The following is a 288,358-nucleotide window of genomic DNA, read 5'->3' on the forward strand; positions in this document are numbered from 1 at the left end:
TAGCTATATATCCAAAATGTATAATATAAAGTCACTGAGACTGCACATATGTATATGATCTAGGTTTCAAATTGGTACGTATGAATCTATTCGCATGTAAATATCTGCTCGTTGGTCGGATGGTTATCTCTTTGACATACTAGTCTTCTCCATTTTCATTCCAATGTTATTTTATTGAATCAAAAGCTGAATCATGATGGCAAACAGTTTTCGAAACAACCTAGATTCAGCCGTGGAGAAACTCTTCAATAATTGTTTGAATTCTAGGGTTTTCAAAGATTTTATTTATTTCCGTAAACCTACAATCCCCAGGTTTGTTTTAATGAGACAAATAAAATGTTGATACACACTAAGGAAAAATAATCCATAGATAGTATAGAAAAAATGGGTAATTCCAAGGCCATATCGGAGCAATCGACATTGTTCAATCACAGAATTTTAAGTATTAGTTGCTCTGACTGTTCTTTATTATTTCGTCTATTTGCTTTTAGCCATTGTGTTTTTTTTTCTTTGGAAAATATTTGTTGTTAATAACAATTTCTCCCCTCTACATTCTGATTTATAATTAACTAAAAAGTAATGCAATCTAGTCCGTTGTTTTTATAGCTATATATCCAAAATGTAGGTTGTTCTTTAAAATACAAGTAAGCTATCTAGAGTCCAAATAAAGTGGATGTTAGCAACTGCAGCTTCTTGTAAGGGCTTCAACACTGAGTAAAACCATTAAACCACATAGTCAGCTACAAATGTTCGATATGACAAAATGTGTTACAAACAGTTTAAAAAAATAACGGCCAGATTAATGACAAAACAATAAACAAAAATATACAAATAATAAAAAATATAACGAACAGTAAACAACAACAACAAATGAATTGATATTTTCTGACTTTAAAAGGCACATAAATAATGTGGCGGTGTTAAAGATGTGTTAATGGATGCTCAGGACTCCCTTAACCTTGACACTCCCTTGACAGTGTTGTAACAGCACGACATGAAAATACACTAAAATTGAGTTAGAAATTACTTATTAAATCAACAGATTTGCACTAAGCAATTTCGAAGTGTCACCTTTTTCTCCTTTGGTGAGCAAGCTGGTACAGGTTACGGTTATGTTCATTATTACTCCCAATCATTGGCGTCAGCAGTAATAAAAGAAATTACAAATGTGTAGAGGATCACATGGCAATAAGATGGCAATCTTAAAACACATTGAAAAATTCTTTAAAAGCGACAATATTTCAAAATACAATCTGATACAATAAGAAAGTAATTTATCCATGTGTGAATCACCAAGTATAAACAGCTTATGTATAATATAAAGTCACTGAGACTGTCGATATCTACCATGAACACTTAATTCCTGGAATGAAATAAGAATCTTGTGCGTCCAAATGATTTCGGGACTTTAGTTACCTACACCAGGAATATTTTTGCGTTGTACATTATAACACGCAACGATTTTCTCTTCTAAAAAGTGACCAAATTCATTAAAGCACTTTAAAAACCTTGAATTTTCTATACATCAAAACTAATTAATTATTTTGGACATCTTTTTGAAGTTTTGCAATATAAGAAGTCTGAAAAATGAAAATGCTCTCAAAATGACTGCTTCATTTTATAACTAATGCACTGAGCTGAATATGGAACCTTCCAATGTAAATTTCGATAACGAAATTTGTTTCTATGATTTTTATCTGCACTGACGAAGTGAGACCTTCATTGAGAGAGAGAGATATTTGCAAGTGAACTTTTGTCATATTCCAGGTTGTCAATGTTTTGTCACTGTCAGATTTCTTTAAACGGTCGCTTTTACTAATATAAGCGAAGAACTATCTACAGAACCTTTGAGAAAGGTAACACCTTACCGCTTCTGTTTTTGTTCTTTATAACGCTGGTTGGTTCTGTAAATATATTTTCATTGTAAGTTCATTTCAAGTTTTTAATTACAATAAGCAGTTTTTGAATTTGGGTGTACATGAGAGCGTTCATTAAGCCTCGGTCACACCTTACCGGATAGCTCGAACGGACGCCTAACGGATAAAAAAAAAGTTATCCGTTTTGAGTCCGTTGGTGTACTAACGGACATGTAACAAATGCCTAACGGACACACAACGGACATTGAACGTACGTGAAACGGATACGTACCGGACAGAACGGACGTCAAACGTACATCCAACGGACGAGTACCGGATAAAACGGACACCTAACGGAAGCGTAACAGATAAAACGGATGAACATAATAATCTGAAAATTAAAGGCAATAAACCATCTAAAAATTAAAAGCAATAAACCATCTGAAAATTAAAGGCGCGTCAGATGGATATGGTATCTATGTTATAATTTTTGCTTCTGGGAAAGTGTGGTCAGTAGGACATGTATCAAGGTCACACGTACCAAAAAAATTAAACAATTTATCCGATTTTTTTTACAATTTTACACAAGAGGGTCACGTTAGTTACATGGTTTAGTTGATTTTATTTTTCATAAATTCGGTCATGAGTTGGTCATATAGACCAAAACTGCGTCGTCTTTCAGGACTAAGCCATGGTCGTGTCCACCATCTCCTTTGTCTTCTCCTTCTTCTCCTCTCGACAGCTATAAGGTTTATATTAGGTACATTTAAGTTGAGTCTGGACTGAATAAGAGCTGCTTGGTAGCGAAGACGTGCTCTTACTCCAAGATTCATCACGAATGATAAATATTCATGACACTCAAGAAAATCTGACATACCAATTATTGACATTTCTGTCGCGAAATTTCAATTGACATTTGTGCGTTTTACATCTGGTAGGCATCCGTTTTATCCTTTTTTTCCGTTAATATCCGTTTCACATCCGTTTTATCCGTTAGGCTTCCGTTAGACGTCCGTTAGGCGTCCGGTAGACGTCCGTTGGTGAATTGGTCTCCAGGATCTCCAACGGATGCATAACGTACACGTAACGGATACAAAACGGACGAGTACCGTACAAAACGGACGCCTAACGGACGTCTAACGGACGTTCAACGGACATTTTATCCGTTTGACGTCCGTTCAAAGTTTTGAACATGCTCAAAATTTTCCACCGGACAGAACGGACGTCAACGAATAAAACGGACGCTTAACGGACATGCAACGGATATGGACGGACGCCTAACGGATAAGAACGGACGTCTAAAATTGAAAAAAGTTATCCGTTAGGCGTCCGTTCGAGCTATCCGGTAAGGTGTGACCGAGGCTTTAAGAAGTTAACAAGACGTTACAACATTAAATATTTTAGCTCGGACAAATTTTCACAAGATTCTCATCATCTACTAGAATTCGTCTTTATTATATAAAAACGTTTATCGAAAAAATCTTGCAATCCTTCATAAGACAGTTCATCAAAGTTGGATATAATAATAATGATCGTTATTATAAAACTTATTCAAAGTCAAGTTTGCCCAAGATTCTGAACATAGAAAGTTGCTTGTTCATTGAATAGAATGATTTAAATGGAATGAATGCTAAGGTTTTAAACGGACATTTTTTTAAAAAGGAAAACAATTTCAAATTCGGCTTCTGAATCAAATTGAATGTTTAACTTTTACCTTAGCTGAGAACCGGATATCTACATTGTGTACCTATGTGTTTGGATGGTTCTTTTTGCTCAATCTTATGTGACGTACATGTATGTAGTGAAATGAGACTACGGTCTGTCTGTCTGTCTGTTTGTCGCTTTTCTTTTTTATTAGATATAGGAAGATGTGGTGTGAGTGCCAATGAGACAACTCTCCATCAAAATAACCATTTAAAAAAAAAGTAAACCATTATAGGTCAATATACGGCCTTCAACTCGGAATCTTGACTCACACCGAACAACAAGCTATAAAGGGCCCCAAAATTACTAGTGTAAAACCATTCAAACGGGTAAACCAACGGTCTAATCTATATAAAAAAAAAAGACGAGAAACACGTATAAATTACATAAACAAACGACAACTACTGTACATCAGATTCCCGACTTAGGACAGGTGCAAACATATGCAGTTGTATGATTTCTTCGGCTCTTTTCGACTTATGAGTTTTGATTTTCGGTTTTGCGCTCTTCAGTCTCTTCTTTTAGATTTTCTACTGTAACAAATAATTGTATAATAACCGTGCATCAGATGAAAATTTAATAATAAATTGGTTTCCAAGCAAGTTATTTAACACTTTTCGTGCTCAATGGATTTCGTTGAATATTTAATAATGATTATTCAATTACCATATGAACTCAGATTGAACATGGAATAAATATTATTCAATAGCAAATTGTATATAACAACAAAAGTTTCAGATGTCAAATAGATAATTGTATTTATGTATTTAGTGTCAATTATTTCCCTGTGGAATATCTAATTCTCCTTTCTACATCCATAATGTACATAAAAAATCAATGCTAAATACCAAATTGCAAAATTTGAAGCACCAATATAACTGAATTTTCTCCATTGAAAAGATCTTTCTGATCGATATGATTTTTCAATTTAAGATTAGGGCAAAATATCCAGAGATCAATAATTGCTCTGATTTTCTTCTTTCATATACATATTTACATAACAAGAATTTCCATTAGAATATACATCAACTTCGCATCTACAGCTCGCAATGTCATCCTAATAATTGATAATGATGTATCATCAAAGGAGAATTCCGAACGCACCCGTTAACGTTTTTTACGTATCACTAAACGTGTTCACTTGTTAAAAACAAGTCGTTATTTTCATGTGTTGCATGTGTGTATTTCAACAAATCCATCTGTTTAGCAACGATAGGTCTTACAGTTCATAGAAATAGCTAGGTTGTATGTCTAATCACTTCCCGTAAGAAAAATCTATAACCATCGCATCATTCCTTTAACATAGAAAAAGCTTTTTGGGATTTAACATGACCGGAGGGAACGTAAGACAGTTATGGTTTTGTGTTCTTGAATGTGAGCTCGATTTATAGATTTTATGTTAAATCATATATCTAACTTAAAACGGAAATTTGAGGCCGTGTATCTGTTTTCCGGATTTGTAATCAGTTCATTTAGATTCCGTAGGTTGATTTTGAATAACTAACTGCAGCAGGCGGAACGGTGCTCTAGAACAGTACAAACAAATAAATCAGGATTTTCAATCGTGGCAAATCAGATTTACATGGAAGCTCTATTTTAATCAGCTTTTCTTCCTTATTTTTATGTTGTATGGACTATCAAGGGAACTAATTAAAATGAGTTAATTGTAAAAGATCAGTAAGATGTACTCGACATGTTTAGAGAAATAATCCTCGCTGAATAGCAACAACTATGGGAGCAGTATACGACAAAGTTTTAGATTCAGGTAAGACAAATCATTTTGCTTACATTTTATGTGATAAGAATAATGATAGAAACTTAACATTTTGATGTGTATGCAGATAATTGTTAAAACAAATTAAACTATCTTACATCTTTCAACAGCAAGGCTTGCATGCGTGGTATACTAATTTAGTTTAAAGATTTGAAAATACTGATTCGTAATAAATTATACGAGAAGTCTTTATGAAATCTACACTGGTGCAAATTGTTGCTGTTTATTTAGTTTTTTGGTGTTGCCTTCTTGAGTGGCTGTATATTAACCCTACAATGGTGGCTATTTAAAGAAGCACATTTTCATTCTGATTTCCATTTTTACAAAGTGCATTTGTTTCATCATGGGTTATACTTTATATGTGACGGAGTATTGTTCGTAGTTGGTAGGGTCAGTTTTGTAAATTTTTGGAGCTGTATACTTTTTTGAGTCAACAACTCATTGCTCCAATAATGATTTGCGCCAATCTTTTTTTCTTGAAGAATAAAGGTATAAAGCGCACCAACAATTAATCAAATCGTGTTCACCAATATTCCAGTATGACTTGTCTGAAAGTCAGGCTTGTGTGTATTGCAAATTAAAGTATATTTGAATCATAAAAGTTAGTATACCACCCTTCTACCAAATGGAAAACGGTAAAAACTATCACATAAATAAAATCTACACGAAGACTGATGAACATACATTCTGTCATCTGTTTGTTTACTATCATCATTTACACGTACATGAATTGTAACATGGCTAACAAACTCAGTCTGATTAACATGATAAAAGTATCTTCCTTTGTATGATTTCTGTGATCGTTTATGTAATTTTGTAAAGTTTTTTGTTTTTTTAACATTAAAACGTATTGTAATGGATCTACTAAATCATTCATCTAGGAAACACAAGAACCTTATTCAAGTTTAGTGGTTTCTAATTAATTTTAATATTCATTTTAATATACATTGTTACACGTTACGCTACATTTGTAATGAAATAAACGGTGTAGATGCAGTAACCCATTACCTCAAATCATCCCTGTAAACCACTTACAAATATAACACATTGTATTTTTCATCAAGACTTTTTGTTTATTACATGTTTATTATCTTAATGTTGTATTTTGTTAATTATCCAAATAACTGTGTATTATTTCCATAGACAAATAGCTGATTGAGTAACTTCTTCGTCACAAACACATACTATGCTTACTATGAGAATGTTATCGTTTAAGAGATCAAAGAAATCTAACAAAATAACATTTTACAAGTATCATTTACACGCATTACATTTGGCTAAGAAATTGAAACATTCTGTTTTGTTAATCATTACAAAAAATATTGTTGTTATTATTAATAATAATACTAGATTAAAAGTAAGTTTGGGATCTGAGAAACAACTCTTTTTTTTTAGACATTGAGCGACAAAATTCTGACCATGATTTTCTGCTTAAGAAAATATGAGTTTTCTACAAAATTCTTTCGTCACCATCCCAAGTTAATAAATAAGCTAGAGTACTCCTTTAAAACGTTAGTAACGGTAAGGACGGTTGACTCTGGAATAATAACTAGATTAATTTGATTGTATATGTGAACTTTTTATATATATTTTTTCTTTTGTATTTTTATTGTCACACCATTATTATTTGAAGTTTATACATTATAAACTTATGCATTTGAAGCTTTATATATCTGATGTGAATAAAGCTTTTGAGGATAAGAAAGGCCATCCTATTTAACGCAAATCGTTCATCGTCAAAGAACAAGCAGCAGCACCAAAAAAAAAAAAAAAAAAAGAAGAAAAAAAAACCGAACTAAAAAAAACAACCCATACAAAATCGGAAATATTTAAGCAAAATCAAACAGAATGAAAATTTAAATGATCTCGAAAGCACTATCAAGAGAGAAAGAATCACTACGCTATTTATTGGTGCAGCACTATCAATAGCGTAGGAATCACTGCGCTATTTTTTGGTTCAGTACTATCAATAGAGTAGGAATCACTGCACTATTTATTGGCGCAGCAATATGATTGTAGAGAAAGAATCACTGCGCTATTTATTGGTGCAGCACTATCAATAGAGTAGGAATCACTGCGCTATTTATTGGTGCAGCACTATCAATAGAGTAGGAATCACTGCGCTATTTATTGGTGCAGCACTATCAATAGAGTAGGAATCACTGTGCTATTTATTGGTGCAGCACTATCAATAGAGTAGGAATCACTGCGCTATTTATTGGCGCAGCAATATGATTGTAGAGTAAGAATCACTGCGCTATTTATTGGTGCAACACTATCAATAGAGTAGGAATCACTGCGCTAATTATTGGCGTAGCAATATGATTGAAGAGTAAGAATCACTGCGCTACTTATTGGTGCAGCACTATCAATAGAGTAGGAATCACTGCGCTATTTATTGGTGCAGCACTATCAATAGAGTAGGAATCACTGCGCTATTTATTGGTGCAGCACTATCAATAGAGTAGGAATCACTGCGCTATTTATTGGTTCAGCACTATCAATAGAGTAGGAATCATTGCGCTATTTATTGGTGCAGCACTATCAATAGAGTAGGAATCACTGCGCTATTTATTGGTGCAGCACTATCAATAGAGTAAGAATCACTGCGCTATTTATTGATGCAGTACTATCAATAGAGTAAGAATCACTGCGCTATTTATTGGTGCAGCAATACGATTGTAAAGAAGAGGAAGATACATTTGTACCACGATCTATCGTACGGTACATTAGACCGTCGAAATAAACTTAGACTTAAACACGGTTTTATACAATAACAATGATAACTTTCTCTCAGAACTCGACGGAGTACAACATAACAGCTACATCAGAGGGATTCTTCAGTTTTCACACAGATTATGATGGATGCCAAAAGACTAAAGAACGAATGAATAAATTCGATACTTTTGGAGCTGATGTTCAAAACGTTAAAAAAAATCTGTTTATACAGTGTAACCTATGTTATCAGACACCCTGGGGGACCACAAAAAATGTCAGATGAAGCAGGGTGTTGGCATACGCAGTTGTTTTCTGCAAGGGTAGCCATATTTTGGGACCATTAAAATGTGTCGGTTGAAGCAGGATGTTGGAATACTTAGGTGTCTGATAAGGCAGGTTACACAAGAATTGAAAGCAGTGTTATATAGTACGAAATGATAGCAAGTGATCAACAAAATTTAGCAAGAATCGCCTCATCTTGATGATGTGTTTATCAAGTCAGTAAGCTGACTATTTTATTTGAGGAAAGAGGCCGTTGAACATTCTTGACTGTCCTCAAACGAACGACAAAAATGACTATCCGAAATACTTATATAGCTTTTATTTATAGATGATGTTCAAGCAATGGTCATTTTTGAATCCCAGACTACAGTCTCTGATTACTGAATGGAAAAACTGATAGCTGCTCTATATCCCCTCAGCTAATTCTTCTGTTCAAGCTGATTATGCCCTGACAACATGATAATATATAATTCAATTTATACAGGATGTATAGAGTAAGATCGTCTGTCAAAGATTCACTATAAAATCAGGTCTGCATTCTATATTTTTATTTGCCATTTCTTATTGATGGGGGATTTTAAATCATAGAAAATCGATAACCTGGGCTTTGTTAAAAAAATAATGTTATTATCCCAATTTATACATCTTATTTATAATGCTTTCCCTCCAATTATACCTTGCAGCCAATTTTCTTCTTAAACAGAATATATTAGAACAATAATAGTGTTATTTATGGCAGCAGTAGTTTCGCTAACGACTTCAAAGAAAGGAAGCATGGAAAGCAGTATAAAAGAGCGGAATATCAGTTTTCCACTGAAAGTAAAGAAAAAAAATTAGTATTGTCACGTGTATTGTAGGAAGCAACAATAATATTGTCCTAGACCCGGATATAAAAACTAAGGTAACTTTGGTTGACGGTGGAAAGGAGAATATATAATTCTGGCAAACTATCATCTAAAATGATGGTACAATTTAAATGTAAAAAAAAATCCATTCTAACCGCGCGATTTTTTTAATGTGGCTATCCGAAGTCATGAGCATATAATTTAGTGGTTGTAGTTGGTTGCTGATTGTCATATTTCTTTTCGTTGATTTTATTTGTTCTGTCATAAATCAGGCTTTCTCGTTTAAACTGTTTCACATTTTGTAGTATAGGTGCCTTTTATAACAGACTTTATTATTTTTGTTTTGCTATCTGTTAAAGGTCATACTCGGACCTGCAATAGATAGATCTACGTGATTCGGACTCTTGCAAATATTTGTCTCATTTGCGATCATGGCACATCTGTTTTTGTAAATGTTTTCCCCAGTCCGTGTATCTTTTTCATCCGATTAGGAAGCACAATATTACAAAGAAATGCTATTGAGTTTGTTGTTTTGTTTCTGATATGTCTAGAAATATTATTTATGCAAGATTCTGATTTTAATAAGGAAGTTTGCTGATTAACGATTGTCGTATATGTAAAACAATATGTCATTGTGGTATAATTGCAAATGACACAACTCTTCACAAAAGACCAAAAGCAGAAAAAAAAACTGTAGGTCACTGTAAGGCCTTCAACAATGAACAAAGTCCATACTATATAGTCAGCTATAAAAGGCCTCGAAACGTCAAAATAAATGTAAAACAAGTCAAATGTCGTTAACCGCATAGTATTACACATAATTTGCTTCCAGTGAACAGGAGATCATACATATGTCTTATAAAAAAAACAATGGAACGTTTTCCCGATTGAATAATAAACATATAAATGTTAGGATTTAGGAGATTATAGCAAATAGAACAATATAGTCTTATAAAAATATGTACAAGAGTTTCTTAAGACTAGATTATTATGAAATTGCTTTGACAGTTGAATCTTTTTTCCAATAGACATAAATGTTGTTAATATCGAAAACTCAATACAACTGACACGAATGACCATGGTACTTATATTTCTCAAAGACATAATAAAATAAATTGCGGTGATGCACTTTGCTACAGTTATCATGCTATATTACAATCTAATATAACCAATATTTCCTATTAAAAAATCATATGTCAAAATCATAATGCTGAATTAATTTGAATGGAACAGCCAAGGATTGTAATAGACAAAATATAATATAGAGTGATATTTTCTATATCAATAGTACGTTTTGTGATTAATTATAACTCCATACAGGGCAAATAACAATATGTTATTTTTCTCTGACAATTTTTGTTTCCAATTATGATGGTGTCATTGATTGAAGCCTTTGGTGTTTTTATTCAGAGGCTTATTACTGTAATAATTCAATAATTGTATTAGGTTTTTCTCTTACATACTAGTTTGTGATACACATCTGTTGAACGTTTTAACTGATATAATTTCGTCATATTGATCAATTATGAGACATGAAATAGATTGTTAGCCGATGACATATCGATTTCACAATAAACAATTTGGAAATAACTTTTTTAGTATAGCCAATTTATATTGTTTTTTTTTCTCCATCGATTGAAGCTAACTTGTCCTGTTACTAGTTATAGCAAGTGTGCTTATTCTATTACGACGTTTGGTTTTGCGAGTTAAAATAAAATTAAGAAATGTTTGGAACTCTCAACCCTTAATACAAACGAGATTAGTAAGGCAAATTTTCTTAAAATTATGATTTAGTCACGGCGTCATCAATCATCCGATCTTTGAAGAATTTTGTGATAAATCAATACTGCAAATACTAGATAATCTTGTTTAAAAAAACCACTATACAACATATTTTGCCACACATATTTTAAACAATTAGTTTGTGACAAGTACAAAATAAATAAACAATGTAACCGAAATTCACACACACAAGTATACACAATCATGTAACAACAGTATAAAGTCCAGTCTTCCCTGTCCTCAGATCTGATGACTTTTTGATGTTGGACCCCAAGATATATATAAATACGTACCACTGTAGTATACACCACAATAACATCATCATTCGTTTAATCATTGGTGCCCCCAACCCACCCTGATGCTCCAATTGAAACCGCATTGGTCTTTTATTTACAGTGTCATGAATTTATTTTGTTATTATTTCCAGACGATTACTTGTACCTACAATAGATTGTTACAAAAACTCATTGATATCGTCATTGTTTTTATTTATATTGTACAAGACGTGAACATTTTTATTGATAATTATAGTGTAATATAAATTTTGTGTACAAAGTATAATTCTTCTTTATTTTTTTTATTTATACAACTTGTCATTATTTCGACAAAAACCTTCTTTTAGGTGAAACATCATTATCTTCAATAAGTGCCAAGCTTGCTGCCTTACTCACAAATCTAAATACTTCATCCTAACTGAAGACACTTTCCTCATTGAACTAAAGCTGTAAAGGATAGAAAATCATTCGTTTTGATTTGATTTATAGTTTTGTGCTGATACATGTGAAATGTCGCCAAAATATCTGATGTTATGAAGTTACCGAATACTACAGTTTGAGCCATTCTCTTTCGGCTTTTATAATTATTGGTCGGTGTGAGCCAAGGGAGAGTTCTGAAAGCCTTCCTATAACGTTTTACTTTTACTAATTGTGACTTTGATGGAGAGTTGTCTCATTGGCACTCATATCACATCTTCTAAAATCTAAATACGACACAGGCAAGGTAATTTAAGAATAGTTCGCTGAGCTAAGTGAGTTTTGATAGATCGGAATTTTAATCAGATTGCGACACAATCAAATAACCTAATCTAAAAAGGCGAATTAGATTTTGTGATTTAGACCTGCATAACACCTGAACATTTAAAATTCTCTTTTAGGTGGTGATGACAACGAATTCGAGGTTCAGATTGTTAGATACAAGCCAGAGGCTATCGATTCATTGTGTGAGAAGTCAAAGTTTTCCCGTAAAGAACTCCAGATAATGTACAGAGGCTTTAAACAGGTAACGCACATATGTTATACAGTGCTTGTTTGAATTGTCTACGTCAAACTATCCACAATATAAACTTCTTTTAATTATATGGTTTATTTGAATGAGGGATGATGTTTGATGTTCTTGGCTTTCTTGGTTCTAAAAGCATAAGAACGCCGTCAACTTTTTTTAAAAGATGGCGTGATAATTGATAGTGATTACAATGTTACATCTGTAATCATTGTAAATGAATTTCTAGTCTGAAACAGGCATTTCAATCTTTTTATCATATTAAATAACTAAATATTGAAATGTACAGTATTTTTAAGTAGTCCAGTAATTATTCAGAATGTGTTTGGAAATTGAATCCAATACTTTTGAGAAAATATTCTTTTGTACAGGCGGTCAGTGAGATAATCTGTTTTGCATCTCCAAATTTGTTTAAAAAAATTTCATTTTTTGTTTCCATCAAATAAAGGGATCACCAATGACGATTAATTCTGTTTAATAGATATACTTAAATCCACGTCATGTTGTTTCTATTACATGGTTGTCTAATTTGCCATCATAGGGAAAACTTATCAAAGATAACCGGCATTTAATTTTGCACGCCAGAAGAACATATTAAACGGTTCCATAAAATCCCATTTTAAATTCTTTCTTGATTTCATTTAGGGATCAAGCGCATGCAAATCATAAAACGAAAAAGGACATTTGCGCTTTTGCAATTTTTGGTTTTAATGACTAAAATACTCTTTTATCTTTTTGACCAGGTAGAGTTACATACATATATCTCTTTATGGTTAAAAGTTTAAAAAATCATTGCATTGCACATTGATATATTTTAATAGTTTATACACAGATAAAAGTAAATATTATAAAGGTATAAATAATAGAGAATTATGAAAAAATCAATGAGCAACCAATTGCTGTCAAAACCAAAAGTTAAATAAGACACTGATGCTTATCTGTAATACAAAAGAATGGTGACACATCTGTTTTCAAACAATGAACTTTTTTCGTTACTACCGATAAAAAAGACATACAACTGAAAACAAAAATCGGGAGTATTATGATAAGAACTAATTCCAAATGGATAAATGATACATGTTCTTAATTTTCCTGAAGATTTAGTTTAGGAACCAAATTCTGACATCAACCAAACGAGCTTTCATAATTAAAATTAAAAAACAATGACAAGTTTTAATCACACTATTTTTCAAAAAATTACGTAAACGACATAATCTGTCCCAATGCCTTCACAGATGACAACTTACATTGCTAAAATAGAAATTTTACAAAAAGAAATACAAAAAAAACAACCAAGAACCAGTTGCAACAATTTTTATGTTCAATGACACATTTTTGGTTTTCCCATTGGATACTAATATTGACAAGGCATGATGAGTTCAAGAAGTCTTAATAATCTATTCTCCTTCGAAAATGAATTCTGCTGATACTTAAAAGAGAAACCTTGTGAGAAAGTATTAAAAGTAAATCTGAAATATTGTGTGACGTAAGTAGTAACACAACGCTTGTCGTTTGTTAATGAAACACATTTATGGTCCTTAGACAATTGTATGCGGCTGATAAACAGCCTCGAACTCCCACAACGAAAACTTAATCTTGATTTTTTCTAATTTTGAAATGCTAACAATGGCCATTAATCCAGATAAGCGATAAAGGTTTTATGAGGACATGTAGTCTAGAAGTTCCTTATTCTGAATGCCATTCCACGCCTACCTACCACATTTTTCGTGCCAAATCATTTTATTATCACATTGCATATTAACAAAAAAAGAACATAGTCTTTGTGAAGAAGCTTCATATGGATGACATTTAGTTTTGGAAATAAAAATTATCTTTTTTGATAAAGTGTGCAAAATCAATGCATTATTACGGCATTATAATGTCAAAATTACTAACTATACGAACTTTTTTTTTGAAAAGCATTGTGCGTTACAATGGATGAAAACGAACAAATGTTTTTGAAGCTTTTTTTATAACAAGACAAAGAAAAGTAGAAAATTTGATAGCTAGTATTTTTTTTATTTTGATATAGACTACAGATAAGTGGCATGCTTGGTACTCAAAGTGTTAGGTAATTGCTTAACACTTGACATTGAACAAATCTACGATACACGGTTTTGTTAGATGCCTACAACTGTTAAAACATTTTCTTATTACTCTTTCTCTCGTCTGTGAGGAGGAGAATGAAGATAGCAAATATCTGAAGATGAAAGCTCGGGTTTCAGGTTTGATTTAACGGCTTGTTTTTGAAAATTTATTCAAATATTTAAATGAAACGTTCCTATTTTTTGAAAACAAATAATTATATTTTTGTCAAGACAAACACGAATTACTAAGTAATCGATTTCTTGAATGTTGTTAACTGCTAATATTTCATGTGGAGGTATGTTTGAAAGGTAGTTTAACAAGAATGGTGGTCGGGAATATGGAGTGGTTACGAAAGAGCAGGCTTTGTTGTGTATTAATTGAGAAATGTTGACTTCAATAAAGGCAACAGTAGTATACCGCTGTTTGAAATTCATAAATCGATAGAGAAAAACAAATCCGGGTTACAAACTAAAACTGAGGGAAACGCATCAAATATAAGAGAACCACGACACAACAGAAACACAACAGCAAAATGTAACAGACCCTTCGGAGAGTTGTTGCAAACATAGATAACTTGGATGTTACAAAAACGTAATTTACTTTAAATCTTGCTTATTCTATTGTATTCTATGACATATACAAAAAGTCAGACGTATGGTGTTTTCTCTATACGAAGAAGACATTAAAACAACATTTAAAAAAAAAAGTATAAATGAAAAGTGAAAAGTCATTCAAGTATAATTCAATGATTCAGATTACTTGGAATGACGAATTCTCCAACCATAAGTTAGATGTCATGGTCATATACAATGTTATCTAAACTGTCTTTGATCAAAGTTAAAATCAGTCAATTATTGGAGAAAAAACCTGAACACATCGCAGGCGTGAAATATGCTTTGTAGGCGCACATACCAAGACATTGATTTTCACTCTTGTATTACAAGAACAATCTTTACATTTATCTGATATGTGTTCTAGTATTAAACTATACATGAATTCATTGTTTTCAAATGGTAATTTTAAACTGACCCCGAATCAGCGCTGCTTATATTAGACAATCTTCTTGTGAATAATAAAACCCTAGGAAATCAGATGTTCATTTCAGGTTATTAAACCTGTTAGCTTAATCCAGCTTAATCCAGCTTAAATTTTCTATTTTGCCCTAATCCACTGGTTGAAAATAATAAAATTTAATGTGTTGTTTTTCTCACTGAATTTGATTTTCAACTAATTTTCATTAGAAGCAAGATAATCAGTTATATTCACATCTATGCATAAACTATTTCGCTCTCTAGAAAACACAATCTATAACCACAGTTGTTCTAGCCTTGAAAATTTAACTCATTATAGCTTCGTTAGATCACTCATTTGAATTGAAGGTATTAATGTATTAAACATACATGACGGTGATGTATTGTCATTATACGTTCTCATTTCCTTCGATGGCTTTTGCTTGTAATTTAATTCTCACAATACTCATTAATCTATTCAGGCCCATTACTCATTATGTGCTTTATTCGGGTCGCACACTCTTATAAACCAACAATCTATTCATGGACGAATAACTTTTATTATATTTCAACAATTTAGCTCAACTACTCTAAATAAAGCTAAATGACACTCGATCTGTACATTGTGCATTTTGATAAAAAAAACTGCATTTGTTATATGTTGATAAGATATAAAACACCTATTGTTCGTATCAGCTGAATGCCTTCCTTTAGGACATATAACCATTTAACTAATTGCATTTACGTGTAAATATACAGTTTTAGTAGTATACAAACAAACTGTTTCCTACTATTCACTGTGTTGCTTATAAAAATCAGCTTATATAGATATACGAAGATGTGGCATGAGTGCCAATAAGCAGCTTTCCATCCAAGTAACGATTTATAAAATTAAACCATTATAGGTCAAAGTACGACCTTCAAGACGGAGTCTTGTCTAACACAGAAGATCAAAGCTATAAAGTGCCCCAAAAATTACTTGTGGAAAACCATTAAAACTGGAAAGACCAAAGGTCTTATCTTTATAAAATGTGCCTGTCAATTATTACATAACATAATTTTTAATACATCTAATAACATAGTAAGCTCTAGTTTTCAATTTGCTAAACAAACTCATCATATATACCAGGCTAAATAATAAGGAGCTATTGTTTGAATTAATGGTTTTACACTTGAAATTTTGACGCCCTTAAGCTTGCTGTTCGGTGTGATCCAAAGCTCCGTGTTGAAAGCTGTACTTTGACCTATAATGGTTAACTATTACAAATTGGTACTTGGATGAACAGTTGTCTCATTGGCACTCCTACCACACCTTAATATATCTACATACACGTATTTATGGTACAGCAATACTAAATAAGGTGACGCAGTATGACTGCATATTTGTCAACAATCCGTAATCTTTACCACCAACTACAAACTTAACTTTCATGGTAGTACAAATCTGAATTAGACCATCACTTTCACTTGCATAATAGTTTCAATCTTAAACAACTGATTACCATCTTAATCTGATACTCATGACGCTTTTATTTATGTCAAGTTAAAAAAACAATGTCCAAAACATAAAGACAAAAAGACAAGCTCGTCTTGAGGTTTCTTGTTATACCTTATCAAACTGGCATAGATGTTAATTCAGTAGCATACAACCTTTTCACATGCAGTGAATGAAGGTCATATTTTTGCGCAGTCTTTTCTTATCCTTTTTGTTCCTAAATTGTTGACACAGAGATATAACCCCCTTGTATGTAATTTCATGACTGATGTACCCATATTTTGACTATTTTATTGTTTATTAAACGCATCAATGTATATATAACGGAAATTAATAAGACTATCATTAAAGTGAGAGAGTTAGCGCTATAGAACCAGGTTCAGTCCACCATTTTCTACATTTGAAAAAGCATGTACCAAGTCAGATATATGACAGTTCTTGTCCATTCGTTTTTGATGCGTTTTGTTATTTGATTTTGCCATGTGATTATGGACTTTCCGAATTGATTTTCCTCTAAGTTCAGTATTTTTGTGATTTTACTTTTTTCGTTAGTCAAATGCAAAGTGAAAATGTATTCAAAGTTTATTGACCATGAATAAGGGGGCGTGGCAATATTTTCTCTATTGAAATGAGGTGTACCAGGGCTAGTGTAACGAAATACCAAATATCATTGCAGTTTTTTTACATCAAATTTTAACAAGCTGACTCAAATAAAAACGCTTGGTTTAGTCTTGTTTAGAAAAAAATGAATAATCAATATGAACATATAATCAATTTAGATGCTGTTCATTTGATTTCCATTAAGATACTTATATATAGTCACATTCTAGATTTTAAAAAGTTAGACAGGGATTAAAAGTGTAAGCTAAGACATCAGTGTAGACATTCATTTAGCAACATCTAGGAAAGGAATCTTGTTTGCATGACGGAATTTCTCCAACTAACTGAAAAATATCGTAGAGCACTCCCATGATTTTTAAGTGTTCGACCGACTTAATGAATTGACGAAGATAAATTACTTCTATACAAACTTTCATTACCGACAGTGGTGTATTAGCTGTGAAGTTTTAATGCCAAAATCAATAACTTTACATAATCTCAGTTCAGAAGACATAAAACCGTTCAGATCTTGAATGGTTTTTATTCTCAACAAATCTTAAAAATTGTTATCAAAGGTACCAGGCTTATAGTTTGATACGTCAGACGTATTTTGTCTACCTAAAACTCATTAGTGACGCTCAGATCAAAATATAGTGCAACCAGTTTTAAAAGACCATGAAGGGAGAGCAAAACAGTGGTCTCTTAAGACAGGTGGTCTTTTAATACAGGTTCAATCTCTATGAAAATCACTACAAAGGGAGCTTAAATTAAGGGTCTTATAACACAGGTCTTTTCTTAATACAGATGGTCTCTTAAACATGTTTAACCCAAGTATAAAGTTGAAGAGCATTGAGGACCCACAATGGCAAACACTTCTTTCAAAAATAATCTATGCCTGGTATTTGGAAACAAAACTGCCTTTGATTTCAGCTTTATTACTTTTATTTTCTTTTTTTCTTCTGTTTATCATTTTTTTTTATTATGCGTAGCCATTGTTTCTTTTGCAGCACATTATTGATCTGTATTTACAGTTTATAATTGAATATTGATTTTTCATATTTATGTATTATCAGATATCCGGACTTATTGGAAATGACTGCTCTTTTAATTACCGTTCAAACTTTTGACCCAAACCACACAGGAATATAGACGTTTACATGGAAAACTCCATAAACCACAAAGCTTATGTAACAAAAAAAATTAAATGGAGGCAAAGATTTTGATCCAGCCATTATACCTCATTTTATAGTATTGTGTCGACTATTTTATGACGATTTCTATGAAAAAAAAATGCATGCAGTATTTACTGATATATTTTTTGTGATTATCTAATTCCTCAGTAAATACACATAACAAGTATAGCATTTCCGATGGGTTAGAAATGTTTCTTTTGAAACGGGGATCCAATAATGTTCCCCGTTACTTTAGTGCAATTTTTAACTGGATTAAAGGCAGAATCTTATTCCCTATATTTTAAGTTCGGTAAGGGCCATATTTGGCCCGATTATAAAACTGGATGGTACAAGATAAAATATGTTTTAAGTTGTCTTTCAGACAAGTGAGAAAGTAAAATATAACTACTTGTGTCAAAGTTGTATTCTAAAGAGTTGATGTATACATCCAAAATAGTTCAAAATAAAAGATTTGATGAAGTCGACAAAATTGGCCTAATATCAACTACATTTAGGACCAGGAAACATAGATCGCAGTCGTCGACAAACTAAATATTGAAGTTAATCTTGTAAAATGTCATTATGTTTTCTGTCCAATAATCAATGCAAAATTTACCAATTTTCATTGAATTTTCGTGTGAAATGAAAATGAGTACGGTTAGTGACGTCATTTGTAAAACGCAGAAACGTAAGTTTTCAACAATAAGTATTTATTCCTATCTAGTCAATGTATGAGGTAGGATTCATTGTGATATTGGTCATTAAATCCTAATATGAAATTTAAGGTATAAAAAGAGGTCAATTTTAGGGCCTTATCGAACCTACTCCTTTCAATTACATTCAGATACTTGTCTTTGTTTTGATGCTAATTCTTTAAGGTTCATGACCGGTATATAAAATCTTAAATTAAATGAAATTTGGACCATTCACTCAAACAATTATTAACACCATATATCGCAAAATTGTCTAAACTTCATAAAAATGCAAAGTTTACTGAATAAACTTTGCACACGAATCTATTAATCGTACCACCTTTACATAATTGTAATTTCTCATTAATATCCCATTAAAAAGATTGTAGGTGTATGTATAAAGAAACTTTTTCAATGGGATTCTATTTCATCTTGGCCGATATTGTACCCTCAAAAATGAAGTTACATGTCGAAATTTAAAGACAACAAATCTGAAAGTTCCTGTCACCTTTGAAAATTTGATGAAACACGAAATCGACGGATTTTTTTTATTATTATAAACTGAGTAAATAATGTTCTTTATGATAAGCATCATAATAGTACTGGGAAATTGTTTTAACTGGATGATTTTTGAAGATTCGCATACTTAACATTAAAATCAAAATTAAGGCCAAAAAAATTATGTCCTTTACCAAGTGAGGAAAATGGCCATGGTTATATAAAAGTTTGTTTCTGAGTTTTTTACATTTTAATGTTGTGTTTATGTTGTGTCGTTGTTCTTCTCCTATATTTGATGCGTGACCTTCAGTTTTAGTCTGTAACCCCGTAACCCGGATTTGTTTTTTTCTCAATCGATTCATAAGTTTCGATCAACGGTATACTAGTGTTGCCTTTATTTAGTCCTACAAAATAGGCCAGCAGATTTTTTGAAGCTTAAAATCTCAACGTCTTTACACCATAAACGGTAAAATATAATGAATAAGTATTGTATATTACTTAACAGAAATTGAGACAAGTTAGACCGGTTATTTGTGCAAATATAAAATACCCTTTCCCAATATGCAATTTTAGGTAATTGTTATTATGTTACTTCTTCTTTAAATGCAAATTTCTTGATATTATTCCTAAACTTTGTTCGTGAATTCATAGATGTACGGAATTTGACATATACCAAATTATTCTGTTCTTTGCTAAGAACCGTCTTAAACATGGAGTTATGTGACAGTTTTATGGCCCTGTTGAAAGTTTGGCGTTCATGTATTGATTCTGTGGAATACATTGATACATTTATTATCTATCTTTTCCATTTGAAGAGTTTTTCCGTTTTAAATGGGGATTAACCTTAGATTTACACCAAATATTAATATGTCATAAAGATTGAAACCATTTTATGAATTCCCACATGGATTTACGTGATGAAAATCAGGTGACTGATGTGCTAAATAGGTCAAGGCAGCATGAATATACATAAAAATGACAACTATGAACATTAGAAAAGAAGCCGCTATAGAGGGGTCATGATTAATGGAGTAATATAAAGTACTAAAATAGATGCCTTTTTTCCAATTAGTTAACACCAAACATTATCATCAATACAATATGATTGATATAGTACTGGTCTCTTTACGTCGTGCAATAGTTAGAACAAGAGTAATGCCAGATATGTATGAAATGCATTATATATGTCACAACTAAGTCGTTATACTGTTACGAGATAATACACTATAGCAAGAATAAAACATTTACAAGCACGTTAACTATGGAAGATTGTTTACCTGCTGGGCATGATTATTGTTGTATAAAAATTCCAATAATAAACAAACGAGTGTGAAAGCTGAATGTTTATTTCAATTTGTAAAGATTGAATTTAATTGTGATTTTGTGTTTTTCAGGAATGTCCCACTGGTATTGTTGATGAAGATACATTCAAAGAGATATATTCCCGTTTTTTTCCACAGGGTGGTGAGCTGATTGATTAAGTCATTAATAGTAGCAACTCTGACAAAGGAAATTAGGGACGATCTAAAAATATAAATGTTTTTCTGAATATTTTCGGGATTCTGTTTTATATCAATTAATCTCTCCCGAAATAGATGGATGAACCCAAATAGTGGGTAACATGCAGTATTTGAGTTCATTCTAAAATATTTTATTATATATCATATCTCTGACGATTCTTATATATTCGAGAAGCACGTCTGATGTCCTAATTTTTTCTCCTGGTTTTATGTTATACGTTTTTACTTATAACAGTAAAATTTATTAATACAAATATCAATTTTTCGTGTAGTAAAGAAGTTTTACTACTGAACTGATAATCATACCGGAGACACATACAACCTTTGAGTATATTTAGCAGTCAAAAACTACTTTTTTAAAATAATGCTTTAACATTATAAGTATTAAAACTTTTGCCAAAACATGTGAAGGAAGTTTTCAATTGTTTTATATATATAATATGTTACTAGTACTTGAGAATAAGATTGAAAACGTGATGGATTTGTCGATACGATATGTGATTTCATTTTATAAAGAGTAACAGACTGGAATAATGTCTTCTATATTTCTATTTTGATGCAAATTACCATCAAATAAGACTTGAATTTTTTATAAATATAACCAACCTAACAATAAATAGAATTTAATTAATTAATTATCAATTTGCCTTAAGTTGATATGAGTTAAAATTAATGTCTTTCAAGTACAATGCACTAGTTAAAGATAACGTTATAAATTCAATATCGAATATAAGAAATTTTGAAAGAACTATTTCTTTTTACGTCTCATCAAAAGGTTATGCATATATTATTGACGACAGTTTGAAATTTATTTTGTTTGATATGTTTGTGCGTTATGTTTATTACAAACGTTAACAGTCACAATGTCTTACTACTGATTAAACATAGATTTGTGAGATGTATGTTTTATCGGCCATTATTTATGAAAATAATACATTCGTGCTTTGGTGGATTTGTAATTGTTTTTTAGGGGCCAGCTGAAGGACACAACTGGGTGCTGGAATTCTCGCTATATTGAAGACCCATTGGTGGCCTTCGGCTGTTGTCTGCTCTATGGTCGGGTTGTTGTCGCTTTGACACATTCACCATTTTCTTTCTGAATTGTATTGTCTCTCCGAGGACACTGATTTTGCTCCTGTTTTTGGCGAAGTTCTTTGTTGCTCAGTCTCTGATTTATTGTTTAGATCGGTAATTGTTTTTCTTTTTTTGTCAAGGTTTTGCTTCATTATTTCTGCTTCCCTCATATCGTCTTTTTTGGGAAATAAATTCGAACGATAAATCGGACACCACATACAAAAATCGTTAAATTATACGCGTGTGCATTTAGTATATTAACCATTAACCATATTCTTAAAATATCAGTCCAATATAGCAATATAGCTACTTTCTCTGTTGTATGCTGCTGCATGCCAACTGAGCCATAGACTTTTTTTGTCAAAAAGATTCAATAGCCCTTTCACCTGTTTTTAGAAATCAAAAGGACAAGGTTCAGTTTTTGGCACGATATAAAGCTTTGTGAAAACCTCAGTCGCAAACTACATTCCGAAATATTATGTAACCAAAATGTGCCAAGGTTTAGATTGTATACCTAGACACAGAATGTTTTAGAATCAGATAGGACGCGAAGAGTAAATTTTTATGCTGTTCTACAAAGTTATAGAAAAATGATTAAACTGACTTTACAACATTAATAATGCACAATTAGGGGTCCATATTATAGTAATTGTTTATGTAAGGTACCAAAAAAAAGTAGTTTTGTAATAATTTTAAGATCATAACTATTTCAATAAAGTTATGGTTTTAATTCTCCACGACAAAGTTAACACTAGAATGATTTGGCTATCAATTGAGTTTTTTCTTTAGTCATGTAGGTTGTCAATTGTTTCAGTTCTTATCCAAACTTAGCATTAAGAATTCCGGATGAATGTACTTCAAACGCATGCCAACTACAGAGATTTGTCTATAATATTTTGTGTAGTATTTTGGATTGATAAAACCCACACGTTTTAAAGTATTAGGGCAAATTCTAGTCTTTTTAAATATTCTCCTTCTATCAAGTTTACAAATAAAAAAGATATGAAAAGACCCAAAGGGACTTTCAATCTCCTAAGCTGAACAAAAAAAAGCAACCGCATGGCTAAAAAAGAAAAAGACAAACAAGACAAACAGGTATCTATTTTATATAAAAACACAACATATAAAAGTAAGACTTAACATTACTAATCCAACAAAAACGGGAAAGACGGAAGGCTTGGGGTTGATCTCATGTGCTTCGGAAAGGTAAGCAGATCCTGGTTCACTTGTCGCAAGGTCGTGTTGCTCATGTCATTACACTACCGGTAATACGTCTAATTTGGATATTGTTTTATATCATTTGGAATCATTATAATTTTTCTGCTGTTGCAAGGATTAATTGAAAATGATTTCAAATGTAAAAAATAAATCAGTTACATTCATATATTGGCTTGTTTTATCATTTTGTATTACATCATTCCTGTCTTTTCAGACTAAAATACTCGGGGGGGCCACTTCCTATGTAATGACTGGTAGGGATGAGCCGCTGGAATAGGTCACTATTTCATGCTCCATGATATATGAATAGGGTGAGAAATTCAGATTAAATATATCATTAGGTCAATATTATCACTTGCTAGATTATATCATAAGTATCTGAAACTAATCGGATGTGAGTATTTATTTTTGTTGCGGTTAAGCTACAGTCGTAAATGCATCAGTTGTTTGTCAAACTAATTAATCTCAATTTATCTTCCAATGTGGTATTTCACTGATGCTAGTTATAGACGAGGTTATAGGTGCTATAAATCCCGAGATAAATCCATTATCATCGGAAGTTGTGAAATTTGCACCTAATTAACATTCAAAGGTTTGTATACATGAAACATAAATTAACAATTATTAAAAGAAATTCCTTAGTGTCAGTGTCCTTTTAAAAAGGGGAAACGGCAATGTAACTTTTATATTTTTTTCTCAGTTTCATAAAACTGAAAGTGTTTTTTCCTGGGGTGTTACTACATGTATATGACAATATTTTATAAGTATTGTTAATAGAAATTAATTTTCATCAAAATGAAAGATATAAAGGGGGTTAATAGAGGAAAGTGTTTAAAATGTGACGAATGTGATGAATTTATTGGGAAAGCAAGGTGTGATTATTGTGACTGTGTTGCTACTAAACATGAACGAAATGATGAGCCAGACCACAACAAAATTCGCCTTACTAATGTACCAGAAGATGAAACCTATTTAGGGGGATCTGACGACGTTATTGCTATTAAGAGCATTACACCAAGTGGTGACACCAGTAGTTTTACATGTCAAGATCAGCCAATGGATGAACCAAATACCAACAGTGATGGTTCTGAGACAGAGATGCCAATTTCTAAGCTTGACGAAAATTCCTTCGCAACTTCATTGAGTTATGAAGATGATCATGGTAATATTTGTATTCATACATATTTTTATTTTATTTCCCCCCTCATTTCCCCCTCATTCAGGTAACATTAACACGTATATATATTTATGGACAAGGTATTTTACATATTTTCTTTTTAATTTCAATCCAAAGATGTTGGGATTTTTTATGTCTAGACACCAATAGTTCGTACTACTAGTATATAATATTTTGTTTTTTGGTTTACTAGTCCATCAATCACCTATACCTTGTCTGAACCAGGTGAAGAGTCTTCGAAGAAAATTTTGTACACTGACTGTTATTTGCAAAATCATGGTTAATATCCTCATCTTAAAGTTCACGCAGGCGTGGACCTCTGAGCCGTGGACCTCTGAGCCGTGGACATCTGAGTGTGATCGGGACAATTATTTCTTTTTTAGATATCCAAAGTTTTTAAATGATATAAGAATTAAGATGTGATGTGATTGTCAATGAGACAAGTCACCACAAGTGAGACCACAAGAGACCAAAATGACACAAAAATTAACAACTATGGGTGAACGTACGGCCTTCAACAATGAACAAAGACCATAACGCAAAGTCAGCTATAAAAGTCCATAAAAAAAATCTTTACAGATATGATTAGGTAGAACTATGGATCTCGGTATGATACGAAATTAATATTTCATTTTTTATCCAAAAAATTTAATACCCTGGTATATATAACATCAATAAGTACGCATCTGAATACATGAACATTTTAAGGCTAAATCCTAGGTAGTATATATCTCAGGTTAATATAGTCTTCAAATTATGACTTGAACTGTTAACATTTGTTAAAAACAAAGTCAATAAAACTTTTTCAGAGATAAAAGTCCTGCAAGAACTAGGTAAAAAACTAGAGGAAGAAGAATTGGAAAAATACGGAACAGAATGTTTATTCCAGATTAGCAGAAATGACGAAAACTTGACATTTTCTTGTTCTGTTTGTGAGAAAGAATTTAAGATTCGAAACTTTCAAAAGAAGGTTCAAAACATAAAATTTCATATTTTGTCCCGAAGTCATATTGGGAGGATCCAAGACAAGGTTGTCAAAAGTGGAGGGAAAGAGGTTTGTGATGCCATGGCTATATTTGAGAAATTTGAAGAGGAATTCGGCAAAGAGGTTTTTATATGTAAAGGGACCTCAGCATATTGTAGATGCTGCAATGTACAAATTAATCTTGTTACCGGCAGGGGAGACCCATTGTACAGGGGAAGATGTCACGTTAACAGTAATGAACACAAAGCAAATCAAGAAAGAAAACAAACAAATAAGATGAAGGACATATCATCATTTTTCACAAGTAAAATAACAACAACAAAAGATCACAGCTGACTACAAAAAGAGGTTTTATGTGAAGGATGGTACAAAGATCAGTATACTTACTTCAAAGACACATCACAACAGTTAACTGTTGACACAAAACTTTTACTTAATGACTTAAAATATGGTGAGGACTTTGGTAATCCTAGCTGGTACCCTCTCCCATTTATAAATGTTAAAATTTTAGAAGAATCAAATACTACAGAGTTTAACGGAACATATAAACATGTAAATTGCAGTGGAAAAGTTTCAATCAGAGAGGGTCATTCATGCTATATGTGCAAAAACATCCCGAATTTGCCGTCCTTTAAAAAGAGAATTCTTTTGAGAGTTCAGAAAACAGATGAAACTGGAAATCGTAATTTGGAAAAAGTAAGATATGAATATCTTACCCAACCTGAACAGCTGGATATTTTACGTGACAAAAATGAAAAACTTGAGAAGGCAAAAGATACTATATTTTTCCTAAAGAGAAGAGAAATCAGGCAAAAGCTGAAACTCCGAAATTACAAAGAAAAGTTAGTCGAGTTTAGCAAGAGGGGAGACATGAAAGCAATAACTCATAATTTTGTAAAGGCTCAGGAAAAGGGACTATTCAAAGATAAGAAGGTTTTGTTCGACACATTAGAAAGTGTTGCTAGAAATTTTCATGTGGCAGGACCAACCGGGCGAAGATTTAAAACAGCTACCAAGAACTTTTATGAAGCGTTACTAATATTAGGTGGACCACGTATTGCAAATTTTGTTGCTATTAATATGGAAGGACCCAATCTTAACAGTGTATATAAATGGCGAAAATTAAAATCCATAGTTTTGAAACCGGGCATAGAGACTGAAAACTTTATACAATATGCATTGTTAGTCAAGGGAATAATGGAAGTTCATAATATATCTCCCGTTCCAGTACTGACAGCTGAAGATGAGACAGCCATTGTAGGAGTAGTCAATTACCACCAGGATAGGGACGAATTACTCGGATTTTGTGGACCAAAAACTCCAAATCCATCAGACCATAAATGCTTACAGTCTTTTCATATCAGGGTTGGAAATGGACAAGCAGCATATCAAACAATCATAGATGCCTTTGCAGAGAATAAAATTGGAACTCATGCTCGTGTTATCATGATTAACCCGTTACACAGAAAAATACCAAAGTTAATAGGTCTTCTTATGCCAACTTGTAACCGATTTAGTCATCATGATGTTTACCAACAATGGCAGAAAATTCAAAAACTATATAAAGACCACCTCGAATCACTGTTAGGACCCCTAATTGGCCACAGTTCAGATGGAGACAGTAGGAGACGCAAGCTTCATGTTCAACTCATGACTTGCGAAGCAGGATTACGTTACAGACCAATACCTGAAGATCTAGGATTTGTCTTTTCTGCAAGAAAAGAACATGACGATAAACAATTATCGAAATATGTAATTAGGGAAACTGGAGACCAAGATCCTATTCACAATCACAAGAAATTAATCAATCATCTAGATCATTCCAGCAGAATACTTTACATTGGCCCAGAACTGATTGTGCACATGAACCATGTTGAAAAAGTAATTCAGGAATTTTCTCTTTTCCAGCATGGTCTTACACGGGAACATGTAAGACGTAATCGGGACAGACAAAACTGGAAAATTGCACAAGAACTATCATTCAAAAAGGTGCAAGACTGTCTTGATATATTGATTGCAGGAAATGAAAATGTACCACCAGATCCTTCAGTAAGAGGAACAAAGGCGTTTTTGAAAATTGTTTATCACTATGTTGAGATATTTTTTAGTCCATCTGCGTCTCTTAAAATAAGAATAACTTATGCAGGATTTGTGGCACATTTTATGGGCATATGGAGAAATTTTGTACACAAGCACCAGCAACTAACATTGACTAAGAACTTCTTGTCAAGAGAGACTTATACGGATATTTTGATATCTGTGCACTTTGCTGTTATTTTGATATGCTTTAGTCGAGATAATTTCCCACAACAAAAATGTGAATTAAGTATTGTTGGATCAGACTGCTGTGAAGATTTCTTTTCTAAAAACGGACAGTTTGTTGGCAATCATCATGTTTATCCATATGCGCAAATGTTCAGAAATGTAAGTCACATGATCAGACTTAATCAAATTGAAGTTGATGATAATGCACCAGCTTTTGCGAAAGCACATATAAAGCAGGAAAATGTATGGCATAGACAGGCACACGGTGGAATTTTGTGTTCCCTTTTAGATTATCCGGCATTAGGAACTGAAATTTGGGACTGGAAAGAAGGCATCCAAATGGCAAGAATATTAGCACGAAATCTAGGAATGGGACCAGATTTTTATAATGCTAATAATCCTGACGATCCAGATGATCCTGACAACGGCTGGTTTTACCACCCTTTTCAACATGGAGATCACAAGAAGCTCTTTAGAGATTTATCTGGTGGAAGAGACGATCCTCGTGACGATGACAACAACGACGACGACAATGAAGACGATGATCACAACAATGATGATGATGATGACAATGATGATGTAGAAAATGAAAGTCCCATAGGTGAACAACATGCCAATACCAATGATGACAATTACAGTACTTCTGGTAAGTTTGATATTCTTAGAAAAAAATTTGTCGGATCAAAAATTGTTGTAATCTAACTTTTTGTTTTATATAAACAGAATTTCATCAACTATCACTATTATTGTTTAGAAATGAAAAGCAATAATTCTCACACTATAATGTTGAAAGAGTTCATAAACTATTTGTGTTTTTGGTTGATTATTAATATAATCATTATATTTACAAATTAAAAAGTTTTGTAAACTTGTATTTGCAGACTCTCAGTTGGGCTCACATTATTTGTTTGACGTAACACATGAAGAGTCATCAGCCTTGCAAGATAGTCTGGTTTCATTGGTTGACCAATTTGAAAATGAAGACGCACAGGAAACAAACAGGTTGGTTTATAAAAAATATATTTTGGTAGGAGGGGTGTAGAAAAAGGCATAATGCTCAATTAGCCCAATCAAAAGTAGTGAACTAAAGACATATATAAAATTGAATTGTTCCTGGTGTAAACTGAAGTTCAAATATTTCTTTGTTACAATATTTTTTGTTTATAGAAGCTTTACTCTTCTTTGCCTTAAAACGTGAATAAATTTATATGGTAAAACAAGTGTTTGAAATAAAAATAACAAAATTGAATTTACAGATCAACAGTGCGTGCAGATCCAACAGTTATGGTTCCAGGTCATGGTCTGCAATATAAATCTACGATTGTGAAACTGCTGAATGAAGATCCGAATCTTTCAAAAGACAGGTATATATTCATAACTTTTTCAAGTTTTAATACCTGAATATGAATGCCATAATGCCGAACAGTATCTTTTATTTTTTTACCCCTTTTTAATACAATTAGTCTCAACAATTGGCACTTTAACTTTTTTATCAAGGTTTTGCTATATTGAAAAATATTATGATACTATTATACATACATCTGGACACTGCCACAACATGCATGCGTAAAGATTGATTTTTTTCTCACATATACATGTAGGCAAGCTTATTTAATAGTACTGTATTTGATATTTATCATCATAAGCTGAATTGGAAATATGTCTTAAATCATTTATGTACACTTAAGATTTTCAATAATCTATTGTATTGGGCTACGAGTAGTCTGAATCTTATTTGAGACATGTTATATGATAAAGAAACTCGATCTGAGCGTGAGAATAAAATAATGTCTCTGCTTACAGCATCTACATGATCTATATCCTTGTGCGAATTTCCTTTCTATCTTTATTTCATTGTTTGTCTTTTTTATTAGACTGGTCAGAGTTCGACAGATACAGGATCCCTGTAATTCAAACAATCCGACTCCAAGAAATGTGGAAGATGGTCTTTCTTTGTTCGATGACTATGCTTTTTTGGATAAGTTAGAGAAAACATTTAAAGTTGGGAGAATTCAGAGAATGAGGAGAACTATCAATAGAAGGACAATAGAATACAAGGAAACAGTTTCGTTCTCTGAGGATTACCTCAAAGATATATCCATAATATTTGTGCAATATAATGCAAAAGAAACAAATTTCACTTTGGAAAATTACAAAATAGTAACTATCAAAGCAGTAGATGTTATTTGTGCATTAAATTTGAATTACCATCCAGAGGAAAATTCATTTAGCATAGCTGATGAGGAAAGGACAATCATAACGGAATGTATTCGCAAAACCTTTCAGACACCACATCAGAGGAATCTAAACAGAAACATTGTATCATCAGCAGCTTTAGATGATGATTTTGATGGCAGGTTCTGTGAAACTGTTCTTCCAACTGAGACTCAGACAGGACGAAGGACATCTTCAAGAATTAGAAAACAAATACATTTTCTTTCTTAAAATCAGTTTTCAAAATGTTTCTTAATATCAGCTTAATTGTTTTCTTTTTAACTTTGTTTCGATATATTAAAAAGGTATTTCATTTAATTTAAATACATAGTTTTCATAACATGTTCATTATTGCAGTATTATCAAGTATAAAAGATTGACAATTTTGTTAGTTTATTTGTGTAATGAAATATTTTGAAATCTCAGGTTCTTCCAAAATTACTAATACTTGTAAGGTTGCTGACAGAAATGTACTTTTCTACTAAGCGGACGCCTATCCGGTTTCTCAGAGTTATATGTTTCATAGGTATTATAAAATAAAGAAATATATCTATAGGTCTATTTTTTGTGAACTGATATATGAAAGGGTATATATTTTTGATAAACAAAATATATGAAAAGGGTGGGGTACTTAATGTCTCAGCTGCTCACCCCTACCAAAAAAATATTGAAGTGGCCCCCCCGAGCTAAAATAATTATTTTATAAAATTCTTTTGTAGATTCTGATTCGTATGCTCATTATGTGTTTAACACGTTTGACCATGATGGTAACGGGACGTTAAGTTTTGAAGTAAGTATTATGAATAAAGGATAATTAAATGAACTATATCTGAGGATTTGTAAGAAAAACTTACACAAAACGACTTACATAATTGAAATTGATTACATTTTGAATGAGATTAGTATCGCAACAGTTTGTTATATTTGCTGCCCACATGATTGTGTAATTTATCAAGGACTGTGTAAACACGTCTGAAAACTATTCACTTGCTATTTTTTATTTCCTCTGACAACGTCAAACTTCTAGCTGTTTCGTTAAGTGGTTATTATTCCTCAAAATGTTGTATCCGAAGGTTTGAGTATACTTTGGTATTCATAAATACATGTAAGAGATTATATTATATATTAAAACGTGTTTTCGTTTTTTAAAGTATTGATTAGACCTTAAGCAACACGACGGGTGTCACAAGAGGAGCAGGCACTGATGATTGTTACTTAAAACATGTGTTTATTCTGTTTGTTTTGATGCGGTTCGTGTTGATGAGGGTTTAGTTTCTATAGTTTTCCACAGTGTTGTAAATCTTTTCGTCTTTATTTTATATCCATTATTTTATTATCTCTTTTATTTTACTTTTGGTTTTAATTGTCCCCACAGTATTTGTCCTATCAGAAATTTACGACCCAACACGAAATAGAAATCACGACAAAAAGTCAAAGGCATCTTTTACAAACTTTTATAGTGTAACTTGCTAACAAAAATCAAGATTGCCAAGTACTGATGTAGGACAAAGTTATACACTAGCAGGCAACGTGCAATACACAAAAGAAGCTTACATGCTACATAAACCCAATTATAATAAAACATTTTTCACTACGATATTGATACACATCTAGATATTGATATATGACCTCCAAAAAGATGATTTGAACCACAAGTTTGAGAAAATAAAATCATATACGTCCATGATATTTGTGGTGCAAGAAAATTGGTACCGTTAGTTTTATTTATATTGTTACACCTTGTATAAAATATAAGGGAAACATTGTTTGAAAAGCGGAATTGCATTTGTTTTAAGATACAATGCAATACTATATCAACATTGTTTTTAACCAGAAGCTCAAAACCATTGTTTGATATGTTTGATTTAATGTTATAGTTAAGATGCACAAAAACATCTTTTGAAAGAATTACTTGATTAGTCATACAAAAACCTGAAAAATAAGAAACTTCATTTTGCCAAAGTTTCAATTTTGTTTGGTTGATTAAGCAGTTTAATTATCTGTATGATCAAACATGCTTTTTCAATTCTGCTTGCAAGAAGCAATACAAATAAAAAGGTTTTAAAAGTTCAATGATAATTATCACATACTAATACATTTTCCTGATATTAAAAAAAACACTAAATTCAACACGTGCCATATTTTACTGACATATCGTTTGTCTATGATTTTGATTTACAGAGCACCCAAAGCAATCAACAACATTTTTAGAATCAATTTCCACACATTAAGCCATCTAGTAAATATTCACGTGTAACTTATAATTTTTTTAAATACTTTTGTACTTTCAACGCCAGGGGACGTTGAAAATAAAAAAAAATAATTAATTAACCAGTCTTTTTTCAGCGCATATATATGAAAATAATATGGATTTCCTATATTTTAGCCCCTAATCGGGACACATTTTTTTCTGATTACAAATACCAGAGCATTCCATAAAGACAAATGAAATTCGGCAAAGCTTAAAACAAATCAAACCAGGTTCAGCCCACCATGTTTTCTTCACATGTCCTTTACAGTTAGGAATATGACAGTTTTCATCAAATACTCCCTTTCTATTTATGTTGGCGTTCTTTGTTGTTCCGTCGTTTTCCTCTAATGGATGATTTGTTTCCCTTGATTTTAGTTTGTAACACTGATTTGTTTTCTCTTGATCAATTTTCGAATTTTGAACAGCAGTAATCCACTGTTGCCATTATTTACCTAAATGCTCTAAAAAAACCTGCATAAAATTACTATAAGCTTCGATAATAACGAGTGGTAATATCAAAAGCTCGGATGACAATAGAGTGAACTACTAGAGGATCCGATAATAGGGAGACAATTAAAATATGCTCCGGTAATAAAGAAGAGAATTACTACATGTATAATAGAATATTGGAGATAATTGTAAGTGGTCTGTTGAAAATGTGGAGCATTCTTCTGTGAAATTTGACAAATCTTTTATCAAAATGTTGCATGCTTCGATTTTCTTTTTCGTTCTTTCAGAAACATTAATGTGATTAGCTTATCGCTTTTTTATTCTGGATCCACATTGAACAAATATTGAACATAATACATTTAGTATCTTCATAAGAGATAGCTGAGTTTTATAGACGATCAGAAAACGATAAGAAATAAAATAAATGAAACCGGAATTGAATTGGCAATGTCTCTTAAACCTGAATGAGTTATTGATTGATTTAGTGATTTTACCTGTCACGAACTTGCTGCTAAATAAAAAGTAAAACATATTTAGAACAAAGGATGCCACAGTTGTGTTAGACTATGCGTTACCGAATTCCAAAATGAATCAAAAAAAGAAAGCAAATGAATACTGACAAAAGGGAATGTTCATAATAGAGCATCGATTCGTAATTTAGGGTTTATGATCTAAGTGTAAAAGCACACTAAAAATTATATTTCAGAATCCTTTTGAAAAAAGGGTTTTTGATGGTGATATTTGAACTTTAGTCATTCGTATGACCTTAAACATTATTGGTTAAAAATATAAAAAAAGTACCAAAACAGTCATGAATAGTGATGCATAATTTTGATTTTAATGTTTAAATTGATGCCTAACTGTGTGGCATACTTTGTTTGTTTGTATGTATTGTTTAAAGGAATACTAGCTAAGAGATATATAAAAAATATAAAAAATGATTTTTTTTCATAAATGAAAGGAAAATAGTGAAATAAAAAATCGCTCTTAGCAGCTAGTGTATGGTTAATTTTTGTCAAAATAAGCTAAGAAACATTGATGATGTATTATTTACTTGCAAGTGAATAATTCGACCTACGTAAATTGGTATTCATGTTGACTTCAATGTAACCCGTAAAACTAGAGATTGATACCGCATGGTTGCTGAGATCATCCCCAGTTTTTGGTGGGGTTCGTGTTGCTTAGTCTCTAGTTTTCTATGCTGTGTCTTGTGTACTATTATTTGATAAGTTTGACTTCCCTTTGGTATCTATCGCCCCTCATTCACTAAAACGTATATTAAAATAATAATAAATCGGAAATAAACAATTAAAAATCCAAGGACCCGATAATATAAATCATCATTTCGTATGTATTTCATTATATACTTAATCTAATTAACCATCGAGAACGTCTAAAAAGACTGTTGACTGTCACATATCCCGATGAATACAAATAACTAGAGATCACGTGCAATTGTTTTTTTCTCTCTCTGATTGATTTGATGTCGTAGGTTGCATATCGGATATGTTCCTTACGTCGTAACTACAATTGCCGTCCCTTTCATAAATTTGACCTACCGAATTAGACTATTTACCGGATTTGTTATCTCATAAGCAACACGACGGGTGCCACATGTGGAGCAGGATCTGCTTACTCTTCCGTAGCACTTAAGATGGTGGGGTTCGTGTTTTTTATTCTTTAGTTTTCTATGTTGTGTTATGTGTACTATTGTTTATAGATATAGGAAGATTGTCTGTTTGTCCTTTTCATTTTTAGTAATGGCGTTGTCAGTTTATTTTCGAGTTATGAGTTTGACTGTCCCTCTGGTAACTTTCGTCCGTCTTATCTTATTTAAGTTAATCGTCGTGTTTTTCCTCTACCAGAATGATTTTGTTTAAGATAAAATCATATTCAGAACAGTGTGGTCCTGGCTATTGATTGACGACCTAAATTATCCCATTGACTGGGACAGATTAGGTGAACGTTTGTCGGTAAAAATCATTGCTCACTATGTACTTGTTAAAGACACTGAATCTGTGGGGTCACAAAAGGTTTTCAACACATAAACAAAGCAATTCGAAAAACGAATCCGGAATAATACGATGTGTTGATTTATATTAATAATATAAATCAAAACATAAAGGTTATTCCTGAATTAAGAACCTTTTGTGACCCCACAGTTTAAATTCTATAATAAGTATAAGTGAGCAATGGTCGTTACAGACAAACGTTCACCTAATCTGTCCCAGTCAATGGGATAATTTAGGTCGTCAATAAATGGCCAGGACCACACTGTTTTGAATATGATTCTAGAATCATCCAACGAAATTATCAACCTTTCTTTGACCTACATTATTGACATTTATTTCGTTTTAATTGCGTAACACGACTAATGGATTCGTAAGTTTAGTTAATGGGTTGGAATAAAGGGTACACGAATACGGTTCCAATGAGGTCCCTTGCAAGTGTATAATAATTCATCAGCTATGTTTCTTTGCTTATTTATCAAAATTGAACCAAACTCAGAGATAAAGGCGATTTATCATTTCCCTATTACACATTCATAAATGATTGAACAAAAAATAAATCATATATTTTTTTACATCAAATAGCTAATGCCCATTAACACTAAAGTATGATGTTTTTATTCTTAAAGTGGTGTCCAATATAAAACATGAAAGCTTAAAAACCTACGATATATGGAAGTTAAAATCGATTTTTTTATTATGTTATCTGTTATAACGCCTTTTTTTGTGCTGTTAGACAACAATACGCATCTGAAAACACAAGTTGCACAAATTTTTTATTCCGGAATACAGTTACAAAACACCAAATATTTAGTGAATACCGAACAGCAGAGATAATTAATGAAAAAAACAATGTTTTTCCTCTGTATTTCACTCTATAACTGAGTAAAATAACACTGTTACAGATAATTGTCAAATAAGTATTGATTTCGGAGACTATATAACAAACAACCACCGATGAAGTCGGTAAAATCTCTCGAATTACTGTAATGTAGGATAAAGGGAAAAGCATTAATTGAAGAACATGAAAAGCTTTTATCACTTTAGCCTGTAAAGCAACCAAACACAATTTATTCGAGATGACATTTATTTTCCAGTCATGAACTTATTAATGGCTATAGAGTAGCGTAATGGTTCCATAGCTTAGAAACAAATATTGAATTCCAAACTGTGACAAAAGGATATGTTCATTCGGCACGGTATCTTTAGAATGAAAATGATGTAATGATGTAAATGCATGTATTAATTCTATTAATGTGGTTAAGAATGCAAAACAGGATATAAACAGTGCATGCATTTGTTAATGGTATAAACACGAAAATTTAACAGAGGGAAGCTTCTGCGTGTTATATTATATATACATATAGATTGCTGGGCGGAATTTTTTGGTTTTAAATGATTTAGTATAAACTTTTGTATGTAATATGAGCAAACATTTTTGCCATGTTAAAAAAGTAACGAAAATACCTTTTTTTTACAACAAAATACTCTTAGCCGAATTAGTTTTTATAAGCACCAATTACATATGCACACTCATGTTAATATGTTTTTTAAGAGCTGTGTATCAATTAGTTGTTTGCACATTTAGCATATTTTCCTTTACATTTGTACGGGGAAATTTTTGTATAAACTAAGTAGTAATGATGAATGTGTTGATACTCCTGAGTTTTATCGCCGGTTGTTGTGGGGGTTGTGTTGGTCAATTATTCTTTTGAAGAATATTAGGATGTTCATTTGTCTTTGTGTCGTTCTTTGTTTGTTCTTTTTTATAATGTTTTCTTTCGCTTATAAATTGTTCTAATTGTCACTTTGAATCTTGTTTCACTTTATCCCTGCTGCCTTCCTTCACAGAGATAATTATTTCGGCAAAGGCTTCTGTAGTACACCACATCTAATACAACTGAGTTTACTGAAGCTTAGTTTATATGAGTGTTGATATAATCGATAGACCAATTATAATGTGAGAAACATAAAACGACGGTGATCAATACGTAATGACCAAAGGACATTTCCTATAAATAAAAATTTCCAATGTCGAAGAACTTCCATCAACTCCATAATAATCAACTAGTCAATGGTGATCATCAGATCCAATAGTTTATTACTGGGTTTTCTGTGGTATCAAAGACCATGTAAATGGTGTTATTAAGATTCTAGTCAATATTGATGGCCGTATTGAAGCATATGTGATTAAGATTTGATATACAATATTGGTTTTAGTATCTGAAGAACGAATATAAAAGGAAAAGAAGAAAGACATGCAACATCTGGAGGGAGAATGAACAAAAATAGAAAAAATATAATAAAATTTTAACCATCTAATCGAAAATTTGATTGATCGAAACCTTTAAGGTGGAACAATTTATCGTGTAATTTCATTCTGTTGCGAATTGTTAATTACTTTGTTATAGCCTCCCGCAACATTGACGTTAGCTATGATTGTATATTTGCGTGATGAATATATAACTGTAACGATAAAGAACTATGTCTCTTATGTAAAAATATCTGTGCAGGTTTTTTTTTTACATAAGTTATGACCCTGCAAAAAGCAGGTGTATAAAATTCGCATCAGTTTATTAGATTATTTTCTTTTAAGAATTTAGATTCTCATTTCAAATCTATGTAAAGACAGTGATTGATTCAAGATCCAGTTTTATTGTGTAATAAATATTTTGATTAGTCTGGAGTCGTATCTTTTATATAAATGTAATAGGGATTTTGATATTAATACTAGTTTTATTGTGCTTGTATTATATTCCCTTTTTATCATATATTCCTCTGGTTAAGATAGTTTTGAAGGAGTTAAAGGGATAACCATCTCTGGGATAACGTGTCTTCTATACCCAAGCTTATTACTAAATTGGTCAATTTGACACACAAAGACCCATTAGACAATTTGATGGATACTAGTATTCTGGATTATGGTATCATGAAATGTTACACGATTGTCACAGGTAAGGGTGAAGTATGGTACCTTTTACAACGTTTAAATACAATGCATCTGTTTGCACCTGTCCGAATTCAGGAACCTGATGTTCAGTGGTTGTCGTTTGTTGATGTGTTTCTCGTTTCTAATTTTTTATATAGAAAAGACCGTTGGTGTTCCCGTTTGAATGGTTTTAAACTAGTCATTTTTGAGGCCCTATAGAACTTGCTGTTTGGTGTTAGCCAAGGCTATGTTTTGTAAACCTATATTGAACTATAATGGCTAACTTTTACAAGTTGTGACATGAATGGAGGGATAAATCATTGACACCCATATCACATCTTCTTATGTCTATACACAATTCAATACAATCACCCGTAAGATTAAGATTCACTGCATATGATTTTTTTTAATTTGGATATTTACCTGTTATACTATCATTGTATAACTGAATAAAAAAAAAGGATACAAAAAAAGGGCAGAAGAACATTCAAAATCATTAGTCAAAAATAAATCTATAACGCCATGTCTAAAAAAGAACAAAAAGACCAACAGAACAAAAATAGTGAACAAATGAACACGAGTTGTTAGAACTGCATCCAGCTTACCACAATGCGTAAGACATTTTAGGAAAATCCTGCCTGTGTCTTCAATTCTTTCTATGAAAACTGTTATATAGAAAAATATATCCGTTCCATTGGAATTCGTTTAAAGCGCATCTCACTGGAATGGACTTGAATGAAGATACCTCCTTTAAAAATTGTAAATGCCCTGTGTAGGCACATACTGAACTGTAGGGGATATTTGATCTTTGTTAATACCATAAAGTTGTCCAGGACCTGCCGATCTAGACTAAACTAACCTTCTAAGGCATTCGGATTATCGGCCTGGTTTTTTTTTATAGCTTATGCTAGCAGCTAACTTATCTGACTGTTTTGTATATTAAAGCCATATACAAAGCAAACATGAAACAACCATCTAAATTTTCAAATCCTTTTTATGAATTTTCCTTAGGGTTAGGTTATTTTTTTTGTTCTACCTTTAATATTATGAGGAATTTGAATATTTTGAATATGAACATCTATTGGAATGCATTTGTATATCAGGTGTCCTAGCTAGACTGCCATTGAATGTGATTTGTCTGCTTACATTATTTAGTTTGCTACATCGATAGAGCACGTTGCCGACGGTGCATAACGGTTTGTGTGTATGACCATTACATTTTCATCACTTAGATTTAGTATAAATTGTACTGTTAAATGAGACATTTTGTTTAAACTCAGTATAATGAATGTCTTTACATCTATTTTTCAAAACACGTCTTTTTTGTCATTAGATTAAAAAGCTTTCGCCGCGAAATAGCCTATAAGCTTACGCACCTATCAATGAACCAATTTATCTACAGCACAAGCTTTTAACACAAAAATAACGAAGTATTTAGATTTAACATTGTATAACGCAAGTGGACGACCATTTGAGCTAAATTGGAATTAAGAAAATTCAAAGATTAAACGGATGTTGTATGTTGGCTAATGAGACAACTATCTTTCAAAGATCAAACAATGGATGAAAATATAGATAATTTTGTCCTGTACCAAGTTAGGTAAAGGCGATTGTAGTCTTATAGTTCGTTTCTATGTGTGTTGCGATGTAATATTATAATTCGTGTTCTATTAATTAATAAACAAGTTTAACCTTTTGAATATATGAGACGGTTTGATAATGCTACTTCATATGCAATGAACCTTGAATTTAGAAATATAACATTACTTTAGCCAATGGTATAACATCATTCAGATGATTTATATCTTATGATGTACACAGCTACTTTTGCATAGGTACTATTTATGTACTATTTATGTACAACAAATCTGTAGTACTGGAAATCTACTTTTAATATTCAGTACTATTGTGTTACTTACGAATTATTGTAATATTTAAGTACCTGTATTTTACAGTTCTTGTTTTGTACTTGAAACTTAAGTACTAAAAATTTTTGTGTGCACGGTTACATTTTCAGCATTTTGAACGTTTATCTTTTTTAAAGATCATGAAGTTATGATGTTCAAACATGAAATATGTGATCATTGTTGGCGTCATTTTTGTACCAATATTTTGAGTACAAATCAAGTACTAGAAAATACAAGTACCTAAATATAACACTAGTTTTAAAGTAAAGAAATAGTTTTAAATATTACAAGTAAATGTCCCGTACTACATGTTTTAAGTACTGAAATAGGACCTATGCAAAAGTAGATGTTATATATGAAAAGTAGAACCAAGTTCATATCTGGAAAAACACATTGTGCAAAAAGCTTAAGGTGCATTATGGAAAGATGTTTGCTGATTTTGATTGTCGAGAGTGGAGGAATAACTTGTTGCATGAGATTTGAAGATTAAATGTGTACTCTTATAAGTCGATATGTTCGTTTTCTTTCTCAAAAAGGTTTGTTTGTCTAACGTCAACACCAGCTAGGCGTCTTGTCCTTTTCAGGAGTATAAATCAACTAAGAATTAAATAAAAATGTATCACCTAAATAGGCATGGAACAGTTAAACCACAGTTGTATATTAGTCATATTTAATTTTAGATTAGTTCCATTTTTATTTTTTTAATAAACAAATACAGATTGAAAAATGTAATAAAAATCTGTATCATTTTCATTCTTTTAAATATGATTTACTTGTTAAACGGATATTTCAAATTTATATCAAGCATAAATCAAGTCTTTGTATTTGATGTTGTTTTTTTCATCCGTAAAAATTCGGTCTCCACTAGCGAATCGTTTGTAGATTAAACACGCGAATTGCGTACCAAATTATAAGGCTGATATTTTGGATGAATTATTTTAGACTGCCTGTAGAGATAAAGACAAAGGTACATTCTTTTACAACAGTTAATTTAACCGGATGATTTACGATAGCTGCTGTTAATTTTTGCTTTCAGAAAACACAAATACATACTTATTGATATTTACTGTATTCGCAGGAATTCGTGGTTGGACTTTCAGTGCTAGCCAGAGGAACAATGACAGAACGATTAGAATGGGCTTTCAATCTTTATGACATTAACGGGGATGGATTAATTACGAGAGAAGAAATGTTGAACATTATATCTGCTATCTATGAACTAATGGGAAGATTCTGTGAACCTTCTGTTTATGAAAATACAACAAGAGATCATGTTGAAATGGTGTTTAAGGTATGTAGATATTTCTAGACAGAGCAATATGAAATATAACACGATAACACGTTATTATTAATCATTGATTATGGAACATTTTGCTAAAAGGTGAACTGCATCCATAACAAATAACCAACTTCCATCAACTGCAAAGCATCATTATTACATCCTGTGTTTATTCAGACCTCTAAAATGGTTTGGGTAAAATCAATTTACATGGTATTTAAACTACATAATTAACCCGTATTGACTAAAAGAAATCGTTCATTGTTTGTACATAATTTAGGCTGTTAGTTTATTCGTCAGATTGTTTTTTACATTTGTTATTACGGGGCCTCTTATTGCTGACTATGTGGGATGGATTTGATCCTTGTTGAAAGCCGTACGGTGATGTATAATTGTATAATTTATATATCATTTGGTCTCTGGTGGAGAGTTGTATCTTTGGCAATCATACCACAGCGTTGCGTTTTTTCAAGATAAGAAATAGAAGTTTGTTTATAATATCATTTACAAATGGATAAACTATGGTGGCATACTATTTCCTCGATATTTGTCCCTTATGGAATTAACGGTATAGACTGCTAATTCCATCAGGAACATTAATAATAACATTGTTAACGGCAAGTTTCCACAGGAGGAAACATATGCGTTGACATTTACAGAAAACAACTTTCTCCAACAATTCTCCAACAATAAACAAGTGACAAGCTCTCGATCGTTCTATACAAATATATTGAAAGTTTTACGAAACCTCTTTTTGCAAGAACAACCTTCACTGGGTACGTTTTATGTTATAAGTGTAAATAACTTAGATACACTGAACCATAGAAGATCAAGTCTGAACCGTACTCGATCAAGCCGAAATATCCCTTAACCTATTCTTAATATTTCTGTCTCAATCCTTCAATTTATAGTTAACGTGATACAACCTCCATTTTCCTTGGCTTCAACTAGAATGTTTCAGGTTCCAGACTTGGTTGAATACAGTTCTGACGTGGTCGAATGTGAAGCATACCCTCTTTATATGAACTGGTTAAACAAATTCCAGACTATTTAGTATGGTTTAGACTTGAGACTTCCAGTTGAAATTAGTACAGTCTATGTCGTAGTGAATGTTACTATAACGTTTCATTACAAAGGTGTGTGTCACTAGTAGAAGGTCCAATTTGAATTTACAATATTTTTAGTTTTCCTTTAAGAGTTGTTGTTTTCGAATAGTTGTCAATGTTGCAAAATAGAGCACGTCTCATGACATTTGTAGTTGGCTTTATTTGATCTTTATACAAAAATAATAAACACCCTTTTTTGTAAGGATGTAGATTTGGGTGATTAAATTTGTTTATCAAGATTTATAAGTTTACATGTTGTAATGTACTTTGTATTATTTATTTAACTTTTTTATGTGTCGAGTGCACATGCGCTTGTTTCTACTGTATCCATGTCACGTAGTCTTGTCATTGTAGCTGATTTTTTTCATTGACATATAAGTGGAAGGTTTGTCTAGCTATAAAACCGGGTTCAGATATTTTGGTCGACAGTTAAAATGACTGTCCCTCTGGTATCTTTAGTCCCTCTTTGTATTTTGTTTTGATGTTATATTTGTTATTCTCATAGGATTTTGTCTAATACTAAGTCCGTTTCTATGTGTGTTACATTTTGATTTTGTGTCGTTGTTCTCCTCTTATATTTAATGCGTTTCCCTCAGTTTTAGTTTGTTACCCCGATTTTGTTTTTTGTCCAATGATTCATGAGTTTTGAACAGCGGTTAACTACTGTTGCCTTTATTTAAAATATTTTCAAAATTTTAAAGTAAGGGAAACGGACATACCTCAACTATATAGGACATTTGTTTAACATCTATTAAGATAACTTATGTTAAAGATCTTAAACTTCATTTTACCATTGTCATATCAGTTAAGATTGAAGGGAATCAAGCAAAAACCAAACTCAATTAAAGTGGAAGGAGATTGTCTTCAGTATATTAAAATCTAAATCCTTGCATAAACTGTGATAGTATTCCCAGTTCTTATATTCATCAATTTCAATCGCAGCGTAGTGACATAACACAAAAAAATGAAGTAGATATTGGTAATTTTAAATAATCTAAATTGATTTAATCTCCCATGTCTAGTAATAAATCTGGAATGGATTGGCAGTTGGACATTTTTTGAATTCAAAATACTAAAAAAATAAGATGATATGGTATGATTGCTCATTGATTTACTTTCTACCAGAAGCTGAAGGACGATGATGTGATTGTGTATAGGTCACTATAAATAAAACAATGAAGTATAGTAGGATGTAAAAAGACCTATGATGAGACATTTCAAATGAAAACTATTCATCTGATAAATACTTAAACAATTATAAAAACAAATATGGCAGAAAGCACAATATAACTTTGAGTTACAGATCCTAACTTGAGACGGGAAACACGGTGTATGGGATTTGATGTTTGTGAGAGTTAAACCCTATGATATGTTTCAGAGCAAATTTAGAAAAAAAAAAACACTTCTTTCTGCCTCGATTATATGTCAATCATATCCAACAGATTTAATGAAAAACGTTATTTAACACGTTACAAAAGACTGTTTATAATTTGGAGTTTAGTATGACATATATTATCACTGTACTAGTATACATATATTTTAAGGGACAAGCTGAAGGACGCCTATGGGTGCGGGAGTGTCTCGCTACATTAAACCCCCATTGGTGGCCTTCGGCTGTTGTCTGCTCTATGGTCGGGTTGTTGTCGCTTTGACATATTCTCTATTTCCTTTTTCAATTTAATCGACATAGTGCATTTGAAATAAGTATCGATAAGTTATAAGAACAGAGATGTTCATAACAAAACGTAGTTTTGGTTTAATATATTAAAATATATCAATGTAAAATAACATTCCAATATCTTATTACAATGTTGAATTAATAATATTTATGCATAGCTTTATACATAGGATCAAAACATTTGCATTGCGTGAATCAATATCTATGTTTAATTTTTCTTTGTTGAAGAATTTCTTCAGGGGAGAGGATTCAGTATGCTTATCATAGTAGCAGTTAAAGTGGCGAGATAAGTGCTAAAATCATTAAAATTCCAGATCTGTTGCAAGATATATTTATTGTTTTAAATAAACAAAAATGTTTATAGTGACAGAAATAATGTAGGTTTTATTCTTAATTAAAGCAACCTGAATAATCAAAAACTCACATCAGCGTCTGGTAGTTACAACACATTGCTAAATGATTCATTATTTGAAATCGCATATTTATTGGTACTGCAATGCATTTAGTCATTGATTTATATGTCATGTTTTCTTTTCTTGGAACTGGAGCCCAGTTATATTTCCCCCATATATCTCAATGTAGTGTTCTTTGTTTTTCCAATCACGAAGAATTGCAGTTTTTCTATATTTGATTGCAAAGTTACAATTTCTTTTTCAAACTTTTAGTCCCCTTCATATGTTCTGTTAAAGTTCTTGGAGGGTTGTGACCTTTCTGTTTTGACTATCACTAGTGTATCGTTATTCCCTTCTGTAGTTATTTTCAATGATAACATTTGTGTATTTACTCAGATACTTTAAACCATGTTCAATTTAATCAAAACTGAAAAAGTGATAGATCAGGTTTAAAACTGCTACATATTAAAACACTTTGCATAATCTTCCACATTGGCGGGAAATGTGTCCTCAATGTCTCGCTCCTCACTCATGCGATTTCGTCAGATTTTGTTATTTACCTTGATTTATATTCTTAATTGATGTATGTGATTTGAACATTTGTTGATAAACTCACCACTGTTAAGATCCAAGTATTGAAATTTTATATGCCAGACTCGTTTACAAAAGGCTCATCAGTATCGCTCGAATAAAAAAAGTAAAAAAAAACCTAATAAAGTACAAAGTGTAGAGCATTAATGACAAAAAGTGTCTTTAAGTTTTTCCAAATACAGCTAAGGCAATCTATTCCTGGGTAGAAAATCCTTATAATTTTGATCAACAGTTGATTTATGATTATAACCATATCAATGATAATTCATATCAACCATTGTTGCCATAATATGACATTAAAAATGTTTCATTCTGTTTTGGTAAACACTCAATGGTTTTATTTGAATATTTTGGAGTATAATTTATGCTTGATTCTTGTATAGTGCTAATGGTGTTTAATCTTCAGTTTCAATGATTCCCATATTTCGTCGGTATATGTTTGGTTATGGTGTCATATTATATTTTGTATAATTCTCCTTTATCTTTTACATTAAGTACAAACACTATTTTAGTTCATCTGCTTTGTATTTATTCTTGCAGAAAATGGATTTAAATAAAGATGGAGTTATATCGTTGGAAGAATTCATGGATAGCTGTCGAAAAGTAATGTATTCATATTTGCATAAAACAAAAAGATTAAACATAAACAAGAAAACCATTTTTAATATCCATAAACATACACAGACAACCAAAAATCATATTTTTATAACATTTTCAGATATTTTTTTTCGATTAATCTTCTACTGCTGTAGAATTTGTAGTTTGAAATTCTAAACTACCTTGGTGGTTTTGTGAAAGCTTACTTTTTCTACATTTCAGGGACTCGCTCGTTTATATATATATCGATAAATATCCTTGAACTATTTGAGGAACTCTACTTTCAAAAACGTCGTTAACTAATCGCTATTGCGTATGTCGGAAAAGAAAAGAATAGGAATTGCAGCTCGTTTGATTTCGTGCTTCTCTGTGACATATTTGTTTGTTTTTACAGTTATTAAGATTATGACACAATATTTACTGCTGTTCCCCTATTTTGGAAATTGTTTAACCTTTCATGTCTGTTTTTGTTTTGTTCACACATATTTTTATAAATAATGATTTTTGATATGACTGGTAAACAAAGGAGGGACGAAAGATACCAAAGGGACAGTCAAACTCATAAATCTAATATAACTGACAACGCCATTGCTAAAAATGAAAAAGACAAACAGACAAACAATAGTACACATGACACAACATAGAAAACTAAGGAATAAACATCACGAACCCCATCAAAAACTAGGGGTGATATCAGGTGCTTTAGAAGGGTCCTGCTCAACATGTGGCACCCGTCGAGTTGCTTATGTGATAACAAATCCGGTAAATAGTCTAATTCGGTAGGTCACATTTATGAAGCGAAGGAGATTGTAGTTACGACGTAAGGAACATATCCGATATCATTTGTGAAACGATTATTCCATAACGGTAAACCAATTCGTGATGGCGTCCGTAAAATTAACGACGAGACGATTTCAACTTCGGGTGCAATCAACAGTTTTTTTCTATGACGTCACATTTATAGGGACCATGTATAAGTGACCCTTAGTGGTGGACTGATTAATAAAGATACTTGTATAAAACTTGATATCACTGGAATCAGAATGTTCTCTAGTTTATAATGAAATAAAAATAATGTGTACTTTTAATATATTAAAAACATTCCATCCAATGAACATGGGGGAAAAAAGCTCTAATTTTGACAGAAAAAACTTGAAACCAGGTCATGTGCACAGACATGAAGACATGATCCATGCACATTTTTCATAATCAAAACTGTATGAAATTTGTAGGATTTTACCTGGCCTTTCAAAAAAATCTTGTTTCAGGGTACGGTTTCCTGCTCCGAAAAGAGCTACAGTGGCTGCAAATAAGTTTTCAATTTTCACTGCCAAAAAAACAGGATGTTTGCAAAGTTGTCTCCCCTCAAAACATGTAAAGTTAATTTAATTTTTAAAAATATTTCAATCATTCAACCTGTTTTAATTGAAAGCTAATTAACTATTTTTTACAATCAAACACAAAAAACATGATACTTTTGCACCAATTGAGTTAATAAACAGGGGTTTCCCTCCATGGTTATTTTTAGTCAGGGAATAACCCCTAGTTTTTTTTATACGAAACTGTTTATAGCACCCTTAAGGCAAAACTTTATATTCAATATATTAAAATTTCTTAGCTTTTCTGAATCTGTACACTTTACCGATTAAAATGATGTCTTACTTTAAGGATTGTGACCACGAATAGTGATAATACAGCTCTTTTCTCATGTCGCGTAGTACTGACATATTGGCCAGTGGCAAACAGTTAAACCAGCTAATTCCAAACATTTCCTGTATCTCATTTTCATCAGTTTTACAAAGAAAATAATTCATAAAATAGGGTTTCTTTTGAATAAATAGAATAGAAACTATGAAATAAGCATGCCTAAAGTTACTTGAAATATATTTTGTCCCTAGTATTATGTGAACTAAGTTATAGCTGAGTTGAGAAAAATATGGAAAAAGTGTTTTTCTTAGGAATGGCACATGTACCTTAAAGACTATAAAAAGTACCAAATATATAATATAATGAATTAAGATTTATGTCACACTGATCAGTAGTAAAGGTCAAAGTAGAAAATATCTACACTTTAAATGTGCAACCTATGGTTTCAAATATATGAGAGATTAAATAAAATATCATGACGTCGCAAAAAGATGCAAAAAACTTCAATATTCGCGCAGAGTCTGGTTTTCTTATTTCTTGTTGCTATGTACAAATCTGTAATATTTGCATTAAATATACCAAACTGATGCTTTTAAATTAAAGTATACATGCCGTTCAATACTTTTCAGAATTATTTTACTCCATTCGCATGCACTTTTCTATGCTAAAACATCACTATAATATATATTTGTCCCTTTAAGGCAAAACTTTATATTCAATATATTAAAATTTCTTAGCTTTTCTGAATCTGTACACTTTACCGACTAAAATGATGTCTGACTTTAAGGATTGTGACCACGAATAGTAATAATACAGCTCTTTACTCATGTCGCGTAGTACTGACATATTGGCCAGTGGCAAACAGTTAAACCAGCTAATTCCAAACATTTCCTGTATCTCATTTTCATCAGTTTTACAAAGAAAATAATTCATAAAATAGGGTTTCTTTTGAATAAATAGAATAAAAACTATGAAATAAGCATGACTAAAGTTACTTGAAATATATTTTGTCCCTAGTATTATGTGAACTAAGTTATAGCTGAGTTGAGAAAAATATGGAAAAAGTGTTTTTCTTAGGAATGGCACATGTACCTTTAAGACTATAAAAAGTACCAAATATATAATATAATGAATTAAGATTTATGTCACACTGATCAGTAGTAAAGGTCAAAGTAGAAAATATCTACACTTTAAATGTTTAACCTATGGTTTCAAATATATGAGAGATTAAATAAAATATCATGACGTCGCAAAAAGATGCAAAAAACTTCAATATTCGCGCAGAGTCTGGTTTTCTTATTTCTGGTTGCTATGTACAAATCTGTAATATTTGCATTAAATATACCAAACTGATGCTTTTAAATTAAAGTATACATGCCGTACAATATTTTTCAGAATTATTTTACTCCATTCGCATGCACTTTTCTATGCTAAAACATCACTATAATATATATTTGTCCCTTTAAGGGTGCAATCAACAGTTTTTTTCTATGACGTCACATTTATAGGGACCATGTATAAGTGACCCTTAGTGGTGGACTGATTAATAAAGATACTTGTATAAAACTTGATATCACTGGAATCAGAATGTTCTCTAGTTTATAATGAAATAAAAATAATGTGTACTTTTAATATATTAAAAACATTCCATCCAATGAAGATGGGGGAAAAAAGCTCTAATTTTGACAGAAAAAACTTGAAACCAGGTCATGTGCACAGACATGAAGACATGATCCATGCACATTTTTCATAATCAAAACTGTATGAAATTTGTAGGTTTTTACCTGGCCTTTCAAAAAAATCTTGTTTCAGGGTACGGTTTCCTGCTCCGAAAAGAGCTACAGTGGCTGCAAATAAGTTTTCAATTTTCACTGCCAAAAAAACAGGATGTTTGCAAAGTTGTCTCCCCTCAAAACATGTAAAGTTAATTTAATTTTTAAAAATATTTCAATCATTCAACCTGTTTTAATTGAAAGCTAATTAACTATTTTTTACAATCAAACTCAAAAAACATGATACTTTTGCACCAATTGAGTTAATAAACAGGGGTTTCCCTCCATGGTTATTTTTAGTCAGGGAATAACCCCTAGTTTTTTTATACGAAACTGTTTATAGCACCCTTCACCATTTGGAACTCTAGGTTTAGTAGGTTCCTTGTGAGCAGCAACCCTCTATAAAAAAAAATCATGATAGAAAATGCAAGCACGGGAATATCGTACAATTGAGAATTTTAGCCAGCTTTAAAACCAGGCATAATCAACCATTTTTATACAAAAACAAATATGCCTGTACCATGTCAGACATATGACAATTGTTATCCATTTTTTTTAATGTGTTTTAGCTTTTGATTTTGTCATTTGATTAGTGACTTTCCGTTTTACATTTTTGGACTTAAGTATTTTTGTAATTTAACTTTTAAATTGATTAAAACCGGTCTGTTGAACCAACCAAATTGTTGTTTTTTTTTATTGCATACACAATTCTAGTTTACAGTTATAATATAAAACTTAATCTTCGACGTTTACAATAAGTGTCAGTCAAATAATATCCATGACTTTTATTAAGAAAACAAGGTCAATTTGGATAGTTAAAGTCGGTCATACAAAATAGATTGAAGCACTTTATGTATTATCTTTATTCTATAGGGAAATATACAATAGTTCAATGTCTTTTGACATTTAAAAACATGACCACTCAATGCAATTAACTTCAAGCACTTAGTATATGTCATCGAAGCCGTACCGAGGGAATGCTTAAAACAACTTAAACGTAGTTCAGTTTTGACTCCACAAAAATGTTAACCACTTTATCGTGTAAGTAACAAAGGATAGAAACTCAAGCTAAAATATCTGATCAGCAGAAAAATATTGGTTTTTTTTTTGCATTTTTTTTCGTTACGTGTTACATGTAACTTAAGAAAATGATAGAAAACAAATGCATGAAAAAAGACATAAAAACCGAATTCTTGCAACGAGGTGCATCATACAAGTATCCATACAAGTCTGTGAAATTACAATATTTTGATACTCCTAAGTTTATTTTTCACATCAGAAAATCTAAAAATTCGCAGACAAACAACATTAAGAACGTTCGGACTTTTTTATGTTCAGTTAGAGTACAATATTTCAAGATTAGAAACATTACTACATTTAAACGATGTCAAATGATATTTAAGCAAGATTTTATTATTAATTCTGGCTTTTTTCTCTCTTCTTTTTAGGATGAAAATATAACTAAAGGAATGTCGATGTTTGACACTGTTCTGTAACCCAAGAGGAAAAGTGTGTTCATATTATCTTTGGAAGTCACGTGTACAGATTGGAAATATTTTTAATGTAAATGTTAAACTCTTTCAGATTTTAGTACTTTTTATATAAGACAGAAAGTATGGTCAAACGATTTATCCTTATATCAGGATATTGAGCACAGGTTAAAGACAGGATATACCTTCAACGTCGTTATGTATGGATGTAATTGAATGTAATCTCAAAGAAAACAAATCTGCTGGACTTAAAACGTTGTTTGACAAATACACGTGCTATATTCTGCTGAAATGTTGACTATTTAAATTTATTCCAGTATTTTGCCTATAATTGCTGTTATCTGTTTTAACCTTACAACTATGTGTCTTCCTCTAGCCTTGTGTATTGTTGTTAATGATGATTGTTTATTTTGAATACACAGGTTTTCATGTATTGTAACTTTATTGAAGGTTATTTTAAACAATGACTATTTTTTTAACTGAAGTATATTTGTTTTAACTTAAAAACCCTTAAACGTATCAAGTAAAGTTTTCAATGAGTTATTATGCGTCATTTGAAATAATGTTATATCAGTCTGTTATTCCTATTTGTGTATTTTGGTAAGAATGTATGTTCTATGGAATACAGATCTTCATTATTGCAGAGTAATTGTTTGCTCTTTTTTAATGTGTGTCGTGTCAATAATGATTAAACCTAAGATATTCCCAGATATTTTGTTGCAAACCTCCTTAAATCTCTCCAACGGCGTTAGTTGAAAGCAATGTAAATTTTAGGTTTATAAAAGCTAAAACGTTACATATCAATCGTTTATCTCCTACGGCTTGATTTATGTAATCTATCAGAGACCATTTGATGATTTCTGCCCAATCAATATATACTTTAATGTCTTAAAACCTTTTAAAATTCAATAATCAAGTGAAATATTTTGTCGTTCATTAGATTTTTATGACAATAACCCTCAGCAATAACCAGAGGTTGATAAGTTTTGAAATAGGTAATTGTATGGTCTACCACATGAAAACATCACATCATGTTTGTTCAACATCATACGTTTTGTGTTTGGGATTAAAAAAAAATTATAATACAAAGCCATACAAATTCAATGTCTTAGAGACTTTCAATGTTGACAGAGCGTTATACATGTTATATAGAGTATCAATGTCATAATTGTTAATTGTATGCATCGACCAACCTGCTTGGTCTTTCCAATATACTTATAATTGAGAGATAATTTAGAAGAAGACAAAAATAGGAGGTATTCGACTGGATTATGTCGTTCAAGCTAATACTAGCAATTGAAGTATGACTTTACAGAATTTGTGTATGTTGTAAAGTCACATAAGTATATTCGAACTTCTTTTTATGTAATTTTTAAACAGCATAAAATTGGTTAAGAAAAACGAACATTTCTTAATTAAAACCCCAATTAACCAATGATTTGGATATTTTCCAAATATTTGTATATGAAAATATACACTTATGATGTGAATTGTATTAGTATTTATTTTATGCCAGAAATATACCGTCTACCAACTCTGTAAAAGTAAATACGTTTCACTCTTATTAAATAAAATTTAAATTAAAAAAAAAATCAAGATATTTAACATTAAAATGTTATAAATATTCATGTCGAAAGGATTATTATAATATGCACATGTTTAATTATGTGGTTAAATATTAGGAAATGATAGCTAACTAACATATCAATCGACTAGTTAACAACACCTTAAGACTCATAATTGTTGTATCTGGAAATATCTAAATAAGGAAAAGTTTGTTAAGGTAGAAGGTTAACACTATAAGTTAGAAACGCTCGTCTGGGGAATCAGAATAGGAACCTGGTACCTTTAAAAACTAATTACAAACTTTCTATATGATGAACATCATAATGACTCGTAGAGAAAGTAATTTCCTCATACATATACACACCTTTATAAACAAACGATTGCAGCCTTTGCCAACGTCCAAGTTTTAGCAGAAACATATTCTATGCCCACAAAGTATGGTGTTCACATATCTCAATTGACAAGTTTCGCCAGCGCATGTTTACATTTTATGGACTGAATCAACATGGATGTTCCTTTCGAGAAACTGCTACAGTAGGGCCAATAAGAGGAAAGACTGAAATGTACCCTTGTATAAGTTTGAGAGTCACCATCACAACATGGTTGACCGATACAACGTGTCTGGTATCTCATCTTAAAAGGCAACCTGCTTTCGTTATCATAAATGTTTTAGATACAAGAAAAGTCGCATGATCTATACTTTTACTGATTGTGTTTTATTCCCTATTGTGAAACTGTTACTGAGTATGGACTGACATGACGGGTGATGAACACACAGAAAGATACGGTTATATGGCAGGCAAACCCCGCTTACATTCTTTTGTAGTTTATCGAATATTGTAGTTGTCAGTGGGTATTTTTTTGGTCTTGATTTGTTAATTCGTAATGGCTGAGATCTGAACATTGTTTAAATATTATTGCCTTTATGTCATTCTAATTGAGTATGAAACCATTTTTCTACTAAGATAAAAAAAAAAAAAACATCTTTATATCATTCAATATATTGTTCAAAGATTATGGATTAATATGTTCTCTTCAAAGTTCAAATCAGGAACGCAAAGTTGATTAATTAAATTTAAAACATTGCAGGTTTATTGCTAAAAAAAATAATTTCTTATACATATTCAACCGAAGTGAGTTACGATTGAAATTTCAGTCAGAAAAAAAACACCAATATTTTAAACGTCATGTGTTTGTTACGTATCATTTTAAATGAATAAACCAATTCATGTTTTAAATAGTTGCTTGTAAGGTTTCGTACCATTTTTTAACATGTGGCGTTCTTGTATTCATTTTAATACTTCTTCCAACAAAGGACCAGATGTTCATATTGTTGTTTAATTGATATTATATATTTGCAGTCATTTATTAAAGTAACTTTTTATGTGTTTAATTATTTTATTGTTTTTTTTTTGTTTTGATCCCAAGGTAAATATCGTATTATTGTGACTTAAGTTAGCTTGATATGGAAAGAGAGATTACTCTGAGAATAATTCGGATGAATGAAAGTATAGCTTTGATTTCACAGTTACTGATTTCTATATGAATTTGTACAGGGAGGTAAAGGCTATCAGACGAATTTATTTGACAGTGATTTTCTTTTCTTCTGCAAATCCATGTTAGATATATATTATTGCAGCTTTATGTTGGTTGTTCTTCGTCTCATTGACTTATACCCTTACATCTCTATTACAAACCATTTTGTGAAAGGTTATCTTAAAAAATGTACAACTTATTAGAGCAATGATATTCTAGATTGGCATTTTGCTAGATATTCCATAACAGACTAAGCTGTGTAGCGTTCTTAACGTCAAACTTTGATGATGGATAAGCTTTTTTGAACACCTAATGTCTTAGGATTGTGACAGAACTGAATGTGATTTATCAACCAATTTTACTTGCCATTAAAACATGTTGGAACGCACAAGTGTACTAGGAACTGCTTACCCTTCCAAAGCACATAGGTTCACTGCAGGTTTTTTTTGTGGGACCGTATTGTTTAATTTTTTGTTTTCTGTATAGAATCTTGTTGATTTGGCTTGACTTTTCGTTTGTATTCTCTGATGTGTGATAATGTCTGTTATTCTTCTACTCATTGTCCATGATTGAACCTTTGGTGTTTTCTCCTCCCTTTCTCGACATTCGAAAATGATAATAAACTATTCTAGAATTGTTCATTTATAAATTTTACAACAATACAGAAACTAAGGTTTCAACTTCCTCAGGTACGGTGACTATTGCTGAAATTATGTACTTTTTGGTTTTACATCTATTTTTTTTTATCCTTTGATTTAAATTATATATGGAGATGTTTATTCGATGTTTATAATGTGGTCTAGTTTATCATTGTATCATTTACATTTGTTCTAAGATTGGTAGAGGGAACGGGAATGTGTCAAAGAGACAACAACCCGATCAAAGAACAGACAACATCTACATTGGATCTGTCATATAAGAAAGACTTAACGCATTATAATCATATTTTGATAGATATAATTTAGTTTCATCACATATTCTTTCACGCTGTTGTGAAATGAATTTTTAAGTATAAAGGGTATTTGTTAGTAAACTAAATTAGTTGATGGTTAAACGGGTTAGCCTAGGTCAGAATTTCCAAAGTTTTGTAGTTTGAATTAGTAATTGACACTTACACACAAAGCATGACAATGCAATTCACTTTTCCATCCACTTAATCATTATATATATAGATTGGTAATTTAAGTGAATCAAGTGCAAATCTTTCAATTATTTTATCCAGTAAAATCAACACATGTTCATGAGGAAATTGAGAAATAAAAACATAACTTACGCATCCTTTTTATCGTGATGGCAATGCATTATATACAAAATACATTTCGTATATGCCATTCTTGAAACTTAATTTCTAATAAAAAAATATTTCTTATTACAGACCTCTGCAAATGTTTCACATGTCCTAAGTCAGGAATCTGATGTACAGTAGTTGTCGTTTGTTTATGTAATTTATACATACGTGTTTTTCGTTTCTCGTTTTTTTATATAGATAAGACCGTTTGTTTTCCAGTTTGAAAGGTTTTACACTAGTAATTTTGGGGCCCTTTATAGCTTGTTGTTCGATGTGAGTCAAGGCTCAGTGTTGAAGGCCGTACATTAACCTATAATGGTTTACTTTTTTTAAATTGTTATTTGGATGGAGAGTTGTGCAACACGACGGCTGCCAGATGTAGAGCAAGACATGCTAATCCTTCCGGGGCAATTGAGATCACCCCCAGTGTTTGGTGACATTCTAGCTGTTCACTCGTCAGTTTTTCTCTGTTGTGTTTTGCTTTGCATACTGTCTTTTTTTCTTATTTAGCTTTGGCATTCATATTAGACTTTGGTATATTTCGCCTTTTTTTTGTGTGTTTGTTGGTTTGAAATAAAATTGAAAATGAAAATGGGGAATGTGTCAAAGAGACAAAGACCCGACCATAAAAAAAACCAGCAGAAGGTCACAAACAGGTCTTCAATGTAGCGAGAAATTCCAGCACCCGGAGGCGTCCTTCAGCTGGCCCCTAAATTAGTTTTGATCGCAAATCCTTGAAAGTTTTTAATTTAAACCGGAATAACTTAATTATTTACATATTATTAAAATACCTGTTGATATGTTGACCTCTAGATATTTTATTGTTTTTTAACAATACATCCTGATATATGTTTATAAATCAATTAGATATTCGAAAACATTTAAAACAAACATCTAAATTTTAGTAGATTTATTATTAACAAGACAATAATCTTGTAAAATTATACACGCAAAGGTATAAAGTCATATACAATGTGCTTATGGTGTTAACTGATAAATAGAATATCACAATTTAGTAACACAACAAAATCTACTGAAAAACGAACAATTTTCTTTTTAAAAGAAAAAAAGAAATAAAACCTTACACCGAATGTCCAATTATAAAACCAGATAGTAATCATTTCGGGTATAACAAGGTCAATTTATCGACATAAAACTAAGTACGATGCATATCAATTGGGCAAACGTCGGACATACTGCAGATTTTTCGTGTCTTGATGGGATTACATTGTAGTTTGACCGTTCTGTTACATTTAGATTCAAGACCGTGACATTTGAACTATATTGAGAATCCATTGCAGTCACTCAAGTCAAATATTCAGTACACATCCAATACAAAAGAACAGTTTGTGCATGTAAAACTATATATAAGTGTTGAGTAAAGTATAAAAGTTAGACAAAATGATACATCAATAAACTCGTCACTGATCAATTACTTAAAATGGTCGCACGATTAAATTCTAAAAGTACATGCATTTAAAAAAGAGTATTTAGAAACAAAGAAAATTCCTTCAAGAAAAATGGAAAGAAAATATCAGATTTAACTTTTGGTCTTTGGAAAGTGGTTTCTGAACATGGAATTGAAAAACAGCCAGTCATTCTGACCCAAAATCAATTAAAATTGATCTGCTTTCATTGAACTTAATGTGATCATACAATGAGATTTCGGAACACATTTACAAATACACAAAATGTGGCCTTCCGTCCGTATCAATCACATGCTTGACGTTACAATATCTGTGTATTAATGTTTAATACACAATTAAAACAGACAAACTGGAATGTGATAACACGTTTACACCTCACATTGCGGATCACATGAATGAAAGTCTTACTGTGGAATAATCGAATTCTTCAATGTACTACAAAACTGTGTCAAATATAGCCATTCCTTTTATTATATTTTCATCCTACAAGATAGAATACGTCAATTAAAATTTCAATGGAGTTAAGAAAAGCAAAGAAAATAGTCCTGTTTTTAAGACAGTTATGCTGGCAAATGATCTATACAACAATGTATTCACTTTGCATTATTTCCCTTTGGTTTAATTCCAAACAATTGAAATTTGATTTTATAAATTTGATTTTTTGTTTTGTGAATAGCAGTGAAATAATACCAAGCAACTGTAACGACTTATGGTCCTCATACAAATGTATGACTCATGTTTCTGTTATACTAATAAATCACATTTTTCTCATTGTTATTTTATTTCGTGAAATTTAAAGATGGCTTGAAAGTTGGAAACGTATCCCGTCATTAGAAACACGGTTATTTTGTTTATATTGCTGACTAATTTGCACCTTCAAATGCTTTTCATATAAAATAATGATTACATTGTCCTGATACTCAGTACGTTCTCTTTGAATGACTAACAGCTTGTTTAAGAAACTTACACGTCTACAGGTTTCCATGAATTCTTCTAATGATATTACCCCGTCTTTATTTAGATCCATTTTCTAAAGAATATATGTAAAAGTTTTCAAAACTTTCAGAGCATTTTTACAGCATTATGAGAGAAAGTATATGTATTTATTGCACAGAACACAAAATAACATACAAATTAAGATTACATTAAGACTTTGCAGATATAATTAACAGACATCATATTATCTATAATGTTCACTACTTTCGTTTATGTCTTTCCCTCTCGATCTACAATTTGCCTCTCTGACCGGAATATTTTTTTACAGATACTTCATATCTCAAAATTAAAAGCAATAAAGCTTTAAACTTTAAGTAAATAACAATCATGCAACGGGGAACTAAAAATTAACATGCATCTTAATATAAGAATGTGTCTGGTGGAGGAAGGTAAATCACTTATTTTGATTGAGGTTAAACTATTCGATGAAAAGCCAGCAATAGAAATATTCCGAACTCATCATTTGTTAATCAACTAACGAACTTATTGAAAAAACGTTACTTTATCAATTGCCCCAGGTAAACTTTGAGTTCAATAAATAATAATTTGTAAAATCAGCTAGGTACAACTAGTATTTTCTTTTCTAGTTATAACCACAGGAAGAATAATTCAATTTTGAATTGTAAATGTCGCAAATTAATATTCGTGGTACAAGGAGCCTCCGCAGATCTATACGTTTATGTGCAAATAAAATTAGTTGAATGACCTATATATCAATACATATACCCAATGACCACGACAGTTCTTGCCCATTCGTTTTTGATGCGTTTTGTTATTTGATTTTGCCATGCGATTATGGACTTTCCGAATTGATTTTCCTCTAAGTTCAGTATTTTTGTGATTTTGTTTTCTCCTTATATTCACACCTTTTGCACATTGGCTTTTAAATATTCGGCATTAGGCGTTCTTGATGAAGGTAAATCTAGATAAGCATTATAATAATATTTTTTATAATAATAAACTTATTATTTATGTTCAGGGTTTACTGATTATTTGTATTTACCTGAAAGACTTTTTCAACATGATCTTTGGTGGTGTTTTCATCTACAGAGGGTTCAGAAAAACGTCCCATCATATCATAAATAGCAGATACTATATCTAACATTTCTTCTCGTGTAATAAGACCATCCCCATTTATGTCATACAAACCGAAAGCCCATTGTAGCCTTTCTTGCAATGAACCTCGTGATAACACAGACAGACCTATCACGAACTCCTAAAAAAAGGAAGTCAGGTGTTTTAGTAATAAAGACAGTTGAAATTAACAAAATCGATCACGCCTCATTAGTCAATCGATTCAATATCGTTGCGGTAATGAGTGCAGATAGGGTTTCTAAAATTCCAGGATGGATATTGTTTAACGACTTTTCGTATATTTTATACAAAATAATATTATTCAAATATGCATATACATACGTAAATTATTCATAATTGACAGTACTAATTGTTTGTTTGTAAGTTACAATCAATCATGTATAATCGAAAAAATTTCATAAAGCATTTATAATTGTTTAAATGAATAAAGATAATCTGCACCCACAATATTCTCTCCGGTGTTTGTGTTTAGTGTGAAATATTGTTTACTACCGATGACTATCATTCTTTATGCGTCTTGGTTAACTTCAATGTCAAAGTCGACTAACCTGTTGTTCTTTTTTCGTTCTCAAAATACACAAATTATCTTATGATTAAAACAAGGCTCATTGGAAGTTTTTTTTTGTTATTCTTCGTTTATGTTCATAAATCACGAATCTCAAAACAATTATAACATACGAGTTAGGATCATTTGACTGTTCATTTGTTCAACTCTAGGTACTGAAATTTGGTTGTAAAATAATATATATATACATAACTGCTTATTCAGGCAGCACCTACCTCAAAACTAATAGTTCCGCTTCGATCATGATCAAATGTATTGAAAACATAGTGTGCATATGAACTGGAATCTATAAAAGAAATACAAAAATAGTTATCTAGTTATTAAGGAATTTGACATACATATAAAACGAGCATGAAACTAGTTTAAGAATGACATACTTACTTTTTCAAGTGCAAATGCAAGAAACCTATCCAAAAAAGTCTCTTGAAGATTGTTTTAGAAAACTATGAACGCTGTTGTTTTTCTCTATTTCGTTTGTTTTTATTCTTATCTGCGACCTTACTTTTATATTATTTTTAAAGAAAGCTTTGGGAAATTTTGTGTGGTTTGTAGACTTAAAAGAGCATTATGTATAAGGGTATCAAATGGGACAAAATACCATGAACACAATCAAATATCATAAGTATAGGAAATACAGACACCACCATGACTAGAAGATACAAGGAGAAAAGATAAAAATCCGTCAACAAAACACTATTCATAAAAATAGTGAAGTCCAAAGATATCTTCAAATTCATAATCTATAAGATTTGTTAATCCGTTATTTATTTATAGTGGATTGGGAAACAAGTTATTGCAACTTATATTAACTCTCTCCACTTTGCGTGTGCGAGTGCTGCATTGTAGCGGCATTAGCATGGTCTTTTTCGGAATCTACAAGGGTGTCTTTTACGGTCAAGAGACATTACTCTCTCTTTACGCGGGTCAGCCATTTATCGCCCACTTCCGACGGACAACATGGTTTCTCAAGACAATACTCGCAAATAATGGCAAGGAAAGTCGAAAATTCAGTCTTGGAATTGAAGCATTGTTTTAGAAGAGTTACAGTCGCCTCTAGGAATATAGGACTGATATATACCTTTTCAGGTACATTGCATATTGCTACTTATCTTTGAAAAATACCGAATGTAAATTTGTGGAATTATTGTCTAATATTGTAAATGATAATCGTATATATTCGTCACGACAAAACATGGCGTGGTATAAATGAAATCTTTCACTCTGAAAATCATGTTTATCAAAACTGTGGTTTTATACAAGAGGTCTCACATTGTGGATTGATGAACACTACCTCTCTCAAGTTGGAACCTTTGAGTCGTTTTCGACTTATATGTTTGAACATTTCTTAAGGTGGCTCGTGGGTACAAAAATTTTAGCAAAAAATTAAACCTTTATTTTTTCATTACAAATTTTATTTATTACACTATTAGTTGTTACTTTATGATATGGTACAAAAAACAACCCAAAAAAATGATTTGGTTTGGCCCCAGATGACATAAAAAATTGAAAAAGCTCCAAATTATCTCCCTTTGGTGCAAAAATGCCATTTTTTTTGGCCTAAAATTTGAAATATCTTTTTAACTCATCGGTGACCTATATTTTTTATTATTGGTTTCAAATAAGCTGTACATAAACTAAATAATTGTAAAATTTAGGCGATTTCTCATATTAGGTTATTTTTTTAATTCGATATTTCCTCTTTTTCTCCTATCAGTTCAACTGAAAAAAAGGACATTAACAAAAATGTATGTTTCTTCCAGAGGCAGATTTTAGCTTAAATGAACGGTGACCCCATTTTTTTATTTCATTTTTCTTTTAAGTATATGATCAAGTTTATTTATGAAAAAATATAGCGAAATCCTATATTAGAAAAAAAAAATCATTTATACCCAGGAGCCCCCTTAATATATGACATGTCGATCTGACAGCAAACACATGACAATGCAAAAAGAAGAAAAACAATTATTCTAATTTTAAATATAATTGTTAAATAAAACAAGAGTTTATTTATTGAAACCGTTACGTCAAACGAAGATGACAACACCACCACAACACACAAAAAGTCATCACCAACAGTCGTTTTCTAAAACACACGACGAGATGCATGAACTAATTCGAAAAGAGAGACAATTTCGGGACATTATACAAGAGTGTAAGAAAATCTGAAATACAAAACATACCTCCTTGTGGAAAGAACTGAGCATAAATTTCTTTGAACGTTTCTTCGCTTACAATCCCCGTAGGACATTCCTGTAATAAAAATATTTAATTGATTTAAAATATTTTCTAAGGTAAAGCTAAGCTTGTTACCGGTTTTAGACAGAGACATATACACTAGATAACAGTGTGTTTACTGAAACTGTAAATTAAGTCTTTATGATATCAGAATCTTTCAAAAGGAAAAGTTGGTCTTCCTTTTCGTTTTTTTTATAGTTAACACTAAGTTTCGTTAGTTCAGTCATTATTTAAAAAACAAATCACACAAAAAGCCAAAATAAAAGATTTTCTTACATGTCGAATAAAACGAACAGAAGCTTTCAATTTGTACGAAACAAAACAATGTAACCATGTAACAAGGTACTTGAAGGGAACGTAATTTCTTTATAAATATGTTGCTTTATATTCAAATAATTTTTAACTTAAAAATAACTAGAATAATCTGCGAATGACACACAGTGGACAGTACAAATTATATGGTACATACAGGGAGTATCACGAAAATGACGGTTTCGATGAGAATTTTCCAAACGTTTCAAATATGAACACTAGATTTTGGATAAACACGAATAAGACAGCTGTTTAATTTGAATTTTTCGATTCTAACTTGTTTTCTCTAATTGTACTCCTTTTTATACTAATGCAACTGATACTGTCATCGAAAATGAAGGCGATAGTTGTTGATCAATGTTCAAACTATCTTCTTATTCAGTGTCACATGTATTTTGTATGTACTAGCAAATATGATAACGGTTTGTTATTTAAATGTATTATGTTCGGTAAAAGTTGCAGGCAATTAAGTTAAACAGAAAGTGGAGTCTTTTTTGTTATATTTCTTATTTTACATATTCTAAATTTGCTCTTTGAAACTTCTCCTGGAGTACAAAAAGTACATCAACGGAAAATACATCATAGTGTGTTTTGAGGAAACAATCTATCGCCTTATTAAATTGCAACCATGTAAACGATTTAAATTTTAAATACCTTTAACAAGCGACATTTAATGAGCAGTATAAATGAGTAATTATTGTTAGAATTAAATGTCAAGATTTAGAAGGCGTGGTTAAGCAGAGTAAGTAACAGGAGGGAATGAACATCAAAGTAAAGTTTAATTATCCATTTTAGATATCAATCAATCTTTTAGTAAACCGTTTGTTTCCATACTTTATCGATATTGCTGTCTTCTTTTTTTGCTGTTTTTAATTATTTCGGCTTATAAGTTGCTCATTGAAACATCAAATGCTTGACACTTAATTACACGGTCTGATTGATTTTCCCTCCTGCTACGATTGTGTATCATAATAATCTTAATGGTGCAACTTGCAATTTTCGATCGTAAACAGTACGGTAACTATTAATATATAAAAATGGAGCAATGACTATAATAACCGGTTTCTGAGGAATTGTTGAATGGTAAATAATGATAAATTCAATTCAAAAGGGAAATATAAAAAATTAAAACAAATCTTTAAAACACTATAAAAGAGGGGCGCAAAACAACAGAGGGAAAGTCAAATTAAAAGATCGAAAATAAACAGACAAAGTCATGGCTAAAAACGAAAAAGACAAGCAGAAAATAATAGAATACAATACACACTAAAGACTGAGCAACACCCAATTAAAACTGGGGGTGAACTTATGTGCTTCGGAAGGGTAAGCAGATCCTGCTCCACATGTGGCACTCGTCGTGTTGATCGTGTTATAACAGTAGATGCATAATATCCACAGATTTTAAACCTATTAGTAATTTAGTTAATAATATTCGGGTAAAAATCGGTGTCATCTTTTCAAATATTAATTTAAATCCTAATGATGTACTGGTCTCTTGCGTTTGAAATCTGAATTTACAAGATTTGAACGTTGGTAATTACTGTAAACTGATGAATTATAAACGGATACACACATCGATGTGTTTGTCCTTTTTTACTTTCTTTCTTTGTTTTCTCTCTTAAAGTTGAAGTTAATGTTGAATAAATTTTACAAACCAATCATGTTTATAAAGAGAAGCTTACTGAATCAAAAACTGATATTAATAAAGTTTGAGATCCTAAAGTAGTTAGGATAGATTTGCCATATAACAGATTAAATCGGTTACGTGTTAAATTTATTAGAATACTGCAAAAGAGGGATCCCCAAATGTTATTATCCTTTTATTATTAACCTTTAGAGAATATTTTTTTTCAACGTAATAATTTACACACACCCTCGAAGAGTATCATACCCTCTGACCATATGCAAAAGACGGATATCATGTCTAAGCATAATGCTGTCGCTCGTTTGGGAATTCACGAAAATACCTAAGTTTTTGTTTGGAACCATAATTTGTATTTTAACAAACGATTTTGAGGGTTGTTAATTTGTAAACTACTGGCATAATTGTAAGGAGCATTTGCCAATACATTTCACATTATCATTATTGATACTAGTAATACTTACTTGTTTAAAACCTCTATACATTATTTGTAATTCTTTTCTTGAAAACTTCGTATTCCTGCATAGGGTGTCCAGACCTTCTGGTTTATATCTGACGACTTGCAGTTCGAGTTCGTCAAACTCGTTATCTGAAAGAACGTAAAACATCTATAACTGATGACCATTGTTAATATTCGTTAGTACCTAACGAAAATATGCATGACCGTCCTAATTATCTTAACAATACTAATGATATCAACAAAAAAGGTTAAAGGCTGATTAGCGTTTTCAATATTTTGCATACAAATATTATGGGTATCAGTCAAAAAGATTAATAATGATTCCAATAGGCATGACGTCGTTTGATGGATTTTTGTATACCAAAACGTAAAATTGCAATTTGCAAATGATATTTTACAGTATCAATAACAATCAGCACAGATAAAACAGCATAACGTAACGACTTGATACGAATTAAACTGAACTACTTGTTTGTATTGCGTTTATTGCCAAAAAAAGAAGTACATATGTTCTTCACTTAGATTACTTCCAAAAGTTACATCGAATACATTTTTAAATAGTGATTTTCAAATAAAAAAGAAACATTTTTTTTTATATCAATGAAGTTTCCAGAAATAAATAAATCACACATTTCTGTCTTTCTAAGTAAATGATTTTGCGCTGACTTTATTTTGACTTTTCTCTTTATAAAACAATGGCTCATATAATAGTAACGATTCAAGCATATAGACCTAAATGGACATTTCCTGAAAGGTTTGGGAATAATTAGCGATTTATCAAGTATATTTATAATATGTTAAAAGTATATGGGAAAACAAATTAAAAAAATACAAATGACATTAAATCTGAATACTTTCAAATGTAACATTATTTAAAAATATATATTATCAATCAAGAAAAAAACCCATTATTAATCTTAACAAACGACATTGCAATATAACTATTTTTCTACTATATACTATTGACGGTATTCATACAATACGAGCATCATAATAAACAAAATTAAATAATAAGTTTGGTATTGGTTGATAAATTTTTGAAATAGTTCTGGTATGTTTATTATATATTAGAAAGTGAACTTACCTTTGACCAATACCTTATCATAAATTATCCCCATATTTCACATCAAGGTAATACAATTTGGCAAATTAATTGTCATTAGAATTCATTGATTTTCACTTCGGCAGTAGCTTTTAAATGTCAAATTTATAATGAACAACGATGAGGAAGTTTTGTGCCATGTTTAGTGTATCAAATGAAGCCTCCATTGTAATGTTAATGTATGATAATAGTTTTTTTTCAAGAAAACATGAACAATTTATACATAAATAACAGACCAGAAAATGGTTTTATGCTTATAAAATGGCGGGTTTACTCAAAGGAAATAAGATCTACATTAAATTACATATCAGTTATATAGGTTAGTTTATGAAAGTAATTCTTAAACACTTCGATGGCATAGAACTGCATATTCATGACAAGTATTTTTCCAATTCTTTTATTTCACAGTCTTCATTGGACAATACTTCTCAGTTAATCAGTTGCTCTTTGTGTATGTAACTTTTCACATTTCAATAACATGTATTACTTATTCAGGTGTTCGGAAAGAAAACGTTTCAAATCATGACCATACACTTATGGGTTTTTTCTATCGTTGTTGATTCTATAGTTTCAAATCGTCAAAATATATTTTTCTATAATGAATAGAAACGTTTTATTTTGTATGTTTTGTATTTACATGCAGTAGGTTACGAAGAAATGTTCCACACGATGATATAGTCTTCTTCAAACCCACAAACTGTTTTACAGGTTATTGTAAGTAAAGGAACACTTATAACTGTGTTAAAATAATCACAATCTAAAAGCTGACAACATCTATAGTTTTGATTAATATGTGAACTCATTCATTAAATTTTCAGGTAAAGTGTGTTTTATTGTTTCTTTTCCCCATGATAACATTTGGCTAAAACAGAAGTTTGGAGTGGATTAGAATATAAAATTGAGAAAAATGTCTTCAAGATTATTTGCTGCCTCATCATTTCTTACGCCTTACCTTTCGACATGACTTTTCTAATTTAGTAGGAGCTATGTTTCTTTCAATAAAGCCGGCTTCGTTTGTTGCCAGTAAATTTCGTATTTGGTATTACCCGTATAACTAACGAAGTTAAATATTTGAATTTATATTCAATTATGAGAGTCTTAATGACAGGTTATTTAACTTTGAAACAACTTAGAACGACATGCATATACTACATTTGTATTGTGCATACTACTGGTACTATAGTAATCGAAAAACACATAAATTGTGTTCGACATAAAATATGCACATGCTATCAATTTTCGCTCACTGAAAGAAATTAATAGCACAGAAGGCTGCAACATGGAACTTAAGCCTTTCTAGAAAGTATAGAGCTTTATTACAGCAGACTCCTTTGAGACATATGTGGGTACTAACGACTCAACTTAAACATTAAATCCTAATTGAAAATATCAATTTCAGCAGTACTGCATCTTGTTTGGTCTGTGCACAGAAATAGATAATAGTTATTAACGTACAGTTGAGATTAACTATACATGGACTGTCTGAACGACGACAGATATTCCTCAGATGAAAATCTTAGCCTTAAAAACGCCTCATCATTATCTCACAACAGCTTTATGTGCCAATTAACCGATTTAGCTTCTGTGATTGACATTTATTAATGAGTCTAATGAACACCATTATCAACCGTATTTAATAAAAATCAGATCCTGGTTTTCTTTGCTCCCACTACAACCAGAACATGTTTGTTATCTATATTACTATCTGCATCAATGTAATTGAACAATGAATGGTACACTCATATTTTAAATTGAATTTGATACTTATTAATAAAATTGTGATACCTATGCTATGTAGTATCGAATATTTACCATATAGTAATAGATATTTCTTATTATTCTGTTTGTGAGAATTTCATATGCTTTATTTAAAAAAAATGGAAGAACTAGGGTGAAAACAGCGTTTTCCCACAGGAATCAGCACTATTAGAAGATACCGAGGGTGAAAAGTGAGTTCTGACACATCCATAAAACGGTATGAATTGGACGAAATACTATCAATGTTGCAGAAATATACGGTTTTGTGATACAACACCTACATTGCATATATAGTAGAGGTACGAATAGGTGTCCCTTTCTGTCTGGAATATCTTTAATTTATCATGTATGAGTATGGTTACATTAGATAAAAACATGCACATTAATTAAACATAGCTTTCGAATATTTGATACCAATGTTCAAAATTCTTAAGTTTAACAATTTACAATAATTATGAATTTGCACGTTCAGATAAAAATTCCACAAAATTACTCAAACAAAAATAATGAGTGAAATGAAATATATCGATGTAATTACAATATTGGCTTAATATGATATGACCTGATTCGTGGACACGCATGAATGATGTATTTCATTGCAAATGTGTGTTCATGATATGATACATTTTTCATGCTAAACATTTACGATAGCTATTGCAAAATAAAGTCAAAAAAGACAAAGCAAACGAACAAAACAACATTTGAGAGAAACATTTTTTTTTCTTTTTTAAGTCAGCACGTTGATATTACTTTATTCTTTTAAATAATTTCAAATGTGAAATAAATTGAAAGTGTTTCTCCCTTTGTTGCTGTATCCACGTATGGAATGCCTTAAATAAAAATAAAGTGCAGAAAAAGCAGACAAAATATTTATAAAAAACACTGATTCTTACCAACTATCCAAAATGTAAGATAAGATAGAAAGGAAAATGTATAACATTATAATATTTGAAATATTTACGTCAACTATATGTTAATTATATTGTATTCGTTGACCAACTATCTCGATAGTTCTCTCTAAAAAACGTAGAAGCGTACTGTCTATTCGATGGTATGTCGTTTTTAAAACAATCGGTCCAAACTAAGATTTTGGGTGACAAACAACATCATCCAACAAAATGAAAAGATCACACAGGATTAGTATTTAAAGACGATAATTTATTTCATATAGCGATTTTCATACAAGTAAAAGGTCTAGCTACTATTAAACCAGGTTAAATCCACAATTTTCTTCTCAATAAAATGCCTTTACCATGTCAGAAATATGACAGTTGTTGTCCATACGTTTGATGTGTTTGAGTTTTTTATTTTGCCATTTGATTCGGGAATTTTCATTTTGAATTTTCCTTGGGTTTCAGTATTATTGTGATTTTTACTTTTAACATACTACATGATAACTTTTGAAATGAGGAGTTTTGAACTTTACAATATCAAAGTGTCATTATTTGTGCAATAGTGATATTTCTCCGACAATAAACATCATTTAAGAAGTCAAAATACACCAACATATCGGACGGTTAATGACAATGTGAAAGTGATAACTAGTGAATGTCGTCGTGATTTCCCTAACTACTCAAGCTTTAATTCCTTACCTTGCCAAGATTGAACTAAGGAAAATGAAATCGAATTAGAATATTTTCTGTTATAATTTTCGGAACCAATTAAAGGTGAATACTTGTACATGCGATAATGTCTTTTGATAAGACAAAATACACTTTTGAATCCGCTACTATATAAAACTTATCTGAAGTAGCGAACCAAATCTTTCTTTTTAACATCCTTATCCTTTAGTGGATATAAGCGTCCCACATTTGCAATTATATCACGTCTACATATCTGTGTATCAGTTTAAACAACCAATTAAAAGTTTTCGATTCAACTAGCAATATACAACTTCAAATGCAGAAAACATTCACATGTTTTTCTAATGTAAGATCGTGAAAACGTGATTTCATTTTCATTCTTAAACTTACATTCATCATTTAAATATGTATTCATACAAGTCGATATTCTATTTGTATTTATACATCTGCTCAGACTTTAAAAAAGCATTTTGGGATGTAAAACACGTTGTAATCTCTTTGACTCTTATCTATTCTTATTTCAAAATACTGCAATACTAGTTAATTATGTGGGAAAGTAAACAGTTGTTGTATATTCTTTGATATTATAATCGATGGTTCTTCACATGGAATATGTTTTTACTATGTTCAATGTAAAATGAATTACACGAATTTTCTTTGCATTGAACAGATCAAAACAATTTATTTCAATGTGCTGCTTTAATCATACAGTAAAACACAACATTAAATGTTAATGAGGCAATATACTGGAAGATGGCAGGTGACGTAGAATAATAAGAAAGGCATCACCTGTCTACCAAATCATGGCAAAAACCAATTAAAAATTCAGCTAAAGCGTTAATTTACAATTTGTTGTCTTTGTTTCTTATTCTATATAATGAAGCGAAGCTGGTATTTCCATTGCATATCAAAATACCTATATATTTGGCCTATATATTTCGCTTTCTTTCCGATGGTAAATATTTAAAAGTGCTGCGATATTCTTATTACGATACTATTTTACTTCCATCAAGGGTAACATCCCTCCTTATCGCGTAAGATAAGGGAGTAAATTTCCTTTCTGAAAAAAATACTAGACAAAAGTTAAATACCGATGCTCAAACACGTAAATTTTATTTTTTCATATAAAACTAAATCTTAAACATTATCAAGGGAATCGCATGAACTTCAAACAAAGCGAGACAAGGATTTATGAATCAAAACTGAACATCTTCCTAAGAGAGCGTTTCGTTGTAAATATCTAGAGGTATATATTGATTAGATCTGATTGCCACTTTCGATAAGTAAAATACAAAACAACTATTTGGTTTCTTTACTGGTTAAGATTGCTTTAACAATAGTCTCACAAACATGCAACACTTTGATTCTACATAATGTTTTTTTTTTTTATTAAATGTTTTAAATCTGACTCTTTCTTGCAAACACTTGACGTAATGATCATTGGAATGCATTCAGTTTATACGTGAGTTTGTCAATGAGTCGGTTTATGTCAATAAACTTCTTCAAAGTAAACCTTTAAGACAATTTAGTCATGCCACAAAGAGTTTTTGTCTGTGCTGTAGTGATTAGTGAATCTCTGCCAATTAGAAATTTGTGTCTGGCGTACTAAATTATAATTCTGGAACCTTTCATAACTATTTGCATTAAGCAATAACAAGAGGTGTTTCCATTATTATATCTATCATAAAAACCAACTAGGTATGCTTATCAAATAATTAATGTGCGATAAGTTACAATATCATCATCTGTTCAATTGCATCTTGATGGAGATTGATCAACACAACCGTTTGGAATGCAGCAAAGTCAGTATGCTAGAATTTGAATTTGAGATCAATACGAGTAAAGTTTGTATATATTTGAATTATTACATATGTATTCTTATTTGCATGTATATCTATAGTTCACATATATTTTTTTATTTTGAGTCCCTTCAAAATGTTACAAACTATCATTTACAAATGCAATTGTGTCAATCCACAATTATCAATCACGAGGATTTTCTACCCAAGGAATCGATTACCCAAAATGTATTTGATATAAGTTTTCGTTATTTTTTATCCTCAATGCTCTTCAGCATAGAACTTTATTTTGCCATTTAAGATTTTAAAACGTCACTATTGAGTCTTTTGTAGACAAAAAGAATACACAAATATAAGCCTGCTATCTTTGATAAGATTTGTTTTAACATTTTGAAAAGTCAACAGCTTTTAACATGCTTAAAACCCCGAATTAATTGAGAAATTCGACAATGCATGCAAAGTACGCTCAAATTTAACCGAGTTTTCTGTGTTCCCAAAATTCGGATCTTTATAGATTTCTACGAGATATGTTTTTTTATGAGTGTTGAAAGATGTTATGCGATATATAGACTCTAATTTCTACGTCATGTAATGCGTAAAATTGTCTCATTCGTAATCATCCCACATTTGTTTTATTTATAAAATGTTTGTCCTGGATTGTATCCAGTATGTTATCAAAAAATATGTTCTCCCGACTTTTAAGTTTTTAAGTTGATAAATTGGATAAGAAAAAAAATAATGATATCTTCAATAATCTGTATTCAATTTGTGAAGAAACGAAAATAATTTCCATTTTTATCGCAGAAGAAGACCAACTTGTCTTTACTTCTAAGTATACCAAAACTAATCTATCACTTGTTAAAAATGATAATGTGATCAATTCTATAATGTACAAAAGTCTAGGGTTAAAACGTCTCCACAGGAATGTTTTTTACTATTAAGAGACCTTTCGGATATATGTACTCAACATGAAAATTTGCATCGTGGGATTCACACCTTGGATCTTTTGTTTTTCTAAATGAGATAGTCAGTCGAATGTTACGAAAGAATCAAAATGAATGCAATATACTAACGTTCACAAATCGTAATATGCCAAGTTTACTGGTATACATAAAAAGCCAGAAAGTTTAGATATTTCAAAAATACTTCAGATTACCAATGATTGATGTCTACTTAATAGCTCTCTCTCTGAATGTTGGCGTTGATCATTTCCTAGTACCGCATTCTAAAGTTCATGTAGACAACACAAACAACTTCAAGGATTAAGTTCTTAATTTTCAATGAATAATCAACTATCTCATAGAACAAAGGGATAATGCATAGCGTCACACAACCGCTATAATTATTTGTAATGTTTTAAGGATAAATCTAGTGTAAGCTCAATTTCAACCTTGTCTGGAAAAAACTATATCTGGTCATTTCAAAATATTGAAATAGGTTCAGCATTTGATTTGAAATAATTATCAATTTGCATTATCATGGTTAGTTCTTAGTTCATAAGAAAGAACTAGCTAAGGGATGTCACAATGAGACTATATACCAGAAAGCAGTAGATTTGACTATATATTATCGTTTGTTATGAATATAAAACATGTATAAAACAACAAATGTAATGAAAAACAGTATTGTTCAAAACTTTTTTTCCGAATTGTTACGGTTTTTTACCCCAGTAATTGGTAATTTCAAAGTGTAATTGAATATGGCAAAACCTTTTGAAATTTCGGGTCCCAAATACATTTCAACCTCGTATTTTATTTGGTATATTTTAAATCTTTTTATTGTTGCGAGACCTTTCATTTAAAACCTGGTTAATATGATGAGTTTTATTTAACGATTGTTTAATCGCACAAAACAATTAGAAGACAAATCATAGTCACAAACTTTAACTTAGAGAATTGCACGTACTCCAAAAGGTGCAAGACCTTGTCCGTTACATAGATATATTCTCATCCTCCTTTCAAAATCTTTCAAAATAAAATCTGTTCATTTAAGTTGCGTATCAAACACGTAGCTTTATGTTTTACATTGTTATTACTGTTATCAGTCAAACAGATGTGTAGGTGTTATGCGGGATGATAATGATTTTTTAATTCCAATTTTTAATCAAGGCTCCAATAATGATGCCAAACATTATCTTTTTTACGTTTGATTTGCAACTAGAATCATACATTATTGTTTGAAAAAAATAGACTAGCATTTATCACAATTTCATGTTATAAAGAGCGAAGTTGAAAAAAGTTTTGATATGCATATAACATGTATAATATGGTATAATATGGTGAAACAATAATTTAAGTTTGTTGTAACTTTGAAAAGTAACATCAAGAGGAACTATTCAAAATATCTCAGAACTTCCTTTAGTCGTTGGGATTGATTGTCTACAATGTGTATAATAAATTTAGACTTTTCGTATTGACAAAAAAAGTATCAAGAAAATGCTTGAAAATAGCAAAGAAATGCTGATGTTTATAAATTAATCAGAATTGTGCATTGGAGTTTTAAAAATAAAGGTCTTGAACTTTAGCAAGTGGTATTGTTTTAATAGAAAGAACCGAATTTCTTTCATCAACACTAATCTTAAGCTTTTTACAAGACAAATCACTAAAATACAAAAAAACAAAAAAAACCTAATTTTACTGGGGTTGAATGCATTTGGGTAGTTTCTTTTAAATTCATTCACAACTTGTATAGACTTGGGGAGATTTATTCAACTTTATAAATATGGAATAAACACCTGTCTTTTGTTTACATTTGTATATTTCCCCTAATGTAAGGATGTGAATGCGAAATTGATATGAACACTTAAGTAATTCCGCCCCCCCCCCCCAAAAAAAAAAAAGGAAAACAAAAGAAACAAATATAACACATATTCATATATACGGATTTGCTTTGTCCCATTAAATGTGTTTTTCACATTTTCACTATTATAACTATCATTGATAATAAGATTCGAGTACCTTAAAAAGTAAAAGAGTCGATACCAAATGGTTTGAAATATCTATGTAAGGGTAAGTAATAAGCATATACATGAAAATAGAACCCAAGTATCTATTTCGAACTATTTACTCAATTGTTCGTCTTCAAGAAAGTGCAAAAAAAAGATATCAGGAGGGATCAAAATATATACTGCCTTCATATTGTTTTACATAAGGGATCCAAGTATTGCATATTTTCCCCTGTTCAACTATATATTCCGTATAAGCTCCCTCCCATGCTATCCCTGTACACTTCTGTTTTTCTTCAGCCAAACTATCAATTTGCGTTTCAAAACAAATGTAAATGAGCTCGAAAAAATGATAGTATCAAGTTGTAAGATAAATTAAATTATACTTTGAATAAGCGCTTTACATAAACCAGAAACATATTTTTTTTGTATTTCTTATCATCGGAATTGGCTACTTGTGAATTCAGCAGATACCTGATCAAGGAAATATTAAATATTAATGAATCTATATTTGCATGTATAACATCGATTTTGGCAGCTATTGCATATTAAAACAGAATGTATGACTAGACTATTGGCATTTATCGTCATATTTATCCCATTAAACATGGCTGCAACAGCAGTGCCCAAACCAATAATTCATAAAATCCTTATATATGCGCATAAACGATCTTACACTGAAAACAACCACTACTAAAACCAGCTGTCGGAGATGTTACTCAACCCAATCACAATCAGATAATATCTCGATCTTTTCCATGCCCAGTGGTTAATTTTGAAACAGCAAAAAAAAATGTTTCCTGATAATACACGTGCGGGTGTTGCACTTTGTACACAACATGTTATTTATTATAACATACGCAACTGTAGACATGCTTACTCCTTACATTTTGTGCAATCAACTGAGAGTATTATTATATTACAAATAAAGATTATACATTTGTTTGCCTTTACCTTGTGGATTCTTAAAAACTCTAAAGAACTTCTGGATAATTTTAAATCTCGATCTTTTTCTGAAATTTGTTCTATTTAAACTTTTGATTTTTCAACCTTGTATACAACCATTCCCCATGTGAAATTGAAAAACCGTCTAAAAGAAATAATCCACAATGCTTTTCATCATAAAAATGGTAGCATACGCTATAAATTTATCACGTTGGGATACCATAAGGCATATTTTGTTAATAAGGAACAAAAGGGTAAAACATACTACACAGAGAAACAAGTGATCAGTATGCTAGAGTTTCTTATTGACAATATATTTGTTGAATTTGGAGGTAGACTTTTTCAACAAATTGTCGGCATTCCTATGGGAACGAACTGTGCGCCTCTCCTTGCCGACCTCTTCTTATTTTCATATGAATCGGAGTTCCTTCAGACACTTGTTAAAAACAAGAAGATCAAAGAAGCCAGGTTATTTAATTTCACTTTCAGATATATTGATGATGTTCTTTCCACAAACTTTTCTGATTGGGTTCCATTAATATACCCACCAGAACTAGAAATTAAAGAGACCACAGACACGGCTTCCTCCGCCTCAATTTTAGACTTATACCTCGAATTGACATACACAGTTATCTCAGTACCAGAATCTATGACAAACGAGACGACTTTAATTTTGAAATTATCAATTTCCCCCACCTAATAAGTAATATACCAACTTCACCTGCATATGGAATATACATTTCCCAACTTATTAGGTATTCAAGAGCTTGCAGCTCCTATTCAGACTTTGTAAAACGTCACCAGTGTCTGAGCAGAAAGTTGATGAACCAGGGGTATGTCAAAGAACGTCTCGTCCTTTTTCTTAAAAAGTTCATCGGAAGATACCCAGAACTCGTTGATAAATATTCCGTATCAACTTCACAAATAATACAAGATGGTCTTGATGTATAGATTTTGCGTACTGACGTTGGTCATCATCTTAATAACGTGTTATAGCATTATTTTATTAGTCTTTATTAATATTACTTGTACTGTTAAGTCAATTTTTGAGATATTCTTTTGAATTGGCTCTGTGGTTATATAAAAACATCATCCTTTGAACGACAAAATTATTTCATTTACTTAAATTACTCTTACTTATGGATCTTGACATACTATGAATGACAAAATTATTTTATTCAACAATAATACTTTTCCTGTTAAGTCTGTTTTTTTATGTTATACATTTGACGTGATACTGTACGTATGTACCCGTCATACTTTGAACCACACATTATTTATTTATTATTATTACATTTACTGTTGAGTCTGTTTGTTATATCAACTTTACGTGACTATGCATGTATGTATGTCTTCATACTTTGAACGACAAAATTATTTTTATGTCTACCTGTGCGAATTTCAAACGCGCAATTTTACACCAGCAATGAAAACTTTCTATCCTTTACGGGTAGACTTTATATAGATAAATTAAGTGGTATAAGAAAAGCAAAATGAGTATATTAAAACTTATGTATGCCTTTTTGTGCTTCTTCGTTACATTTATTGTTTTTACAGTGATGCAAGTATGTATGCCTTCATACTTTGAACGACAAAATTATTGTTATGTCTACCTGTACGAATTTCAAACACGCATTTTTACACCAGCAATGAAAATCTTCTTTCCTTTACGGGAAGACTTTATATACATAAATTAAGTGGTACAAGAAAAGCAAAATGAGTATGTTAAATTTGATGTATGCCTTTTTGTGATTCTTCGTTACATTTGTTGTTTTTATAGTGATATTAAGATGATAACACAATATTGACTGCTGTACCCCTATTTTTGACATTTTTACTCTTTGAGTATGTTTGTTTTGTTCATACATCGTTGACAATGTAATGGAATTTGATGCGACTGTCATACAAGTGAGAGGTTTAGCTAGCTATAAAACCAGGTTCAATCCACCATTTTCTACATTAGAAAATGCCTGTACCAAGTCAGGAATATGAGAGTTGTTATCCATTCGTTTGATGTGTTTGGACTTTTGATTTTGCCTTTTGATTTTTGATTTTCCTTTTTGAATTTTCCTCGGAGTTCAGTATTTTTGTGTTTTTACTTTTTACAGCTGAAGATAAACAATCTTAGCTGTTTTCATCATATTCCTGAAAATGGTCTTATAGTATTGTTCTATACAAATTAATATCTTTGACTTTCAAACCTTGAATATTGAAGAAATAGACTTATAATGTAAAGTATACACAATGAAAAGGGTAAGACGCATCTGTTGACATGTCATAGAACTAATATAGAATATTTATTTACTTATCTAGAACTTAATAGATATAGGAAGATGTGGTGTGAGTGCCAATGAGACAACTCTCCATACAAATAACAATTTAAAAAGTAAACCATTATAGGTTAAAGTACGGCCTTCAACACGGAGCCTTGGCTCACACCGAACAACAAGCTATAAAGGGCCCCACAATTACTAGTGTAAAACCATTCAAACGGGAAAACCAACGGTCTAATCTATATAAACAAAACGAGAAACGAGAAACACGTATATATTACATAAACAAACGACAACTACTGTACATCAGATTCCTGACTATAATTGACCTCCAAAAAGCCATGCTTACTTTCATGAAACTACATTCTTCCCAATGTTAATATTTACAAAAAGTAAAAATGTCCGAGGTTTTCTATAATTCGTTTACAGTTGGGACAATTTGAAAGATGTATTTTACATTACTATCTGAATAATGAGACATCGATATCTTTACTAGGTGTGGTTTTAAAATAAACTTTAATAATGACAATGTATTTAAACAATAGTTAATAACAAAGAAACGTGAGATATTGCAACTCTATTATTAGAAAATAAATGTAACCCAAGTAGGAAGAATGACATACTCTCAGCATGTTAAAGAATGTTTGTAGTAATTCTTTACTAGGTCATGAGCATTTTGAACACCTATCTGAATTTTTTAGTTGCAGTTTAACTATCCTTATTTGCAGAACCTACCTATTTGTACGATAATCAGAATAATTTTCTGTTTGAGCCTCGTCCAATAACCGCGAAAAGTTTCTAAAGATACCTAAAATGTAGTATTTCTATCTAAAATATGGTAAACTTAGAATACAACACTCTGTTTTTGTAAATAAAGAATAGACGTTTTTACACCTTTATGCACTAGTGTTCCGAATTAGCAATTTATGAGAATCTATATGATTGCATGACATTAACCAATGATTACATTTTTTATTTATTAGTTATAGTAACAACTCTGTTAAGACCCTCATCACAATGCCTATAAATTCAGTTGATGTTATGGTTATCTACAACCCAACAGACAATAAGTCATACATAAATAATTGTTCAATATAATATAGACTGATAATCAAATATTTTGGTTTTGATGTTATATTTGTTATTCTCATAGGATTTTGTCTAATGCTTTGTCCGTTTCTCTGTGTGTCACCTTTTAATATTGTGTCGTTTTTTCTCATTTTATATTCAATGCGTTTCCCTCAGTTTTAGTTTGTTACCCCGATTTTGTTTTTTGTCCATGAATTTATGAGTTTTGAACAGCGCTATACTACTGTTGCCTTTATTAACATTGTTTTTGTTTTCATTTTGATGGGAAACGAGAATGAATTTTGATAAAAAAGTGTTTTTTTTATTGTTTGAAATGAAAAAAAAACCAATTAATATATACGAACGCAAACATCAGGTAAATTTTTACTCTGAATTTTTTAAAATAGTATGTACTGGATACAACCATTTTTTCGGCGCCAAAGTTCAACGTGTTTTCAATTGTCCTTGAAACCATTTAGAAACCTAACTATTGTATCAGACAATTATTGTTTAGTGACTTTCAAACATATACAAAACAAATATCTTTATAAACCATGTCAGAATTCGTAATAAAATATATTGCGTTACTCTATGTACTTTCCGAATTGATCTAGGCAAGTAAAACAAATTCATTATATAGAATTCCTATGCAATATTTAAGTGGTTGGCTATTTATCATAGTTATATAGATTTTGACGTTTCATTCCATTTTATATTGATGAATCATTGCTGATATTGCAGGATGGCTTAACAATAATAAAGTTAACATATCAGTAGGATATTCCATTATTTTGATCTTTTGCAAGATCAGCAAATGTACTAAACAAGCGTTATGATGAATATTATTAGAGCTAAAGTTAACTCATCAAAGATAGGAGGCTTATAATTTTGTAAGCCAGACGCGCGTTTCCTCTAGAAAAGACACATTAAGGATGTTATGTAATATGTCCGTTATGCGCCGATGATCGGCTTCAAAAAATTATGCGTGTTCGTGACACTAGATTTAAAAGCAAAACCTAAAAACTACGAAGCATTGGTGACTCAAAAGTTAAAATGGTGTTTCAAAATAGAACTTAGTAACTAGCACTCTCCACATTAAGGTTTACATTTTGTCGATTATTAGAAGATAAAAATATTCGATAATGACTTGAGATAAAGAAACCTTCATTCTTTTTTGTGTTACTTTCAAATTAAAGGGCCCAAATGGGGATGAGAGTTGATCCTGTATGTCCGTTGGGTCTTAAGGAGGGCTATTGATATCAGGAATTCAAGAAAGAATATTACTTGCTATACTTCTAGTTGCTAGTAGTTCTTCATGAAGATTTATAACAAGAACAAATTTATTACTATAATAGAAAGCTCCACCAAAATGTGTCGAATTAACAACACAGAGAGGAACCTTAGCGTCGTTGTTGTAGCGCTAAGGGACATTGTTCACACCCAGTATTGAAATGAAAAATTTAAAGCTGAAAAAAAGCAAAATGTGTCGACCGGAATAAAATACAAACATCATTGTAATGAGGGTATGAAAAATAATGGAGTTGTTAATTCTTTTGCAATATGCCACCATCGAAAACCTCATTAAGATGTTGCAAGCTTCATTTAGCGCAAAAACAACGAAGCATTCCTTACAGTGGTTTCGTTCTCATTCAGATATGACGATGTTATGTATCACATCCAACACAGTTAAATGAACGTCCTTTATGCAAATTCATGTTTATTTCATTTATGACATTTTATACTTACTCAAATTAAATGCCATTCATAGGCTCTTAAGTTATAATTATATATATTAGGGCTCCTGCACCTTAGAAGATTATAACATACAAAAGGCGTTCGTTGAACTAAATAAATATTTGTATCTTATAGAATATAAAGAATTATTTATGAAGAAAGATTTTTCATTGAAGGCAGTTTTGTATGATAATCAAGTTACTAAAGAAACTGTCGCTTACAGTCCATGATTATGAGTTCATTTCATAAAATACCCTCATGCCATAGTCGTAAGAATGTGGCTGACAGAGTGATTGGCATTTCTTCATTTCAATATCATTTTTTTGCTTAAATCGTGCATATTCCCCCCTACAGGCAATACAAATATACTGTACTAATCAATTTCAGAGATAATTTTTAATCATCGTACGAATATCTTTGACAGCTTTTTTGCTAGCATGTCAAATTCATCAAGCCAATTTTACACTTACGTTTACATTGATAAAACTGCAGATTTATCTAGGAGAAATTCGAAAAAAAGAAAATTGTTCTATCCTTGATATCTCAAGATTACAATAGACAGAAACTATGTCATTTACATAAAACAGCTTCATTCTTATAAATTAAACATGTAAACAATCTATTAATGTCAAAAACATTTGTTGATATATAACTTTAGTAGTAATTATTGACAAAAAAACATATTCCCGTAAAATTTACACGTGGTTTTCTCTGACACGCAGGATATAGCTATATTCATATGTAAATGTTGTTTTTCTTGACTGTTAAACTGAGAGAAAAACACACACGAAGGCATTGAATGTAACAAAAATATGTGTTATTCATAAATATGATTTCTAAGACATATCAATTATTAAAAAAATATATATAACTTGTATCTGTAACTACAGCTTTTTTTTATTCAAGCATCTCTGGTGAGTCTTTTTGTTGCCAAATTGTACGTTTGGTGCATGTACAAAATTTCAATCCTGTTATCTAAGATAAGTTTAATTTACGACAGTATATACATGTATAACTTGAAAACTTTGAACTTTTTGAAAAAACTAAGGATTTTCTTATCCCAGGCATAGATTACCTTACCCGTATTTGGCACAACTTTTTGAAATTTTGAATCCTCAATGCTCTTCAGCTTTGTACTTGTTTGGGTTTATAAATATTTTTGATTTGAGCGTCACTGATGAGTCTTATGTAGACGAAACGCGCGTCTGGCGTAGTAAATTATAATCCTGGTACCTTTGATAACTATAGTATAACAAACTCAACTTCCGTCCCCTATAAAAATCAAACAATAAACCACAAAAACTAAACAAACGGGAAACATCATTTGAATTATACAATTCCGACAACAACAAGAGACAATGTCAAACGTCAAATCATAATGTATGATTCATCGAAACGTCTTGGTCGAAATTTTGTAAGGGTTGAAATATACGTCATTCCAAAAGTGGTACTACTTTTAACACCACTCAATTGACTCGATCAAGTGTACCACCTTCGCAAAACAATATTCTACAATCTTAAACTTTTTACTAAATACCGTAATTTCAGACATTGAAGCTCAAGCCCTCATGCTTGCTATTAATCATTTACAATCTTACTTATCACATTTATAAAAGGCAAACATTAAGTTTTCAAACGAAGTATCATCTTTTCGGTACTATTCAACAATGCAATAATTCAGATCACGTTTACGAAGCCGTCAGACGTGATCCGAAGGGAATACTTTTAATTCAATTTGACTTGATTGAATTGTTGTTTGCATAGCAGAGATTCTGTGGAAATTCGATTACTACCATTGGCATTGACTTAACATTATGTCTAACAAGACGAAATCAATAACCTGTTGAAAATATTTACTGTAGCATTTAATTTGGGATACGAGTGATACACATAACTATCGGTTAGTCGACCAAAACGCCGATGTCTCTGTTGCGAACCGGACACATGTCTTATAACATGCATCTTGTTTATTGATTGATTTTCGGCATTACCCCCATGCAGAACAAAATGCAGTAGCGGTATGAAGATTTCTAAATTGATGATATAAAATGAAAAGGTATTTTGAAGGACATTTAAAAAGGGAAACGAATTGCGAATGCCGTAGAAAATATATAAAAATTTGAAGAAGTGAAGGAAAATTATTCCTCAGCATTTAGCCATAATGAGCGTACTTCTAACTACTAACATTGGTAAGGGTTTTAATGCTAAAAGTATTACTTCTAATATAATGAGGTGTGAATCATTTTATAGCAATTTCTTTAAGAAAACCTTATACCAAAATTCATGACAAACTGTTCATTTTTCGTTCAACCTTTATCAAACGATTCTACTATAAAGAGGCATCGTATGCGTATCTATTAGATTATAAATTCCCGACACAATAAAACGAAAAGACATTAGAAAATTTCAGTGATCTTATTAAATGCAAAATATTATTTAGAAAAGGACATATATATCATGTAAATAAGTCAATTTGTTTTATCATTTATTTTACACGCACACGCAAACGCACATATACACAGACGCTTTTCATAGTAAAACTAATCAAAAAAATATCCTTAATATGTTTCTCATTGTGGACTTGTTAAAAACGACTTTGGATTTATGCTTATATTCTTTCCAGTATGACCATAAAAAAAGATGTGGTATGATTGCCAATGAGACAACTCTCCACCAGGTCATTTAAGGTATTTTCTTATAGTAATATTTAAATTAGGATAATTCTATATAAACATATCGTTTGGTGGTACTATTGCCACCGGTACGTCTATTTATCCACCATAGTTCAATTGACGACAATAATACATGTATAAGCAATTTAACCTATTTGTAAAACAGATGAGTTAAATTCAATGATATGTGAACTATCTGTATCGTTATTTGTGATATTAAAACAAAAATAAAATTGTCGTAAAACATATTACGACTACGTAATACGAAAACCTTATTTAGAAATCTACTTGCATAAAGTGGTTTAGGAATTGCATGATTGATAATGACACAGTCACTAAGGAAAATATGAGCGTAATTTGTGACAACACACCTGAGACATCCAAAACAGCTCTGTTACTAATGTAGCATGATCGTCGTATGTCGTATATGAAGAACGTCATTTAATGTCTGTAACAATCTTCCATATATAATAAATATTTACGTGGTGAGAGAAAAGTAAAACGATACTTAAAAGCTACCGTTCTTTTAAATATGCCCTGTGCAAATATTCAGAACCCCAGCTTTCATAAAAGTAGCTATCAAAATGCTTATCATTTTGAAATATTATTCCACTTTTGTTTCGAGGCTTATGATCAAATGAGGTTTTAAGTAAGTCGCGAAGAATGCAAGAAGGCAATAACAATACTTATTTTTTCAAATGAATTTGAATCTTGAAAATTGAACTTGACATGAATGAAGTATTAAACATTTGAATATATTACACATTATATTTCAAAACTATATGGATGATAACATTCGTGTTGTTCATTTTCGTGATTTCAGTTGTTCACTTCCTTTCAGGGACAGAATTTGTAATTGTAAAGCATGAACAGTGACTGAACACTTACTAAAGAAGGGACGAACGATACCAGAGGGACAGTCAAACTCATAAATCGAGAATACACTGACAACTCCATGGCTAAAATTGAAAAAGACAAACAGAAAAACAATAGTACACATGACACAACATAGAAAACTAAAGAATAAGCAACACGAGGCCCACCAAAAACCAGGGGGGATCTCAGGTGCTCCGGAATGGTAAGCAGATCCTGCGTCTCATGTGGCACCAATCGTGTTCCTCATGTTATAAGAATTCCGGGAAATATTCTAATTCACATTTATGAAAAGGAAGGGGATTGTAGTTGTGAGGTAAGGAACATATCCGATATCATTTGTTAAACGGTTATTCGATAACGGTCAATCAACTCGTGATGGCGTTTGTAAAATTTATGAAAAATGATTTCAACTTCACCATTGGGAACTCGTGATTTAATTGCTTCCTTGTGAGTAGCAAAACTCTATCAAGAAAATCATTATAGTAATGCAATCACGGGAATATCGTATCAATTGGGAGATGTATACCCCGTACGCAGTCCCTGCTGCTGGATTTTTTACTCCTTAGAAATGGAAAGTTCACAATTGGAAAACTGAAATCTTCTCTTTTGTCGTAAAGTTTTGTTTTCAACCGACTAACCGACGAAAAGAGACTTATTTGAAAGTAATAGGAATGTGAATAGTACTTGGGCTCTGTATGATTACTAGACCACTTTCAAATGATGAGGAGAAGGGAATGGTTTAGCGCTGAAAACATGTACCTGTCGAAGTCAGGGACCTGGAAATTATTGGTTGTTTTAGGCTTATAAAGGCAACGGTAGTATAAAGTAAAATCACAAAAATACTAAACTACGAGGAAATTCAAAACGGAAAGACCCTTAACGGTGTTCAAAAGTCATAAATCGATTGAGAAAAAACAAATCCTAGTTTCAAAAGAGAGGCGAAAGATGCCAGAGGGACAAACTCATAGATCAAAAATAAACTGACAACACCATGTCTACAAAAGAAACAGACAAACAGACGAATTAAAGTACACAAAACGCAACATAGAAAAAAAGACTAAGCAACATTTTTCTAATTGGCAATCATACAAGATTTTCGAATAAAACCAACATTGTTAACTTTGATAGCATTATGTATTTTTTTTCTTCTAAAAGATCAAAGTTGAATCTTTCTAATGAAAAGCATGACTCATTTCCAGCAACAGAGGTTATAATTCAGCAAAAAATTTCATTTTAATATATATTCATTAAAATGGTTATTCAAGTGTGCATTACTAGATGAAGATATCTTCAAAGATTTAAAAAATTGAAAAGTCTTTAATGAAATAGGTAATCAATCAAAATAATAGCTTCTAATCTATTTTTTTTTTATATTTATATTAATTATGCAATATTAAGCTATCGAGGCTATTAATACAGCAGATAAACTGACATCAAACAGACTTTGACATTCTACAGAATATAATCCTCTATAACAAATATCATATAAGAATAATGGTAGCGGCAAGTTATAAAGGTCATGGTTTCTGATTCCTAAATTAAACATGAAAAGTACATAAAACATCCCAACATTTGAGGTTTTATTGAAGAAATGTCACTATATTTCATATTCCATGAGAAGGTTTGGTTACTCTTTGTGGAGAATGTTATCCATAAAGAACTCAGGAAACCACTGAAAGCAAGTTTTTTTAAAAGGGTTTTTCAACGGAAATCCCGTTATTGGTTTGGAGTTCTTTAGTGGGTGAGCCGTGGGTCGAATCCCATGGTTTCCATGCAATAACTTGTAAACTGTTCATTCAATAGTCTTTTAATTTAAATGTTGTATTACTGATAAAAAAAAATCGAGGTCTTGTTCAATACTGAAGATGTTTACTTCTGCTGTACATTAGTTGTGTGTTTTTTTTTAATTGTTTGAATATGGCGATATGTTTTGTTTCTGTGCAATTTCTTATGAATCGGTCAAGCTATGCTTTTCAATGTTTTAAATTTGTTACTGTTGAAAAAAGGGGATGTCATTTCAAACTTATCGTCGTCTTGTCAAATTCAACAATGGTCATTTCAACAGTACAGAAAAAAAACCTTGGTTCTTGTCAATTTTCTGCGGTCATTCTTTTAAGGTTGAACACAAGATACAAATGTTCGATCTACATTTGAAAATGCCTGTACCAAGTCAGGAATATGACAGTTCTTGTCCATTCGTTTTTGATGCGTTTTGTTTTTTGATTTTGTCATGTGATTATGGACTTTCCAAATTGATTTTCCTCTGAGTTCAGTATTTTTGTGATTTTACTTTTTACAACTATCACCATATTTAGTAAAAGGTCAAGGATTGAGATCGTTTAGTCTGAGGCAGACTTTTATCTTGCTGATATGTCGTTGTGGAAAACATATGTTTCAAAGTTGTATTTAATATTAAAACGAGAAAATTTACATTTTTCGTCTATCTGCTATGTATAGAAACTTTTGCCCTTTTTTTTTCACAAATCAAACAAAATTATATGAGGTATTCAACACACGACTAGTTCACGATGCCATAATCATTGTTAAAATTTTCAAAAGATTATAATTTAGTAATATTAGAGTAAAATTGGCACACCGAAAAAGCCATTCGACAAAATGCAATAATGTAATACTATATTAAAAGATTGTTTCTAATATGACATCATTATATTCCTTAAATATATTGATTAAACATACAGACATGTAAGCTCTATTTTGATGGGATAAGTGTCTTGTCCTGATACAAAGACAATTATGACAAGAAGTGGAATTTGTTTTATGGTATTTTAAGCTATTATTGAACAGCACGGAAGAAATATCGAACATCATTACGCAATTAATCAAAGTCGTCCATATTAATTCCCAAAAACGCTCAAATGTTAAAAGGTTATTTCTGACTTGAACATGTATTACTGACAGTCACTGAATTTTGATTTAAAAAATATTCTTAATCAAACATGCACACACACACACACACACACACTCACACAAAATTACCACACGAAAAAATAAATAAAACCAAAACGACTCGCATTCTAAAACAACTGACTTTGAAATATTTTCCGTCACTTTCAATTCGCCTCATACGGGAACTTATGCCACACTGGAACAAAATGTGAATTAGATTAATTTCAAAAATATGTTCTTATTACGTGGGTAGTTAGAATGCATTGCATTTTTTGGCATGTAAAAACCAGTTTAGGGCTTGAATTAAAATAGAATACCATTCAATAAATCATCTACAACAATCGAAACATGTCATTATAAATATGATCGTTTGTCAGTTTTATTAATTCCATCTTGTCTTCGAATGGTTTCTTTAGTGTAATATTGGTTCAAATTAGATTGTTTTTTTTCTATAAATATGAGACTGAGGTCATTGTCTTTGTTCCCTTGGCCTATTTTCATCTTATTGAAAATGAGGCTTTCGTACCATTTTTAATGCATCGTTTTAAATGTTTGAGGCATTAACCATCGTTTCAATTATATAATAATGTCTTTACTGTTAAGTGCAAGTATATATACAAAGAAAAACTCCTAATGAATCCCAACCCCATTACACTGTCAGTATGAAAAGGAAAGAAATTCAAAGAATGAAATTCGATATAAAATTTGCTGTGTCTGCGCATACTCAAGATGTAATGCTTTTGTATTTATTGCATATCAAGTTATGTGTTTGTTCAGTGACTGAAATGATATTGTTCACTTAATTCTGTTTTAACTCGTGCATACTTGATTGAAAATATCAATAATTTATGTTTAAGTGCAAATATGGCTCAGCTGTTAGATGCATGGTTTATTTGTATTTTTACAATTTAGATAATTTTACAACCAAGGGCACACAGGTTAGGGTTTGCAATGAAGGTAATACCCACTATGGGTTATAGATCTATGATGTTGCGAAAGTATTCTAACGCAAACAATGTTTTTTTTATAAAATTGAAATAGAAATGGGGAATATTTCAAAGAGACAAGAACCAGATCAAAGAACAGATAAGAGTCGAAGGTCACCAATGAGTTAGTTTAAACATATTTATTTCTAGTGGATCGGGAAACAAGTTTTACAACTTATATAAATCCCTTTCCACTTTGCAGGTGCGAGTGCTACTTTGTAGCGGCTTTAGCCTACTCGTTTTCGAAATCTACAAGGGTGTCTTTAACGTGCAAGAAATATGTCTCTCTCTTAACACGGGTCAGCCATTTATCGTTACCTTCCGACGGACTATCATCGTTTCCTCAAGACAATACTCGCGAATTGTGTCAAGGGAGAGCCGAAAATTAAGTTCCTGAAATTTTCATCCCGAACCGGAATCGAACCAGGAACCTTTGTGTTAGTAGTCCGATGCACTAACCACTACACCACGGCTCACCAATGGGTTATCAATGGAGCGAGAAAATCCTGCACCTGAAGGTGGACCTCACCTTACCCTTAAATAAAAATGTATACTTAATCATACATTTCGCAAAGGTATTTACCTAAATTCTTAGTTCTGAACTTACGGTGAATATCAACCAGCAACATGTAAGTCACAACAAATCATCCCAATTTTCCAGTAAATAAGGTAAATGAAATGGATGAAGGAATAAAAACGCATATCAATATGTATGTCATTGCTAGATATTAGGGTAAACATCACACGATGAATCGATTAAGTTTTGGCAATTGGTCGATGGAACTAACAGACGTTCGCAATCGTTTATCTGATGATATAAAAAACAGTGAACAGAAAATACCAATGGGGAAATTAAACAACTAAAGTCTAAGTAACACGGACCACTCCATATTCAAACTCAAAACATCGAAAAGCTTCACAAAACACAACACAGAAAACTATTATAGAAAACAGATAACAGTCCAGAAATACTCAACAAGAATTCAAATGAGCTCATGTGCTCCAGAAAATGTAGTTGATGTTCCTGGATCACTGCTCAAAGTATTAGACTATGTCAGGATTCAAGGCGACACAATATGTAGATACGAATTTAATATTCGTAAACATTTTTTGTTGTTTTAACGTCATTAAAGAAAAACATTTTCAACTAAAATTTCTTTTAAATTCTGTATACAATTTGTATACAATTATCACAACAATTTCTACGCATTTGAAAACAAGTGGCGGTTTTCAAATTGTTTACCATTCAATGGTGTTCTAATAGAAATAGATTAAGAACGACGTTAATCATTTCGATTTAAGCTAACGATGGAAAATCTGTTACCAGAGACATCACTGTAAAATTTCCATAATTTTTATTTTCATTCTTTTGAAAACAGAACATCACACAGAATCATAATTGGAATTATCAGAATTTTCTGCTTTGTTCCTACTGATCATTGCCTGCTTTGATGTTCAGTATGTTGCAGTATTAATTGGACATTTTTATAACTAGAATATATTAAACCAAATTAATTAATTGCTTCCTATGAAAACATAATAATTCACAACTTAATGGGTTTGAGAAGCTTTTTTTCTCTCTAAAATTTCACTTAACGGCTCATGTATGAACCGATAGACCCCTCCCCCCCCCCCCAAAAAAAAAAGAAAGACCAATTCATTAAAAATAATCAAAGTTATATACATTTTTTAAGGATACATTTTCTTAAAAAAAATATATATATATACTCTTCGTGCTTACCTTTTTCCTTCGTGAACAGACGATGTTTCCTTAAAGGCGGGAAAAGTCTATAAATAATCATCCGAAACATCCGGGTTCCTTTCTCAAGGTTTTTGGCAATTTTTAAGCGCGATATATATTCACACTTTTTAAACCATACACACATAGGTAGTTTTTTAATCAAGGGAAAAGTAATCCGCACACTCTTTTAGCTATGTCCTTGCCAAAATTCATAATCCAATTTTTTGAAATACTGAACAATTATTCGGCTGTCAAATAAAAAAAAAACAGATGTTACTTTGCAAATTACTGGTTTTATGACATCAATAAAAACATTACTGTGTTTAAGTTTACATCCTGATGTAAATATAAGTATAGTATTTCGGTAATCATCAATTCATTTAATGTCTGAATTGAGTGCTTTGAACAGTATTGCCTCGATGTGGAATATACCATTATGTAAATACAGGTGGTTTCATTGATCACTTATCAGTATTGGCAATATTTCATCGGTGAAATAATAGCTTCATGTTTTATTATAAGAGATGAGCAGTTCTAGCACGACCGTAACAATCAACTTCAGTCACTTGAGAGATAGCATTTCTTGAACTGTTAATGAAGTTTGGAACCGTACGATGCATAACCTATTTATTATAAGCTGTTACTATTAATATTTTATGCATGTTATTGATTTCTTGACAAGTGATACAATGGCCTGTCCTAAAACACAGTTAAATGGGAATTTGAAAAATATTTTCATTTCAATTTATCTAGTTGTCTCCACAGAGAGTTCTAACGTTTTAATAATTCAACTTTCATTGACTACAATTAAAACTTGAATATTAAACATTTTGAAACTTAACCAGTCTTGTAGTAATCGATTAGGTCGTACAATATTTAGCTATTTCAGTATTAACCATTAATCAAAATGAAATTTCATTGAAAACTTTGATGGGAAGAATTATGATAATATCATGTTATGATTAATTAATTATAGTTGTAGATCAGTTGGAGCTGATTGTGTATTATATTGGTAATAAGTTTAAGTGAATATTTTCTTCTTTTTTTCAAAAGGAAGACCAATTTTAATCGGAAAATAAAATATAAAATGATTTTCAGCACATTTCTATTATCTAATATGAACGAGTCTAAATATAATCATGCTATATATATAGTATACGAATACATTTATTACAATATTAGAAGTTTAAAAGGGCAATAGCAAGAAACAAAACAGGGATATACAAACTCACAAATTGATGATCAATTGATAAGTCCATGGCAAAACCTCAAAATAACAATCACCAGTATAAAAATATAGCATAGAACACATAATTGAGCAAAATGAAGCCGAACAAAAACTGTGTTTATCATAAGAGCTTCGAAAGGTTAAGCAGATCGTTGATGTTGTGGTTAAACTAACAAAGCAACGATATTGTTACAGTAAAACAGAGTTTCATAGTAAAAAAGTCAGTATGTTTACTAGATATATCGTATATTTTATAAGATATATAAGATGTTAATATTTATATATTCAAAAAAGGAAAGAGATAGCAATTAAAAGTATCTGTAACAAGTTAAGTAATCTTTAGACATCATTCATTTGGCGTTTTGGAAATCAGAACTTAGAACTAGAAAGAATGCTGCTAATTTAGCAACAAGGATTGAATTGGGAGACATCCATGAAATCATTATATAAAACGAACATGCTAAATCATATTTAAAAAGATTTAGCATAAATAATCTCAATCAAAATTTACAAGAAGCTTATTAGATAAGAAGACCAAGGCTCCGTGTTGAAGGCCGTACTTTAACCTATAATGGTTTAATTTTTAAATTGTTATTTGGATGGAGAGTTGTCTCATTGGCACTCACACCACATCTTCCTATATCTAATTAATGTTTAGTAAACCCGTGAACGTCATCTTTGTTCCTTAAGAAAACAAATTTAATTATAACTTTGGACAGGGGATCCTTGATGTATTTACTTATTCTTTTTATTTTATTTTATATTTTACTCAATGCCTTAATGCATTTGTTTTTTAAAACGCACAATTTAATTAAATTAAAGACAACATCAATCTCGAGTGTGGTAACGAATAGTATTTGGAATAATTGTAAATACGGAAAATATGGTGATAACCAAAAGAATTAGGAATAAGGTGGTTAGGTTATTGCAACAGTAGTCTGCAGTCAAAGGAGTATATCTGTAACCATTTGCAAAAATAAAGACCAATATGTAATGCAAGGCAACACTAGTATACCGGTGTTCAAAGGTCATCAATCGATTGAGATAAACGAATCTAGGACACAAACCATAAGCAAGGGAAACAAACCAACTATAAGAGAAAAAAACATTAGAAACAACTGAAACAGGCATTAACATATTTCATCAATAAATTTATATATTGTCAGAATGGGCTACAGCTAATGTGTTAACGGTAACGTAGCATTCACACATTAAGACAGAAAATAATATCTAATCATACACATATTAATATCTGTTTGTGTAAACATAACAGTTATTATCAGAAAATGTACATAGCATAAAACCAGACACTACTGAATCTCATTTATATCGCATACAAAATAGACATTACCGGAGAGCTGTCTGTTATTCACTGCAGTATCATTGTCTGAATGCATATTTGATTTGTACAATAACATCATATTAGATGAATAATGGAAAGATTAGTCTTTTCTAAAAAAAAAAAAAAGAAACTCGAACAATGATTAAACGCACAACATTTATGTTTTGTTTTTGTTTTTGTGGAATATAAAACTCTAAGAATGGTATCTAGCTTTTATTTAATAAGCAGAATATAAAACAAAACAGAATTAATGTGAGACACATAAACCTCGTTAACGATAACAAAATCGAATTGCGATTGAGTTTGAAAACATGTCTCAAATCACACGACAAACTTAATCGTGCGTCTTTCTATAGTTCATATAATGCGATTTAGAGAGGAATTAAATTTCTAATAACGAGATTGTCTTTAAGTCCGTTACAAAATTTGCAGATTCAATTGGTGAAAATGTCAGCAACCAACAGACATCAGGTCAATCAAATGTCAATTTCATTTTAACGGATTACTTTATTGAATCACGCCGAAAGAAATCGACACGGACACAAATCTGTCATTTAACGATAAATCCTTCAGGCCTGTTTGTTACTAACATGTTTCTGCACTTAAGTTTTTATTAACTTTTTGAAGTACACTATCAATTAAAAAATCTTAAACTTCCGACATTTGATCATACCACGTGTAAATAGCCTTGCATTCAACTTCATTTCATTTTAAGCACCCCATATTTCAATGTCTTTCTTCCATGTTTATATGATATTTAAAAGTCATTTTGGATAATGGCTATGTAACCTTAGCGGTGTAATACATCAATCGCTGGGAAAATATGAAAGAATGAGGCATTATCTAAACAAGGATACACATTTATGTTGTCATAGAAATGATGATATAAGATGGCCAGTTAGCATGCACGTTTTTAAAATTGCATTTTGTTACTAGGTTTGGGCGTTGATTAAAGAGAAAAGTAAGATATAGTGGAAACTACAATGACCAGGGGTCAAATTTTATTTTCATGGAAAATATATGTGTATTGCACTTTTGTTTCTTGATAGCGTGCCAACAAATATTTAAAGTAATTTTTTTTGGTTTAAAGAGATGTAAACGAGAGAGATCACGTATATGTATAAACATTAATGAAAAATTAAACATTTAAGAAATGGTGTACAAAAGCATGTTATTTTTTTATTTCAATGTCTGACACGTTTTGATAGCTATTATTTGTGTGTTTCTCCGTCCTGTCCTCCCATTTATTTGTATTTTAGTCCTGTTATGTAATGCTGTCAGTTTAATTTTATATTTAACATTACCATAGAAGCGGGTGGTTTGTCTAGCCACAAAAACTAGGTTCAACCCACCATTTTTCTAAAAATTGATCTGTACCAAGTCAGGAAAATTGCCATTGTCAATGATTGTTATATTATAGTTCGATGCTGTGTAACATTTAAGTTATTTTTTCTGTTGTGTCGTTGTTCTCCTCTTATATTTGATGTGTTTCTCTCAGTTTTAGTTTTTAACCCGGATTTGTTTTTTTCCGAAATCGATTTATGTATTTCAAACAGCGGTACACTACGGTTGCCTTTATAGAGGGGGGCAAGGGGTTTATCTGTTATGCTGTTAAGGGGCACTTTAATTCTTTGTTACTGTGGATTCATTTATTTTCGTGGATACCAATTTTCGTGGATTGCTGAAAACTTGCATATTCGTGGATATTAAATTTCGTGGTTTTATGAATCGCTGTATATAAAGCCTATTCAAAATATGCTATTCGTTGGACATTTGAATTCGTGGTTCACCAGTACCCACGAAATTCACGAAAATTAGTATCCAACGAATATTAATGAATCCACAGTATCTGTTATTCTGAAAATATATTTACTGTGAGCTGTTATTGTCTTATTCTCTGTTAGCTGTTATAGGACTATTTTCTATTTTGTTATCTGTTATTGTGAGATTCTATTTGCTGTTAGTGTGAACTGTTATTGAAAATTTGAATGTTAGCATTTTGACAGCCAATCTTCCGTAGAAATTGAAGATACATAATTGAAAATTGTGATTTGAATGGATAATAGTCTCATTGGAAGGCTTACAACATCTTCTTACAATGTATATCTATTGGGGTCTTTCTACTGGTGATATCGGGTGGCCCTGTATTTGCAGAAGAATTTCAGTAACATACATCACATACACATATAAAATCAATTGGACCCAGGACCAATCCGGTATAAATTATTGTTATCCTTTGTAATAAGTTCCATTTTCTGTGAACATGTAGCATTTTGTACAAATTATAATTCACTTATTACTTGTACAATAACTTATAGTATGGAATTTGATATAAAAAAAGAATTGGTACACCCTATAGATTTTTTTTATTCAATGACCACATACATTAATAATCTTTATTTGTCTATTACACCACTGTCCCTGATTAGGGGAGGATTGGACACCAACTAGCATGCTAATGTTGACGCAGTCACATTCTGTCTGTGCCTATTTCCAAGTCAGGAGCCTGGATTCAGTGGTTGTAGTTTGTTACTGTGTTACTAAGTTTCTCGTTCACTAATTTGTGGATAAATTAGACAGTTATTTTTCTCCTTTGAATTGTTTTACATTACTAAGTGGTGTGGGTTTGAATTATGGCTTTGGGAATTATACAACATCTTCTTCTTTAGCATTTATATTATAAGTGCAACTCCCTCTCTTTTCATTTACATGAAAGAGAACCTTGACCACCATATTTTTAAAAGCTTTTTAACTGATTCACATGGCGAAAATTGAAGCTGAGAAACCATTGATGCAAATACAGATGTGTCTTCAGTTAAATTTTTCGACAAATACCCTTTTTAAAATCCTACAGCTTCTCCAATGCTGTACCCAAATTTTCCATATTCTATAATTGCAAATAAGTTACATAATTGGTGTTTCACTTGGTGTTATCCAAATTTTCACTAGGTCCAATTTCTATTATACTATCAGAATTGTCACTTGAGTCAATTTCTATTATCAGAATAACCATAACTGGCATGCATGTTACAGTTACATGTCCTGTCTCCACTGATCTGGGTATTTTTGTATTTTATAAGTAAGTTTTATTATGAGGTCATTAAATAAAAATAATTATTGTGCATCAATGGTTTGGTTTTTTTTTTATAACTTGTAAAGTATATATATTGCTTTTTAGAAAAAAAATCAAAAAATTAAATTGATAATAAATTGTCATTTGCTGCACTTTTTTTAAAAATTAAATAAAAAAACCTAAATCATTAAAAATTGATCCCTCAAATGCCCTAGATTAAAAGTATCCCTATATCAAAAACAGAAACTAGTTATTGTGTTCAGAAAAATTCAACATGCATACTTTAACTTATTGTTATACAAGTTAAGGAAATAAAATCAACCAAGGCAGAACTGCCTCAATAGCCGAAACATTTTGTTTAAAAAAATTACAATTTTCTAGGTCCATACCACAAGTTTTATACTAAGATCTACAAGTCATCTACTGGATTGGTCCTGGACAGATTTATTTTCAAATTTCATTTACTGTTATCTGTTATTATCCCTTTACAATTCCTTGTTATCTGTTTTTCACAAAATCAATTCACTGTTTTGCTGTTATGGGGACCCCCCTTGCCCCCCTCTTCGTACATGATAGTTTTGATAACCATGGCAATGTATATTGAATGCAAAGGTAAAAAAGATCAGCCTTATATTGAAAACCCTAAAAAAAAATACTTAAAAAACGATCTTTTGCTGAGACCGGGTTGATTTTTTATGACTTGATATATAATAAGTCGTTGTATGTTCTATACATGTTCAACCCCATAATAATTCACAACAAACCTGATAAATATTTCTTGCGCACTATTTAATATGTCATTTGTCATGCGTACTTGCAATACTCATGTTTATTTACTACAGCAGAAAACAAGTTTAAAATGTTTTTCCAACAATGTGTTTTTACTTTGATCATATGCACCAAAAAACAAACACTTAACATGCACACTCACAATAATAATATGCTTATTTACTACAGAGACACAAAATTTGAAAGGTTATTTTGATAAGCTATTTTTTAACTAAACCTTCACGAGGAATTAGCCTCATCCTTTAATCTAAGTATTTCATAGATTGTGCCAAAATTAAACTAGCAAAGTATGTGCGGAATCTGGCCTCATTGTAAACATGAACATTATAGAACACATGCGTAGTAAAGGGTTGTTTCAGATTTATAAATACAGAGCTTTTAAACTTTTATACAGTTTAACAGCTATATTGATGTGAGATGAAGTTTATTTTGTCTTTAATCGTATTGTGCTTCGAATTATCGCTTCTGTCTGGACTCGTGACATTAAATAAGATCAATATACAATATAAATAACATTTCCAACACACATTGATCAATATAATGTAATATAAAGTGCATTTCCTCCAATGAAACAAATTAGGACTCGTTAAGGCATTACTCTATTGTTTTATGTAATCCAGATGTCTGGAACACTAAGGCTGGAATAGTTCTTGCTCTATACTTGAAAATGACCTTTTAAGTATAACTTTTTTTGAAAAAATGGTACAAGGTTTTTAAAAAGTAAATACTTATTTATACATTAAAAAAACACGAACTTGAAATTAACAAAAAATATTGCAATCATACACTACATCATTCACGATAGAGGCAGTTTCAACAAATCTTAAATATATGAAGCAGAATTCGTACGAAACCTCAATGGCAAACAAAAAACATCTTAGCAAGATTTATTCTATTTCACATTTAGACATATAGATGCTGCTGTCATTTAACAATTCACATCTCAGCAAATAATTGCACCTAAATAAACAGGTACTGTAGTATACCGCTATTCATTGAGCAAAATCCGATTAGGCAAACACTCATCCTGGCAACAAACTAACACCGCAAAAACACTTCAATTATAAGAGGGAAACAAAAGACCAACAGAAACACTGAACAACAACCAACAACAAACAAATAACCGCAATCGTACATAGAAACAGATTGCAGATAACAACTTTTATTTCAAATCTCACGCCAATATGACAATGATCAAAACACCGGCAAAATGAGAACTCTAGAAATACAGTACAAACAAATGCAAGGACTATATGTATATATGTAATGTTATTTTCGGCCACATAAGTCAGTAAATCAGCTGTTAGAAAATTTACCACATGGTTTGACATGGAACTGGTATTGCTTAATCTTTTCAAGAGAAAGCTCAGATTTCAAAATCAAAATTAAACACAATAATAAACTAACTTGTAAAAAGTAAACTAAGCATGTTAAATTGATTACCATTAACAAGTTACTAAAACAATATTTGATGAATGAAGAAGTTTTACCTAAACAACAAATACAATCAGTTAATTACGTTAAAGTGTGCATGTTCCAAGTACAAGTAATGTCAGGTTCAATCATTATGCTATCTAGGGAATAATTTTCCACGAACTCTTTAAACTCTTTGCCATAAAATAAAATATTTTATGGTCGACAATGATATAAAAATAAGACAGTAAAAGAACACTTGGCATGGAAAATGTACGAGTAAGAATTGCTTAGTACAGCAGTGTTGCTTCGTACAACTATGACCGGTTATTTGTCCTATTGAATTCACAATACGATATTTTGCCCTATTGAATTCACAATACCAAGACTCAATTGCTTAAATAGTATAACTTAACAGCACTGATTAAAATAGTATAAAATGTTGCATATACATTGTTATATCTTTTTATGCCTGAAATCCCAATTAGCATCTCTACTAATAGTGTCTATTGTCAAATTAAAACAAAATCACTCCTGTTTTTATTTCAAAACTATATATTTGCAGACATAGAAAAATAGGGACTTGACATTTTGCTTTAGGCCATCTCATACAAAAATGGGTATACTATTACGTTAGTATATGGGTCAAATACAGAAGATCCACCCCATAACAAAAATGGAAAAAATAAATAAATATTACACAAACAATAATTGTAATGAAACCCAAAATCATCCCCAAAAATAACATAAAAGGATAAGATTTGTTTTTTAAATTATAATGAAAACAGTACTAGAATCTGAAATTCATATGTTCATCTCTGAGTATAAGTTCCGCGTAAATGCAAAACACTGTTGTTTTCTCCTATATCATGTAGCTTTTGGTAAATATGAACTGTACCATCCTTACCCCTTGAAATATTTGATTTAAATAAGTTTGTGCGCAAGAAATATCAAATAACTTAAAATTTACAATAATGTCTTTTTATCGAAGAACATAAACTGGCAGATGACCAGTACACATCTACTGAAAATTCGGAGATCTAGTGTATCAAGATATTTGAGTTTCCAACTCATTAGAGAAAATTGTCGGTCTGTATTGTTGGAAATGAACAACCATCACAAGACTGAACAACCTTCACCAGACTGAACAACCTTCACCAGACTAAACAAAGCTTGATACTAGACAGACATTTTTGTCCAAACATTAGAACTGTCAATAAACTACCATCTTAATGTCAATCAGTCAGTAAATTTATTTTCATATAATGTTAAAAAAAATAATTGATTATACATCAATGGAATGGCAACTTAACAACTAAAAACACCACAAAAGGCAGAAGAGTGTATACAATAAAATGTGTCTACTAGCTTTAAATTATCCAGAGTCTAGACAGGTTTATAACAATAAATACACAATTCTCAACCATTGTACAATGTTTAATATGATATAAGTCTTAAAGATGTGAATAAAGTATCCACTAACAAGGTTACAAAGTAAGAATAAGAACAATAAAGTGTCAGAATTTACCAAATTAATCTTAATCAGAGGAATATTAAGACACACAGAAGAAGGTATACGAATAACCAGCTCACATATACAAGTGAGAGGTTAGCTACAAAATCAAGCTATTCCACCATTTTCTACAGAAGAAAATGCCTGTACCAAGTCAGGAATATAACAGTTGTTATCTATTCGTTTGATGTGTTTAAGCTTTTGATTTTGCCATTTTATAAGGGACTTTCCGTTTTGAACTTTCCTCGGAGTGCAGTATTTTTGTGATTTAACCTTTCACTCTGTTATATTAGTATTACATTCAATAAAAGTTACAGGTTCTTTATAATACCATTTTAATGAAAAGTTGATACTTAATTCAAACCCAATTTATTTAATTTTTAGATAAGTCATGCTATTAATTATTCTAATCTCAGCCGCTGTATTTCCGATTAATTTTACGCAGCAACTTTGTGATAACAGTTAGTGCAATACCAAAGTTGATTTGTGTACAAAAAGTCAATACAGAAAATAAAATAAAGAAACAATTAAGTACATTTCACCTCAACAAAACTTGGATTATGCTAAATGTATTTATTAAAAATGAAATTAAAAACTAAAATGAAACCATAACCATTATTTGACTTGAAGAGGCAACCGGAATTATATAAAAATTTGAATTACAATCAAATATAGATTAAAATATTATATTTTAATTTTCAAATTTTTATTTTGTTTGCAAAAGTACTTATATTGGCATTCTCTTTGTTCTGTATTTTATTATTTTTTCATTCATTCTGCGCCCACATATTAACAAAAAACGCAATTCTATCGCATAATTTGTAATTGAATAGTCGTCATTTATTTCCAATTTGTTTGTTTAGGTGTTAGAAATTCGATTCAAGCTGCAGTTATAGAATTTTGTCATTTACTCTGTACCCACTTGCAATCAAAAATTAATTATCAAGTGCAATCTGTGATTATTAATTCGATATCAGATTTGAATTGTTTGTCGAAGTATTTATACTTTACAATCTTACTTGTTTGAAAGCATTTCAAATTTGTCCTTTACTGAAAATCAGCAAATCGAATTATGCAGTGTAGTATGTGTTTGTATATTCAGTAATATCTGATATTTGAAGATACTTCATATCCTTTTGAAATTTGATAATGCATATTACAGAATTCAATTAGTTTTGAGATGCTTCAGACGGGGACGCGTGGAGTAAATTGTAAGGATGATATTTACATATACTCAAATGTAAGAGGTAAATATTTGTTTTATAAAAGACAACACAATAGGAATCATGGTACTCTGGTTTCATCAATAAAAAATTCAACAATGTTGACCTAAAAATATTAATGTCATATTGACTTGAATTCTGACAATAAATAGTTTAATAATAAACAGCTGAACATAATTTTCAATATAAGGCATAAATATAAGTTTATTTGTTTAATCATAGAATATATAATGAATTTAGCAGTGTTAGGTTTTGCATAAGATACCATCAGAAAAAAGTGTCAGAAGTCTAACAGGACAAGCATGTGAAGGATACCAGACAAAATCATTGTCAAAAGGAAAGACCAACAACCGCATCTGAAATACCATTGATTAATAATCATTTAAAAAGACTTTAAAATGTAATATTTCTAATATGATTTGCTTAATAGAGATTGCGTTGATATGATTGGTCGAGAGGACTTTCGGTAGTTGATCTCGACGTTGGTTATTTTTCGATAAACGACGTTGACCGAACTTCTTTTCGTAACCAATGTAACCAAGATGGCGGCGATAATAACATTGATGTCAACAAAATTTATTCAAGATGATAATAAGAGTTTTTGCAGTATACTTTTTATCACATTTCATTGAGTACATACTTATGTTTGCGTTAACCGACAAATATATACATGCAACAGGCTTATTCAATGACATGAATATACACTTTGCGTATGATAGAGGTAAGGAGTGTAGAAAAAATATTCCATATCTCCAATTTATGGAATTATAAGGATTTAACGCCTTTAAAAGGAATTTATTGGTGTTTAATTAGTTATCAAAGGTACCAGGACTGTAATTAATCTCTAGTACGCCAGACACGCGTTTCGTCTACATAAGACTCATCAGTGACACCCATATCAAAATATTTATAAAGCCAAACAAGTGCAAAGTTGAAGAGCATTGAGGATCCAAAATTCCCAAAAGTTGTGCAAAATACGGCTAAAGTAAAAGAGGGACGAAAGATGCCAAAGGGACAGTCAAATCATAAATCTAAAACAAACTGACAACGCCATGGCTAAAAATGATAAAGACAAAACGACAAACAATAGTACACATGCCACAACATAGAAAACTAAAGAATAAACAACACGAACCCCACCAAAAACTATGCCTGGGATGAGAAAATTCGTAGTTTTTTCGAAAAAAAATCAAAGTTTTGTAAACGGAAAATGACCACATTATTGATATTTATGTCAACACCGAAGTGTTGAATACTTGGCTGGTGATACCCTCGGGGACGAAACATCCACCAGCAGTGGCATCGACCCAGTGGTGTAAATAGTTATCAAAGGTACCAGGATTATAATTTAGTACGCCAGACGCGCGTCTCGTCTACATAATACTCATCAGTGACGCTCATATAAAAATATTTATAGAGCCAAACAAGTACAAAGTAAAAGAGCATTGAGGATCCAAAATTTCAAAAAGTTGTGCAAAATACGGCTAGTTAATAAATGCCTGGGATAAGAAAATCCTTAGTTTTTCGAAAAAAAATCAAAGTTTTGCAAACGGGAAAATGTCCACCAGCAGTTGAATCGATCCAGTGGTGTAAATAGTTATCAAAGGTACAAGGATTATAATTTAGTACGCCAGACGTGCGTTTCGGTTCGTCTACATAAGACTCATCAGTGACGCTCATATTAATAATTATAAATTAAACGCCTTTTCAAATGATTTTGTTGGTGTATAAACTGGACCAATTCACTCACAAACATATCATAAAAGTCCTTCGGACTTTCATTTGTTTGTCAGAGCAATGGTCGAGTTTATACACCAATAAATTCATTTGAAAAGGCGTTAAATCTATAATAATGCATACACAATACTTAAAATGTGTCGTTGTATAGTTGGTGAAGCTTGCTTTGACAGTAGCCAGATTACAATCAACAGTGCATTGCAGATCTCTCAACAAAACAACTAACGGTTAGGTCTATTAGTTATTCCTACAGCTTATTTTTTTTCTTAAATACGTTGTACAAAGAATGTACAGTTGATAAAATTTAACCATTTCTTTTATTACTCCAAATACCGACTCATTATAACATGGCTGTTACTTTTGAATGTACTAGTCATAGGCAGTCATAGGCAGTTTAAAGGCCTTATTCAATGAAGCGGCTTGCGATATCAGTCCATTACAAAAGTGTCAACTCATGTTATTTTTCATTTCAAAGTGCTCTTTCCTTCGAATTAGAAAGATAAAAACCTGCAGTTGTGCACCATTCGTCCACTAATAAGATTCTTTTTAAATATCTTATTTTAAATGTAAAAATTAACAACTTTAAATATATCCATTAAAAGAAAAAAAGAAATATCTTTAAAAAAAAACACTTATGCGCAGTTATTTAAGAAATTTAGTTTAAAATATAAATTGATGGAATCGCATGTAATCCAAAAGGAGAAAGACTGGTGTAAAGTTTAGCGAGAATAAATCTGTAAATCAGAAATCCCAAAGTGTTCTTACTCGGTATGATGGATGAGATACATTCATAAGATAAATGAAATGAATTACAAATCTGATACTGAAAAATCGAAAATATTCTAAAATGTTAGTAAAATGGCAGGAAATAAATCTCACTGGGGTAGTAGTGTTTATAAGATAATTATAAAATACCAACTGACATTTAACAAGTATGCAAACTACACAATCAATTACTAAATACAACCAGAATTCTGTTTTGTCTATCATCTTTTTAAAATAACATTATATACCCTACTTAATAAATTCTTCTCCTTTAGTTGTTTTTCACTTGTAACTTTTGTTTGATTGAAAGCGTTTAATTTTGTCAGCTATAATGAACTTTCCTTTTTTTTAATCAGCTTTGGACATGTTTGACTTCGGTAATTTGGTCGGTAATTTGGTCATACTTTTTGATTTGGGAATAGTCGATCTTCCAATATATTATTTGAACGATTTGTCTATATTCATACTGCCTATGTTGACCCAAAAAATATCTTTTTCGATAATGGAGGTATAAGCGTAGGACAATGTCCTAACGAACAATGCTCTAATAACACATTTATTGCGGTCACTTCTGTTCGATATTTACTTTTTAAATGAGCAATTTGATACTGACTTATTTCGACTACCATTGAAAATGTGTTCAAATATTTACTTTTTAATTATTCAATAAATATACTAGTATTGAATAATCTAACACAATGCATCTATTTAATTCAGGAAATATCCATCTCTGGAATGGGAAAGTACATTAACCTGGTAACCTCATAAGTGCCAGGATCTATAGTGGCTTTAAAAGGCTGTAATTTGGATAACAATTGAATTGAATAAACGGAACCGAGACAGCCAAGACTGTAATGAGAATGAATCATGACTGGCTATATAAGCTAATTTGACTATTTCTCTGGTTTTGAAAAGAAACAAAACAAAAGCACAAATTATCAAAATTAATATAGTGCAACATACTGATGTAAAACAGATTTTTCACATTTTCACTACATTCAGAAAATTTTAAAAGATCGATTTAAATAATTTGTTGGTTATTATTAAATGAAACGTCTGTCCATCGATCTGTGAAGTTCAAAAGAATAATGCAATCCGAATCCGTCTGCATGTCTGTTCGTCTACTTATAGAATTACATGTACATGAAGATCTTGTTTCCAAAAAATCTCTTTCTTATTTAAGTGTTTTTGTGTTAAACTACTATATGTGCGTTGTTCAAGTTAGGTGTAAAACAACTGTTTTTTCTCAATTGTTTCCATTTTAGAACTGAAACTTTCAATTGTGAAACAATTCTTATCCAGCAAGCACTTTGCTATTTTTTCATCTAATGTTATTCTATGTATGTAAATATACAAATATCTATATTAAATACTGATATAAATAAAAAAAGTTCCGTAATAACATTCAAGAGGTTTTTGAATAAACATTCGCTATAAAAGTGCATGCTATTTACTAAATTTCAAAATGATTGCATAATGTTACGAATATTTGGTGCATAAAAGTGAAAAAGTTAATTAACTTTATATCCATATTAAATTGTTTTCGACACAAAAAGTGATATAAATACAGAAAACAATATAAGAAGTGTTAGGAAGCCAGACAAGAGTAATGGTCTATACTAAATACATTAAATGATTTACTATTTAGATTGGGACTGTATATTTTGTGGCAAGGCTTATGATTCATGATAAAACAATCTATTCCATCTTTACATAATTTCATATTAAAAAATACCAGCAAAAACATGCGTTTCTGTATAATGTTTACTTATACTTGAGTAGAATACTTCGACATGTCTCTCAGTTTTTTTCCCTTCGTCCTTCCTTTACTTTTTTTTTTATTTCATACCAATTTGTTTAAAAAAAGGTCGTCTTATATTGTCCAATAATGAAAATCCCTCGTTTAACCGACGATTATCGATGACTTGCTGTAGTATCTTACCACGTACACTAGAACAAAGGGAGATAAATCAATCAGGTTAATCAACTTTTCAATGATCAATATTTGTAAGCTAATTTGTAAAAGAACATAATTAAAAGAGTGTTAAAATACGCTATAATTCATTCGAACTGCCTTTTGTTCTATCTTTTGAAAAATTATATCAGATCTTCGGAAAAATAAAGTCCCTACTGTTGACAGTGTATAACTTTTTTTCATAAAAACAATCGGTTATTTATTTGGTTAATTGTTATAATTTGATTTTTTTTTACCAGCTTCCATGTGTGGCAACGTTAAAGTCCACAATTCCTCTAAAGTCCACAACACCGCTAAAGTCCACAACAATTTTTTCTGCTAAAGTCCACAACGCCGCTAAAGTCCACAAATTTTCCGCTTAAGTCCACAAAATGACCTCCGCTAAAGTCCACAAGAAAACGCCGTTAAAGTCCACAATAACAAGTTCCGCTAAAGTCCACAAAAAAGCACCGTTAAAGTCCAAACATTTTTTTTTATTATCAAAAGATCAATTCACTGTTTTTTTTACTCCCAATAGAATATATATCTAATAAAAATCATGAACCCTTCTTCTTTCAAAGTATTTCTTACGAAAGCGTATTAGGGACATAGTAAACATAAAATTTGTATTGAAATATTTTTCAAAGTCGAAATTTTGACATTCCAAATCTTAGAATTTTGACTTGATCTCGATGACCTTCTCAAATTTTTGAAATACCACTAAGTTAAAATTCAAAATTTTGATTTTTTTTTCACACGCAAAATTTCGACTTTCCTCAAACTAAAAAATTTCGACTTTACTTCAAACTCAAAAAATGACTTTCTTAAACTCAAAATTTTGACTTTTCTTATGATGCGTTCACACGTAATTCGAATTTGATTCGCATTTATATAACTAATTCGAATTAGTTTTAATTCTCATTCGAAACCTTTTACGTCCAAACGTAAATCCCAATTCAAATTGCCATACGCGTCAAATTCGCTTTACTGTCCGAACGTCGCTGACTTTTAATTCGTATCAATAAAAACGGATTTCTAAGGCGAATTAGGTAATGCAAATTAGACAATTCAAATCAATTCGAATTAAAAAAAGAAGAGTGTGTGAACACGATTAGCGAATTCGATTTGCCTTAGTTCGATTCGAATCAAATGTACGTGCGGACAAGGCATTATTAAACTCGACTTAAAACAAAAATCAAAAAAAATTTAAAACTGAAATTTTTGTCGTGTCCTCACTATTTAAACATAGGATGTTAGTAATTAAACACAGTTATATTTACAATTTTAGGAGGAGAAGACATGGACGCAAATTATTAAAGCAACCGAGGATCCACACATTTTGGCAATTTATTTTCAGAAATTCGTTTGGTTCTGTAAATAAGATAAGGATAATCATTTTATATTGAAGAGTTTCATTCGGAAGAAAATAATGACAGAAATTTTGAGTTTGAATAAATTTCAAGATTTAAGAATGTCAAAGTTTCAAGTAAAAGTCAAAATTTCGAGATTTGAATAGATAAAATTTCGAGTTAAAGTCGAAAGGAGTAGGTTCAGTAAGACCCTTTTTTGCTTTTGCCCCAAAATATAACAGTTTTACAAAATTGTTAAAATGTAAACTTTTAGTTATTTATTGAAAAGTAGAATGCTTCTGCTACATAAATGGGCTGTTTTTTTACAACACGATGCACATATATCGGGTACTAGCATCATTAAGTCGTGCTAAATTACTGAAATCTTTACAATTCTATCATTTTAGTTAAATTTTAGACGGTTTTTGTTTAATACGAAAGTGGCCGCATTCGTGTTCATCCTTAATATTGAAATGTAAGTTATAATCCTGGTACTTTTGATAACTATTAATGATAATAAATAACATATATAAAGGTTTAGGATGAACACGGATGCGGCCACTTTCATTTTTGACACAAACCGTCTGAAAAGTGACACTTTTCGGCATATTTGGTAGATTTTTCATATTTGAGCTTGAATCGGATCGTTTTTAATGACTAAATCAGTTAAAATCTTTGACAAAAACTACTTGATTTAAATAAAATAGACACTTAAGTGTTTAAAAAGTGGTCAAAATCTATCGTCAGATGAACCTGAAATATGAGACCAAAATCAGTCCTTACCGGACCTACTCCTTTATAGATTTGAAATGTCAAAATTTCGACTTTGAAAAAAGAAGTTCACTGCTGATTTAATTTCTACTACATATTAAAAGAAGATGTGGTATTATTGCCAATGTATGTCCCTTATGCGGGGGCCTTAATTCGAATTAGTTATATATATGCGAATCAAATTCGAATAACGTGTTAACGCATCATAAGAAAAGTCAAAAGTTTGAATTTAAGAAAAGTCATTTTTTGAGTTTGAAGTAAAGTCGAAATTTTGAGTTTGAGAAAAGTCGAACTTTTGCGTTTTAGAAAAGTCGAAATTTCGAGTTTTATACAAATATATCATGCTTACAAGTGTATTTGCCAAAAATACCGGTTGAGAGGTACAAATGTCCAGAGCCGTTTGGCGAGGGAAATTTGATAACCTCGAAACCGGTATTTTTGGCAAATACCCCTTGTAAAAATGATGTAAATAGTTATCAAAAGTACCAGGATTATAATTTTATACGCCAGACGCGCGTTTCGTCTACATAAGACTCATCAGTGACGCTCAGATGTGAAATTGTTTAATTCCACCAAATGTTCCACCTCAGGAGGTTTATTATAATCAGGTATCAATTTCGACTTGAATGTATAATTTTTGTATACACTGCAGCTGTGCTATTTGCACAGTCAAATTGCATTGACCGTATAATCATTTCTTATCATTTTTTTTTATGTACGGTCACTGACTGTATAAATATCCCCCTTTATATGATAATAAGCTGATTCTCGGCTGACTGCTACACTTTGTTCATCAGTTTCAGTGAAGTGTAATACAAGTGGATTCCAGTTTTATGTAACTTATCCATTGAGTTTAAATTATGACGTCATTCCCGGAATTTTTACGTCATTCGCTCCAAATTCAATAATGATGCTTTTAAACCTAAATATGTCATCTGGAACCATGTATTTAGAATGACCATGAATTTGTTATATTAGAATAGAAATAATTCATGGAGTTATTTTTAGACATGGTATTCCCCATCTGCCATGGTATTTGCCCCGGCACATGGAATTCCCTGATGGCAAAAACCCCGGCAGAGAAAAGAAAATCTCAATATATAGTAATTGGTGAAAAATACCATGTTTCTCATCCAATCAAAATACAGCATTATTACATAAGGTGGAATTATAAAAAAAAATCAAAATTTTGAATTTTTACTTGGTCGGAATTCAAAAATTTGAGAAGGTCGACATTTCGAGATAAAGTAGATACGCTTTCGTAAGAAATACTTTGAAAGAAGAAGGGTTCATGCTTTTTATTAGATATATATTCTAATGGGAGTAAATAACCAGCGAATTGATCTTTTGATAATAAAAAAAAAAGGTTTGGACTTTAACGGTGCTTTTTTGTGGACTTTAGCGGAACTTGTTATTGTGGACTTTAGCGGAGGTCATTTTGTGGACTTTAGCGGAAAATTTGTGGACTTTAGCGGCGTTTCGGACTTTAGCGGAAAATTGTTGTGGACTTTTGCGGTGTTGTGGACTTTAGAGGAATTGTGGACTTTAACGGTGCCACACATGCAATATTTTGAAAACGCTTTTTAAGTTAATATATGTTATTTCCAGTGATTAAATAAAAATCAAGCACCATTTTTACGTCTTAACCTTTTATTGCTGTTATGAAGTAAGTCTTTTAAAAAGTAACAAAAAGTAACACCATAGATGGTAATACCAAGAGCGTCGTCCATGCTGTTAGCGAAAAGTGATACAAAAGGCGTTGTCCGTGATATTACTTGAAAGCTCTTTGACGAATGATTTCAGGTTTAGATATTCTGTGTCTTGTGACGAATTAAAGATAATTTTCGATATTCTCGATTTACGCTTTAATTGTTGTTGACTTGTAAACTTTTAAGTAGCCAAACGTGATACTTAGATTGATTTTCCAGTCCTTATCCCTACAAAACAATCTTTGATTTTTTTACTTGTTTTGGGGATCAGATTTTCAAATATCATTTGAATGCAGGAACACTCGGTTTACTGTCAATTTTTATTATAAAAGTTCAAAAAATGTCGTACTGAGATCATTAATATTTCAAAATTTATCAAATTCAAAAATGTTTTAATTTTACTGATTCATTTGAAGCATAAAATCAAATGTATCATGGAATTTTTCAGTGCAAGTGACATGAATGGGTTCTGCAAATATGATCAAATATATATAAAGGAATAGCATTACTATTTATAATATACTCAGTACAACATACTTATAACTGATTTCTGAAACAACATTTATGTTAAAATACAACAATGTTATTAATAACATTAGAAAAAAATCATAAACTGACGACATTAACCTAGCACAATTAATAATTTATTCATATTGAAACGACAATTTTTCTTCTAGATGTAATCGACTTAGATACTTATTGAACTAGGAAAATAATTAAATATTGGACAGCTTTCCGAGAGCAATATTTCTAAATAATGGAATGTTGGAACTAATCATACTCAGTGTTTTCTCAGCAATTCTGCATAGTGTTTTATTTTGTTGTATACAACACAAATGCAATATATCAAAATGATTTAGCAATGAATAGGTAATATTAGATATTAGGATCCAAAATGAATCAAGTTTTCTATATATTTATTTGTTAGGTCTTTTCCCGCATTTTCGTACCTAATAGAAGTTTAAGAATGTATCTTTCCGTCTTCATTACGAATCGAAAACACAATTTGTGTAGAGGGGGTTAAATATAAAAATTGAATATGCAAAGTTTCATAATTCCATAACCATTGAATTTGTGTGAGTTATGCTAGAAATTCATATCCCACTGTGGTGACATGTCACAACTACTTTTCATAATCTTAGTTTATCTAGCTTAAACTAAAAGTTACTCATGTTAATATCGGTTTATTTCACTTTCATGCTTTAAACTGTAACAAAGATGATTAACATTATATCTTTCTTTCTTAGAATCTAAGTATCTTTTCAGAAAACAAGCTAAGGTAAAGCATATATAATTACTTATCCTTCTAAGTTACAGCAATTATAGGACAAGAGTAAAAAGAAAACATTATTAATGCACACCACCTACCTTCATTGTGACATATACAAATATGTTGTAATTAAAACAAAAATAAAACTTTCCTACCTGTTTTCATCAAAACACAGCATATGAAATAGAAAAAAAAATATAGAATAAGTACTTTATAATAAGCACATAATAATAATTACAGTACAAAAAAGACACACACATACCTAAAATGGAAATTTGAATTTTAACCAAAAAAACATGCACTTGCCAAAAAAAATCAAGTCCATCTTTTTTGTTTTGTTTTGAAAGTTAATTTCAGAAAGTTGGCAAAACCAAGTGAAATTCAAAATTTTGTTTCTTTAACAGACTTTCGTTCTTCTTGGAATTCCCATATTTTTACTATTTAAATACAAAACATGCACTAAATTTGTCAAAATTAATTAAAACCAAAACTTATGTGTCGTTTACATTGTTAAATCATTTATACAATATCAGAATCTAATAGTACACAAAAGGAGTTTAATACCTGGATGCAAGGACTTTTTGAAACATGTGAAATAAATAAACAGACCAATGTTCCTATTTTATACCTCTTTTTACCTGAAAGGCAATTTGTCATAATGTCTTAAATGGAAATATCCTTAAGATGATTATACATGTATCTTAGTATAAAGTCGACCAGAGACATAGCATTGAATTCATCTGCTTTTTTTAATACTTTTTCCAAAATAAATCTCGTTAAAAACATCATTTTAAGGTTGAAATTATTTCTTTTCGTCTGTTCTATGTGTATAGATAATTTTTTTCCAAATTAAGACCAGGTATATTCAAACTTTCAAGGTATTGACGTTTCTTCGCCTTTTTTTGTTTTTTTAACATACATTTATATTGTACAAATGTTTGTGTTGTGATAGACAGCTACATTTGGAAGATCAACAATCGATAGATCTACGTTACAAATGCAATTAAAACATTTTTTAAGACTCCTTTATGATTCAGAATCTTAATGTCATTGTTGAATCAATACAAGGTCACGCAAGTTTTATATTGTCTTTTATCGCTAAAAATAACTATGCACATAAGAACTTGACCTAATTTTAAAATCACATAACCTATAAAATATGACCGACGATACGATGTTGGCAAACAGGAACCATTTGCTTAAAAGGTTATTGAAGCTCAATTAAACTATGAAATCGATGCATTCTCAATTTCTCTTGGATTTATTTCATGCAAAATATTCATTCGAACAGCTAAGGAGTTTTGAAAATTAGGAGTATGGGGTCCATTCTTTTTGAGTTCGCCAACACTGTAAACACAATCCATGCAATCAAATCGCTTTTCAGCGTTTACCATTACTGCTGCAAACAATTTTGATACATTATATTGCCTTTTTTTTTAATTTTATCTTTATAAATTGAAACATATTGCTATGCTTCCAATTAATTTTTTGTTTTGTTTCGGAAAGTCTTCTATATTTATAGGCTTTATATCTTGTTTATTGTGAGGTTTCATAGTCTGTAAATTTCAACAGCAATAAATATTCCCTTCGTAGCTTCAATCATCCTTATTACAAATTAACAAGATTCGGAAGTTGTTATCGTTTTAACTATCTTGTACAAGAACGATGTCAGATTGGTTTGGTACAGGTATATTCAAAATAAAATGACAACTTTCTAGTTTGCACCGAAAACCTTCAATACCCGACAAAATCCCATATGGAAGAAACAATGTGAACTGTTTACACGAGTATCATTCATAACAACAGTGTTTTTTATAGCACAGCTTTTTGTCTATCGTTCCGCGCTAGCAATTGCAATGCAATTTATTTTACAATCGTGAACTGCAAATTTTTATCTGTGTTACTTATTATATCTGCAGTACCGATAGACGGTAATAGGCTGAGCAATCATATAAGTCGAAAGAATAAAATATATATTAAGAATTCTCAGCACAGCACTGTTTCAACATTTCTCGTTACGGAAAATGGTGGCCAGTGAGATGCCCTAACTACAGGGTGACGCCATTTATAACTGTTCTACAATCCTGACAGCTTTGGTCAGTTCTACGGCTAAACAGTTTTACACAGTTCTGCTGACAAGCCTACGGTAAGAACTGATTTAGTCAGTTCTGCTGAAAATCTTACGACCTGACCTGATTTGGACAGTTCTACTTGAACAGTTTTAGACAGTTCTTCCCTAGAACTGATCATGACAGTTTTAACTAAAACTGATTTGGTCAGTTCTACCTAGAACTGATCATGACAGTTTTAACTAAAACTGATTTGGTCACTTCTACCTAGACCCTTATTCTGACATTTCTTCTCAAAACAATTCTAGGGTACGTAGAAGAGTTCTATGACAGATTATTCGGACAGTTCTAATGAGATGATAGAAGTGGTCTTCACTTTTAATTGTGGATCAGAAATATGGTTTCTTCGTGTTTCTTCCAACCGACAGTAACACTCTTGTCAAAAGTAAAAACGCAAAAATACTGAACTCCGAGGAAAATTCAAAAAGGAAAATCCAAAATCAAAAGGCAAAATCAAAAGTCCAAACACATTAAAAGAATGGATAACAACTGTCATATTCCTGACTTGGTCAAAGAGAGACGTTCGTTTAGCTGTGCGGGATGTTCAAGTACGTAGCCCCCTCCGGTCAGAATGTGGTTGTTGAATCGGATGTCTCATTTGAAGAGTGTTCCAGTACTCTGCACGTTAAGACCCCTTGCAACAACTATATGAGGGGTCTATAGGTAGCCTATTCAAAGGCAATACTTCTATTTCTATTCAATATACCGTCATTTTCTAGTGGAAGTCCAAATTTTTCCGATATGTATCCCGTAAGTATATTGTATTCATTGAAACACGCATGAAACATTTGCCCCTGATCTTTTATCAACCAACAATCTCATTGTTAGATTTACACGCCAGGCCATCAGTTTTTCAAGTGATATTGGCAAGGTCTGTTACGGCCACGAACAATTGGGAGATAGTACATACCATCGATATTGGAATTAAAATCCAAATTAAATTTTCCATTATAATATAGACATTGTTTTATCGAAAACTGCATGTTAATTTTGTTGTATTGTAGGGTTGTTGTCTCATACACCTATACTAAACATTTAATTTCATATGATTTCAAACTTAAAATTGTTTTCCCGCTTGCATGGTTTACACAAGTCATTATTTTAGAGCCCTTTATAGCTTACTGTCGGCATGAGCCAAGGCGCCATGTTGAAGACCATACTTTGACCTCTTTAATGTTTTTTTGTTAACAAATTGTGACTCAGATGGAAGGTTGTCTCATTGACACTTATACCACATCTTCTTGTTTCTAATCTTAAAAGAATTGATATGTGTGCAAATTATGATCGTCTAAAATTTTAACGATGGGTTTAGTAAGTGTTGCGGATACAAACTGGATATCCATACATAGAGAATCTGCAAAGTACACACGGACGCTCTCTAAAAGAATCTGGAAAAGGTTATTATTAATCAGATAGTAAGAAAGTTTCAATGAGGAGTTGATGATTACAAATTGCTACCATCAAATTTAGCAATGCTTTTCTTGGGGAAATAAAAAAAAACAAGTGTATCTGAACGTGACCCTGCGTATTACTTTGAAGAAATAAAAAATTGTCGTCACCCCTTAGGTCGGGTTTTTGTCTCTTTGACACATTCTCCATTTCCATTCTCAACTTTAGAGTCAAATAAGGCGACAAAAGTTACCGTTGAAAAATATTAAAATTTTTAAATTAGATTAGACAGTAAAAAATTTAGATCACCAAAAAAATGGAAGGAATCGCATGAAATCCAAAACGAACGAGACCGGATGCGTCAAAAGGGTAAATGTCTAATTGCATTCATTACTCAAGTTAACATGTGCATTCAATCGAAGTCAAATTGTCATAATCGACAACGAACGTACATAAGCAGAGTCTGAACAATAAACCATGCTGATACAACAAATAAAAACCAAAACTATCCTTGATATTAATAACATTGACATATTTTAAAATTGATATTAATGAGATTGAGGTTGACCGAATACAAAAATAGATACTGATACGGTTTATTAATTTAAATTAATTTTAACATTTCGTGTATAACAATAATTAAAACATTCAATGATGCAATATGATTTGATATGATCATTTCTGTACCGGAAAAGATACTGTATGCAAATTATTGATATGCTTATCAGAAACACTCAGACATGCAACTAAAACTTTATAGATATTTGAACTAAGGGACCGGTCAAAATTTCTTGATGCATGGGACCGGTGCAAACTGTAATGGGACAAGCACTTTTTGCAGTGTTTATAGGAATGGGACTCAATGTTTTTTTCATTATTGGCAAGCATGGGACATGAACTTTTTGAAACAATGTCTGTATATGAAAAAAAATTATTTGATAAATCTATAACAAACAAAAATAACATCATGAACATCTAGCAATGTGAATTTAACAGTTACAACATAGCAAATTCATTTTCAAGATTTAAAGAACAGTGAAGGCAACAACAAAAAATTTTGAAACAGAATAAACATGAAAAAATACTTTGATATAAAATTAAAAAAATATATAAAAATTTGATTAGATATTTTACATGTATAACTGTTTAACAAATGTAAAAACAAAACCGAATTCATGGATAGTGTTTCTGCACAAAAAAGCATGATTGTCAAATATAAATCTGTCCTCCCATAAAGCAGAGTTGTCTCCCATTTACAAGAGTTGTCTTTCCTGACAGAAGGTATTTTTCTATTAAACATCTCTTTTAATATTTACCAATTAATTAATTGAGCGACCTAATGATCCCATCAGAACAACAAATCTTATGCCATGTCACAGAAATTTTTTTTTTTTTATCTGAGACACCAGTATCATGACGATATTTGTGTGTTTAATATGAATATATGTTGAGATAGTAAATTTTACTTTTTTCCCACTTTTAAAAAAAATGTTTAAAATACAATATTGTTGTAAGTGGAAGTTGAAGATGTTCACTTCTTTAATTTTGATGCTATTTTCACATTCCTCTCGTTTTAAATTTGAAAATTTAACTGTCTCGAGATGTTCACTTCTTCTGGTATGACTATTCAAATAATGGGGATTGTTTTATTCTAGGCAGAAAAAAAAATCATATTTTTGGAATTTTTTTTTTGGAAAATTTACCTACCCACTGTTAATTAAGAATAGTCAGATTCTGAATTAAGCTGCAATTTTTTTGAAAAAATGTATTCTACCATACACTTCATACATGTTAATTGTTTAATATTGCATACATGTATCATTTATTATAATCAATAACATATTGTCATCTGTTTGGGCTCCTGTGTTGGCAATAACATGTGCTTATGTATTGTTTTGTTTACTTTATAATAGCAAAATAGATACAGTTCACACATAGTAGCATTATTTTACAGCTATCCAAATACAATGTAGCATGAAATGTATCCACAACTTTGATCATGTTTTTTGTGCTTTAACATGGGACACACACTTTTTTACTAGGTAAAGTGCATGGGACAAGCATATTTTTATTCTGCCAGTAACCATGGGATTAAGAGAATTATTTCAGACAATTTTCTTTTTGCACCGGTCCCATGCATCAAGAAATTTTGACCGGTCCCTAAGTGTTCTTAGTTCAACAGTCTGTGACAGTGTAATTAAATGCAATAAACGTCAGCATGTTGCTTGTTCATCCTACTGCATAACAATTATTATGTAAATATCAAATTTCGTGTCTAATTTTTACACTAATTGATGTTCAATATTTTTGTTTAGAATGAAATAATTTTGTAAATAGAGAATACAAACTTGATAACATATTGATAAAGTGAGATATTTTAAGTTGATGATTCTATTAGTGCAAGGTTTAATCTTTTTGATTTTAATTGATGAATCTTTAAAGGATAGTACGTGATATAAAGGTGTAAATCCAGGACTTAAAGTTAAAAAGTGTGGATGCCAGAATTAGTTTACGAGCGTATCTAAGCTCATGAAGGAAGGAAGACATCCTTTTCTTTTATAAGCACAAGGTATGCTCATTTTGTTTAACATGTTGAAAAACAAAATCAAAACCATTATATATATTAAAAGACATATAGAATGTGTCCATGGGACATATGATGCTCCAGCTGCATACAACGTTATAAGAGACTAAACTAGAGAACTGTAAAAATGACGTCACCCGAATTCGAACTTGATCTGTGTTTTGTGGCAATAAGCATTCCGTACAACGTATTTGTTTCATAACATTCGGATAAGGGACACTAAAGTTAGAGAACGAATACCTTGTCTAGCGGTGGGGACCTTATCCCCCTTCTGTTTATAGGTACTAAACTAAACGTGTTATTAGCCCAACAAGGGCTCTTTTTTTATGCCCTCCGTTTATGGCTAAAATAAAATCAATTACGAACAATGCTAACTTACATTCAGACTACAGATAATAAAATCTATTCTTCAAATGAAAGATTGTTTACGATGTTTGTTCTGGGCATTGGTCGCAAGTGTGTATAGGTAGTCGAACTACCGTAACACTAGCCTGTCAACACAGAAGTTCCGAGTTTTAACCCCGCACGTGGCATGTGCGCTCGACACCAAAATTTGTTAACTAGGATTGTCACTTTTCATGCCGAAGGTTGGCTATTCTGACCAGACATTCTAGTTTCTTTCTTGAAAATAATGACGCCACGAAAAAGCTAATAGTGCTGAGGATGGCGTTTTACATCAAACAATCAATAAAATAATCGACGCCGTTGAAAAAATGATAAGGCGTCGGAAAAAACCCTTACAAAATGCATTCTAATCTAATTACGTTAATAGCATAATATTGTGTACACAGAAACTTCATTAGGTACGTACAGTATTAAGATATTTCCTTATACCCATGGCGTACCACTAACATTATTAAATATCATTGTTTTGCATTAAAATTAATCATATCAAGTCCATGTTATAATGAAATTCGACCCATTCACATGCAGCAATCAAGATAGTTATTATGCCTGAAATGATCAAAACATTTTCTATGTTGGTTGGTGTTATTTTCGTTATCGTCGTTCAAATCCCATTGCAATATAGTGTTGAAATTCTAAATGTTCTAAAGCTGTATCGCGTAACTTTGTATTATATGAAAACTATTTTATTACCCACGGGTACCTACAAAATGTAATACCATTCGTCGGAACGATTATGTCACAATGACAGGTCATCGTATCCGGTTAATGCTTTCAAATATATTAATGTACTAAATGTCTAGGTTTAAAGAAAGCTTTAGCATTTACCCATAACATGATCAAAGTATATTCTCTGTGGACCTGTTATTTTATAGTAATTGGACAGATCTTTAAATGATAACGTCTATAAAAATGGTCGCTATATACCACTCTAGATTTAACAATAAATTTCAATAGAAATTTAAAAAAAGATGTGTTTATATCCACATTCGCTGCTAATTAAAAATATTATTCTTATTGATGGCGACGCTTTTCACCGTTTCCCGCCTTTTCGACTGTTGACACAGAAGAGACAAAAAAGAGCATTTGAATAACTGCCAATAAGAGCGAGCCGCGACGACAACAAAATGTACTGTTACCTACACATATATTTTAATATCTTAGTATTTGCTCATAATTAAAGCACGATACACTTTTCCTTTGCTCCAGATTAAATCAGATGCGTGTGACATGAGTAATTACAGAACATTCCTACTTTTCCATTTTTCCTTTGTACTCGGTTTTCTGCAATTCTAGGTTTTGTACCGAAATCATGGCAAACGTCCTCGTCAATCATGATTCTATTTGTACCATGTGGTAAAATATTTTCAAAATAAATACTTCTAATTTGTACAAATGTTCTGAGTTTGGTAACATATTCACTAATCCAATTTCCCCTTTTTCGATATATACCTGCCGATTTGAACATATCCTGGTCATTGCTGATTTTATTTTTGATTGAAAAGCATCGTAAGAGGAAATGAAAAACTTAACCTATCAGCAAGAAAATGGTCGTCATTTTATATTCACTCTTTGCTCTGTTATTTACATTTAACCTATTTCTAACAATTCAGATGAAATTGAAGAAAAAAACCCATTGTATATCACGTAATCGTCAATTAGAAACTTACAGATATGTAAAGAGCTACCTGAGACGGAAAAAAACGAAAAGGAGTATAATAAATATATATATTCTATATAGAAATCTATAATTGGACTATTGTAAAGTTTAATGAAGACATAAACATTGATCCTGTTTCCTTCATAGAGACACATTCGTCATGTTGATGTTAAGACAGGAAATTACTTCTATAACTAGACATCTCGCTAGAAACATGATAAATCCCTTTCTTAAGATAATTAAAAGATTATAATATCGTATTATGTTAGGATAAATGGTTTCATAGTCTCCTATAAATGAGGTGATATGATATATAATATAATGGATGCATGGAGAAACACTAATCATTTACAATATAAGATGATGAATGTCACAATACGGTTTCAAACACCGAACAACATACCATACATGTACTATACATGAGGGACAAGCGGCTTTAATATTTAAAATTATTTTAAAACTCTAAACGTAGGCACATGTTCTAATATCATATTCACAAGCATATGTGGGCGCTTTAGTTGTAGGACAGTCAAATGAAATGAAGTTTGCATTAATTAAAAACTAGACCAGCATAGCATACGTGTACTTTTCAAACACAAATCACGAATCGAGGTCGGGCGGCATCACTTTGACAGTACTGTTATTTTAAAAAGATTCGTCAGTTTAAAACAAAACAGTTAAAACTTGTATTTAGCATTTTGTCATAAAACAATTTAGGTCTTTATGACTTCAGGTTTACGAGTATCAACATACCGTTTATGTTGAACTTAAACAGGGACATAACTTTTAAATGTAGCATGATTGGTTCGGTATTAGTTTTACTGATCATCCGTAGGAATTAACGGACATTATAGGGCAAAGTTTATTGGTATTTTTTAAGGCTTTTATTCATCCGATAATAATACAAAACAATTTACGGGGGAGTAAATTCCCATATAGAAAAGTGTTTGGTTAAAAGGGGGATTTCAAAAGCGCAATTACTGTTCTAAACAAATACCTCAAATATCTTATTGACATGCTGTGAAACAAACGAGACATAAGTAGCGGAAAAAAATGAAAAAATAATCAAAACCTAATTAAAAGGTCTTTCCACGGGAACGGATGGACAGATTTAATGAGTGCGTCAGTTGTCTTATAGCTGTTGAGTGTTAGAAAAATGTGTAAACTGTTCGTGTATTGTTATGTACTCACAACATTTCATTACTCTGCTTCCTCTAAACTTTATTTGATAAATACCAATGAAAGATTGACATTTCTAGTCCATCCGTTTCCCGAACAAAATAACAATATAATGAGCTAACTAATTTCGTTTGATAAAACATCAAAGACCAGTCATCATCATATTGATCTTATAATGTAAAGTACCTTTACTGCTGGCCTTTTTTATTTATGACATTCTACGTTAGCAAGGTTCGTTCAGGATTCTAACTTCAAAGTAAATACAAATTACATCTAAGTTTGACAAGATTTTAATTAAATTCTTTTTTTTACAAATATCATGATCTTCAATTATTCCAGAACTTATCCCATCAAACAGGCAAATTACAGAGTATCTGGTTTGTTTTATACATACAAAAACATGAATGCCAGTTATTGAGTTCAAATTGGTGGATAGCTTAAGTTATTTAGTCATTGATTTCATCAACGCATATTTCTAAGAATTAAGTTTATTGTACAATTCGTTCATATATTCAAAGATTCGACATGGTAGCTTTGTCGATCAAATCCGTTTGCACCTGATCAAAAACAGAACGTCAACCCCAAAATTACGTAGTATTATTTCTTATTACATGTAAGCTCATATATATATATCCACGATAGCACAGTAGCATGGGTTCGAATCCCTGCGAGGGAAGAACCAAAAATTTGCGAAAGCAAATTTACAGATCTAACATTGTTGGGTTGATGTTTAGACGAGTTGTATATACATTATGTACACAGCCATGTTTCACCATCATTGATGGCGATCCGATGGATACATCTGTTGTAGGGTTGTCACTGACTCAGACGTACTTATGAATATAATTATTTTCTGTGACTGTATCTTACATTAATTTGTAGGATCCTTTACTATAGATAATTTAGCTGATCTGTAACAATAACATCTTCATGCCTTATATATCATGTACTGTAGTACGCCGCTAGATTAAAACTGACGTGGAAAGGTAACACATGCCCACCGAAAGCTCTTTTAGAGAGCCCAGGTGGTCGTGTGGTCTAGCGGGACGGCTGCAGTGCAGGCGATTTGGTGTCACGATATCACAGAAGCATGGGTTCGAATCCCGGCGAGGGAAGAACCAAAAATTTGCGAAAGCAAATTTACAGATCTAACATTGTTGGGTTGATGTTTAGACGAGTTATATATATATATATATATATATTTTGTTACATCTTGTGATAAATTTTATTTGGCAATCGTCGATGGCAGTCAGCAGGGTTAAAGAACATCAGCTGTTCGACCTGTTAGTCAAATGCGTTTTGTTTAAATACACTTTTCACTTTTTTGGTCTTTTGGAAAATGTTGTGTGTGCTGTTTTTAGACCCTTCAACAACGAATTTTTTTTGACATGCACACGTATAAAAATTGCGGTTTTTATCCAACGCAATTATAGGTTTGAACGTAGTTTTCAATTTAGACTCGTTTATATATATATATATATATATAAATGAATATAATTATTTTCTGTGACTGTATCTTACATTAATTTGTAGGATCCTTTACTATAGATAATTTAGCTGATCTGTAACAATAACATCTTCATGCCTTATATATCATGTACTGTAGTACGCCGCTAGATTAAAACTGACGTGGAAAGGTAACATATGGCCACCGAAAGCTCTTTTTTTGAGAGCCCAGGTGGTCGTGTGGTCTAGCGGGACGGCTGCAGTGCAGGCGATTTGGTGTCACGATATCACAGTAGCATGGGTTCGAATCCCGGCGAGGGAAGAACCAAAAATTTGCGAAAGCAAATTTACAGATCTAACATTGTTGGGTTGATGTTTAGACGAGTTGTATATATATATATATATATATATATAGAGGTATAATCAATAGACATTTGTCAATTTTTGGGAGAAAAAATATTCATATACTTGTACGCATTTCTTTTGTACAAGTACTTGGTCTCTGAATATTGTTTTAAACTATTATTCACATATGTTTATGAGCCCATATGTTTCATTTTTTTATTTAAAAAATGATCCAACAATAAGATTATTGTATGACCATCTTTCAAATAAAAAAAATGAAACTCATGAGCTCATAAAATATTCAATTAAATACTATTTTGTGTTGTTAGCCACGATCTTCAACATTTAACATAACTATATGAAAAGTAAAATCACAAAAATACTGAACTTCGAGGAAAATTCCAAACGGAAAGTCCCTAATCAACTGGCAAGATCAAAACACATCAAACGAATTGATAACAACTGTAATGTCTCCAACTAGATTTTCTACGATTCTATTTCTCCGCCAACAAAATAAAAATTGTAGAAAAACTGTTTACTGAAAATTGGCATACACATCATGTCGATTGTCCTTTTAGGAAAGATTGCTCTGGCGGAATCAGCATTAAGTCAAGCACTCAGTCATGCCAGTTGATTTGTTAAAGAGGTTTAAAAGGGAACGAATCATTAGGAATAGACATGTAACAAGTTTGATCTCCAACCTCTACAAATTATCTCTCTAGATACAAAATAATATTTTCCCTATGAGTATGACAACTATTAATTATTTCAGGACCTATGCACACTAGTGTTAGACAGTCTCAAGTAAAATTGATTTTTACAGAATACAACTTCTTTAAATCTAGACATATTTTTCAAACTTTGATAAATGAAGAAGTTGTAAAATGGCGTTCTTATCTCTATCTCTACGATAATTGTTCTTACAAACGTAAATTGTATTGACATTTCCTTTGAAATACTATAAATCATAGTTATAATTATCGATCGCATGTATTTACGACAAACAAACATCGACCTTTCCTATGATTCTTTACTTTACACTTCGTATTTTAAATGAAGACAGCAACGAGCTGAACATGATACTTAAAGCATAAATAATCATTTGAGAAACAGGAACCAAATATCGATTAACCATTATCATGTTCAGATTTTATCTCTACATTATTTACAGCAATTACATAGAGGTAACTTGACTTGAATATATTTAAGAAAATATTAGAATGTATTTTCAATTTGGAGTTTAGTATTGACTATTTCTTTGAGTCGTTATTATGATGTTGTTTTTTATATAGATTTGGACAGCATTTTTCAAAAACATACATGTTATAATTCCCATACAACCGAACCGATTTTCTAGATTTACTTTAATTAGGAACGCTCTTAGCGGATTCGTTGAAAGTAAAGTACATTTTAAGAACCGAAATAGTTGAGGAACTATATTACCAAAAATAATTTGCGATGTCTGATTGAAGTAAACTCTAAGGTTATCTGATTATGAACTTCTGAAAGACTGATTTGATTACCTAAAACTTTTGCCCCCTTTCACCGACCGTCCAACATCCCTATTATATTTTGAACTGTTTTTAAACTTCTTTCATCTCAGTAAAACAAAATAATAACAATTAAAATGTCAATTGTTCTTGAACAATTGAGAGGTCTTTCCTTTTGTAATGTAAAATACATGTGCCAATAGACGTACAATGTATTAAAAAGCTTTATTACACACTAAAAACCCTTTAAATAAGGTCAAAAACACATAATCCGTTATTTGGGACATGACCTTGACCTTTGACCTTTTGACCTTTATCAAGGTCAATAGTCCCCAATGCCCTGAACATTTTGCACTATTTACTATTTCCGTAAGTATAATAGATTTTGAGATATCCAATTAAAAGTGAAAGGTCAAAGGTCAAGGTCAACCTTAACAAGCTTGAAAACACACTAAAAATCCTTTATATAAGGTTAAAAACACTAAATTCGCTATCTGGGACGTGACCTTGACCTTTGACCTTTGTCAAGGTCATTAGTTCCAAATGTCATTGTTGAAGACCCCATGGGTCTAGGACCTTTGGTTATATAGAAAAAGCTGATTTTGTTTTTTCAGAAACCTAAAACAGGCTTTATGCCCCTTAAAAAAAGGTCAAATCTCTTCGGTCAAAATGTAACAAAGTTGCGCCTTAATGACCCAAACATTTTCCACTATTTAAAACTTCTGTAAGTATAATGGTTGCTGAGATTATCCCATAACAAGGTGTTAGGTCAGAGGTCAAGGTCAACATACACATTTGACCTTGAAGTATTTTTCAAAGTCACATGAATTGATGATGAAAGGTGAAGATCCTAGGTGTCTACGACTTACGGTTTCTGAGTTTTTGGTGCCAACCGACACGGGTTAATTTTAATAGGGGCATAACCCTACCAATGAGTGGTTGAATCTTTTCGATCCATATGTAACGAAGAACCGGGGTCTGGTCCTGAACAAATTTCACCCTTTTTTTTTTTTTTTTAGCTATTACGGTTACGGTGTTGGAACGATAACAAGGTTTTTGGGTTTCGGAGGGATTACTCCGAATCGACAAAATATTTCGACTAATAGGGTGAGTTCTGGATAAATATTCATGACACCGGTACAAAGTGTGAACAAGAAAGCGACACGTCTTACGGTTACGGAGGCTAACTGCGTCAAAGTTTGGCGGAAAAAGAATAATAATAATAAACTGTCAATTGTTCTTGAACAATTGAGAGGTCTTTCCTTTTGTAAAGTAAAATACATGTTCCAACAGACGTAGAATGTATTGAAAAGGTCAAGGTCAACCTTAAAAAGCTCAAAAACACACTAAAATCATTTATATAAGGTTAAAAACACTGAATTCGCTATATGGGACTTGACCTTGACCTTTGACCTTTTGACCTTTGTCAAGGTCATTAGTCCTCAATGTCATTGCTGAAGACCCCATGGGTCTAGGACCTTTGGTTATGTAGTAAAAGCTGATTTTGTCTTTTCAGAAACGTAAAAGAGGCTTTATGCCCCTTAAAAAAAGGTCAAATGTAACAAATGTGCGCCGTAATGACCCAAACATTTTCCACTATTTAAAACTTCCGTAAGTATAATGGTTTCTGAGTTGTTCTGATAACAAGGTGTTAGGTCAAAGGTCAAGGTCACCATATACATTTGACCTTGAGGTATTTGTCAAGGTCATTAGTCCCCAATATCATTGCTGAAGACCCCATGGGTCTAGGACCTTTGGTCATATAGTTAAAGCTGATTTTGCCTTTTCAGAAACCTTAAACAGGCTTTATGCCCCTCAAAAGAAGGTAAAATCTCTTCGGTCAAAATGTAACAAAGTTGCGCCGTAATGACCCAAACATTTTTCACTATTTAAAACTTCTGTAAGTATAATGGTTTTTGAGTTGTTCTGATAACAAGGTGTTAGGTCAGAGGTCAAGGTCAACATACACATTTGACCTTGAGGTATTTTTGAAAGTCTCATGAATTGTTGATGAATGGTGAAGATCCTAGGTCTCTACGATTTACGGTTTCTGAGTTTTGGTGGTCCACCGACACCGGTTAATTTTCATAGGGGCATAACCCTACCAATGAGTCGTTGAATCTTTTCGAATCAAATGTAACGAAGAACCGGGGTCTGGTCCTGAACAAATTTCACCCTTCATTTTTTTTCTATCTATTACGGTTACGGTGTTGGAACGATAACAAGGTTTTTTTGTTTCGGAGGGATTACTCCGAACCGACAAAATATTTCGACTAACAGGGTGAGTTCCAGATAGGTATTCATGACACCGATACAAAGTGAGAACATGAAAGCGACATGTCTTACGGTTTAGGCTGCTAACTTTGTCAAAGTTTGGCGGAAAAAGAATAATAAACAGAAGAAATACAGTAAGGTCTTTCCCTTTTGTAAAAGGAAAGACCTTAATTAAAACAAGACTGAAAAGACTATCAATCGAAGTAGTAATTTATATTTCAATGTTCATGTGACAACACTAATTTATCAAATGAACACTCGTTTATGCAGAATTGGATGTTAAAATTTCCCCTTGGAGCAATTACTGCCAGGCTGCAGTTACAGGAACCAAATCAAAATTAATCATCCTGTTTGTAAACCTTTGTGACAAAAAAAAGTTAAAAATGTAGGCAAAAGTGGTTAATTGTCTGTCGAAAAAGGCATAAACGAATGTTCATGCAGAATTTGATGTTACAGTTTCCCCTTAGAGCAATAACTGCCACACTGCTGTTACAGGAACCAAATCAAAATTAATGATTTTGTATGTAAACCTATGTGACAATCGAAAAAAGCAGGCTAGTTGTCTGTCGCAAAACGCATAAACAACAATTTTACGTTGACCAAAGTTTAGAAAAAGACAAATAACTTTCTGTGTTTTAACTACAAATATGTATCACACGAGAGTTACGGCTGAGATATTGATCTAATGAAGTTGTTAAACGCTTAACCTACAAAAGAGGCAATGACATAACAAACGAAATGATTAATTATGGTCGCTAATGGAAATATCCTGCCTTGATTCATATTGATTATACTTGGTAAGTTGTTAATCCCACAGGCTGCGATGGAACACCTTTTGTGTACCGTGTCATGTTCAGGTTCAATGTTGATGGTTGATTTTACAAAGATGGATTGGTTTCAGCATATGATTGCAATAAATCATAGCATTAATATTATACACCAAATATTTAAAGTGATACAACGAGACATTATTTGGAAATGGTATAATGAGAAAATCATTTCCTGTATACCATAAACATAAAAGTGTCTGGAAAATCTCATTTGACTTGCAAAAGGATAACTTGCTTTCCATTTGACAAATGAGAATTAATCACATCGATGATCCTTTGCTGTTTTAAACAATTTTGAAAGAAACATCGATATGGTTAAATAAGTAATTTTAAATTATCACGATTTATTGAACCTAATCACGAAATAACAGCAAATAAAGTGAATTAAATTTCAAAAAGCAACACTTCTTTTTTATTTGACAAATAACCTGTCAGCATCCACCGAGAAACGAGGTAAAAGTAATTCTTTGTTACAGGCAAAACACATTTATCCATTAATCATTGTTTAAGAGAAAATATTATATGAGATTGTAATTACGGCTTCTCAGTGTGCATTAAAAACATTAAAACTTAAACAAAACCATATTTGATAACAGAAAAGAACGTTCATGTTTGGGCTTAATACTAATCAACAGAAAATCATATTTGATAACAGAAAAGAACGTTTATGTTGGGGCATAATACTAATCAACAGAAAATCATGTTTGATAACAGATAACACGTTCATGTTTGGGCAAATAAGGACAACAGTAGTATATCTGGTTCGAAAGTCATAAATCGATTGAGAGAAAACAAATCCGGGTTTATACAAACTAAAACTGAGGTAAACTGCTAACCAACAGTAAACTGTTATGTTATTACCATGTTGTTTAGTTCGGAATCTAAATAAAACAAACTGTTAAACTTGTTGAACAATAAAATGCAGACAAATCTACCATTTATATTCAATAGAAAGAAGAGGGTATTTACATAAGTTCTTAGATACACACACCATTAACATCTACTACAATCAATTCATATATATGTAAAAAGAGTAAGACGATAATAGTACAAAAAAGAGAACCATGCTGGGAAGGGCGGCTGACAGATAATTATTTGTAAAATGGTGCAATGGACGTTTAAGCAGATTCTGCTCCGTAAATGGCTTTCATCGTGTTGTTTAGTAAAAAACCAGAGTTAAGTCTCATTTGGGATGTCATAACGAGGAAAAGAGTACTGGCGTGCTTAAAAATACATGATAAAAATGCAATTTTTGGAATACCTTTTTAACATGGAGATATTAACTGAATATAAAAGTCTTCCGGTGCTCCTTAAATTTTACTACACAAACAAGCAATTTTCATAATTGCATAAGCTGAAATTATTCTTTTGTCATCAATTTCTCGTCTAAGCAAACTCACATGGACAAAATTAAGGTTTATGTCAAGATGGGATAGAGACTTAAAACTGAATATGTGGTACTAGAATCTTAACTCTAGTTCAATACAAAGGATGATTTTAACAAAGTGACAAAACGTTACAGTATTAAATGAGAAGAGATCATCTATATAATAAACTCATCATAGGTACCATGATAAAAAACATGTTACACCAGACGCGCGTTTCGTCTACAAAAGACTATTCAGTGACGCCCGAATCGCTACAAATTAAATAGGCCAAAACAAAGTACGAAGTTGATGAGCACTGATGACCAGAATTTCTTAAACTTTTGCCAAATAAAGCTAATGTAATCTATTCCTGAGGTAGAAAATCCTTCGTATTTCAAAAACTCAAAGGTTTTGTAAACAGTTAACTTATAAATATGACTATAATTCTTGTCAGTAGGTGCAGACTACTGGGTTGGTGATACACTTGGGGAATTAAAACTCCGCCAGCAGTGGTATCGACCCAGTGGTTGTTAATTCTCTACTCAAAGATCCAGGTTTAAATTTTGTATTTATGCCAGACGCGTGTTTCGTCTGAAAAAGACTTATCAGTGACGCTCGAATCCCAAAAGGTTAAAAAGGTAAAACAAAGTACGAAGTTGCAGAGCATTGAGGACCAAAATTAATAAAATGTTTGCCAAATACAGCTGATATATTCCTGAGGTAGAAAATCCTTAGAATTTCAATAATTCAAAAGTTTTATAAACACTTATTTATAAATACACATAACGAGCAGTAAGGGTTAATACATGTTTCTTTTAATTCTTACCGAGAAGCTCCGTACGCGGTCTCATATGAATAAAAGACTTAAAGTTAAACTTTGTTCCCATAGGAATGTCAATTCTCTGTGTCGATTGTCAGATGAAGTACAAGTCATCCAAACGTAGCAAATATGTAGTCAATATAAAACATAAGCATCTTGAAGATATAAGTTTAAGACTTTTGAGCATTTGTTTTCAAATCAGTTGTTTTTACGATGTATGATTGATTTTAGTTCGGCTTTGGCTATGGCTATACTATTTGTCATGTTGGTATTATTCGCTCTTCATTTTGTTCAGATTTGTATTGTTGAATAGCTTGTCCTAGAACTTCACTGAAGACACTTTTATTGTCAAAATGTGCATCTGGTGCAGTAAAATCTGTGTAGTTTATGTAAGTATACTTTCCTCATTCATAAAATGATATTTACATTGATCATTCTATAACAAAGTATATAGAACGCTGTCGGACTGTTTCTTTTTAATCGATCTTGATGTTAAAAACGAAGAATACTAATTTCTAGGGCAGGTAGGTCATACGTTTTCATACTATTGCAACAGGTGAGAGGCTTAAAAAATGAGATGTGGAATGATTGCCAATGCGACTACTCTCCACAAGAGACCAAAATGACATAGAAATTAAAATTTATAGGTCACCGTATATCCTTCGACAATGAGCAAAGCCCATAATGCATAGTCAGCTTTAAAAGGTCCTGAAATGAAAATGTAAAACAATTCAAACGAGAAAACTAACGGCCTTATTTATGTAAGAGGCTTATATTGTTTGTACTTTAAACAGAATGTTATAAACATTTCTCAAAGAGAAAACTGTCGATTGCCATTTCCTCTTTGGCCGTTGTTACATTCCGTGGAAATAGCATACAAAGCTGCCAACCGTGTTCGTCAATAGCAATTACCTATCTAGGTGGTCTCGCAGTGTTTTAGACTAGAGTACAAAATTATTGAGAATTTAACCTAGGTTGTATGGATTAGACTATTAACTATAAAGGCATTTGCTTTGAACATTTGTTGTTTTGTAATTAATGCAATTAGTAAGTGATATAATTTCTCTATGGCTTGTAGTAGATGAAACACTTTTTTAGGAAGGACCCTGGTGACAGGATGCACATATTTAATTGATATGTATATTACCATATCCTATTTTTTAATTGTGAATCTGTAGGGCAATAATCTATATAAGAGAGGGGCAAAAGATACATATAAAAAATAAACTGACAACGCCATAGATAAATAAAATAACAAAAAATGAAAATCAAGACAACCTTATTTTAAGCTTCAAATAAATTACCGTTTTATTATTTTCTATATACCAATACTTCCTTCCGAGAAGGAAACTTAAAACTTGTATCCGTTCACTTTTTTTTTTATAGAACTTCCATTAGTAAGATAAAGTATAAATTCTGATAATATTCTCGCGCATGTACTGCCCATACTGCTTAACTGGAAATTTTTAGGAAATTGTTTCTTTTTTAGAACGTGAAAAAGTAATTCTGCAAGGTAAAATAAATGCCATACTCGAAACATTTGATAAGTTTGGATCATGCGACCAGCTATTTAAAATTGTCACGATAGCGATCCGTGTTGAGTCGATTATTTTCCAACCCTGCTCATCTATTTACAGACTAATTTAATTCAATTTTCTAAGATAACAAACCGTCTGCTAGTTTAAGGAAACAATAAACGAGGAGGATATTTTAAGATAAGTATCTAAGATATTTCTGTTCTAATCCACATATATGGCATACAAATGTCTAATTACTTCGATACAGAGATTAAAACCTGTCAAGCAGAAACCTGTGGGACATCATCGTAGAAACGAGAATAATACATTGTGTACACCAGACAAAAGAAAGTTTCGTTTATAACAGACTTATCAGTGACGCTTGAATCGAAAAAAAAAAACACATAAAAAAAAAACAAATAGAAAACGAAGTTGGTGCGCTTTTAGGATCGAAAATTTAAAAAAGTGTTGCTAAGTTTAGCTGAGGTTATCTATTCCTGGAAGATAAATATGAAGCGATGTCACTTGACTGCTGAATGATGTTTTTGCTGTTTAGAGATTATGAACGAAACTATGCTTGTTTTATTGGTGTCTTGTAGTAATTATTAAAAAAACATCTATAAATTGGCGAATGTTTACTCTACATACTCTGAAACTAAAAATAAATGGTTTAGCGTTTAATTGTGAATTACAGATCGAGCATACGTTTTGTTTCAGATGAACTACTGGTCATCGTTTCAGATGAACTATTGAACACTAAAGAGCAACCCTAAAAATATTCTTATATTGATATCGAGCGTACGAAGCGCTATCCTAGACGTGAAGCGATATCACTATGGCAGGATTCTAACGGTGAATCGAGAATGATCAAAGCATTTGAAGTCTAATTGTTTTTCGAAAGATTGGGTTTACGCTATCCCGATGAAGTATAGAAAAGGGTATTAGACGCACGAAATCCATAAAAGAACATTTACATAAAAACATATGCAATAAAAACGTTATTCGAACATTTTTTCGAGAGAAAAAAATCAACACTTAAAGGAATGTAGCGTCCGATGCGCTCTACTCTGGATAACCTTATTAGAAATGCTCATACACTCACAAAAGACAAAGCTGTATATCTATCTAAACACGTGGGGAAATATAATAGGATCAATATACTTGACAATCAATTGCACCCAACTATTAACAGAAATGAAAAAAATAAATAAAATGGGTAGTTTAGTCTAGTAGAAAGAGGGTGACTATTACTATAATCAGAAGCAAACATTGTTTCATCAAATAATTATGTCAAAATACAACTAATAATGTTTTTTGTAATCTAATCGAGTGATTTTAACACTATTTTGAATCAAAATCAAAATAACATTACTTGCTAAGAATGGAAACATCTTCCAAATTATATTTGGAGAAGAAGAAACTATAAAGGACTGGGTTATATTATCAAAAGACAGATGAGAAATACTAAGTATGTATATATCTATTGTTGTTTTGAATCAATTCTTACTAAAATTCGCTAGTGACAATCTTCATTAAGTTAACGACACATTACAGCTTGGTCAATTTCTGCAAATTAGTTCTCAGAAAAATATTTCTATACGAGTAATAATCAATATAAATACAATAGATTAATTTATTAGATGAAGATTTGCAGTTTTTCTACGTAAATATGATTTGATTTTACAGGTTTATCCATCATTTCAATAAAGAAAATGGACGCGATAGAATAAAAGATAATTGGGGAAATGGCACAGAATTGACATTTACGCTGAAAGGGCTAGAAGATTTAATTTCTGTTTTATCAAACTAAGCTATTTAAGCAACTATTTTGTGGCAATGATTATTTTTTCATACCGTTATTTCTAGATAGGTAACGGTGTGGTTGTCGTTTGCTTAACATTAGTCCTTTCCGAAATAATTATCAAGTGTGTAACGTTTGCATCATTTGTATATCCAAAATTAGAATAATAGACAGATGAAGATGATTTAGACCCCCTTAACGTATAATATGTCAAAAGGGGGTGGGTGAAAGATACAAGAGTTCAATCAAACTCATAAATAGAAAGAAAAAAAAACGCCATGGCAATAAAATAAACTAAATGACAGAAAAAACATATTTCATAAAATACTAAAGACTAAGCAACACGAATCACATCAAAAATACTGGAGGTTACCCTCGTCCTAGATCATTGCAATTGTTTTATAAAAATAAGATGTTTGAAAATTTTGTCCATTATGAAGTTATGTGTTAATGGCATATATTCGTTATTTATTAAATTAAAACGGATCTTGTTAAGACTTAACTCTAATTATATCTTCGAATATAGTAAAAACATTTGTCTATCATTGAAGCAAATCGTGTGTTGGTCATTTTTGGATGAAAGGAGGTCGATCTGAACGAAATTGTTACATATTTTGTGATTAATCTACTGTATAACAATAAATCGTCTTAATTTTTGTATAGGGGCTAAAAGATGTATTTAAACCTATTCTTACTTAAAAACAAAAGTAAAATCAGAAAAATACTGAACTTAGAGGAAAATCAAAGTGAAAGTTGAAGGCAATTAGATACACCAGTTATATCTGTCCATCTTTATTTGTTTTCCTTTCTTTTATTTTTCCTTCTTATATGTTTGTATATTTTTGTTTTTTAAGAAGTAGAAATAATAATGCTGTGTACTCTTGCTCCATAATAACCATTCAAATGTGATAAAGATGCGGGGATAACAGAAATTGCATTTTGCCTATTTCTATGCTGCAGAGAAAGATTCAAAAATAAAACAGAATTACATGGAATTTCAACTTGTAAGCTAACAAATATACTCATCATAGATACCAGGACTACAATTTAACATTAACGCAAGACGCTCCTTTCGTCTACAAAAAAGCTTAAGTTAAAGAGCATTTGGAAACAAAAATTCTTCAAACATTTTGCAACATACAGCTAAGGTAATCTATTCCTGAGATAGAAAAGCCTTAGTATTTGAAAAATTCAAAGTTTTGTTTAAAACCGATACGGAATTTCCAAACAAATTTAACATCATGATCATTTTGTCTCTAATACAAAAAAAAAGGACAATCCTCCTTTTACAGTACATTAAACGTTTACAACATCATTTCTTCTACGGTTTTATATCATCATATGGATTTTAGATATTTATGTTATTTCTTGAAACACATTCGTTAGGTACTTTTTCAGATTGTATGTACCAGTAATTAAGTCAACACTATCAGGCAATGCATTGTTTCAACCAAGACCTGATTCTCTAGAACACAAATTAAAAAGCAAATTAATCTTCTTAAGATGAAAAGGTAAAATCAACTGCTGCTCTGAAATGCCTTTTAATGCATACATTTCAAAGAAATTGACTTTATAAGAATAAATCAAACAAGCTTGACATTTCCTTGTAGAAAATTTGCTGATAACATTATCAATTTAAACCAACATGGCGTTTAATTATTCACAACGCATTACTATAATTCAAAAGGCTAGAGATTTCAAACTTTTTTGTTTCCTTTTGAAATTGGAAAAAATTATAAAAAGTATGTTAATCAGCTAATCTTTTATGTTTTTATTCTTATCTATAAAAATATTATGTAAGGAAATACAATTCATTCGATTTCATATGCATATAGTCATAGAAGCTATGATTATAGCCGACACATTCTGTTTGAACATGTTACTTTTAATACTCAATTGCAATTTTATCAATAAAATAACAAGTGGCAGGGAATTCAGGAATAAAATAGCGAATAAAAGTGGAACTTTTAAGATCGTCTTCAACAGAATGATCATTTCTATTATTATTCAATGGTTTAACAGATAAACTCTCTTCTGCTGCATGAATATTCTAGTTGAGTAACCCCTTTGAAGTAGCGATTGTGTAGCGATCTTTTGGACTATTAAGAGTATTGAAATGTATCCCCCCTTGTGCGCTTGTGGACTCTGGAGAGAGTCCCGCTAATCTATCACAGTCTTGCGTCCGTTCTCGCATGATTTCATTTGGATATTTTCTGGCTGATTTCAATTACGAAATCGTACCAAGAACAAACTATTTTGTTGTACATCAACAGATTTCGACAGCTAACTCAAATATGTCTACGTTTAAGGAATAAAGATCGATAAGATTCGAGCTTCGATCAGAGGTTTCAGAGATTTTTACAGATATTTTTTCTTGACTGTCAATGTTAAGGGTACCAAATATCTGGTATTTTTTTTATGATTAATACTTTTCACGAAATTATGATAGTGAAAAACAAAGACTAAATAATAATAAAAATTACAAGCTTTCACTTTGATTCCCGCAAACATTTTTACCCAAATCATTTCATGTAATTATTTTATGTCAAATAACTGTGATTTGACCAAAAGTCATAATTCTTTTATAAAGTAAACGATGTTCAAGGTAATGGGTAACAAATATAAATAAAATCAACATGACTATGAACATATGATTCATAATAGTGAAGGACGTGTCACTTAAATGGCATAATTTTAAAAAACAAACTTCAGTGGTCTTTGGGTCGGATGAGCAAACTAACGGTTGGATACTTCATTTGTACATTTTTTTGTACCAGCTGTTATATGGTTTACGTGCAATCCATATTATATTTTATTTAAAATTCAAAATAATTTTAAAAGTATTATGTTTCACGAAATGCGACATATTCTGTGTTATCCAGGAAACATTATACAAGGCACTTCATACCAATTTTCATTATTCAGTTTACAATTCAACAAGAGAAGGCTGTGAATATTAAAATATTCTTAGAGCATTTGATAGTTTTGCTAATAAATAAAATAAGTCTTCCTGGTTAAAAAATTCTGAAATTAATATTCAGTATGAAAAAATACTTAAATGTTCAAATTCAATACACTTTTTACAAAAGAATAAAATCACATTTAATCTTAATATTTATTCAGTAAAAGCATTTATATCTCCGATTGAAAAACACACGAGTGTCGAAAGCTGTAGATGTGCATTAGTTAGCATATTCATGCGAAGCATTAAATTGCCACCAGCTGTTTCAATCTGAAAAAGATTGCAATGCAATTTTCATATTATTTTCAAGCTGATTTTAAAGTATCGATTGTCATTTTCAAAGACACAATCTAAGATGGAATTTTTTGTATTGTAGATTGAAACTTGAATCTTGCAACATGAGAACTGTTAATAACTTGATTTAAATGAAAACAAAATTCATGTTCCAGCTGCAATTGTCTTCAAACTGAGTTGGGTCAATAACATTTTATGGAAGAGAAAAATACCGAACTCATAGGATAATTAAAACCAACAAGAAGTCTCTTTTCTGTGTTTTGTTTTTTCTCCATAGATTTACGAGTTTTGAACAGCGGTATACTACTGTTGCCTTTATTTCGTATCGCGAAATCCAAAACTCAAACATATCAAATAATTGAAACGAACTGCAATATTCCTGACTTGGTGCGGGCATTAAAACATATAATCGACATGCTAATAACATATATAAATTTTTAATTAATAACGAATGGACGACTACTATTGTGGAACTTTTTATAATGAATATGATATCACCTAAAAACTAGAACTGAAATTACTTTATAGTTGAACTTGTTGAATCTTTTAAAGCACTTAATATGATTTGAAGTTGATACCAAAACCGTTGCCTTTGTCACGTTTTACAGGACATGAGCTGGAAGTCAATGTTGATATTGAAGATTAGTCAGAAACGATTTCTGCAGCATTTATCGATAAGAGATACACTATATTTCCTATGAATCCGATGTGTTGTTGTAATTATTTGAATATTATTTCTATTTAAAACAAACATAAATCGTGTTTTGCCTTTAAAATGATTAACAGTCAAAGATTCGTGAATGCATGTTTTAAACAACATGTATATGCATCGCGTGCATTCCGTCAATTTACATTTCCAGAAATTCCTAATCCGGTTTAAAATTGTGCTTTTGTCCGAAAAGGGAGCGGAAATCTGAACAAGAAGTTATAAAAGACCCGCTAAAGTTTTAAATAGGTCAACTGCAAACAATTTAAGGTCAGAAAAAAGATGTTCATACTTGGAACCGAACTGTTCTCCGTGTCCCATTTATATACCTTACATCAATTCAAAAATCCAACGTTCGTCCCGGTTAAATACTAATTTAATTGCGTAGTCTCAGTTTTCATATTACGTAAGGACTAATCAACGTCCCAATAATGCACAAGTACTGAATTGATACGTTTCCGATTGAGCGAAAGAGTAATACTGGGTGTTTCGTCAAACAGAGCATCATCTAATATACTTGCATTCCCCGCTATGCGAATCCTTATTTAGTCTCACGTCTAAATCGAGAACAGTACACAAAATGTATACAAAGAGATCAGACGAATATTCTAGTATCTAAATATCTCAGACCGAGATTTAAACAGTGGTAACCTATGTCGCCTGAATTTAGATGATCTGAGTCACATGCCTCTTTAAAAACTTATAAAATAGTCAATTATTTATTTGGAAGGTAAAACTTTAGTATTAATCAAATATGCAAATTTTATAGAGTTCTGAAAAGTCTTCATCCAAAGTCGAATATTTGAACATATGTAAAGGGTTTACATTCGTAAGATACACAGAGGCTACATACGTTGATTTGCTTTCTATCAACTGCTACCGTTACTTTGTTTAGCAAAACAATGTTTTAATCCATAAATGAAATTTCCAAATGCATAAAAAGATCAAACATTTTTAGGAATTTTTGGTCCTCAGTGCTCTTCAACTACATATACGATTAGGTCTTTCAAACATTTTTTATTGGAGCGTTACTGATGAGTCTTATGTAGACAAAACGTGCGTCTGGCGTATTAAATTATAATCCTGGTAGCTTTGATGACTATTCACATGAAATGGATAAGTATGCTCTATGCATGTACTCGATTCACATCTTCCAACAATTTGTTTTCTTTGCCGAGTAGATTAACACGATTTTCTACTTTATGCACAACTTTGTCTTATAATTATTCAATTTTACGACCAACTTACTCTAGCAGCAGGCTAAACATGTAATAAACTGGAAAACAGGAGAAATGTGTCTGACATATCAGATTACATGTTTTTTCGTTGAATATGAAAGAATTGAATATAATAAAGTTTGTTCAATTATGGAAATACAAATAACCTAACACCAAAATAATGATAAACATAATATTAGAAAGGTGTTTGAAAAAAATTATTTAATAAATTTGAGTAATAACAAAATAATTGAAAACTGTCGTGTAGCGTATACAAATACAAATGTGAAATCTATTTTGTATCAGAAAATCCTAGTTCATAAGTATATCACAGATCAATATATGTCACGGCAAATGCACGTTTAAATTATTAGCTAAATATATACATTCGTCAGACTTCTTATATTATACTTCCATGTTGATTTAAACCTGTTCCTAGTCGTCTATATGTGATGTGCGTTTTACATTTCATCATACTTAAATCATGTTATAGATTAATTTTCATTAAATTTTATTGGAAATAATTATGGTTAAATTCTGACCTTCGGGAAAAGAATGTTGTACATTTTATTTATTTATAGAAATGGTAAGGCTATATGTATGTATAGAATTTCTACCGACTTGTATTTCAGAAATCATAAATATATGATGTAGGAACATAGTTAATATTATAATTAACAGTAACAATTATGCCAAAATCATGACAGTGTTAGTTACTTGACAATTAACGTCATCACTTTGGTCTTTTTAATATCTACTCTTATGTAAGTTAAAGAGTTTATTAAACTAACGTACGGTTTTCAAAGATAAAAAGGGATGTGTCCAGATGATGCCCCTGTTTGTATATAACGTTATCAAGTGAAATAAATCTAGAACGGTAAAAGTGATATACCCAAATTCGTACTTAATCTGAGTTTTAGGGTTAATATTATTTGGTTTAGGAAAGTTACAGAACGGAAACGAAAAATTCAGTTTTAATTTTTTAAGGAGCATAACTCTAGAAAAGTAAAACATGAATCCATTCAAATTTAAATTTGATCTGTATTTTGTGATGAAAGGTATTTTGTATAAGTTTTATAACATATGGTTTATGCAAACGAAAGTTAGAGAACGAAAGCCAAATTTGCGACGTACGAACGCACAGACGGATAAAATCAAAACTAAATGAACCACCCCTTTGTACAACGAGGGCATCAAAATGTTATCAAGAACAACAGTATCTAAATAATATTCTTTGATGCATAAATTGTTTTTAAGTTACAATGTTGTAAAATGTTCGATGATCTATTTTCACTTTCAAAGGCAATGGTATTAACTGTAAGAAAATTCAAAAGTTTAGTTTATTGTTTTGACTTCAATATAAGCCCCTCATATAATACCATCCCCTAACATATATGTTTCGTGCACACACTCCTTCCAAGTTATTCATAGGTTGAACTTCAAACAATTTACTTAGCATGGTTTCCTACCAGCATTCGAACGGTATGTTTCGTTGAAAAAAGATCAACCGATAAATTACATATAGGTTTGATGAGGACTACTCATGCAACCCTTAAAGTTTTATCAAAGTTTAACGATGTGTTCACTACAGACTGTATTAAAGCCAAACCCATCAGAAGCAAACAAGAAATAATTTCACAGCATTTAATTTTTAATTGCTTATTTATTACATGGTAAGTATATATAACGGTATGTTTATATGGTAAGTATAACTAACATATCAGAACATACCAAAATACACAATGTACTAGACCGATACGCTACGTCGGATGTTTAACACCCTAGTTCGACAGGTAGATAACAGACATATCACAATACTCGGACACTATTTTGACTAACTAAGACCTCCACCGCAGCTTCAATGAGACCACTAGAGGGTTGTAATTTTGTTGGACTATGATTGCATTATAGAATGTGTAATGAAATATGTATTAGGTTTATGAACGCAACTTCTGAATTACGTCCAGAAACGCAACATTAGGGTTCCCAAAAGAACAATGAATACCAAATAATGTGGTTTCCTTTATTAACTATGATTGTATAGTTGTCAATATATCAATGTACCATTCCCTATTTTATCCAAAATTACACCTGGTTTGGTTAGACTTTATTGCGTGTTTATTAATTATTTATCTTACTAATTTGAATTCCTCAATCATTTAGATAAATATAACTAATCATTACTGATAATCTACATTCATTTGGTTAATTATTTATGACATTTATTGAATTTTAATCCTTGTTATATGACAATATCTATGTTTATAAAACTGCATTATGGTTTTCGTAGCGTTCATATACACGTATAAAACTAAGCTCCGTAAACATGAACTTGAGCTGCTTTTCACTGATCAAGTAGGTGGTGAAGGTTCGTGGACATTAATTTTGTTCTACATCACGCCTATTACTTTGACATTTATTGTTAATGAGGTTTCTTTATCACAAATTATGTCAGACAAATCCCCAAGTTTAGCAGACTTTTATTTAAATCGTATTAAAAAGGCAGATTTTCACAAAGATTTAAAAAAAATGTAATGAAGGCTTAGAAGACATTCAAATAGTATGAATTTCACTACAAGTTGTAAAAACATATCTAAATACACTTCTTGTTAAGATTAGTACTTATATAAATGTACAGTATTTTCTATATCTTGACAAACAATTATTTTATCAATGCCAAAAGCTTTCTCCATTGGAACTAAAAAAGCAACTGCTGGTCTAGATTTCAAATCTTAGAATCGATGTTTAAATTCCGGAATTGATGAAATCATAAACGCCACCCCTCCTCTAACCCTTAATCTGACTATACTCAGATGTAAGATGAAACTTAAACGAATATTCATTTCATTTTACCTCTTTATCACTAATCTTAAAATGCGTTAAATAAACAGGCATCTTACAGAGTAGCACATAAGAACCAAAAGGGTTATGCACAAATAAAATATTGTCAAGCTAAATTTTAAAAATAAACTAGAGACTGTACGGCGTGTCTATGTTTAATGAAGCAAATATTTGACTTCCTGGATCATCAACACTCGTACCAACAAATTAAAATCGATTTTTTTTCGAAATCTTTATATTTATGGTAACAAGTAATGAGATTATTCCATCGTTTGATTATAATTGACTTAATACATAATAACTAGCACTTTTATACTCTCTTGTTAACTGTTGCGTTTGATCTTTCAAGGGATATAGATTATAAAGTTTTCCGTTCTTAATTCTTTGAAAAATCAGTAGAAGTAGCTGAATTAAATGGCACAGTAATCCGCGGAAATATCGAGCTGAGATTTCTTTTGAACTTTTGATAATATTTGCAATGTGACCCACATAAACAAATACACGTGCGCAGCTAATGAAAGGAGATGTGCAGACAGGAAAATGATTTAAGGAATGTGTAACATGTAATAATTAGTATGCGATCAACTATATTTGCACAGACTCTAAGGAAAGCATAGAGTATGTCATAGGTAAAAACACTGCCGGATATTATATATTGCATATCCGAATGGACAAAATTTGACTATGCGATATTATTATTTGTTTCATTAAGTACAGACTAATAGATATATCTGCTCTATTTTTGCTTTCATTCTTGCTTTACAACACACATTTATTATATATATGCATGTAATGTTTTACCCCCTAAATATTGAGCAGACGATAAACAATGTTGTCATGGTGTCTTAATTAATTAATTGAGATTAAGTAGATTAGTCACTCACCTATATCAAACACGTATTTGTCAATAATCTTCTTTATTTCACGTCCAAATGAGTGCAAGTAGTTCATGTCTTTTAAACACTACTATGGCTTTGTAAACAAATAGAGACGAGCCTTCCATATATTCCAGTGATATGACATTAAGCTAATTTGAATAGGAATCTAATTTTGCAACTGCAATTTTCCAAACCAACATCAAGAATAAGATAACGCAATAAATGATATTTTGTGACAATATCATAAAACTGTACGCAAAGCTCAAGTAAGGCACAAATTAAAGGCGTTGATAAAAATTAAAGCTACAATTTGATAGAACATATATAAATTAATTAATATTCCAATTAATAGTGATTTCTAAGCGTTGGTTCCTTTCTATATGAAAAACACATTAAGACTACGATGTTAACTTCCATTGCTTTGCTTAAAATAGCGGAATAACGAGATTAAAAATTGCACAGGAAAGCCGTTTGTTATTAAACTAAGAAAACGGTTGTTATTTTCCTAAAGCCATTCAGTGGAATTAATCAGGTAGAATCCAACATCTCCCTATCAGTGTTGATTATCCGTGACTTAATCTACTACAGGTAAAAGATCAGTGTTGATATGATTATCCGTGACTTAATCTACTACAGGTAAAAGAAACATCTAATACTACTTGTTGCAATCCTCTCTGTTTTTCATTTAAAACTTAATGTCAACATTGTCTTTCCACAGCCATATCCCAAATGTCTATTTCATTACACAATTTTGAGACAGTTGACATTATAGTCATACGGCAGAAAAATCAATCAGAGGCCAGCTCAGGTGTTTTTGTATTTGTCTCCGATATGTCATATAATCATTACGATTATCTAAAAACAATTGTAGATCTTCGAATTAAACACGTTGAGATTTAAGTAATAATCTATCAAATATATCTGTAAGAAAATCAATACTCTTACAAGTCGTTTGCTATTAACTGATACCCGGCGGTTCATCTACTTGACCAATATTATATCATTATTGTTATGACACTGGATATTACCAACAATTAATTGTGAAATGAACAGTTTTGTCTCGGTGGTTCGTATGTTAAAGAATTGTCAAAGGTTTGTAACAAATGATATGAGCACTAAACATTGCCATTGTATAATTTTCCGTTGCTCTTAGCAACTGATGACTATTTGAAATCCGCAATTCATTTTATGTAAGATATTTGGTCAATTCAAAGATAGCATAATTGCTTCATAGTTTTAAATGAACAAGCAAATTAGAAATCGCATGTCGTAAAGCAATTTTCTTGATTATCCATAATTGCAGATGGTGTTTCCCTCATGTGTGCTTTTAATTTTTATTACTTTTCAATGGATTTTTTTTAAATTGCTACTACTTTTATAGATTGTTAAACAGCTTACCACTCTAACAGGAAGGTGGCAGTTATCAGATGAAACTTCGGAAATTTCCATTGGTTCAATTTTACATAGATTTTCTAATGAAAAAAAAATATCCTTATCACGAATCAAAAAAAAATTCACAAGACATTTTTGAAGTCTAATCATGATTATAGGTCTTGTTAATCGTTAAATATAATTCCTTAATTTTATCTGACGCATTTACTGGAAAATACAACTTCATGTAATGACTTCTTTGCACAAAACAATTAATTCCCGATAACTTTAATTGAGCTATTGAAGTCAATTCTATTGCGACAGAATGTATTGAACAGACAAAAATAGCGAAAAAATGCAATTCTGATTGTCTTCGTCGATGTGTTGTATATATGAATCTATTATCTTCACTCTATGGAGTACCAGTTTCTGTCTTTATTTATATCCTGTTATTTCATTGGTAACAATTACCCAATTTAAAATCTTTTCTTATAAATGTCTTTTTCTTACACTATGGTCATCAAGTTAAATCTCAGGATAGTAGGTTTATTCAAATAAGAAATGAAGCATAAAAAAGACTACATTCTCAAATCAGTATGCTTCACTCAGTTTAGAAAAGATTACAAACATATTTCCATCAAGAATTTAAAACACGTGTTTGCTTCTAAATTCCCATATGATGTCTAAATGTTATAACTTACTTCTTCTTAATGAATGCTTTTGATATTGCTAACGCTACGAATTCAAATGCCTAGATACAATTCCCACAACGGAATCATAACAAACAAATGTAGGGAAGTTTTGTTTGCATGCTTGTATCATCGTAAAACTTGAATCGTTGTAACTTTTACAATCTTTACTAAACGAACTTCTCTCATGTTAATCTTCAAAGAATGTGTGTACTATAAGAGCCAGACACATGTCTCTTAGTTCATTGATATTATCACAATATATCCATTTTTTACATGTATGCAAAATATTACTTGAATTTGGCAGCGTTCAAGGAAAAATATTAAGTGTATGATGGTAGATCTAACACGTGATGGTCTGTGATGATTTGGCTAATGGCTTGTTTCCGTGATTATTACATATTGTTTTCAGCATACGATAACGACAATGTACATTTTGTTACAACGTTGTTTGCAGGTCATTATTAACGATTTGACATTTGATAGAAATTGATAATATCTTTGAAAGATGGCACTGGACAACCTTAGAACCATAGATGGTGGTTTGAACTTCTATGTTATAACCAAACACAATTAAATCCGCAAATTATAGCAAATGAATAATTGAATAATTGATGTTGCACGTTTGAAGAAAAAGTAATGATAAATAAAATAGTAAAAATCAAAAGCTCAAACACATCAGACAAATTGATAACAACTGTAATATTTTTGAACAATTGTTTACTACGTGCGTTATTAGTAATGCTATGTATTTTTTTATATCTGAAAAACTAGATATAAAACTGCATACGAAATTACTAAATGCATCATATTTTATTCGTTTTCACACATTGGAGCTGCAATTCGATACAGTCAATTAGGTACAAAGGCCATTTCATTTCAGACGTTGACCAGTATATTATTATAAATTGACCTGCAATTCGGTATGGTGTCAATTTGTTCAGACAATGACGCTGCAATGTACTGGTATTTTTTCTTCTAAAATTTGAGATAGCTACTATCTTACTAACAATTTAAAACAACACTCTGCTTCGAATAGTTTCTATGTGTTTGTTACCCATTTTGTACATAAGCTAAACAATAAAACAGTATTGCCAGTCATGTGAAATTTGTCAACGCAATTAATTTCACCGCACGTAAATTTCAAAAACATAGCCAGAATTTAACATTGTTGTACAATGCGCTTCACTTTTACACACTTAAGTTCGTTCAATTGAAACAATACTATTTTAGTTTATTTTTCAAGGAGTTTGAGAATGATAATAGCCTTCAATACGGAGTCGTTCATAAACCAGTATTATTTCCAGTATCGCTGTAATTCTGAACAGATGGAACACTGTTGACTACATTTCTTCAATTCTGACCTATTCTGAATTCCGGTACTTACATGATTTATAATAAACCGTTTTAAAATCGTCCGTTAAGAGATTTTGAAATTATTAGATAGTTAGGTTTCAACTCCCTTAAGGCTTTGGACACTTCTTGTGAAGGTTTATCTTTAAAAGCGCTTCGAACGCACAACATTTATGAAGTATTTTTGATTGGCTGATATCATTTAATTTTCTTCAAATATTTGACGATGAATATGACACTAAGAAATGTGTGGTAACATATATGAGACAGACGCATTAAAATAAGTATCATTTTAACACATTTTTGGACGAACGTTTGATTCTCACTACTGGTTAAGTTAGGCGGTAAAGGTGTTTTGTTTGGTGATGGTAACGATGATCAGTTGCAGTGTAAGAAGTCAGCACCTTTTGTGCTGAAATAAAATACGATTACTTTGCTTTTAAATACTTTAAACTTCGTATTTCATTTAGGCTTCCATGTGTTATTAGCTTAAGCACCAATAATGGGTCTTATATAGATGCAAAGCGAGTGCTAGTATATGATACAAACATGTTAGTGTGTATCTTTGATTGTTTTTTATTGAAGCAGCGTCCACTGGCATATAGAATGAATCTTCATTCCACTTGCATACAATAATATTTCCACAGATGTTGTATTCTATCGAGATACTTCATACTCGTTACATTATGTTGAAAATGTTTAAAGCTTATGATACTATTACAGTTTTGCTCATACGATGTTGTCCATACTGTTGATTCAGTATTATTCGTTGGATACACATTTTCGTAGATGTCATGGGTACAGGTAAAAAGTAAAATCACAAAAATACTGAACTCAGAGGAAAATCAATTTGGAAAGTCTATAATCACATGGCAAAATAAAAAAACAAAACGCATCAAAAACGAATGGACAATCACTAAATCACTAAATCAAATGATCATCTAATGACAAATTTTCTAAACACAGACCTCGACTAAACCACGAATTATATATCAACGAACATACAAGTTTTCTCTATCCACGAAAATTCGTACCCACGAAAATAAATGAATCCACAATAAAATGGTATTATATGCGACTGTCTTTCAAGGGACTCTCCTATTTTGAATTTTCATTGGGCTTCTAAATTAGGGCTATATCACTTTATAATTTTGAATTTAAATGGGATTTTTCAATGTCGAATATGGAGCTTACTGCTACAGATTTTCCTGTATTCTTTTTACACGAGAAGAAAATTCAGTACAATAATTGAATGTGCAGTAGTCAGTGAGCTAAAAGGGACGGTTTGTGTAATCGGTATAAATTACCTGACAATTAACCTGGCTACATAAAACTAAATATTATTTCAGATAAGAAAAATATAAGTAAGGTATATAAACTGTCCTACCTTTAAAGATGCAGCAAATACAGCACATGAAAAGAAAGAATGAAACAAATGAATGTCAAACAATAATAACCATTGAAATACGTTCAAGCATAAGGAAACGATTCAAAATCACTTATAACTGGAATCTAGGTAAGTGAACAATTGAAACAATGTTATGAAATCTGGTTCTATAAAATAGAATTTATTTTTGTTACAAAATTGGTAAATAAACAGCATTTGAATTTGTTTTAAACAGTTGTTACACTAAATCATGCACATTCGCTTATAACGTTTTCTTCTAATTTGATACAAATAAAGTAATAGCATATTAATTTTTCTTTCATAAATTGTGTTCTAAATCAGACTTAGTATCGAGTCGTCCGCACTTTTCCAAATATAAAATGTTTTAATTTAGATTGTAACGACGTTTTGTTTGCAGCCAATTAAGACCTTAGTATTGACACACATTGATAATTTTAAACTCTTTAAAAAGGCCAAACGTTTCCTAGTTGTTTAAATTTGCAACATGTTACAATTTTTGTTAATAAAAATAATGACCCCCCACTTAGTGTTCATGTTGCTCGAATTTCAGTTATATATGTATTGATTTGTAGATCGTTGGTTGTCCTTTTTATCGTTTGACCTTTTGGCTTTGTTGACCGTTTTTCTTCTATATATAATTTTAGATTGCCCCCTTGGTATAAAAATCTCAAGAAAAGGAAGAAACTGATCAAGCTTTGTTGATAGCATAAAATCTCATCGACGCTTAAAGGGCCATATAAAATTCGCATAATTTGAATAGTAAACGTGTAGTTAATGTATATTTCTTTAATGCAAATACAATCACATGTCAACTGTATATTTCAAATGCTGAGTAAAGAAATAGTGTAATTAAAAATAAATATCACATTGAGATTCGAGTCAAAATCAAAACACTTTATGAAGAGAAATAATTTACAAGACGTCATAATAAAAGAAAGTTAATACCCATCTGTATATTTAATAGCCAAATGAAAAAAATAATATAGAAAAAAAATAATTAAAGACATTTTTATGATTCGACAAAAGAGGTGAACAATATTGACTGCGTCATTGAGTGCAACAACTCTAAACACAATATATAGATCTCTAGGGTAAGTCTTAATTTGATCACAGTTCAATAGTTTACACTATAAATTGTGTTAAACTATTCCCCATGCTCAATAGATAGATCGTCTACATTATTTCATAATAAAGATGTGTTGTCTACAAAAAAGTAGATACAAATGTTTTGTTTTTGGCTAAAGAAAAATTGTGGTATTGATTAAGTTCAAATTGTAAAAAATATAACGACAAACTGTATTTACAGGAACGTTTATTTTAATTACAGAGGTGAAACTCTACAGGTGTATACAGGAGTGATGTAAAAAGTAAAATCACAAAAATACTGAACTCAGAGGAAAATCAATACGGAAAGTCCATAATCACAAGGCAAAATCAAATAACAAAACGCATCAGAAACGAATAGACAAGAACTGTCATATTCATGACTTGGTACAGACATTTTCAAATGCAGAAAATGGTGTATTAAACCTGGTTCTATAGCGCTAACCCTCTCTCTTTAATAACAGTCTCATCAAATACCGTTATATTTACATGATGCGTTAAATAAACAGTCACAATTAAAAAAATAGTCAATAATGACTCTTGAAAAGCTAATCCAGTGAAAAACATGAAGTATTTTTTAACGCTATATACTACTGTTTTCATTGCATAATTAAAAAATCTAGATTATGACAAACTTTTCAATTTTCAAATGTCAACTGTCTGTTCCTCAGCAGCTACATGAGTTCTGTTTCATCGTTGAACTTTGTTTAGAGTTTGGAATTTTTGTTACTTTATTTATACATCATTCTTGTATACCCTATTTGACAAGTTAAACAGTCATTTGTGTCATTCATAAGTTACAATCTAGTATTATTTCAGTTTTTGAGATTTTCAATATATCAGCCAATGATTGTTTCACCTATGTTTTCTAATTATTCTGAACATTTACATTTTAATAGAAATAAAATAAAATAAAAGCTGTCTACTATTTTCTTTTTTTAAATTTTAAAAATATATTTTCATTTCAGTTTTCATTTAATACAAAATCTATATTCATCTTACGAAGTTGTAAATAATTAATGTGTCTAACGACCATTTCCTTATTCCTATCCTATTATTATATATTGTTACAGTAATTTTCATGACAGTACTTGTGAATTTTAATGAAAAAATAATTTCACCTATACTGATGCATTATACAATAAAAGGACTTTAAAGTAAATTAATTATATCGATTTTTTAAAAGTTGACTTCACTTTGATTTCAATTTTGTCAGATAAATTTTAAATGTATCACGTATTAAATTGAAACAGTGCATAACATGAACAAATAAGCAATATGAAAAAACAGACAGTAGAATATATTGTACATATCTAACCATCATAAAAACGATGTTTAATTCACCTTAAAATGAGGAACGAAAGATACCAGATACTCATAGATTGAAAATAAACTGACAACGCCATGGCTAAAAATAAACAAACAAACAGACAAATAATAGTACTCAAGGCGCAACATAGAAAACTAAAGACTAAGCAACACGAACCCCACCAAAACATTGGGTGATCTCAGGTCATTCGGTAGGGTAAGGGGATCGTGTTGCTTATGTTATTACAAATCCAGTAAATAGTCTAACTAGGTAGGTCACATTCGTAAATATGGAAGGGTATGGTAGTTACGAAATAAGGAACATATCCGATATAATCAGTGAAACGGTTATTCCTCAACGGTCAACAAACTCGTAATGACGTCCGTAAAATTTACAAAGGGATGATTTAATATTAACCATTTGTAACTCTTTGTTCAAAGAACGGAACAGACATTCAGATATTCCAACCTTGTAACACGTACGAAAAAAATGCGACATACTACCAATAACCTCAGGATCTCATCATATAGCACCTGCCTTATATTATATTGTTTATTTGTTGAATATATTCCTCAATAAATTGTCATTAAAAGAATTATGAAACTTTATGATATGTCATGAGTGGCTTTTCTAATTTTAAAACTCAAAGGGTAATTTCTCGTAGGATTAAATCACATGAAGATCGGTATACTGGAACAAAGACAAATTTAGAAAAGAGAAAATAGAAAACTTCATGGCAATGATTGACAGACCATTTGATTGCACAAAAACAACTCCCAGTATACAACTCATTTATCGTTTAACTAATTATGTTTACCCTCATTATCTTAAATTTAAGTGTGAATGAATTCTCATGTAGGTCAAAATTTCCTTCGTTCAAAGAACGATTTTTTCCAGTAGGCCAAACATTCTGTCAAACAAATGTATATAAACAATCAATGTTCCACTACAGAGTTGTAACCTATATTGACTTCCGGTGATTTCTGATAAAATTACTCGAATAAAAATGGAAGAATAGTTATATTTGATCCGAAAATTTCTATCAACTTTCATTCTTCTAATTCCATATCCGTGAAGTAGCTGGAAGCACGCTGTAGAATACATATATTTATATGGTATCGTGGTGATGTCCATCTAAAATTGACAGGTTTACTTCCGGTTTGTTAACGAAAACAAAGCTTCCATCATAAATGTGTCCATGAATGTTTCCATCGGAAAGTCAGAAATTGACGGATAGTCCATTTCAGCCGTTAGACAGTAACCATCCGTAAATATTTTACATTTAGATAATGGAGAGTTTCCTGTCAATAATTGCAAGTTTTAACGCTATTTGACCGAAAATGTAAGAACTTGTTTGATTAGGTCACAATTGATATTAGATGCACTTAGAGTATGTCTGTTTTGTTCACGCATCGTTGACAATGTAATGAAACTTGATGCGATTGTCATACAAGTGAGAGGTTTAGCTAGCTATAAAACCAGGTTCAATCCACCAGTTTCTACATTAGAAAATGCCTGTACCAAGTCAGGAATATGACAATTGTTATCCATTCGTTTGATGTGTTTGGACTTTTGATTTTGCCTTTTGATTTTGGACTTTCCTTTTTGAATTTTCCTCGGAGTTTAGTATTTTTGTGTTTTTACTTTTTTCTGCGTGTACTTTCAAATGTTGACTGCAAGCACAGAACGATTGATAGTTTAATACTTTAAATATCTTAAGACCAGTGGCGTATATATACACCATTTATATTCTGCATGAAACCAAAGTTACAAAATTATAACACAACCAACTGTGTTATAACTTTAGGCGTTTTTGGTTGTTCTAATACTTTTCTTTTATACAATTTATAAAAAAAGAAGATGATATGATGGCCAATGAGACAACCAACTATCCACAAAAGACCAGAATGACACAAACATTAACAATTATAGGTCCCAGTAAGGCCTTCAACAATGAGCAAAGCCCATACCGCATATAGTCAGCTATAAAAGGCCCCGATAAGACCATGTTAACAATTCAAACGAGAAAACTAACGGCATTATTTATGTAAAAAAAATGAACGAAAAATAAATATGTAACAAACGACAACCACTTTATTACAGGCTCCTGATTTCTTTTATATAATTTGTCTTTTTCATTGTTTAAATGATAGACATACACAACATAAAGATGAAAAAATTGTTCAAATAATAGTTATAAACAGTAAATTATTCAATCGAAACTTCGTCATAAGTAATAACCGTTCACAGTCTTTGTCCGGAATATTAAAATAAATAATCCCGATACCTAACTAAGGGAGAAATACATTTGCACGAATTTGAACTTGACAAGTATAACGTTTCCTCGAACTAGATATCTTTCACCATTATTTGTATATGTATTTTTTAGCAAATACTTTCGGACGGATGTGTGGCTTGATTATGCTTGGCATTTGTTGTCTTTCTCATTTACGTTCATCAATTACACGGCTGTGTTCCCGTTAATAATTACTTATCAACATAATTTTTTGTTCCCTTGTGAATAAATGGTTAACGCAGCCCAATCCTTTGCATGTATAAATTCGGCGATGAACAGTTCAAATAATTTTATGTAAATGGGTTTCAATCACAAACTATTTGTTTTTATTTGCAAATAGAAAACAAGTTGATCCACACACAATTTTAAACGTGGATTTTTTTCGCACAAGTTCATCAATAACCAGGCGTCCAGTTATATCTAACTATAAATATTGGTTCGTACTGTACTGGTGACATTTTGATGCTTACATATTGTAGATTGCTAGGTTAAACACTTACATGTATATTGTATCAGTTTTCTTATAAAGTTAAGGGACTTATTGCATTTAAGTGACTTTATTTCAATTTAAACTTCCTCAAATATCAAAATATGACAGCGTTAATTTCTTGCATTAGATATCGTTCAATTGACTTTACCATCTCACTTCTGTAATATCAATTATGGATAAAACACAATAATATGCAAAAAGAAGCAAATGGTTATATTATCGATAAACGAAGATGCCTTAATTGAGCCCATATTTTATCCTTTATATTCAACAGTATCCATTTACGACAAACTCATAATAGTTTAATGCAATCTTAATTTATGATATGACTATTATTGGTGGTAGGAAAATATCTTGTTACTGATGTAGACTAATTTCCTTCTTTAATGTCATCTATCTATGGAAAGCTATAAAAATGTAAATTTTGTCTCGAAGGCTTACATAAATGCCGGAACACATAACATTGCCGTAAATCGTACTACTTTTGTCACAGCAAGTCGTTAACTGCTCATGAAAGATAACCAATTATAGTTTCAACTACATTTTAATTATGTATGTCTTACAGCCTTGCCCTGTTGTGCACAAAATAAGACACTAAACACTTGATTAGTTAAAATTGAAATGCCAAGAACAAGTTAGTTCCAAAGTTCTTAACTTCAGCATGCATGTACCATACTTGCATATTGCATATATGATGAGTGTGCATTTATTCTCAACTGCAATTGAGATGGTTCTGATGAGATTTAATTGGCTTTACTAGCTATAATTATACCACAGTTTTGAAATAAAGTTCTAAGGCTTTTCAATTAAAGGCATTCATCTTTCTATAAGAAGAATACGGTCAGTGGATACTCTTCCAGTTGCCAGTACATCCATAAAACGATTCGAAAAATCCTGGAATGCTCTCAAAACGTTAAATGGATTTTCATTGTAGCGAATTGAATTCGAAACATAAATGTTTATCGCAGGGTTTACTTGAATTAGAAAAGACCAAAAAGTTTCGATTAAACCTATAAAACAAAAACATTAAAAATGTAGAATTTGTGTAAAACATACAGGTATCAACTAAATTGCTGCGTAAAGGTAGAGGTGTGGAATAATATTCAGAAGGGGAAAACAGCTGTGACGCTAACAACTATAGGTACATGTAAAGTACCTTTGCAGTTGGGTCTTTACATAGCTTTTTCGACAATTTATCCTGATGGACTTCGATTTGACTGCACGTAATTTATAATTATGCCGCCTCGTTCGGTTTGATGTGTGGCGTTAGCTAAAAGGTACGTCGATACAATGACACAGGAATAAAATGAATAAAGAGGATAGGTGTGTGGTCATTGGTAACTCCTGATCCGACCTACCGAATTTACTTTGAAAGGTCCATTTAAATTTTGTACGATGACAATTATTAATCGCTTTAAATGAAGCTTACTTGATTTATACCTTGATATTTGGTAAATGTTCAGTGAAAAATTTGGCTGAAAAATTTAGGGCGTGACATTTTTTAAAATCTAGGTTTATCAGTGTTTTTTTCAAAGTAGTGCACCCTGTTTTTACGGTTCTTAGTAAGTCTTCGACTGGAAAAAATATAGCATAGGGCAGACTGTTTATTTTGAAACAGGCTATCTATGGATTTATTATGGGGGTTTTTGCAAGTATCTTCAACTAGAGAACACAAAAGGCATAAGATTTCGAGTTTATTACCTAACTTCACACCTAAATGACATTTTTTTTACTTAATACGTTGGTTAATAACGTTTGATTTTGACATTTCATGGTTTACATTGTTATGTAAATTACGACTTATTGTCAAAACAGTTGACCACAACACTCATCTACAAAATAATTTCCAAATAGTTATAGTTCAAATCCAAAACGCATTGTAATACATGTTCAAAAATCAAGTGTATAACTATGATTTATACTATTATCTGACATGTTAGAATAAATAATGCAATATGCATTAACAAATCTATATATTGTGGATAAAATATTATATTATATTACTGGTTTTCCACAAAGCAAAACATTGGTGTGAACAACACATATAATATCAAGTAACATACTTAGTGGCGTCAAGAGATAAACAAAATACTTAGGTTTACTCACTTGTAAAAATTAAGGACCCATTGAGTAGCTTTAATAGAAGTTAACCTAATAACATAGTATTATCTATATAAAAAACTTGACCTGGAATTGTTTGTCCTTTTGTAAATAAAGTCGTATATCGATTGAGAGAAAACAAATCCGGGTTACAAATATCGTTTCAAATTAGGTGTCAAATCTGCATCAAATATTCACAGGTATATTGTCACAAAATTATATACACTGTTTAATACATTAATATAAAATTGAGAATGGAAATGGGGAATGTGTCAAAGAGACAACAACCCGACCAAATAAAAAAACAACAGCAGAAGGTCACCAACAGGTCTTCAATGTAGCGAGAAATTCCAGCACCCGGAGGCGTCCTTTAGCTGGCCCCTAAACAAATATATACTAGTTCAGTGATAATGAACGCCATACTAATTTCCAAATTGTACGCAAGAAACTAATATACATATTTATAATTTTAGTTTCTTGTGTACAATTTTGATTTTGGCGTTCTTTATCACTGAACTAGTATATATATTTGTTGAGGGGCCCGCTGAATGACGCCTCCGGGTGCGGGCATTTCTCGCTGCATTGAAGAAATGTTGGTGACCTTCTGCTGTTGTCTGCTCTATGGTCGGGTTGTTGTCTGTTCTATGGTCGGGTTGTTGTCTCTTTTACACATATCCAATTTCCATTCCAAATTTTTATATGTTTAAAGCCTTTTATTATCATTGATATAGCCATATATATAAATTAACTGTTTACAAAAAGGTTGATTTTTTTTAATTACTAAGGCTTTTCTACCTCAGGCATAGATTGCCATAGCTGTATTTGGCAAAACGTTTAGGAATTTTCTTCATCAATGCTCTTCAACTTCGTACTTTCTTTGGCTTTTTTTTTTTTTTTTTTTTTTTTTTTAACTTTTTTGGATTCGAGCGTCACTGATGAGTCTTGTGTAGACAAAACGCGCGTCTGACGTAAATACAAATGTGAATCCTGGAATCTGTAATGAGTTTATTAATAGACATTTATATAGTATTCTGTTAAATCATAATTCAATATTACTTTGGCAATTTGAAGGCAAGAATTGTTACCTTCAATATGTAGTGAATAATGCAAAAATATAAGGCCTTCTTAATTATATTAAAGTTAAGTTTTAAAAATATGCTATCTTGTAAAATTAAATATAAAAATATCAACATACTGATGTACCATGAGAACTTATACAATTTATTACTCGTCAGTTTTGCTTGAAACCACAAACTTAAGCTATCAGTGCTAAAAATTCTCGTCAATTCGTCCCACGTTCAATGAACTACAATTAGACGTAGGAAAAACCAAAATTGCATCATTTGAACTAAGCTAGTGCTTTCAAAATGGACAAGTATGAATGTGCATCAGTATGGTTAAAAATGGATCACTTATTTGGAGGACATGTTTTGTACATTTTGAAATGTAGTTTAACGTAAAGAAGATGTTGTTTGACTTAAGCACGCAGTTACGTGTTATGCAATAAAATATATACATTTCAAAATATGTTTAATAATACATTTTTTTTTAAATATTTACTTTTCGTCTAAATTGTTCGGTATCCAGATTTATAGTGGTTCATGTAATCGTAAACTTCAGAAAAGGGGAGATGCCAAGGGGACACCCCAAAAACTCGAGAGAAACAGTCAGAATTACTCGCAGGCCATTTAATGCCATTTGTTTAAAATTTTGGCAGATCGGGAAACCTTATTGAAAACGATTGGTGTCATCATTATTCAAATAAATTTTGTGATTATTATGGTTTTAAAACGTTTTTGAGATAGCAATTTGATAAGAGACTTTCCAAATTTCATTTCCGTTTTGAATTTTTCTTGGTGTTCGTTTTGTTATTTGTTTATTTACACTGCTTTGAGATAAAGTTGTCACGACGACAACCGAACTTCATTTTCAACTGTGAATGTAAGTTTGTTTTGTAATCATATATGTTAATGAAATTATGTAATTTATGTTAAACACTGCAAATCAATTTATTGAAATCATATTGTATAATTGATTTACTGCAAAAACAAGACAATATAATTTTAAAGTTAGAATTAAGCTTTCTTTCCCTGTAAACATTAAATCTTTTAAGGAAATTGTAAATTTCATTTATCTCAGAGGTTTTCAAAGCTACAACCTGGGTTAAGGGTTCTAAGTAATACTTCTACTGACAAATATAGATTTGACATAGAGCAGACAGTTCATCTTGCAACAGGTTACCAATGGCTCCATTGTAAGGGATTTTCAATGTTCCTTAAAGGCTTTTAATAGACATCGAGTTTATCACCTTATTCAACCTAGTCCGTCGTCTATGAGGCATTTATTCTCTCGTTCCATTGGTTAATTAAGTTTGATTTTTGATTTTTCCAGGACTCTATAGCATACCATGTCATGAACTTAACGGCCTATTGTCAACATTCAATTTAGAAAAAAAGTGGTCAAATATTTAGCTCAAATCCAAAAACGCATTGTCATACATATAAAAAATCAAGTGTATAACGATGATTTATACTATTATCTGACATGTTAGAATAAATAATGCAGTATGCATAAACAAATCTATATATTATGGATAAAATACTATATTACATTACTGGTTTTCCACAAAGTAAAACATTGGTGTGAACAACACATCAAATACCGAGTAACATACTTAGTGGCATCAAGAGATAAACAAAACACTCGGGTTTTCCACTTCAAAACAATAAAGCCCCATAGAGTACGTTTAAAAAAAGTTAATTTTATAACATGGTATTATCAATATATAAACTTGACTGGGGATTGTTTGTTCTTGTAAAAAATATTGTTTTACAATAAGGTGTCAACTTTGCATCATCTATTCATAGATACATTATTACAAAATCATTAACACTGTTTAATACATTGATATGAGAGCTAATGTTTAGAGCCTTTTTTATAAACGTTTATATAGTATTCTGTTCAATCAAAAGTCAATAGTGCTCTAGCCTCAGCATGGCTATACTAGTTACCTTCAATATGTAGTGAAAAATGCAAATAAATTAAGCTTTCTAAATTATTAACTTTAAAAAATATATTAATTGTCTTAAATGCTGGCCTTTAGAATTGAAAATAAAAACTCCAAAATACTGATGTACCATGAGCAATTAGACAACCTATTACTCGTCAGTTTTGTTTGAAACCCAATACATAAGCTGCCAGTGCTAAAAATTCTCATCAATTCTTGTCGCGTTCAATGGACGGCAACTAGATGAAGGGAAACCCAAAAATTGCTTCATTTGAACTAAGCTAGTGCTTTCAAAATTGACAAGTATGAGTTCGTATCATTTAAGATCAAATATGAACATGGTTTAAAATATATCAATCATTATGGGGACATGCTTTGTATATTTTCAAAATGTAGTTTTACGTACAGAAGATGTTGTTCGGCTTAAGCAGTTACATGAAAAACCATGAAATGTTCTCATCAAAATAGTTAGAAGTGTAATTAAAAAATTGTTATGAAAACAAATTGTTTACTTTTCGTCAAAATGTCGTAGCTAGATTTGACGGAGGCTCATGGAATCTTTAACTTCAGATGGCGGTAGATTCTAAATGGAAAACTTAAATATCGATGTATACAGGCAAAAAATCTCGAAGACTATTTTATGTTACTATTTTTTTTTAATTTATTAATTCGGGAAGCCTTATAAATTTGAAAACGATTTGTGTCATTATTATTAAAATTGTGATCACAAACATCTTTTTTTTTAATTTAAGTTTAATATCACATCCCTTATGGCATTAGTTTTATACTTTTTACATTAGTGTAAGGGGTTTATGCTATGATTATTGATTCCCTTTTAGTTTGGTTTAAGTTTACTACGCCAGAAGATGAAAAAAAAAGTTTACAAAGCCAAAAGATGAAAAAACTTTTGTTAACATATTTGTTTTATTTTTTCTTAAATAGAAATCTCTAATTTTTTCAACATTCTAGAATTCTTGTAAATAACTAGAGTTACAATTCGCTAAAAATGGAAGACAAATAAATTACATTAAAACAGGACAATCTAAAAATCATTGGTCCAATGAAAATAGAAAATACTGTTGCCAAAAAGATTAACAACAGAATCTAGAACTTACGTTGGCTGCTGGTTCCCCTCCTTATGATGTGTATAAAGATTTTGATTTTGCCATTTGATAAGGGACTCTACGTTTTGAATTTTTGTTGGAGTTTGGTATTGATGATATTTTTCTTGCTAACGCATTTATTTTAATTTGAAAATGAATTTTCAATTTGAAAATAAATTCAAATCATTTGACTTCTTCAACATTCTAGAATTATTGTAAATAACTAGAGGTAAATTTCGTTAAAAAGGAAAGAAAAAATTGACAGTATACCACAGACATTCAGAAAATCTTTGGTCCAAAAAATATGGACAGCACAGTGGCCAAAAAGAAATACAACAAATACTAAGTATTACGTTTTTATATTTTAGAGTTCGGTATTTTTTATATTTCTCTTTTTACACAGTTAAAGCATTGTTTTGTGATTCAGTTGTCACGACGACAACCCAACTTCATTTCGACTGTGAATGTACATTTGTGTTGTAATCAGATATGTAAATGGAATTATGTTATTAATGTAAAACACCGCAAATCAATTTATTGAAATCATATTGTATTAGTGATTTACTGCAAAAACAAGACTATTTAATTTTCCTGTTAGAATAAGGCTTTCTTTCCCTATAGACTTTAAATCTTTTAGGAAATTGTAAATTTGATTTTACTTGATTACTTGACAGGAAAAATTTGACGATAGATAGATAGAATACTGTAGTCAATATGTAACTGCCAAACAAAAACACAAAAGAAACAAAATAAAACCTAAATGTAAGTTTTTAAATTTTAATCCATCTTAAGGAGATAATCTGTAGTAAATCAATTTATTTTTTGTTACAACGCAATATTTTCGCCAAGAAGGTTCCTGTTACATATATACATATTGGTGTTAAATAAAAATACATGTCACAATAACAATATTTGAACTTTGCCAATACGTGCAAAAATGTAAAATCACAAAAACAATGAACTTTGAAAGGAAAATCCGGAAAGTCCCTAAACAAATGGCAAAATAAAATGATAACACACATCAAACGAATGGATAACAACTATCATATTCCTGACTTGTTTCAGGTTTTATTGTTTGTAAACTCTCAATAAATGCACAAATTGTTTGTTTTATCAGACTAGCATATAAATCATTTGAATGATTATATCAACTTTACACTTCGATATAGTCAGATTATATAATTCCGCCTGTAAGTTATATATCGCTAGAGCCTTATTTTTACCGAATTGGATTTTAATGTAAAATGTCGTTTGCAGATTATAAATATTGATATACATATATATAATTGTGTTTAATGAGAAAGGTCAATGAAATTTAATTGTTTGTATGTTATACTAGTATAGAATATAAAACTTGTGTGTATATGCACATCCCCAATGTCAATCGGACAGTATCCATTTTATAATGAATTTAACCTCGGATGTGGAGGTTTGGCGTGACCAATTTTGAATCCCCTTGTCTACTTAACGGTACCGAGTGTCATGTGAAATCAATTCCATAATTATATTTCATATGAATACATACATGCATTGAAAATTTGTCGGTCAACAGCATCAACAGATGAACATATCAGAATGTAATACTTATTTACAATCACTGGGTCAATGGCACTGCTTGTGGAGTTTTAATTCCACCAGGCATCACAAGCCCAGTAGCACAGCGATAGCACTTATGTGCTAACATGAATTATCATTGATATGGTCATATCTATAAATTAACTGTTTACCATATTTTTGACAAAACTAAGGCTTTTCTACTTCAGTCATAGATTGCCTTTAACTGTTTTTGGTAAAACTTTGAGGAATTTTTGTCCTCAATGCTCTTGAACTTCGTACTTTATTTGGCCTTTTTTACTTCTTTGGATTCGAGCGTCGCTGATGAGTCTTTTGTAGACGAAACGCGGGTCTGGCGTTAACACAAAATGTAATCCTGGTATCTATGATGAGTTTACTTGCTTATAAGTATACTACTTCAAGGCAAATGATTCGCGTTGTCCATATTTTCCTAGTGAGTGTTATTTGAACTCACTTCAACAGTTTACCTTGACAGGTCAATCAAGTACTTCATACAATAAACCCAGATTCTGCAACACTGATTTCTATTTATCGTATTTTCTTGTAATCTAATTTTGGGATTATAATAAAGTAAATATGACTCCAAAGAGCCTGAGACCATAATTTAATAGTATTTGTCTCATAAATAATGACTGGAGATATGGACGGAGAAAAATCAATAGAAATTTATGAACAAACAAATACAAACAGCGACAATGGCATGCCGAACATGGATTATATAATTAATGCATATCGTATTTTATGCAGCAAAAAACTGTTCTTTATGACATTACGACTGCAGTCAGATTTGTTATGTAATTATAGCGGCTACAGTTGTTAAATACGAAAACAATGTTCATTTTTGCTAAAGTACATCGAATACAAATATTCCATTTACGATCAGTTAGTCCATTAAATAACAATAACTGTTTGATAATACTGTTAACGCGAATTGTTTTGTTTTCTTTGAAATTAAGGCCACGAAGATATAAAATAAGGAATAACAATTGTATGAATTCATAAAAGTACATACCTTTTACGATTTATTGACTGTTGTTTGTTAAATATACCCTTAAAAGCATTTAAAACAGGGGGATATGCAAAATTAGCAACGAGTTAATTCACAAACACAAATATTCTAGTAGTAATAGTAAATGTTAAAGAAGAAAACAAGCTTGTCACGTGTGTATCTTTTGTGCTCTGGTTTAAGGATGTCTGCTGCTCTAATTTAAAATAACAAGGATTTCATGTGGTTGCTTAAAATGAAAACAACTTTGATATTTAAACAAAATAAAGTAATAAAATCATTAGTCTCGTGTGTAGTTTTCAAAATACGAGACATTTAGAAAATGGCGGGAAAAGGGTTTTCTTCAGACTTTACTATTTGTTAACATTGGAATTGTTTTTTACCCTTAAAACCAAGAAAGAATAACAAGGATTTCATGCCGCCGGATCACTAAATCTTAAATGATCTATTGAACAGATTTATGAAGACAAAAGTGGGGTGTCGTGTAATTTTTTTTTTAATACATTTGGATGGATAAAACCTGAGAAAATCGAAAATATGACAAGAATTCAAAAACATGACCAGCAGACATCCTTAAGAGAAATAAATAGTAACATCTTCAATATATAAATGAATAAGCATTCATGGAAATAATCAGATTGAGTCTTAAAAAGCACCATGGAGCCTATTTAATTTATAATTGTCAGTTTTAACTATCAATGCGAGAACAAAGATAATGAACATAACGTTCATTTTGTTCGTGTAATTAATAAGATTGTAGACACCAAATTGAAATGATAAACATAAAAAAATCCATTCATTGGAATGAATGACATTAATATAAATAATGTTTATTGAACATGTGTTACATTACCTGCTCCATTTAATAAATGTGCGACAGTTTCAGATAAACATCTTTAACTGCTATGTATGCCGGAAACTTTCATGGCTAGAATATTAAACTTAACAGTAACCTTTTAACAGCGGAATAATTGTATATGAAAGTAATAACTGCATTTTTTAAAGGAAGTTGTATTCTTCATTGCAGTTTTAGCTTGATTACACTAATGGCAATGTGTTAATAGGAATGACTTTCCAGACAACTTGAGCAATACAAAAATGGAAATGAGTATATTGACCAAATATTGAAAATACCCTAACAACGTGTTTTCTCCAGCCATGCTTCAGTATACTGCAGCATTCGGTATCATAACAGTTTTCAGTAAACATATGAAATAAGAAAGGGAATTGTATTAAGTATAATTATTGGTCAGTTAATTTTTAAAACAATCGAAGCTGTAAATTGACTTTCGAATAGAAAGAACTGAATATCTATCAAAATTATTATCAAACTTATTACAACTGTGTCAAAAAAATACGTTTCCGTTGTAAACGCATCTTTGTACATCATAAATTAATTTAGTCCTTTCCAAAACGTTACTTTCTAGCTGAATTGCACAAGCTGGTGTCAACAGCATGTCGCCTCACCTGCTTTATTGAGTTTAATTGATGGTAAGACATTTTTAATAAAACATGTTAAATTTATATTTTTACTATACTATATATAAAAATATTAATTTTCGCGAACCATTTAGGTCACGGAAATTCCAAAATATGGCATCAGTAAGGAGAGTTGTGCAAATAATGTGAATACACAGAACCCCCATCCAAATTATCTTTAGCTAAAAGTATTCACCATTTTCTATTTTATCTGACTAACAACATTCCATTTTTCTATAATTTCGATTGAAATATTCCAAAATCTGAGTTAAAATCGATCGAATGCCCCAAATAAACATTGTCTGATTGGTTGAAGTACTGTGGCGTCGATGATTAGCATAATAAGCCTCGATGTAAAGAATAAGCCTCGATGTAAAGCACACGCTTCACATGAATAAGGAGAGTTTTACAAATAATGTGAGTACACAGATCCTCCATCCTATTTATATTTTGCTGGAAATGTTGCAGTATTCATCATTTCTGTTTTGATTCTGCTCACAACATTCCATTTTTTTTATAATTCCGATTTAAATATGTGGAACCCGCAATAAAAATAGATGGCCTCAATGATCTTATAGCAACGCAAAAAATTCCGTTACCCTGAGTTTTACGATGTTACATAAGCCTGGGATCCGGTCCAATCTAGCTGCGCGTCATAAGGTCAAGATTAGCCAGGATCCCAGTCTAAATTATAAATGTTACATAAACCAACCAAACCACATACAGAACTTTGCGCTCAAATGTAATTCTTGGTAATTATACGGGTAACTTCGTTTAAGAAAACTTATACACACTTTATCATTAACATACTACCTGGCTTTTGCATATTCACGTTTTTTTTATGCTGAACTGTAGTCGAATTCAATTTTATAAAAAAATTTTTACATGAAGCAATAGGAGTAAGAATATTTATTTCGCGCCAACTTAACCAGGATCATATCAATCAGCAAAATTATTTACCGGTATTTTTGTGAAATTTCAGTTCTATAGGTTATCAATTAGAGAAATTTTGGTAAGTATTACTTATTTATGTTAAGGTTCTACTGATGTGCTTCTCTAGACCTTTTTGGCGGTCCGTTTTATCCCATTTATCTCAATACTATCTCCGATGACAGGAATGTCAACTCGACCTATTCGTGTCGAAAGTGAAAATCCAATCTATTTGATGAAATAATTTCTTCTTCAACGGTTCATGCATTATTTTCGTATTATTTGATAACCAATCACATTCACGTTGCATGTTTGCATGAAAATGGTTATGTACATGTATTAGTGAATTGTAATGGCGATGCAGCATGCGAGGTCAGTGCGCGATCACGTGACATTATTATTTGTAAACAAACATGCTCCCCGTGTAACACGTGTCTGAATTATCCTTTCAAAGTGTTATGAATCTTTCAATCACTATTTTAAGATATTTTCCTTTTTGTTTTTAGGTTTGCATATCAGTAGTGCAAGTGAATTAGAAATAGTTCCGAGTTGTGTGTGTGTTTTTTTAAAAGTCTATAGAATTAGAAGGTAAGTCTACATAAGTTATATTTACATGTAACTAAAGTCTAAAAAGATGACTCCACTTTCCCTCTATATTTAAAACCCGCTTACCAATTTAAACAGCATTTGCTCCCCTTGAACGCTAATTTGCCCCTTCCCCGTCATTTCCCTTTAAATTTGCTCAATGGTGAGTCATACTTATGGTCCATTTACATTAACGGCTGATTTGTGATTTTACCATCTTAACTCAAATTTTCATATTGTACACATTTGACCATTCAGTATGAGTTCCCATGTTTTTTGTCTTATATGAAGGAGGTTTTAGGTCATGTTTTCCTAAACATCTTATTGCTATTTGTCTGTCTGGATCGTTAAAACCACAAAATCAGATAGTGATGAATATGCAAGTTTTCAACAATCCCGGAAATTACACCTTATTTAATTATCGCTATTTAGTCAAATCTGGGAAAAATAGTCATACATTGTATGTACAACTTCCTGTTCGGGTCATGCGGCCGAAAATAAAGGTTTTTTAGTAGAGAGCTGAGGGAGGAAAAACTTTAGAAAGCGATCATCAAGAAACTTTAATTAATAGAGTATGATCCACTTTTTTTCGAAATTAAAATTGAAGTAAAAAATTATTTTGTTTAAAGTATTTACAATAAGTAAAACGGGTCTCATTAAAAAGTATTATGCATGGTGAATTGTTTCAACGGCCCCCAGATAGCTTCAACTGGATGAAAAAGTTGTGTAATTTTAGAATTTATCCGGTATGGAATAAATAGCGATTAGGTGTATTGACATCCATGAAAAAATATAGGAAGTAAGATACATGTAACTCCCCTTTAGGTTTTGATAAATATTGGATATGACATTAAGAATTTATAAAACTTTATTCTTTGAATATGTTTCTAGCGTAACATGCACGCTTAGTACTGCTTTTTATACGTCTGTCAAAGACGGGACGTATAAAGGTATACAAATGTCAGGTGTCCGTCTGTCTGTCCAGCGTAAACATGTGGCACCGTAACTTGAGAACGACTTATCCAAATTTCATGAAACTTAATATAGTTGTTTCTTATGATGGTCACATGATCTGTACTTTTTGGTGATGATTCAAAATTTCATATTTGAGTTATTGAGTATTTATCATGTTTTTTCCAAGTCCGGATCCTTAATTAGTTTCAAAAACCGGAAGTGTGCCATTTGGCCACAGACCACAATTAATTTCTCTATCATTTCTTTTGAACATTTTTTATCATTAAAAAAATTGCACCATGCACTTTTGTCAAATTTTTTGTGTGTCTTATGTATAGCACTAGTAATTTATAACAATAACTTTCATGGCTATATTGGCTAGACTATCCAACCTTAAAATAACCTTTTGATACCAGAATAAAGTATGAGTTTAACTGTCCTCGATGTAATTACGGATATAGTCAATGAGATTTCCCCCTCGCTCTGAGAATTTTTGCTTGGTTACCCTACTGACATATGTGAGTGATACTGATTAGCCGGATGACAACAGCAACACAAAAGGTGAAGTGGGTGATTATCGATGTAGGATCAATACATTAAACGTGTAACAAGTGTGCTTCAACAAGTGAAATCTGTTGTTCTAATACAATATCAATTGCTTTTGTTGTTCACAGATTATTTTGATCTATAGCTGAAGTGTTTAAGCAGATGGTTTGCAAAGCACGTTAAGGTTGTATAGTCGATATATTTATTATAAATCGAGTTGTATAAGCTCAGATCCATGATTTGAGGTGTGCGACCCTAAACATTTTCTCAACCTGATCTAGGCAATTTTTTTCCTGTCGTATTCTATGCTAAAATAGATATTCACCCCTTATTTTAGGAAGTATGCCGAGTGCGCGTAAATCTGCACTTACAGTATGCAATATACAATACATTTTTAAGACATTCAGAAATTGTTTCACTCATACATGTATGTTTGAAGGAACATAATTTCATATATAATTGTTCTCTCTTTGGGTGAAACTAAAATCGAAAGTTTAACGCAAAGAAACTCAGTTGTTGTTTATACATAATGCTAGTCTAAGAAACAAATGTCACCACGATAAATATCTGTATTGTATTTGGAAACTTTGGTGTTGTTCGCTTAACCTGAACAGATTGCGTTTTGCAATTAGTGAATCTGAACATGAACGATTTTGTTATTGTGTATTACGATGTGCATAAAGCAATTTGAAGAGGGTTACCAGAAGTTCAGATTTTATAACATTACGAGATAATTGCAAACAAACATATATAAGATGATAATGATTGGTAATACGTACACATTAACCACCACATAGACAACCTATTACCAGATATCATTACGGCAGATTCAACAGGTTGGCACTAAAAACATATGCTTTGCTTTCGTGAATAGCAGATGTTATTGTCAATTCTTTCAATTGACATTACAATGCAATATATATTGCTGTACATCAGATTCAGATTGGTGTTATCTATTGCATCTGTATAACCGAAAGCTAGTAGTAGGGTTCGATATATCTCATAAAAATATCATATAGAAAATGACATCAGGTCCTAAAACTAAAGATATTGCTGTACAGCAGATTCTGATCTGGGTAAACTGTTGCGTCTGCAAAGTCAATTACCGGTAATCAGGTATGAGATACATCATACAAATATCGAAATATATATGACGTCAAGTCCTCAAAACAAAAACCCATAATTTTGTATGGGACTAGTCTCTCTCCTTGCTTTTACGTACAAAATGTATATCACCGAAACTTTATCCTTTTGTTATTTAAAGGTATCTAGAAAATCGTATGCATTGATTTATCATTAATCATGTTAATGCTTTTCAAAACATCTGCAATTAATTTTAATTTCATAAATGCAATAATAAATATTTCAGTACTGTTCGATGCCAACTACGAGTGCTAATTTTCGATTGTGACAGTCAATATGTTACGTGAAGTCAATTCTTAAATACATTCGTTAAAGTGTAGTTATTATATTCAATAAGTCGTATAAATGGAAGTATCTGACAAAATATTGATTATAATTATTGATTTTAATATGTCCTGAATCCTTTGACACTACTTAAAAGGACAGCAATACACATCATTATGATATGTATGCTCTGTTAAACAAATAGAAAATTATACTTGGTTAATTACAAATGGTATTGCTTCAAATATTCAATTAACTAATTTAATGGTTCATTTTCTATTTTTTCTTTAGTCAATTGTACAATTAATTATTTTTAAAGATACTATCAAAGAGTAATGAATTCCTATATCAATCCACATGCTTTCATTGTAGGTACGTTAGTACCACTATCAAAGAATACAAGTCGCACTTCTACAGTGAGTAATCTGTGCCATGCGTATGAAGACCAAGGTGTACACCAAAAAAAATCAAAGTAGCTTGTGGGGTATTGGTTTTACACTGTATGCATTACACCTACATGCAGTTATATACTCGCTGAGTATTATTGAAACCATTGTTTTAATTTTTTTTTTAAATCACCCTAATTTTCAAAATGTTTTTCTTTTATCTAAAAGTAAAGCAAACTAAAGGTAAGGCTTGCACGTAAAGATTAACCAACAAAAGTGTCATTTATAAGCCTTAACTGTTGTTAGTTTCGCAACTTTTGGTCGAAAAAAAAAAGATCTGATACCAAAGGCCAATTCAAAACCATAAGTAGAAGACAAAACGGACAAGGTCGTGGACAAAGGAGTAACGTCGTACAGCCATAAAAGCACTACAAATAAAAATAAAGAATAAACAACACAAATCCAATTCCCGGGAAGGTTATTTATGACCGCAGTCGAACATATCGCCAAGAACGAGATTCGAACTAAAACATTGGGGTTAACAAGCCAAAGATCACTATAGAACGAACTACTATTCGAACACTTAATTCAAGTTTTAATAACTATTAAACGACTCAAAACTGAGTTGAAATGAAGAAAGCATTCATAATTTAAGGTTATTTCTTTTAGTACATAGGTTCATAATTAAATCTATCAGGTTGACAAACTAATAAATCACACAATATACCTGTTAGCATCTTATCTTAATAGTTGCTTTTTTTATTTCTCAGTTTATCATGACACTCAGCTGATATTTTCAATATTTATATTATCATGATTACGTAACTGTACAGAGCATGTAGTTTTAAATTATTAATGTATTTCGCATCCAATTGAACAAGAAGATAGCACTTGTTGCTCGAATCTTAATCATTTAACAACAGTGCTAATTCATTTTGTATAAGATATATTCAATTCATTAAAAACTAAATAAATGTTTATAATAAATTCTGCAAGCTTGATTAAATAGCATGGGAACAACTACTGGTAGTTGGAATGTTAAAGTCCGGCCGAAGATCGAGTCCACGATCTATCGAACTACGAACGAATAATATTCCATGCAATAAGTAACAAAGGTAAGTGTTTGATGCAGTAGTTGGAGTGGTTATTTATATCTAATGCACGTATTTTGTTTAGGCCTTTACTGAAGGGATATACAGATGCAATATGCATGCACCAACGCGATGCAAAGTAAGTAGCCAAAATCTATCCCCAAATCAAGCAGAATATAAGTTATTTTTTTATTCAAATCGTTCATCAGAGTTTAAAGGAAAGCACTAAACAACTTATAGTTATCCATTATACAACATTGCGTTTGTCTTATATCTCACTAAGTAACATTTATTTGACGGAAAAAAATCCCAGACTTACCTTTTTGAAAAAATTTCAGTATGATCCAATTTAGAAGACAGCATTTATAACGTGTGACAAGCTTTTCTAGAAATGACGTTTTTCTTGGCTGCGCTGGTTCATTTTCCTTCAATGGAGATTTCATGGTAAACTTTCGTTCCATTGTTGTTAGACAATTTAGCGGTCGACACCTTTTTTCAGTTGTTAATGTTATTAAGATTACTTAACAAAGCGATTCTGTTATTTTTGACAACAGATATTTTTATATGATAGTCTTTACTTGGCATTTTCTTTTCGTCTCATTAGTCATTTTTACAAATATGTCTACCTGTTTAGGTAATAACCATACGGATATTAGTAACTCGAACCTAACTGTCAACTATTTGATCTGTCGTATTAGATCTAGACTTATCAATATTTTATTGAAAAAATACCTGATTTCTGTCTTTAAAATGACTAAATGACTTCTTAGAATTTATTAATAAGCTGATAATTCATAAGACTGGATGAACAAGAAATACGGCACCGATAATTCTTTGCGATGATTTCAGTCTTGCATATTACACATCTCAACTCTAAACGTACGTCAAATTAGCGTTTTGCTTTTTCAGGAAAAAAAAATAAGCAGACGCTAGTCGGCAGATTCACTAATCTAAATAAGATCTTTAACGAAATCTTGATTGAATTTGTCAAATTCGCTCTCAACCAAACAGATTAATCAATTTCCATTATAACAAGAGACACCACGTTTGCCCCAACTCAACCTTATAAGTATGTCTACTAATTTGGTGCAGCTTTTAATGAAGGTTTTGGAATGTTTCATAAAATCAAAAGTCCCTCGAGCCAGCAACCAATCGAATCAGAAGCACGTTAAAGTTTGACGTTCGTAACTTTATTCTAACCAGCGTGGGAATCAACCGTTGATAAGACTGAAACATTAATTTACGAGTGACAATTGTACTAATGATGTCTATTATTATTTGTGAAATAGATCAATATATTATTGGATCCTTTTCCGTAATTTCCATAATTTGAAAATTATAAAAAAAAATCAGTCAGTATGCGCTCGGTTTAATTCCTTTCAACAATGCACGTACGACAAGAAGAATATGCACTTTAATCCAAAAATATCAAACACTCTGGTCAAAACTTTCCTAACTTTTGGTATATCAAATATGATCCTCTTTTTCAATCCACACAATTAAACTGTTTATGATTTCACAAACTATTTGTTTTCTCATGAAATTGTTTTCAAAAAATTCTATTGTTACACTGTAAGTACAACACCAGTACTTGATCTTAATATCAAGAACAAATGTATGTTTATATTAATATATGCATACATAATACTCCAGATTGATTCCAGACAAAATTGCTATAAAGGCTAATGATAATTGTATATCGATAATCGGTTTATGTCCTGTGTAAAAAATCATACATAGACATCGCTGTCAATTATTTCTGATTTATTCGATTTTCTTCATTTATTATAAAATATATTTATATTAATAATACGTAAACTTGTCAACTGTTAAATGGAATTTGCAATTATGTCCCTCAATTTGCATTTTTTTAAATGTCACAATTCTATATAGAATAATAATCGATGTCACTAAACAAAATGTGTTTAATTGTCTTTACATTATGCATTTAAAATTTATTTTTTTGCACTTGAATCGGAATATTGAATTTTTAATGGACAGGAAATCGAAATACATTTTATGATTATTACAGAACTCCACAAGAAATAAATCACTTCAGAAAGAAAAGAAATACAAAAAAGGTGTAATATAGGAAAACATAAATATTTAACTTCATAGAAAAAAATATACTGGAAATATTTCAATACTTCTAATATATGAACCTCAAATTATTCCAAAATATCTAGCTCTAAGGACAACTGAAACGGCAAGTCCCTAGCTTATCAAATGGCTAAATCAAAACGGCAAACACACCATACGAATGGAAAATAACTGAATGGAAACAGTCATTTCCATTTGTAGAAAATGGTTTTATAGTTAGCTAAACCTCTCACTTGTATATATGATTTGGATTGACAAGTCCAGACAAACTGAACACAGTGAAAGATAAAGTTAAGGGTAAATGATATATCATATTATGAAAAACTGTCAGAGTACGATCGATTTTAACCTGATCATGCTGATGTAATTCATGTGCTAACCCTTATGATAACGCCATTACAATGTGACAGGCAATGCACGCTTAGTATGAGATGTGTTTGCTGTTGACTCCTCCAATACAGCCTCTTTTGGGGTTTATTCAACTACAAATTTCCACCTGCTTATTGTTGCATATTGAATCATAGACATTTATTTTCGTGAACTTTAGTAAACTTCTTATTGTCGTTAAATCAATCAACAAACAATCAATCTTTCTAATCTGATATCTACCTCCATAAGGCTTAATATAGATATAGAATTCAAATGTCAAACACCTGAACTATTTAGTTGCAATTCTTATCATTCACAATTAACAAAAAATACGTCTCTGAAAACACAATCAAGTCTTATAGCTTAAAACTGGTCAATGGAAGTAATGTAACTTTAATTTTCAAATAGAAAAAAACGCTATATAATATATGTTCTCATTACATGTATATATGTAAAGTGCCAAGACAACACTTTTTCGATGCCAAAAATACAAAAAATGAGCAAAAATTAACTGCATGCAGTCTTTGACTCACACTTCACATAAATTAGGTTTTTATCAGATCTACTCCAATCTACTATGGTCGATCAAATATCTATTAACAAACCATCTGTCTTAATTCTAATTAGATAGTTATTCATATACAATATACACGGTATTGCGTCATTCGCACTTCAAGTATCCTACACGGTCTCATTATCATGATGCAAGTGTGATCAAAAATACTAATTGTAGAACGTTTTACACAATGTTCAATAATAAAGTCTTCCAGGTCGCTGCTGGAAGTATAAAACAAATATGGAAGCCAAATACAAATGGAATATATGAGAATAAGGAACCGAAGTCAACACCAGGGCACGAAAAAAGAAGACAAACAAACACAAAATTGCATCGAGAAGTTGAAATAGCATACGATACAGTTTTGATCCTGTATTTACAAGTTCGTGAAAATTTGCATATAGGCTATTTTTTACTTGATTAAATCAAATATGTAATAAAAAATAGACCTTCATGAGCTACTTTTTGAGTAAAATTAGGTAGAAATTTTGTATATTTGCTCAAATTTCAGATTTGTGGCCGTAATTTCTTTTTCGAAAGAAAGACATAACTTTTTTGTTATAAAAGATAATCACAAATTGTTTTTTGTTAAATAATCGGTAATTTCTGTATTTTATAAATATCCTAAAAATATATGCAATATTTTATTCAGAAATAACTCAAATTTATCAAATGTTCATGAATAGAGGAAAAAACGTCATTTTTTACTGCATGTTAATCAAAATTAAAAAAAATCCTCTATTTACAGTTTTATAAAATTTGGGTCACATAATCTCCCTGCAAAATGAAACAAAATGCCGTTTTGAAAAATAGGGGTCCATGAACTCGTTTTCAAATTAAATCAGTTTGAATGATAAAAATCAGTCAAAAAATGCATCTTTTCCCGATATGTCACAGTTCGACGTCGCGAAAATAACAAATTACGTTAGCAACGTCATTACCTCCCCTGTAACTGTAGAAATATTACTACATGCATGTACATATTCTAAGATGGTGTTCTGGAAACTAGCATTTCGCTGTTTCCTGCGAACAACGGATAACCATAACTTGACACTTGCAGTGCACTTATTTACTATACAATGCGGAGGACAAACTCTAAACGCGTGCACCTCTTAAAACGTGCAATCATGACTGTACTCGTTTCTGCGCAACACGGTTACATTTGATAACACTGGTACATGCAGTGCGCTTAACGCGAATGATAAATAGTATATAAGCACTGGAAACTTGCAGTGCAATGGTTACAGTGCAGCGTGGAGGATAACAATGCACGTTTATGTCACGGAAATGTTAGTTAAGAAAATGAAAGTAAAACTTGAGTTACATTTTTTTTCTATTATCGAAATGCCCTTAAAGATATGTCACTTATACTATGTATTTTCAAGCCATTCACGCAATCCATGAATTAAAGTCGAAATCTTGTAAATCAAAAGGTCTGTTAACACTTTATTGGATTTAAACTAATTCTTGTCTAATATGTAATCATAATGATGATTAGGAATAATATGCATCTTAACAATAATGATGATTTGAAAGATATCAATAACTACCCATTAAAATCCGAAAAAGAGGCTCACATGCAATTTTATACAACATTTAAAGCCTATTCATCTTTGCTCTTTATATACTAAGTACTTCAAAACTCTGCATGTCATGTTATTCTGGAATTCTAGGAACACATTCCAAAAGGATAACCAAACGTAAATCGGATTAGTAGAATGTCGTAAATCATTGCACGCTTTAACTGCATTTAATGAGTACTTGTCTTTCTACTCGAACCAAAATCTCTCTTGACTTTTCGTTTACGCAGAAGGTTTTATTCAATTGAAAATATCTGAATGTCATTTAGTTTTTCCCTTATATATTTGATATCGTATCATCATAGTAGATATCTTATTTTATATAATATAGTGCGCATTATCCGCTATAAGATCATTGCCATTTACGGCTGTATACGAATTCTAGCTGACGACATTTGTTCACGACGGATCAAATTACGAGGACAAAGACAGCAAAGTTTTGTCTGAGACATACAACAATGTTATTTACTACAAGGCTATTGAGAACTTAATAAAGTTGTTTGATGGCTTCAAGGGGTAATGCTATACGTTGCCACGACAAAAACAACGATGGTTTCTATAAGAAACACATTTTATTGTCGATCAGGATTCAATATACGCAATGTTATGATTAAAAGCCAGTGGTTCTATAAGTATAGCACTAAGTGGATGTGATAAATGGTGTAACAACAGCAACAATAATTAACTCAGATGAATTAAGATTGAGTAACGAAAGCTGTGGGAAATTGTATTATCGCTATGTTGTGCATGTTTTCTTTGATCTTCTTTTGTAATAATTTTTCATATCATGCTACTCGCTTGAGATGGAAAATTATCGCTAGAAACTAAGGAGGCACGTGGCGTTGCTATTTACATGGAATTAACAACGTTGTCATAGGTAAAATAGCGACAGACAGATTATCATTGGGCATATCAACTCGATTGCTTTTCTCGCTTTCGCCGTACCAGTTCAAGCGAGAAAAGCAATCGAGTTGAAATTATCAACGATAATCTATCAATATTACAAATTAGACTGTAATATAAAAAGTGCACGTTTATAAACTTAAAGGAGTAGGGGCTATAATGGCATAAAACGGCCCCAGATTTACAAGATAATAAAAATTCTAACACAGCAGAATTTTCTCCATAAATTATTAGATTATAAGTCAATGATTTAAAAAAAAAATCATCTTACAAAAAAAGGTTCAAAGACGTCACAATGGTCGGTGCAAATGACGTCATAATTGGGAAAATCAGCAAAAATACCGAAATTTTGATGTTTTTTCTAAATTTTGATCACCGCACCATGCTTGCACCAATAAGAAATTTTAACATTTTGACAAGTTCATACATATCAAACTTCGAATAAAAAATCTTTTTGGTGCAAGGTTGGTGCGATAGTTTATTTTATATTTTCAAAGTCAAGCGGAGCAAAAAAAAGCTGAAATTTGGTGTCCAAATTGGACCTATTCATCTGACAAAGTTTAGTTTATACATTCTTATGCCTTTAGGAACTTTATTTTTTTTGTTTATGAATGTAACGTGTATTCCTAATATGATTTTTGTAAGTATATCTAGTTAAATTTCTTTAAAAAAAAACCGGAAAGCAATGAATTCATGTGTAAGGGAGTCAATAACAACTTTGATGACATTTTTTTAATTATGAAATGTTTGATAGACCTTCAATATAACAAAATCTATACTTTATTTTATGTTTCTGCTAATTACCATTCACAATCTGGTGTTTGAATGGGGTAATCTTCTCTCTCTGGTATTAGGGTAGAATCCATGATTTATGTTAGAAACGGGGGGGGGGGGGGGGGGGGGGGGGGGTGGGGGGGGGGGGGCGAATTTAAAAGATTATTTTGCTTAAATTTACATAATTGGCTAGAAACACGAAATTTATTTTTAAAATTCAACTACATATATTGCAATTGGATGTGTCTTTGTTGGTAATGAGCATAGAGAACAAGTTCTATAAAATTTGATTGAAAGAGAACGGAAACAGCATAAGATAGACTAGCTGAAGGACGCCCCCCCCCCCCCCCCCCCCCCATTTTTTTATTATCAATCTCTGTCATGGCATTTTCATTTTTGTGTATAATTATCATATTTGATGAGTTTAACTCCGCCATTATATTGGTTGCTAGGAAACAGAATAAACGAGCTAGACCCAAAATTCAATAATTTTCAGAAGGTCTACGCTATAGACTCACAACATGACAATTTAAATGAAATTTGAGGGTGGGGCCGAAAATGGTCCTTATAGCCACTAGTCCTGTAGTTTTTATTCAAATACTAGCTGTTCAAAACTATTGCCTATTAAATGAGAGACGTTCGTTCATGATATAAACTGTTGTTTGAGAGCTTAGATCATATTTTAGGTAGGGACAACAAAGTATCGTTTTTATGACCAGGAACAAAAGACAACATTAAAAGCTGCATTCACATTTTAACTTTTATTTTTTGTTCTTTCCAAAACAATCAAATCATTGACAAAAGCAATAATAAGTTATTTTGAAAATGTAAAAGCAAAGCAACGAACACTTTTTAAAAAACATCAGTGAAAAAACAAAAATCAAGATCAAACGTAAAGCATAAAATGGCTTAATATAATATAATTAACAATGTCACGAACATTTGAGACAAGATCTATACCTATAAATGCTGGTATATTATGTAACATTAGGGCTTTGTTATGTAATAGAAAGAAGATTTGCAGGACTTAATGAGGTATTCATTTCCATCCTTAATCAGAAACCGTACATTAGAATGAGGCCAACCGATAAACCAGCTTATCTTCATATGCTGGTGCATTTTGTTTTAAAGAAACTCATATAAGGGTTTGACATTTAACGGGATAGTGGTTCGAGTTTTCGATAACGCAATTTAACCGATTTATATCAAATATTAAAGTCACGAGATACTTAATTTTGCAAAGTTTCAAATTTGTTGGTGTTAAATAAAATGTCCATTGACGTCAAACAGTAACATTCTTTTCTAAATAGCTTAATAATTTTCACAGTCTCCAGGGGATTCATTCATAAAGTTGCCAACTATGGATATGTGTCATGTTTCTAATGTTTATGCCTAAAAAACCACAAACAAGCTCTTAAAATAATCAAATAGAACACTTACAAAAGATTTTAGATAAAATAAAACACAAACATCTTAAATGAACATTTACTAAATTATTCAGTATTGAATGTAAAACAACAACATCGCCTTTCCAATTGTAATTTTTACAGTAGATGAGTTTTCACTTTTATATATGGGTCAAGCATTACTTCTGATTTATAGGTATGATTTCCATCTTATCTTTAATGTCTTTAATGGAGTCAGAAGAAACAAAATCGTGCGAAAAACTGTATTCCAAATAGTTCTCTAAGTCCAAGAGTCAAATCCACGAAATTATCTGGCCCAACCAGATCAATTCTTAACCTTGGTCTGTAACTTTTCATGAAATGAGCATTTGCATACTAAATAGTAATAAAAAAAAAAATGAAGTATAACCGAAAAAAATTCCCCTATCTATTTTGTTTTTTTCAGGTTGGGAACTACAACCTACTTTATTTCAGTAACTGAATTTCCACAAGTCAATAGAGATTTGAGCGCTCACAAACATGTTCAAGCCCGTCACATTCATTGTGTTCAAAACCTAAGTCGGGAGTCTGAAATTCATTTCACAAGCTGTTGTCCGTCATATTTGTTTTTCAATTGTTGTTTTGTCATAAATGACACAGTTGGTTACTTCATTGGAATTATTTTTATGTTATGCTGTAACTTGATTGAACAAGCGACCTTCTTTACTCCGGAAACTGAAGGGAAATCAAAGCAGAATGAGTGTTAAAATCGTTAAAAGTTCACAATAATGTCATAGAACGATTTTTCGCAATAGATATTTTTTTACCGTAAGATATATTTCGAATAACATATGTACTCTTCTTTGTTTAAGACCAATTCTCAATACTCAATACAACAGGTCTTGACTATTTGATGCGCTAGATCACAATGAAATCAGCAAACCTAAGCTGTTTATTCTGACTGCGAATCTAATCCAATCCTTAAAGGCCATACTTGGTAGACAGCAGTAAGTAAATGTATTCTTTTGTTTGACCCGGTGACGACCTTTTTTTACTCAAAAGAAAAAAATCAAAGCAATTTAAAAGTTTACCATAATGTGATGAAGCGATTTTTCACACCCACAGTCCGCAAAACAAAATATGCAAACGTCAAACTATAAGGACATTATCAACAATGACAGCTGCTGGTATAATCATTATAAATAGACACCAATTATTGTTTGAAATGCATGTGATTCTTTGAAATCTTATCAGTTTATTCTGAACTACTGTCAAGGATAAAGCAAAATAAATATCTGCAAACAGGTAAAATGTTGCTAAGGAACAATTCTTCACATTGCAATTTGTTGTTGATTTAAATCTGAGATTGGCATTTCAGTCATAAAATCAATGTGGATGAAAAACTACGACTTCCAATTGAATTATATATTTAAATTAGGTTTGTAACCATGGAATTGTTGCATTTTATATTTTAAATGTAATTATTCAACATGTTGTTTCCTTATTTATATTCAAAATACCATTTTAACCCACAAGCTAAGGTAATGCCATTAGTAGGCAAACGGGAGATAACTCAAACTGGATTTTTTCATCGTCTTAATAAAAATCAGATGTAGTATGATTGTCAATAAAACACTATCTTTCTATGGGAGTTCAAATGATGTTGGTGTACTGAGTAATAATCATATGGGAAAACGGTCGACATAGACCTAGACCTGTGACAAAACATACCGTATATTCGTCGGCTATAAAAAGATCTCAACATGAAATATGTGAAACAATTCAAACGAAAAAACTGAAAAAATTACGGCCTAGTTTATAATAACGAAACAAATTACAAAAAATATCAAAAACATAAGAACGACAGCTACAAGCAATACCAATGCAAGAATATACTAATTTTACTGAGTTGCGATTTTCCTCCTTATCAGTAGGTAGCCTCAATATAGTGTTTGATATATAATCGAAAAAAAAATGATTAGATGTTGATCAAATAGGTCATAATGAATATGAACGAAATCTAGTAAACAGTTTATAAAGTAAATCAAAAACGAAGTTAGTATACGCAGAGATATATAAAACTTGTTTTTTTTTTATGTCTATAAGTTTATATTAAGTTTATAATGGTGTATGTCTCAAAGTTTATAATGTTGTATGTCTCAAAGTTTATAATGTTGTATGTCTCAAAGTGTATAATGTTGTATGTCTCAAAGTTTATAATGTTGTATGTCTCAAAGTTTATAATGTTGTATGTCTCAAAGTTAATAATGGTGTATGTCTCAAAGTTTATAATGTTGTATGTCTCAAAGTTTATAATGTTGTATGTTTCAAAGTTTATAATGTTGTATGTCTCAAAGTGTATAATGTTGTATGTCTCAAAGTGTATAATGTTGTATGTCTCAAAGTGTCTAATGTATATATCTTTGGTATATATCAATTTGAATATCTAAATACAAAAAAAAGCTGGTGCATGCTCAGAAAATGAGACTACGGTCACACTCAAAGTAACACCATACGGATTGACCATTGGTATGCCGACCGACAGGGTATTAATTACGCACCTCTTTATAAGAGTGTATCACCCATCTTGGGATTTTTAGTCATATCCAGTAGCAAGACTTATTGTTTCACACAGATACATGTAAACTTGTACAAAATAAAACCTATAATAAGATACACGAGGAAGGACATGTTGTGATGTTAAACTATTATTTCAGATTAGGGTTATATTTGATGCGCTTTTACAAACGTTTTAAAGGCGCAAACGTGTTTGCACCTGTCATTAGCCATGACACTGGTGTTCAGTGGTTGTCGTTTGTTCACGTGGTATATAAATGTTTCATGTATTTCGTTTTTATATAGATTAGACCGTTGATTTTCCTGTTTGAATGGTTTTACACTAACCATTTGAGGACCCTCTATTTTTGTAGCTTGATGTTTTTCGGTGTGAGTCAAGACTCCGTGTTGAATATCGTACTTTGACCTATAACTTTTACATGTACTTTACTTTTACAAATTATGACTTGGATGGAGAGTTATCTTACCTCCTATACATTTTAAGGATAACAATGGTTAAGAGCGACCTCGTGGAAACCGTGTATATATTCCATACAAGGTTACTTAGATTATATATTAGGTTAGTAGTAGAGTTGTGTCCCTTTATATATCAAACAACTCACTGGTAAGAAAAAAATCTTAAAGGTTTCAACAGACTATTGAATTGATACTGAACGATTGAAATTAATTCCATGCAATACATTTAAAGCTAACAAGTTATTAATGTTGGCATTTGTTTTTTAATAGACCAATAGAAGTTGGTTCATAAATAACAATATTGAAGACTTGATCACTTTTATAGTCTAAATATCTCATGTTAAGATAGTCGGTAAGATAAATTCGTTACATAGTGTGCTAGTGACCTAATACGATATATGTGGGGTCATTAAATTCCATATGGGCCCTCTCACCCCATATGGAATTTACTGACTCCATATAGATCGTATTAGGTCACAATATTGTTTCATTTGCAATCAAGGATTTATAATGTTTTCGAAGGCGAATTATAATTTATTTCAAGGTCAGATTGGGGAAAAAACATGAATAAAATGTATAGATAGATATAGGAAGATGTGGGGTGAGTGCCAATGAGACAACTCTGATACCATTCTATACAGTTACACAAAGTGAATATGCTTAGTTTTTTGTACTTCGTTAAAGTCCATGTCTCTATAGTTGTTCTGACTCATGTAACATTTGCCTTTGGTGGGTAGTTTATTTTATTGGTTATCATACTACATCTCCTTGTTTAAATATTACCAACTTATGCATGTCTACAGACTGTCAGTATATTATACCTTTGCTATTTGTCAAACTAACGCTTTTTCGGGTCACGTCTAATGATTCGCACAATGAGCAATCAAATCCTTAGATATTTACATGGGGCCTAAACGGAGGATCGACAAAACTATCTAGTCAAATTTTGCGTGAATGAGTTTTTCCCTTAGTTTTTGCACGAGTAATATTTTTTTTAAAGTTTTTAAACAATTCTTACTGCCTCGAAATTGACTGGAGACTCTTTTTTTGCTAGTCATTATACTAGGTTTCATTCCAGTATACTCTCGTCCTGATAGTTACTTCAACCTTAAAATGTATGTATATGTCGAGATTTACATTGTATAACTATTGTGTTATCGATCATTATATGTATAGGTGTACATATGCAGTTCCAGGAACCAGTTCTTTCTTATATGCCATTTTAAAGGTATGTTGATTTTTTCAGTACAAGACACCATAAAGTGTTGCTTTGAAATGCAATGATTGCCACTTTTGTTTTTTACTTAAAACAAAATAGGTGTACCTACTTGAAACGGAGGAATTTAACATAGAAAGCAATGGGACCATGAATTAATAGTGTACTTCATAAAGCTTAAATCCGTTATTTGTTTGACTTATCTCCCCTTTACCTACAGAATTTTCCACACTTCGTGCTTTAAGCATTGATAGTTCCTTTAAAAACACGAATAAACAAAAGATAGAGAGAGGAAGATAGAGAATATAAATACGAATTCAGGAAATAAAACGAAGCTATAAATAAAAAATATAAAATCTAAATTTCACTGCATACAAACGACGAAAGCAACAAGTAACACAGAAAACGAAATTTAAAACCAGTACTAAACCACGAGCACATCAAAACTTTCATGTTGATTTTTCCTGGATTAGATGAATGCTATGCATATTTGTTTATAATGTAGACGCCAAATTTCTGGCTTGTCAATGTATTACTCATTATATTGAAAAATATATACAGTACTTAAAGGAATTGTCTACTTTTCCTGGATACGATTAATATCATAAAATTGAGAATGGAAATGGGGAATGTATCAAAGAGACAACAACCCAACCATAGAAAAAACAACAGCAGAAGGTCACCAACAGGTCTTCAATGTAACGAGAAATTCCCGCACCCGGAGGCGTCCTTCAGCTGGCCCCTTAACAAATATATACTAGTTTAGTGATAATGAACGCCATACTAATTTCCAAATTGTACACAAGAATCTTAAATTTAAATAATACAAGACTACATGTAACAAAGACCAGAGGCTCCTGACTTGGGACAGGCGCAAAAAATCACGCGGGGTTAAACATGTTTAGGAGATATTTTTTGTAGATAGACGTCCAAATTTTGGTTGGTCAGTTTATTACAAATTATATTGAAAAACAATATAAAATGAAAACGTGAAAGACTGAATTGCTCACACGATCGGAACATATATATGTATAAATAGAGGCCTTCGGTTAAGCCTTCGGTTAAGCGATATTTTTTTACATTCATATCAAACTGAAACCTGTTTTACAATAGAATTACATTTGTTTACCTTTCTTTTCTGGTAAATCTGTAAAACATGTTCCATTGCCTTCACATATGCATTACAATATATATATATTATGGATGACAAGTTCAATATCTAATTTAAGTCTAAGGTTTGTCGTTTCTAAAATGTATACACTATAGTGAGTTGTAAGAATTTATTCACATTCGACATTGAAGTATTTCTTAGTCTAGTAAACAAACAAAGCAAACAAATGGCATAATATCAATTTATAATATCAACAATTGAAGGTACACAACTCATGTAAACTTAGTAAATCCATAGTAATCAATATTGAGTTATTCAACATTGACAATGATAGAGACATCGATATTATGAAAACGTCGAAACTGTATCACTCAAATAATCTGAATTTTTACTCACATTCTTCGTTTATATGTTTTTATTTTGGTTATTTTTTTCATGACATGCATATTTTATATACATTTATGTCCGCTTCTCCTCCAAAACTCCAACTCTTTTTAAATAAAACTTTCTAGGAATCTATACCAGTATAATGACATTGCGATCCATGTTTTGTTGGGTTGAATAAACGTTTCGAATTTACCTTACTTAAGCATGGTCTTTGCTACATGTATTGCCTAATTTCGAAGATATCCTTTTATATCCAGTGCTACATGTAACCTCACGATCATAATTTATTGTTTTTCTTCTTCTCACAATTAAACAACGATTTATAATGATTGTGTATACCTTCTTTTTCAGTATCATTGGTCCCTAGGGTACCAACGCATGGAATATGTTGTTTTTAATTTGAACTGCATATTAAAACAAAAACACAAAAAAAATCCTATTGTCTAAACCTTTAATGTCTTATCCGTTATTTTTAACCTATAATGTTTAGTCTGTTTTTAATGATACATTTGACGTGGCTCGGTACTTATACATCTCGCCATTGTCTTAGTGGGATATGATCAATTTTGAGTTCTCGTCTTTCAGTTTTGGTTATGTACTTTGTGAATATGTCATTTTGAGTTTCTTTGTTGTTTTTGAGCTGGTTAAGATTACACATCAATGTTGTCTGTTGTATCCATATTTTTGACATTATTTTCCTTTTATGTTTATTTGTTGTGTTCACACATCCGGGTCAATATAATAATATTCAATGCAAATGTCATACAAATGAGAGGTTTAGCTAGCTATAAAAGCAGGTTTAATCCACCGTTTTCTACATTATAAAATGCCTGTACCAGGTTAGGTCTACAACATATGTTTTCCATTCTAAGTGTTTATAAAATGGTAAAATCAAAAGCTCAAACTCTTCAAAAGAGCGGGAAACATTTGTCGTATCCCTATCGTTTATCAAAACGTTCTCACTATCTTGACCATCAGAGTGTGCACCTAATGGTAAGCATATTTCCCCCTTTTTACAAATGCATGGACTTACTCATTGCTTTAATCGGGCCACCCATTTTGTATTCACAACTCCTCCTGCACCTCGTTTGAAATTGATTGAAACTTTCTCCTAATACCGATCATATAATGCTATTGCGAACCTCCTATCAAAATAACTTTGCATGTGCAACACTTACGGAGAAAAACATGGACTTTGTTAGTGGCGGGTATTATTTTGTGAGTTTTGCTGACAGCACCTTGGTATTTCATATAATATGCTTCATCTTTCAATATTCATATTTAAACATTTAAGTAAGAAACAAATCCTTATATGTGTTCTTAATTTCCGACAGATATTGAAACTGTTTTTTTTTTTAAACATGTCTACGTTGAATCACTTCAAATTTCGAAGGAATTTTCCATATTTCCTCAGTAAATGTAGGTCTCAACACTTGTTGTTTTTTTTTAAACTTCATGACTGATTATGATATTTTCATAGAAGGCGGTACGTGTTTGTCTCAATTAACGTCTTTTCTAACGTCTTTTCTTGTCCTTAAAAACGTTTTGAATCTGATCGTTTTAATAAATCCAGATATAAACTAAACAATCAAGCAACTGAAATATAAAAGTTACATTTGTGTATGGTACATATATATTAATTGTGCTGTTTTGAATAAATAAATACACAGACACCGAATGTTTCATGTTAATTATATCATATGAAAGTTACCGTTGTCCCCACACATAGAGGAACCTTTGTAACAATCTCTTTGGTCTTAGTTTTTAATAAAAGTATTCATCGACGACTATCAACAATCCAATCCCTTTTCAGAACTTACAAATTTGAGAATATTGTACAAATCAGATTCCCCGAGAATACGTCTTATTTTGCCCATAATGTGTCAATCAAGCAACCGACAATCAATCTTTCGATAAAAGTACATGTGTTAACCTTTATTTTTTTTAATTTCATCATAGTTCCATGTAATATTTATTTACTTTCGATAAAAGTACATGTGTTAACCTTTATTTTTTTTAATTTCATCATAGTTCCATGTAATATTTATTTAAGTCATAGACGTAGCATAAGTTTATCAATTTGTTTAATTCAAACTTGCAATTACTAAGGCATAAACATTTGCTTGTTAAATGATTTTAAATCACTTGTGCATTTCGCTAGAGCTTAAATTTAATTACAACAAATTGTCGTGGTAAAAACGATTGAAAATCCAATTTATTCCAGTTTGAAAATCATCTAAACGTATTATCGACCCTCACTTAAACAGCAACAATTCTTTTCAATTGCTATTATCCGCTAAATATTAGACACTCTTCCGAACTATAGACATTTCTAGGACTTCCTAATCTTTCTAAATTGTACATTACTCTATAGAAATCAATCTCCTATAGAAATGTTATTTTACTGAAGCATTCCCGCGGGGTCCTTCTGCCATCACAATAACCTATTATTACATACAGTTAAATCCATTCAACTAAGTCTCAGTAAATTGCATCTAGTAAATAGAATAGCTAAAACGTATATATTTACACGTATTGTTGATCTTAAAGTATTTCCTGAACAATATTTCAGTCTTGCAGAGCCTTTTAGAAAGAAAAAAGAAACGGATCATATTTAAGTGAAGTATCGAAAAACACTAAAAGAAGATACTTTGACAAATGAATACTACTGTTTGAAACGTTTAGCTAACGTATAAATAACAGAAAGCTCCTTCTTTGATTCATTTTCAAAGACTGTTTAAATATGTTGAATTATTTAAATAGAGATACAGAACTGCACAATTCTAAGTCCATTAAAACAAGTCTTTAACAATGCATTAATCAAATATCAAATCAGCATACTCATTAGCAGGAGAAGATGGGGATGGATTGGCCATGTTTTACGTAAGAGCCCTGAAGAACTTACAAACACAACAATGTTCTGGACCTTAGAGGGAAAGAGACGCAGAGGACGACATAAAATAACATGGCGGCGCACAGTTGAGTCTGAGATGGAAAATTTCCATCATACTGTGGTAAGCTTGAGAAGATGGCACAAACAGACAGATGTGGAGAAACTTCGTTGCTGCCTCACACGCCAATGGACAGTAAGTAAGAAATCAAATATTAGGAAAATCCAATAGAGGCATAAAGCGCCAAGTATACGGCACACTACCCGTTGCAAGATAGAGGCGGAAGAAATCAAAGAGACATTCAAACTCAGAATTCAAAGACAATGTGGTATCATCAAGGGGAAAATTACAATGAAAAACTTTATAAAAAAAGAAAAGAGTGGACTTTAGCGGTGTTGTGGACTTTAGAGGAATCGTGGAATTTAACGGAGCCACATAGTATACAAAAAAAAAATTAGAAAGAAGGAACAACAAGAACCAATCTGAAAATCTCATGTGCTCCGAAATAGTATGCAGATCTTGCACATCAAATACCACTGGTGTGTTGGTAATATAGAAAGAAGCATACATTTTGTAAGTGACATTTTTTTATCCAGCAACCACCATAAACAACCTACAACCTTTTCCAATTTTTCAAATATTATGGTAATTGAAATAGTTCAAAGTGGAAGACAATTCAATTAAGCCTGCGGAATATCCCACAGAATAAATGAGCTTGTACCAAGGCGGACATTTATCCATTTCCGATTTTTGTAATAACCATAATCCCAAAAGGCCTTGCAAAGAAAGAACCTTAATTTTTCTACTTAACTAGGTTAAAATTCTCAGACGGAAACACAATATACCCTACACAGGGAGTTATCATTTATAAATGTATTTTGTTTTATAAAAAGAAGCATTTACTAAATTGAAACTTGATTAAAAAAAAAATGAATAACTAGAAACATATAAACTTTGAGACACAACTGTAACTTTTTCAGTACCGATTAATTCAATACAACCGTGATCCTGCATATTTTATATATTCATCTAGTTCAAAATACATTTTACCAGAACGATAATTCTAGACGATGTTTAAACATCTTTAATGCTTTGTTTTGTCAAGTTAGAGAAACGGCAAAACATTCAAAAAATATTTACATTAAAACGGAATTAACGCAAGTTGAAAGTTTATAACCTAGCCACCATGTGTATATGGTAAACGAGAAAATCACTGGTAATTGCACAGTGTTTCGCAATTGTGTTTTGGATCCAAAATTTCAAACCATTCCAAATATTCTGCATTTTCATATTGGATGCATAATGATTTATTCACCCTTTGATTTAAACCTGATGATGCATCGGTGATATTGATATTTGCAATTGATAGTAGCAATTTTCATTTCATAAACATCGTTTGGTTTTTCTAAGGACTCAGTACTTTAAATGATGTTATCTGGTGTACAAGCTTTTCTTTTGTTTTCTAAAGAACACGTGTAAATTGCAATTTCTATAATTTGCAAGAAAAATCGTCACTCTTAATCACCGTTTTCAAACATTGTTTTTAGTACTACATCTTTTAATCTACAAAGTTGTGCCAATTGAAGAACTAGATAAACAAAAAAAATAGTTTGATTCAAAGTCCAAATAGCAATCCAAGACAATGTATATTTTGATCAAATAATTACCAAGAAGAGACAATCAGCATTTCAGTTTTCTGTAACTTTTTAACACCCCAAACACCGATCCTTATATGTTCCAGACTTGTCCAAATCTTTTGTAATCAGGTTTGTAGGTTGAAGTTTGAAACATCACATATGAAATCTCATGATACTATATTTGACGTAGTTACATTTCCCAGTATAGACAATGCTTTATGTTTATCTGTAAGCTTAACTTCACTTTGAATAAAACACAAAATCAGTAGAAAAAAACCCTATATTAACGAAACCACAAACACGTCATACCTATTTGTTAATATGTCTAGGGAGTTATTCCTTTGTTAAAATAACCAGTTACATAGATTTATGAAATAAATATAGAAATATTTTATATTTACACGTGTATATCATAAAGATTTTTTGTAAGTTATATTGCTTGTACAAGTATAGATCATCTATGTTTAAAAATTCATTCGACCTAATATATGTGAGATTGGACCACAAAATGTTATTTTGTTTCTTGATGAAAAGAGTTTTCGAGAAACAAATATTTTGCACATTGAGCTCTTTGGCAAGTTGAGATGGATAAAACATATCCTTGCTCATCCATTTTAGTTTGATAGTTTATTAGAGAAAACTCAGCCGGAGAAGACTGCGTAACAGGAGCATATTTATTTACACAATATCAATTACAACATAGTTCATAATACAAACAGAATACATTTTTAAATTATACATCTTCAAAAATAAGTTTGTGTTTATTACAGTTTTAAATTAGACAAGCATCTTTTCTACCTTTTGAATAAAAATTAACAGCACATTACTATTACTATATTTAAGCATGCCAAGTACTTTTTTTTCATTTGGATATTTTAAATAATATGGAGGTATGAACTTCCCCCTTAAATCCTTAACTTCACAGTTGGTACATTTACATATATAGTGGTATACATCTCCAAGACCAGCTTTACAGAGTGGACAAATCCTCTCATTTCGTGGTACATTTCTCCATCTTCCTGTTTCGATGGGAAACTTTGTATTACATACCCTTAATTTACATATGTTTACTCTATGACCCCGTCTTAATTTTAACAGATATGATTCCAAGCAAAACTCTTCTTTAAAGTGTAGATAAAATTCCCCCCTTGATGAATTGTTTATATCTGAGAACCATTTTTGAATAAACTGGTCCTGGAGACGCTGCCTTACATTAATTTTAATATTTTTTAACACATGATATTCAAGAAACAATAGTGTTTCTGATTATTAATGTGTGATGGTGAACATCCATCTTTTAGAATATCTGATCATTTCGATAATTTTCCTATAACATATACATGTATACGGAATCAATAATCGATGTTGCTGTTATAGTTTTCTGTGTTATTTTTTTTCATACAATTTGTAATGTGTTGTTTATATCGGTAGCAGTCTTGACCCCACCCCCTTTCAAAAAGAAATTAATGGAGAAAGAAATTGGGAATGTGTCAACCCGACCGAAGAGCAGAAAAAAAGACATTTTAAATACAACCATGGATTATAAATTAAGCTATAAGTAAAGTTTGACAAAAGATATACCAATCGCCAATGTTTCTTAAACAGATTTAAGATATAAGAAGATGTGGTATGAATGCCAATGAGACAACTCTTCATCCAAGTCACAATTTGTACAAGTGAACCATTAAAGATCAAAGTACTTGTCTGCAACACGGAGCCGTAGCTCACATGCACCTAACAGCAAACTATAATGGGCCCCCAAAAATGACCACTGTAAAACCATTCAAATAGGAAAACAAAGGTCTAATCTATTTAAAAAAAACGAGAAACGAATAACACTTATGAACCACATCAACAAACGACAACCACTAAACATCAGGTTCCTAACTTAGGATAGGTGCAAACAAATGCAGCGGGTTTAAACGTTTTAAGGTACCAATTTTTATCCTTACTTGAAACAATATTGTAACATCACAACCTACATTTTTTTAGAAAGACACATTATTAAATCTCAATTGAAATGAATTAACTCAATCAAAAGACAAACATGTATATCAAAACAAACAAGTCAACATACACTGACCGAATAAATTTGATCTCTGACACCATTGTAGATACAAAATCAATAGAACAAGGGTTGGGATGTTGAACAATTTCCGAAGGACAACCATACCCTTAAACAAAATGCCGCCAAATAGAATTATGTACACAGGTAAATAAAAATGATTTTGTTAGCAGGAGTAACAAGAACAGGTATTACATGAACTGCTAAATCTTCCGAAGGACCTGATTAAATAGGGTTCCTATTCCTTAATTTCTATCTTTCCACGTTGTTTTTTCTTGGACTGTGGTTTGTGTTTTCTTAATTGTTCTTTTAGCTATAGAAATATCTATGTATTTAGTACATCCAGTATACATACATACAAACAGTTTAATTGAAAGAAAGAGGATAATATGTTGTACCAACCTCTTGTATTCATTACTAAAATCAGATGGTCATTACAATAACACCAAGTATAACTATGAGACTTGAGATACCTCATCATCTCCGATACCTCATCATCTCCGATAACTCATCTCCGATACCTCATCCTTTGATTTTTGATTGTTGTTGCATTCTTTAACGTTTATTTACCATTATCGTTACTAAACTTGCCAAAGTATTCTTTGATGTGATGGATATAACAAACATGACATTTACAAAACAGAAATAACAAAATAAAAGAGCCGATTATTGTTTTGTCTTTAACATAATATTCTAACAGTATGATTTTATATTGAATAAGTTAGCGGCGCGATTTTATAACCAAATATTTTAAGAAAATATCTTTATTATTGTGTTCTGTCGCTTTCTTATTAAAATCAATAAATTTGAACCGATCTGTACTTTCAATGTACCGCCATTACAGACACATTCATACTAAAACACTTTTGATCCTTGTCGTTGCTTTGATGTAACTATAATCAGACCTGTAAATACCCAATAATTACACATGGTCGAAATATTCAAACAATAAAAATGCATTGATACTAAAAAATCAAAGCTTACCGTAGATAAATGGTACGTTACCTTACTGATAACGCATTCAGAGTAGTATTGTACCTGTGACCTTTACATTTTTGTTTTAATCAGAAAATCAATAAGGTTATTACCGTGTAAATAAGCAAATGATTCGACTGCCCAAGTACTTTTAAGTTACAAAGATTTACTGAAACCATAGAGTGTAGTGATAGAATGTGTTGTCGAAAGGGAGATGCACTTTTGAGATTTGCGAATACGGCATTCCCCATATGAGTAGATAAACTGTTCTAGAAAGGCACCAAAAACAAAATAGAAGTCGCAACTTAAAAGAGGGACGAAAGATACCAGAGGGACAGTCAAAATCATAAAAAAACTGTCAACGCCATGGCTAAAATTAAAAAGACAAACATCGAAAAATATTTCAGAAGACAAAACATAGAAAACTAAAGACTAAGCAACACGAACCCTACCAAAAAATGGGGGTGATCTCAGGTGTTCCGGAAGGGTAGGCAGATCCTGCTTAAAGTTAAACTATGGTTATTTTTCTAATGTTGAATTAGTTTACTTTTTGAACATTTCATTTTGTTATTTCCAAAATTGAACAAAAATACCACTATACATTCATTTGCATTAAAAAGGGGGAAATATAAGATGTTATCAATGTTATCAAATGAAACAGATCCAGTTATTCTAATTTCAAGCATTCTCACTGAAGGCTAAACTTTACATTCCCTGTTTCCATTCTAAATTGCATGCTTGCTTTATATACAGAAAGTGTATTATCATCTCTTTAGGTTTTGTTTTCTTATCAGGTCAGACCATTTCTAAACTTTTTTTTTCAGTTGAGAGTCTATATGTTGTATTTGTCATTTCCCGATCAATGAATTACCTACTATAAATCAAAGACGCAATGACATAATGTACATGTACAATGTAGCTCTTAACAAAAATAATAAATCTATAACCACCCTTTCCAATTACATAGAAACGAAAAGAAATTTACAGTGAAACAACTTCAAAAATAAAACATTGAAGAGACAACATTATATTTTCTGTGTATGCCTTACTTTCTAAATGAACTAGAATTAATAATGCTAAAACTCTTTGAAGCTAAAATGCAATTTGGTATAGCTTGACCAAAACATATGTGTCCGCTATTGTCGATAATCTAGCTAAGAAATTCATCATGCAGACATCCGGTCAACTCTACTATAAACAACACAACTTACAACAATGTCAACGTGATGTTAGGTTTGAACGTTCTTGATTATGTGACGACATATAAAAATCAATGGAGGATAAAAAACTTAACTCAAATAGTTTGGGGGTTTGGTGGTAGGGGGCAGGGGCGGAATTGCTGCAAGTTTTGTTTAATTGTCATCGAGTTTATATATATCCTTATTGGTTAATCAATGTTTCCCAAATTAAATTAAGAGGTAAAGGGAGGGGGTAGGGGTCCGTGCAAAAACTAAATGATTTTTTTTTTATCCTACATTGAACTTTTGATGTCGTCCCTAAGTTACAAAGGTACATCAATAAAAGCGCATATTTTTTCGAAACAATTAATGTCCCTTGGTCAATAAATTAATATGAAAATGAGATTCAAACTTGTACATGCAAATTTGACCATGAGGGAATTTGGTTAATCTTTGTGTCCCTTTTGGTCAGATAACTCCTAACGTCGATACGTTACGGTTTTTGTACATACGAAATCTGGCTCATTAGCGGTAATCATCACATTTACCCGGGAAAATGTTGTAACATTAATTCATTTCAAAAATGTAAAACTCATTTGAGTAGGACATAACTCATCAGATTGACACAAAACACAAAAACAACGAGTATAAAGACAACAGACATACATTACCGATCTAAGAATATTTGAAGTTACTTAAGGCTAGTAGAAAGCTATAATAATATTTAAAACTAACAATAAACATGAATTAACATACGTAGATTTCAATCAGTTAATAAGTGTAAAGACGTCATAAACGTGCAGTCTAAGCAAAGCATTCATGGCCTTGTGCATAGATATATGGGTCATTTAATGTTTCTAACTGCATATCAACGCATAGTAAGCATATCATTTGTATTTTATATAATTAATAACATTTTGCATAGATTATTTCTTATAAAACACTTCTTGATATCTGTTAAAGATTTGTTCCATGACATCCTAGTGGGACAACATTCTTTTTCGACATCTTTTAAAACAGATTGAGTGTTCTTATTGATGTCAGATTATACATGTCTTTAAAAACTATTCCTGAGGTATTTCAAACCAAATAAAAAAAGTTAGGATGCATTTGTGACAAACTAAATAAGTTTATATAAAAAAGGGATACAGCATGCATGTATATACTATATGCATTATATGTATGCTACATTCGGGACACACAGAGTCAGACTGGTTCATTTAAACCAGGAAGTCTAAGCAAATCATTAGGTTTTTGTTCTCATGTTCTTTTGCCTGTACCGATGTTCTTTTCTTTCACTGTTCTAGTTCGTGTTCTGCTCTCTTTTCATATATTCTTCTCCCTTGTAAAACAGTTAGTTTTAACAAAATCAGTTTCATTGTCAAACTTGTATCTTTCGAAATTTGTCTTGGCTAATGTACAAAAATAAGAAGACCTATTATGATTTCCAATGAGACGTATCAAAAAAAGTAACAGGGTACACACGTATGCCACCATAATAGGCCAACTTGTCAGCATGGCCAATGAGAGCTCCCGCGAGTTATGTGCAATATATTTTCAAACACATTGACACTTATATTAATGCAATGTTCATATTCGGGAAGGAAAAAAACAACAATAATAATGAACATGTTTTGGACATGACATTCTTTCTAATCTATATAATTACTTAAAATAGCAACGCTGGCCATATCCATAGAGGTACATGCTCAGGTACCTGTAGTAACATATAGTATTGTGTCATGTTATAAGCAGATAAGACGCGTTGAAAAAATATATTGCCCAATTTTCTTCATTGATATTTATTGTCTTTTACTCCAAAGTCTAAGGAATATATATGTGTCAGCAGTGTCATCTTTCACAAGATCCATTTTGTACAAGAAACGACTGAAAACACATTTATCGACTTCTGCACCAGCTGTTTTATTGGCTTTTATCAACTGATTATCTGGATATAATTAGATATACTACAAGATAAAGGTGCAGTTCTTCTGCTGTAAATGCAGTGGAAGATAAAACAATACCTGGCATCGATAGACACATGACTCTTGGATGTCACATCAATTAAACAGATCATGTAAATCGATTGAAAAACAATTGATTGGTTCCTTAGGATTAATCAATGTTAATTATCATTGGAATAACAAATTAATTACCGATGCTAAACAAAGCATGATTTTATTGGGATTACAACATTGAACCGGATAAAAAAATCCTTTTTTCTGATACATTGTATACTTACAAATAGACGGAGTTTGTCAAAGTAAGATGTAGATATCTTAAGACTGCTGAAGACTATATCAAAAGATATTTTCGACCAAAATGTTCGCATAGTCTGTGGTATCTTCACACAAGAGGGTTCTTTCTTTAAAACCGACTTTCACAGATAAGTCTTTTGTAAACGAAATTCGCTTCTTGCGTGCACAATTTAAGCATTAGGTTATGATTTTTCTTCACGTCACACTGCGCGAAACTATAATTGTTTTAATTTCTTCATATTTATGCCATCGAGAAATTATTTCTATACAATATCGGTTCTGATTGTTTGCCTTATGATAATGTCTAAAGGTCTATTGGAATACAGAGATAGATTTGGGAACATATAGATTTAAGGATTATATAAAATATGTAAGACAAGATATAATATTACAGTACAGGTATTTGAGGCCCGATGTACAATTATTGCTTCATGTTGACGGAATTTGTGATACTACGAAGCACTCCGAATTTTTTTAACTTGTATCGTCTACATGTATGTCTACTTATGTGTAAAAAACAAAAACTTTCAAACAAAAACGTACCAAAACAATCTTGACACATTCCCCATTTCCATTCTCAATTTTATTGATTGAAAATAAAATAGATATAAGACTGTCAAAGTTTACTTCATGATATACGGAATAAAGAAATTCATCTGAACGAAAAAGAGGGGCAAAATACTAGAGAATCATTCAAACTCGTAGATCGAAATTAAACTGACAACGCCATGACTTAAAAAGACAAAGACAAACAGACAAATAAAAGTACACAACATAGAAAACTTAAGACTAAGCAAAACGAACCACATCAAAACCTGGGGGTGATCTTTGGTGCTTCGAAAGGGTCAGCAGATTCTGCTCCGAATGTGACACCCGTCGTGTTGCACATGTTATAACAAACTTTTTGTTAAGTAAGAAGAAAAGATACACAATAGGGCAGTCTTCTAATGAATTAAATGTGTAAGAATTTTTAACAAACAAGCATGACACAAATGAAGTATGATGATATTACATACCCCTAATAAATAAAGTTGTTCGAACTAATATCAGCATTAAATTGTCATTTATTGAACCAATGCAATGTGTGAATATTATGTCATAACACTTTTGATAAGAAGACGCAATCGTGTTTTTGGTAATAAAATGTTTAAAGCAGAAACGAGCATAATATATATTTAAGTGTCATCATACTGAGTAAACAAAGTAATAAACATAGATTTGTCTAATAGGGTAAAGTATGGAGTACACCATGTACCGCAGAATACACGTTATCATACATTATGGTTTACAAAAATGTAACTGAGAGACCCTAAAGAAAAACCTAATGCACTATTACATTAAATCACTCAACATTTGGTCCATTATTCCCAAAGACCATTGAAAAATAATATATCAAAATTCTTGCTACAAATGTTTTGGTCACCAAAACCTGATCAAGACACCTTTGTACATGTAGAAAAGGAGAAGGCTTATGCTACAATGCATGCCTCGCAACCACAAAGTATAAAGGGGTTAATATAAGTTGTAATAACTTGTTTCCCAATCCACTATAAATAAATATGTTTAAACTAATCTGATCAAATAAGGGATAAATTTTAAGTGTGGTATTTTTGATAACTATTAACCCCCTTCCCCCTTCCTTTTCAAATGCATGTTACGTTGCTTGTGAATAGAATAATATTCAGAGATTTGGAGAAACAAATCAAGAGAAAAGCAACAAATTGCACATCTTGACACAGAAATAGTTGCATTACCCTCTACGCAACAATTATTTTATTTCTTAATTAAAAGTTATTTTCATGGGATTATTAAACAAACTTAATCCTGATTACTTTACCCTCAGTTGTATGATCTCAGATCACAATCGGCTCATATTTTATGTTTAATTTGATTGATATGTTAGCATTAGACAAATAGTTTTTGAAAGTTTCAATGATTTTTTAGCAAAACAAATTTGATATACTGATACATGCACATCATGTTCCACATTATTCGATCTGTACACTTTGAGTGTGCCTTCGTTGTAACGAGTAAACGTTGTGTACTATATTGCTAAGTTTTGTGTAATTATATTTGGAATTCAATTTGATAAAGCCTTTTAAAAGTTTCTTATGTCGAATACAAATAAAATTTTACGTAAAAAAGTACAAAAGACGCTTTGTATTAATTTTGTTTTTGTTCGTCTGTTTCAATTGGTAATTTTCTTCAATTCATTTTTTACGGAAAATCAGAATGCAACATAATATCACAAGAAACCTCATTGTCAACCACACGCAAAACCATTTGATTATATAAAGACGATTAAATATACAAGGAACTGCAATGTCAATTCAGTATTATCCATGCAGATAGAATAAAGAAAACACAGTCACTATTTTAAAATATGACTGATTTTTTACAATAAATTTAAATTGTATTGCTTCGCTTCTTTGTACATGCATGTAACAATATGTAACTAATGCATACAGTCGCTAATGATGTTTATCAGAAACGATGACATTTACAACATGAAAAAAATGTAGACGTTCACAAATTCAGCTCAAAATCAAGAATGACAATTTGGCGGCAAAACAACCAAAAAGCACTGAAACCTATTTAAAAGTTATGTATGTCAAATGTAAAACGCCAGTGTTAATTCAACCTCAAGACCGATTAAATATATATCAAAAACGTACAAGGGTCATGCAGTCGATTGCCAAAGATGAAAAAGTTATTGCGCAATTCCAATATGAGCAGGGGACACATTAAAAACGGGAAACATGGACATTGCGAAGAGCAATAATCTATCTAGAATGATAATGGTTATTTTACATTTAATCCATATCGAGGTGGACTGATTGATATCTTCGTCTACGAAAGCGTGATCCATTATATATATTTTATTATATCATATCTCTCCTTACTTAAGTGGAGGGTTTCGCTTACATACATGTACGTGCTTGAAGCCATCACGTTCGCGCGTATTAAATATCTTGTTTTTAGTTTTTGTCTTAGCAGGTTTTTTTTTTGCATATTGCTTAAATTAAACCATGAAATGCCTTTTGAAAGTATTTTTAGTGTACCGAGTTTGTGTGGTATGGGTACTGGTGTCGTTTATCTTGTTGACAGTCCTGTGGTGCAATTTTTAAATGGTTGGGGTCTTATTATCAGTTTAAATAAAGTTGTATCCAATTCATATCTAATTCTCCTAACACTAATGTCTCCTATTTTGGAGATTCTAATATCTTACTTCATTGATTTATACTATAAGCAGCATTGCACAAGTGTGTTGCAGCCAGAACATTACTTCATTAAACCTTGCAATTAAGAATCGAAAATTAAAGCTGCTCATCTACAAACATGTATCTACTTCCACGTGAATAATTGGTTTGAAAAATGTTCTTAAATTGTTTATGTGGTTTTGTTATGTTGCTTAAAATATAAATACTATATACACACTCTTGCTTGAATCAATAATTGATTTCTGGTGTATTCATGTATCATAGACTAGATTGTAATAGGTCCTACCTGACATTTCAGTTTTATGGATTAATCCTTATAACAAGCGAAAGTAAGCCAAATTATGAAATTTTAGCACTTAGTTTTAGTTCAAAATGGATTTGTTTTTTTACATCCTCACGGTTGCTTTGTTTAAAAAATACAACTAAAATGGTACGTATAATGTCGCCAATACAATAACAAAAAGGGTACTAATCTAAGCGCAGACCATTATATACTAACATTTACGATATCTTGTTCAATGCCAAGAAGCACTTGTTGTGTGTCTTAGAATGCTAATAAAAATAAGTTATCCATAACATAATTCATCTTGAACAATAGTCGAACACAGCAATATGATGTCGAACTATGCTACCATTACTCTGTTTTAAATTAGTTTTGCTTATTAAGTAAACACCATTATCAACGTAAAAACAAAAGAATTTATTGTTTATAGACTCTGCAGTAATTTGTGGTTTATAATGAGCTACCATGATATATTTACATACGCGGTGAAAGACTCTGCACTAGTATGAAATTGGCTGCTTGGTGGTAGTTTTTTTTTGCATAACACCGTTCAGTGACAAATATTTCATACATCTTTAGGACAAGAAGTTGTTTCAAACCGTTATTCTAAATAAGAAGTAAATCATGTAGAAATGCCAAATATTCAGGAATTGTAGGAATTAAATCAGAACATTAATATAGGTTAAAAAAAATAATGCGCCAAAGGAAACCAATAAAATGGCAAATCAACTCAACGGTCAAGAACATGATCTTTAACAGATGATTTCATATAAAGTATATGAGCTATATATCGCTGTAAATCGGTTGTTAAACTATTCGAATACTTTGTACGTGACTGTAGGTTGTATGAATTATGCATTTTATTTTCAAGTAAATTTCTGCCATATAAAAATATAACAATAGGTTGAGCCCAGTTATAATCAGTCGATTATACGGTAGAAATCGGTCAAATTGATAAATCAGTCTAAACAAAACAGCTTGAGGTTCAGCAAAGAATGCTCGAGTTGTAATCGGATTCTTTAGTCAGTGTCTTGAAAATACAGTTAAGACCAAAACAGAATTTTGAAGACTGCTGAATAAGAGATCTAGTGTACATGTGAATTGGACAACAACAAACCGACATGTATAACCAAAAGACATCTAGTGGCCAGCATAAAGTGTTCAATCCGTATCAGGTCTAAATCGACAAAAGTCTTTTAAAGTTGACTAAAGATCTTTCATCAACACTATTTCTCTAAATAATGAAAACATATGAAAAACTACGAGGTTGCAGAATTTGGACAGACATACGAAAATATGATGAAGTTAACCTTGTTTTATTTAGAACTCAACCCCCCCCCCCCCCTTTATCTTTTTAATCTCTATCAAAAACAGTAATAAACAGTTATTGTTCCCACAACACCTAATTTTTGAGATAAGTCACGTTCATTCAGCCTCGTTTCAACAAAAGCAGTGAATTATTCATCATGGTTGGGACAAACAAGAACACCTTATTCTTTTCAAGACAGTTGGTTCGAAAAAGAGTTCATTTAGTTATTTAAGACTCTAATTACTGCACTGGTTTGTTATGGCAGTTGTTTTGCATTGTAAGTTTGAACAGTTAATGTATATTGAAGATCTCTTTATCTTGATCTGAATATAAAGGACTGATATAGTGGGTTTGGCCATACCGTAACTGTTACTGCATAACCTTGACCAAACCCTTCTTTACACGGAAATCTGTCTTAAACAATCCATCTGTAACCTGGAAACATGTGTTAACCAATCGATCCCTCTGTAACATGAAAACATGTGTTAACCACATTCTTTAAAACCTGGAACCCCGAGTGTCTACACCATACCCGTCATAACATGGAAACCTGCCGTAACCAATCCTTTCATAACATGAAACATGTTTTTACCCAAACGTAGCTTCAAAACATTAAAACCTGTCGTAACCAAACCCTTCATAACTTGAAAACCGACAGATAGGTCCCCTGTTTCTAAGTAAATGACTTACATGTAATACCGATTACGAACAGTGGTCTGTCATTTTGAATAAAGCCATCGAAAATTTTACGAAAAAAGCAGGATGTTACAAGTTAACTCCCTCGATCTTCTGCTATTACATTGTGCTTTTGTCTTTCTTTTGTTCATTAGTAGTGATCTGCATGAACATTGTTCTTTTTATAATGATTTTTGAACTTTTTTTCTTTAATCAGCTATCGTATACTCAATCCATCTTATCAACACATACTTTGTTTTCACGTTTGATAAGGGCAATACGGATGATTCAATCCTTTAAAGCAAAACGAATATACCCAAATAAGTTTATCTTTAATTGTAGCGGTAAAGTTATCTAAATGATAAATGCAAGTCCTTCAAATATGCACTGAGAAGAAATGTCTTCATGTCAGATGTTAAATAAAAGGAATAACATAAAAAGACGCTTGAAAACTTAAGAGATCGAGAAAATGCTATAGACATAAACTATCTGATGAATGTTTTAGTGTGTCTTGTATTTTCCCACAGTGTCGTAATTGTCCATCGAATTACTGTTGTTAAACGAGTTAAGCAAATGATTGAAAACAGAAAAGTGACAGCGAACCAATTAAATGATGGTTGCCGCGTGAAAAATTGCGCTTTCTGATCGATCTATATTCTAAGGTTCGATTACATACCTAAAACAAGATCATTAGAGAAACGCAGCATAACGGTCCTACTGGAGTTCAGGAGTTGAACGACCAACACAAACCAAAGCATCAATTATTTACATAATTCAACCTTGAGATGACAAGATGAAATTCATTCCCTATACCCTTGGTATACGGGTTGAATACCGATTGACGCTTTTCGTCTCATAGCTTGTTTAGCTTTAAACAGAAATCTGTCAGTTTAAAATTAATCCCTCTCCTGGGAGAATTTTGTTTAAATTGACTTTTATAAATATATGGGGGGAAATGTCAATTTGACGAGTCAAGATATGTATTTCACTATGTTTCCTTTTATACACATTCGGGGATAGATCATAACATATCGTAAATGGTTTGAAAACCATATTCATAATCTATAATTATGATTTATACGTATACCATTAAACCTAAAATGTATAAGCATTATTTGGAATAATGGACATTAGGAAATGCAATCTGGTCAGTAAACTATCCATGGGCATCTCTTCACTACGTAGAGTTTCTATTTACATACACACATTAAAATGTCCAGTCTTAAGTAATTTAAAACTTACTTTATCAAACGTCTTATCGTGATCTATACATGCAAAGTTACAGACGCCATATGCCCCCTTCTTCGTGCTTATGTATCATTAACTATTAAAAGGGACAATAATGTACTTTAAGTTGTGTTAAAAATGAAAAAGTTATTGATAAGCGAAAAAATATACCATACCACAGAAGACGTAAAGCAAAAAATCGATACAAAAGAACATATCCACGGGCAATTTAGATAAATGACGAGAAAATATGGGGTAATTCTGCAAGTCGAATTATTCGTAAATAGCATGGTGGTTTGGTTTTGCTGTCGACGTATCAGTAGAACAGTAAATATACGATATACGATGTCTGACTGTGCCGGTCATTTCTATCAGTAACTCTGGAAAAAACTGTTATGCACGTAAAATGATAAATTATTTGTACATTCTCCGTCTAATGAGCTACACAAATTATTAAGATTAACATGATAGAGAACAAAATTGCAGTTTTAACATACCAGTAAAAATGCTGACAGAGACAAGTCCTAAGTTTTCTTATTTCGTCCAATAATTAAGAGGTTGATATTCATAAAAAGACACCTCGATGTCAAGCACATATTTTTTTTTATCGATAAAACACTTTACAGTATTTTAACATTTATTAATGCACGGTAATAAAAAAAAAAGAAATTTAAAACCAAGCAACCTGTCCATCTCAATGGTTGCATATCTTGAATTTGAATTTTTTAAATCCTCAATCTATTTTTTTATTTCAGGTTTAGAAATGAAGTTTTTTTTTATCAAGCAATAACAAGACATGTCATTTTCATAACAAACATTTCTTAAAAGAAACTAAGGACTCGACTCCCTATAGGTTGACCTTTAGTAAAAATCTTTAACATAACAAATTTGACAGATGAAAGATATGTTTGCCCGTGTTTATTGCTGGTCGTTGGTCCTGCGACCGACCGCTAAAACATCGTTTGCGGGTTCTCGCTGGAAAAAATCAGATGAATTTGACTATTTTTAAGGTTTTTTTGGTGCTGATGATATATTTCTTCAAATGGTTTGCTTCTTATACATCATTGACTTTCGCATATTCTGCTTTTGCGTTCCAAATGAAAGTAAATCCACAAAAGCGCTTCAGAAGTATTAAAATAACGCGTTCTTTCCTTTTTTAACTTTACTAAATGATAAAGTTGTACAATAAAAATAAATCCCTCCAGGACATTCAGAACCATAAATGTATGAACCATTTACGATTTCATGGACGTAGTAAAAGAAAAAAATCGAAAAGTTAATAAAACAAATAGAATTTAAACTATAAAAGTTATAAATAATGTTTTTGAACACGATAATTATAAATATCCATAAATCAAGATTTTCTTCAGCCTAAGATATCATAGTAAATGTAACTTTATCAATACAATGCAAGCTTTACAAGAAACAAATGCGTCAATTTGTAACTGTAATTACAATAATTATTAGCTTCCACTCTAGATATAAATTATAATATAAAAAAGATGTGATGTGATTGCCATTGAGACAACTCTTCACAAGAGACCAAATGAGACAGAAATTTTAAACATCTATTGTCACCGTACGGCCTTCAATAATGAGCAAAGCCTATACATTATAGTCAGCTATAAAAGGCCTCGAAATGGCAAATATTATACAATTCAAACGATAAAACTATAATAGGTTGTTTTTGAATTTCCTTCCTATTGAGCGTTTAGATAAATAAGACAAACAAGTCATTATTTTACCAAATATTTAGAAATGTAACATAAAGTGAAAAAGATGCTAAAAAATAAAATTAAACACTAATAAAATAAGGAGATTTGGTACGATTGTCAATAACAGTTTTGTACCACAGTCCAAAGGAAGAGAATGTAGGTCACCTTAATTTTCGGCCTTCTAAAATGAAAAAAAAATACCAATTCCTATGAATTACGGAACAAATCCTTGGAAATAAACAAAGGTAAAATTGTTCAAATAAACGCAAGTATAAAGACAACAAATTTCGCAATATAAGGTTAAAATGCTCAACTAATGTTTGTTTTTAACGTCCTGTGACACATATTTCATGTAAACTCGCGATGATAAAAATTTACACAAAAAGTATTTTTTTAGGTTTCTAAAGAGGATAGAAAGTAAGTGAAATGCGGAAAGTTTTGAGACCACAAGAAGAGATTGACAGAAATTATGTTGCCTCCCCATTGACCATTGACCATCAACACGCAATTCCTGGACAACATTGGTTTCGCTTGAACATGCTAGCTTTGAAAATTTATATAATCTGCTCACTGTAGCTAAGTACTCATGGGGTTTGTGTTGGAGTTATCTCAAAAGACAATTAAGCATTAATAACTGGTAATACGCATACTACAGACCAATACACCATCAATGATCAAAGAAAAGATTAATGGATTTTCTTTTATATAAAGGATGCACTATCAGTTTTAGTACCCCTTATGAATATAGATAATAGAAAAAAATGTATATCTACGCAACACAAATTTAAATTGTGAGAACAAAATTCAAACAAATAACTAATAATTTCCTTGTCAAAACTGTCCTATTCATATACATGGCACGAAATAAAAAAGCTTATAGTAAAAATTGAGAATGGAAATGGGGAAGGTTTTAAAGAGACATCAACCCGACCATAGAGCGACAACAGTGATTGCACACCTGTCAAGTCAAATCAATACAAAAATAAAATGTATGTCCAATTGCAAACATTTCAGACATTTTAATGAAAAAAACCCCGAATAACTAAGAAATAAAATAAAATGTCTCTATCTGTAAAGTGTGCTATCGGAATGAACTCTTTCTAACTGTCACTGGTATATGTTATAAATGCCTTGCAAAAGAAACACATGATCTCCAAAATATAGTTGTTTGATTACACCTTAATTGGTTAGTCGTACATTTTTGTTCCTCTCATACCATTTTACTTAAATAATCTATTATATGTATTTTATTTCGTTTGAAATAGGGGTTTTCCCGTTTGCTATTTGTAGTTTATATTTACAGATGGGAACTAGTATAACTAGTTCGGATACTGGTTTTGTAACAGTATGTACTATTTATAAGTTTGATGTTAGGTGCAGGAGGCACGAGGAAAGTTTTGGCGGTTTTTATGGGTGGTGTTTAAAGGTACTATATAAAGTTTGGGATTTAAATGTATTAGTATCGAAGGTGCTCGCAGTTACGTCGGATTGAAGTTGGTCACATAGGTATATGTGCAGTTGCTGCTATGTTTATTGTACGTACAGGCGTTGGAGGCATTAGCCGGGGGAAAAGAAACGATGCGAAAGAGGAACAATGTTATATGTCATGTGTTTATATAATGTTTCGATTGAAGAAATATGTACAATTCAGTAAAATAAAATATTGTATCGCAAGAGAAAATAAGATGTTACTGCGAGCAACTAATCCTATATCTGTGTTTGTCTTGTTTATAGCCTATTGAATTAGAGATTAAATACTTTAAATTCGGACGAGCAGGGCGAGGGATAATTTAAATAACAATATTATACTACACTATTAAAAAACACCAAAATTGATTAGGCTTCACTGCACAAATCTTTACACTTGTATATTATTGTTTGACGTTTAAAGCCCAGCGGTAAATATTATTGTAATTACAAGGCGAGTCACCCCAAGACTTCAATTAATCTAAGTTTGCTTAAAGGATACAATGAAATCATAACAAATATAACCATCACTATATGGTTAATATCGAACTGTACATTTAATCAATGATATAATTTGTAGGTTCTTTTTTCCACCTTAAAGTATCAAACAATTTGATGTACATTGTATTAGTTTATCAGTAATATTTATTGTATATTTCCAATATGGAAACTGACGAGGCAATAAACGAATCGAAATCAATTTTTTGCCGTTGAAAATTATTTGATTTATTGAAACCCGGTAATCATCAGAAATTGCTTTCACGATAGACTAAGAAAATAAATATGTCGAGTGTTTCCAAGGACCCAAAAGTAACTAATCATAAATCAAACAAGAAGAATAAAATGAAGAAAAGAAATATCCCCAAATTTTATCGGCAAGAATAAGCGGTCGATGCTTTTTTGTGAAAATATGCGATAACATATGGATCTTTTCAAGTGTTAAAGTTTATGAGACTGCCTAAGGCTGTAATGAAGAAAAAAAGCCATAGAATAATTAGGTATAAGAACCGATTAATCATTCTGTCAAAGGAACCAAGTGTGGTCTGAAAGGGAAGAGTAATGTATGTCAAATTCAAATATACTATAGTTATCCGTAAAGGAGGAAGATAAATATAACAACGAACCGAGCAATAGTTAGTCCATCTGCATCTGTAGTTGTGTAATGAGTTTAAAATGGTTACCGCTGGAATTGTAGACGTTCATAAAAAAATAGGGGCCGGTAGAACCAAATTATTACTTATCTTTTGTTCCCGCCAAGTTTAAACAAAATTTATAATCAATCATTTGTATTTCATTGAAATATTTAGTACTTTATTGCACACTTAAAATGTTTTATGTTTTGCATTTATTTACAAAAGAGAGGCGTATGATACAAAAGGAACATGCAAATTCACAAGTCGAAGATATATTGACAATACACGCAATGGCTTAAAAGAACAAAATAGACAAAAAAACAAAAGTTACTGTACACAAATTGGAAAGAAAACACAGGAAACCAATAACTAAACACACATGGAAAACCAATGACGAAACAAAGAAAACCAAATTGAATGACGAAATACACATGGAAAACCAATGACGAAACAAAGACAACCAATGACGAAACAACAACAACATGTGCTTCTGAAGGGTAAGCAGATTAGTTTTCTGCCTACATTCGGTATTTTTGGTGAACCATTGTGTGTCTATTCGTTCTTTTGAGGGAGGAAGTATGAATCTGTTCTCGACTTCCGTTTATTTCTTTATCCCTTTTACGTATAGTTGTCGGTATATTAATTCTTTAAATACTGTACTTCAAATGATGAAAACATTGTTTTAAATGATAAAAGTGGTGTTTTTTTTTTACTGAAAATAATATAGACGGCACATTTACTTTTTCTCAAGGATTTTCATTATATATCCAGACAGTCTTGATCTTGACAATATTTTCTTTCTCGTCATGTAAAGTGTCATATAAGTGTTGATCATATTGAGTTAATATATATCCTATTCTTTGGCAAATACCACATGACATCTTGATGCAAGCTGACTCAAAGTCAAAATTACAGTTTGACGTAAAATCTATAACTAAGACGTGATGATATTCTAGTAATTATCATTTTCCTTTTTTTCGTCACTAATTTTTGACACTATTTGATTTATCAACATTCTTCAGTGTAAAATACAAATCACAGTACGAGAAAATCTAGATATATTTATGGGTAGAGATTTTGGCAGCGCACCGCAAATTGAATGTATTTCTCCATAAGACATTTAGTCAATGACTAGATGACAGTAAGTAAACCAATTGGTAAATTGATTGATAGATTGATTGATAGATGCATTTTTTAACGTTTCGTTAGCTCAAAAAGCTTTATTACTGTGTGACGAGGTTAACCCCTTTACATCGAAGAACTATTGAATACTATATCAAAGAAACATGTTGTATCTGACCACAACCAAAAAACTCTAAGACAAATATTATAAGGATTTGCATAACGAGAATAATAATCTAAAATTATAACAACACAAAGACCATCTGTTACCCTAGCTTCCACAAGTGGGGAATTATTTATATAAAATAACTCTACAAAGCACGTGTGTCTTTAACAAAATATAAAAAGAAATGAACCCATCTGTTCTATCATACATTTGTTATTCTCCATACATAATCCGAGGTATAGAAATATGTCCTTGTTTCTACCTCAGAGGGTTACTACTATTCGCGAATGATGATCATATGACTGTGCAGGACTTCTAAATGTACAGCAAAGTCCGATAGAAACCTCGTGAAAGCAGAACGCCATGCTTTCTTTCCGTTTAAGGTCGCTTGTAGCACCTGTCGAACATACCATAATGTTCTGTTGGTAGTCGAAATTCCCATGCTTTGTACCGGTCGACTCATTCATTAGAACATATCCAATTCAAATAAAGATGATCGAAAGATACCAGAGGGACATTTAACTTCTTCAGTCGAAAATAAGCTAACAACGCCATGGTTAAAAAAGGGTTTACTGACAAACAGCCTAACAATAGTACACAACACACAACAAAGAAAACTAAAGACCCAAGCAACACGTTATTTCAACAAAAACTGGAGGTGATCTCATGTGTCCGGAAGGATAAGCAGATCCTGCTCAAAATATGACACCTGTCGTGTTCGCTGTCATTACATATTTGCCATGGTACTGTGACGAACAATAATTTATCAATCAACCATGTTTTCGCTAGGCATGGACTAGCTAAGATGGTTTATAAAGATAAATATTATTCTCAAATTCCTTAATTATAACATAATTTCATGAAAATAGGAATTCACAGACTTGTTTCAAACAATGAAAAGTTATAATTTTGACATTGTATAACCAATTGTTAGGTGCAACTGTAAAAGGCTGCAATATTTGCCATTGGATTTCATTTACAGTGTTAACAAAAAAGATATACTTAGTATATATATATTTGGACAGAACAATTTTCAACAGATATATATTTAAACGTCTGATATCAGAGTAAACTAGAACAATTTCAGACAATTATTAGTTTTAGGAAACCATGGAAAGTAACCTCTTTGTAAGCTGAATTTTAAAAATGAACATTTTCTTATCCGATGACAAAACGTGCTGCTTTTTATCCAATTAATTTGAGTTCGTGCTATTGAATTCGTGTTATGGTGAGAACATGTTTTAGTTCGTTGTGTTCATAACAGTAAATAAACATACACATTTTTTGTTCTATATTTAATATATACGTAGAAATGTTCTCATTTATCAGCAAAACATTAAGATTTAAGCAATTAAACCAGAAAAAGAAAAAATAGTTAAAACTTCATATCGACATACAAAAGCAGTGATAAGGTACAAAACATAGTATCAACTTGATGACAGAAGAAAAAAAAACCAGGCAATTAAGATTTCATTCCACAATCCATAATTCAAAACTACAAAACATCTTATACAAATATAAGTGCACCTGGAAAAGAAACATTGACCCTCTTCCTGTGTTATCAAAACTAATTGTTCTTATAGGAGCAAGAAAATTAAAGATAAATTATGTATTCATTACATCTATGCACATGATGTACATCAGATGAAGTGCCCTCATATCATTGGAGCTGCCGCCCCTCAGAAATGAGAAGATGGACATTCTTAATTCAAAAGAATTAAGAAGAAAAAAAAAAGACAACGATATAGCTTATATAAAGTTAATATGCTCTGTAAATGAACAGAACTAGATATGGAATTACAACTTTATCTCTATGCGTTCCGGATACGTATTAATAATCAATCTAAGTGGAAATCGACAAATAGGTTAATTACACGAACAATAACATGCAATAATTGCAACTCGTGGGAGTGATAAGAAAACAATCGCTCCACAGCTGGTAATAATTAGCTCAAACTTCTAGTATAAGCAAGAAGAATCATAAAGATATAGACAGAAAAAAACATTACTACACGAATGTTACTCGCCTGAATCAAGGTACACATGCTGTTGTCAAGTATTGACAGTTGTGTATGCATGTAGTTGTGTAGTACGAAGGAATTGTCAATGTCAAGAGGAAGCTTTTCACTACCATTTACCTTATAAATGTGCACTGACCATTTTGATAATACTTTTTCAACGTTTTTATAATTAAATTATACTGATATTTACCTGACTTGGGAGTATTACGTAAGAGTTAGATTTACTGTGAAAAGTACTGCAGAATTCACTTTTCAAAGGAGTCATTCTCCTGACACTTTGTTCGAAACATGGGTTTTACCCTCTTTGGCTTTTAAACATACTTAATTTCAATTGGAAGATACAAATATATTACTGCTAGAGTTACTGAAATATAACTTTAATGCTTATTTCATATTCTAACTGTGGGTGTCTTTCTTTTCGAATAGTAACTTTTATTCCTTCTTCTAATCTTATACATTTTTCAAGTTTGTTACTCATATCCTGTGATTTTTTTTCTTTCTAATTTATACATTTTACCACTTTGTCACCCCTATACTGTGATCACTCTTAAATATTAGATTGTGTATCTTAAGTTTTGTAGTCTGCTATGCTTTCCTTACCCTCTACTAATCTTATATGCATTTTCTGCCCCCCCCCCTAAAGTAAAGGGATTAACCAATAAAAATGTGATTTTCATTCTCCCTGCCCAGGCTAGCTTTCTCCCCCCTAAGGTATACTAGTATAAAATTCCGAAAAAAATGCAATATATAATTGACTTTTGCATATAATATGGAATTTTGGGGTTGGGGTATATCGAAACATACCTATGATAGGTATGTTTTGGAATTACTGAAGAGCAATTGGTATCTTATGTTAAACTGCATGACATGGATCATTCATTAATGATTATTTTTCACTTTTATATGATGTTACAATTCAAAGATTTACTATCTATTTTAAGCACTGTTATTTACAATCTCGAGTTTACAATGTTTAGACCACATGAGTAAATTTGAAATAGATAAAAGACTTGGACGATAATGGTTCTACATTGTTAGGTTCGCTAAATGATAAAGCTCTCGTCTTCAAAGAAAGCAGACCATTATATTATTCGTGAATGTCTTTCATCATTGCATAGTATACAAGGATAACCGATATACTATTGGCAACCCTTAATATTTGTTTAAACATTAAAGAAAACATGAGCCTGTAGATTTTGTATCGATGCATTTATATTCATGCGGATTTCTTTACAACATTTCAGTTATCCATAAATTTGTTTGTTTAAGATCTATTCATAGCTATGTGAATGAACTAAATGTGAATTGTTTATTTGCACCAAGAAAATTAATAACACTTTATATATTTAGTGCGTCCAAAAGGCTTTTCTGAATTAACTGTCTCTAGAAACGCTCAAATAAATAATTTAATAATTTAAATTTAAAATGGAATGGGTAATGTGTCAGAGACAACAACTCGACCAAAGGACCGAAAATAGCCGAATGCCACCAATGGGTCTTCAACATACCCGGAGGCGGGCGTTCATCTGACCTCTAAAAAAGATGTGTACTAGTTCAATGAAAATGGACACAAAATATAAAATAAAATTTAAAACAAAAACACACAAGACTAACAAACTCTATAGGCTCCTGACTTGGGACAGGGACAAAAATGTGGCGGGGTTAAACATGTTTTGTACATACATGTATGATCAAAGTTTTGTTTTTGCACTGTGTATTCAAATACATTTTGAATATTCACATGCAATTGTTCCTTTTTCGAATAAATATGGATAATGTCACACAGATAAGAAATATATTGCAAAAGTTAAGGTTTGTTTTATATCAGCATCTGAAGCATTGAACTTTAAGCCCGAATTTATATCTTTGTTCAGTAAAACAGTAAAAGTGTTTTAGAGACGATCGTATGGAATATGATATATTTTTGCATAAAAAAAGCCCCTAGACTCTAACATTTTTATTGAAATGTCAGTATTAAAATATGACATTATTTCGTTTTAAACAAAGTTACTGTACGTGGTAGAAATATATTACGCAAGTTTCAATGTGACCTAACGTATAAGTTAGAATTATATAATAGGGTTTCAAAAAAGAAATTTTCTGTATTTTTAATGCTCAACTATATAAAATTCACTTAAAGTGTTCAAAACAGTAGAAAACCTTCCTAACCAGCTAGCTAGGTGAGAGACAAAAGAGAGAAGATATCAAAGAAATATTCAAACTCGTGTAATAGGCAAAGACATCTTTAGAACTGACAAGGTCATGTCAAAAACCGAAAAACGACGGAAAATCAACTAAAGTCTACAACTTCAGCTCGAAACTCAGCTCGTAGAACCTTTAGACTAAAAACCACGAACACCACAAAACAAACCGGGGCGATATATCTGGCGCTCCAGCAAGATAGAAACAATGTCTTACATTTCTTATTATTTTCTATTGAAACTATATGTGAAAGAAAAAGAATATTTAAATGCGAATTCTAAAGTTAAACCAAATTTCTATCTAGAATGTAAATATATTGATGCATAGAGGATTTTGTTTTTATTTACATCTGAAATTAGTTAGGCATATATCAGCCAGATATGACGGTGTCTTATAATTATTGGTTGATGCAAGTAGCTAAATATTATGCAATTAATGTATTTATATCACGATTTGACCTTCTAACCTTGTTGCAGATTGATACTGTATAAGATGCAAATTGATTTTTACATAAAACTGTGCATGCAATAATTAAAACATCAATTTCCTACCTGAATGCAGGGAATTCGCTGAATGAAGTCTTTTTCTTGATCTTGTGCTGTGAGATCGTTGTATTCGAACAGAATTTTTATTTCCTGGTCTCCGAATCTTTAGTTTTCTTAAAGCTTGACCCACTGAAATTGAAATATATCCTTTTTCATATTTTGTTCACAGATTTATATAATGTTTCCATGGAAATTACACAAACAAACGATATCTACTTACTTCTCTGTTGAATCTTGGACATGATTAGTCTTCGATCATTTGAAAGTCATTTCCGAGGTAACAAGGTAATAGTATATTTTACACGTGCGGCGTACACAACAATCTAGTGTATTGGCAAACAAAATAAACAAATCTACCTGTGGATCCACCTTACTGACACAAAAACTTGGCAAATACACGCAAGAGTTAATACCAGCAGTAAGCTATATTAGATCCATGCCAAAACTTTATTGGAATTTGTCGATCGGAACTTAGAAAGTGAAGAATATATTAATATTTGTCGATTTTATTTAAACAGTATTTACAATTTTCCTCCAAAAGAAGACAGGCATCGAGTGAAAACTAAAATTGATTTTCGGTATTTGCATAAAACATTTCATTAGCAATTAATCAATTTTTATCAGAGAATATTTCCCTGCTTGCACCCCAAATCGATCAAAAAACTCTCAAGCACTGACGTATTTAGAATACAGTATATATAGATATAGATATAAATCGTTCCGAATTGATTACTAAAATGCTACTCATTTCTCCGGAGGTTTACGTTAGAATACGCTTTCCTCTTCTCGAGCAAGAAAAATACCAAACAACCGATCAATGGAAGACGATGCGTTCTGAATACACCGAACACTTCAATCGGTCTTAATTAAGTGCGAGTTGTTCTTTTAGTCAAGGAAATATCTCTGGTGAAAAAACTTCCTATTACAGAATTTGCGTGACGTAATTTCTCTGCTTAAGTAAAGGCAGGTCAACTGTCTGTTAATAATGTGCTGTGGGAATCGTTAATTCTACTTATATAGAAAGATGTCATAGTTTCTTATGTCTCAAAGATTTATATATATGGGACTGAAGTCTATATAGAGATTTATAAGAGCCGCAGACAAACAGTTGACAATTTTACTCTGTTGCACACATTTAATGACCTTTCATTGCTAAGAATTCTCATTCAATCGGTTTTTGTTTGTAAGTTTTGCATGGTAAAAAAAATCTGATATTTAGCTATTATCAAACTATTCTTTTTAGTTATAACTTATACCAATGACGGGAAAGTTTCACCCAGGAGCGAACACAAGTTTACATTATTTGCACACTTCTATAGCTTTTGCAAACTATTTTGCTGACTAAAAAATATCTAAGGGCAAAAACTTGAAATCAATACCAGTGATAAATTTGTATAGTTATCCAGTAATTACCTATTCTGTCAACAAGACTTTTAAAATATTTTTGTTTTTATAGTAAATGAACGTCTTCCCCCTGGTGATAACAAAAGTTGTCTTTACAACTTATACACAATAAGAAAAATAACTCAAATACCGATAATTCATAAATTTTGACATTTCATGACAAACGCATATTCTAAATAAAGAGATATTCCTTCACAATCAATCGATGAAAGGTCTTGGTAAACCTAGTTAGTTGAGTAATCAAATCTATATACTTTAACGGAAGAGACCGATTTCATTGAGAGCCGCAACTCCTCTGAAACCATTTAAAGTTGGAAATATTTTGTTAATATGACGTATAAATGTTGTGTTTTGTACTGCTTTAAACAATTTTCCATTTTTATTTTTCGAGCGTCACTGATGAGTCTTTCGAAGACGAAACGCGGGTCAGGCGCAAATATAAATTTTCTATCCTGGTATCTATATGATGAGTTTTTTTAGAACCACTAAGTCGATGCCACTGCTGGTGTAGTTTTATTCCACGAAAGTGTTAAAAGTCCAGCAGTCAGCACTTCTGTGTTGACATGAACTATCATTGATATGGTCCTAATTATAAATCAACTGTAAACAAAACTTGGGAGTTTTTGGCTTTTCTACCTCAAGAATGTATTTCACCTTAGCTGTATTTGGCAACACTTTTAGGAATATTTGGTCCTCAAGGCTCTTCAACTTCTTACTTGATTTGGCCTTTCCGACCTCTTTTTTTATTCGAACGTCACTAATGAGTCTTTTGTAGACGATACGCGCGTCCGGCGCAATTATAAATATTCAATCTTAATATCTATGATGCGTTTTTCATACACAAAACGACAATTTTTTGGGAAAATATCCAAATTCAGAAAAAAACACAAACAAACTCACAATGCTAATGCAAAAAACGACTTAACATTCACTAAACATGCATGCTGAAATAGACATGGTTGATTTTGAAACACAATCATACACATTCAAGTTTTGAAATCGACAATTGTCATCGTCTTTGGAATGCAACCGGAATACACATTCTGAGGTCACACAGGTTCAAATAATACTCAGTCCGGCAGTGGGCGGTGCTTTAAAGCGATATCTGTATAGTATACAGATACAGCATAGCGATATCTGTAGGGCTGTATCTGTATAGTAGGACGTCCGATTGCAGGATACACCCCAACTATTTGTGTTTATTTCCTAAATATAGTAACACAGCTATATTTTGTAAAATGTCTATTTCATCATGGAACACTTTGTCCACAGTCAGGGGTCCATTAAGGATGAAAATAAGTTTGAAATCTGTGTTAAAATTTAGATAGCTATCAATTTAATTATTTAGGTTGCAGCATTAAACAATATTAGGTCAATGTCAGAAGAATATCAACTGTTTTGTACTCGACGCAAAACTGGGAAAGGGCTCGGCAGAACCTCGCCCTTCCCCAGTTTCTCAGCCTCAAACAAAACAGTTAATATTTTTCTGACACTTTGTAACGAATTTATTTTACCGACTATCTTAAAATGTGAAATTTAGACTAGTGACCTATCAAAATGAGCAAGTCATACTGTTAGCATTAATAAACTAGCTACTCCTTTTGATCCTAAAACAACAGTTGCCAAAAAAACAAACTTTTTAGGTTCAAATGCGTTTTATGAATTTATTTCCATCCTAATCATCAATTTCTTCGTCTTTTGAAACAAAGATACCATAAGGAACATTTAGTTAAAGTTTGAAGGTAATTGGCCCAGTAGTTTAAGAGGAGAAGAGACGACGTAAGACGACAACGGCAGAAGACGTCAAGTGATGGCATAAATTCACATGGGGACCTTCGGGCTCTGATGAGCTCACAAAGGATCTGTAAAGAAAGACAATTTCTTCCTATAAGTCAACATGAAGAAAGCATCAGGTGACATCTTGAGTAAATGTCAGTGTTTTGACCAAATGACTTTTAAACTATATAGATCAGATCTTATAGTTATAATTTTATGGAGATTGAAACTATAAACAGAATAATGATCAGAAACATATGATTTATATATTAATCAATTTGACTGGCATCGTCAATGTTTACAGAGTTGTTTGCTTCAATAACAGTTTTAATCCTTTTTATCCTTCGTCAACCATGTCGAAAAAACTGGCATAAGAGGGGTTGTTTCTGTCGTCGTCGGCATCAGCAACATATTAATTTGTGATTGGGTCATATTAAGGGGAACCACTAGTGTATTTTAATGATGCTTGGTATGCAGTTGAATTAGTATTGGCAAATCTAATTTTCATTGAGATTATTTGACCAAGCCAAAACAATGTTTGAAGACTTTCATAATTTCAAACTAAAATTAGCTTCTTGGACCTTTCCCATTTTTAAATGTGCTTCAACGTTCCTGAGCTTAGTTAATTTTATTGAGTTGCACTTATATGCTTTTGTGGAATAATGATCGCAATACTTCCCTGCCTTGGTATAGTCTGTTTTTTGTTTTAATTTAAAAAAATATTTAAAACAGCCGTTTTAATCAATCTGAAGAAATATTTTTAACAAGGATTTATAATTGAGCTTCTTAAAATTAAAAATGCTGATCCTAAATACTAACATTGTTAAACTTGTAAAATCAAATAAATAACAAAATTGCAAAAAAAAATACATTTGCGACCCTGTATGCGTCTAGAATAACATGAGGATTAAAAATGATTCTACTGAATTAACTTTAAATTGACTTTTCAAAATCGGAATCAGAAGCAAATTAGACAATTCTGTCGGACATTTCATTGTTTAAATTGAAGCTGGCTTTGTAATCCATCGTATTCTAAATAAAACAGAATTATTTTTGTCGTCATTGTTTATGGCGAATTAAACATCTCGATCACTTAAAATATTTAATTATAATCATCTCACAACAGAAAAAGTATCAGTGTTTGTATTATTTTATTAAACGACAGAGAATCAGTTCTTGCAGTATGCTCTATTAAAACTCTGTTTGATGCAATACTTTGATATGCAGTGATTTGGAAATACGACATTCGATTTGGTATTGGCGGTTTATTTATTTTAGATTAATGCATGGATGCAAAATTATGTAACAATTCGTAACGAAACAGAATTTCCCCAATTAGCTTGTTATCTAGGTGTACAGAAATCTAGTGTACTGAATATTGGCACATCGTCAAGTTTTGGATTTTCAAATATTTTGGCCACAAGAATCACTGAAGACACATTTATTGTCGAAATGCGCATCTTGTGCATTTGTTTTAATGTTATTTAGCAACGGTTATTCATAAATGTTTTCCACAGATTGGCAGACTTTTAGGTTATTCAAGGAACATAACAAGCTTCACAAAATAGTCAAGAAGCTGAAAGTTTAGACTGTCAAATCATGGAGTTGTTTTTAAATGTCACATTCAGACGGTACTATTGATTTTCGAAAGTTGTTCTTCGATAAAAAATCATAAACAACTATAGTGCATATACACGTGACAAGAATTTTGAAAGCGTCACAACCATAAGACATCGTGCAAGCCAAGGAATTGCTGTTCATAGTTGTGAATTTAAACATACCGTGACAAGTTGAAAACATTGTTTTCTTCACAAGACGAAGTATAGCTCCTTAAATTTCAAGTGTTATCATTTACAATGCTAAAAGTACAATTTCGGAAATATGTGTTTCCCTCATCTTTTTAAAAAGACGATTTCAATATTCACATTGTGAAAATTCTTGTAGCGTCAACATGAATGTATTGCTCCTATATTTTAGAGCTGGAGTTTCCTGTCCTAATTTCTTAGGAAATGGGTTGCATCTCACAAGAAAGTTTTCGTACTTAGGTTTTTTAATGGTAGATAGTTCTAATTAAGAATGCATTTCTGTTAGATGTTGGGTCAATCAGGAAGACGGGCGGTGAAACTGCAAAAATTACCGATCCCGTTCTGAAAAAGTATGGTTTTATAAAATTATAGAAAAAGAGGCAGCAAAATGGAAATAAACCTTTCAATGAAGCTATTCACAGATTAAATTCACGAACAATTGCATTAGCCTACAAAAAACGATCTCAGAACAGATATTAACTAATAATACATGATTAATTAGAAAAAAAATAGACTTTAATATTCTGTATCTAAAGATCAATTATTATATCAAAACATTCAATCAACAATGCCGCTTTGAAAAGTTACATAATGTTAAGAAATATTCAGCAGTATGCAGATATTGGACATCTTTGTTAAGAAGAAACGAAAAAAGCCAAATGAAAACGATAAAAAAGAAACAATGAATTTCTGAATATAATTAGATTGAAAAAACACAAAGTCAATATAATTCTTAATTTACACCAATTCTTCACAGAGCAAGTTAATGGGAAGCTTTCTAAATAAATGTCACTCTATTATTTATTATGTAATCGCTCGTTTGACATTTTCCTTATTTAAACAACATGTCTTTACATTTTGAATTTACCATAATTAGTAACGGGAATTCAATATTGGTATTGCATAAGATTCTGTCTTCCTCTATAATATCTGGTGTAAATCGGTTGAATACATTTACCAAGAGGTACAGGTACGTCATATCAGACAGAAGTGCAAATACAAATACAGTGTGGCATACTTGCCTATGACACAACTCTCCAGCTGTGCTTTCGCATTTTTTTTGTTCTTCCCTCGACGGGAATTGGAACACATGCTACTGATATATCGTGACACCAAATCGCCTGCACTGTAGCCGTCCCGCTAGACCACAACACCAACTGAGCTTCATAAAAATGAAGCTTACGATGGCCGGGTGTTACCTTTCCACGTCAGGTTTAATCTAGCGTCGTACTACAGTACATGACATTATATTTGTAAGTCACCGTACGACCTTAAACAATGAGTAAAACCCGTACCGCAAATAAAGAGCAACGAATTGACAAATGAAAACTATTCAAACAAGAAAACCAACAACCTTACCTATGACAATAGTGTAACACCATAGCATAAGAACAAACTGTATAAATCAGTTGTACATGTGATGGTTTAGCGCTATAAAATCAGGTTCAATCCACCATTTTTCTACATTTAAAAATGCCTGTACTAAGTCATGAATATGACAGTTGTCTATTCGTTTGATGTGTTTTATCATTTGATTTTGCCATTGATTAGGGGCTTTCCGTTTTGAATTTTCCTCGGAGTTCAGTATTTTTTTGTGATTTTACTATTCATTCTTTAGCATCTCATATTTAAGAAAAGGTAGAGGCTCATTCTATATAATCTACCTTGAAAATATAGGCAACTGCTTTATAGATACAAGAAGATGTGGTATAAGTGTCATTTATTTACCAGGAATTCGGTTACGGACTTTTTCTTATTGAAAAGAAAAACCACCACCCTACAGCACAGGAGTAAGTAAAGGTTACAATAATAGGGAATCTGACGATGAGGATAATATTTTGCTGGGACCATAAAGCCAAGAGGGAATTATTCATTTTATGATGATTCAAACACATGACCAATGATTTCTAATACTGTAGTTTCATCCCTTTGTAGAATGGCGGATCATCAGTTCAGGGAGATTACGATGGTATGCTGAGCGCTCTGGAGACCCTCTGAAGTAGAGATTACTCCATTTGAATCACGTAAACCCGCCGAGGTTCCAACCACATCTACTCCTCGTCATGTTCTTGGCCATCCTATCTTTATGTCTTGTTTAGATAAGACAAAAAAAGCATAAGGGTTCTAAGTTCAATCCACCATTTTCTACATTTGAAAATGCAAGTACCAAATCAGGAATATGACAGTTGTTGTTCATTCGTTTGATGTGTTTTGTCTGATTTCGCCATGTGATTAGGCACTTTCCGATTGAATTTTCCTCGGAGTTTTAGTATTTTTGTGATTTTTAATGATTGAAAGCGCAACCGTCCCATAACTGCAATGTTTTGTCTACCTTAATAGGGATACACTCTGTCAATATGTAGAGGTTCTCAACCAATTTGCATCGACTAAGTCTATGAATTAACTTCAGCCTCTAGGGTTTTTGGTACATCAGAGCATATTTAAGCTGTTGGATTTTTTTTTATGAAGGACAAAGGAGAGGTGTTCAATACAAAGTCAAAGTGCATTGAGTATCAAAATTCCTAAAAGTTTTGCCAAATACAGCTAAGTTTGTCTATTCCTGAGGTAGAAAACACCTTAATGTTTCAAAAATTCAAAAGTTTTGTAACCAGTTAATATATAAATATGACCTTATCAATGATAATTCATGTCAGCACAGAAGTGCTCACTACTGGGCTTGTGGAAGCCTCGTGGAATCAAAACTCCACCAGCAGTTGCATCGACCCAGTGGTTGTAAATAAACTCATCACATGTACCAGGATTAAATTTTGTATTTATGCCAGACGTGCGTTTGAACAGCGGTATACTACTGTTGCCTTTATTTATCGTCTACGAAAGGCTCATCCAAAAATGGTAAAATAAGTTATAGAGCATTGAGGACCACAATTCCTAAAAGTGTTGCCTTATACAGCTAAGGTTATCTTTTTCTGAGGTAGAAACGCCTTATTATTTCAAAAGATCAAAAGTTTTGTAAACAGTTAATTTATAAATATGACAATATGGTTGCTGACTACTGGGCTGGTGATACACTCGGGGAATTAAAACTCCACCAATAGTGACATCGATCCAGGGTTGTAAATAAACTTATCATAGATACCAGTATTAGATTTTGTATTTACGCTAGACGCGCGTTTCGTCTACAAAAGACTCATTGGTGACGCTCTAATCCGAAACACAAACCGAATTCTGACTGATATAGTGAGACGTTGATGATTCAAGTCCTCGAGTAATTATCAAATTTAAGTTTCAAAAAATTACATTTATGATACTCTGGTATATCACCATGAATTCAAATCTTATGGCAACAAATACTTTTAATATTTTCGAGTTTATTTGTTTGCATTTCAATCAGTAAAATATAAAAATATAGAATTTCAGGAATAAAACGAAGTATTCAATTTAAAACATTTTTTTTATCGCAAATAAGTCATATTTGCTTAATAGTCTTTACAATAGTGTGTTTGATTGCGTAATCTAAAACTATAATGTATTGATAATTCAATAAAATTCTGACATTTTTTATCACACATTAGAAACCCTAAACGGATCAGTAATTATGGAAATGATAAGACAAGATATCAGCTTGGTTAAATGTCATCAGAAATTTTATTTACATTTCATATCAATTTAAGGTTATTTAATGGACTAAAAAAAAACCAACGGCAATTTTTTTTTAAGAATATAAAGGTCAAACTGTAAAGTAAGATGCTCGAGATTTATGTCTGAGGCCCAAGCACAACATATTCTGTGTAAGAGTACATTCTTTAACAATACATTTTGTTTCAATTAGGACCAGTCTTTATCGGCAAACGTTAGACGACAATCCAATACAAGCATTCCAGCAACAGACTTCCTAACAATATGATAAAAGATAATCATTTCAATTGATTGTAAATGGGTCACTGCCAGCCAGTCAGTTGTACAAATTTTCAACTTAAACACAAGTCTAATGATTGATTGATTGTTGCTTCTATAATGTCGCCCAGTTGCAAATAATCCATACATAATCAGGATGAGAACAAGTTATGAAATGTAGATCGACAAGCGCGACGCGCAATTGGAAAAATGATAAGCTGAATAGGGGCAAACAATTGCTCTACAACAAGCCAACTACGTACGGCTAAGAAAGTTTCTACAATCATGGTTCTTTACAAAAGTACAGAGCACGAGATATCAGATTTAACCCCAAATACCGACTGCGTATACATAATACTTAATTCCCTCGCAGCAAATCGGCAGTCCTACTGTACCATCTATAATACTAAAATATCGAAGTCCAATTTGTCAGCCGTCATGGGGAAAAAGACAAATCAAAGAATTCAATTTTATATATAGCCAATATAGGACAGTATTGGTGTTGATTAAAAATTTCACCACTCCAGACCCTTTTGTTTCCACATAATTAATATTGCCAATAATAAACCAGTTTCGGGTCGAATCCGATACCGATACCAATAGTATATTCACCTGTTACCTATTACCTTATCTGTACGTTTCGCATCTGACAAGCACACCACCAAACGGTGTATTTCGGATTTTGCTATATACACGGGTCATAATCACAGGGTTGACACAACTGAATTGAATCATTGTCAAATTGTTCTCTATTGTAGTATTTTAAACAGTAAGACTTTCTAAGATGACAATATGAATACTAAAAATCTGGACTTCAAAAAGGCGTATAGGTACAGTTTTCAATTTGTTAGTGGGCACGATGACTTACAAAGTAAAATCACAAAAATACTGAACTTAGAGGAAAATCCAATCGGAAAGTCCATAATCACATGGCAAAATGAAATAACTAAACACATAAAAAACGAATGGATCAGAACTGTCATATTCCTGACTTGGTACAGGCATTTTCAAATGTAGAAAAGGGTGGATTAAACCTGGTTTTATAGCGCTAACCCTCTCACTTTAATGACAGTCTTATGAAATTCCGTTATATTTACAAAGATGCGTGCACTAAACAGACATAATGAATAAAACAGTCAAAATATTTGTATACATGTAGCAGTCAACATTGTGTAACAATTTTAAAAGGTACAATTTAACAGAACACAAAAACATCTATCTACAAACACATTCATTGATTCGCGTGTCTGACGAAAATTTTATACGTCACATATATTTGTCGTTAAATGTATATACAAACAATTTTAAAATTTCACATAGGCAATGTAAGCATACATGGTTAAAAAACGGCGAATCAAAGCTTTCATTTTTATTGATAATTAATATAGGACATTGCTGTTGATTACAACATACTTTTGTTTTCCAATTAATTAATATTACCAACAATTGATAAGTTCCAGGTCAACGGGTTCGAACAGGAAGATTTTGAAAACAGAGAAAACTGTGCATCTAATAATCGGCATGATTTTATCAGATGACAATCCCAATACTAAAAAAAGACTAACGCATAGTTATAAACTTTAATTCAGTCACGGACTCGTGATGTCTAGGGTGTGTTCTATTAGGTTTTATTTTTGTTACTTTTTACTGTCGAATGTGGAAAACAGGGATGATCATATCTTTTTACCACAGTCAATCTGATTAAAAAAAGTTAATTGTTAAACAAGTCTTGAAATAGACAAAATGTTTTAAACTACTCTCTGAAATACAAATATATAAAACTATTTGCTACAGAAATTATAAAACCAATCTTTACAATTAGTACGCTTCAAATGGTAATTTCCATCTGCTTTTAAAACCTATTAAAGAACTGTCTAAAATCAATGAATATTTAGTTTCATTTAAGTATATATAAACTTTCTTTTTCAACAAATTAAAGCAACTGTAATCTATCGTTGTTCAATTCTTGTTAATCAATATAGCAGAGATATATCAAGTATGAATCAGCAACTGACGGAATCGCATGAAATAAACAACAGTTAACGGAATCGCACGAGTTAAAAGTGAGCAAGACTGGATTGATCTTACGGTATACACCAGATTGCGTCATCTTTTAATAAGTTCTGAGACTGCGAAATCATGTTACTAGTGAGTTGGGATACTCGAACATCGTATATATCAACCAATTCGTGATTGCAACATAATAAATTATGCAGTGTCGATTTTCCTCAAACTCGTTTTTTTTGTAAATGCACATCCTTGTTTACGAAGTTCATGAAGTCTGTATCACATACCCGAGCATAAGATATTGACTGTAATATGTAAATGCCATAAGAGGATAAGGAGATATATTACTGATGAGAAATGGAAATTTAACCATTTGAAAGTTTTTCATTGATTCACTAATCGAAATGTGGCTTTTTAGATCTGACAAATGACAGAACATATGATATATCTGAAAGTGCAGTTGAAGAACTTTGCCAGATGATTTTTCGTTTTGTCATTTAGAAAGTTATGTGTTAATTTGGAAAAACTTTTAGGAATATTGGTTCTCAATGCTCTTCAACTTCGTACTTTCTTTAGCCTTTTTAACTTTTTTGGATTCGAGCGTCACTGACGAGTCTTTTGTAGACAAAACGCGCGTATGGCGTAAATACAAAATTTGATGAGATTATTTTCGCTTTATAAGAGTACAGAAACAAATCGACACGTAGTGTTGCAGAATTATTACCTATTGAACTAATAAGTTTTGAAACGGATAACATGTCTTAATTTAATAGTTTTCTGTTATACAATTACTGAAACCAATTTTGTAAAGATAAATACCAATCTTTACAAATTCCTTCTGCTTAAAGGTTCTTTCTATCAGTTTATCAAACCTATTAAGAACTGTCAAAACATCAGTACGTATCTAATTTCATTGAAGTAGAAACTTTTCTGTTCATTGGAATTCTAAAATAATCAATCTAATTCTTAAAAAATAAACTAGGGAAAACAAATCATTTAAATTTTGTGAAATTTCTGTTGACAACATTGAAGAGCAGTTGCTTTGAAATTTATTTTACCGCACAGATCATGGAATTTAAAAAAATTTTTTTTGAGTCATTTATATTGCAAGAAATAAGTTAATTCTTAAATATTTTGACATTTCATGCGTTGTAAAGAACATTAATTGTTAAACTTTACATTAAAATCCAACCCGTACGTGTATAGTCCAATCCTTTTAAGGATCAATGTTAAGAACATTTGAAAAAAAGTGGCTTCCCTGCTTTGGCACAACGTCTTTGGTTTTTATTTATTGGACTGCTGTTCAACTTTCCCATTATTCACTTTTATGTTACTGTCATAAATGCATTATAAATTATTATCCTGGTATCTTTGGTGAGTGTATTATTTTACTCTGTGTCTCTACTGTTGAAATCAGTCGTATGTTATTTCAATTGAGCATTCTTTATGACGTAGCCAGTTTACAATATGTTTTGCGTTTTTTTTCTTATTTCTGTCCTTCAAATGTATTTCCTTAACTTACTTCACAATGTAGCACTTGAAATATAAATTGCACATAGCAATCGAGGGCCAAGAACAAATATCCTATCGAATTGGCAAAGTTTTTTTTTATCCGAATAAAGAAATATGATTTACATATAAATGCAATGCCACTCATTCTTTTTGTATATCAAATAACATTCATTTTTTTTCAGATTTAATTTACCCATTCCGTAGTATTAAAATAGTGTATAATAGTGTAGGCCTGGTACCTTTGATAACAATTACCATGTCGAAAAGAGGGACGAAAGATACCAAAGGGACAGTCAAACTCATAAATCTAAAACAATGGCTAAAAATCAAAAAGACAAACAGAAAAACAATAGTACACATGACACAACATAGAAAACTAAAGAATAAACAACATGAACCCCACCAAAAACTAGGGGTGATCACAGGTGATCAGGAAATGTCCTATTGCTACGTTTATTTGTATATTTCTCTGTCCGTAATGTCATTGCATTTATTTGTACTGTAGTTCTGTCATGTAATGTTATCATTCTAGTGTTATAATTAATAATGCCATAAAAGCGGGAGGTTTGGCTAGCCACAAAACCAGGTTCAATTCACCATTTAAAAAGAAAAAAAATGTCCTGTACTAAATCCGGAAAATGACAATTGTTATCTTATAGTTCGTTTCTATGTGTGCTGCATTGTCGTTTTTTTTTTGCTGCTGTTTCGTTGTTTACCTCTAATAATTGATGTGTTTACCTCAGTTTTAATTTGTAACCGGATTTGTTTTCTCTCAATCGATTTATGACTTTCTAACAGCGGTATACTACTGTTGCCTTTATTTAGAACCAATTTAAAATATTCCTTTTAATTTTCCAGATTACAAACACTGCTGAATAATCAATAAGCCTGGAATTGTACAGTACTGTATACTAAGGGAGACAACACAAATAAAACATTTATCGAGGGCCAAGAACATCTATATTTGAAATACATTTTCGAATCAATAAACCACAAGCCTTTTCCAATGAACAGCAATATCAATTATCTACAACCTGTCGATAGCTAATCAACATTCATTCTTTGTGATTAAACGAAAACAAACTACATTAACTAAAGATTTTCCCTCTGTTGTGACATATTACAGATCTTGTTTGTGAATTAATTTCTCTTCAGTAGTATAACAGTATAAATTTCGATCACAAAAATGCTAATTCGACAGAAAGTTTTTTAAGATCTGAAAGAAATAATTACATTGTAATCTATAATGGTTTCGTTGAAAATACTACATATTAAAAGGCTTGTCAAAGAACGTTGTTTAGTAATGAATGACAACATGAATAAGAAATGGTCGGTACTTACTAGTTAAAAACTTGCACACAATACAAACTCTTAAACGCAGGGTATTTTTTTTAAATAAAAAAAGAAGCTAAATTTACTAAAGGGACAATCAAAATTTGTAACTCGAAGAGAAACTGACAAAACAATGTGGGAGATCCCCGAAAACTACACACAGAATATTATAGGTTGATCCACACGAACCCCACCAAAAACCTGGGGGTCTGATATCAGGTGCTCCTGAGTGTGAGCATTTCCTGTCAATATTGCTCGTGGTAAGTTATGCCTAATTCATTGATGTCACAATTTAGGAAAAGAAAACGGGATAGTGATTGACATTAGTAAAAAGAACAACACTTAAAACGTAGTTTGAATGTGTTGATTATACTCTGTGACATCGATAACAGTAATTCAAAGTAAGCAACGGCAATTAAATAACCGAATTGACAAGAAGAAAGAGAAGCAGGCTAGTATGATCAATACATAGTTGGCGACCATACCATTGTACCTATGAAGTCGCTTTTGTTTTAATTTGCTGTTTAGTTTACTGTCTGACCTGTTTGTTTACATTTCATCTGTCTTTAACAAAAAAATCTGATAAGGACTATTAAACTAATGTTTTTACAACAGACATGCGCTACTGTTTGGACAATAAAAACGACTGAAGCAAGCATTAAGTTTTTTATATTGCGTGTGCCATTTAATATTTTAAAACTTATTCAGCCTTTCCTAGTTATCAGTGAGTTTGTTATTTCTCCGCTCGTTCTTCATTACTTTATCATGAGTCATGAATCTATACTAGTGCTTGTTATCCTTAAAAATTAAATGTATAACAATCAATCATTCACAAAATTAAATACACTAGGGCTGGATATATAAGACCAAAAATAAACAAAAGATTATCACCCGTTTTAAAGAAAGGAAACGCTCTCCTATAATTTGCTAAAAATGACATATTTTGATTATTTGAAGAATAATTTTCTTTTCTCACTTGACATATTTTTATTGATTTGTGTTCCCTTAAGAAATCAAAACAGATAGTCTTCCCACTTGATATTTTCCGTAAACGAAATGAATATAATTATTTTCAATCAGCATGTCATGTCGATAAATTGTTGTCTGAACGCAAGTTAATTTACAAAACAATATGAAAATGTAAACACAGTTATATTCCACGTATTGACAATTAAGTGGACGAAAGAACAACAAAACGTTTTTATATTTTCAAAACAATTTTTTAAACTGTTCTGTTCGTTTAGCTTTTTACCCTTTTTGATTGGACTTTGTACAAAATACTAGTTAAACAAAAATATAAAAGCAAGGAGATGTGATAATTATGATTTGTTTTGTCAACCTAAGACCAAATGACGAGAATGCTCAAACCTACAGGTCACAATACTACTTTGAACTTTGAGCGAAACTAATACCGTAAAAAAGGAATCAGCATGACAAAATTATCAATTCAGAATTGAATAATTAATCGTCTGATATATGTTAACACTATAGTGAAAAAAATGGCAGTCAGTAAGCACATACACAACAAGACAATGAACAGTAAAAAGGGACCAGATGGACACCCAATGATTTTTTATTCCGACGTAGTCGGTATAGTTTCGGTTTGTGAACTTTGAACTTAAGGACGCTTCACTATGGCAACAGACTACGCATGCTCGAAAATCATTTCTGTGATTGGACAAAATGCTGTCATGGTGGGTGATTTGGTTGTGTTTGAAAAAACGTCTCGAAAATTATATCGTGATGGAAAGCAAGTGAAAAACTATAAATATTTGAACTAGATCTTACAAAGATTTATATTTTTATTAAAATAATTGTTTCTCCAATAGCTCTTTGCCTCCATGACAGTTGTTTTTTATTCGGGACAATTATATAATTTTTAATGTAAACTTTGTTGTACGAACGTACATGACTTTTAGAACGCACCTACGCATGTGCCATTTCCGCGGGGTTTTGGTGAATGTAAACAGAAAGATACTACTTATACTACCAATAGTTTCTAGCTTTGTTAACCATGAATTAAGTTTAATGTAAACAGTAGTAAATGTATATTTGTTTCTTTTTATTTGCACTAGATTTTTTGACAAATAAAATTTTTAGGTGTCATCACAATATTCTTATATATTATTGCCTTAATATAACCAGCTAAGTTAGACTTAGTAAAGAATTTCTTGTAGTAACATTCAGATGGAGATTTCATTAAAGAAGTCCTGCATCATTAAGTCATTGTGCTACTGAAGGTTATCGAAATGATAGTTTTGAAACATATACTCAAATTTAAATACGTCGGATATCTTTTTTAAAGATAGTTCTTGTTTTTTTACTTACACGAACACTTTTTATGTGGTTTTTTTATTCGTCTTATTTTATAACTGAAAGGGTCAGTTTTGTCATGGGAATCTATATGTGATCACAAACGAAAATTAGAGTATTACAGTCATAAATATATTGTTTTGCAATTTTTGGTTCTATTCGAATTACAAACAAGCAACTGACCAAGATTTATTGACTGAAGTATAACCAAATATACACCATGGCTTCTATCATGCAATAGATCCTTGCTGAAGAAGTGAGTACACTAGTGTATGCATTTTGTATAATGTTTAGCCAAGTTCCTACTCAACAATGTCTTTTATTAGAACAGTGTCACGTTTTCTTTGCATCAAAGATTCCTAGCAACAAAGTTTTGAGACATTTTGCTTATTGCAAATCAAAAGTTGTACCCTTATTCAACATTCCCTCATTATGAATTATACACCTGGAGATCTACCTCAATGATAACTAAATGTCTCGGTTTTTCTTTTCGTAGATGTGTTACCGTCCCATCGGCGAATTTGAAGTCACCTCTTAATTCTATATTAATATGATTGTTTTCAATTAATGCGAATGGAAATTGTACTAAATCTAAAGGTGCATATCTAAAAGTTTATATTTGATTATTTCGCCATATCCCTTAGGTTCCTGTATCGCCTAAAGCTTCTTATAAATTCAACTTCTCAATCTTTTCATCTTGTTGTATACCTTATGAAAAAGTTAAATAACAAAACAATACCGAACTCCTTGCAAAATTCAATCGGAATGTCCCTAGGCAAATGGCAAGATCAAAAGCTCAAACACGTCAGATGAAAGGATAACAGAATATTCATACAACCACGTCTGATCTGAGCAAGGATGCTTTAGAATCAGTGTCCACCAATTTTATTGTTTACTGTTTGTCCTCACACCAGACAACACATATAGAAAACGTTCAAAGTGTCTTGTACAGGAATTAAAAGAAGGAATGAACCATACCAGAGGGACAGCCAAACTCATAGATCGAAAATAAAACTGACAACGCTGTGGCTAAAAATGAAGAAAAAAAAACCAAAACCAACAAACAGACAAATAATAGTTCACATAACACAACAAAGAAAAGTAAAGACAGAGCAATATGAACTATTTTAAAAACTGGTGTGATCGCAGACGCTCCGGAAGGGAAAGTTTTAAATGAATGCACCTGCAATTTTAATTTTTGATCTGGATTATTTTAAGTTTCCCTTATCAGAACATTGGCCTCACCATTTATGTTATATATTACATAGAGTTTGCATGTGACACGTACTAGTATTCCTGGAAAACTCCCACATTTTTTGAAATTATACTTTAAATAATTGAGAAAATCTATACAATACTCTTGAATAAGTTTGATTGGATTTTCTCTCTTTGTCATTGTCTTTCTATAAATAAAATCAAAGATGTTTACTATTGAGATTAACAACGTGTTAATATCTTTTTGCCTTAGCAACTGCCAAATAACCTGGTATTTCTCTTATTTTCAAAGTATACATCTAAAGTACACACCAGACAAGATTTTCTATTAAGGGAGCTACCATTAGATTTCTATATAGGGTGGCTAAGATGAAACTTGAAAAGTAAAGGCAGGATGAGACGCTTTGCCAAAATTTAAAGAGAGGATGACAATTTTTGTCAGATACAGTAAGGTTAAACAAATTTAAAAAAATCAGGGTGATGAATAAAATGCAGGACAGAGATTTAATTAATAAAAAAAATGCTGGACAATCATTTTTATCCAATTCCCCCTGCCCAATATAAATTAAATGATAGCTCCATTATATTATATTTATTTGATATCCCCCCATCCCTCAAGACTCTCCCTAGGAAGTACAAGAACATCTCTTTTTCCGTCAAACAGTCGATTTTTGAAAACGTATATATAATACCTCAAAACAAGAATGTTCATGGAACACTCTTTCATTTTTCCGTTATTTGAATATTATTTGGATAACATTTGACCATCATAATAAAATGTGGTATTTTCTAATTGCGACAGATAACTCCCTTAAACACATTAAATTTAAAGATTGATGTTGACCCGAAACATAAACGAGAAATAGTCTTGAGTAATCTGCCAAGTTAAAACAAATGAGTCTGCAGTAAATTAATTTCGTCAAACGGTAGTGTTGGATACATTTAATTTTTAATGATAACTACCCTCAAGAGGATTGAGCTTACTTAGTTTTATGTCAAATTTGGATTTTCTAGAACCCTGACAATAATGCATTTCAATTACAAAATTGAGTTTTATATCTTTATTACAGCAATCAAATAATAGGTTCTTCAGTAAGCATCGTGTTGAAATGACTGATGGTCTTTGCTTATAATATGATAAAATCTAGAGGTTAATCAAACTTGACAATGCACTGATAGTTATAGAAAAGCAATATTACTGAAATCACTAGAGACTTGTGGGATGTCTAAAGAGTGTGCTAAATGGCGTCAAATGGATAATGAGAAACGATTTACAACAGTGCAATAAAAAAAAACAGTAGTGTTTGAAGTTTTCTTATGGAAGTCAACATATTTGACAAAACTTATTGTAGTACCTCGAAACTGCCATAAATATACGATTCAAAATAATTTTTTTTTATTGAAAAGTGATAATATATATATTCGGTATAATTTAAAAATAATTTTTTGTTTTTGAGGGTAAGTGGATAGTTGTTTGATTGGCGATCATATCACATCTTCTTATTAGTAAAATCAACGTTTGTATAGGATTATGAATTCTCAAACTATTCGTCCTCAAACATCACTGAAGTTACTAAATTGAGTTTTTTATAAATGCATTTGAACCATAAATATACCACATCTTCTGATTTAAAAGTACTCAGTCTGCATTGCATCCAAATTTTGAATAATCCCCAAGTAGTACTACATGAACATGTATTGCCAAGTTTGAAATGAGAGCTAAATATATATTTTTTTGGTCAGCATGCTTTGATAATTTTTTTTTTTTTAGATAATTCAAAATTTGGATACATTGCAGTACTGAGAAATCAGAAGATGTGGTATTAAAGGCAATGAGATAACCTTCCATCCAATTCATAATGTGAAAAAAGCAAATAATTATAGGTCAAAGAACGCCTTTCAACACAGAGCATCGGTTTTCACCGAACAACACGCTTTAACGGACAATTTAATCAGTTACTCGTGTAAAACATTTCAAATAGGAAAACCAACGGTTTAATCTAAAAAAAAAAAAAAGAAACACTTGTGGATGAATATCAATTTATGGTCATTTTGTAAATTTCCTGTTTTTAATTTAGAATTTTTCGAAAAACTAAGGATTTTCTTATCCCAGAAATAGATTACCCTAGCCGTATTTCGCACAACTTATTAGATATTTTGGTTCCTCAATGCTCTTCAATTTTGTAATTGTTTGGCTTTATAATTATTTTGATCTGAGCGTCACTACTGGGTCTTATGAAGACGAAAAACGCGCCTGGCGTATTTAATTATAATCCTGGTTCATTACAATTTACACCACTGGGTCGATGCAACTGCTGGTGGATGTTTCGTCCCCGAGGGTTTCACCAGGCCAGTAGTCAGCACTTCGGTGTTGACATGAATATCACTTATATGGTCATTTTTATTAATTTCCTGTAGCATAACTTTGGATTTTTTTTTTAAAACTAAGGATTTTTTTATCCCAGGAATAGATAACCTTAGCCGTATTTGGCATAACTTTTTGGAATTTTGGGTCCTCAATGCTCTTCAACTTTGTAAATTGTTTGGCTTTATAAATATTTTGATCTGAGCGTCACTTACGAGTCTTATGTAGGTGAAACGCGCGTCTGGCGTTTTAAATTATAATCCTGGTACCTTCGATTACTGTATTTGTACCAAAACAACAAACGACAACCACTAAACATGCTCCCGACTTAAAACAATACTGTTTGTTTTCAGCTTAAGATTTCTGGATTATCAATAACAACTTGACGATACAATGTTTTCAAAAACGAATTTCCCCTCAAACAATTATCTTTCTTGGCAATGGTTACAAGAAATTAATATGCTTAAAAAGCTGATATATATTGATACATGTATTAATAGAGTTTAAAAAAACTTTTAACCAATATATTGTTTTAAATAATGACCGAACGCATCACTTTTATAAATGACCTGTGCTTTTTTTCAGTTACCTGGCCTTTCCGCACAATCATTCGTGTTGTCTCTGTAGTGTTGAATACTATTTCGTATGAAGAAAAATCTTTAAATAACACCCACCCCAGTGGGTAATTTTGTCAAAATAAAATTAAAAAAAATCTAGTAAATATTTCAACAACGAATAATTGGCAAAATTACCAAAATATATGTTTACTATCTCGAACCAGTAGTAGTTGAGCCATCTGAAGTTTTTTTTTTAATCAATATCAGTTTCATGGTTATTTCTTTACACACACACACACACAAATGCTTTGTACATAGAGGTAACGATAAATAACTTCGGATAGAGAAAAAAATAACATAATCTCTGGTATATGGTATCATGATTGGAAATTTTGCCCGTTGACAAACGTTGGTTTGAGGTCAAAATCATGATAATGCTAAGTCATTATTTGGTAATAAAAACTCTTAAAAGATTTTTCAACATCGATTAATAAATTTTGTTTTGCTTCAGGAAGAAGACCAAAATATGAAATTGATTCCTTTTATGAACAAAAAAAATAACTAAAAATCAATTTTGATTAATCAAACAGTTTCCTTTTTACATGTTTACTATCGCAAAATTCTATGCATTCAAGGATGATAAATCTGAAAACCAAACAATCACTTCATACATAAACTGGTTTCCCCACGAGGACGTTAAAATTTATTCTTTATACATGTTTGATTTTATTTCAGGTAATGAAACATGGATAAAGTTATGTTATTTAATCAAATAATGCATGCTAATGCATGATCAAACAACGAAAGAAGCATTGATTACCCCCGTATGTGTTCTCATTATATAAATGAAATGAGCCTTTCAATCGTTTTTAATGAGTCGATATTAATATGTATTTGTGCAAGATGTATTTATGCATATTTGTTTGCATTAAAAAAATAATTAACTGAATCGAATAAACAGTTTTAAAGTCAAACCGGAACAAAGAACCTGGATAGTGGTATACAATACAGCCATGTCACGTTCCCATGTCTGCTTTAAAAATACATTTAGTAATAACCCCTGGAATAATCAGACATCATATTTTAGCTGTTAAATGTAAACCAGTCATAAACGAAAAGAATTAGTGAAACTATGAGTTTCTGTTCACTGATTATACCCCGCCAAAATACTTTACGATAAACAGAAAGATGTTGAATGATGAATCTTTAAATGCATCATATGATATAGCTGACTTATATAAAGCCTTGCAATCTAGTTCCTGAGAAAATGTGACGAAAATTCTTAATTATTAATTTAATACCAAACAGAAAACAATAAACTTGCGAAGAAGATGGTATAAAGCAAACATAAGGTTCAAAATGTTTACACCATATTCGCATTATATATTATAAAATGTGGGTTGTACATTGACTTCGCCTCTTAGCAAATTTAAATACGTTTGTTTATAATTTTCCTCCATCGGTAATATGGAATCATATCGATTGCAATTAGTTAATATATATATGTGTTCTTTGGCCTATGTTTTGTTTTTAAAAAAACTTTTTTTTAAAGAAATAAGACTGAATCGGGACGTTATATTAATATGATGCCTCATGTATATAAGACATATACAATATAAGGAGAGAACCAGATTGGAATCTTGACAGCAACTTTCTTGTTGGTCAGAGGTTGTCATCCAGTAATTCGAAAATCAAACATTGGTCACAGCAAAAGTACAAACCAATTTTGTAAGACCTTTTTATAGTTACGTGCACTTGCGTATTTCAGTCATATATTAAGTTTGTTATTAGTTTGGTAAGCCCATGACTATTCAAATAAAACTCCAAAGTAGATACATAGCAATAAACTATACTAATGCTGTCAAATTTAAAAACGAAGATGTGGTATGATTGCCAATGAGACAAATCTTAACAAGTCACCAAATGACACGGAAATTAACAACCATAGACCATTGTACGACTTTCAACAATGAGCAAAACCCATACCGCACATTCAGCTATAAAAGGCCTAAAAATTGACAAATGTTGAACACTTCAATCAAATAAACTAACGGCCTAATCTATGTACATGAAATGAAAGAAAAACAACTATGATGCATAGCAACATGAAAAAGGTCAAATACGAAATTATTTATTTTTTTGTTTTTCTAACTATACTTTTAACTTCTTTTTCCTGTTGATAGGGCAAATGAAGGTCCTGTATGGTAATTGTTAAATTTGCATTTGCATTTGACTAGTTGTTGGCCTTATTGTTCCCTACTCATTTCAGAATTTAATGTGTGCGTGCATGTGCAGCATCACCGTTTATTTTGAGAACCTCGTATATATACTTGCATGCAGAGCTACTTCCATACTTTGGAATATGATAGATAATGTTTATAAATATATCTTATGAGTTTTTCCCCCAAGGAACATGTTAAACACCCATATTTTTATTGAAAAGTAGTGCTTCTACTCAGATTTATAAACATCAGACTGAACTAATCCCATAATGGGTCTTTTGTTTTCTCTCATTTCCATGAAACCATAATAAATCAGTAATTAAATGTTCATATAATCATTTTATTTACCTAATCGATGTTGTCTTGTGTTTTAACACATGATGCTTAAATGTCTGTGCAATAAAGAAAAAAGCGACCAGAAACAAAAACCAAACGTTTACAAATTTTTTTTAAAAGTCTTGAAGTTTATGGTGACATAAAATAGTAAAGAAACAACAAAAAAACTTGATTTATAAGGAACCTTACCACGGTAGTCCTATAGAAACAAGGTTGTTTGCCACTTTGTTTTGTGTGTAATATCTTGAGTAACGCTTGATATACATTCTGGTTTAAAGTTTTTGCCTCTTCCGCAAATATCTCTCAATTAACCTGTTTTCAATGTCAATGTCACAAATTTAATTTACCTTAAAAACCCCTATAATCACGTGTCAAAATTGTTTTTTTGAATATCATTACCGCTTCGAGTCACTGTGGTTTTCAGATGTAGAGGGAAAGATATATAAATCATCCAAGGATTTATACTGCAACCACAAAATGTAGTTTCGCCGCGATATAGCCTTTTTGTGCTAATGTGGCGTTTAGCAATCTAAAATCAATCAAAATGTAGTTGTTTATAATTTTCTCAATATAATAACAGCTATATTTTGTGCAATGTCAATTTCATCATGGAACACTATCTCCACAAACAGGGGTTCATTAAGGGATGAAAATAAGATTGACATTTGTGTTACGCTTTAAAAAGCTATCAATGTAGCATTTTAATTGCAGTATAAAAACAATATTAGGTCAATGTCATAAAAATATAAACTGTTTTGTATTCTTCAAAATTTAACAGTAACCTTTAATCAGTTAGAAAATTTACAAAGAATTGTGATTAATTAAACATGTACATGTATATAAGCAAGAGTTAAATCAAATCGGAAGTTGCTATTATTGCACTCCGGTATAATGTCAGTAACGCATGAAAGTGAAACACAATTTATAAACTTTAATTTACAAAAGATAATGGTAACTTAACACGAAATGCGTCCAACAGACTTGTTTTGCATGTAAATCATTGTTTGGAATGCTAATTCAATCATTAATTTGATACACCGCAACTATTATTTATCTGTGGCTCAATCAAGTACTGTGTCGCGTATTAGATTAAAGCAAATTAGGAATATTAGCATAATTAAAAGACACGAGCAAAGTTCCAATGCCCTTTTCAAGATAAAAATCGAAATTCGAATTAATTAATTGAAATATCAAATGTATTATCACACAAACTGTTACAAAAATGTATATTGGCCGATTGCTAAACTATAACGCGTACGAGAGACTTGTGGTTACCGATTATGCGTTCGAAACACAAGGAGATTTTAGTTTTCAAATTGGCTTAATACAATTATGGATAATTTAAGAAGGGGGCTATATAAATTGTCGTAAGGGAGAATTGCGAGTTTTTTTAATACTTTAAGTTATATGAAAATGAGAAATGTTGTATAATTGCCAATGAGACAACTATGCATCAGAAACCAAATGAATAAGATGTAAGCACCTATATGTCATCGATCAGCCTCTAACCATTTGGCCAATGTGAAACGAAAACGATTAAAATCACTGTTAACCAACTTATTTTTGCGAAAGATTTATTTTCGCGACGTTCGCATGTAGAAATATAACGCGAATATAAATAGTTAAGAATATTTTCCTTATTTGACTACATATAGCTTCATTGAATAAATTTAAAAATCGCTTAGTTATATCGCCGCGAAGTGGGATAGAAAGAGCTAAATGGTGAAGAAAGGTATCAGTGAAGATAATTTGGTTTGCAGCATTTGACAACAGTCTTCTAGATTAAGTGATACGCATTTAGTGTTTGGTGTCCGTTGTTTTGACAGAAAGAAGGGTATAATGTGGATTTAGAGAGATTTTGACACCTTAACACTGGATAGAAATATTGATTTTCAATCCCTTTCATGAAAACATGAAACTTTCCCCTTTTGTTACTTCTTATGTCAAATCATTCTTATGCCTGCGTCACACATTGACGTTTAGACCGGCGTGCACCAAACGTACAGAGAAAATAGATAAAGTCGGTAAACATCAGTTGCACACCAGAGGAACGCTCATCAATCGCTAAACACGCGTTCATAAGTTTGAAGCATGTCGAAATACAAAGGTATACGCTTGGTGAACGCTACAACTCGAGGAAATTTTTATGCAGCATAAAAAAAATTCAGTCAGCTCAAGCATGTTTCTAGCGTATACCTCTCCGCTACACGCACGTTATACGTACGCCACAAGCGCGTTATGCGCCTTAACTGAAACGTATGCATGTGTGTTTGTAACAAACATCCCATAATAGAACGTCCAAGGTACGACCGGGACGCGTCTCAAAAACGTTCCAGAATCTTTTTTCCTTCGTAGCGTGCATTCCATCTAAGTTAGACAAACGCCAGGCATACGCAACCATACTATAAGTTATATGGTTCGCTACTGACCCCATACGGATCCATAGAGGGTTAGTAAAATCCATAGGGGGTGAGGCCGGAGGCCGAGTCCCCTATGAATTTTATTCACCCTCTATGGATCCGTAGGGGGTCAGTAGTTAACCGTATAACGAATTTATCGGACGCTGGACTTTTTTTGCGTCGTTTTGTTGAAAAATAAACAACGAAACGCAACAACATTTATAGATGACGTCGCCATTAACGCGTCATGAACCCCCTATGAAACCTACTAACCCCCTACGGTCTCATAGGGGGTCACCACGTGACGGCGTTTAACCAATCACAACGTGATATTTTATCAATGGTCCGATAAGTTTCTTGAACGCCCGATAAACGTTTAGGTACGCCTCTCGTACGCCCAATACACGCTTAAAGCTCGTTGTGTACGCGTTACAGATATGATTGACAGGTTGAATTAATGCATCCAAAATTACAAGCGTATTGGCAGCGTACATGATTTTTTTAACACGCCCGGTGTACGTCTGAGCTATGCGCTGATGTGTGACGCCGGTATTACTGATTATTATTCAGTTTGTACTATATTTTATAATAGTGTTCGTGGCAATGTGAAGGACGCTGTTTTAGATTTTTCTGTCTTTTACCTAGTCTCAAGTTATAACTTCAACCATCAAAAGTTTATCATCGCACTGTATTTTATGAAAGCATTTAATGACTATATACTTCTGTTTTTAAATTACAGAATCGACAGAACAGCTATAAAATGTTATTGAAAATTGGCATGAACTATCACATATTTGAAATCAATTTGAATAAAACGTCAAAATGAACATTTAAAGTGAAATCAGTTTCACAAGCGCGTGTTATTTAGAATTTAGAAATGTTATGTTTCCATTTTTTTTTATTTCCAACATAGTACTCTGTAAATGAAACGTGAATCGGTCATCCTAAACTTTGGGGCCATCAATGAGATAAACAAACACACATTACATGCCAAACAGTTTGCTGCAATTTTACAAGTTTCTAGCAGAATAGGGTGAGAATCTATTATTTGTTTTACCGTTATAATTGACAAAACTTTCAATTAAAACTTTAGATAAACTTTCTTGAGCAAACTTTGAAAGTGTCCGTAATTTGGCTTAAATTAAAAGTTTGTATCTTATATACCTAGGTACAAAGTGTCAAATTGAGTAAAATAACAAAAAATACCGACTCCAAGGAAAATTCAAAACGGAAAGTCCTTATCAAATGGCAAAACAAAAGCTCAAACACGTCAAACGAACGGATAACAACTGTCACTGATGTCACCTCAATATGCTTGAAAAAATACTAGATAAAGCTCAATTAAAATTACACTTTATAAATCATGGTCTTTAGAAAAAGTAATTTAACAACCTGCACTTAAAACGACATGTCAAGGTCTCAAATGCAGGTCTTCTTACCCTTTCCTGTTCCTGCAGCATTGTATTGGATTTTAAATATATCAGAAAACAGGACGGGAGTGTAATTAGTTTTTTGTGGTTAACAGGATGTATGCATATTGATGGCTTGTTATAGAAGAATGTGTGAATCCCGCAGAAATATTTTATGAGACAATTATTGGTTGATTACTTGCCCGAAGCACGGCGTCTGACAATTATTCGAATTTCTGAAACCTAATGTTTAAGAAATTGATTTCATGCATTATTCAAAACTTTGTCATCAAATTCCAATATAACCTCCTTTTTTAAATAAAAACACCATACCGGAAGAAAACGCCACAAGCATTTCCGCAAAGTTAACACTAAAAAGGTCAGTGTGATGATATAGATATATATTGGGTTGATAATTCATCTATGGTATGATTTAAAATTGGGCTAATAATTCATCTATGGTATGACTTAAAACAATTATCATAGCCTCTGTTGTCTAATGACCAAGAAACATGTACCATTATTAAGAGTCTGTATTCTAAAAATAAGCAGAGTACTGCAGGAATACCTTTATGAATGTTCTTTGATCCCTCTTATGAAAAAAAATGCTTAAACGGGGGTAAAGAATCTTCTATTGTTTTAAAGACATTAATAAATATAATGTAACGTTGACATCTGGCAATATTTTTTTTAGGAGTCAAGAACTGTTTGGTCTTATTGTCATTACTTTATTGATATCGTTGGCTTAGAGTTCGATGCGAATATAGTATGCGCATTTAGGGCGAATAACATGTTGGAAAAAAAAGCATAATTAAAAGTTTTCTTTTCAGAAGTATCATGCTTAACATTCAAAGCGGAGTACTTTGACTGCATATCGAAAAAACTGAGAAATAAGAAATAAAAGTAAAGATTTGCGACTGGCCACATAATTTTATGTGCACCCCTGAAAGCGTTGTTGCAAAGGCTGGTTAACGAGTAAAAACGACCTCGGGTTAAACATCTGCATTCCAATGGAGTGTAATGCATATTACACATTCAAACGGACTCCTTCTACCTTACTGTCGAACGGGAGAGTTCTAAATTACCGAATTTATAATATGAGGCATTGGTGGTAATAAGGCATCTTCATATAAGTTACCAACTATTTATGGAACATCATCATTAATATTCCTTTTTTAAATATTAATATATGTAAACGAATTGTAACTCGCTATTCATTATGCATATAAAAGTTCTACAGTCTAATCTAAAAAAAAAATTCAGTCCAGTTTTCTTAAAAAGAAGAAGATGTGGTATGAGTGCCAATGAGACAACTGTCCACAAGAGACCGACATTAACAACTATAGGTCACCGTACGGCCTTCAACAATGAGCAAAGTCCATACCGCATAGTTAGATATAAAAAGGCCTGATATGACAATGTAAAACAATTCGAACGAGAAAAATAACGGCCTTATTTATATAAATAAATGAACGAAAAACAAATATGTAACACACATGCAAACGACAACTACTGAATTACAGGCACCTGTCTTGGGACAGACTCATACAGAAATAATGTGGCGGGGTTAAACATGACAGCGGGATTCCAACCCTTCCCTAACCATGGACAGTGGTATAACAGTACAACATAAGAACGAACTATAAAAATCAGTTGAAAAGGGCTCAAATCATCAGATGAACAAAAATACAAGTGGACGTGGCCGGGTACTTGTACATCCCGACAACAAAAAGACACTAGGAACAAATCCGAGAGTACTCACAGTTATCTGACTGCCAGTGCAAAGCCACTAACAACTAATAAAAAAAGCATGCATCGAAACTATCAATCCGTACACATCCAACATCCAATGGATTTAGTGTAAAGACGTCATAAACAGTCAAGAGAAAAGCATGACCTTCTTGTACGGTTAAACTTCAGCCACGCAAGTTTCATACATGTAAAAAGAAGTCGTAGATCTTGTGCAGTTATTGTATAGAGTTTAATTTTACAAACTGAATCTTGTAATCATACAGCCCTCAACAGTTATACGGATTATGAAAATTGAAAAAACAACTGAGATGTCTAGCATTATAAAAATATTCTACTCTTAACCTTAGCAGACAATTGGGTCTGATCGTATCAGAAAAATAAGTTGTAAGACAGCGCAAGACATCAGAATGAATGACGGAACAATTAGTTGAAAATCGTCTATTTAAATCATATGCTTGGTATTGTTTCTATCTATTATGATAACGACATTCCTGGTTAAATAACTGAGGCTACAGAGGGTTTTTATGCTGTTGAGTTAATAGTTATAGAAATAACTGCTTGGTATTTTAGGTCAAAATATTTCTTGATTGTCTCAGTTATATGTTTATATTTTCAAATTGACCCATATCTTCTTTTACGGACGCGTATTTTATTGTAATGCATTGTTCCGAAGATCCGTGAGTTTCTGAATTATACGATACATGTCAAATCTACAATTCCCTGTATTTTATTCTTCCAAACTGGTCTCCGTTGTTTGAAAATGATCTTTGAAAACTTTACGTCAATTAATTATTGTAAAGGAAATGTCAATAAATATTAATTTTCATTACGCATTGTATTTAGTTAATAATCTCTTTTATATAGTAAATAAATTGAACGTCTCATTTCTTGACCTGTTCATTGTTGGGAAACAAACGAGTAGACTTTCAGTGTTCATACAACTTTGTTAAATTTATTGATACAGAAGCGAGGACGATTTTTATTAACATCATGAAAAATCAATCCGTTATTCAATACCATTGTTTTGTTCTTATTAGAATAATTGACAATGACATTTTACACTGGTGAACAAAACCAAAGGCTACCGACAAACCACACTTGTGCATTAATGATTTTTTTCAAACACACGAAATGAAACTAAAATGTCGTTACGGTTATATATATATTGAAAGTTCAGTAATTTAAATCCAAATAAAAATGATAGCTACAATGATTTTCTTTTGATTCCCCTGAATAATGGTTTATGAGTATATATTGATATTATTTAGATTTTTATTATCGGGGACATAGTAGCAGTTTGATAACAATTTGAATTTTGTTATGACCTTTAATATGCTCTTCAAATAACTTGATAATTATACATAACAAAAAAAATATATAAAACATAGGTACACGAAAACAACACTTACAAAACACTATGCAATAAATATTCTAGATAACCAATGACCATAAACATAGAACGACAAATATATGTGACAGTACTATTCTTTAAATTTTATAATGCATATTTCCTAGCTACTTCGAATTCCATTTTTAAATACTCGAAGAGTTTTGTACAAAAACTGTGAAGGCAATTAGTATGTACACTTGTAAATAGAATTGCACATGAACGTGTTTATTGTAGTATGTACACTTGTAAATAAAATTGCACATGAACGTGTTTATTGTAGTATGTACACTTGTAAATAGAATTGTACATGAACGTGTTTATTGGTCAACAAAACATTGGTTTGTTTCAAATAGACTTTTCGGAGTGTCCAGGAAGAACATTTGCTTTAATATACATTAAGCTAGGATAGTTTATGAGTCGACTTTTTTTCCAATTAAAGTTAATGTAAATAAATTACAAACAATATCAAAAAGCAATGTAACTTTAAACTTTCGTATCTTGCAGTGATTTAAGAAAGAAGAAAAAAAACCCAATGTTAACGACCTTTGAAGTCAACACAACATTCACACTTACGCGTATAAATGATAAATTTAAATGTTATGTATATTGACGAATGGATGGATTACGTGATTATGAAAGTACTATATTTATTGGTTTACATATGTATGAATATATCATCATTAACACAAAAAAGTTATTCACATACCTTCATCACTGTCAAAATCATCACGGTAGTAATCATCAGTTAAATCCGCGCGGAAACAAGGAATGCACAACATATCGTCTGCTACGCACGTGGAGAAATAAAAATACTGAGTTGTCACTTCATATAGCAGCTGTTACCATATACGAAGTTATTAGTTAAAGATATTTTTATTTGTAAAACGAAATATAAAGTTATTACTGATGTAAATCAGATCGATTCACGAGCTTTCATTTAGTTCAATGTCAGGAAACATAATTCTAACCTCATCATTCCTTCTATTTTTGTTATTCAAATGAGTGTTTCTAAAATGATTGAATAATCACCCAATTTTCGTCATCTTTTTTCTTTTCACACAAAGTTTGATTTGGAATGTATTTAATTTGCTGCGGAAGAAAAACAATGCTTTGAGTTCCAAAATGATGTTTAAATGGTAATTTTAATTGATTCCTTTTCGTTAATGACGTAATCGGTTTAATTGTTAAATTAGCGGGTTTCCATATCCAGGCTGATCGATCATAAAATTGTTACAAAATTAGCAATTGTACGTGTCAAACACCTTTGTACAATTTAATTGTTCATAGAAAGAGAAAACAAAAGGTTATTTTCTAAATAAGGCACTTATGTTGGTGACGAAGTTGTTATGTTTAGTTAATTGTGCATACAAATTACTCCTGGCGCGTTGCACATGAAATGCATCGATCTTTTGTAATAGTTTGGGTTTCCCCATGGTGCATAGTCCTTATAAAATTGAATTTAATTTAGATTTTTCTTTACCATATGCATGTCTAGGGAATAATGTCGTTTGTGAAATGTTTCAAATAGAAAGACAGAATAAAGTTCTAGAAACCTTAATTGTATTTAAAAATGTGACAAATGATAAGTAACAGCTCCTGATGAGAGATAATGAAATATAAAAAAACAAAAGGCAGAACACAAAACGACGAACATCAACACACGCCTGTTAATTGAATGGTCAATATAAGATCTGAATTTATAGTAACATGTAATGACTTATGACGGTTTCTCAAAGTGTGTCATTTGTTCACATCTTCGACTTAAATCTATACCAAATCGTAGCAAGAGGGACGAGTTTTTTTTTGTCAAGTATGATGTACAATTCTTGATTAGTCTTCAGGAAAAACAAGAGCAAAACGTTAAGGAAACATTACGCAGTAGTTTATTGTTGCTATAAATTCAGATCTCATTCTGATTTTCAATGAAGACACGTGTTGTTAGATTGCAACCGGATTGATGTTTAAATGCATGTAAATGAGACACATTAGACTCAAAACTGTAACTGTGTGAATGTGGCCCCACTTCAGCTCTAAACCCGAGTTTCATAATAAATTCCAAATTCAAAGTACGTTCTGATTACCTAAGGGATACTTTGAGAACTCGAAGAAGAGTGGACTATAATAATTTATTCTTCTTGTCTGTTAGTATTCTTATTAATTTTGGTAATGTAATGTCAATGTTAAGCTACTGAAATTACAATTTTTAGTCTTCTAGTCACTGATTGTTATGTTCGATTTGTGTATAGAAAAGTAAATACACAACTGCCGTAATACAAGCAATCTTGATGTACATTTAGTAAGAAAGAAATTAACTGTATGTCGTTCAATATTCACATAAGCTGTACATCCATTGAAATTGGTATACACTGTACATCTATAAAAATGTAAATAAGCTGTATATCTGTTAAATTACAAACGTATAGTTTATATACATCTGTAATCTGTACATACTTAATACATGTACACAGGCACAGTAATTTTATACATATTTTAACAGATTATCAGTCACTTTATATATATATATATATTTAAACAGATGCAGTCACTTAATTTGCATCGCAACATATGTACATTTTATTAAAATTGTTAATATTCATCTTTATTAATGTAGTTTCATACAAAGTAATGACGTCGTGCAAGATACTGGTGACAATTTGAAGGTGATTCGAGAAAAATCGGCGAAAAGGCTAACTGTCCGTTTAGGACGCAACAATTTGCAGAATCGCTAAATAATTTTCGTTACCCAATCTAATGGCAACATAATATCTGCTTTTCATGATATTTTTTTCACGAATAGGTTTCGATTTGAAGCGCGAAATTTTATGAAATAGGCAATTTTGCCGTGTAATGCGTAACATTGAACATTGAGATCTCCAAACATTTTTGAGAATGAAATATGGATTGAGTAGCTAAAGGTAGTTCTCATTTGGAAGGAATTAAGAACCATATGTAAAGTTTTGAATTACATAATTTTACTTACATATATGACGTCATACATGTAGAAAAATGACGTCATAGCAACTTTTTGATCTTGTAATGGTGACAAATAATCTAGACTCCAACTGCAAACTTTGAAGATCAAATTCATATACTGAAGGTAATTTTAAAAGGATATCGTTTATATTTATAATTTATAAATTACAAACATTTCTGTTTAAATTGGTACCAAACTTTTTGAGTTTACTTGTTTTAAAAAAAAACTATTGAAAAAATTTAAAATCAGAAAAAATGTCCCGTATCATCTGAAATCCAAACAAATATTCCATTTTGACGATTTCGGGATCTACGATGTATCGCGATTAAATCAGAAGAAAAATACTGATACAGATTTCTAAAATTACAACAAATACTGAACATGATAATATAAATACTGGCTGTTTTTATATTTTATCCTTTTCGCAAATAAAGAAAAGAAAAATCAGAAAAAATGTCCAATGAGACAAAAAACGTCGAAAAATAATGAAACGTCATATTTCACATAGAGTCAATACGCAAAAGAAATTATAAGAAGAACTTGTAAAGAATCGATCATCAAACATGAAACGATATGGGCATGTTGTTGCCTTAGGGAGCTTCCATTTGATTTTTAAGGGGGGGGGGGCTAGAATGAAATTTGAAAAAGAGGGAGGACAGGGGTTTTGAGTGTAAAAAAAAGGCAGACAGGAGTTTCGAGTAAAAAAATAATGAATAAGAATGGAAACGGGGAATATGTCAAAGAGATAACAACCCGACCAAAACGTAGAAAACAGCTCAAGGCCACCAATGGGTCTTCAACATGCGAGAAATCCCGCACCCAGAGGAGGTCTTGAGTAGGCCCCGAAATCCTAATGTATACTAGATCAAGAAAATGGACGCCACTCTTCACTTCGAAACACAGAGATGAACTAAAAGTAAAAAAATATAAAAGACTAACAAAAGCTATAGGTACCTGACTTAGGACAGGCGCGAACTGCGGTGGGGTTAAAAGGGCAGGATGAGCAATTGGCAAACAAACCCAAGGACCGAGATAACAACTAAAAAAAATGCCGGACAAAATTTTTCATCCTAGCACCCCCCCCCCCCCCCCCCCATTAAAATCAAATGGTTGCTCCCTTAATGAAATAAAAATATTATTCTATATTAAAATTCGTAAAAAATGATTTGACTTTAGGAAGTTCTGAAACAATCTAAAAGAAGAGTTACCATATTAGATAATTTTCGTAGACAAAACAAGAGGCACCAATCCCTTCAAACAACCGAAATGATCTCTGGTGTTTCAGGAGAATGATTAGTTCCAAAAAAATAAAACACGAGACAAAAAAGACTCATATTTAATTATTGAATGTATTTATAAACCAACAATCAATTAAAATAATCGGACTTAAAAAAATCAGACCAACAATTTGTGTACATTCAAATATAAATATGCTTTCAGAAATATGAATAACAGAAAAAAAGGAAACTTTCGGCTAAGGAAATACTTATTAGGAACAGAGAACGAAAAAGGCTTCAGAAAAATGAAACGAGTAGAAAATCTTAAGGAAAGTTGTACAAGAATAAAGAGAGCGAGACAAAAACATATAGTCAAACGATTAATGCAAGAAAAAAGAGAGAACAAACAACGATGCGCAGTTATATCGACTTATTTGGCCCGCAGATCCCCTCGACCGCCAACAATAGCTAATCTGAAACATTCAGTTTCGCCAGTTGAAATGGCCGTCGTTGCAGATATTCAAGAAATAATAAAATCTACAAAATTAAAGCGATCTAAGAATGCACGTTCGGTAATGAATTCTGTTACTGCATCAATCAGCGGGGAAAATTTAGCAAACTCGAGAGGTAAAATTAAACTGTGTAAAAATTTAGGTTTGCCAGCAAGAAGGGTTGCTGGAGGCCAGCGTATTAGGTCTAGAATTCTTAAAAGTGAATCGTCTGCATGGGCTCTTACGCAACAGAAAACAAGAAAAGATTCCATTTCAGAAGAAACAAAGAAAACAGTTTATAACTTTTGGCTCTCTGATGGCATATCACACCCGACCGGCAACAAATCCGATATCAAAAGAGAACGATTGGGACCAAACTTATATACTTCGCATATGACACACGTGCTGGAAAAAACACAAACTGATGCGTATTTAGATTTTGTCGCCAAATATCCGGAAATTAAAATTGGACAAAGAGCATTTGAGAAACTTCGACCGTTTTTCGTAAGACCTGCATCTGAAAAAGATAGAAATACATGCTGTTGTAGATATCACGTGGAAGCAAACCTTGTTTTCAAAGCATGTATGAAGTTCAGAAAATCGTGTGACAGGGAAACCGATTCGCAAGAAAGTGACTATCCCGTATTTGAGAAAATGTCAGACCTTATACATATTACGTTATGTCCAAAAGTAAATGGATTTTATAGAAAAAATTGTCTTGACCGAAAATGTAGCCTTTGCGGAGTTGGTAATTTCAAACTTTCACCCAACGAATCACAGTCGTCTTCAACTGTTGAATGGCAAAAATATGAATATATAACTGAAAAATCGAAGGGTAAAAATGTAAGGCGCCGACTGACCCTGATAAAAAAGAAATGCGTAAACGAAATGTTTCTCAATTTAAAAAAGCTTCTCGAAACTTTCCCCGCTCACCAGCACCGATCAAACTGGCAAAGCAATCAACTTAAGTCTTGTTCAGAACTTGCCAGTCAATCATTGCATATGCATCCACGATTATTCGGAAAATTATCGCTGTGTCGAGAAAGAAGAAATCCAATCCAATTACTTCCAAAGAACTGAATGCAGCATTCATGTAACCGTCATGCACCGACACGCCATTTTAGAATACGATGGTGTAGACAGTACAGAAGAATTTCCGGAAATAATTACGGAACATTTTTTCGTAATTTCCCCGGACCTGCAACATGATAATGATTTTACAAAAAATGTCCAAAAGAAAGTTAAAGAATATTTAGATTCAATATCATACACAGTTGATCATATGCATGAATTCACAGACGGTTGTTCTAGCCAATATAAATCGCGGCACTGTTTAGGAAGTTTATCTACTGCCATCCCTGATTTCGGATATAAAACATTCCATAGAAATTTCTTTGAAACAAGCCATGCAAAAGGGCCTCAAGATGCCGCGGGGGGATTTATAAAAAGACAGGCGGACATATCTGTTCTACGTGGCAATACAGTGATTCAGAATGCGAAGGATTTATTTACGTTCTGCGAAAGTAGCCTTAAAAAGCCAAGAAGTGCATTATTTAAAAGAAGGGTATTTCGATATGTGGACTCAATTGATAGACACAATTCCAAAATATTTAAGCCGATCCAGCAAAATAGACAAATACATCATGTTTTTACTAGTACATGTAATGAAATCATTGTTTCCGATCTCTCTTGTTACACGTGCGATCAATGCATTTTGGGGAATTATCTTAACTGTTTAAATGTAGAAAATACCGGGGTAAAGAAAACTATTAAGCCACGCGAAATAACACAAACTTCTAACGAAGAAGAAGTAGCACAAGACACTGACATTCTTTCAGAAGACATATCATATTTGGTATCCATAAACTCTGTTGTGGCTGTCAAAACCGACGATGATAAATTTGACTATTATTTAATGAAAATTTCCAAAGGTTCACACGTATTGAATTCAGCAGAGAGTGACAGCTGGGGTGCTACATATCCCCCTGGATTCGAGGTTTTCCGGGGTCATTATTATGACAAAATCAGTGACAATGATCCGTTAAAATATAAACTTTTAAAGACAAAGACTGCTTTGGTACCGACGAAATCTCTGCTATACATACTTGCTGATGTAGATGCCTCTTATCGTATAACTATTTCAGAGGACACCCATCTATACATTCTTTCTGTATTGGACAATTTGGATTGAAATAAGAATTAAATTATAAAACATCATGCACTGTTGTTTAGCCACTCATAAAATATTTTAGTAGACCTTTCCGATTCAAATGAAATGATTCAACGTGGCTCTGCTTATAATTAAAAAATATAATATATATATATATATATATATTACTATAGATAATTTAGCTGATCTGTAACAATAACATCTTCATGCCTTATATATCATGTACTGTAGTACGCCGCTAGATTAAAACTGACGTGGAAAGGTAACATATGGCCACCGAAAGCTCTTTTTTTTGAGAGCCCAGGTGGTCGTGTGGTCTAGCGGGACGGCTGCAGTGCAGGCGATTTGGTGTCACGATATCACAGTAGCATGGGTTCGAATCCCGGCGAGGGAAGAACCAAAAATTTGCGAAAGCAAATTTACAGATCTAACATTGTTGGGTTGATGTTTAGACGAGTTGTATATACATTATGTACACACCCATGTATCACCATCATTGATGGCGATCCGATGGATACATCTGTTGTAGGGTTGTCACTGACTCAGACGTACTTGTGAATATAATTATTTTCTGTGACTGTATCTTACATTAATTTGTAGGATCCTTTACTATAGATAATTTAGCTGATCTGTAACAATAACATCTTCATGCCTTATATATCATGTACTGTAGTACGCCGCTAGATTAAAACTGACGTGGAAAGGTAACATATGGCCACCGAAAGCTCTTTTTTTTGAGAGCCCAGGTGGTCGTGTGGTCTAGCAGGACGGCTCCAGTGCAGGCGATTTGGTGTCACGATATCACAGTAGCATGGGTTCGAATCCCGGCGAGGGAAGAACAAAAATTTGCGAAAGCAAATTTACAGATCTAACATTGTTGGGTTGATGTTTAGACGAGTTGTATATACATTATGTACACAGCCATGTATCACCATCATTGATGGCGATCCGATGGATACATTTGTTGTAGGGTTGTCACTGACTCAGACGTACTTATGAATATAATTATTTTCTGTGACTGTATCTTACATTAATTTGTAGGATCCTTTACTATAGATAATTTAGCTGATCTGTAACAATAACATCTTCATGCCTTATATATCATGTACTGTAGTACGCCGCTAGATTAAAACTGACGTGGAAAGGTAACATATGGCCACCGAAAGCTCTTTTTTTTGAGAGCCCAGGTGGTCGTGTGGTCTAGCAGGACGGCTCCAGTGCAGGCGATTTGGTGTCACGATATCACAGTAGCATGGGTTCGAATCCCGGCGAGGGAAGAACCAAAAATTTGCGAAAGCAAATTTACAGATCTAACATTGTTGGGTTGATGTTTAGACGAGTTGTATATATATATATATATATGTTAATCTTAAAATGAGGGTACTTTCTCTAAAAATGAGGGTACTTTTTATATGGCCTTCCAAATACCGTTTCGATCCCTAACATCACTGAAGAGACATTTATTGTCGAAATCCGGATATGGTGTACTAAAGAAATATTGACACCGAATGTTTGTGGCACAACATCCTGTCCACAAGTTAACAATTTTTTTTCTTTCTGTGACGTATTAAATTTATATGAGAATCCATTTTGTTACATCTTGTGATCAATTTTATTTGGCAATCGCCAATGGCAGTCAGCAGGGTTAAAGAACATCAGTTGTTCGACCTGTTAGTCAAATGCGTTTTGTTTAAATATACTTTTTCACTCTTTTGGTCTTTTTGGAAAATGTTGTTTGTGCTGTTTTTAGACCCTTCTACAACGAAATTTGTTTGACATGCACACGTATAAAAATTGCGGTTTTTATCCAACGCAGTCATAGGTTTGAACGTAGTTTTCAATTTAGACTCGTTTATATTTTTTGTTTGGGCATGTATCATATTTTCCCTCCGGTTTATATGATCCGTTCATCCTATATATTGACTCTTAAAATTCAAGAGTTAACCTAAAATGAGGGTACTTTCTCTAAAAATGAGGGTACTTTTTATATGGCCTTCCAAATACCGTTTCGATCCCTAACATCACTGAAGAGACATTTATTGTCGAAATCCGGATATGGTGTACTAAAGAAATATTGACACCGAATGTTTGTGGCACAACATCCTGTCCACAAGTTAACAATTTTTTTTCTTTCTGTGACGTATTAAATTTATATGAGAATCCATTTTGTTACATCTTGTGATCAATTTTATTTGGCAATCGCCAATGGCAGTCAGCAGGGTTAAAGAACATCAGTTGTTCGACCTGTTAGTCAAATGCGTTTTGTTTAAATATACTTTTTCACTCTTTTGGTCTTTTTGGAAAATGTTGTTTGTGCTGTTTTTAGACCCTTCTACAACGAAATTTGTTTGACATGCACACGTATAAAAATTGCGGTTTTTATCCAACGCAGTCATAGGTTTGAACGTAGTTTTCAATTTAGACTCGTTTATATTTTTTGTTTGGGCATGTATCATATTTTCCCTCCGGTTTATATGATCCGTTCATCCTATATATTGACTCTTAAAATTCAAGAGTTAACCTAAAATGAGGGTACTTTCTCTAAAAATGAGGGTACTTTTTATATGGCCTTCCAAATACCGTTTCGATCCCTAACATCACTGAAGAGACATTTATTGTCGAAATCCGGATATGGTGTACTAAAGAAATATTGACACCGAATGTTTGTGGCACAACATCCTGTCCACAAGTTAACAATTTTTTTTCTTTCTGTGACGTATTAAATTTATATGAGAATCCATTTTGTTACATCTTGTGATCAATTTTATTTGGCAATCGCCAATGGCAGTCAGCAGGGTTAAAGAACATCAGTTGTTCGACCTGTTAGTCAAATGCGTTTTGTTTAAATATACTTTTTCACTCTTTTGGTCTTTTTGGAAAATGTTGTTTGTGCTGTTTTTAGACCCTTCTACAACGAAATTTGTTTGACATGCACACGTATAAAAATTGCGGTTTTTATCCAACGCAGTCATAGGTTTGAACGTAGTTTTCAATTTAGACTCGTTTATATTTTTTGTTTGGGCATGTATCATATTTTCCCTCCGGTTTATATGATCCGTTCATCCTATATATTGACTCTTAAAATTCAAGAGTTAATCTAAAAATGAGGGTACTTTCTCTAAAAATGAGGGTACTTTTTATATGGCCTTCCAAATACCGTTTCGATCCCTAACATCACTGAAGAGACATTTATTGTCGAAATCCGGATATGGTGTACTAAAGAAATATTGACACCGAATGTTTGTGGCACAACATCCTGTCCACAAGTTAACAATTTTTTTTCTTTCTGTGACGTATTAAATTTATATGAGAATCCATTTTGTTACATCTTGTGATCAATTTTATTTGGCAATCGCCAATGGCAGTCAGCAGGGTTAAAGAACATCAGTTGTTCGACCTGTTAGTCAAATGCGTTTTGTTTAAATATACTTTTTCACTCTTTTGGTCTTTTTGGAAAATGTTGTTTGTGCTGTTTTTAGACCCTTCTACAACGAAATTTGTTTGACATGCACACGTATAAAAATTGCGGTTTTTATCCAACGCAGTCATAGGTTTGAACGTAGTTTTCAATTTAGACTCGTTTATATTTTTTGTTTGGGCATGTATCATATTTTCCCTCCGGTTTATATGATCCGTTCATCCTATATATTGACTCTTAAAATTCAAGAGTTAATCTAAAAATGAGGGTACTTTCTCTAAAAATGAGGGTACTTTTTATATGGCCTTCCAAATACCGTTTCGATCCCTAACATCACTGAAGAGACATTTATTGTCGAAATCCGGATATGGTGTACTAAAGAAATATTGACACCGAATGTTTGTGGCACAACATCCTGTCCACAAGTTAACAATTTTTTTTCTTTCTGTGACGTATTAAATTTATATGAGAATCCATTTTGTTACATCTTGTGATCAATTTTATTTGGCAATCGCCAATGGCAGTCAGCAGGGTTAAAGAACATCAGTTGTTCGACCTGTTAGTCAAATGCGTTTTGTTTAAATATACTTTTTCACTCTTTTGGTCTTTTTGGAAAATGTTGTTTGTGCTGTTTTTAGACCCTTCTACAACGAAATTTGTTTGACATGCACACGTATAAAAATTGCGGTTTTTATCCAACGCAGTCATAGGTTTGAACGTAGTTTTCAATTTAGACTCGTTTATATTTTTTGTTTGGGCATGTATCATATTTTCCCTCCGGTTTATATGATCCGTTCATCCTATATATTGACTCTTAAAATTCAAGAGTTAATCTAAAAATGAGGGTACTTTCTCTAAAAATGAGGGTACTTTTTATATGGCCTTCCAAATACCGTTTCGATCCCTAACATCACTGAAGAGACATTTATTGTCGAAATCCGGATATGGTGTACTAAAGAAATATTGACACCGAATGTTTGTGGCACAACATCCTGTCCACAAGTTAACAATTTTTTTTCTTTCTGTGACGTATTAAATTTATATGAGAATCCATTTTGTTACATCTTGTGATCAATTTTATTTGGCAATCGCCAATGGCAGTCAGCAGGGTTAAAGAACATCAGTTGTTCGACCTGTTAGTCAAATGCGTTTTGTTTAAATATACTTTTTCACTCTTTTGGTCTTTTTGGAAAATGTTGTTTGTGCTGTTTTTAGACCCTTCTACAACGAAATTTGTTTGACATGCACACGTATAAAAATTGCGGTTTTTATCCAACGCAGTCATAGGTTTGAACGTAGTTTTCAATTTAGACTCGTTTATATTTTTTGTTTGGGCATGTATCATATTTTCCCTCCGGTTTATATGATCCGTTCATCCTATATATTGACTCTTAAAATTCAAGAGTTAATCTAAAAATGAGGGTACTTTCTCTAAAAATGAGGGTACTTTTTATATGGCCTTCCAAATACCGTTTCGATCCCTAACATCACTGAAGAGACATTTATTGTCGAAATCCGGATATGGTGTACTAAAGAAATATTGACACCGAATGTTTGTGGCACAACATCCTGTCCACAAGTTAACAATTTTTTTTCTTTCTGTGACGTATTAAATTTATATGAGAATCCATTTTGTTACATCTTGTGATCAATTTTATTTGGCAATCGCCAATGGCAGTCAGCAGGGTTAAAGAACATCAGTTGTTCGACCTGTTAGTCAAATGCGTTTTGTTTAAATATACTTTTTCACTCTTTTGGTCTTTTTGGAAAATGTTGTTTGTGCTGTTTTTAGACCCTTCTACAACGAAATTTGTTTGACATGCACACGTATAAAAATTGCGGTTTTTATCCAACGCAGTCATAGGTTTGAACGTAGTTTTCAATTTAGACTCGTTTATATTTTTTGTTTGGGCATGTATCATATTTTCCCTCCGGTTTATATGATCCGTTCATCCTATATATTGACTCTTAAAATTCAAGAGTTAATCTAAAAATGAGGGTACTTTCTCTAAAAATGAGGGTACTTTTTATATGGCCTTCCAAATACCGTTTCGATCCCTAACATCACTGAAGAGACATTTATTGTCGAAATCCGGATATGGTGTACTAAAGAAATATTGACACCGAATGTTTGTGGCACAACATCCTGTCCACAAGTTAACAATTTTTTTTCTTTCTGTGACGTATTAAATTTATATGAGAATCCATTTTGTTACATCTTGTGATCAATTTTATTTGGCAATCGCCAATGGCAGTCAGCAGGGTTAAAGAACATCAGTTGTTCGACCTGTTAGTCAAATGCGTTTTGTTTAAATATACTTTTTCACTCTTTTGGTCTTTTTGGAAAATGTTGTTTGTGCTGTTTTTAGACCCTTCTACAACGAAATTTGTTTGACATGCACACGTATAAAAATTGCGGTTTTTATCCAACGCAGTCATAGGTTTGAACGTAGTTTTCAATTTAGACTCGTTTATATTTTTTGTTTGGGCATGTATCATATTTTCCCTCCGGTTTATATGATCTGTTCATCCTATATATTGACTCTTAAAATTCAAGAGTTAATCTAAAAATGAGGGTACTTTCTCTAAAAATGAGGGTACTTTTTATATGGCCTTCCAAATACCGTTTCGATCCCTAACATCACTGAAGAGACATTTATTGTCGAAATCCGGATATGGTGTACTAAAGAAATATTGACACCGAATGTTTGTGGCACAACATCCTGTCCACAAGTTAACAATTTTTTTTCTTTCTGTGACGTATTAAATTTATATGAGAATCCATTTTGTTACATCTTGTGATCAATTTTATTTGGCAATCGCCAATGGCAGTCAGCAGGGTTAAAGAACATCAGTTGTTCGACCTGTTAGTCAAATGCGTTTTGTTTAAATATACTTTTTCACTCTTTTGGTCTTTTTGGAAAATGTTGTTTGTGCTGTTTTTAGACCCTTCTACAACGAAATTTGTTTGACATGCACACGTATAAAAATTGCGGTTTTTATCCAACGCAGTCATAGGTTTGAACGTAGTTTTCAATTTAGACTCGTTTATATTTTTTGTTTGGGCATGTATCATATTTTCCCTCCGGTTTATATGATCCGTTCATCCTATATATTGACTCTTAAAATTCAAGAGTTAATCTAAAAATGAGGGTACTTTCTCTAAAAATGAGGGTACTTTTTATATGGCCTTCCAAATACCGTTTCGATCCCTAACATCACTGAAGAGACATTTGTTGTCGAAATCCGGATATGGTGTACTAAAGAAATATTGACACCGAATGTTTGTGGCACAACATCCTGTCCACAAGTTAACAATTTTTTTTCTTTCTGTGACGTATTAAATTTATATGAGAATCCATTTTGTTACATCTTGTGATCAATTTTATTTGGCAATCGCCAATGGCAGTCAGCAGGGTTAAAGAACATCAGTTGTTCGACCTGTTAGTCAAATGCGTTTTGTTTAAATATACTTTTTCACTCTTTTGGTCTTTTTGGAAAATGTTGTTTGTGCTGTTTTTAGACCCTTCTACAACGAAATTTGTTTGACATGCACACGTATAAAAATTGCGGTTTTTATCCAACGCAGTCATAGGTTTGAACGTAGTTTTCAATTTAGACTCGTTTATATTTTTTGTTTGGGCATGTATCATATTTTCCCTCCGGTTTATATGATCCGTTCATCCTATATATTGACTCTTAAAATTCAAGAGTTAATCTAAAAATGAGGGTACTTTCTCTAAAAATGAGGGTACTTTTTATATGGCCTTCCAAATACCGTTTCGATCCCTAACATCACTGAAGAGACATTTATTGTCGAAATCCGGATATGGTGTACTAAAGAAATATTGACACCGAATGTTTGTGGCACAACATCCTGTCCACAAGTTAACAATTTTTTTTCTTTCTGTGACGTATTAAATTTATATGAGAATCCATTTTGTTACATCTTGTGATCAATTTTATTTGGCAATCGCCAATGGCAGTCAGCAGGGTTAAAGAACATCAGTTGTTCGACCTGTTAGTCAAATGCGTTTTGTTTAAATATACTTTTTCACTCTTTTGGTCTTTTTGGAAAATGTTGTTTGTGCTGTTTTTAGACCCTTCTACAACGAAATTTGTTTGACATGCACACGTATAAAAATTGCGGTTTTTATCCAACGCAGTCATAGGTTTGAACGTAGTTTTCAATTTAGACTCGTTTATATTTTTTGTTTGGGCATGTATCATATTTTCCCTCCGGTTTATATGATCCGTTCATCCTATATATTGACTCTTAAAATTCAAGAGTTAATCTAAAAATGAGGGTACTTTTTATATGGCCTTCCAAATACCGTTTCGATCCCTAACATCACTGAAGAGACATTTATTGTCGAAATCCGGATATGGTGTACTAAAGAAATATTGACACCGAATGTTTGTGGCACAACATCCTGTCCACAAGTTAACAATTTTTTTTCTTTCTGTGACGTATTAAATTTATATGAGAATCCATTTTGTTACATCTTGTGATCAATTTTATTTGGCAATCGCCAATGGCAGTCAGCAGGGTTAAAGAACATCAGTTGTTCGACCTGTTAGTCAAATGCGTTTTGTTTAAATATACTTTTTCACTCTTTTGGTCTTTTTGGAAAATGTTGTTTGTGCTGTTTTTAGACCCTTCTACAACGAAATTTGTTTGACATGCACACGTATAAAAATTGCGGTTTTTATCCAACGCAGTCATAGGTTTGAACGTAGTTTTCAATTTAGACTCGTTTATATTTTTTGTTTGGGCATGTATCATATTTTCCCTCCGGTTTATATGATCCGTTCATCCTATATATTGACTCTTAAAATTCAAGAGTTAATCTAAAAATGAGGGTACTTTCTCTAAAAATGAGGGTACTTTTTATATGGCCTTCCAAATACCGTTTCGATCCCTAACATCACTGAAGAGACATTTATTGTCGAAATCCGGATATGGTGTACTAAAGAAATATTGACACCGAATGTTTGTGGCACAACATCCTGTCCACAAGTTAACAATTTTTTTTCTTTCTGTGACGTATTAAATTTATATGAGAATCCATTTTGTTACATCTTGTGATCAATTTTATTTGGCAATCGCCAATGGCAGTCAGCAGGGTTAAAGAACATCAGTTGTTCGACCTGTTAGTCAAATGCGTTTTGTTTAAATATACTTTTTCACTCTTTTGGTCTTTTTGGAAAATGTTGTTTGTGCTGTTTTTAGACCCTTCTACAACGAAATTTGTTTGACATGCACACGTATAAAAATTGCGGTTTTTATCCAACGCAGTCATAGGTTTGAACGTAGTTTTCAATTTAGACTCGTTTATATTTTTTGTTTGGGCATGTATCATATTTTCCCTCCGGTTTATATGATCCGTTCATCCTATATATTGACTCTTAAAATTCAAGAGTTAATCTAAAAATGAGGGTACTTTCTCTAAAAATGAGGGTACTTTTTATATGGCCTTCCAAATACCGTTTCGATCCCTAACATCACTGAAGAGACATTTATTGTCGAAATCCGGATATGGTGTACTAAAGAAATATTGACACCGAATGTTTGTGGCACAACATCCTGTCCACAAGTTAACAATTTTTTTTCTTTCTGTGACGTATTAAATTTATATGAGAATCCATTTTGTTACATCTTGTGATCAATTTTATTTGGCAATCGCCAATGGCAGTCAGCAGGGTTAAAGAACATCAGTTGTTCGACCTGTTAGTCAAATGCGTTTTGTTTAAATATACTTTTTCACTCTTTTGGTCTTTTTGGAAAATGTTGTTTGTGCTGTTTTTAGACCCTTCTACAACGAAATTTGTTTGACATGCACACGTATAAAAATTGCGGTTTTTATCCAACGCAGTCATAGGTTTGAACGTAGTTTTCAATTTAGACTCGTATATATATATATATATACATTTTTCGTTAAATAAAATATACATGAATATCTTTACTAAAAAAAAATATTCCCATGAAAAAAAACCTGAATGAATCAATGCTTACACATTAGAAATCACATTAGAAAAACGTTACGTAAAAAACAAGAAAATAAGACGGCTTTTTGCTATATTTCCGACGTTACGTTATTATCACCAGTATTTTGCGCGACGTCAATATATTAAGGAACGAGAGAGTGAAACATATTGTAAATCATTGTACGACTGATAGTTTGCTTGTAAGTGTACAACTGATAGAAAAGGGGCGAAAGATACCAAAGGACAGGTGACTATGTGGAACGCATCTATCCCATCGAATTGAAGATAAAGGATACTACAGATACAGTTAAGTCGGCTTCATATCTTGACTTACATCTAGAAATTGACAATGAGGGTCGGTTGAAAACAAAACTTTACGACAAAAGAGATGATTTCAGCTTTCCAATTGTGAACTTTCCATTTCTAAGTAGCAAAATTCCAGCAGCACCTGCATACGGTGTATATATCTCCCAATTGATACGATATTCCCATGCTTGCATTTCCTATCATGCTTTTCTTGATAGAGGGTTACTGCTCACAAGGAAGCTATTAAACCAGGAGTTCCAAATGGTGAAGTTGAAATCATCCCTTCGTAAATTTTACGGACGCCATCACGTGTTGGTTGACCGTTATGGAATAACCGTTTCACAAATGATATCGGATATATTCCTTACGTCGTAACTACAATCCCCTTCCCTTTCATGAATGTGACCTACTGAATTAGACTATTTACCGGATTTGTAATCACATAAGCAACACGACGGGTGCCACATGAGGAGCAGGATCTGCTTACCCTTCCGGAGCACCTGAGATCACCCGTAGTTTTTGGTGGGGTTCGTGTTGTTTATTCTTTAGTTTTCTATGTTGTGTCGTGTGTACTATTGTTTTTCTTTTTTCATTTTTAACCTTGGCGTTGTCAGTTTGTTTTAGATTTATGATTTTGACTGTCCCTTTGGTATCTTTCGTCCGTCTTTCAAACTCATAGATCGAAAAAAAAACCTGACAAAGCCATGGCTGAAAATGAAAAAGACAAACAGACCAATAACAGTACACATGACTCAACATAGACAACTAAAGACTAAGCAACACGAACCCCACCAAAAACTAATTGTGATCTCAGGTGCTCCGTAAAGTAAGAATGATTGAACGAGAGAAAAATAAGAGTATCAATTCAACATGTTTAAGGAATAAGAAAAATAGAGAAAGTGATTTCTGAGAGCTCGGGACCGAATGAACGAGATTGTGAGTAAACGTGAAGACTGAGTGAATAATAGTGTGATAAGATACAGAAAAATTGTAATCCAATACTTTTCCTACCTGGGTGAAAATCTAATGATTAACAAGGATATTCGGTTGGTTCTGCGGGATGTATAAATACACAGTCATGTTCGGTAAGATTTGGGAACATTTTAATACTGATGCCGAGTATAGAGAGTGTTATAAAGTTTCAATTTTCTTCAAACATTCACATGGGTGACCTCTTACAAGTATTCATTTCTTTCGCTTTCAATATTCTCTCATTTTTCATTGGAAGTTTAAAATGTTCCCGTCCTTTATGCTGGTCAACCCAATCAATCTCCCATGCAGAGGTATTGGTCCTTGCTCTAAAAGATGAAGCTATATAAACCTATGAAAATATAGCACTGCGCTGTTTCATAATTCGCATGCATCTACAGAAACTACCGCAAAGCTTGCTTTCAACTTTAACTACTTTATATTCAAAAGGTAAACATTGTTTCTCCATCAATGATATGTGTAAAGGGGTAACTTGAATTAAAAAAAAAACTACACTGCGAAAGCTGATCTACGCAAACAAACAACGAAAAACACACAGTTCAAATAGCATGTATTGGTACAGTTATACATATTTAACCGAAATATATTTGGGTTTATTCAGTTTTACATGCGCAGAAACTTACCCCTTTATATTATTATCCCCACAATGTATTTAGTCCAAATTATTAAACAGTCCTGTATCTGTATTTTGCAACAGTTTTAGGAGTTTTGGTCCTTAATGCTCTTCAACTTCATAATTTATTTGACCTTTTTAACTTTTTGGATTCGAGCGTCAATGAGGAGTCTTTCGTAAATTTTATAAAATTTAGTCCTGGTATCTATGATGAGTTTATTGTACGGCTTTTTTTTTTGGGGGGGGGGACGCCTGTAAAGTGCAAGTAAAAATCAAAAGTAGCCATCCAAGAAATCTGATCGACTACTATATAGAATATGTCGCGTTTGAGTAAAAATTGAAAATTTACGGAGAAATGATTTCAACCTCACCATTCGCATATCTCGAGTTACTGTTTACGCTACAAATCATCTTTGTGTTAAATCAACATTAACGGTTTCTGTTAAACCTGCGAGTCCGCAGATTTTTTTCCTGACAATTCTTGGTAATATGATAGATTTTTTATGGAGAGTAGAACTTTTCAAATTGTGAAGCTGTGAAATATAAAATGACAGTATGAAGCAATGCTTTAATTTCTTACAGATTCTTCACGTGTAGAATCTATATGACAAAGGTTTGATGAAAATTGGAGGAAAATCCTATTTTTATGCCCCACCTACGTATGGGAGGCATTATGTTTTCTGGTCTGTGCGTCCGTTCGTCTGTGCATCCGTTCGTCCGTCTGTCCCGCTTCAGGTTAAAGTTTTTGGTCAATGTAGTTTTTGATGAAGTTGAAGTCCTATCGACTTCAAACTTGGTAAACATGTTTCCTATGATATGATCTTTTTAATTTTAATGCCAAATTAGAGTTTTTACCCCCAATTTCACGGTCCACTGAACATGGAAAATGATAGTGCGAGTGGGGCATTCGTGTACTGGGGACACATTCTTGTTATGTATTGACTTTCAGAAAAATTAATAGACTTTTGTAGAGTAGAATCCTTTTCATTGCCGTACTTAAATGATATCAATAAAAAAAAATGCAGGTGTTTTTTTATTTTTCCCTATCTTGTTTTATATTTGGGAAGAGTACCAACAGTGCATAATAAAATAAATGTCCTATATGTCCAATTTGTAGTCCAATTTGTAAAAAAATCTTTATTGGAGACAAAAAAAAACCCAACAACTGTGGTTTAGTCGCAATCGATTTTTTGTTTATACAAGTCACAATACATAAAGACCCGTGAAAGGCCGTTACATGTATTTTCTTATATAATTTATATATACATATGGAAAAAAAAGTATTGCAACACCTTGATTTGTTAAAAACTTGAAAAATCAGCTTCTTATTTTGGATGGAATATGATAAAATAATTGTAAAATGATATTGAAACATAGTTAATGATAATAGGACATTAAAACGAACAAAAAAAATATGAAAAAAGGTGTTTTTGATAACAAATGGAAGTGTTTTTTTTTTACTGTAGTCGAACTTTACAATGGTTGATCGTTATACGCCGAAGAATTAGTACTTTGTGCGCATCCTCTATTCAAACGGATAACCGCCTCTTAACGTCTTCTGATTCCTGCCTTAAGTCGACTCATTTGTTGCTTAGGTATTAGCAACCATTCCTGATGAAGGGCATTGTTTATTTCATGACGTGTTTGAACTGGGTTGTCCTTACGCGCACTTTACGCCAAATAGTGTCCTATATATGCTCGATATGGTTCAAATCCGGGTTACGATCGAACCAAGGAAGATAAAACACAATTCCATTGAAACCATGGATCTTCCTCCACGATGCTAAATTCTAACTTTGGCGAGCTTTGCAGTACATTGGATACCAACAACTGTGTGTATGTTCGTAAGCAAAGGTTCACAAAATGGTTTAATCGGATAACCAGTAGCGATGAGTTGATCTCGAACAGTTCTTGTTTAATGGCTCTTGTATGACTACCACTCTCTTAAGTTTTTTTTTTTTTTTAACGGAAAGACTTCATCGTTTGTTGCCTGATTTTTTATAATATGTGCAATCTTAACAGCGACATACAGTTGTCACAGTGTAATTTTGCTTAAAAATTCTTATTTGAATTTTTATTAAGAAAAGCCTTTTTTTTTAATATTTGAATTTTTAAATTGCAATAATTTTATTTTTAATGAAAAACATTTTGAAGTTTTGAAACAAATGGACACTATGTTTATTCTTTGTTATATTTAGCATTCTTAACTTTAATTTATTATTCTTTGTCACATTTAGAAATTCTTAAGGACATAAGAAACAGGTGTTCAATTGAGAATTAACTTTTCTCTTTGTCAATCTTAAGTGACAGATTTTGTTATATAAGATCCTCTTACACTCTTTGTTCAAAAAGATGTAAATTCTTTGTCTACATTAGTTTCAATTAAGCTCTTACGTAAAGCTTCTCTGAGCGATATAAGGGATAATCCTAACACGTGGTAACTTTAATTTTTGTGTTACCATGGATTAATAAGTAGAAACGAATTCTGATTGGTTAAACCTGCAAAATTGACCGGGTCCTCCACCAATTGTCAAACTTAGGTTTTGGGTGTTTGTTGTTTGTTCTTTGTGGTAGAGCTTTTTGAAGCAAGAGTGACAGGCAGATGCAGTGTGATTTTGACTGTTTGATTTTTAGCTGTGACAAGCTAAAGTTATCTTGTTGACTGGAGTCTTTTGACAGGCCTGAAAATAGTCAAATCTGTTTTCTGAGAATTGGTCTTTTATTCAATGCGTTCAATTTGAAAATTCATATAAATATAATAACAATATTACATAATATAATAAAAGTATAACAATGCAGTCAATATATGAGATACAATAACAAATCATGGGTGATTAATAATAAAGATGGAACTGTGAAGTTTCTTACTATTTCACCTCGAACGGTGTGAACTCTAGAGTGTTTGACTGGTTTCTTAATTGTACAGCCTGACATGCCTGGGATTTGCAGTAAACAATTAAACAAAATTATAAACTATTCATTTGTTCTATTTTAACAACCAAATATCTCTATAATAATTATTTCGACTTATTCTCAGAAACTTTTACTATTAAAAACATGTATTTACAGTATAACATAGCTGAAAGCTATTATTTTTTAAAAGGGGGAGATAACTGAAAGTTAAAACTTGGGACTGGGACTAGCTCACATACTAAAAATAATAAAACCTTCTTCTCTCATGCTGATAATGTACCATTTTCTGCAGTTGAGAGTTGTGGATGACCAATTATAAGGTGTCAATCACAAATATATATAAACTTGGTTATTGAAAGTTTTGAATACAATGAGGATTAAAACATCTGTTTTATGGTTTACAGGTTGCTGCGTGTGCAGATAAGAGCTTATCGAGTCGATATTTATCGATTAAACATGTGTGAGATTTAAATAATGTTTACCTAGTTCTATTTCAACAATTTATATCACAAAAAAATAAAGAATGTTTTTTTTAATTTTAATTTCCATGTGTGTATATACTTTGACTCAAACTTAGCTTTCATAATACAAGATATCATTGAAAAATAGATTCTGGGTGCTGACGTTGTTCATCATGTTATAGTATTTTTTTATTTGTCTTTAAGAATATAACTTTTACTTTTTATTCTGGGTTTGTTGATACATTATGTATTTGAGGTGGCTCTGTACTTTTACATTCCATTATTGGGGTATGGTAAATGTTTGTAGTCTTGTTTTTTTTTTCCTGTTTTGACTAATGTAAGCTGTGCTTACTCTTTTTGCCTTATTGTGTTACATTGTTACATTTTTGTTTCATGATTTGATTAAAGACTTTCCGTATTGTGTTTTCCACGGCTTTCTGTATTTTAATATTTTACTTGTTAGATCAGCAATTTTCCCTCAGCAGGATTGGGACCCTTGCGTTTATGACGTCGTGGCCAACGCCATAGACAACTCGACCATCTAGCCTACATATAAATATATAGACTTCGGCGGTCGATTCAATTATTATATCGAGTGCTAGCCATGTTCTACGCTAAACTCTTTTATGTGCAATTTATATTAGGACAGAAAATGTCAAAACAAAATAATCGGAAAAAAAGAATGAACGTGCTGAAACAAACACATACATTTGGACTATAAAAAAGTATGTCTTATCCCAGGCATAGATTCCCTTAGCCGTATTTGGCACAGCTCTTAAAAATTTTGGGGTCCTCAATGCACTTCCACTTTGTACTTATAATTAATAGTTTGGCTTTAAAATTATTTGGATCTGAGCGTCACTGAGAATGTGGACGATTCTATGTGGACGAAAGGCGCGTCTGACGTATTAAATGGTAAGCATGGTACATTTGATAACTATGTATACACCACTTGGTCGATGCAACTGCTCGTGAACGTTTCGTCCCCGAGCGTATCACTAGCCCAGTAGTCAGCACTTTGCTGTTGACATAAATATCAATTCAGTATATGGTCATTTATTTAATTTCCCGTTTACAAAAGTATGAAATTTTTCGAAATACTTTGGATTTTCTTATCCCGGGCATAGGTTACTTTTTTTTTAATAGCTGTAGTTGGCACAACTTTTTGGATTATGGTCCTCAATCTTCTTAAACTTTGTACTTGTTTGGCTTTATAACTATTTTGAGATGATTGATTTAATGTAGACGAAACGCAGGTCTGGCGTATTAAATTATAAGCCTGGTACCTTTGATAACTATGTTGCGTACCAATAGGTATATAAAATCCACTGAGTAATCTCGTGTTTTGTCATTTGTTAAAAAAATAGTATAATTTTTTGTTAAATCTAGCAAAGGGAAACTATAAATATTTCTTAACAAAAAATATACTTAATTCAAGTGAGCATACATTTTCCTAAAATCAATAATAAGCTACAAACCTGTCAATCGTTAATTATTGAACTTTCGATACAATTATACAAACACAAACATATATATTTTATTATATGTCATAATGGATGTGTAGTGCAGATAGAAAATACGGAAGTATAATACTCACAAAAGAAAAAAAATGTTAACTAGGATTTGCTCTTCAGTTGAAATAGACGTTTTGTTTCAGACTGGTGTCAAAGCGGTGCATTGCACCCATAAACAGCTGTCAATCTTGTAATAAGTAGAGAAATATAATTCCTCTCTTAAGAAAAACTGATTGATTTTAATGATTTTCCAATTAAATGCCCAGAAATAGCGAACCTATAGCCAGGTTATCTTTAATTAAGTTTTTGATTACAATTGAAATACTATCGATGTGCAAGCCATTTAAACTAACTACGCTGAGTTTATTGCAACTTTTTTTTTATGAGAGAAATAAAATGAGCACACACCATCAAAAGTGGGGCGAATGATACCAGAGGGACAGTCAAATTCATAGATTGAAAATAAACTGACATAGCCAAGGCTAAAAAAATAAAGACAAAGAGACAAATAATAGTACACAAGATACATCAAAGAAAACTGACGACTAAGCAACACAAACCCCACTAAAACAGGAGGAGGGGGTCATCTCAGGTGCTCCGGAAGGGTAAGCAGAATCTGCTCCACAAGTGGCATCCGTCGAGTTAAAGTTCCTATGCCATTTTCTGAACTTTGTTCTTTTTGTTCGCAGATTTTTTTTTATGAATTACTTTTAATATATTATCATTTTTAAAACAGATAGCAATTTTATTTTGGAAAATGTCTGGATTTTATATAAAATGGTAAAAAAAAAACATATATATGATACATATATCATTCGACTAAGTTGTGTATGCAGAATGTGTGTTACGTGTACTAAAATGCTAAAAAAAAAAAGGGCCAATAACGGACGAAGTTGAAAAGCATTGAGGACTAATATTCCTGACAGTGTTTCTACAAACAGCCAGTAAATAAACTCATCATAGATACCAGGACTAAATTTTGTATATACGCCAGATGCGCGTTTCGTCTACAAAAGACGCATCAGTGACGCTCGATTCCAAAAAGGTTAAAAATGCCAAAAAAATTACGAAGCTGAAGAGAATTGAGGGCCAAACTTCCTAAAAGTTTTTCTAAGGTAATCTATGCCTGAGGTAGAAATTATTTTAAATATTAAGTGTTGGAAGCAATTATCTATTAAAAGGACCACATTATTAAGGATAATATATATATGATATCACAGAAGTACTGAATCCTACGCTGTTAATACCCTGAGATGTTATATACAATTGGTCATATTATATTATATTTTTATGTTTAAAAATTGCCTTCTTCATTTGCTTTAATATTTTGTATCAATCAATTAAATCAAAATCAGTCATATTATGTACTTTAACCTATCTTTAATTTACTTTACATTATGTTTGAACATTATATTGTAATTATTCTGCTCATTTTGGGCTCCGTGATTGGCAAATAAATATTTGTTTGTTTGTATGTTGAATCCGTACTTTCCTGAAACGTTGTAGGTGTCATACCACCAATTATTCCCTCCAATTTGGAACGTGAAAGTAGGCCTACTCGGACAAAAAATAGTGGATATGATGACATTGTTAACCTGAACTAACCAACAAATTTGCCGAGATGAAACTTTTGTTGAAAAAGAAATATATTAAGACCATTTTGAGGCAAATTTTACCTGTCTAGGAGTTTGCATTTAAAATTGAGAATTAATGCGCTCCATGGTATACTATTATTTAAGATTTCCAGAAAACCAGGGGTTATTTTTAGCAGTACCTCCTTTCGGGAGCTCTCTTCTTTCTTATAAAATTTTGAATGTATGTTGGAAATTGGCATGTAGAAAAGTGACATCTGTACAAATTTGTTTGAACAGATAGGGACTTTTAATTGGTGGTATGACACCTGTATTGTCTTAACCATGATTGTTTTGATGATTACATGTATCAGACTCTTTTGGCGTTTTAATCCAAAGTAAAAGGATCACAAATTGAAAGCTCTTTATTTTAATTACAATATAGATCAATATATATATACTTGTCTTTTAGTCCCCCAAACCTAAGTCAGGTATATCACAGAGACCTGGAGGACGAAACTATCACTTCAAGTGGTATCGAATAGATAGTTGTAAAAAACTCATAGATTTCATGAGTAAAATTTGTACACAAGGCCTTACAGCCATACAACTTTGTTGTATTCACAATTTTATGCGGTGGGAAATTTATTTACATGAACTACAAAATACGTTGAATATTTCTTTTTTTTTTGTGTGTGTAAATAAACATTGACAATTTGTCTTATTGGTGGAGGATTGTGATATAACTATAAATAAATCAATAGTGTGAACGTTTTTGCTTTTTTTATATACTGGTGGATAGTTTTCCTACTCCTATTTTTGGAGGTGTGCCTAAATTGGCAGAAGATAGAAAATACAGATACAGTTGAACCACAAACGTCAAAATCATTCAATCGCGTATTGGAATTAACTATTTGTGGATTCTTATCAATTCTATATGTATTACTTTTGAACTATTTTAAATCTCGGTATATTTCTGAAATTTTTTGTTACATACTTATTTTTTAACCATGTGTGCTAGCATTGCCTATGTGAAATTTTAAAATTGTTTGTATGTACATTAAACGACAAATATATGTGACGTTAGTCGTATGGTGTTTTTTGAAGTCAGACACTCGAATCAATCAATGTGTTTGTAGATAGATGTTTTTGTGGTCTGTTAAATTGTTCCTTATAACATTGTTACATGATGCTGACTGTTGTACCCATATTTTGACTATTTTATTTATTGTGTCTGTTTAGTTAACGCATCATTGTAATTATAACGGAATTTGATGAAACTGTCATCAAAGTGAGAGGGTTAGCGCTATAAATAGTTATCAAAGGTACCAGGATTATAATTTAGCACGACAGACGCGCGTTTCGTCTACATAAGACTCTTCAGTGACGCTGATATCAAAATATTTATGATAAGGGGGGCGACAATTTGATATTCTGGGGGGGGGGGGGGGGGGGGAGCAGGAGGATTTGTTTTTGATCGGTTATTTATTTTTGAAAACTGAGAGAACAGATTATTCATTTTCTGCAATATTGAAGCAAGATTTTTCATTTTCATTAAAGCAAGGGACTGATTATTCATTTTTACCACTATATTTATAATATGTGAAAACATACAATTTTTTTAAATATATGTTAATTATAAATAATTTTGTTACTTATAAATAATTATATATAGGAAGATGTGGTGTGAGTGCCAATGAGACAACTCTTCTTAAAAATAAACATTTGAAAAAAGGTAAACCATTAATACATGTATAGTCAAGTCATTGGGTACTATTTAATCAGAATACTAGTAGATCATTATCCCCTTCAGAAATTTTAAGATTCAAGATTTCATTCATAACCTCAAACACATACATGTCATACTTGTGTACAAGAGGACAATTTATGCAAACTTTTTAAGACCATACATAGCGAGACAGGACAAACGAAACACAAATACAAAGTAATGAGTATATTATAAAAGACAATTCGTATAATTAGATTAGTATTTTATAAGTTTCTTAACAAAATGAATCATTTATGTTCCCAAGCAATATACACGTATTGCATACATACATAGACACGTATTGCATACATACATAGTATTAAAGGTAATTTAGTTTGGTTTTACCTAGCCTTTTTCGAAATTATTCCTTAAACAAATTTCGAAGAGCGGAGCGAGGCAAAAAATATTTTGGAGGGTTTTGGAACCGCTGAAGGCCCAACAAGCTATAGACCTGCTGAGTTATTTATTTCCAATACATTGCAAGTCAGGTAATTTATTTTCAAACTACCACAGAACAAACCATTTATTTTTTTGATTATCAAGGCTGAGTTATTTATTTTCAAAATCCTCCTGGCCCCCCTCCCCAGAATATCAAATGGTCGGCCCCTTAAGGCAAACAATTAAAAAGTTAAAGAGCATTGAGGATTCAAAATTTTAAAAAAAATTGTGCCAAATACGGCTAAGGTAATCTATGCCTGGTATAAGAAAATCCTTAGTTTTTCGAATTATATAAAGTTTTGTAAACAGGAAATTTATGAAAATGACCACATTATTGATATTCATGTCAACACGTTGACTTCTAGGCTGGTGAAACCCTCGGGGACGAAACGTCCACCAGCAGTGGCATCCAGGTTTAATCCACCATTTTCTACATTTGAAAATTCCTGTACCAATTCAGGAATATGACAGTCCTTGTCCATTCGTTTTTGATGTGTTTTGTTATTTGATTTTGCCATGTGATTATGAACTTTCCCAATTGATTTAACTCTAAGTTCAGTATTCTTGAGATTTTACTTTAAAGTAAGAGAATAGAACTCAACATCGTTGTGCATACTCCGAAAAACTTAGAATGGCACACACTTGCTCTAAACTCGTGCTTAAGAAAGAAAATTCCTGCTGTAGGACACACAGAGATGTCGGAATCGGCTGCATGCTCAAAGATAAACGAAGCTCTGGGTGTAAATGGTGTTAAAATCTAAACATCAGCTCGATCCTGGCACTTAATTTCATTAACTTACAAACTTGTTTCTGTACTGTAACGCATATTTTAAGAAATTTTTCAAGATAAAGACCCCTTATAATTTTTCTTTTCATATTATGGCAGTTATTCACACTAGAATTGTTAGCTACACAAATGCATTCAGATAACAGTTCTTTACTACATTTAACAAAATAACAGAACAGTACAGTAAACTGTGTTGTCTTTAAATCAATATCGTGATGAACACAATTCTGATGTTCGACATGTATTTTTTAATTTGCAGGCATCTTATGGATGGCTATTTCAAATATTTTGTATGAGACTTAAATTCAAGGGACACTAGATTTCCATGGAAAATTTGCCATCATTGATTCCATTTTTTTCTTGACAATGAACAATCAATTGTCATTATTATGTATCATTACACACATCAAAATTAAATCGTTATCATCTACATCATCATCATACTGCAAGTCACCAACAATCCCATCTCCACACAATCACTCGTCTCAGAAGAAAAAAATTATATAGGACTTTTTTTTTCTGAGACCAGTGCCTGTGCATCTCCACCATCTTTAAGCAACCTTTGCCAACTGTAAAACACGAACTGCCTTGGTCATATTCACACTGAAATAATTCTTATATGATTTGCATATAGGAAAATACGTTGATATGATTGGTGTAGAGGACTTCCGGAAGTTGTTCTTGGCGTAGTTTATTTTGCGATAGAAGACCATGACCGAACTTTTTTTTTGTTACCAAGATTGCGGTCACTCACAAGCATATCATTAGACGATTTCGGCTACAGCTACTGGATATTCTGGATATTACTCTTTTCTATTAAATGCACTGGTGTTGGCAGCTTTATCATTGTTTGTTACACCTTTTCTGACAAGGCTGTCTGCTTCTTTTAGCACAAGTGATGGACCATTTATTTGAAGAGGAGATTTGTAATTTATTCCTCAATCTAGTCTTCACTAGTTTCATTCGACTGAAACCCACTTTGGCCAGTCATATGACAGCAATCGAGTCAAAATAATATCTCTTTACTTCACTTGATGTTGAAAGAAATGAATAATTGACATCTTCGTGATCAAAAGCTTTTCAGGGCGCACTCCATTGGAGTTGCATCAATTTGCTTTGAAACTTCTTTCTAACTATGTCCATTAGATTGACAAAAAAATCTGTCCGCAGTGAAAGAGGGTTTTCAAAAATACTGTGAAACTGTCTACTCGTTTAGTGGTTTAACCATATGTGGATTCTTAAAAATTCTTCAGAATTTCTAGATCATTTTAAATGTCGATTTTTTCCTAAAATTAATTCTATCAAAACTTTTGATTTTTCAACCCTGTATACAACCATTTCCCATGTGAAATTGAAAAAATCGCCGGAAAGAAACAATCATTGTGCCTTTCAGCATACGCTATAAATTTATTACTTTGGAATATCATAAAGCATATTTTGTAAACAATTAACAATAGGAGAAAACATGCTACACAGAAGAACAAGTGATCAGTATGCTGTAGTTTCTTATCAACAACATATTTGTTTAATTTGGAGACTTTTTTAACAAATTGTCGGCATTCCTATGGAAACGAATTGTGCCGACCTCTTATTTTCATATGAATTGGAGTTCCTTCACGCTCTTTGTCAACAGCAAGAAGATCAATTAATTTCACTTTCAGATATATTGATAATGTTCTTTCCATTTACAATCCGATTTTTTTTTATTGGGTTCCATTAATATATCCCCCAGAACTAGAAATTAAAGACAACATACACGGCTTCCTCCACCTCATTGCTAATATAACATCTCGAATTTGACATACAAAGTCATCTCAGTACCAGAATCTATGACAAATGAGACGATATCAATTTTGAAATTATAAATTTCCCCCACCTTAGTAGCAATATACCAACCTTATCTGCACTTGGTATATATAAAAGCAAATGTAGTATACCGCTGTTCAAAACTCATAAGAGAACAACGACACAACATTGAAATGTAACACACACTTAAACGGAACAAGCATCATACAAAATCCCACAGAATAAATTTCCCAACTTATTCGATATTCAAGAGCTTGCAACTTCTACTCAGACTTTGGAAAACGCCACCAGTTTCTAAGCAGGAAGTTGATAAACCAGGGGTGTGTCAAAGACCGCCTAGTTCTTTTTTTCTAAAAAGTTCATTGGAAGGTAACACGACCTTGTTGATGAATATTCCGTATCAACTTCACAAATAATACATGATGGTCTTGATGTATAGATTCTGCGTAGTTACGTTGTTAATCATCTTAACACCGTGTTATATTGTTCTTTAATTTGTCCTTGTTATATTATTGATATTATGCTACGGTTTGATGTGTTTTCTATTTGACGTGGCTCGGTACTTATGCATCCCGTCAGGGTGTTTGTATTATCACCATTTTTACTGGTGTATTTTGTACATGCGTCTTGTTGCCTTTTTTTGTTGTTGTTGAGATCCCGTCATTATGTTATTGTTTAATTATAAATTTGAAAATACTTTAAAAGACAAACGTCAAAATTATTTACTCGCGTAGTGGTATTAACCATATGTGGTTCTAATAAACTTCTGGACAATCTAATATCTCGGTCAATTTCTGAAAGTTATAACAAAACTTTAGATTTTTTTAATCCTGTATACCACCATTGTCCGTGTGCAATTATAATTGTTTGAATAAACATTGAACGACAAAATTTCTTCCTACGTGACGTTTCCATTTCTATGACGTCAGACACGAAGCAATGAATGTTTTGTTTTTAATCTGATAGATGCATCATTGTGTGTGTTATTGTTTTCCTTGATATTGTAACATTATGATGAATCACAATAAACATTGAACCACAAATGTCAAAATCATTCAATCATGTAGTGGAATAAACTATTTGTGGATTCTTATAAATTCTATATATATAACTTTTGGACTAGTTTAAATCTCGGTCTATTTCTGAAATTTATTCTTACATATTTTTGATTTTTTAAACCCTCAATGCTAACATTGCCTATGTAAATTTTAAAATTGTTTGTTTGCACATTGAACGACAAATCTATGTGACGTATAAAATTTTCTGACGTCAGACACATAAATCAATTTGTAGATAGCAGATGTTTTTGTGTTCTGTAAGATTGTTCCTTTTAAAATTGTTATACAATGATGACTGATGTACCCATATTATGACTATTTTATTTATTGTGGCTGTTTAGTAAACGCATCAATGTTAATATAACGGACTTTGATGAGACTGTCATCAAAGTGAGAGGGTTAGCGCTTTAAAACTAGGTTTAATCCACCATTTTCTACATTTGAAAATGCCTGTACCAAGTCAGGAATATGACAACTTTGTCAATTCGTTTTTGATGCGTTTTGTTATTTGATTTTGCCATGTGACTATGGACTTTCCGAATTGATTTTCCTCGAAGTTCAGTATTTTTGTGATTTTACTCTTTACACAGGGATGACTGTTGTACCCACATTTTGACTATTTTTTTTGCGTATGTCTGTTTTGTTCACGCATCGTTGTAAATATAACGGAATTTGATTCGACTGTCATACAAGTGAGAGGTTTAGCACTATAAATAAAGGCAACAATAGTATACCACTGTTCAAAACTCGTACATCTGTGGAAAACTAACAAAATTGGGGTAATTTAACTAAAACCGAGGAAAACGCATTAAATATAAGAGAAGAACAACGACACAACATTAAAAATGTAACACACACAAGAACGGACTTAGCATTAGACAAAACCCGATGAAAATAAAAAAATATAACATCAATACCAACTACATGAATTTGGGATAGAGAAGTACCATGACACGTCTTATAGTAATGTGAAATCACACTCAAATATAAGAAAACCAGGTACAATCAAAGTGAGAGGGTTAGCGCTATACAACTAGGTTTAATCCACCATTTTCTACATTTGAAAGTGCCTGTTCCAAGTCAGAAATATGACAGTTGTTTATTCGTTTGGTGTGTTTGTCATTTGATTATGGACTTTCCGATTGAAGAAGAAAGATAAAAATTATGAAGTGTTTTCCTGAGTGTCCCAAAACAATATCTAATTGAAACTTTATATCAATATTTCTGGAGACCCTTGCAAACTATTTTGTTCCTCAAGACCCTCCGATTTTTTTTTTAAAATGTCAGATGAGTAAACTCAGAATTCCAACCCCTAAGATGTCTAAATTTTACACCCCTCAGAAAAGACCATCCATCCATCCCCCTTTAGCAGACATTAACAGGAAAGGCCCATTTGCAGTGTACCAAGTCGGTCGTTGGGATTCGGATAATCTTACAAAGAATATAAATTTCCTTTAATAAAAATATCAACTTGTTCTGTGTTCTCTCCAAACTAGGACATATGGGATTAACTAAGAATATAAAATACTTCAATGAACTTGAACCTTAATATTTTTTTTCATTAACCTAAGTTCGTCACCATTCGCTGAAAAATATAGACGTAAACACAAACGATTGTCCTTGAACGATTTGTAGTCAACATCAAGATATACTTTACAGTGTTCCATGAATTAATTTCCACAGTAATTTGTATAACAAAAGGCAAATCATGTCTAATTGATCAATTTTTGTAATTAATCATCCTTGAAGGCTTTTTTATGCATGGTGTCCAACAGCAGGGAAAGGAAGTAATTGTTGTTAGTTCCTGTATTCTATTGAATTGACATAGCTATTGAAGATACTCCATTAAGAACCATTAGTTATTTGCATTGTATTCTGAAAGTTTCTAGTATCATAATTGTTTATCAGTGTTGATGCATTCAAACTAGTTTCATTTCATTGTGAAGAACCGCCACATCGAAAGATCTTGAAAGGCCGACGGATAGCTAGGAAGAATTCTCGATTCAATTCTTATATGTTCTGTGGATTGATGGAATGATGACTTCTTAATTTCATGCATATCAATGACGAGAATATGAATAATCATAGATTATCGTCGATCATTACAACGAGATTATTCCGGTACGGCGAAAGCAAGAAAAACAATCGAGTTGAGATGACCAGTGATAATCTGTTTATCGCTATTTTACCTATATCGACGATGTCAATTTCATGTTCATTTCCTTAGCAACGCCACGTGCCTCCTCAGTTTCTAGCGATAATTGTCCATTTCAAGCGAGTAGCATAATATGAAAAATTATCTTAAGAAAAATGCACAAAATAGCGATAAAAACATTTTTCCATACAGAATTGGATTTTCAATTGTGTTCTACAGGGTTGTAGTGAACACGGAGATATACCAAGCTACTCGAAGTCTTCGTTGTTTGTTTTACTCATAAACTCCGCATGCTTAGCAGAGAAGCATCATATACGTATTGTCAGGTAACCTGCTTGAAAGTTGAGGTTTGAACTCACGATCGTCCATACTCACGGCGAACACGATACCGCGATATTATTCATATGATCTTAAAACTTTTTGTATTGATTCGGAAAAGTAAAAAACAAAATCCGCAATTGTAAATTTCTTTCATGTACATTTGAAACATTAAATATTCCAATTAGAATGATTGTAATTAATGTTTTGGAAGACAAAAATATTCACTACTTTGTCTTTAAATAATTTTCTTTATACGCAACAGATGATTTTTTTTTTTAATAGAGACTTACATTCCTTTAGATAATTTTTTTTTATAGAGACTTACATTCCTTTGTTATTGTAACGTTCATTTGATTTAAAGCTGTCGGTCAGAAAACACACGCTTTCTGTCATTCTGTAACTTAAAGTATAAAAAATGTATATACAATACATGGGCAATTATGAAATCCAACTCTGAAATAATATATATATATATTTACTGCTATAATACCATTATACTAAGAACAGTTGGCAGACATATAGACAAAACAATGTCAACATAACTAATTTAAAACATGAAGTCTTCATTATACATAAGTTTTCACCAAGTTGGGTTAACAATAGTTCCCGCTAAAGTGAACAATATCTATAAAAGAGGGACGAAAGATACCAAAGGGACAGTCAAACTCGTAAATCTAAAACAAACTGACAACGCCATGGCTAAAAATGAAAAAGACAAACAGAAAAACAATAGAACATATGACACAACATAGAAAACTAAAGAATAAACAACACGAACCCCACCAAAAACTAGGGGTGATCTCAGGTGCTCCGGAAGGGTAAGCAGATCCTGCTCCACATGCGGCACCCGTCGTGTTGCTTATGTGATTACAAATCCGGTAAATAGTCTAATTCGGTAGGTCAAATTCATGAAAGGGAAGGGGATTGTAGTTACGACGTAAGGAACATATCCGATATCATTTGTGAAAGGTTTATTCCATAACGGTCAACCAACTCGTGATGGCGTCCGTAAAATTTACGAAGGGATGATTTCAACTTCACCATTTGGAACTCTTGGTTTAATAGCTTCTTTGTGAGCAGTAACCCTCTATCATGAAAATCATGATAGGAAACACAAGCACGGGAATATCGTATCAATTGGGAGATATATACCCAGTATGCAGGTGCTGCTGGAATGTTGCTACTTAGAAATGGAAAGTTCACAATAGGAAAGCTGAAATCATCTCTTTTGTCGTAAAGTTTTGTCTTAAACCGACACTTGTCAATTTCTAGATGTAAGTCCAGATAAAAATTTAGGCACAACTATTTTCTAAAATCGGCACATTACCCCTTCCTTCTAAAAAATGGTCGCCCCCACCGCGGGTTTTATACAACCATATACGGTAACTGTCGCTACCTGATTTTAAATAGATAATTGGTTCCAAGTTATACATACACATAGTAACTAACATTATGACAATATCCATAGATAATAAAACAACACTATTTCAACGTAAAAGTTGGAATATTCAAAAGTGTTTCCAATATAAAATTATATCCACAAATTTACCCGTAATAATTTTAACAACCCACATACATGTAAACTACAATTTGCTTTATTATTCCTTCCCCTGTTTTAAATTAAGTTATGCAATTTTGATCAATAGATATAATAAATGTACATAACTTTTTAGTGGTTTCATGATAAGAATATCACTACTCGAGAGTCCACTAAATATCTTCTTCATTCGGATAGTAGTTCTAGATATTGAAGTAAAAGTTCTTGTTATTCACGTAAGTATAAACTAGTTTACAAATCAAATATTATATATACTTATATTGTTTTTACATATTTTCAGAGTTTTATAATGTTAATTCTAAAACCATGACATTTCTATAACATTAACTATATTTAAAGAAAAACATTTGATTAAAAGTTAAGTATTTTAAATTTTTAACTTCTATTTTAAAATACAATTTATAACAACATATCAATTACATGTATCTTACCGTAGGTTATTCTGATTGTAGACTGAGTCTACAACCAACACCAATATCGGGTGTGGGTCTTCGGTGTCCAAGTATCCGTGGTATGGATCTCGTTATACTTAGGAACTGTTACATACGTTGAAGTTAATTCATAAACAATTCCGTCCGGTAGGGTGTATCTCTCTAACTTCTGCATTCATGAAATCCCTACAGAACAAAACGTCGGGTCCTGTTAGTGGATATTCTAGCCAAGTTTCTGATATCTCGGAGAGCGGGACATGAGTTGACATAGGAGGACGGTGCTCCCACAAAAAAAAAAGCCTCGGATCCTGCATCTCGAAGTCATAGATGGTTCCTTCAACAGGTCTAGCGACCAGAATTATCTTTTATTAAATTTTCGAGTTCAAGCTTGGCCCTAGCTCTTGATAGCAGTAAAATAAACTTGTCTCATAAATTTCATAGTAGTTTTCTAAAGCAGCAGTTAAGTTCCTGTATATGGCAATAAATATGTTATTTAACTATAAATACAGTTCATATAATTGTTCCTGTTTCAAGTTTTATATGGAGGGAGAAATTTAATAGTTTTCTTGTTTATAAATATTATAAGTTTTGAGAATAAAGTTAAATAATGAAATTTAATTTAAAATAGGAAAACGGTGCGCAAAATCTGGCAAAAGTGTCCGTTTGTATCATTTAGTGGGGTTGCTGTTAATATATTTTTACTAAAATAGAAAGAGGGTTACGAAAATTGTGACTTATTTATTTGTGTAATATTTATATGGAGGGTTGCTGATTGAATCTGTGATGCTTGAATGTCGATTTTTTGTGTAGCTGTTTTAGAGTATTATCTGTTCGTCTAATCTAGTATACGGAATATTGTTAATTATTGATTGTTGTTTTAAGAGATTTATTTTTGTTAATTTGTGTTCCAGTTGTTATTAATATTATGTCTGGAGAAAAATAGTTGTTATTAATATTATGTCTGGTAAATAAAAGTTGTTATACACTTCTAATCCCCTTTGGTGTTACTCCAAAGGATGAAGACCAGGATCTTCCATCCTTATATTGGATTCATAAGCTTCGCAATAATCCGTATAAGGAAAGGTATGTTACAGGTTCTTCCAAGTTTTCCACTAAACCTCTTTCCGAGGTTCTGACTGCACTACTCACTGCAGTCAAAGGAGGACTTCAGAACTATTTTGAAACGGCATATTGAAGAAGTGGTGTTGATCAGATGTGGATACTGAAAAATCAAGAGTTATTGGTGAATTTACAATCTCAATCATTAAAACATTGTACCAACATTAAAACCTTTGATTTTTCAACTCTTTATACTATATTCCACATACTAAACCTAAAGCTTTAATTGACAACATATTTGTTAAATTTGGAGGTTTAGTCTTCCAACAGACTATTGGAATCCCAATGGGCACCAATTACGCTCCTCTACTTGTTTTTATATTCTTATGAAGCAGAATTTATATCCAAGGGTGTGGACAGAGAGGAGAAGAGAAATTAGCCCAGTTTTAATTTCACCTTTCGGTATATTGATGATGTACTGTCTCTTAATAATAATAGATTCAGTGAACAATTACATTTAATATATTCAAGTGAACTTGAAATTAAAGATACTACCGACACAGTAAAATCTGCTTCATATTTAGACCTTTTTCTCGAAAAGACTACTGATGGTAGGTTGAATACAAAAACTTATGACCAACGCGTTGGTTTTTTTTTTTCTATAGTTATAGTCAACTTTCCATTTCTGCGAAGCAACATCCCAGCGGCACCAGTATATGGAGTATATGTGTCTCAATTAATACGTTACTCTAGAGCTAGCTCAAAGTACATTGATCTTGTTGAACGAGGAAAACTGCTTTCTTAAAAGTTGCTAAGACAGGGCTATGCATCAATCAAATTAAAGTCATCACTCAAGAAATTTTACGGTCGCCATCATGAGCTGATTGGCCATCAAGACAAAAGTGTGTCAGAATTCATATCTGATATTCTTCCTCTGTCATAATAACCTTCCATCCTTGCCGAACTGAACAAAGAAATAACACGAGTGTCGTATACGGTGCAGGAAATGCATACCCTTCTGGAGCACCTGTTTTCACTTCCGTATTTTAGTGGAGTTCGTTTTGTTTCTAAATTATTCTTTATAACTGTTGATGTAAACGTCCTTTGGTTTTGTGAGTCTTTGTTTACTCTTTGGTTTTGATTGTTTTTGTCTTGAAACGATTTTGTGTTTACATTCAGAACATCAACGTAAAGGCTGATCTGATACTTGACATATACAAATCCAATCCGTCTTACACACACACACACACATAAAAAAGACTTGGCGCCGACCTAAAAACCATGTTTGTGATATGCAGTAGTAGTAATGTTTTTGAGCGTTTGTATTTCCCGTTAAATTCTTTTGGTTCGTTGTTGGTGTCCGTCTGGTCTTATGGTTGTTTAGAAAGGTTCTCACCGGTTTGCCAGCACGTTACATTACATTAAATGATTTTTTTTTAGACAGAAGTGAGTTAACTTGTGATAACCAAATATTTTCTTGAAACTTAGTTTATTTTGTTATATTTATTTTCCATGTTGCAAATCTTCTGTTATGTCTAGTATACTCTGAATTTTCTCAATCTTCATACCTACCTTTTGTATAACTTTTAAGTCCTTCTCGTCCTTAATTTGCTTGAAATATCTACTGGTCGTTAGGCAAAACAAAAAAAAACATCGATTAATTTAAAAAACAAAACAAAAAAAACTCCAAGGCAAATTTTTAGAGGAGGAAATTCATCTTAACGAGCAAAATCACTTTTATTCTTTCAATTTTAGCATTACATATAGTGGCAGCTGAGGGTGAAACAAACTGTTTTTTTTTCTTAAATCAAAAACAAATTACTTTTCTCTCCAAAAACTGTAAAAAAAAACCACCATAGACCCCACCCAGAAAATCAAATGGTTGCTGCCTTAATATAAAGAAGCAGATGTGGTATGATTGCCAATGAGATAACTGTCCACAAGAGACCAAAATTACCAGAAACCTGGTTTTATTGCTAGCTAAAGCACCAAAATAAGTGACAGTTTAATTGTAGTTCCGTTTTATTGACAACATTGGATAATCAACCCCAAAAGACATGTAGTAGGTTGGTGTGACATTAATTGGGATCCAGCAGCCGAAATTGTTAAAACATATCACAGTCAAACAACAAAACTTACTAATAGTTATCAAAGGTACCAGGATTATATTTTAATAAGCCAGACGCGCGTTTCGTCTACATAAGACTCATCAGTGACGCTCAGATCAAAATAATTATAAAAGCCAAACCAGTACAAAAACAAATTTGAAGAGCAAAAAGGACCCAAAATTCTAAAAAGTTGTGCCAAATACGTAATCTATTCCCTGGGATAAGAAAAAAAATCAAAGTTTTGTAACAAGAAATCATTCAAACGAACATGAACATTCTACAGGGAAGTTTGAAATGGTTTCTATTGTAGGTTTCGATAAAAAGCGTGTCCCATTTGTTTGCCAAGTACAAAGTAAATACAAACTAATATAAGAGCGATTAAAAACTTAAGACTCATAAACATTTTGTTCTAACTACGGCTACAACAATCAACATATGGGTGGCAGATCAAACTTAAATCGTTCGAATAATTCATAAAGCATAATTTCACAAAATGATAACTTTCAACAATAAACATATCCAAGGATATTTCATGTCAACACATAATTGCCGTCTACTGTGCCACCGCCCCAGTGGTTGAATCCATGGAGTAGGTTGAACGCAAACTATGATGTCAAAAATAAAAATATGGGAAATTGTTTCAGAATTTGTGTAATTTCTTTCGGCATAGATTTTTTATAAGCTATACAATTTAAGAAAAAATGATATCCATCAAATAACTTCACACGTATTATTTGATTTTTTTAATTATTTGAATGAAATTCGATTTTTTTCAACTGCAATACTTTTCAGTTTTTTTAATTTTTTGAATGAAATGCGATTTTTTTTAACTGCAATACTTTTCAGTTTGTCTTTAGGTTAGCCATCCCAACTTTATTTCCAATAAAGTGTACTGGTTTTTATAAACTCCTCTTTCATCAATTTTCAGCCAGACTTATTTTATTACATATATTCATCTGCATTGTTATAATTTAATTGCATTCATATTAACTTTGAAAGAATTTTACATGATAGGAAATACATCCTGAACATTGATTAAACAGTAACAAAAATTGAATCTCTAGACGGAAACTTAGTAAACCTAATGTAGTTATACAACCTTTGTTCCGTCCAAAATTTAAATTTTACAGTTGAAAATGAAATTAAAATGTACCATGTAAACGGACGGCCGCCTAGTGCTTATTTTCAAATTAAAATGTACATGGTATACAACAAATTAAAATAACAAAAATGTCGAACTCCGAAGAAAAATTCTATACTGAAAGTTCATTAGCAAATGGCAAAATCAAAAGCTCAAACTCATATGGTAAATCGCATAGAATTCCATTATTTTGACCGTGGTGTAAGAATAAACAAAAAATGTGTTGTAATCTTAATCATTGTAAAAGCAAAAATGTATAATTGTAGACATTAATTATTAAAGGTACCAGGCTTATAATTTAAAATACCAGACGCACATTACCCCAAAAACGAGTCAATACATCAAGAATATGCCCATAGTACACGGAAGGCTCACACGTATTTTCATTTTCTATGTTCTGAGGACGGGAAAATAGGTGTAAAATAATCTAAATTGCATTACAATTAATATTACATTATAGAGAGCATGTGTACTAAATTTTAAGCTGTTTAGAATTTAACTTCATAAAAAACAACCATGACCAAATCTTAAACCTGAAGCGGGACAAACAAAAGCACAGATCAAATCTCGATGTTCCTATGTGGGGCATACAAATAACCAAAGCACAATGACGGGATGTATGAGTACCAAGCCACGTCAGATGGATAATACCATAAATAAAACTAAACAGTGAAAGTAATCATTTGCCAAAACAAATAAAAGAATAAAATAACACGTGATTTATACGATTAAAAATGTCAGTCCCTAGACTCTATACTTCAAGACCATAATGTGATTGTAGATTAATTTTTGGCAGGTTAAGCTGGGGTCACACATTCACGATTTTTACTACCGTTCTTGACAGGACCATTCCCGATTAAAATTTATTAAAAGTCTGATCAAGATCCTGTGAATCGTGGATGGAAATTCAAACTTAAATTAAAATTTGTAAAAAAAATAATTTGATCACGACAACAATCAGATAGTGTTCAGGAAGCACCGTTTCTAAGCGAATAAGTCCCGATAATCCCGTTCTGAATCCGCTTCTAATCCGATTTGTATTTTTCGCCAGGTAAAATTCGACCGAGTCTGTCACGACTGCGTCCCGACTCTACCGAATGTAATCCGACTAAGATAAGACAGTGAACCGACGCTGACGGAAGTTATTTGTTCGAAAACTGTCGTCATGTTCGGGATGATCAGGTACTGTCGGAACGTAATCCTATCACGGTCCGCTCTATCGCATTGCAAACGGCTTTGTCTGGTCTCAGTCGTATTGTATTCTGTAGTTGTCGGGACTCTGACGTGGGTATCATTGACGAATTTCGTATTTATAACGGGACTGTTTCGGAACGGTTTCGGCAAAAAACGGTTCGCAATCGACAAGACCTGGATGCAATCTGGACTCAATCGGCAGAAAAAAAACTATGAAAAATTACTCCGGATCATTCCCGTTCCACAGGACACCGTCCAGAATACACAAGACATTGTTCGGAATTCGATCCGATACAGCAGAATCTGTCACGACATAGCCACGATTGTAATCCGATTAGACAAAATCGGCTGAGTTGCCCCTAATGTTACGGGACGCACCTAACTGTCGGGATGCTTTGCCGAACTATTCGGACCCTTCCCGATCCGTAGGAATCTGTTACGAACTAAAACGAATGCGTTCAGACAATGATAGGACATTCCAGATAATTGAGGATACCAATCCGACTTTTTCACTTTTCATATCGTATTGCTGTCTGATCTCAAACGGGAGCAATAATTGGCAATGTGTGAACCCCGCATTAGTCAAACACCTGAAAATTTTGAAATGTTTTCCTTAAGAAATTCAATTCTAACATAGTAACTGTTTAAAAAGACGACAAATCGTTATCTAATGATATTCAAGAAAACAAAGAAATATATCATGTTAATTATTAATAGGTATCCTTTCATGATATTGTTTTTCATTACAGTGTTAATTTGTTTCAGTTTAATAATCTCGCCTCGCACGTACATAATAAATTAATCATTTAAATCTATTTTGATTTGAATAATTAAAGACATGAATTCAAATTTAAGATTTGCACAATAATTATATGTTCACTCATATTCTAAAGTCTAGAGACAGCATATTAACCTATTGATTAGGCTCATAACAAACTTTTGACGAACGGATAATACTATGGTCAGTAGGCGTCTATTCTTTAAATAAGTTAACCCTTGAGGAGTAATACCACTATTGAGTTTTGCCTATTAGTCTTTGTAAAATGACAGTTTTGTTAAATTTATCTTGAATATAAAATTACTTGGCATAAGTAAAGTATTATCCTGTCCAGTACTGTAAGTTCACAGTACGGTCATCATTGCACATAAGATAAAAACCATAACGTGAAGTTAACAAATCAAATTTACCCCAAGTACCAACGTCACCTCAAGTGTCTCCAAAATAATATAGACACACCAAACAAAAAGAAGGATGTGAGAGCGACAATAAACCGGAGATTTTAACATTTATTTGTGACATAACTCCTGACGTTCAACCATATCGAACATGACTGCCAGTTTGTCATAAATAAAAACATATATTTTTTTTTAAAAGCTTTGGTTGAACGGTTTATAATTAAAGCAGACACCCCTACAACTATTTTTCAAATTTTCAAGAAATATAACTTCTGAATGGTGAAAGTGAAAATCGTCAATACTGACCTTGACCTCCATTTCGTCATCGGTGACACGATAATAAAATTTACAAAACTTACGTTTGAACGACTCATCAGTAAATACATGGCCATTAGCATCCGCCCGCACTACATCCCAAATCAATTTTTCGTCAAAATTGATCGATCGAATTTATATAGCTTTAAACCTCATAAACATAAAATTACATGAACTTTTTTTGTGAAAGACAAAGTCCGTTTTACAGCGGGGTGCTGAGCAAAATTTGAGACCTATCTTGCAAATATATTTATAACATCAACCAATGCGAATCATCGTTATTTTTCACACGACAGAAGATAAAACTCTGGACCGTCAGGAGACACCCGACTCTTGACATGAATGGTGACGAGCAATATAACATTCTTCGTTAAAATATTAGAAACAAGTAAAGTTGGTCTCCTGAGTTGTAATTGGCATATCTTTTCAACATCGTACACGTGGATTTCTTTTAAATTACTTGATTCTAGCACAATTGTTTGCCTAGTATCTATGAGGATTGTCTGTGCTAATTTACTTGGTGTCTAGAAGAGGAGCAGATTATACAAAGGAATGTTTAACCTCGAAAACAAATAACCATGGATATAAACGAAACTCTAGAAAATAAACCCACAAAAATACAACATACTAAATACAGCTGTGATTGGTCTCGTTTGTAAATTCGGTTAAGGTATCTAAATGATTAAAACTAGGTCGTGTGTCTTCACTCACATCATGGAAGTAGACAATATTACTTCCATACTCACATGATCAACAACGAGAGTGTACAAGTTAAATATCGCAACCTATCGTATGTTTAACTAAATATGCTAAACAAGTGAAACTGCGAGCTACTGCTCACTGATGATACCCCCGCCGCAAGTGGATAATATTAATAGTGTGAAAATATGCAAGTTTCGGTAAACAGGAAGTTGTCGAGTGATGAATCTGAAAACGCATCACCCGGTATAGCTGACTTATATAAATCCTGAAATCAAATTTCAGAAATCCTTGTATTGTAGTTCCTGAGAAAAATGTGACGAAAATTTTCAACTTGGCTATCATGTGTAAAACCATACAAGTGTTCGGTAAACAGGAAGTTGTCAAGTGATCAATCTGACAACGCATCACACGGTATAGCTGACTTAGATAAACCCTGAAACCAAATTTCAGAAATCCTTGTATTGTAGTTCCTGAGAAAAACAAGACGAAAAATATTCATGGGACGGATGGACGGACGGACTGACAGACAGAGGTAAAACAGTATACCCCCCCCCCCCTTTTTTTTTTAAAGCGGGGGTATAACTAAGATATTAAATTATGGCTTTACAGGCCATACAATTGTGTTTATCGCTATAAAATCAGGTTCAATTCACCATTTTCTACATTTGAATATGCCTGTACATAGTAAGGAATATGACAGTTGTTGTCAATTCATTTCATGAATTTTATCCTTTGATTTTGCCGCTTGATAAGGGACATTCCGGTTTGAATTTTCCTCGGAGTTCAGTATTTTTGAGATTGTACTTTTTTTTTGTAAATATGGATTGTCGATAGAGAGCAAAAACTTGTGTATTTGCCTAAATAATGAACGTTTCCTGGTTACAAATTTGCAGTTGGTAAATTTATCATAGAAATAATTCCTATCGCGATGCAAATGAAATGCATCGATATTTTGTTACCGGTTCGTGTTTTCCTGTGTACTGGAATTCCATATACAATTCAATTTAGTTTGGATTATTCTTACCATACCTAGTGAATAGTAATATTTGTGAAATGTGTCAAATATTAAGACAGAATGAAGTTCTGGAAATCTTAATCTGTTTAAAATGCGACAAATGATTAGAAACAGCTCCTGAACATGCTGAAGAAAAATAATGATATCTAAAAAGAAAACGCAATTTTTGTTGCATTTTAAAACTTTTATTTTTGAACAATTTGTACAATTTTGTCACATCATGCCTTAAATAATGCATTCATAATTTAATTATATATGAATGGGAACAATAGTATACCGCTATTCAAAAGTCGTTGAGGGGCTAAAAAGGCCTGTATTTCAAGAAATAAATTAAAACAATTAATTGTTAGCTGGAAAATTGATTTTTTATACACTTGTATTTATTTTATTCTGTGAGCCCGGAGAATGTCGTGAATATAACGCGAACTACGTTCCTACGTTAATGTTCTTTTGTTTGTCATTAATGTCGGAACGTCATTCTATATGTTATAAAAAGATTGATTTGAACGGCTGTATTTTTATATATCTCCTATTGCCACTACAAAGACAAAAGAAGTCGTTAGAAAAGCTATACCGTTTGTTATGCAAAAATCCATGTCTCGGTAGAATGTAGGACCATATTTTTATATCTACTTATTTTTACATTATAAGTTGAATATCAGTGACCTTGAACTACCAGATGTAGCATTTAGGTTATAACTACCTTGTCCTTTTGTTTTCAGAGCGTTAAGTTTCGCATTGTCAATCATACTACATATTTGTATACGTTTAAGTAATCGTATTGTAAAATAACGATTTTCGTCCCAAGAACCCAATTTATTTATGATTTATGATATTAATTTTATGAATAAGCTCTCGTTATTTTTTGACATAGCTATTTTGATGATTGAATTACTTCTCGATGACAATGCTACATCCATCATGGACCGTCTGTGAATACGACAGACATGATATATTCTTAATATTTTTAATAAATCTATTATATATAGAAAATTGAACATGAAAAATTGATACGGTCATCAATCGAATACTTATTGGCCTATATATTTAACTGATTGCTGAAAGAGACACTCGTTGCTAATATTTATGAAAACAAATCAAAGAATATTCTCTTTAAAACAATAATGAAATCTGTAGATTGATAACAAGCACAGTATCGATATTAAACCTAACTGTACACCCTTCCATTTAAACAACAATGTAAGTCCAGGTAATGCACAAGGAGAAATTTAGTTGAAATACATATCGATCCATGAAAACATACAAAACTCGAGGGTTCCCATAAAACATCTGTAAACAACTTATTTTCGTGGACACCTTATTTTGCGTTTAAACATTTGTAAATGACATTTTACCTAGTATGTCTGTTTGTTAACACATCGGTGTCAATATAATGGAATTTGATTCGACTGGCATATAAGTGAGAGGCTTAGCTATCTTCAAATCCACTATTTTCTACATAAGAAAATTCCTGTACAAAGTCAGGAATATGACAGTTGTTATCAATTCCTTTGATGTGTTTGACCTTTTGATTTTGACATTTGATTAGGGACTTTACTTTCTGGATTTTTCTCGGGAGTTCAATATTATTGTGATTTATTTAACTTATTTCTAGATTTTCATTATTTGTTTGTAATTTTTTTTTTTTTTGGGGGGGGGGGGGGGGGGGGGTATTTGATTATGATTTTACGTATTGGCGACAATTTTTTTACTAGCGAAAGTTAGTTGGTTACACTACTTTTTGGGATGTTTACAGAGTATCATCGAATCACAAATTTAAGTTAGGCAGATTTTTTTTATATTTCAAACAAATACCAAGGAACAACGTAAATTTAGTTCGGTTGTTAAAAGCCCCTTACATTTTTTAAATGCATTGTTTTTAAATCACAGGCGAATTACTTGCAAAATGTTCGCGATTCGGTTTTTAAATAATGCTGTCTTTGGAAGATTTTTTTTAATTTTGACCAACTATCAAAGTAAAAGGAATCTCAACTATTCATATTTTCACTGATCGGGACTGCATTTTTTATTAATAAAATAGAGGTATACTACTGCTGCCTTGAATTCCTATAAACAATCTTTTTGGTGTCACGGTTTGTTTCATTTTTCAGTCCGCCTACTATCTTCCCGTGTCCGTCAATCGTTTCGTCCGTCGTGTGTGAAGAATTTATGAAATCTTGGTTCAAAAACTCTTTTACGAGATCCAATTCCGAATTCGACCCTCTTCCTTCTTAATTAACGATTCTATTTCATATAATTTCCTCTTTTCATTCTGTAGGGAACAAAAAAAACCCATTCACAACTGTAAAGGAACGTTATCATGGTTGGCCTTATCTTCTAAGACTTTAACACTTTTATCGAATATAATTACATGGTTTTAGTCCATGTCTTTATACAAATTCAAAAAATGACGGGACACTAAGAAATCTCTTCATCAATTAATCACCACACTTTTAGTTTAAACAATTTTTCAACCCGATTTAAACGAAAAATTCCCATTTTTTCGGGAAATTTTTGGTTCATTCCTTGAGTTATAATATATATCTATTTCTTGATGGAAGGTTGCTGCTCACGAGGATGATATTAAACCAAGTTTCAAATGATGAGGTTGAAATCATCCCTTCGTAAATTTTACGAACGCCAACACGAGTTGATTGACCGTTATGGAATAATCGTTTCACAAATGATATCGGATGTGTTCCTAACGTCGTAACTACACTCCTCTTCCCACTCATGAATGTGAACTACCGAATTAGACTATTTACCAGATTTTGTTATCACATTAGAAACACGACGGGTGCCACATGTGGAACAGGATCTGCTTACCCTTCCGGAGAACCTGAGATCTCCCCTAGATTTAGGTGGGGTTGGTGTTGCTTATTCTTTAGTTTTCTATGTTGTGTCATGTGTACTATTGTTTGTTTGTCCTTTTCATTTTCGATTTACGACCGGCAGTAAAACACTTGCCAAAGTTAGGCGTCCATTTGGCTGTGCGGGATGTACTAAGTTCGCAGTCACATCCGGTCAGAATGAGGACGTTCCATCAGATGCCTTGTGTAAAGAGAGTACCACGCTCTTTGCACGTCAAGAACCCTTGCAACAACTCATCAAGGGCCTTTAGATGGCCTGTTGCCAGGCAAAATTTCTGTCCCTATCCAATATACCCTCATTTTCTAGTGGCAGTCCAAATGTCTCCGACCATCATCCCAATGGCCTTTTTTTAAGACAAGACCTACCTATTGCATTTATTGTGAACTTGTTCTCGTCCTGAATATGCATGAAATATTTGCCACTGAACGTTAAGCAACCAACAATCAATCATTATTTTAAACATGAATCGGCTTGTTCAAAAGTTGTTTTTTTAAATATACTTATAGTTGTTAATTGTTACTAATGAGAAAATGGGGTGAACAACTTAAATACTGACGAGTTGTTATTTGTAGTAAAGAATGATAGGTCTTAACTTGTGTTTTCACTTTTATAGCTTAGTGTATATAATTTACTATACAATGCACTTCTGCCGTATTAAAATTTTGAACTTGTTGCCTTTTGTTGGCTGTTGTTCGCGTGATGATTCTTTGTCAATTGTGTTCTCCAATTTATTTATATTGTAGTCCTGTGTTGTCTATTTGATGTTATATTTCACATGGCCCTTAAAGTGCGAGGTTTGGCATGTCACAAAACCAGGTTCAACCCACCATTTATTCCTTTAAAAATGCCCTGTAAAAGGTCAGGAGTATGGCTATTGTTATATTATAGTTCCTTTCTGTGTGCATTTCATTTTAACGTTGTGTCGTTTGCTTTCTCTTATTTTTGAGTGTAAATTTCACATTGCAATAAGATGTGTCACTGTACTTGTCTATCCCAAATTCATGTATTTGGTTTTGATGTTATATTTGTTATTCTCGTGGGATTTTGTCTGATGCTCGGTCCGTTTCTGTGTGTGTTACATTTTAGTTTCGTGTGATTGTTTTCCTCCTATATTAAACGCTTTTCCCTCGGTTTTAGTTTGTCACCCAGATTTTGTTTTTTTTGTCCATGGATTTAAGAGTTTTGAACAGCGGTATACTACTGTTGCCTTTATTTATACAATAATCAAATGTTTAAATATTATAGAAGAAAAATGGATTTTAGAGTGTAGAAATTGACACTCGGTATCATTTTTTGTTCTATAAGATGCATTACAGAATCTTTTTAATGTTTGACCAAAGAATATCAAAATTTAAAAATAGTTAAAAGTATGCGATTACAAATCATGTGAACAGTAATTCTAGTGCACTTGCCATCTTTGTAGTTAGATAGTCCTTAAGTATTTCTGTCGGATCTATATTTTCCGCCCTACAATTATGCCAACTTGTTTCAATCAGCTGGCTTGCTTTGTGGTTTAAAAAAAACTTTCTGTGCAGATACTATTTTTGGAAAATTTGATGGAATTTCATCTACATCATTTATTTGAATCAACTGCATGAGCAAGACAAGGGTGAAGCTGTTCGTGACTTGTTTAAAAGAGGGACGAAAGATTTAAGTAAGTCTAATGCATTGTTTTAACATGAGAAAACGTCTTTCCGAATAGATTTATGGTTAAACGCATTTTATATTTTAAAGTGTGCCTTTCTCGGTACAGCTGCTTTCATAAAACTAGAGGCTCTTAAGAGCCTGTGTCGCTCACCTTGGTCTATATGAGAATTTAACAAAGGAAGCAGACAGTTCATGACAAAATTGTGTTTAGGTGATTGTGATGAGTTTGTACATCTCACTTTACTGAACATTCTCTTGCTGCTTACAATTATCTCTATCTATAATGAACTAGTCCGTGTAGTTTCAGTGGAAAATGTTAGTAAACATTTACAAATTTTATGTTTTATTTTTGAGTCTTAAATTGCTGTACATTATTGCAGTTTACAGTTTATCTCTATCTATAATAATATTCAAGATAATAACCAAAAACAGTAAAATTTCCTTAAAATTACCAATTGAGGGGCAGCAACCCAACAATGGGTTGTCCGATTCATCTGAAAATTGCAGGGCAGATAGATCTTGACCTGATAAACAATTTTACCCCCATGACAGATTTGCTCTTAATGCTTTGGTTTTTGAGTTATAAGCCAAAAACTGCATTTTACCCCTATGTTCTATTTTTAGCCATGGCGGCCATCTTGGTTGGTTGGCCGGGTAAAAAAACCACAAATTTTAAACTAGATACATCAATGATGATTGTGGCCAAGTTTGGTTTAATTTGGCCCAGTAGTTTCAGAGAAGAAGATTTTTGTAAAAGTTAACGCCGGACGACGGACGGCGGACGCCAAGTGATGAGAAAAGCTCACTTGGCCCTGCGGGCCCGATGAGCTTAAAATGCATTCCACGTGTCCTGAAATATTCTATTCTGAATCGAATGTTTCTTATCTATTTCCTTTTTTTTAAATATTGTAAGTATTACATATTTCGCTATTCAGTATGACTATTAACTTCTTTATTTTCAATGCTTTCCTCATTAGAAATGATCACGCTAACTTCATTTAGAGTAAAACTTACCCATTCATGCATTTAAAACATGCACCGTTTTTTTATTTTCAAAAATTGGTGTTTAACATTTGATAAATTAATTAAAATGCACACAACAGTAAAATTTCTTCATAAACACGAACATTTTTTTTAAAAATTAATGTAAATCCGTGACCAATCTTATTTTTAGCTCACCTGGCCCGGAGGGCCAAGTGATCTTTTCTCACCACTTGGCGTCCGTCGTCGTTAACTTTTTACATTTTGAACTTCTTCTAGAGAACCACTGAATGCAATGAAACCAAACATGGCAAGATTGTTTCTTATGAGGTGCTGACCAAGTGTTGTTACTTTGTAGCCGATCCAACATTCAAGATGGCCGCCAGCAGGGTGACTTAGTTTAACATAGGACCCTATGGGAAAAGCATTCAAATGATTTCTTTTAGACAACCACTGAATGGAATAAAACAAAACATAGCATGAATGTTCCTTATGAGGTGCTGACCAAGTGTTGTTACTTTGTAGCGGATCCATCATGCAAGATGGCCGCCAGTAGGGGACTTTTGAATGAAATCAAACATAGCCTGAATGTTCCTTTCCTTATGAGGTTGTGTTGTTACTTTTAGCCAAATTTTAATTTTTGTAAATTTATTTCAAACCTAAGTAGAATCAGGTGAGCGATATAGGCTCTTGAGAGCCTCTAGTTATTTTAGTCAGAGGCCTGCGTTTCCATGAAAGTCTTATTCTGCACCTTAAAAAATATTAAGAATTTAACCTAAATAAGCATGCTACTGTGGAATTCTTGTGGAAAAGGTTCCAAATCTTCAAGTCTGTCTTCTGCAGTAATCCCTCAAGCCCGGTCATTGTGAGCATCATTGTGTCTTTCACAAGTACGCCCATCACCGTACACTACACATGGGTTTAATATTGCGTTAGATATCGGGAAAAATTTGTGCATTTTCCCTAATATTGCGATTGTTCCACGGTGAAAGGTGGATTTCTTGAATTACTCCCTAGTTTATCTAAAAAGATACGATTTTATTTTGTATCATTAATCATAATTTCCAGGCTTACAGGGAAACCATTTGACTTAGCAATAGGCTTAAAAAGGTGTGTTTGAAGAAAAATCATTACCTGAACTTTTTAAATAAAATTATATATTTATTATGTTAATTCAAATAAAGAAAACAAGCTGTTTTTTTCTTCACAAAAAGGTGAATGTGTATACATTTTTCATCATATCCAAATCTCACTAAATATGACTTTTTTTCCCATGACTGCTGTATGTTGATGGATAAAAGGTTTAGGACAATGGGGCTCAGAAGCTTGAAGATATTCTGCATGAATAGTCTCTATTTCAAAGCCCTCAAATATCAGTCGTTGTTTCAAATCTATAATATTTTCATCAGATGGTAAGAGCTCCTCGGTGGCTTTGTCGATTCCGGAATAAAGTTATCAAAAGGTAGATTGGTAGTTTGAATCCTATTCACAGCAGCGTATGCGAGAGCCCACATCTAACTTATTTCGATGATCTGTTGTCTGTTGTCCATCTATCAAGTGCTTACCAATATTGTCCCAACAAAACGTGTAGCCAGGATGTTGTTTATCATTGCGCAATGGATTTTTCGCTTGTTTAGATTGTGCAATATTTGTTTTACATAAATCTTGAATTCTATACAATTAAACTTACTATTTTTCTCATTGCATGCAAGTCGAAATTGTGGCTCCATAAAATAAAATTCTCATACATGTATACAAATATTCTAGTACTCAAAGAAAAGAAAATGTTATTTAATGTCAGTGTTTCCTATAAATCATGTCCTGCTCATTTTAACCTTTAATTTCAATAGACCTTATCGCTACATGGGAATCTGCGACACATGAACTAATGACGTCATAATCGCCTTTAAATAGCTTTGTGGCAGTTTGATTGGTGCAACTCATCTATTTGAGAAAACAAACTGTTTCTGTATCTTGACATGAAGTGACAAACAATTTCCCCACTTGAACCTTAATTTCTATATCTGATAAAACTGCTACATCAGACATTCAAATTGCATGCTTGCATTTTTGAGGTGTAAAAAATAAGATATTGAATTTATTTTTATATTTTTGTTTGTTTTGGGGAAAAAAGTGGGGAACTTTTCGTGTCTGTGGATATTTATTTCCCTTCTTCAATATGGGAAACATTCAGATCCCGTAGTCCCTTACAAAACAAAAACAATACTTTTTTTTTTAAAGTAAATAAGTGACACTGCAGCACAAGACCAATATATTCTTTTTACAAACATCTCGTATTTCGTCCTTTCTTTACTTTATGTTCTATTATATGCCATTATGATATATTTATATTATATTTTTTTTTTGGATTCTTATAAATTGTATATATAACTTTTGGACTTGTTTAAATCTCGGTCTATTTCTAAAATGTATTCTTACTAACTTTTGATTTTTTAACCCTGTATGCTAAAAGAGGGACGAACGATACCAAAGAGACCATCAAACTCATAAATCTAAAACAAACTGACAACGCCATGGCTAAAAATGAAAAAGACAAATAGAAAAACAATAGTACACATGACACAACATAGAAAACTAAAGAATAAACAACTCGAACCCCACCAAAAACTAGGGGTGATCTCAGGTGCTCCGGAAGGGTAAGCAGATCCTGCTCCACATGCGGCACCCGTCGTGTTGCTTATGTGATTACAAATCCGGTAAATAGTCTAATTCGGTAGGTCAAATTCATGAAAGGGAAGGGGATTGTAGTTACGACGTAAGGAACATATCCGATATCATTTGTGAAACGGTTATTCCATAACGATCAACCAACTCGTGATGGCGTCCGTAAAATTTACGAAGGGATGATTTCAACTTCACCATTTGGAACTCTTGCTTTAATAGCTTCCTTGTGAGCAGTAACCCTCTATCAAGAAAATCATGATAGGAAATGCAAGCACGGGAATATCGTATAAATTTGGGAGATATATACCCCGAATGCAGGTGCTGCTGGAATGTTGCTACTTAGAAATGGAAAGTTCACAATTGGAAAGCTGAAATCATCTCTTTTGTCGTAAAGTTTTGTCTTCTATTATTTTTTACAAAATTTACTTCTGGATACTATCTTATGATCTAAACAAGCTTCTGTCCAAGTTTGGTGGACATCCAGTATAGTTTAAGAAAGTTATTAAATTTTCAAAAACTTTACCCACAGAGTGAATATTTGTGGACGCCGCCGACGACGACAGAATGTAGGATCGCATAGTCTCGCTTTTTCGACTAAAGTCGAAGGCTCGAAAAAAACATTACTAATGTCTGGTTATGCATAGAACAGACTTATGATTATCCAGGATTTCCTCTTTGATGAGTGTCGTGAGATTATATGTTGAGTTTCCAAGTGAATTGTCAAATTAAACCTATTTCGTTAATTAAAGTCATAAGAAACCTCAACTCCAAAAAAAATAATGCATATGTTTTTTATAACTCAATGGATAGTTTTCATTATAAAACTTATGTACATATACTTTTTTCTTAAGAAAATTCTTTAATTTATTCATATTTAGAAGAAGTTTACTTTATTTGAATTGCTTCCTTCCAGCAAGCAATTCCCCCGACATATTTTCCGTATGCAAGGTGACCTCGGTGTGACTCATCTCGTAAAAATCCGGTGACCACAAAACGCATGGATGTTCTTAAAATAAACTATTATCTGAATTTACATGTTAAACACGTGC

General features: G+C 31.9%; 2 protein-coding genes across 7 annotated transcripts; one reads left to right on the forward strand and one right to left on the reverse strand.

Annotated features, from left to right (window-relative positions):
- Nucleotides 1-4,608: 4,608 nt before the first annotated feature.
- LOC134716135 (Kv channel-interacting protein 4-like) lies at nucleotides 4,609-53,307 on the forward strand. The gene is made up of 7 exons (XM_063578923.1): nucleotides 4,609-5,325; nucleotides 12,115-12,239; nucleotides 21,189-21,258; nucleotides 30,967-31,037; nucleotides 40,872-41,084; nucleotides 45,380-45,442; nucleotides 50,304-53,307. Exons 1-7 carry the CDS (start codon nucleotides 5,292-5,294, stop codon nucleotides 50,349-50,351), a joined length of 624 nt encoding a protein of 207 aa, XP_063434993.1. The 5' UTR covers nucleotides 4,609-5,291; the 3' UTR covers nucleotides 50,352-53,307.
- A 2,971-nt stretch (nucleotides 53,308-56,278) lies between these two features.
- On the reverse strand, nucleotides 56,279-236,302 carry LOC134716136 (Kv channel-interacting protein 4-like). 6 transcript variants are annotated; one of them, XM_063578924.1, is made up of 8 exons: nucleotides 236,174-236,302; nucleotides 205,825-205,947; nucleotides 63,472-63,596; nucleotides 60,999-61,068; nucleotides 59,034-59,104; nucleotides 58,162-58,374; nucleotides 57,130-57,192; nucleotides 56,279-56,645 (listed from the first exon to the last, which is right to left on the reverse strand). In XM_063578924.1, the coding sequence occupies exons 1-8, from the start codon at nucleotides 236,244-236,246 to the stop codon at nucleotides 56,598-56,600; spliced, it is 786 nt and encodes a 261-aa protein (XP_063434994.1). In that variant the 5' UTR covers nucleotides 236,247-236,302; the 3' UTR covers nucleotides 56,279-56,597. The 6 variants fall into 6 exon arrangements, with proteins under 6 accessions (XP_063434994.1, XP_063434996.1, XP_063434999.1 ...); XM_063578926.1 differs by lacking the exon at nucleotides 236,174-236,302 and adding an exon at nucleotides 206,039-206,603; XM_063578929.1 differs by lacking the exons at nucleotides 205,825-205,947; nucleotides 236,174-236,302 and adding an exon at nucleotides 192,240-192,406.
- Nucleotides 236,303-288,358: the final 52,056 nt, after the last annotated feature.

The sequence above is a fragment of the Mytilus trossulus genome, chromosome 4 (genome assembly GCF_036588685.1).
Source record: "Mytilus trossulus isolate FHL-02 chromosome 4, PNRI_Mtr1.1.1.hap1, whole genome shotgun sequence".
Taxonomy (NCBI): Eukaryota; Metazoa; Mollusca; class Bivalvia; order Mytilida; family Mytilidae; genus Mytilus; species Mytilus trossulus.

Bases quoted from the DNA above. Each gene is read 5' to 3' on its own strand.
- LOC134716135 (XM_063578923.1), top strand. From the start codon at position 5,292: ATGGGAGCAGTATACGACAAAGTTTTAGATTCAG. The intron at 12,240-21,188 runs GTAACGCACATA...TGTGTTTTTCAG, and splicing joins TGTACAGAGGCTTTAAACAG to GAATGTCCCACTGGTATTGT. The intron at 21,259-30,966 runs GTGAGCTGATTG...ATTCTTTTGTAG, and splicing joins CCGTTTTTTTCCACAGGGTG to ATTCTGATTCGTATGCTCAT.
- LOC134716136 (XM_063578924.1), bottom strand. From the start codon at position 236,246: ATGTTGTGCATTCCTTGTTTCCGCGCGGATTTAACTGATGATTACTAC. The intron at 63,597-205,824 runs GTAGGAAATTGA...ACGTTCTTTCAG, and splicing joins AGCGAATTCCCTGCATTCAG to ATAACGAGTTTGACGAACTC. The intron at 57,193-58,161 runs GTAAATACAAAT...TATATTCTTTAG, and splicing joins ATGTTGAAAAAGTCTTTCAG to AAAATGGATCTAAATAAAGA.